This window comes from Centroberyx gerrardi, chromosome 3 (genome assembly GCF_048128805.1).
Source record: "Centroberyx gerrardi isolate f3 chromosome 3, fCenGer3.hap1.cur.20231027, whole genome shotgun sequence".
In the NCBI taxonomy this organism is placed as follows: Eukaryota; Metazoa; Chordata; class Actinopteri; order Beryciformes; family Berycidae; genus Centroberyx; species Centroberyx gerrardi.
This window is the reverse complement of record NC_135999.1, coordinates 11,053,879-11,335,362: the sequence shown is the minus strand read 5'-3', so window position 1 is coordinate 11,335,362 and position 281,484 is coordinate 11,053,879. Positions and strand designations below refer to the sequence as shown.

The following is a 281,484-nucleotide window of genomic DNA, read 5'->3' as shown; positions in this document are numbered from 1 at the left end:
ATAAGTTTCATTGATTAAAAAATGCCTGGGTCTAAGACCTATGGGATAAGTTTGAACCAAACCACACCAAGAAATACATCCTTAATCACTGCAGATCAAACAGATTCCTTCTCTTTGGGCTAAATTTACTTTGGTGTCTTTCATTTTTATCATACTTTGCATGACCATTTACACCATATACCATTCATGTCTATATAAATGTATATTGCTGTGTGTCTACAGTATGTTTACCTTATTCATGGTGGCATTAACTTCTCTGGGCTGCGCTAAACAGGAGAGAGTACTTTGTTGGGCTGGTGCCTTGTCCCATGTATCCAATAGTGGCCCTACTACCAGACCTCAGAGGTTGGGCTGGTCTAAAGGGAGGCCCACAGAAAGCTGATTTCTCAGGTGGGAATGTCCTGCTCATAGACGGTGCCTGAAAAGCTGGGGCTGCATGATAATGACCTTTGGTGACAGCTGTGGGATCAAGAGACACCCTGTGCTTCCACTCAGCTGGAGGCTCTGGTAGAGATCTGCGATGCCCTGCAGCTTTGACATTAGAGGCAATAGACGACTGGAGGTTCTGGAACACAAAGGCCTCGTCCACCGAACCAATGGGGCTTCTGGATGCTGCCTCCCAGGGTGTCGGGGGCTTGTAGGTCTTTTCTTGCCAGGATGTTTGCCTGTATGCAGGTACAGAAGATGGCTGGAATCCAGGCGTGCTCACAGGGGACAGAGGATTGTGAGAGGGCACAGAATTCAGCCGCCTGGGCAGGCTCAGCGAGCGGCTTCTGCCAAATCCCTGAAAGAAAACCACATGCTGGTTGACCGATGTGACAGCACTGCTGCAGACTTTGCTGCCACCTTCTGGTATCATGGAAGCCAGAACAATAAAAGATACTTTTGATTATGCAGAGGACTATGAGAGGACTTTCTTTTGAAATGAAAATAATAAAGACAGAAAAGATAGATTTTAAAATTGCAGATGTGTAAACCAATTAGGTGTGCACATGTAGGTTTTCCCATAAATCCCATAAAAGGGTTTGAGTGACCTGAATATACAGGTAACTTCCTATTTGTCAAGATCTTAAATCAGCATTTATGGCATTGGCAATACCACCGATTTAGAGTAAATGAAGAGGATTTCAGAACTTACCTGCTGTTCAGGGTTCAAGAAACTTTAAATAAGTACAGTATCAATGTTACTAGATCACAGACATTGACAGGGTGATTCATGTTTGTCTGGAACTATATTTGTACCAGTTGTTCTTTGTTTCCTTCCTCAATAGCCAATCTGTACCTTGCATCAAAAGTGCAACTTTTGAAGGCCAAAATGTTATATATTTCCTCTACTCTATAGTTCCAGACTGTTCACATTCCAAGGTAACAGTGGCCTGGTGAACATGCTGTGACAAAAACATACACATCAGTCCAGTCAGGTTGAGTCAACCAGAGCACTGACAGTGGTAACCTTCAGCAGTATTTACAATATTAGAAACTAAGTCAAGATAGCCAATCAAGTAATGGATGTTAGAAAATTGCTATTGCTGAAGGCAGAGCAAATATTATGAATACATTTTGCATTGCGGTGAGAAAGATAAAGGAGGAAATGTGAGTGAGTGAAAATGATACAGTAGTTCAGGAAAGGAGAAGCTCATGACACACATAGGAAATACACAAATAAGGGTAAAGAAGAAATTTAATAGCATGATTGTGCAGAGTACAAGAAGTGCAATAAACAATGATATGTCAGAAAGGCAGACATAGGGACAAACAAGACAAAATCTGAATTATTTCCTAATTTCATTTTGAGGTGCTATTGGTAATGTGCCATCAATAGCAGAATACTTAAATCTCAGTTTTAAGCTTGCTCATGTTTTGCATAAAGGATGAGGATACATAATGTCAGTTGACTATACTGACAGTTAAATAACTGGCCATAGCTGACAATTACAGAAAAAGAATCCACATAAAAAACAATTAATGTCGTGAGGGTTAATGACCACAACAAAAGCTAATGCTTTGAGCTGTTATGACGCTATCAAAGTTTGGAATGAGACTGAAGGAATTGCAAATCGTATGCATCCAAAAAAGGAGTGCATATATCTCCCCAATCACACTAATTAATTTACAGTATACTGTAAATATACTGGGTATATGTTGCTTTTATCCCAGAAGTATTCTTCACTAAAATTATAGTCCAGAATTTTTGAAAGGCATCAATATTTTATAAACGTAATAACTGTCATTATTGTGTTTAGTCTTTGATGACAATGACAAGTACAGTATCTAGTTTAAAACAATCTACCTTATTTCATTTTGGAAAAAAAAAAAGCTCAAACGTCACCCTAGCTGGACAAGGCTCTCTAGACACATTTTTTTTTTTTTTTTGCACACATAATAGCACTTCCTGAGAATCACTTAATAATATGTTAATCTCACGTTTCCTTTGTCCAGCACACATGCACCTCCCAAGTTTCAGGAAGATGATAAAAAGTGCTGCTATATTTTATTTATGTTTATTCATGTTACATCATGTTATAACATTTTTAAGCTGTTAAGAAAGCTTTTCTGTTCATTCTGTTTCAAATACCTGTTGTGTGTATCACGTTTTCCTATATCATTGCCAGCTAGATACAGGTATATGCTTCTCCCTACACAACTGATTTTTGATGAGTGGCCTACATTTTGACAGTGCAAAACTCTCTACCTATTCACCTGTAAAGATTGAACTATGAGATTTTAAATGCCACCAAGGTGCAAAATAAATTGTGTTCTATCATCTCAGTGTTTTTGCTATATCAAAACAGACCATATATTACAACTAATGCATCTTAACAATAGGTTTCCACTGTTTGCCTGTTACCACTGGCTTTTTAGCAGAAAAGTTTGGCCGAGGAGCCATTTGACATGCACCTCTAGCAATGAGGGATGCAGGAGAGAAGGCTGAAGCTAAGCTGCCACCAGTAGATGGCTGGTGGGAAGTGCTTGTGGGTTGGGCGCTTGCTGCTTGCTTGGTGGTTCTGCCATGGGCAGCAGATGTGACAGTAGGCTTTTCATCCAGTTGCTTGTCAAGTGAAAGAGGCTCAGCTGATCTTGTGTTTTGGCGGGTAGAAGGATATTGGGAACTTACCGATCCAGAGGACTTAGCAGGGGCTTTTGGCTTGCTTTGAACAGCAAGGTCACAGGCATTATAAGGAGAGTGAGAACGGGCAGAACTAGGTTTAACGGTTGGGGTAACCTCAGATATTGGTGCTGGAGATGCTTTGAGGCTTGGGCTTTTGGCCTCAGTGACTGCATCATATTTGAAAAGTGAGGAGTCCAACTGATAAGGCTGATGTTTCATCACATCTAAGGCATTGAGATGCTTTGGGGGGGGTGCTTTAGGCTTCCCTTTGGTCTTTGCCTTGATTTTGGGGCTTGTGGAAGGGGGTTGCTTGGCTGCTGATGGAGGGTAGAAAGGAGCAAGAAGGGGATTGTATGATAGGGGAGGTGGGGCACGAACATTGGGAGAATACCTCCAAGAGTTAGGGAGGGATGAGGTGGGGGAGGGGGATCTTGTTTTGTTAGCTTGCACTGTGTCAGCATCAACCACAAACTTCTCCATACGGGACTGCCTCTTGGCAAACAACTCTGCACCTTTTCCCGTCATTGTTGGACCATCACCAGCCCGACTAATACCTCTGCCACCTGAGACCTGACCCCTTGGAGAAGCAGGTGATGCTTTTGATGCGTGGACGTATGAGTTCCCTGGTTGTGGGCAAGAGACAACTGAGTTAGCAGCACTTGCTGACTTATTCCTTGAGGATGAGGGTGGGTGAGGTGAGCTGTGGGTTGGACTGAGGGCCTGAATACTCACAGGCGATCGAGGTGGCTGCAGACCCCAGCTATTCATGGTTGGTTGAAGTTGAGGCTGAGGAGAGGAGTTGACTGGTGCCCAGGCATTAGCAGGCATTTGAAGTGGTGCCTGAGTTTGAACTGGTGCCCAACGGTTGGCCATCTGTTGAGCCTGAGCCCGATCTTGCTGTTGTAAGTTATGCTGAGCATGAGGCCCGACAGGACTACGAGAAGACGGTGAAACTGGACTTCTTGGTGGGTTAAAGGGCTCAAGAGAGGGACTCTTCCCCAACCAGGGTGGGCAGGTTGGGTTGATGGTAGGTTTTGGGGCGACTGGAGGGGGATTCTTGAGCTTTAATGTTCTGGGTTGCATGAAGTTACAAGCCTCAGCACCTAGACTAAAAAAGTCTTCCTCTGGTTCAATAAAAGACCTCCTTTCCCCTTTGTTTTGGGGGTGAAGATCTGATGCTTGCTGTGATGCTGATGACTGTTTATTAGTACCTCTCCGTTTTGACTCTGGTAAGATACCAGTCTTGATAGCTGGCACAGATATACGCTCATCTCTTGAGGCTATGATGTCACCAGTTGGGGACCAAACCTGTGGACTAGTGTTAATCGGCACAGGTACTTTGAATTTCAGTTCAGGCTTCTTTGTCACTGGGACAGTAACATCAGGCATGAAGGGAGCAGGTGCCCTATTTTGAAATCCGAGGAAGGGCTTGGCAGTTCTGTTTGGCACCAAGGGTCTTGGCACATTGGATAGGTGGTTCATCTGTTGCATATTTTCTTGGTGCTGTAAGTTCTGCTTGAGACTTGCATCCATGTAGTTTTGATTGGCCTGATCAGCATGCATGTAGGTTTCCTCTCTGTCATAAGTATTCTGTATCTCTGTGTGTTCACGCTCTGTTATCACCTCCACAGGTAATCCTTTACGCCTCAATTCTTCATGCTCTAATGCAATTTCATCCATCCGCTGGCGACGCTGGGCAAACATCATTACACCCTTTCCTTTTGTCTCTGGCAGTCCCTCCATTTCTTGAAGATTTTCCCAGTTCAGACTGAAATGTTGCTGTTGGCGATAGGCGGTGCACTCCTCCTCTAGCTCAGAGTCACTTGTTGCCACGAAGTTAAACCCAACTGACCTGACTTCCTCGGCTTCTTCCTCTATTTGGTCTTCGTTGTCAAGCTCGTTCTCACCAGTCCCGTAGCTCACAAGTGTATATTTCTTGACCCTCTGACGACGCTTTTTAAACAGTAAGGCTCCCTTATTTTGAGGGTTTGGTGCATCAGTTAGAAGCCGAGCAATGCGCTTACATTTAGACTTGGTCTCCTTGACGTGTTTCTCTGATTGGCTCTCGATGTGACTGAGCCCTGAGACACACAGAGAAGAGAGAGAGAGAGAGAGAGAGAGAGAGAGAGAGAGAGAGAGAGAGTGTGTGAGAGAGAGAGAGAGAGAGAGAGAGAGAGAGAGAGAGAACACACGCACACAGAGAGACAGAGAGAGGGAGAGGGAGATGAAAACACATAATACATAAAAATTGTGTATGTCAAACTAAGTTTACCAGACTACAATATGTTTTTGACCGGTCAAAGTACAGTAAAGTCATATAACTACTGAAGTGAGTACTATTACTAATTACACTATTAATGAATAGGCCTATACATTAATAATTTCTTAAAAATTTGTTTAAAAAGTTTAAAAGTTTGGTTTCTTTAAAATTGCTGAACTACATATACAGTACTTCAATTTTCATAGTATATCATTGTCTGGCGGCAACCATGTATCTCAATAATGGAACAAATGCTGAATAATCATTGGAGGTATTAGTTACTTGCAAGGTAAGATTGACTTTAAGTAGTTGACAGCTAATAATACTTTTTTTTGTTGTTGTTATTGTTATTATTATCATTATTACTATTATCATTAGACACATTTTTTAAAAATGTTCTTGATGAAGCAAGTACACTAATAATAAGTTAGAGAAAATGTAAAAGTGTTCTTGCTGAAGCAAGCACACTAATAAAAGCATCATATTTACTTACAGCTAACTTAGGGGGGTCCATGAGGCAAGGAAAGTGAGGAGCTAACTTTCCATTGCAGTCAAGTCTTACGGTTGGAAAAGGGATCAGGTGACAGGCCAGGGTGACACATGCTGGTGTCTGTCAAATGCATTTCTGCCGGCCTCATCACTGGCATGGTCATATTTTATTCTTGCCCTGCTCTGACTATTAAAGCCATGGGGAATTCGCCCTGCAAGTCCACTTCAAATAGACCCCATGTTACGGCATGAAAATAACCAGCACCCATAGTCCTCTGCACAAACTATTTATCTGTTAAATAAAATCTTATGCTTCATACAATACCTACAATAATTACATCTTATGATTTGCACTCATTTAGAGGACAGGAATTTTAAAATGTATAAGCTAAAGTTATTTTGTGCCTCAATGACTGCATTTGTTGTAATAACAAAATGATGTCTAATGTATTGATAAATCAGACAATAAGTGGAAAATGAGAAACTAGTTTTCACTGCATGCTGTACAGTTTGCACTCCTGGCTACATACGCACACTGGAATCTAACGAATGAGGGTAGAGGATAGCTACTTACGTGTGTACCTCGCCCTGTGCCTGTCGGGTCTGCACAGATCTCTGTCAGACTCCCAGTTCCTCTTCTCTGCCTGCTCAGCACCCTCGCCTGAAATTCCAAAGGAGACAGGAGCAGGAGGTGCTTCACTGCACCCTCCTTCTTCTGAAGATTTAACCCTCCTGTCGTCTCTGGCTCCAACACCCTGTCTGTTGCTGTCTCCCAGAGGTTGTTCCTGGGTCAGGGTCAGGGCCAGGGTCATATCACCACAGCCGAGAGAGGAGGAAGATGAGGCAGAGTGCGTTCGTGGTATCTGGCCGGTGCAAGGCTGTGGGCTAGGGCACTCTGAGTGTGAGGACAATGACGTTGTTAAGGTTTCGATGTCAGGAGACCCTCTTGATTCACTGAGGTAGATGTCATCCATTTCTTGGTATGAAACATCCTCCTCACTTCCACTTAGTTCAGGCAGGGACTGCTGCTCACATACGGACTCCCAGTCTTGTGATTGATGGCATTCTGGGGACTCGAGGTCAGCCTTTGGGATATCAGTAGGCTGTGGGTCTGAGGGATACTCTGCATCACTCACAGTATCATCATCGTAAGACTCTGCCAAGGACTCAGAGATGCAAAATTCTTGTGAACCATCTGACCCTGACCAAGAGTGGTCATTATTCTTTGGGTCTTCAGCTTCAGGTTCCATCTCTAATGCGCTTTCAACGGGTCCTGGGTGTCACCAAAGATACCTTTATTAAGACAAAGACAAAAAGTTTCAGGCCAAGGAGACCTTTAACTTTGAAGGCTGATGATATACATTTCAATATTACAGAAATACATGTTTAAATGTTTCTTTTTTAAAACAGAACACACTGAGACCTTTGAAAATAATCTCTACCCAGACCAACAAGAGTGTTAACACCAGATTTAATGATTTGACAAAGTACCAAAGTAAACACTACAATGCTTCAGCAATAAAATTCTAATAACTGTGAAGACAATTCATCCAGAATTAAACGTTTTAGTGTTCAGAAACAGACATTGCAGCAATTTTACACTTTGTAACATTTGTAACTACTGTGTAATTGATTAACTAAATTCCTCTCCCCAATAGGAAGTGCAGACTTGCCTTGGCGATTTCATCAGAACTGCCATCGCTCTAAATGGAATGGTATGTAATATCATCGGGGAAACAGCATTCACATCCAAGAGTATAAGCAAAACAATTGGGTGGCTGTTTTCCGAACTACTGTTTATACAATGAGATTTCTTTCCCCTCACTGTTCTCATCTATCACTGCAATGAATATCAATGTGTGTGAGCATTTCCATTTAAGAACTAAATCTGAGACAGAATAAGCTTTATAAATAGTAGAACAACTAGGCCTCCTACCCCTTCACTTAAATCAAGTGCTTGTTTTCTGACTTGAAAAATAATTGCATGGACCTATTTTGTTGGCTGGTGTGACTTGAAAACATGATGGGTCACAATGTGCTCTCTAATAATACTTTCTTCTCTTTTTGGCTTTTTATCAGATACTGGATCTCAAAGTATGATTACCAGCATAAACAGACTGTACTCAGCTAAGAGCTAAGTTTCTCTTTTTAAAGCCCCAATATGTGGAATATTTACCTCAATATATCCTTCTCAAACTAATATTGGTAGTGGAGTATAATGGCTGTGGAAAAATTAGACCTTTGCAGTGAAAATTGGCTAATTATTTGTTATTATCCTGTATGTGTTTATTATATTAGTCTGTGGTACGATTTGGCGGGAAATATGCAGGATTGACATATGGAACAAAGATGGAGCCTCAATCAAAACAGAAAGAGGACTCACTTTGATTACTCGTTCGTACGTGAACAAATACACAGACAAGTCCAGATGCTGTAGCCTACAGTCCCACGGGACCTAGCTAGTTGAGCAGCATCAACTGTTGCTGTTGTTGACGTTACTGCAGTTCTGGAATAATCAGGGTAACCACATCATTCACCAATGTATTGTCAAGAAGAACAGATGCTAGTTAGCTGTTAGCAAAAATGTTTAGTTAGCATTGCCCAAACTTAAATAAACACACATTTGTTTCGCAATACTGCTTTGCTAGCTCAATCCAGTTGTAACTAAAATATTCGCTAGCAAAAAATAGTTTTTGCATCCTGCATTAGCAAACCGCACTTCCAAACACACATTGCAACACTAATACCGGGCAAGCGAGCATCCCTCAAGGTGAGAGAGTGCCTTTTTGTTAGCATTGGGCAAACTCTAAAATCCACACCTGTCCCACAGAACTGCTTTGCTATCTTAATCTAGTTAACTAAAACATTCGCTGTCAGAAAATATTTTTTGTTACACATAAATTAACCACCACAGTTGCAAAGCTATGCGAGAACTCCGGGCGAGCGAGCATCACAGTAGCCTACAATGTGAGAGCATTGTTTGAGTGACTGATCGACTGACTGACCTGAATTTGGCTCCTAATGAGCACATCTTGTGCCGTGGGAAAAATAACTCTCCTCCTTTTGTTTGTTCCAGTTTCATTATTCAATTTGCATTATGACAATTTCATGTCACCTCTTATACACCTCTGTATATATGCTTGCAGAGGGGGGGCAAGAAGTGGCAAGTTGTCTTTGTAACAGTGAGGGACCACCAAGGGACTCAAGGGGTCACCAAAGTCATCAAGTTTCAAATTATGCTGTAGCAGCTTTACGTCAGACATATTTTACCATCCATACACAGGAAAAAAGTATAAAGAGTATAAAGGCACAACAACATGTAATACTAAATATGGGATTTATATGGTGAAATGTCCATGTGGCCTTTGTTATATTGGAATGACGAACAGAGAGTTAAAGATCAGAATATGTGAACAAAAGTGCCATTAGAAATAATGATGTCAAGTCCTCAGTAACTAGACATTTAAATACATATAAACATGATGTTAGTTATTTGGGATTAGAACTGATCAAGATGCCATGTAGAGGAGGAAATAGGGACACATTCGCCTTGAGAAAAGAAAGTAGATGGATCCAAATGGCTTGAATGAATAAATTGATTAATCTTGCTATTTATGAGATTTGTATAAGGGAGATAAACTTTATGTATGTGGTCCTTTGTGTATTTATTATGGATTACATGAGTTTTGTTGTGTGATGTGAGGAGTTTTTGATGTAAATGATTCCTTGATTCAAATATGTCTTGGAAAAAAATTCTCAATGTGAAAAATTTTTTTTTCTTGATATATATTTTTTTAATGTGTGTAATGACCTGAAATGATGTAGAAGGACACTGTTAATATGAGTGAAGAACATGTTATGTTTATTAGGTTAATTAAGTGGAATAGGCTACAGGTGTGACTAATTAAGTTGATTAATGGTTAGTCAGTCACAGCCACTGAAGAAGGCAGAATACTGAAACAGCTGTAGGACTGAATTAATTGATTAAACAAAGAAAACTAGTTCCAGAGTGCGGTGTATTTATGCTGGTGATTTGAAATCAAACATGACCAATTATTCTGTCCAAAACTAGCAGATAGAATTTTATATCTGGTACCAGCTGAGTACATGGATTATAGAGCATAACAATAAAACTCAGTAAATGAATAGGAAACTGCAAAACCAAAATCACATTACAAGACATGACGTGTATAGTCCTGTGTCTATCTTGGTTGATATGTGGACCAGGGTTTGGACCACATTAATGGTACTATAGAGCACTGGTTCTCAACGTGGGGTCTGGGGACCATTTATTTCATTTACAAGAAGTTAACACAATTAGAGAATGTAGAAGTATTTCACTGTTATCTCTCTACCTACAATACAGATAGTCATGGAATTCTGGACAAAATCATATCTAACTATAAAAATATTCTCAGATTTGGGTTCAAGAGACAAAATCTCATCAAATGGGGGGCCGTGGCCCTAATGTGAACTAAATTAGGGTCCTTGATATGAAAAAGGTTGAGAATCACTGCTATAGAGGACAAAGGCCAGTTCAGCAGCCCTACTGTTTGGAAGTCAGCAGGGGGCAGTAAAACTTTTAGGTCTCAGTAGAAGCTCAAGCCTTTTACACACAAACATGCCAGTTCCGCTATATCCACCAGAGGGTGGCGCCATATCTCTGCAGACCAACATCAAGTTACTTTGATTAATCCATCTACTGCAGTGTGTTGACGATTCACCAGAAGAAGAAAAAAAGCCTTTTTGGGGAAGATATATGTGTGGTATACATGTTAAATGTGATACAGATTTGCCCTAATAACTATATTTTTTTGTATTTATGCACTCTACAATTTATTGTTTTAATAGTCTATTTATAAGACACTCCCCGTTCAGTTCCAGTATTGCAATAGACATAGACTGTGTCTCCAGGGCAACAGCTCAAGGGTCAGAGTATATAATGAGTGAGTGGATTGGTTCTTCAGTTGGCAGTTGATCACATCTTGCAAGCCACTGAGGTCTGACTGATGACAATAATTTTGTCAATATATTTGCAGAATAAACACAATCTTTTACAAATTTGTCACTGAAGACCCCAGCCTCACAAGTGCAACATAGGCCCTGATAACATATTAACAAAAACACTTAAACCGTACTCCCAGCCAAAGAAGTGTTTTTGCTCATATTATTATTAGTACCCACACATACACACACACACACACACACACACAAACACACACACGGACGCAGACAACCAAAATTTGGAGTAAGCTGTAGGACTTAACAAATGAGCAAAGTTGTAGCCCGATTTGCAGAGGGGATAAAACACCACCAAACAACTCTCCTCAGTAAACTTAAGGCATTCAAAGAAAAAGTGTTTACCTAAATTAAAAGTAGAAAACATTAGAATTTAATCAAAAACATTCATGTAGACATGGGGACCTGCTGTGACTCACACTATTAAACATTACACTATTAAAGGAAATTATTCTTATGGCCAATGAAGACCTTTTCATGTGAAGAGGATTGCTGTGTGTCCATCGCCAGACATAGTCAGTTGATATTGATGCAAAACCATTTACCAAAGACATTATTTCATACCAAAACACAGTTAACAAAATTAGACTAGTTCAAATGAGTTCTGTCTGCTCAATGTTTCCCTTGAACAGACAGTGCATATGAAGCTAAATTATTCTAAAACTTTTCAAATATATATTTTAAGAAGTTTGCAAGAATTGCCTTGATCAAATCAGTATTCCAACACCTTCACTTCACTGGATTGTTTCAGATGCTAACAAACACCGTACTGTACTGGGATGAAAAATAATATATTTCTGCAGAGTAAAAGGACAAAATGATGTCATTATGTTATCTAAAGGGCAAATTTCAATGACATACTGTACCTCTTCCATGCACACATATTGTATGCCACATTAGTCAAGACATTACTGGAACTACATGCCACAATTTAGTAGGCCTTTGAACCCGTAGCTCAATTGATGTGTTTTCACCTGCACTATTACATACTGATTTTTTCTGCAGTTTTACTACTGTATATGGCACATGCAGCTCTGGGATTACTAAGATGTTTACTGTGGAGTCTGTTGGAACCCAGTGTCCCATGCCCAGACTTCTCTTCACACTTGGTTTCACTTCCACTTTGCCAGCATCAAGCCTAATTTTGGTGTAGTAGGATGTTCTGTTTCCTAGTAAGGTAAAAACCTAAGCATGCTGACTCATTGCCATGGAGACAGGGAGTCAGCATCCTTGACAAAGGAGTGAACTCTTGGTCTGGGTCACAACCCCTGTGAGGACTGTGCTGCAGGGGATTAGATGTTTCCATGTTATCAAATAATTAGGCTCTCTCACTTCTCACTTCTACCATTAATGATTGAGAAGCACACCTTTTGGGAGGTTTTCAAATGCCTTTTTACAACTTAACTAGTAATAATAGCACAGAAATCTATAGACAACTGAGATAGGTATTAGCCCACAGAGCTATTGCAGTTATTAAGTATTCAAAACTGGATTAAAATAGAGTATTTTATAACCACATTATACAGTACATTTTATATTGGTGCAGCTGCAATTGGAGAGCTGCAGGACATAAAATTTGGTGTAAAGGGATGAACCATAAGGAGCACTACAAAGACTACACAAGTTTTAATGGAACAAATAATAGGCTACACTCTGAGACAATGACTGCATTTCTGAGATATTGTTGAATTTAGCCTATTCTTCCGTTATTATTCTTAAAGATGTTCATCAAAGCCCAAAGCATGCAGACATCTTTGGTAAAATTTAACAAGATGAAATCTTGGACAGTATAGTGTCAATAAATCAATGAAATATGTCTTACCTTCAATGACACTGGAAGAGAGCCAATATTAAGAGGTTGAAAGATTTAATCCAAGTTTCCACTTTAACTGATGTAGTGGTACATGCACTGGTTTGTCCAAAAATCACCTTTTCAGTTGATGCCCAGCATCTTAATTGTCATAGACTTGGATACTGCCTGGTGCAGTGACTATTCTGGACAGAATCTGTGAATACTTTTCATAAATTGCAGACAAACATTCCTCACCCTCCTCCTTGTAGAGTAGCCTTGCTCATTCATGTATGCCATTGTATTTAAAGAGAGAGAAGAAGAACACTCACGCTCCACATCTTAAACTAATCTGCTGTTGTCCCTGCCCCCTTCAGCCATAGCTGGATTAGCAGTAAGTGACAGGTAAGGTAGGAACCAACATCTTTGTTTATTGGTAATTTAGTTGGAAAGACATTTTCAGAATGAAACGTGGCACTGCTGTTACCTTGGTGTCAAACCCTGGCATTATATTTTAGATAAAACATTCATTAATAAGTAAGTGAAAGAAATACAAAGGTATAGGCTACTATGAAAAAATAATAGAGTGTAGAATAGAGATAGAGTGAGAATAATAATAGAGTGTTATTCAAAATTTAAATATGGATGTACAAGAAAGCATGACAACATTTTTGCATACTGTTTTTCTTATACCATACAGTAGTTACAAGGTCAGCGTCACAGTCAAGTCAAAATGGGCTTTACAAGGTTTAGCAGTATTCAGTGTGAAATTAGACATCATCAAGCTGTCGTACAGTAAATAGATGAGGTATGCCCAAAATTCCTTGCTCTCTTTGACAGGATGCCCGTACATGGAACTGAAACCATGGCTTGCAGAAATAATAGGGGAGAGGGACAGTAGTGGACTAAAAGGGACAGTGGATAAACTAAATCAGCTCCCCTAAAGATAAACTGATATTCATGTGAGTTATTATTTTAAACTACATAAATGATAAATTACTTGTTACCGGATTTCATGAAATAAAAAAGTGATCAGCATCACATCTTACTTCCACCAGGCCAATTCTGACATCATCCCTCCAGGTTTCAGCAAAATTGAGCCGGTGGTGTAGCAGTTGTGGCCTTTCAAAGTTTGACATTTTGACCTTTAATCATAGTGTCCCCCTCAGGCCAATCAGTGTAATTCTTTTAAATGCTAACACACAGAGCCAAAGGGCATCATCCCTCCAAGCTTCATCAGAATCGCACCAGTGGCATCTGAGATATCATGTGTGAGTTTAAAATTTTGACCTTGAATTACCGGAGCCACATTAGACCAATCAGTGTCATCTGTAATGATTAGACTGATTTAATGATTGATTACACACACACACACACACACACACACTCCTATAGGGAGTTCAAATAGAGCTTTCTAGGGCCAATAGTAATGGTTAACATGGTGTTAGTAAATGTGTCTTGATCAACATCGTGTGTCTTACTTGACTTGCATCACTTTACAGTACTGGATCAGCAGACTGTGCCTCAGCGTTCACAAATTGGTTAACATTAGAGTGTTAGCGTGTCCAGGCAGCTCTGGAAGCATTGGAAAATGAAGTTTGACAGCATCCTTTCAGAAATTAATGGATTTGGGAAATTCCAAATCATGCTACTCTTGATTCAGACCATGTCTCGAATTACTCTGCCCTGCCACTTTTTGTTGAATAACTTCATCGCGGCGGTTCCCTCTCACCACTGCGACCTCAGCACGCTGGGTGAAGGAGCTGAATTTAGGAATTTAACCCTGCAACAGAGACTTGCTGTTAGTGTCCCAGTAGAGAAGGATGGGACTCCAAGCTCCTGTCAGATGTTTGCAGAGCCCCAATATCAATATCTGTCCGTCTCCAACAGTAGCGACGATACACTCACTGTGCAGTGTCAGAATGGATGGGTGTATGACAACAGCACCTTTAGGTCTACTTTGGCAACAGAGGTAAGTGTCTTTGAGTAACAGTGATCCAGGTGTACTTAAAGTATGATTAGTTGTTTTGACACATTAAAACAGGTATGTGCTGTATTGTGCAAAAGAAGCAGTGAAAAATTCCTTTTTAAAAAGTCCTTTTTACACCAATGTCATTTGGGTGACAAAGTGTGAATATAATACCGTCAACATCATGTTCCTCTTGTCTAACTGCAAAATTATCTGTTCCTTTGCATCATTGCTGGGTGTATCTCAACATACTTTTACCTTACTTGTACCATGCAATGTAATATAATTTATGCATTAATGCTTTCCATCATGTAGTTACTATTTGCTCCTATGAAAATGACATCACAGTAAAACTAAACCATATTTGGGGGATTCATTTCACATTCACATAAAAAGTGAGTTACTTTTTACGATCTGTATAATAATACAATGAAGCCGACTCATTTGTGAGTTTGACAATTTTTTCTGTTTAGAAATGTTGAATGATAGATATTTGGCTAATTAATAACCGCAAATAGATATTGGAAAGAAAAAGTTCTGACTGACTCAAGTTTATATGAAGTTTGGATGATGTCAAAGGTCAAAGTGAAACAACAGCGAGTGACAGAAAGATTAGATTTTCACTTTGCTTAAATTTAATCCCAGTCACTGTTTGAATTGGACCTAGGTGTTGAAATTGACATGGATAGGCTAGAAATTTATGTATTTGTCTTTTAATCAAAAGAAAAATGTGGGATCAATTGAGTAAAATTGCAAGGACAAGACACTGGTCATCAACTTCCACTGTAAAAAATATCTTCTTTTCTTTGAAGTGGGATCTCGTGTGCAGCAGGAAAGGGATGAACAAAGCAACAGCCACTATTTTCTTCATTGGTGTTATGTTTGGAGCTCCTTTATTCGGATTTCTCAGCGATAGGTAAGGCACAACTCAACATATTAACAAAAATGTCCCCCAACCACCATAAAAAAATGTTAGAAAAGAAGATGAAACCTTACAGACCCCTGTGGGGAAATTGGGTTGTTGAAGCAGCCAGCAGTAATAGAATGCACCACAGAAAAAAAATAATATAAATAGAATATAGCAGATGTGTGGTATATAGACATATTCAAACCAACAATTACAACATTATGAGGGCGTGTAAAATTACAGCAGTAGAACTTAAAGGATAAGGCTGGTGTTTTTTAATGCATTGCTTACCATCAACAAATCCTATGAAAATAACAAAATCAACAATGCGTTTGCTCTACTCCCGTTACTTTCTGACTTCCCACGTACCGTTTTTAGCCGTCAACCCGGAAGTCATTGGCTCCAATTGTAAGCTAAAAACCTTGAAATACAGCTCACAAAGACATAGTTTCAATTTTAAAAATCGTTAACTGTTACCATGAAAAGTCAAGCTGTTGTAGTTATTACCAAATCAAATTCAAATGGGAACAAATTCTTCATTACGCCGGGGACTATTTTCGGTGCTACGGAACTACTTTCCTGAGATCGCAAACGTGTTTACAGCCTGCTTATTAAGTTGTTTGAGGAAAAAGTCGGCTGGCCCGGTGCATCGCGATGATGAAATATGTTGCCCAGAGCAACGGCATGGCTCTTTGACGTGTTTTCAATCGTTTTTTTTAATACAATGGAGTTCTATGGCTGCTGGGACATGGCTGCATTGGGCACCGGCTACATGGACGAGACTTGTTGGCAAAACAAAATTATTGCTGATTTTGCTGTTTTCATAGGATTTGTTGACGGTAAGCAATGCATTAAAAAACACCAGCCTTATCCTTTAACAAGATAAGAAAAAAAGAATGAATGGCAGGGATGTGGGGGAGAAAAAAAAACTAGACGTAAGAAAAAAAGTAGGGGGAGAAAAAAGAAATAGATGGAGAAGAAAAAAATACATAATTTTGTGTTCTCTCGCAAAAGTTTTGCATTCTCCTGAGAAACATTAAGTGTGGGAAAAAAATGTGTCAGCAAAAAAACAAAGATTGTAAACAATTTTTTTGTAGTTTTGTCCCTGCAACACAACACACCCCCAGTTTACACCAGTACAAGGGGCTACGGGGCGTTGACAGGTTTGAAAATCTCTCCATCTCCTCCTCCTCCTTTTTCCATTGACCAAGAGAGCGCCATCAAAACTCACACATAATTTCACACATATGATTACACACATACCTTTCCAACAACAGTGTGATGAGGCACAGAGCTCCTGGACATGAAACGTGGGACAGCCTGTCTGTGGATGAACTGAAAGATTCACAAGTCATTATATATGTATAAATATTTGACATTTAGCATACTGTTTCATACTGGTTATTTCCTATTATTTTATATAACACTGTAAGGTAGGCTATAGGAAATGTGAGATGATTGTGTGCGTAAAAGTGCATTCTAATATTTATGACATTATTTATAATGGCAAAATTAATCAGAAGTAACAATTTAATAATGATTAATATGCAATTTATTAATAAACCACACAAAGTATTGCTGGATAGAGTTTGTTAAAAGCATTGTTCTGAACATGTTCTTTCCATGACCAGATTTGGCCGGCGGAAGCTACTGCTGGTGTCTTACCTGTCAACCATTGTGTTTTCAGTCATAAGTGCATTCTCCACATCCTATGTAATGTTTGTCATCATGAGATTTTTCACTGGAATGACACTTTCAGCTCTAAGCATTATCTCCATTTGTCTAAGTAAGTAATGGTAAAATAACACTAATATCTGACTAATGAGTTGAAAAAATAGGATATGTCTCAATCACACATATTTTCACAAAGATCCATATTCCTAGTTAGTTTTACAGTGACAACTCATTGGAACGTGAAAGATATTTCACTTGACCCTTGTGTGTTGACATTTCTGCAGATGTTGAATGGTTTGGCATTGAGCACAGGACCTTTTCTGGTATAATCATAAGCCTGGATTGGACACTTGGTAACTGGATCCTAGTTGGATTCGCTTACTTTGTAAACGAGTGGAGGATGCTCATCCTGGCAGTGACCTCACCCCTGATATTCTCCATCATTGCTTGGTGGTATATAGTTTCACATCATTTTCTTTATGTCATAAAAAGCTGAATCCCATGAGAGGTTGATGTGATGCTGGATTCACCAGATGTTTGTTGCTTCAGGTGGCTCCCAGAGTCTGCCAGGTGGCTCCTGGCTAATGGTAAGGCAGACGCTGCTCATCTCTACCTCACGAAATGTGCCAAGATGAACAACAGATCCAAGTGTATGGATGCCATCACTCCAGAGGTAGATACACGCATTCAGTTCAGCTAAAAGATTACACTGTTGCTTTTACCCCAGATAACTGACAATCTCACTTTGATACGGATAATGCAGATGCATTGTGTATGAACTGTTTGTTTGTTTGTGTCCTGCTTACTCACAGACATTGTTGGACTCAGTAGAAGGTGACGCAGGAGATAAGAAATACACTTTTTTGGATCTTGTGAGGACCCCAAAAATCAGGAAACTTGTCATCTGTTCAGGGATTGTATGGTAAGTGCCAATATCATGGGATGGGGTAACATTTTAACATTTTGTGACTAGCATGAATCAAGCACTGAAAAGAAGGAGAAGAAGTAAAATAATAAGAATAAGAAGAGAAGAAGAATCATCAATCAACAGTTTAATATATATATTTTTTTTAATTAAAACTATTATTCACATATCCAGGATATTCAAATGTTACCTTATGTTTGTGTGGTGCTATTTTTTATAAGAACCTTTTGGGATTAGATAAAAAAAAAAATACATGACAATTTTACCAGATGGTAAGTCAAACCTTTGACACTCAATATGTCCGAGCAGCACTCCACCCAGATTAACCTCATTATTCCAAACTCATGGTTGTGTACATGAACAAGGCTCCTCCAAAGCCAGAAATAAGAGAGGGAAGATCTGTGACCTGCGATGGAGACAGTTCATTGACAAATGATTAGGAGACTGGCTTTATGAACACTGGCAGTCATCCTACTGACTTTCCAGAGATATAAATACATTTGGATATAGTATGATGTGCAATATAATGCATATAATCAAGGTTGAATGATGATGAATGAAGATGCTTGAACAAAAGATTACAGTATCACTGACTGTATGGCGCTACAATGGATTACAATACACTATAATTGCATATAAATCAAGACAAATACTCACTGCCATATAAGAGGTAGCAGAATTAATTTAGAATGGATTATTATTATTTCATGAATGTGTCTCTATTGAAAGACAACAATAGCAGCTAAATTAATCCACAGTCTGGGCTTAGTTTTATGTTTATCGTGGCAGAACCTTGAATGCAAATTAGCCCAATGATAAAATTGGTCTGCACAGAAAGTTTTAATGTCTTTTCCATTTTTTAGGTATGGAGTCGCATTTACATATTATGGGATAAGTCTGAATATCACTGGGTTTGGGCTAAACCCATACCTTACACAATTTGTGTTTGCCTCCATCGAGATGCCAATTAAGATTGGTGTCTATTACTTCCTGAAGAAAATTGGTAGGAGGCCTGGCCAGGTGTGGGCACTGCTGTTAACCGGCCTCTGCCTCTTCATCAACTTGTTCGTTCCAACAGGTAAATTTGGGCTTCTAATGAATGTATCCATTATATGAGAATCTAATAATTTGTGCCTTGTCTTAATATTGTTTTTAATGGCATTGTATGATTAAATTAACAATATTGTCCGGGATGTATTGGAGAATTCACTTGATCAAATGTGTTCATATTTCCCCTCAGATAAGTTGGTAGCTCGCACCGTTGTGGCAGTCCTTGGGAAAGCCCTATCAGAAGCATCATTTACTATCGTGTACCTCTTCACAATTGAACTGTATCCTACAGTCGTACGGTGAGTCAACAATCAACATGTGCAACCAATTTGACCATTCAGTGTAACGATCGGATTTTCTGTTGTGATCACATGTACTAGAAGTTTCAATTAATCTCATCTCATTGGCTATTCAGGCAGAATGGCTTGGGCTACACCTCGTTTATGGCTCGGCTGGGTGTGTCCATCGCCCCACTCATCATGCTATTGGACGACGTGTGGCATCTCCTCCCTGCATTGATTTATTGTACGGTGGCAACTGGGTCTGGTTTAGTGGCTTCACTCCTGCCTGAAACATTAGACACCCGTCTGCCAGAGTTCATCGAGGATATTGAGCAACCAAGGTAAAGGTGATATAGTGTTAAGAGGGAGACATATTTGAAAAAATGAATTTATTTGCCATGTTTTCTTTGTTGTATTTTCAGTTATTTGCTACTGATTTTAGTGTTAGGTTTAAAAAAAAACCAATATGTCTGCATGCTCCACATTTCATTCAACAGCCATTGTCAGCTCTTGCATGCACATGACAACATGCAGTGCCACTTAACCTCACATTCTATCTTACAAAAGGTAAAAAAAAAAAATCTTGAGTGTGGGGTATGACATTACATTACTGAGTCCAGTTTCACTTACAATAATGAATGACATGCAACAGTAAACTATTAGCCTGCTCACTGGACTCGAGTGCTAAAGAATAATCCAAAGTCATCTCAGGCAAAGACAAAAGCGTTGGCAATCACGTGTACAGTATAATATACTGTATTCACATTATTATCCTATATAATTGATATCTGGGTGCATCAAGGGTTATTTGAATTATTTACCAGCATCAAATGAAAATAAAAGTTGATATTGGTATTTATGTTGATGTCACTTTATAACCTCTCAGTAATCCATGCATGTTAAAATGACTCAGTGCTTTTTCTATATTGCAGAGCGCAACTCAGGAGGAGAGAGGTCCAGTAAAAACCACGCATGATGATAATGAAGAGGATGATACTGAAGTTGAATGCGTCTACAGTGTTACATCTTTTTCATATTCATTGACTCCCATGTCCATTTAATTCTGGAAGTTATTAACAAAAATTACATAAAAATGTATTATTAGAAGTTAATACATGTTAGAAATTGACTTAATTTCAAAATAATAATAAAAAAAAATCCCAATAAATACTTGAACCAACAGTCAACTAGTATTTCACAGGTGCGTGTTTGAGTTGGATATTCCATGACATGTTACATACTGTATATCATTTAGTATTTGGGATTTTTTAGAACGTTGGAAAGCAGAGAGGGAGACAGAGTAGAGGAAACACAAGAGACGGGTAATTGAAAATGTAAAACTTGTAGTTGGCAATAAAGTTATACTTAATGGATAACACTGCTATTGGTTTGTATGAGTTCAATATCTTTAGGAAGAACCACATGTTTAGGGTCCATATGCAAAAAGCTTTGAATAAGAATAGGTATACTGGTTTAGGATCACTGGTGAAGTCATGCACCTCCATGAACGTTGCCATCACTTAAGAGGTGATATGACATCAGATCTCCTATTCTTAGATACTTTATGGTTTGTGATGTGATCCTGAAATCCTTGTGAAAGTCTCTGCAATTGTCTGTGTGTAGACACATTCTTGTGAACACAAACAATACATGAGAGAAACTTCATACTTAGACCACAAGTTCCCCCTAGAGTTGATGACGTGATTAGATTTTGGAGATGAGTAGAAGGCAACACGCACACCACTTGCTTTGTCTCTTTTGTGGTGCAGGGAATCAATTACCCCGAAGATCCAATTCCAAAGAAAAAAGTCAACTCCCGCACACACTTATCACCTCTGCATTGATTTATGAAAAAGAGTCGACGTTTCGGTAACAAGGACCTTTCTCAAGACATATCAATCATAAAGTGACATAGTGCTTAAATACATCCCATGATTGCATAATAGTCCACAGCTGTGTTGCAGGTGTGTCCATGATCCCACACAACAGCTCACTCATTCAAGCAAAACATTTTTTTCAGGTTACTAACCTGAAAAAAAATGTTTTGCTTGTTAGTAATATCAAAAGGATTTTGAATGTGTACGATTATAGATATTGTATGTTTTGACAGTTGAGGGAATCTTGAATGAGTGAGCTGTTGTGTGGGATCATGGACACACCTCCAACACAGCTATGTTGGGGGCCCACCAGTGGGCCTCAGAGCGCCATCTAGTGGGCCACGGAGGCAGTGGTACTGCCAAATGGTTAGATTAAAATTTTTTTTTTTTTTTTTGGTGATTTACAAAGCTAGTTATTTTTATATCTAAATGTGCTCAAGAATTCACATAAATAAAAAACGTCAAATTAAAATGCATAATTTCAATGACCAGTTACGTTTGAATATCACCACGCCAATCACGACACATCATCAGGTAGAGACAAACGTGTTTTGCCACTGTTAGCTAGCTAGCTACGTTCCCTCGGATGCAGTGACACAAAATGGATCGGTTTTTGAAACGAAAAAGTGACGTGGGAGACAACCCTGCGCCAGTAAAAGCTCCAAAGCGTGTGGTGAGGAAATATGACCCTGAATACATTAAACTTGGATTCATAATGGCAGGCAGTGATGCTGAGCCGAAAGCACAGTGTGTTGAATGTGGTGAAATCCTGTCAAATGAGGCGCTAAAACCATCGAAGCTCCATGCAGAGACACTTAAACACAAAGCACCCGGGATGTGTTGGGAAGCCAAAAGAATATTTCCTAAGGAAAAGGGACGGGCTTCAGGCACAAATCACAACATTAACACCTCAGTCAAAATCCACTTTGAAAGTTAGCTATATGGTTGCTGCTCGTGTAGCTCGTAGCAAGAAACCCTTTACGATCGCAGAGGAGCTTATTTTGCCTAGCGCTGTGGATATGTGCAGAGAGTTACTGGGGGAGGCAGCTGCAACCAAAATTCAGTCAATACCACTGTTACACCCGCTACAAATCACTAGCATAAGGAATGACAATCAAGGAGGTAAAGAGTCACATGTTTATTACAAAAGTTAAGCTTGACAATTTACATCCGCCCACCTTAACCTCCTTACAGTTTACTTCCCAGCTATCACTGACAGGACAGGGGCTGAGTTACACTAAATCACACCAGTGCACACTATAATTAATAAGTCTCGCACGCTAGGTTGGTTAACACATTCCAAAGTTTAACACACGTGATCAATGTCACTGCAAACAATTAATAACTCCGTCACACCTTAAGCCTGCCCTGACTGTCTGACTGGGATTCGACCTGAGTAAAGGTATTGATGGGGGAAGCAAACAGATGGATAATAAAACAGAACAAACAAACGAAAAGAAAAAAGAAAAGAAAACTAGTCCGCCCCAAGGGCAATACCCAGATATTTTTGCCCGCTACCAGCACACTTGCCAGGGCGGACTAGACAGAAAAAGCAATACCAAAAACAAACTGGCATACAACGAAAATAGTCCCACGGCAAGAGCAGCTAATGGACCACTGATGCTCTGCAGGGAAACAAATATTAACAATCTTAAAAACACTTTATTACATCAATATTAAAATACATACCGATTAAATGTTAAAAACTACATGCCTAAACTTCAAAATACCTGGTACGTCGGTCTACTTCGCTACCGACTACCAGCCGCCTTCAACCCAACAGGGAAGCAGGTCTGAAATAAATGAAAACAATAAATGTCACACACATTCAAACCTGACAGCACAAAACGCTATACAAAGAAAACAGCCTTAGGCCTACCAATTGTTCCTGCCCTCTCGTCTTCCCTGCACGCCAGCATGGAATGAGGTATGCACCTGCCTCACTCCACCGGCCTGAACCAACAGCCGCAACCTGGCGTTCCTCCTGCAGGTAGCCCTATATCAGCAAGCCTCTCTAATTGGTGCACCTCCCCTTTTTTACTCGGTGCCACCTGCCACACCACTCTCCAATGACACTGTGAGCAGAAGAATTGTTGACATGAGTGATGACATCGAATGCCAACTTGTGGAAAGAATAAAGCCAAGCCCATACTTTGCCATACAGCTGGACGAGTCGACTGACGTTAGCAATGCCGCTTTATTGCTAGTTTTTGTAAGATACTGCAGGGACAGTAATCTTCACGAGGATCTACTGTTTTGCAAAGAGTTTCCCACGAGAACAACGGCAGATAATGTAATGCGCTGCCTTGATGATTACTTCACCGAAAAAGGTCTTGATTGGAAATACTGTACAGGTGTTTGCACAGACGGCGCTACATCAATGAAAGGAATACATTGTGGTGTTGCCAAACAGATCAAAGAGAGGGCGCCAGATGCCAAGTGGACGCACTGTTTCTTACATAGGGAAAGTCTAGCAACAAAGCAGATGTCACCAGAACTGCATGAAGTCATGAACGTGGCTGTGAAAACTGTTAACTATATTAAGAAAAATGCACTCAACTCAAGGTGTTTTGCTGCTCTGTGTGAAAGACTTGATGCAGATCATTTACAGCTCTTGTACCACAGTGAAGTAAGGTGGCTTTCAAGAGGACGTGTGCTTAATCGCCTTTTTGAACTGAGAAAAGAAGTGCACACATTTCTGGATGAGCAACACTCCCCTCTTGCTGAGCATTACACTGATGGTAACTTTTGTGCAAAACTGGCCTACTTATCAGATATATTTGACCAGTTAAATCAGCTCAATATATCAATGCAAGGCAGAAACAGCACAGTGTTTTTGGTTTCAGACAAAATTGAGGGCTTCAAGCAAAAAATTATTCTTTGGAACAGAAGAGTCAAGGAGGGACGATTTGACATGTTTTCAGTCCTAAGTGAAACTTTGGAAGCCTCTCCTCATGTCAACATATCCAGTGCTATAACCCAGCATTTGACTCAGTTGTCACGAAAGTTTGCAGACTACTTCCCAGAGGACCCACGAAATGGAAACCCTTGGATTTTGGACCCTTTCTCTGTGAATCCTGCTTCAGAAGACATAGCTCTGTCCACTGTGTTGGAAAATGAACTGATGGAGCTATCAGCAGACAGCAGCCTGAAGCTTCAGCTCACACAAGTTGACCTTGCTTCATTCTGGATACTGGCTGCCAGTCAATATCCCTCTCTGTCAAAATGGGCAATCAAACTTCTGTTGCCTTTCACCACCACCTATTTATGTGAGTCAGGGTTTTCCATTGTGACTGTCACAAAATCAAAGGCAAGGAACAAACTGAAAGCAACTTTGAATGCTACTCTGCGTGTCAGCCTCTCACCCATCCCACCACGACTTGATCTCATTATTTCCCAGAAGCAAGCCCAAGTGTCTCACTGAGGGTAAGCAGAATATTTATTTTGGTCATTACAGCTGACAGTGGCATAACACATATTTACAGCCCAGTTTATTTTTTCTCCTTTTTTTGTCATGTTATGTTTTTTTTCTCATTTATTTGGGAAGGTGGTCCTCGGAAATTTTTTAACAATCAGAAGTGGGCCTTAAGTTATAAAAGGTTGAGAACCCCTGGTTTATATCATTATGTCTCAATGAAATCTCCACATAACACACATTTCCCGAAGTTCCCCAAAGGGAATAATAAACTGATATCTTATCTTATCTTATCTTATTAGTTTCAGGATTGGTTATAAGGTCTGATATCACTGATTGCAGGTTTAATGAAGAAAAACTATGGTGAAACTATTATAACTAATTCATGCTTTAAACCTGCAATAAGCGATTTCAGACCCTGTAACCAATCCTGAAACTAACGTGTGCTACGTAGTGATTTCCATGAGACGTAATGATATAAACAAATAGCCACACACGTGGGCCAGCTGTGTTGTTGTCAAAGTCGGCCCGAGCGAGTAAACGTTTTCAACCAGTAGACTTGTTACCTATCTCTTCACTTGTCATTGTGGGACATGTAACCTTCAGTGGGAGAAAAATCTGCCAAAGCGAGACTGGTAACCGGCAATATTTCTCCATAGGTACGTTTATTTTAGCCATTAGCCTTTATGCATGGTTTGTCCTTAAGGGCTTCCGTCGCAGTAGCTTTGCTGTGTGTGTTTACCATGGATGTATTAAACTAGGTGTTTACAAACTGTGTTGCGGTTGCTGTCACCCTCTAGTGGTCAGAAAAAATCGCTTAGTGTAGCTTTAAGATACAGAGTTCATATTAATACCACCCAAGTGTTATGTGAAGTAGCCTATGTTCACATAACACAGTGTATGTATGTTTACATAGAAATATTTGCTAATTAATTAAACTAGTTATGTTTAATATATCATGGTGATTCTGGCAGGATATTAGACAGATCAAGATCGTTTGTTTTAGACACTGCTAGGATTTTGTTGAATGCATAGCAACAGATATTATACTGATAGTTTGCTTCACCTTCCATCTCACACTCACAGTTACACAGGTTCACACCAGTTGGCCAGCCGATCCAGAGATTGAAACTGATAATCTTCCATGAGCCACGTTTCTAACCATGAGGCTACCCCCACCTCCTTGGCGCTTCTATGCAAGTTGCAGATTTATGGAAGCACTCAGATATGACACTCTTGTCACGTCCAAGGAGAATGGTGCAATGCATGTGGACAGATATCAACTGACATGTACCTTGGTATTCAAGTACACTTGATTTAATGTCTGTCAGCAATGCCTTGCTACACATTAACTCATTTTGATAGTTGATCATTAACCAATAACATTTTACAATGTGCAAAAGGCTAGTAGTTCACTTTTAGTTAAGCACCAGTTTAAAATGAAGAGTATGCTATATGTTCCTGATAAATTCCTATTTTCCAAGAATTTCACTCCAGACAGGAAGTCCTTTTTTTGAGTGAAAATTTTTCTTTGTATCACATATTTTCAAAATGAAGTTTGAGAACGTGCTGGCAGGAGTGGATGGCTTTGGGAGATTCCAAGCTTGGATTATTCTCTTGTTGGTAATTTCTCGTATAACTTTGCCTTTTCACTTTCTGCTGAATAATTTTATTGCAGTCGTGCCCTCTCACCACTGCAACCTCAGTACTCTGGACGATGGAGGTGTCTTTAGGAATTTAACCCTGCAACAGAGACTTGCTGTTGGTATCCCACGACTGGAGGATGGGACTCCAAGCTCCTGTCAGATGTTTGCAGAGCCTCAGTATCATCTGCTGCTCAACTCCTCCAACATCACTGACCTACCCATGGTGCCGTGCCAGAATGGATGGGTGTATGACAACACAACTTTCAAGTCTACTCTGGCCACAGAGGTGAATTCAACTTCTATTCATTTAAAAAACATCAAACTAAAACAAATCCCAAATTAGCCACTGGATTCTACCCTTGTCCTCTTGTCTGTTTCCCCCCATAGTGGGATCTGGTTTGTGATAAGAGAAGAGTAAACATGGCCACAGCCACCATCTTCTTCATGGGAGTCATGCTTGGAGCAGCAGTATTTGGCAGTCTCAGTGACAGGTTTTTGAGCCATCAACTCTCATATTCCAAAAAACTGTATTTAAGCAGAACAGTCTCAAGACAAATCTGACATATTTCCCCCCTCTGTATTGTTAAATTACATTATTCTGTTCTGTATTTATTTTTAAACTACAGTAACTAACTAACAGTAAATTATGTCACCTAACATAATATTTCACTTTTGTACAGTAAAAAATGTATAGTTTTTAGCTTGCATTAATCTCTGTGCTCAGACCTAATATCAGCTGTCATGAATATCCACAGGGATGGCAAGCACTTACTTTCATTTTCCCATTGACAAATTATGTTATTTACAACACATATATGAAGTAAAGCATTATGACCATAATTCAGGGGCAACTACTTTTGAATGTGTAATGTCCAAGACATGTTATCACAGTAAGTGTTTTAAAGGCATACTATGCAGGATTTTCCAGACACTACATGGTATTTGAACGTACCACAGAACAGCCCCCACACAGATTGACAGAAAAAGGTTACCACCCAGAAACCTCCCTAACACAGCAAACAGGCAGAGGAGGCAGTCGCCAGTCATGTATTTTTCTAGATTGCCAATCCAGTGAAGTGGTGATAGTGTGGTCATTTAAAAATATTTTAAACAGTAAAATCCTGCATAGTATGCCTTTAAATTATGAAACTGTTCTACCAAAGTGAAGTATCACTTTGACTGTCACCATCAGTTTGACCATGACTATCAGTTGTATACATGAAGTTTATTTCTAATCAATTTGTGTCACAGGTATGGCAGGAAGAGAATGCTGCTGGTATCCTACTTGTCAGCCATCTTCTTTGGATTTGCAAGTGCTTTCTCATATTCGTTCACCATGTTTGCAGTCATGAGGTTCTTGACTGGATTCAGCATTACTGGAATCAGTATAATCTCCATCGTCCTTTGTGAGTTTTTGCACACTGATATCGGTTTGTCAAACAAAGTAACATACAAATATATTCTGAAATCATATCTAATCTACATCGATTCGATTGAAAGGGGATAATTTTTATGATGCGAAGGTCTTGAAATTCAGCTTGATGAGATGACACATTGAAAATCATCAATGAAGACCTCTGTGATGATTAAAGATCTTTCAAACTCAAAGCTCATGATTTATGACTCAAAACAGGATATCTACTTTTTATGCTCAATTAAATAAAAATGAAGAGTTCTTTTCCAAAATGCTTTATATCCATTTTGGGGGAAAAAATACCCGAAGATCATCATTCAATATCTCTAAAAAGTAGAGAATCTACTCTGTAAAAGTGTTGTCATTTTGTCAACCAAAAGCTTACGTGAGCGACTTATTTTTGTACTATCAATCATGTTGTAGGTGTCACTTTTTTCAAATGGTGGTTATATTTTGGAACAAAACACTACAGTTCTTCACTGTCCCTGATAACAGACAAGTCTTGCCGCAGCCACATAAAATGTAAACTAGTGTATCATGATGCAAACAAAACAAAATATAATCTAACACTAAACTTCTGGCACTTTTAATACTCACTCATAATTGTTTTACCAGTCATTTCTCATCATAGGTGTAGAATGGGTGGACATGACGCATCGAACTGCAGTGGGTGTTTTGATGAGCATGGACTTGAGCATTTTTACTGCTCTGCTACCTTTTGTGGCCTACTTTGTGAATGACTGGAGGTACCTGACTGCCACACTAACCACCCCACTGTTTTTGGCAGTGATCTCTTGGTGGTAAGGAAAAATGAGTATTAGATCTTCCAGCTATACTGAGCAATCTACAGTAGGATGTTGATGCCCTAATACCAGCACACCATGTGCAGATGTATTTGTTGAATATAAACAAGTTGTTCACAGTTACAAGTGGATTTGAAATTGTTTGGCACAATCTTTAAAGATCTTTGTCCTTAAAGATGGTCTATGACCAAGCCATGAATTCTGGACTTAATGAGCCAGATGTGTGACCCATGATCCTATATAAATAAATGTGCACATAACACGTTTTTGAAAATGTGTACTTAACCCATTTTTGAAAATGTGGACTTAACCACATCAAACTTTGTCTTTGTCATAGGTGGCTCCCTGAGTCTGCCAGATGGCTGATAAGTAATGGAAAGGTGAACGATGCTCATTTTTACCTGAGCAGGTGCGCAAAATTCAACCACAGAGAGCAATTCATGGCAGACCTTAAGCCTGAGGTAAAAAGTTCTACATAATCTATCAATTCTTCCATTCCAGAAATGTGGCCACTTTCTCTGACCCAAGGTTCTCTTTTTACCCCGCAGACTCTCTCCAAAGTTATACTTGTAGAAAAGGAAAACAGGACATACTCTTATCTAGACCTTGTGAGGACCCCAAGAATGAGGAGACTGACTCTACTTACTGGCACCGTGTGGTATATATGTCTCCTCTCGGCTAAAAACAACAGGCTTTATGTACTTTAACCTCCCTCACCCACAACTGGAAACAATGTATAACAATCACTCATATTTGACTTTATACCAAAGTTTTTTTTTAACTTATCCAAATACTTGACATTGATCACATTTGATATCTCCTTCTGTTCGTAGGTGTGGGGTGGCCTGTATTTATTATGGAATCAGCTTGAATATCACTGGATTTGGTGTGAACATCTATCTTACTCAGTTCATCCATGGAGCAATTGAAATTCCAGCGAAAGTATTCATCTATTACAGTTTGAACAAAATAGGTCGGAGGTTGAATCAGGTCGGAACGCTTGTTTTGACTGGAGTCTGTATATTTTCCAACATATTTATTCCTCAAGGTAAGTGGTCCATTTACACTTGTGTTTCTTTGAAATAATAAGATAATAATAAGACTACTACTGCTATAACTACTATAACAATAATATAACAATAATACTACAGCAACAATAAAAATAAGAATAGTATAAGAATTATATTTAACATGCAATAATCTATAACTGGCATTCAAGGAAACTAATGAGACACTAAATTGGAGGATAACTTTCAGATTAAAATCAGTAAGGAATATCATGAACCTCTCACATTCATATGGAGAGAGCGATGATTCATTATTACTAACCACTAGTGCATCAACAACAATCAATTCTAATAAATGTAATAGAACTCTAAAGTTATGGTAATACTCAGCATTAAGATTAGAAAAACACTTTTCTTGTAACCATAACTTACTGAACCGTCATCAAATCCTCCATATGTGATTGGAAAAAAAACATATCCTGATAAGACAATGCTGCATTTCGAGCCCAACTCTCCACTGACAAATTACATTTTATAGCTAGTGTTGATAGAAAGTGGGGTTAAAATGTTCCTCCACGACATACTGTTTTTTTTTTTCAGATATGTGGCTCTTCCGGACAGTGGTGGGAATTTTGGGTAAAGGGTTCTCAACGGCCACTTTAACAATTCTTACCCTGTACACAACAGAGCTTTACCCCACAGTAGTGAGGTCAGTGAAATATCCGAAACATATATTTAGCAAATTTACAAACAATACACATATCGGTATCCTTTACACTTTCGGCTACACTTTCTCTGTACTTAAAAATGATACATTTTTATTTACACAGGCAAAACGGACTGGGTTACAGCTTCTCTATGGGCCGTGTCGGGGTGTCTGCTGCCCCCCTAATCATTCTGCTTGACGAAGTGTGGGTCCCTCTACCCAGTGTTGTTTTCTGCCTGGTGGCGTTCACCACAGGGCTGCTAGCTTATTTTCTTCCAGAGACGCACAATGTCCGCCTGCCAGAAACTATTGAAGACATTGAACAGACAAGGTACTGGGTCTTGAATTGCTCCCAAACATTTACAGTGAGAGTTCTGTGCCATAAAATTAAAATGGCTTATAGATTGTACTTTTTTTTTGCGTTTCAGAAGACGATCAATCTGCACATCTGATGAGTAATCCCCTGCCTTCAATGTTTTGTTCATATTTACCTAAAACCCCAATAAGAGTCTGAGTTATCGATTGCTTGCAGTAAGATACAGTGAATATCGCTGGTGGTAAACAGTAAAATGTAAAGCTGTCCTATATAAGTAGAACCTGTACAATCTTTATACTGTATAAAAAGAAATATGATCAAATAAACTATACTACTATTGATTTACAGTTGATGTATGGTGTTTATTAAAATAAAATAAGAAGGTATTCCTGATAAGATGTGAAATGATGATTCGTTTTACAATACTGGACATTTTGAAGCGCCTGCTTTAAATATATTACCATGAATGCACACATTCCTTCACATAAACAAACGTTATTTTAATGGTTAACCCTTGTGTTATGTTCAGTTTCTGGACCTTTTGGTAAGGTTTGCTGGGTCAAATTGACCCAGGACATTATTTGGATTTTAAAGCAATACAGAATTTTTTTTTTTTTTTGAAAATACTTAACATATATTGTCTTTAACTAATACCAAACAATGTAAATAACATATGGAGTTAATGTTTGCCATTTACCTCTGCTAGATCACATTTAGCAATTAAAGTGCCATTTGTTTTTTGTGATAAACCTGTGATTTATGTATCCACCATAATGAAGACATGGGTGGCATAAATCATATTTATCACAATCAGAATTGATTTCTACAATATCCTTGTATTCTGACACTTCCTCATCTTCCACATCACTATTTTTTAGTTTTCCAACTTGCTCCAAGGCCCTCTGAGTAGATTCTTCAGATCATATTGACGGATTGTGGAAGTGACCCACACATTGTCATGCAGAGCTATTTATCGGTTTTGTCCTCCCCCAATATGCAGGTGTGAGAGGTACAGCGCGAGAAAATGTTGAATATTTAGAATGTTTTGGAATAACGTTGTGCAGATTACCACAATACAGAGGGTAAAGAGGGCGGGAAAGCGGGAGCAGAGTGTTCTCGGTGCTTAGAATATATCAGTGTTGCAATCTTATGGCAGGTGTGTGTGTGTGTGTGTGTGCGTGTGTATGTCTGTGGAGGTGGGACTAGGCTTGGGACATACAGTATTTTGGTAATAGTCTATAACATGGTAGAGAGGGCTGTGTGTTCAATCCACGAAATACGGCTCAAATCTGATTGAGCAAAAGGCAAAAACAATACATGTGTGCATGCATGTGTGAGAGCAGACTTTAGATGAAGATGAAGAATAAGTAGTGGAGTCAGCTTTTGGTTTCATATTTACCATGTTCTGCTTGTTTTCACCTACAGTTTCTACCCTTTCATTTCTCTCGGGTCAAATTGACCTGAACATCAGATCAGGGATGTAAATGTGTAGGAGGGGTATACCATGTGTACTCAGTGAAAATGTGTTCTTTCACTTGTTCTTAGCAGAAAATAAGCCAAGGCCATGGAGTTTCAGGTTGAAAAAATAATTGATTGTATCATTTTTCCTTTAGTAAAAATTAAACGGGTTTGACCCGAACACCACACAAGGGTTAAGTGTGGTAAAATATTGACCCATTTCAACTGAAACCCAGCAACCTTTGAGGTAGTCAAATACAAATGATTGCCTTGTCTGGTCTTAGAATCAAGCTGAACTTTTTCATATGGGTGTGGGAGTGCGAGTGATTTTGTTTTTTCATCATTTCAACGGAAGACTGTGTGCAGTAGGAGACTACGATGAAGTTTGAGAACGTACTTTCAGATATTGATGAATTTGGAAGATTCCAGATGATGATAATTGTAATAAGTTTCATTGGCCGTTTGACACTGCCATGGCACTTCATGCTAAACAACTTTATAGCTGTTGTTCCCTCTCACCACTGCGACCTCAGTACTCTGGACGATGGAGGTGTCTTTAGGAATTTAACTCTGCAACAGAGACTTGCTGTTGGTATCCCACGACTGGAGGATGGGACTCCAAGCTCCTGTCAGATGTTTGCAGCGCCTCAGTATCATCTGCTGCTCAACTCCTCCAACATCACTGACCTACCAACAGTGCCATGCCAGAATGGATGGGTGTATGACAACGCCACTTTCAAGTCTACACACAGAGCAGCTTAATAAGGACAACCAAGGGTTAAATACCTTGCTCTCTGGCACCGCAATGTAGTTTTTGAGAGAGGGGAGAGCATTACCCATTTATTTCCCCGCTCAGACCTTTTCAGTCGATCCAGAGATTGAAACTGATAACCTTCCATGAGCCACGTTTCTAACCATGAGGCTACCCCCACCTCCTATGTAAGTTGCAGATTTATGGAGACACCCAGATATGACACTCTTGTCACGTCCAAGGAGAATGGTGCAACGCATGTGGACAGATATCAGCTGACATGTACCTTGGTATTCAAGTGATAGTTAACACGTGATTTAATGTCTGTCAGCAATGCCTTGTTACACATTAACCCATTTTGATAGGTGACCATTAGCCAGTAACTACAATGTGCAAAAGGCTAGTGGTTCACTTTCAAACACACCCAGTTTAAAATGAAGAGTATGCTATATGTTTCTGATAAATTCCTATTTTTCCAAGAATTTCACTCCAAACAGGAAGTCCTTTTTTGAGTGAAAATTTTTCTTTGTATCACATATTTTCAAAATGAAGTTTGAGAACGTGCTGGCAGGAGTGGATGGCTTTGGGAGATTCCAAGCTTGGATTATTCTCTTGTTGGTAATTCCTCGTATAACTTTGCCTTTTCACAGTCTGCTAAATAATTTTATTGCAGTCGTGCCCTCTCACCACTGCAACCTCAGTACTCTGGACGATGGAGGTGTCTTTAGGAATTTAACCCTGCAACAGAGACTTGCTGTTGGTATCCCACGACTGGAGGATGGGACTCCAAGCTCCTGTCAGATGTTTGCAGAGCCTCAGTATCATCTGCTGCTCAACTCCTCCAACATCACTGACCTACCCATGGTGCCGTGCCAGAATGGATGGGTGTATGACAACACAACTTTCAAGTCTACTCTGGCCACAGAGGTGAATTCAACTTCTATTCATTTAAAAAATATCAAACTAAAACAAATCCCAAATTAGGATTCTTCCCTTGTTCTCTTGTCTGTTTCCCCCCATAGTGGGATCTGGTTTGTGATAAGAGAAGAGTAAACATGGCCACAGCCACCATCTACTTCATGGGGGTCATGCTTGGAGCAGCAGTATTTGGCAGTCTCAGTGACAGGTTTTTGGGCCATCAACTCCCATATTTAAAAAAAACAACTGTATTTAAGCAGAACAGTCTCAAGACAAGTCTGACATATTTCCCCCCTCTGTATTGTTAAATTACATTATTCTGTTCTTTATTTATTTTTAAACTAAACAGTAAATTATGTCACCTAACATAATATATCACTTTTGTATAAAATGTATAGTTTTTAGCTTGCATTAAAGGAATAGTTCACCCAAAAATGAAAATTCAGTCATCTAGTTTGTTAGTCCATACAACAGTCCCAGAGATCCACGGAAGAGGTACATTGCAGCATTCTCCAAAACAACTGAAGTTGCTGGTGACCTGTTTTCAGACTTCAAAAAATAACGGAAAATAACCATAAAATGGCTCCAGGCAGCTCTTACAGCATAATCCAAGTCTCTTGAAGCCAACAGATCCCAAAGTGACTTGAAAAGACCGACATTTACGCCATTATTTAGCTGAAATCGCAACTCTAGCTGTTGATGTGAAAATACGTCACCTTTGTGCGCACCGCGACCTCGATAGGTAAGACTAGCTCGAATTACAAGAAACAAGACTTCTGGTTTGGCCGTTTAGCCTTCAAAATAAAAGTGCGAGATTGAAAATAGGTAGAAATACTGTTTTAAACCAATTACTTTGTATCTAATCATCAAATTCAATAAGTCAGCACCAGGCAGGGTGCGCGCAAACGTGACATATTTTGAAAAGAACAGGTAGAGTGGCGATTTTCAGCTAAAGACTTGGATTATGCTGTAAGAGCTGCATGGAGCCATTTTATGGTTATTTTCCGTTATTTTTTGAAGACTGAAGACAGGTCTGCTGCAACTTCAGTTGTTTTGGAGAAAGCTGCAATGTACTTCTTCCGGGGATCTCCAGGACTGTTGTATGGACTAACAAACTTTACCCGATTTTCTACTGGCATGGGGGTGAGTAGATAATGACTGAATTTTCATTTTTGGGTGTACTGTTCCTTTAACCACTGTGCTCAGACCCAATATCAGCTGTCATGAATATCCACAGGGATGGCAAGCACTTACTTTCATTTTCCCATTGACAAATTTTAAATCTTATTTACAACACATAATTTTGAAGGTGTAATGTCCAAGACATGTTATCACAGTAAGTGTTTTAAAGGCATACTATGCAGGATTTTCCAGACGCTACATGGTATTTGAACGTACCACAGAACAGCCCCCACACAGATTGACAGAAAAAGGTTACCACCCAGAAACCTCCCTAACACAACAAACAGGCAGAGGAGGCAGTCGCCAGTCATGTATTTTTCCAGATTGCCAATCCAGTGAAGTGGTGATAGTGTGGTCATTTAAAAATATTTTAAACAGTAAAATCCTGCATAGTATGCCTTTAAATTATGAAACTGTTCTACCAAAGTGAAGTATCACTTTGACTGTCACCATCAGTTTGACCATGACTATCAGTTGTATACATGACAGAGCAAGAAGTTTATTTCTAATCAATTTGTGTCACAGGTATGGCAGGAAGAGAATGCTGCTGGTATCCTACTTGTCAGCCATCTTCTTTGGATTTGCAAGTGCTTTCTCATATTCGTTCACCATGTTTGCAGTCATGAGGTTCTTGACTGGATTCAGCATTACTGGAATCAGTATAATCTCCATCGTCCTTTGTGAGTTTTTGCACACTAATATCGGTTTGTCAAACAAAGTAACATACAAATATATTTTCAAATCATATCTAATCTACATTGATTCGATTGAAAGGGGAGAATTTTTATGATGTGAAGGTCTTGAAATTCAGCTTGATGAGATGACGCATTGAAAATCATCAATGAAGACCTCTGTGATGATTAAAGATCTTTCAAACTCAAAGCTCATGATTTATGGCTCAAAACAGGATATCTACTTTTTATGCTCAATGAAATTCAATTGAAGAGTTCTTTTCCAAAATTCTTTATATCCATTTTGAGAAAAAATACCTGAAGATCATCATTCAATATCTCTAAAAAGTAGAGGATCCACTCTGTAAAAGTTGTTGTACGTGAGCGACTATCTGTTTATTTTTGTACTATCAATCATGTTGTGGGTGTCACTTTTTTCAAATGGTGGTTATCATATTTTGGAACAAAACACTTAAATTCTTCTTCTTTAATACTCAGAATTGTTTTACCAGTCATTTCTCATCATAGGTGTTGAATGGGTGGACATCAAGCATCGAACTGTGGTGGGTGTTTTGACGAGCATGGACTGGAGTGTTTTTACTGCTCTGCTACCTTTTGTGGCCTACTTTGTGAATGACTGGAGGTACCTGACCGCCACACTAACCACCCCACTGTTTTTGGCAGTGATCTCTTGGTGGTAAGGAAAATTAGTTTTAGATCTTCCAGCTATATTGAGTTGCCTGCAAAGTAATTATGTACAATATGGTGTTGATGCCCTAATGCCAGCACACCGTATCCAGCTGTATTTGTAATATGAACAAGTGGTTTACAGTTACAAGTGGATTCATAATAATTTGGCACAATCCTTAAAGGTCCTTGTCCTTAAAGATGGTCTATGACTAAGACCCATGAATTCTGGACTTGATGAGCCAGATGTGTCACCCATGATCCTATATAAAAATGTGCACTTAACCCATTTTTGAAAATGTGGACTTAACCACATCAAACTTTGTCTTTGTCATAGGTGGCTCCCTGAGTCTGCCAGATGGCTGATAAGTAATGGAAAGGTGAACGATGCTCATTTTTACCTGAGCAGGTGCGCAAAATTCAACCACAGAGAGCAATTCATGGCAGACCTTAAGCCTGAGGTAAAAAGTTCTACATAATCTATCAATTCTTAGCCAGAAATGTGGCCAATTTCTCTGACCCAAGGTTGTCTTTTTACCCCGCAGACTCTCTCCAAAGTTATACTTGTAGAAAAGGAAAACAGGACATACTCTTATCTAGACCTTGTGAGGACCCCAAGAATGAGGAGACTGACTCTACTTACTGGCACTGTGTGGTATATATGTCTCCTCTCGGCTAAAAAAAAACAGGCTTTATGTACTTTAACCTCCCTCACCCACAACTGGAAACAATGTATAACAATCACTCATATTTGACTTTACACCAAAGTTTTTTTTTACCAGGTGTTTATCCAAATATTTCTGTTCGTAGGTGTGGGGTGGCCTGTACTTATTATGGAATCAGCTTGAATATCACTGGATTTGGTGTGAACATCTATCTTACTCAGTTCATCCATGGAGCAATTGAAATTCCAGCGAAAGTATTCATCTATTACAGTTTGAACAAAATAGGTCGGAGGTTGAATCAGGTCGGAACGCTTGTTCTGACTGGAGTCTGTATATTTTCCAACATATTTATTCCTCAAGGTAATTGGTCCATTGTTAGAAATAATAACATAATAATAAGACTACTACTGCTATAACTACTATAACAATAATGTACGATAACAATAATACTACAGCAACAATAAGAATAATATAAGAATTACATTTAACAATCAATAATCTATAGCTGGCATTCTAGGAAACTAAATTGGAGGATAACTCAGATTAAAATCAGGAGGTGTAATCTGATTTCATATTATTAATTTTCTCAGTAAAGAATATCATGAACCTCTGTCATTCATATGGAGAGAGGGAGCATTCATTATTACTAATCACTGGTGCAACAATCAATTCTAATAAATGTAGTAGAATAAATGATGTAACACTCAGTATTAAGATTAGAAAAACACTTTTCTTGTAACCATATTGAACTGTCATAAAATCCTCCATATGTGATTGTTAAAAAAAAAATCCTGCTGCATTTCAGGTCCAACTCTCCACTGACATTTTATAGCTAGTTGATTGATAGATATTTTCTTTTCAGATATGTGGCTCTTTCGGACAGTGGTGGGAATTTTGGGTAAAGGGTTCTCAACGGTCACTTTTACAATTGTTACCCTGTACACAACAGAGCTTTACCCCACAGTAGTGAGGTCAGTGAAATATCCGAAACATATATTTAGCAAATTTACAAACAATACACATATCGGTATCCTTTACACTTTCGGCTACACTTTCTCTGTACTTAAAAATGATATATTTTTATTTACACAGGCAAAACGGACTGGGTTACAGCTTCTCTATGGGCCGTGTCGGGGTGTCTGCTGCCCCCCTAATCATTCTGCTTGACGAAGTGTGGGTCCCTCTACCCAGTGTTGTTTTCTGCCTGGTGGCGTTCACCACAGGGCTGCTATCTTATTTTCTTCCAGAGACGCACAATGTCCGCCTGCCAGAAACTATTGAAGACATTGAACAGACAAGGTACTGGGTCTTGAATTGCTCCCAAACATTTACAGTGAGAGTTCTGTGCAATAAAATTAAAATGGCTTATAGATTGTACTTTTTTTTTGCGTTTCAGAAGACGATCAATCTGCACATCTGATGAGTAATCCCCTGCCTTCAACGTTTTGTTCATATTTACCTAAAACCCCAATAAGAGTCTGAGTTATCGATTGCTTGCAGTAAGATACAGTGAATATCGCTGGTGGTAAACAGTAAAATGTTAACCATGTAAAGCTGTCCTATATAAGTAGAACCTGTACAATCTTTATACTGTATAAAAAGAAATATGATCAAATAAACTATACTACTATTGATTTACAGTTGATGTATGGTGTTTATTAAAATAAAATAAGAAGGTATTCTTGATAAGATGTGAAATGACGACTCATTTTACAATACTGGACATTTTGAGGCGCCTGCTTTAAATGCATTACCATGAATGCACACATTCCTTCACACAGACAAAAGTTATTTTAATGGTTAAGTGTGGTAAAATATTGACCCATTTCAACTGAAACCCAGCAATCTTCAAGGTAGTCAAATATGCATGATTGCCTTGACTGGTTTTAGAATCAAGTTGAACTTTTTCATATGGGTCTGGGAGTGCGAGTGGTTTTTCATCATTTCAACAGAGGACTATATGTGTGCAGTTGAAATTGAAACATGAAGTTTGAGAACGTACTTTCAGATATTAATGGATTTGGAAGATTCCAGATTATGATAATTGTAATAAGTTTCATTGGCCGTTTCACACTGCCATGCCACTTCATGCTAAACAACTTTATAGCTGTTGTTCCCTCTCACCACTGCAACCTCAGTACTCTGGACGATGGAGGTGTCTTTAGGAATTTAACCCTGCAACAGAGACTTGCTGTTGGTATCCCACTACTGGAGGATGGGACTCCAAGCTCCTGTCAGATGTTTGCAGAGCCTCAGTATCATCTGCTGCTCAACTCCTCCAACATCACTGACCTACCAACGGTGCCGTGCCAGAATGGATGGGTGTATGACAACACAACTTTCAAGTCTACACTGGCTACAGAGGTGAAATCAGTTTCTTTTCATTTGCAAAATATCCAAACGATCCCCAACAAACCATGCAGTCCGTCTTTACATTCTTCCAGACAATATCTTTTTTATTACATTTTTAAAAGTGCAATGGATACTTGTAAAGGTCCAAAATGTAGTAATTGACCATAACGTAATAACTGCCCGTAATGTAATAAAATCAAATGTAATAAAGCCCATAACGTAATAAAAATCCAATAATGTAATAAAATCTTGAACCTGTAACGTAATAGCATTTTTGCCCACAATGTAATAACTTATTACTTTATTGAACAAGTCAATTATTATCTTTTGGGCCTTTACAATACAAAAGAATGTTTGTGCAATAGGTTGAGTTCATTGAATGACAATGTTAAGTGAGCTGTATTGTCAGTCGTATAGATGCAACACAAGCTACACTATTACCATGGAGTAGAAAGTTGGGTTAAGATAAAAGTGCTGAGCAGTTCCTATCTGCCTTCATGAAAGTGTTTTAGGGAAGAGGTTCTCTTCTCTTCACAGAATATAAAGTATCCTCTTTCTTAACTTGCTTCATAAGTGGGACCTGGTGTGTGGTAAAAGAGGGGAAAACAAAGCAACTGCTACCATCTTCTTCATTGGAGTGATGTTTGGAGCCATGACCTTTGGAAGTCTGAGTGACAGGTATCTCAGTCTGGCTCCCATAACTTCTAACTTTGATTATCCAGTGTTTCAGCCTTATCAATATCATTGCATTGTGAAAGTACATGATACGTTTGGGAAATAGTTAAGTGAGAACATCTTTTATTTTATTCTATCATTATTATCTCTGTTACTAAAAAAAATGAACTTCCCAATTCCATCCTGTCTTCCCACAGGTTTGGTCGAAGGATCATGCTGCTGGTGTCATATATACTTGGGATAACATTTGCTGTTGCTAGCGCTTTTTCTACATCCTTCGTGATGTTTGCAGTGCTGCGGTTCTTCACTGGGTTTGGAATTACTGGCATTGTCATTGTCTCAACAGTCCTCAGTAATTATATACTGTACTTTATATTTGTTACCATCAGTCATATGAGCTATATGTATCTATTTCATGTACCACACTGAACTCCAGTGGCGACAGACAGTAAACTGCTGGACATGTCCTGCATCATGTTACGTTCACTTCAGAGGCCTAGGCTACCAAATAAAGGTCTAGAAAGTAAAATATAGTATTCAAGAAGTCATAGTAAACGTCTACTCCATGGATCTTTTCAAAGTGATGAGGTGTTTGTTCTTTGCAGATGTGGAGTGGGTTGACATTGAGCACAGGAAGCTGGTGGGAGTGATTGACAGCATGTCTTGGACATTTGGGAACACAGTGTTCCCAGCTATTGCTTACTTTGTAACTGACTGGCGGTGGCTGACCATTAGCGTCACCTTACCTCTTATCTTGGCCACCCTCACCTGGAGGTACGACCCAAAAGCTCATATTTTGAAAAAAATAAAAAGCTTGAGTGCCCATGTGTAAGACTGGGTTTCAGTGCAATGTAATTCACCACCATTTAAGACATTAGGCGTAAAACATCTTTGCCCTCAACATTAGGTGGATGCCTGAGTCGGCCAGGTGGCTCATTGCCAACGGAAAGCTGGAGCAAGCTCAGAGTTATTTGCAAAAATGTGCCAAGATGAACCGAACGAAGGACTCTACGCACACACTAAAAACCGAGGTTAGCATATTCCAGATGATAATGTCAAGAGAACTGACAAGAATTGACAAGTCAAGAAAGACAAAACTGACAACAGAGAGCCTTGGACCTGGAATCCTCCAGATTGCAATTACTCTGTGCTATCTAATAACCTATCTATCGTTATTTTTAATATTATTTGCTCATGTGATTCCAGGAATAATGCTGTTTTGTGTTCTTTTCAGGTACTATCCCATATTATTGTGACTGAGAAGAGAGACAGGGCCTATTCCTACCTAGACCTGGTACGGACACCCAAGATGAGGAAACTGGCCCTGCGTACTGGCATAGTGTGGTCTGTGTTCCCAAGCTCATTTTGCTTTAAGTTACAAAATATATTTGTGATTGGGTTAAAAGCTTCAATGCTACTTCATAAAGGACCCAGATGAAACATTTTATGATTATGGCCCTCCGGACATTGTCGAGATTCTTCCTTGAATCTTGACTTCATCATTTTGATTTAATGAGTTTCCACTTCAAATGAATACTGCTTTCATCTATGTACTAAGTCAACCTACTCTCTTCCCCTAGGTTTTGCGTGGCAACAGCATACTATGGCATCAGCTTCAATATCACAGGCTTTGGGCTCAATATCTATCTCACTCAATTAACATATGCTTTAATTGAGCTACCAGCCAAACTATCAGTTTACTACTTACTGGATAAGATAGGCAGGCGACGCACTGAAGCGGGATCCCTGCTGTTGGTTGGACTTTGTCTTGCAATCAACATTGTAATACCCAAAGGTAAGGACTTACTCATCCATTCATGTCCAAAGATTTACAGACATTTGAGTAGTTACTATTCAGTGCTGTTCATAAATTCAAGAGCCTGTTTCTTTCCATATTGAACCAAAAATTTGAGTTGTTTTAAGAGTATAATTGTTTCAATAAGAGACTAACTGTGCGTACAGTGTTGCAACAATAGTATTTGTATAAAAAGTTATTTTTAGAACATCTTCAAAAATTACAGACAGGAAGCATAGTCATCTTTATCACAATTACAATCAACATTGGCAAGAACTATGCTTCAAAAATAATCACCTCACCTAAATATGTCCTGCTCTCAGATATGTCTGTTATCAGAACGGTGGTAGCGGTCATTGGAAAAGGGTGTTCGGCAGCATCCTTTGCAACTATTGTGTTGTATAGCTCTGAGCTGTACCCCACTGTAGTAAGGTAAATATGCTGGCCTACCTCTGCATCATCATCATCATCATTCTCTCCAGCTGAACAGACCCTCTCACATTTTTGCATAACATACTGTACCAACGCCACAATCTGGAACAGATCTGCCTTGCTTTCTATTTATAAGCCAGAGTACGTGAGAAGGACAGAACCCTGAAGTTGAATGGCCATCGCTGAGGGATGAAAGTAACATGCAACATGTTTTTTCCCAGGCAAAATGGTATGGGCTACAACTCCTTCATGGCTCGGCTTGGGGTAGCTATGGCTCCATTGATCCTCTTACTGGACGAAGTCTGGCAGGACCTGCCCCAGGCCGTCCTGTGCGCTGCAGCTGTACTGGGGGCAATAGTGGCAAGGACGCTGTCAGAGACACGCAACAGGTGCCTGCCAGAGACCATAGAGGATATTGAAGAGCAGTGGTAATATACACTGTCTTAGGTATAAGTGTCCAGGCAACAAGTAATTTTTGTCAAGATAAAAAGCAGTGACTATGTACCGACACATTCTGTTCCATGTGAATTCATGTGCAGTTTATTCTTGGAAATGAAGTAGGGATAACTTGCATGTTTTATTCAAAGGGAAGACTGGTTGGATTACCATTTGATGGAAAAAAAACTTCTCTAGAGATTAAAGACTTAAGAGATAAAAATGGATGGTGTGCTTTTTCAGTGACTCATAGTTTAAGCCACAGTCAGCAGTACTTTCAATGATTTAATGTTATAAAGTGACATATATACATAGACATTTCTGCTGCAATAAAGGAATGAAACGCGCTTCAGACCTCATTTTGTAACCCAAATATTTCTTCAAACCAAACGGCATCTTCAATATTCTGTCTGCATGGTACATGGTACCTCAAGCAGAGCTCCCTACTTTATGTAATAACATTTGAAAAGTGAGTTGAACTGTAACCACCTGGTTGTCAAAAATTATCCAATAATTCATCATCAAAGACCTAATGCATCATGTATTAAGGAGACATTAAGCGTACTAAACTGGTATTATCGTGTACCTTCCCATGGATTATTGCACAGGTAAATCAAGCCATTGCAAATTGTTAACTATCATTACGTAAAAAAAATGTTTATTACAAACATGTTTGATCTACCTCATTTTTGAATCGATATCTAAAGACGGAACAAGAACTTCAGTAGAGACTCAACGTTTATAATAGGATTTGCCCTTTCCTAACTGATTAACATGTACACAAAAATTAAGTCAAAGCTCCTTTATTAAAGAAACAAGGCAAGCACATAGCCTTTCATGATTCAGCAATTTCCTAAAGGAAAGTCAACCACATCTAAATGACATGTTTCTGATATTCCTTTTGAAAATCTTCAGCCAGGTCTAATATTTGCCACTGATACTTAATCTGACATTACACAGTTACAGAACGAATGATGGGAAAGAAAAACAGCAAACAAAATATAAAAATCAAATCTCATAATTTGAAACATTAAGATACAATGATACAGACTGAAAGATCTAAAACTATAATATGCAATTATTTTCCAGGACTCTTTTCTCTCTGTTGTTACTTCAGTATTGGGAATACTCCTTGGTCTCTAGTTTGGCAACAATTCGCTCCAGCTGTCTTTTAGCTTCACATTGTGGGAAGTTACTCATTTCATAGTACTGAGGGGCAATCTTCACTAGCCTGTAACAAAAGGAGAAAAAAATAATATTTACAAATTCTGTCAGCGAGATGACTTCAACTACTTTGCTTTCATGACATCAAAGTTCAATCACATTATATAATCTGCAGCTGCATTATTTAACACTTAAATAACTGTACACATACCATTCTGGTTTGATGTCTGTGCAAGTGCGGATGTAATTCTTGGTGGTGAGGACAAATTCGTTGTAGAGCACCCACTCTGGCTTGTGGTCTAGGACTGTGGAGGGGTGCAGCTGGACTACTTGGTTGTCTTTGACTGTGAGGTAATGACCAGTGCGCTCCAGATGAGCCACCTGCAGAGTGGAAAAAGAAAAAACTAAATTGATGGACCTTGGCAAGGGATAGGGAGCTTAAAATGTCAACAAACATCTCTGGTGCAAACCTTACATATGTAAAGACAACACATTACGCCTCATCTGATGTATTACTATGTCAGTGTCTGTTCACCTGCATGAAGAAGCCAGTGCAGAGCGCTCGACGGATGTTGATGTAGTAATCTCTGCTGGTGAACTCTGTGCTCCGGCGGGGCAGGTTGAAGCGGTCCATGATCCTGGACAGCTGCTGACGCACATTGTCAGCCGACATCAGCGAGCGGTAGTTGACAAAGTTGTCATAACACCACTGGTTAGACTCGTGGTCTGGGAAAGAGACAGCAAGGATTCCAAAATTTGGACAAGTATAACAAAACCTACTCAATTTTATTTTGACAACAAATTCAGCGTTATCAGGGCAAGCATTATGGTGTTGCAATATGATTTAAAATTGTGCCCTGATTAAGCAATATGCTCACTTTGTTTGAAGGCGTGGTAGACATTGAGCAGCGTCAAGTGATCTCCGTCGATGTGAGCAAACCTCATCTTGGACTCGTCTGCTGCCTTCTTAGCCTCCGTGGGGCGGACAAAACACTGTGGGACTAAACAAGGTTGGTATGGGCCCCAACAGAGCCGCCCATAGGGATGAGTCAAACATTCATAGAAAAATGGAGCAAAGCCTATGATGCTAGGGCACTGGACAGCGTTGGGACAGGGCAGGACCACAAGCTCTATCAAAGGGGGCTGCAGTCTGTTCTCATGGACATTCCCAACTGTATTGGCTATTAGCTCGTAGAGGGGGTCATTTAACCACATCTGTAAAACAAGAGTTTTCACACAACTAGGAAGCGTTAGGGACACCAACAATATCTAACTACTCAAGATTCAGAAATAACTGTTAGACCAACAAGAGAACAGAAAAATAAACACTAAGAAATGTAGTGAATACCAAGGACAATTATAGGCTAAGCAAATATATTTAGTCAAAGTCATTCATAAACACATCGATTCAATGAAAAGAAAATTCATGTGAACATAATGAATATGAGAAAATTAAAGTGGTGCCTGCCCTATCCACTTGCTTTTGTGATGAAACACTGAAGTGATGAAGCTCGTTCACTATTAAATAAACTTCTCCATCATGGCCTTAAACAAAATCAAATCTAAAACAAAAAGAAGTCACCATAGTTGACTGTCAAGATTCAAAGAGAGCTTTTACATTATAACTTTGTTTATCTGAAGCCCTCAAGAGTGGAAGTCACTCCAACCATAAATTTGAATTTGTGTATCACTGCTGCAAAACATTTTCAAATGATGAAATATGCATTAAGGCGGCATGATTATAAAAAAAATGATAATCCAATTATTTTGCTAAATATTGTGAAAATTATTATTAATCATCATTGTCTATATTTTCTCATTTTTTTCAGTGCGGTATTTCTCAAAGTAGAAGAAGCATGAAAGTCTTGTTTTTACTCAAGTCTTACTGTGGTCTTTATTAACAAAATTAAATTAAATAGCTGCTACTATTAGTTTGGGGTGCAGCTACAACCCTGCGGCAAACTTTGGACAGAATCTGTACTTGTTTCTGGTCATCTGGTTGCAACCACAGTATATCTAAATGACAGATGATCCACTTTTAGCAAGTAAAACAACATTTCCACATTCAGCCTCATGCAAAGGATTTTCCAATCGCACATTGTGCCCATCAATTCTTTTCCATTTTGCCTGTCACTACATTTTTCCAAATATGGTCTATTTAAGGTTTCTCCCTTTCTTTCCCACTGGAGCTGCCTTCTTACATTTTAACATTGATTCTTGTAACATCAGTGCAGGTTGCACAGTCTATGGTTGCGATTGGTCACACGTGATGGAAGCGCTTGATATTCCACACCGGGAAATGCCACAAAAACGTAAAAAAAAGTCATTGTACAGCCCTAATTTGTATTTGTCCCAAAATGCCTTGCACTGACTAATTTGCAGTAAAATGCTTTCTCAACACTACAGCAGCTCTGAGCACCATTCTTTTTTTGTTTTTTGTATTTTCTTCCAGAGACCTAGCCTACTGTAGGCAAGGAAGATGTCAGCCCAGTCCTGGGCATTACCTGACAGCATGGCAGTAATGGAAAGGATCTCGTTAGAGCAGTTAAACTCGCAGCTGGCAATGACCATCTTAGCCAGCTGGGGGTCCAGGGGGAATTCTGCCATCATGGAGCCCAGCTCCGTCAGGTCGCCGTCATCGTTGAGAGCTGCCAGGTAATTCAGCAGCTCAAGGGCCCTCATCAGTGTCTCAGGAGCTGGGATGGGAGGGGGAGGGAGAGAGACAGACAGGTCAGAAGATCATGCCTAGCTAGAGATCTAAAACTGTTCTATTCTTACCATTCAAAATCAAACTAGAAAAGAATTACTCACCTGGTGGATCCATGAAGTCAAAGTGCACAAGGTCATCAATGCCTAGCTTTTTCAACTGCAGCACAACAGATCCCAAGTTGGACCGTAGAATCTCAGGGTATGTGTTATCCTGGAGAGGGAGAGTTTAAAGTGTTAAATGTATCTGATAAATAATAATTTTGAGAAGAGAAACCACAGGAACCCAATGAGAAAAAATAAACCCTACCAAATTAGCGAACGATACCAATATTCATTCCAAGAACAGACTAAGCCAACTGAGCTTTTTTGTAACTTTTAACCTATGGAGTTTGTGTATTTGTAACTGTATTGACTTACCTGCATCTCTGTTTTATAGGCCTTCTCTGTGTAGAGGCGGAAACACTTCCCTGGACGTGTTCTGCCAGCTCGGCCCGCCCTCTGCTGGGCAGAAGCTTTACTGATGGCCGTGACGAGCAAAGACTCCACCCTGATGCGTGGATTGTACACCTGGACACACATTTGAAAGGACATTCAAGTGAAATTTCTGACCTGAGATGTACTCATTATTTATTTATTTATGTTTTTAAATTATGACCAACAGAAAAGGACCACTAGTTAATTATGGGAACAAAGTCATATGCGCATTTACACTGATCAATTTTATAGAGTCACCCAGACAAATGTTGAGCTTCTATATTGGACAAAGCATACGACATTCAATAAACAACCCACACACTGGATTAAATGCAAACAAAAAGATCTAGGAAGGTGAGTCAGTCTTGCCCACCTTTTGCTTGGCAAATCCAGGATCAATGACAAACACCACACCATCAATTGTTAGGGAAGTCTCAGCTATGTTTGTTGACACCACAACCTAGGGATGAAGCAACAGGTTGTTAGTCATCTATTCTCAAACTCTGACAAATCCAATTTCGTACAATGGAGTGTATCATGTAATGCATCCAGTGTAGAAAAATGTCATTTCATCTGGTATGTCCTGGAAAAAATAAATAATCCATAATCCATTCTGTCTTTAAAATGTATAGTACTGTACCTTTCTTCCTATTGCACCATTGGGCTTCCTTGGAGGAGGGGGCTCAAAGATCCTTTGCTGCTGCTGTGGGGGCAATGTGGAATACAGTGGAATGATTTTGATGTCTCCGACTTCAGGTCCAAGGTCATCTACCTCTCGCTTGATCCGTTTGCAGGCCTCATCAATTTCCTGAAAGAAAGTTGTTTTTAATTTCACTGTTGAGGAAACAGGATGACTACTGCTATAATGAGACTTTACTCTTATAATAAGACTTCAGACTGAACTACTCATGTGAATACCATCAGTCTTACCTCTTGACCAGTGAGGAAGAGGAGGCAGTCACCTTCCTCCTCTTCACACATGTGGATCTGGATGACGGTGCGGATAGCTGCTTCAAGGTAGTCTCGCTCTGGTTCTGGGGTGTAGAAGATCTCTACAGGGTGCGTGCGCCCCGGGATCGTCAGCAGAGGACAGTTGTCAAAGTACACCTGGAACTTCCCCGCATCTAGCGTGGCACTCATGACAATTACCTGTGCATGAAGGAAGAGGTTGTTGTACATGTTTTTTTTTTCTCCTCATATCTGTTCCATTTCAGTAGAGGTGCACCTATGGTATCTGCAGGTCTAGCTTTCAAGAACTCATACTCAGATCAGCAAATTAAGCTATCCTGATAGATATCTTAATGACATGCACTTGGGCACGATATAGAACTTTTCCGGCCAGAGGAAAAAAAATGTTCTCATGTGTAAAAATGCTAAAGTGCTGCTATTTGTGAAGTTCATTGGCATAGCACCTGTTGTTTAGAAGAGGAGCCTTGACTATATATATATTTTATTAGGCATAACCTACCATAGTATTTATCCGCTAACCTATTTTGAATAAGCCATTTTTGAGCCTGTCAATAGCCAATAATGGAATTAAAAAAAAGAGAGGCTATATCCTTGTCTATGCTATGTAGCCTATTTTCATTTTATTATTAGCAGTTATTATTGTTTATTTTTTTATTTGAACAAGAACTGCTGTACAACAGTCAGTGTATAATTTGATCAAATGAATAAATAAATGCAACTGATGCATTTGTTCTTCTAATTGCTTTATAATTAATATCTTATGATATGCCAATACTCTAATTAGCACATGGATAAGGTTTCATATCGACAAATCTATTTAGTAAAGTACTTCGTACTTGTATCTCCACATCTAAGCAGTTCAGACTAAGAATAACAAAAACAAATTCTGAGAAATAATAATCATCAATGTTATACAAAATGAACCAAATACCTTCAGATCTGATCTCTGCCGCACCACCTCCTTGAGGACTCCCATCAGGATGTCTGTGGCCAGAGTTCGCTCGTGGGCCTCGTCCAAAATGATCACACCATATCGCTCCAGCAGCGGGTCATTCATGGCCTCTCTAAGCAGCATACCGTCTGTCATGTACCTGCAGGAAGAAAAGACATGTTTCGATAGTTTGAGAAGTTATGGATTAAAGCAAATAGACTGATTGCCGCTTGCCTATAAATGGCAGTTATTGTACATCAGCAGACCTCAGTCACACGCGACACCACTTACTTCAATATAGTCTTGGCAGAGCTACAGTCCTCAAATCGGATGGAGTAGCCAACTTCCTGTCCCAGCATGACGTCCATTTCATCGGCCACTCTTTGAGCCACACTCATGGCTGCCACTCTTCTGGGCTGAGTACAGGCCACAGCCCGCTTAGGACCAGGCAAACCTTTCACCATGTCCACACACCACTGTGGGATCTGGAGATGGAAGAGAAGGTTTAGTTCTTCATTGTTCTTTCCGTGCTAATGTGTGTGAGATGCATAAACAATTATCTTGGCTAACTGTGGAGGCTAAATTAAAATCTAGTCTTCTGTTATTCATGCAAACTGTCATCTGGAATAATACACCACACTTCTTTTGTGAAAAACTAGTATATACTGGTTTTTGTCATGGGTATATGACACGTCAAGTGAGTACTGGTCATCTGGTAGTACCTAGTCCACGAACAAATTGTATGATGAGAACTGTTCTTTATAGAGGTTCTTCTGCCTGGAATATGCTTCCCACCAACATCAGACAGATCAAAAACAGATTTTCTTTCAAAAAGTCACCAAAACAAAAATTGATGACTCTCAAATAGCTGTTATTGCGTTGTTGCTCTTTTGGAACCTTTTTGTTTGTTTTTATTTATTTTTTTGGTGCCGTGTGTTTGTGACAATTTTGCTTTTGTTTCCATTATAGGTTACTGCTATTTATTGTTTTACGTGTAGAGTCATTTCATTTATTTTCTGATCTTTATATTTGGCTTATATGGCTTTTTCTTGTTGATACTGTGTGATTTCAAATTGTCTTTTTATTGTTGTTGTTTTTGTGTGGACCCCAGGAAGACTAGCGACCACTTTGTGGAAGCTAATGGGGATCCATATAAAGAATAAAGGTTATGCTGGGTTCAGATAAAATCAAAACAACTCAAGAGGAGAGGAGCATATCACTGTTGTCATGTGACAACAGTGATATGCCACTCTTGGTCTTATGAAACCCTTTCAAATCCCACTGGATAAACTCAAAAATGCATTGTACCTGAGCAGAAAACAACTGTTTTTCACATTCCTGAAAAGTTTACATTTTGGAGAAGCAAGGTTTTCACTGCACAGCGACGATATGCCTTCATGCAGAATATTACAGTACATTACAAGCTTTTTGCGTTGTCTAAGTCTAGCAATGAAAAAGACTATGCAAGTTTATTGTGCTTCAAACCTGTGTTGTCTTTCCAGAGCCTGTCTCTCCAACAAGCACAAAGCTCTGATGACGTGTGATGATATCATTGAAGCTTTCCTTGTACTCCCACACTGGAAGCTGTAACCTCTTCTTAAGGATCTCATAGAAGCGTGGAGTGTGTGGCAAGTTGGTGAATGGGTTGATTTGCTGGTGCATAACCATCTGCTTGAGAGGTGGCATGCCTCCCCCTACTGTCATGCTGTTGGATGGGACACTAGGCGGCTTCAGGTCCCTGTCCCGGTCTCTGTCCCTATCCCTGTCCCGGTCCCTGTCCCTGGAGCGATCCTCACGGTCTCTGTCACGGTCCCTGTCTCTCCTGTCAAAGTCAAGAGAGCACATCATGTTAAGAGTTTAAGCTGTAAAAACCAGTACGTAGCCATTTGGTGACCTTCTGTGACACATAAAAGCACAAAGGATGAGCATTTGTAAGGCTGAACTAACTAAGTGTAATGGTAATATTGAGTAAAAATAGCTTTATAAAGTTACATAACAAATACAGCTAACGTCAGCTAGCGTAACTGGTTAAAAGGAGCCCTAGTAATAGTAGTTAAGGTTAGAGTATTCGCTAGTGAACTGGTTGTAAGATCTTTTGTTGCAAGTTTTTAGCTTGATAACGTAAGATATCTAGGTAGCTAACAATCAAGACCCAAGTCACCGCCGTTTGCTTTACAGCTAACATTAGCCATTCACCGGCTAAGTCAACTAGCTAGCTAACGTTGTTAGCCATTCGCTAGCTCTCACACGTGCCTGAATCCTGTGATAAATGTTAACACTACGGTTGCTGATGCTTCGCTTCGTCTTAGCGTTAGCTTGCACTAATACTGGGTAGACACAATAAGCTTCCCCGGATCGGCAGACCACCCAAGCTACGTTAAACAACAGTAACCTTCTGGTTTGGGCTAAGTACATATAGTTAGTTTAGGTCCCAAACTTACTAAGTCCGTAACTACAAAATAATATTGTCTTGGTAGCTAATATTAGCCAATTTAGCTAGCATAAGATAGCTAGTACCTGACTGGCTAACGCAGTCGTGACTCGTGTTAAGTATGGAACATAACCTACCCGTCAGACCTCTTCTTGCTGGAGGAATAGTCATCACCCAAATCTAGACGATGTCTTTTCGACATGTCTCGGAAAAATGTGTAACCGTTAATCAAACAGTATAATTCTGCTGAGCAGCATCCAGCTACTCTGTTACCTATGCTATGTGTATTCTTCTTCTTTTCAAATTTGTTTTACAACGGTTGGCCAACATCTTAAGGGGTGCACTACCGCCACCCACTGATCTGGAGTGTGAAAAACTAGGGTTAGTGCTTGTTTCAAGCTCGCCACCCAAGGGGATTCTATCGCCACCTTATCCGTGAAACTGACAAAGGAATAGTTCACCCTCAAATGAAAATGCAGTAATTATCTACTCACCCCCATGCCACTAGTAAAGTTTGTTAGTCCATACAACAGTCCCTGAGCTTCCCAGCTGAAGTACATTTCAGCGTCTCCAAAGCAACTGATGTTGAAGTTGCTGGAGATCTGTCTTCAGAGTTAAAAAAAACAAAAAAAAAACATAACGGAAAATAACCATAAAATGGCTCCAGGCAGCTCTTACAGCTTAATCCAAGTCTCTTGAAGCCAACAGACCCCAGAGTGACTTGAAAAGACCAACATTTACCCCATTACTTAGCTGAAATCGCCACTCTAGCTGTTGATTTAAAAATATGTCACGTTTGCCGCCCCGGCCTCGACAGGTAAGACCAGAGCCATATATGGCTCTGGGTAAGACTAGCTCGAATTAGCAGAAACAAGACTTCCGGTTTGGCCGTTTAGCCTTCAAAATAAAAGCGTGAGATTTTAAATGGGTAGAAATACTGTTTTAAACCAATGACTTCGTCAAATTCAATACGTGAGCACCCATATTAATGTTTGATGTCATAATAATAATGAAAAATGCTATAATATGTGCCATTTTAACTATACGCTGCATGCATTACACTGTGCAGAATACATACAGAACAAAGACTAAAGTGGACATCAAATATTAATATGGGTACTCACTTGTTGAATTGGACGATAAAATACAAAGTAATTGGTTTAAAACAATATTTCTACCTATTTAAAATCTCGCGCTATTATTTTGAAGGCTAAACAGCCAAACTGGAAGTCTTGCGTCTGGTAATTCGAGGTAGTCTTACCTATCTAGGCAATGGTGCGCAAACATGACTTAGTTTGAAAACAACAGATATTTTCAAGTCACTTTGGGATATATTTTGAAGAGACTTGGAGTATACTGGGAGGGACTGTATGGATTAACACATTTTACCGGCTTTTCTACTGGCATGGGGGTGAGTAGATAATGACTGAATTTTCATTTTTGGGTGAACTATTCCTTTAACAAACCGCATGTCAAATGAGCATTCACAATTTTCAGTTAATTCCCAATATCTAGGCTAAGTGGATGACCACATCAGACAAATGACAAGAATCAAGAAGACCTAAGGCAACCTGTTTAGTCAACCATGTCAAAGGGCTAATTCCCTTTAGAAAGAGAAAGAAAGAAAGAAAGAAAGAAGCAACTAGGTTAAACAATCAAATAAACAGAAGGAGAAAGACAGAAAGCAATTTGGGGGGGGGGCATCTTTCATTCAGACCTATTTTCATATTGAATTTTGCAACTAATCTTTACGGCTGTTACCGCTTTGCTCTACTTGCATGTCAAAAGCTCTCAGGGAGTTAATTAGTAATGTGAATGACATTTGAGTCACGACTAATTAGACATCTATTACTTGAGTAGGGATTCCGACACAGATGGCGCCACAGAACCATGTTTACCCCCCCCCCCCCCCCATAAGAAAAGACGTTTACCAAGTTTACCAAATGCTATAATGCAGGGAAAAAAGTAAGACAAAGTTGTCATGCGCCCCAGAGCCATATAGAGAGATATTATATATATATTATAATATAATTATATAATTATTATATAATTATTATTTAATATTAATTATTATTATATATTATATAATTATTATTATTATATAATTATATAATATAATTATATATATATTAGCCATATAGAGATTCTCTCTATATGGCTCTGATGCGCCCCACAAAGCATTTTCAAACTTACATCATTGGTGTCGGGTGAAGCTTTCTGCTCCACCCTCAGCTACGCCTCCTGACACGTTTATATAAGACTTTAAAGAGATTACATCCTCACTCGCCAGACTATAAACACGAGATGATAAAGAGTGGAAACCTCTATAGAGATCTAGAGTTCTGGGTTTTGTTGCGGTCAATCCTTTTTAAAGTGGCCATGCGTTCATACAGGTGAGTGGACTTAACCGAGTTCATGCAGCGGTATGCATTATTATCTAATAGGCCTAACTTTCTCTGCAGAGCAAAAGACTGCGACATTGAGTTTGTTGGTTTTATTGCCGATGCAGCAAACAGACTGGACTGTAAGCTTGGGACACGCCTTCATTTGGGTTGTTAACATTTTTGGGGCTAAATGAAGTCAATTGTGAGCTGATGTAGTGTACAGTAGCCTATTTTTAATGTTTATTCCTGAAACAACCAATCATAGATAGATAGACAGATGGATAGATAGACAGACATACAGACAGACAGAGACAGACAGATAGACAGACATGGCTGGATGCGCACTAGGCCATAGTTACCTTCTGTGACAAATTGGGTGATGATGTCCTGATGATTTTAATTTCTTTCAGGTCAATGACTATGTTGCAGTCAGTTGTGTCCTATCCAGCACTTTTGGTCCTCCTGGTAAGCTGTCTAGGATGTGTGTCAGCTCTCAGTGACCAGGCTCCGCCTGAGGTCTCAGAGTACAATAACACCCTGTACGCTGCATGCAAAATGAGACCCAGCACCACACTGGCTGATGGCCTGCCCAAGGTGTACGGCCGGGTGCTGTTTAAGCAGGAATACCCCCAGGGGAAGCTCCAGGTCCTGCTCCGCATCAGTGGCTTCCCCCGAGACAGCAGCGCCAAGCCCAGAGCGGTGCACATCCACCAGTATGGAGACCTCAGCCAGGGGTGTGAGTCCACCGGAGGCCACTACAATCCACACAACGTCCCTCACCCCAACCACCCGGGGGACTTTGGCAACTTTGTGGCCCAACAAGGGAGGATCATTAAGGTGATCGAATCTGAGGCGACTCTGTTCGGGTCGCTGTCTGTGATGGGAAGAGCAGTGGTGGTCCACGAAAAGATGGATGACCTGGGGCTAGGCGGTGATGCTGGGAGCCTGCTCCATGGAAACGCGGGCCGGAGGCTCGGCTGCTGTGTCATTGGGATTTCTTCCTCTAAGCTGTGGAATATGTACTATAATGGACAGCAGAGGAGAGCCTGACACAGCTGTGTTAAGGCTTTAAAACAGGTTTTAAGTCACATACTCAGATTCAACAGTGAACGTAAAATGCCTAAAGTGTTGGTTTGATAGCAGCTTGCCAGTGCTTGGGTCAACTCTAAATTAAAGGTTTTGCTCCAAAATACTAAGAGCATTTGTCAAAATGCTAATATTATTCCTCAGTATTAAACATACAGATACCTATGTCGACGTGATTACATACTGCATACTGCATTCTCAACAGTGTTACTATGAGCTTTGCATTCATGCCAGCGATCCTTTTGTCAGAATACATCAAATCCTTTCAAATAATGGACAGGGTCTGTCTCATTTGGATCTTAGAACACAGAATTGTAACAATCACAACAAACCAGTCCTTGAAAAGTAATTTATTTTGCAGAAAAAATACAATTTGTGCACATTCAACACTTACACACAGATGGTTAATGTTCTATGTAATTGTTGTCTTGTGAGTTAATATATTTACTATTACAAGTATAAGATCAAGACAGCTGTGCTGGTAATCTAGACGTTGTGGCCTCATCTTGCTACAGAATGAGACATTCAGTAAATATGTGAGTGTGGAGTGAGTATCTGGTAGTTCAGTGTCAACTGCCTTTAAACCACAAAACATTTGTTTTGTAAGAGATCTGTCTAAACATGTTAAAGACTGTGATGAAATAAAAGCATGGAGTGGAAAAATAAATACAGTTATCTTTGTACATTTATTGAATTCTAAACCTATTCCCATATCTTCTTTAAAATAGTATATTGTCATGCAGCATTTTATTTAATTCTCTTAAATATTGTGTGTTGAGGATTTTAAAAAGCCTACCAGAGACTGATGTAAGGACATCCAAACTGTTTTAAAGTGTCTTAGTTTTTGAGCAGTTGGCTGCAGCTCCTAGTTAGAATTTGGTAGCAGAGTACATAACTGGGGGCTAAACCAGTTCTCTCAGTATCACGTGTTCCACAAGAGCAACAATAAGCAATGCAACTGTTTGGTAAGGTTTGCATTTTGTTTGAAGACAAATTGCTTGACTTGTGTAAACATTGCTCACAACATTAACACATCTATTTTTTTGCTAGTGATCAATAGGCTTCTTAAAATCCATGGAGAGGGGGAGTGAGAGGTAGAATGGGAAAGGACAGAGAGGAAAGTTAGCATACTTTATTTCTAATCTTATATAGTAGCAATTTGGGCATTATGATTGCCTATAATAAATACTTTACAACATCACCTCTCACCAAAAATCACTTTCAGGTGATGGTCAACAGCAGAGCTAAATGATCTCATGTTCATAATTGCACTTTGTCCCTCTTGTAATTTCCCTGTGAAACAAAACTTTTATCAGTGTGTAATGCAGAGTTCATCGCTTCTTTTAAAAGCATAAATAAGATGCAAATGACATTCTTCCCATTCTTCTATTGGCTGTTGGCCAATTGAGAGCCAGAATTCAGAGAATGTCAAAGTGTTACGTGATCAAACTGAGATGAAATGTTATGATCAAAGGCAGGGAAATCAAAAGCATCGTCACATCAAATGCACTGTGAAAACCATCAGCGCCACATACCACAGCGCTTGTTAGCTGCTTTTTATCAGCATGTTTCACCACTTCCCCTCTCTACACCTTTGATGCATAATTTAGCAGTTTACAACAAGGGATTACACAAGAAACCATGCCAAAGAACTCCAAAACCGGACAAAGTGAAAGCACAAGTCAGATCATTAGAGCTACTGTTTATAACAATGACAGTCAGCACTTTTTTTTTTTGGTCTGTCATGAGTCATCCTAACTAATTTCACAGTGGTATATGAATGAGAAAATCCTCTTAAGAACTGTTTTTGATGTGTTTGCAAATATTGTTTTCAGGTATTTTTCAAATTAAAGTAACAGACACTGGCATCTGTTATAATAAGCAATAATTATTTGACACTGTGGGTAATCATCTCATATTATCAGTGATGTCATCATATTACAACATGATAACCCACAGCTTGTCAGTCATTATTGCTCAATAGTGCCACACTATCAGAAGTGGTTCATTATCCATGAGAAAAGTGGAAATGCAAATTGAATATCTCTCAAAGGAGCATTACATTGTGTAGTATTCATCAACATCACAAGTCATTCTTCATAATGTGCTTTTCTCGTGATGCTCTGCAGCATGTGAGTGGCTACTAGCGGACTTCAGACTTCCTGACTGACACACACATCTGTCAGGTCTGAAAACTCCGTCTCCTGGTTTGACCGGACCTCCTCTTGCTCTTTAGAAGACCTTTCTATGGCAGCGGAGGCAGAGGTGGGTGACGCAACATTGATATTTCCCCCCGTCAGGATGCACTCAGCCTCAACAGTCTCCACTTCCTGAGTGTGTTCATCTGACTCATCCGCCCCTCCGTCAGAGTCGGCGTTCTCTGAAGGTCGCTGGAGGCGGCGGGAGTCTGACGGATCGGGTGATTTCCCATCTGTCGTTTCGGGAGGGGAAGCCCTCAGACGTCCCCCTTCTTTTGACCGGTGACTCGTTAAAGCCATCAGCTCCGTTGTGATCTGTGATTGGTCATTCCTCCGACACTCGTCACCGTTTGGCGTCTCTGCTTGTGGGTGAAGTGGCGCTCCCTCTGCAGCCTGAGATGCCTCCACACAGGATGGGGAGGACGGCTCCTTGTGAAACTCTTCCTGACCATCTGACGCAGCTGTTGATTCGCCCACTTGGTTCGGCGTTTCCGGGGAGCTCGGCTCATTGACAGATATTTTTTCAGATCCATCATTGCCTATAAGAGTAGAACACTTAAATGTATTAGGAAATATAAAAATAAAAGACGCAAAGTACCATAGATGGCAGACAGTGATCAAAATATTGTCAAAATGAAGAGGATGCTTGAATCGCTCATTCACCTTCCTGGCCTTGAGGTCCTGGTAACACAGTCTGCTGAGGATTCAGGATGATAGCGTCTTTTCCTATTACGGAATAATGTCATTAATAATAAGCCGCCTTACAGAAAGCAGTACAATCTAGTCACCTGCATGCAATTGCAAGAAACATTTGGAATGGATAGAACCGAGCATATGACATTTGAGCAGATATGAGAAGCGATGGGAGAAAGTGAAATTCAGAGGTTAGAAAAGTAGTCGACTTAATTACAGTAGAAACATACTTTCATATAATCCCAGAGACACATTATAAGTCAGGCCTCCGTGAAGCAAGAAACAAAGGGGAAGGAGAGGAAAGGATAAGAGATGCAAATTACTGTAAATAGTATGTGGAATAGCTGCTACAATACTACACAATTGTCTGAATACATTAAGATATTTATGTCTACCTGGCAGGCTCCATAATCCGGCCACCTCTAGTGTCTTTAGCTTCTTCTCCAGCTCCGCTACTCGAGTTCCTAGAATCCTAATCACAAAAGACAGAGGTTTTGCAAACACACACGGGAAGGAAGGTGATTCAGCAGTTCTGTCTAGCGACCATGTTATTCATCTGTGCCACATTATAATCAAAGTAGAAATTAGGGTAACGAATGCTGGAAAGTATTATATCAGGTACTTGTTGGTTTGGCGCTGGTGCTGAATGACCATGTTCTTCTCATGGATGGTTTCTAGCAGCGCCGTGGCGAGGGACTTGAGGTCTGAGATGGACTGGGGAGTCACTGGCAAACTGCAGCCGTTTTCCTCAGAGAGCAACAACTCTTGCACTGCACACACATAAGCAGTCAGGGTTTAAGAAAGCACCAGACATCATATAAAACTGTTACTCTTCTCTTGAGTAAGCAACACTTAAATGAAGGGGTTACAGACTCATGTCCCCTTGGTTCAGCGCATGTGCAAACATTTACATGCAATTTTGCAATATTGTACATAATGAGGTGTGTAGTTTTTTAAAAATATAATCGTTGCTGACCTTGCTTGGCAGAGAGTACCCCAGTGAGCGCACTGCTGTTGGGTTTCCCACAGATTTTAGAGTTCTTCCTGCTCTCCAGGGCGCTCTGGAATCAGAAAAATATTAGTAATGAGAAAAAAAACGTCATCATCATTACATCCAGGGAAATTAATACATAAAAAAAATTCAAATTTGAAGCACAGCTTGAAGTACCTTGTACTTCAGAAGATTTGTTTTGAGCATGTTGACCTCCTCTTGAAGTTGACCGAAGCGGTCATGTAAATACCTGGAAGAAATATTTGGTCAATTGCCACAATCCAGAATTAATTTACCTAATAAACCTTAAGTATATTTACATTGGTTATTACTGGTTATTGTCATAACCAAATATAAGCCAAATTTAATAACTCCTTGTAACTCTTAATACAGGTTTTACTTCACTTTACGCTAACGTAAGACTCAAATGTAGATGCCTCACACACCTCAAAAACCAATCACGCTCTTAATTGAGAGTGAAAAAGATGTCGATCTAATGAAACAAAAAAACAAAACTAGTAGTGGGTGAACAGTGTTTTTGACAGGGAGCGCCATGTTACAATTACAGTTTGTGTCTTTAACTGTGGAAAATATGCCACCTCCCTAATATTCTTGTGAGGCTCCTCTGCACCACTAATCTAGCAAGAAAAAGAGCAACAAACCTGTTCTCCATGCAGAGTGCATCTATGTCTAAAATCCGTATCTCATCATTCCCCAGGATATGGTTCATTTCCATGTTGAGACGATGTGCTTTCTCCTGAAACACATTCCGCTCGGCCCGTACGTCCTGCAGTTCGTCAGTTAGCGACTTCACACTGTGCTCCAGCACCTCGTTCTGCAGCAACAGAGAACACACTGAGTAAGTGAATGGAGATTTACTCTATCTAAACTAATGCCAATCCTTCAGATTGTTTTACTTGTTTACAGGTATAACATTTCATTTTCTTGTATTTCTCTATATTTTGTGATGCGTTAAAGGAAACTCCCAGCAGTTTTGACATATTGTATGGGTCATCAGTCTTGCCTTGAGAGAAGTTAATACCTCTTAAGCAATATTTTACATATTTTTCTGATTTTTGTGCCGATTCATCACTACCTTCTGACAATGTGCCATAAACACGCTGAAAAAGTCACCATCCTTTAATGAAAATGTAGTTTCACTTTTTTCTGAGGTTGTACCATTGTGCCTCCCACACAGACAGAAAAACTTTCATGAAAAGTGATTTTTGTGATTTTGGAGATATTTAAGGCATCTTTTCAGAAACACTGGAAGCCAAAAGTGTTAAAGAAGAATGGCTACAGAAATTTAAATAATGGAAAAAACATGATGAATACTGACTCCTGTCAATAAGAATAAGAACAGCAACTATACTTAGGTGGTCCCTTTCTTAATAAAGTTATAAAGTGCGGTAAAATAAAAGGAACAAAGACATAAGAAACAAATATATTAACAATCAGCTATAAGAAGGGGAGGAATTGCACCGATGGCTCCATTAAAGCCCATACAGTAGCACCCACTGAGCCAAATTCAAGGCAAGGCATTCAAGCCCTCACGTCAAAAACAGTAGTATTATCTTTCAATTTAATAGTGGTACAAAATTGTATGCAGCAGATTGTGAGTGTTAATAATGTAAGAAAATAATGTAAAATCTAGTCACAAGCAAATAATTACTGTGTTCCAATCTGACCTTTAGTTGACAGGATGTTAAACGGTGACGATGTTGATTCCATGTGACAGACAGTCCATTAACTGAATATCTCCTAAACAGCCTGAACCAGCTTTAAGCGATGACAAGACAGAAACCTAAACGACGGGTAACAAGTCCCACTTCTCACCTGTTCTCTCGCTCTTTCCAGCTGTCTGACCAGGTCTTCTCTCTCATGGGCAGGGAAGTGTCGAGCGCCAACCTCCTCATCTCCCAGCCTCTGTCTAGTGATGGTCATTCGTAGGAGCTGCGGGATGAGAGACCCAGCAGTAGTCAGTTCACTTTTCTATTACTTTCTGCACAGTAGACACAACATGTAATCCTGCTTTGTTTTATTCAGTGAGGTCAAATTCAGTTGTAGGCCATTCACTTGAATGATTTAAATCTATTCAAAATTGGCTGGTGAAAAGACACAAAAGGGTGATAAAAGCCTGATTTGATATAGCTGCAACTTTGAGTATGGCACACAATGTGACTTTGTACCTTGTTGTCACCCTGGGCTTCTACCAATCGCTGTTTCAATTCCTTCACCTCCTCAAACAGTTGGCTACTTTTTTCTCTGGAATCTCTCAACAGCTGGGCTAAATTCACCTGAATAAGAGAAGAGCACATTTCAATTAATTCGTCTGATAAATGATCAAGGAGTGACATGTTGTGGACAGGGCAATGTAAAGCTGCACTAGGCAAGACTTGTATGTAAAAATACACCTGTCTTTTCAGCCTAAAGCACAAAGTGGGGCTGCAGTCGATAAGAGCGTCCTATCCCCACTAATTGAGATCCTGTAGATTTGCCCTATTTGCCCAAATGAAGGGTTAGGGTTGGGAAGTCACAAATCAAAACTTAACAGTGAAATACAAACTGTCTCCTACGCAGCAGTGTGCATCACTCCATCCAGAGAAAGCTGCACTCACTAATGTTTGATATTTTGCCTTTGGTATAAAGCATCACAGACCGGCCAGGTTGGTAAACATGAGCGTGCTGTGTGCCGTTTACTGACTTCACATTACATGATTTCTGGGTATCAAAGTTCAAACATTTGCCTCTCGTTGCCATTTGAAGCTGCCAACGTGCGATGTTGTTGCCAAGTGCAGCTTTAACAAGTATTTGCCAGAGAATGTATTTGTGTTTGGACTCTAATCCACAAAGAATGTCAGCCGCAGAAAATCACTCACTTGATTCCGCTTCTCAGGAGGCAGAGTGGGGTCTCCATCCTAGAAGTTATGAAGAACAAACAAGCAAAAAAAGGAAAATTATCATCATCAAACATAATATCTCCAATATTTACTATACCAAAAGAGACATGTTATTCTCCATATTGATGCCTAGACGTTAAGGCTTATAATGCATGTTCAGGACTGTAACGATCCAGCGTTCACAGATGGCTTACAATGAGTTCCCTGTACTTCTTCTTGAGCCCCTGGTGCCGCTCGCGCAGCTGGTTGGCCATCAGCTTGTACTGGTCCCTCTCCTGCTGGCAGGTGTCCAGCTCTTTGGACAGAATCAGAAGAGCCTCTTTCTTGCTCTCCAACTTGCGCTTACACACCAGGAACTGCATGCAAACACAGAGGTTTCGTAAAAAAAATACAACAAAAAACAAGCCTTTATCAAAGCGAGGCAACCACATTATATTTTTAATATAAAATCACACCCAGTTATTAGGCCAATGTCATTCCATACATCCAGAAACTTTAAAAAATAAGCTTAATTAAGCTTAACGTTAATTACAGAATATTTAGTAATAAGTAGATGAGCATGACCTTTGATGTGTAGTCTAAATGTATTGATGTAACAAACATGGACGATATACTATTCCTGTTGAGACATTATAGCACATGGGCAGCATCCTGGTACAAAGTATAACACAACACCTACAGTGTTGCATGCTGTTTACATTGCGTTAGCTTTGAAGGCGTTGGGCTCTGCAGGCACAATGAAGAAAAGAGGAAAAACAACTGTTTCCTTATCTGCATGCCCTGCAGGCTGTGACAGTACCCGGAAGGTTGAACAGTTTTAGTATTTGCCTACAGTTAACCCTGCATTGACCCAGAACGACTGGGAATTAATCCCATTGACTCTGCTAATCCAGACCACAGCTTTCGGGTCCGAATAGGAGTCGAAAGACACAATTTAAAGAGTCTAAAGTAAAACGACTTTACAGTTATCATAACGGCTCGATGCAAAATAAAGTCAAACATTAGTACGGATGCCTTGCAGGTATTTTACACTCTCCTCGTCTCATGTCTGCGTCTCTCCTCTCCCTCACCTCATTGACCAGCCCCTGCCAGTCGCTCTCGCTTCTCCTGGAGGTATTCATCTTTTTTTTTTTTTGGTTGTCCTGAAAAGGCCGTTTGTTAATGACGCAAGGTGACTTTCACATCAGCATCTTCGTATTGATTTTGCCATCGCTGCTGAACAAATTGAGAGACATTTGGCATCAAAACAGATTAGCTAGGATCGACCTCACTTCCGCCTGTGAGACGTCAGCGGAGCGTCACGACGCATTTGGAGATCCTCGTAAAACTGGGAACTTCAGAGTCCAGTGACTAGTAAATTAAATTGATAATTTTGAAAATCAAAATAAAACGTCAAAGTACTGTATAATTATGCGAATTTTTCGTATCTTGCGACATAGTGTATTCAAAATATACATAAATATTTAGGCTACAGATGTCATTTCTCTTTCTAATTTTATAGACAATAGTTGGACAACACCATGAAGAAAAAGGTCACAAGGCATCATTCACAATTATGATATGGCTTTAATGGTAATTCTAATTTTCAGTAGGCCTAATGTTAAGGGTACAAATTTATAACCTAACTTGTAGTGTCAGATTTGGTTTTAAATAGATCTGTTTCATGAACTTAAATATACTGTGAAAATGTATGTAGGTGTGTAAAAGCATCTGGGTGTTGGGTAGTTTTGGGGAAATGTTTTGTTTCATATTCTAACATTGTTCTTAGATTCATATCAAGGTAATATAACGTGAATGTACTCAGTACCCCAACAATAGCAGATTGTATAAAACCATATGTTTTGTATTTGCCCTGCTCTTCCTTAGGCCCTTGGGATTTTTCAGGGTTTAGATAGCTTTATGCCAGCCCAGCTGCCTCTGACATACAATACTAAAACACAAATTGTTGCTATGGATGTGATTGTATAGACTTGAAAATTAGGCTACAACATCCTGGTATTTTCATTATATTTATGTCGGACAGGTAGATTTTTGGACAAGGAAAAACCTTTATGTTTGTGCATAAAATAAAAAAACATTAGCAGTAATATGATACTGATTTATCGTGATTCCTAAAATGGGGTGAAGGCACATGCATACAGATGGAACAGGTAAATACTATAGTGATATACAGTATACCCATTTATTGCACAAGTGGAGGAAAAATACTGTGAACTTGATGGCATCTCTTTGCACAGAAAAGCCACACAGATCTGTTTCTGTATGGAGTTGACTTGTACATTCAAGCATATAGGTCATGCCCACCAGGAGACTTTGTTTTCAGCAGAAAGGACAGACTTAAATATAGCTGGCAAAGTCAGAGCATGTCATCTTGGGAGTGAGTTTACATCAAGGGGCGGCTGTTTTCAGTGACGTCAACCATGTTACATCTCTACACACCTCAACAAGGTCCAAAAAAATCCAAATTCTTAAAAAAAGAAAGCAGATTCTTCTATGTATTTGACTCACATTTTTATCCAGCACTGAAAGATTTGAGGCAAAAGCATGTGTGGGAGTACTGGATGATAAAACCCAGTCTCAGTGTGTTGCTGACTAACCTGACTGTCTAGCCATAGAAGTGACTGGACTCCACAGGGAGGGCAGTATAGAGGGAATATCCATGTCATATTGGATGATAGCAGCCTGTCTGATCGGACCGATAACTGTAACTGTAAAAACACATACCACATTTCTTAATTCCACTATCCTGCTTTTCTAAAATGTGCACTGCCTCTGCGAGCGGCTTCTCCTCTGTAGCAAGTGGAAGAAAGTGCTGCCTCAGAAGCCCGGTGCTGACAGCACTATAAATTTAAAACATGCTGTCTGGGGCATTTTATCTTTGCAATATGGCCACATTTCACTGTCTGTGGTGCTTCTTCAAAGTATGGAGGACAGAATCAAAAACGAACCAGTGATCTACCGCTACATGTGGTTATATGTTCTTTAATGCATTTTCAACAAAATTATTCTAAGAAACTTTTCTTTAACATAAATTTATTCTACTTTGTATATTGTGATGTGTAAAAGATTACTTGTTAATCACCATATTACTGTATTAGAGTGGAAAAAGTCATTAATTCGCAATGAGGTAATGACACTCTCTGCTATACATCATTATAATGACCCAGCCATTGTTTTTGGAAGCTGAGAAATGAGGATATGAAAATAAATTAAATTGAATTAAGATTCATAGTCCAAGCCTAACAGTCTGTAATCATTTTAAATCTGTACATTCGTTGTAAAATATTAAAAGATAAATCAACAAAAGAGCACACATTTATGGTTTAAGAAAACTTAAATGTGTTCCCACAAGGCATTTCAAGTTATGTTGCAGCATACAATACCTCATGATTGTAATGGCAATTCAGAGCAATACTTACTATTATACATCTTGCATAGGAATCATGAGTAAATTATTTATGACATTTTGTTTTGCTATTAATCAGGCACTCTATTCATCACATAGCTTGGCATAAATGTTTTGCCGTTCATCATTAATTAATGTTACTTAAGCTTATAATATTCAGGAAATATCATTCAACTGTATTTTTGATGAGTACAGCAACCTTCTCTGTGTCCTGCGCATCACAAATCATCAGTCATGAGGATTATTGAGATGAGATGGCTTCAGAATTGCTTTGCTAATCAGCTAGCTGGTCAGAAAGAAAACATTCCAGCTGTCTTAAGAAAATGACTTAGACATATAGAGGTTTGGAAGGGTTTAGGATAACTTGTTAGACATTTTGCTTGAAGATGCCATAATAAAAGCCAAAAACATCTCTAATATGCCATAAAATAATTGTCATGCGGATTACATTTCAAATATCGCCATTGGTTTATATTGCTATTGTCCTTCAGTTTCAAATAACTACTCTTGGTCTATCATTAATCATACCATCATAGCTGCTAGAAATGCATAGGAGTTGCAGACGCTTGCAAGACAAAGATCTTTGTCTCAGACTAAGTAAGTTATATCTTATTGCATACAAGGAAGATATACAGTATTTGAGACTCCTTTCTCAAACACACACAATATCTGTTGATCTGAATGACCACCAGATATTGTGATCAATAGTTAAAATGAGCTGTAAGGCATTATAAGCTTAAATCTACAATAATATGCTCAAAAACCATTGATTTGCCCTTGAAGCTGGAGGAGAAGATGAAATTCCTCCTGTCGGTGGTCACCACAGTAAAAGACCGCGGGGACTGCACATAAATGTCCTTGAACTTGGCAAAGGTCTTGGTCTCCGTGTCCCAGAGGTAGATTTGTGTGAAAGAATAATCGCTGCCGAGGGCCAGGTAGCGCCTGTCCGTGAAGGTGAAAGGTTGGAGGATCATTGCTCCGCGGGACGGCAGAGCCTGCACCTCAGTGAACTGCTTGTTGCTCCACTTGAGGACTTTGGAGTCACCGATGTAGCAAGTCATGGCCAGGTAGAGCTCTTCTTCCACCCGAAAAGCTTTGACCGCCACCACATCGTCGACGTTCGGGATTTCACCGTGAAGCATGAACTTCAGGGTGCTCTTGTTCCACAGGTAGATCACGGGCGGCTGGGAGCGACTGGCCAAGATGAGGTGGGACTTCCCATCCATGTCAATGAACTCCGCATCTGTGTCGCGGAACCATTCGTGGAGGAACTGGTAGGAGTAGAAACCGGTTTCGTTGCGGTCTGGCTGGTCGCTCCACTTGTACAGTGTAGACAGGCCGGCCTTGGAGCTGTCCACGATCACAAAGTACCACTCACCGTCCATTTGGAAGACTTCGATATCATTGGGCTTCGAGATGTTGAAGACCTCAATAGTTTGAAACTTTGTGAACTTGTTCTGTTGATCATCAAACTTGTAAATGTGGGAGCCACCAAAGAGCTGGGTGACAATTATCAAGACGTGGTTGTCAATCAGGACCGACTTGCATCCAACAACAGACTTCCCTGTTAGGGGATAAGTAGTTTAAGTGGTAAAACAAGACAATAAATCATCACTTTACTATAGCAGCAAAACTGTAAATTATTCATTGACATTAAAGTGAAGGATTGACACTAATGCAATTAATTTCCTCATTTTATGTAAAACATTAAGGAATGCAGGGCAAGTTACAAGTTAACTTTAAAACTTGGGTTGTTGTCAAACCTGTTATATTGTCAAATCGTCTGAAATTCATTTCAATGTGATCCCATTCCATGACCACACAGCTGTTGGAATTGGGGGCAGCCATCGCCACATAGATGTCCTCTTTAAAGGAGAAGATGTCCGCTGACATCGACTGAATGGGAATGGACTGATGACGGACAAAGTCTGTGAAGACAGTAGATAGAGTGCATTTAAAACTGTGCTGCTTGGCTCATACATTTCATGCTGTGGCAATTTTCTGGTTGACATATTTTGGTTTGAAAGCTTATGCTTTCACATGGCCCTAGAAAGGCAGTGTGCTATAGAAAGCCATTCCCACAAACAGAATTTTGATTTGATATACTTCATTGATCTCCTAAGGGGGAAAATCTCTTTTAACGCTCTGGTTGGGGCTCAGACGGCTCATGTGGCGCGTTTGGTGTAGGTAGGAGGTAAGTGTCTTGCACAAGGATACTACAGTAGTGGCTGGGGATCGATCCCCAACCCCCTCACTAACCACAAGGCCGTCCTGCCACCTCAAAATAAGTTGAGCTACTTTGCACACAGATTTTCGGTTACATTGAAGCGGCACAGTGGCTCAGTGTTTGTGGGGGTTTCCTTCCATAGTCAAAGACATGGAGGTGAACTGAAGACTCTAAACTTCCCATAGGCGTGAGTGTGTTTGTGTGTGATGATGTTTCTTTTTTCACCACTGATTTTAAATCTAAAAACAAACAGCATAAAGTAAAAACTTATTTTTGATAACTAACCATTTTACAACATAATCACATCAATGCGTCTTGACACCACAGAGGTTCTGATCTTCTCTATCCATTAGTAGTTGGATGAGGCTGGGCGAGGAAGATGGAAAATCTATCATAGCTCCACCATCATATTAAGATAAAGGAATCATACGTTTTTTTTAAACAGTGGTTACAAATAGCTTCCATAAAAAAAGTGAATAAAAACATTATGATGAATAGAGTAGTGTGTGTATGTGTGCTTGTGTGTTTCATTGCTCTATTGTAATGTATATGTGATTTTATGATCATTGTTGAATTATTGAGTCTAAATAGTTGGTGAATGCACTTTTCATTGATATTATTGCACTGTTCTGAATTATTTTGATTTCACATATTTCTGTATTTGGGTTGTTTTTTTACATCATATTTTCAGATGTGCCATAATTATTATTGATTGTGTATTTGTCATTTTACCTGTGGAGATGCACTCGCCCGGAGGAATAGGAAGGTCATTGAGCCGCTTGCCCTTCATTTCGCTGGGGCCTGCACAATAGACATCTGATACAGTGGCATTTGTGTTTTTCAGCCATGTCATCAGCCACTTGTTCTCACAATTGCACTGAAAGGCATTGCCTCGCAGATCCCTAACATGTGGCAGAAGACACCATCAGCAGTTACACAGAACAAAGTCAGCCTGGGGCCCGCTTACTGAAAGAAATATATCTGATGAGGAGAAAGGAGACTACTGACAATACAGAAGGACTCCAGGTATTAGAAATGCACTGTGCAGCACATAAAGTACAGTAAGCAATTTAAAGTGTTATTGTGTGTACGTACTGTATGTAAGCAGCAAATTACAATTCCAGCTTGTACCTACTGCCTGATAGCCATAGATATATTACGATATCCTCAATAATAAGCTGCATGCCTGTGTTGCTGGGTGAAAACCTTGTATCTCCAACATGTCAACTTTTCAGGAACTCAGAAAAACACCCTTGTTTTTAACTTGATGACCATTAATTTCTGAATTTATCTAATTACCTTTAAAAAGGTCTTATAAACCTAAGAGGTTGTAGAATCTTCTCAACCAATAGAGGAACCACGTAATGAAGTTAAAACCCCAAAAAACACCAAAATTGGAGTTACAAGGTTTTCACCAGACAACATTGATGCACTAACTGTCAATGAGGACAGAGAGACAGAGTTTACATTCATGCTCCATATCAAGAGTCAAGCACCATCTTATAGCACAGAATGCTGCCAGACACAAAGCACAGCCTGAGTCAGCTGGACTTTGCGAATGCAGCATGGAAAAGCCCCCCCTTCAACCTACACACACACACACACACACACACACACAGCTGATACCACAATTGCTTACTCACAGTTCCAGCAAGGAATCCAAGTCAAAGAAGAGATCCCTTGGCAGAAACCTCATCTTGTTGTTAGCAAGTGATCTAAAACAGAGCCAAATTTTAGTGAGTCACCATTTCTCAGTCTTTTGTTTTAGATGAATTAATGGTTTCTCTCTTTAATATACTCTACTGTTTAAAGTAGGTAGCAGAGGTCTGATGTGTAACTCCAGCAGACTTACAGATGAGTCAAATCTCGGAGACTCCGAAAGGCATTTTTGGTGATAGTTTGGATCTTGTTCCCCTCAATAAATCTGTTCAATGAATAACAAAATACTGAAGTGTATTAAATGCTGACATGCAGAGTATACAAAATAATACAAATTTGACACATTGAATTAAAAAAGCAGCCAGTTTGTTGAATAATACTCACAAATATTCTAGATGAGGAAGGCCAGAGAATGCATCATCTTTGATTGTGGTCAAGGAATTTGCATTTAGAAGCCTGTAAAGAGACAAATACATGAAAATTGACTAAAGTGTCACTGAAAACTCTCCTCTTTGTCTCCTTTGTTTCTTTTAATTAATTAAATTAAATCAACATAACATGATAGACCCAAAATATGTAATCTGGATTATTGATACATTTATCCATGAACATGACCCACTCTTTGTGTGTGTGTACATGTGTTTAATTATTTTCTTGTACCTATAGATAATAATGATTTGTGAGCGCTGTCTCTAAAACTAATGTGTACATTACTAATCACCACTCCATCACTGGTAGTTTCAGGTGGCAGTTCAACTTACAGCAGCTGAAGCGATGGCATAAGTGAAAACATGCCTTCTGTAATTTCAGCAATGGATCCATTTACTATGCTCCTGTTGGAACAAACACAAACACAGGATCAAAATCAAAGTCAAACTTGGACTAGGTTAGCCTAATACTGTACCACCCGTATGAGCTGACGACCGTCCGGGGAGGCACGGGGAGGCACGGGATAGCAATGAATTGTCTCCTTGAACACAGTATCTATTGTTCTTCATTCAAAAGACAGTCCAACATGTGATTCGCTTAAGAAATATTATTTGCTACTTACAGTGAATTGATGTCACTCGGTATAGTCCGTGGGACCTGCGAAGTGCCGACGCAGATAATCGTCTCCTTAGAGCAGGAACATCCTGAAGGGCATTTGAAATTCCTTTTAGATTCAACCGCTCCATAAACACACAGTAGAGCAAAGCCGATCAGCAGCCAATGCTTAGTAGATGACATGTTGATTCTTGAACATTAGTGATGGTAATCAGTGAGACCGAGGTCAGTGCGCGCTGCCTTTATCCGCCCGGGCTACATGAAATGCAGCAGTGGAAACCCCTGACTCAAGCTGATACTGCTGCAGCTGCGTGCCGGAAGGATACTTCATTTTCCATCAAAACTCAGCTCGTTAGTATTCACAGCGCTTTATTGTGGAGATTGATTTTTTAGGAAATTTATGGGAGTGCAGTTTAATTCAAAGTGATATTCAAAAGCGGGGGGGGGGGGGGGGGGGGGGGGGGGGGATCGATCGATTGTCATAATGACGAAACGCAAAATACTTCCAGAAGTGGGGGAAATAGGAGTTCAGCACCATGGAGAGCGGAACATATTGATGACTGTCCGGGTTTATTGCGACATGCATAATGCAGATCAGGCCAGTCTTGATCTCCACATGATCACATCTTCAGATTCACCTCCATACAGCGTGAATCTAGTTTCGCATCCGTTACACCTGTCTGTCCAAATTTTTTGAACCAATACCCAAGAGACGACGCAGTATAGCAGTCAGTGAAATCAGATTCATACACATTGAGGCTGTTTTGTTGACGGCATGTTAGTCAAACCATTGCACGGGCCCATTAGGGGTTATCACGTGTCCCATGCGCCTATCCCTCTACCTTAAAGCCCTTTGACTTCATCAGCAGGCCTGCAGCGCGGCCACTCAGGAGGAAACTGCATAACAAGCAAGACATTTTCCTAACCACACACTAACTCTTTATAGGTAAACAGACTTGGGCTATATATCAGCATGGTTTCCCCTTTGACTATTTTGACAACAACATGCATAAGAAACATCCTTCTTTTCAATAACGTTACTACTCCCATCTATTAGGTTGTTTTCATTTCATTTCCATGTTTATTTGAATAGGGACAGATACATAGAGATAGAACATTTAAACGAAAATAGTCTGATGTCACATATAACATTTATAGCCTCAGCTAATTTGCATTAAGGTCAGATTTGCTAGGATAGATAGAATAATGGTTGGGATTCTGAGGCATTAGATCTTGTTTTGGGCCTACAGTACATTCATATTGGTTCTGCTCAAAGGGTGTAGGCCTACTGTTTGACTGAATTTAAAAGGGGTAAACACACACGCACACCCACACACGCATCACTCACTAAAACGAATGCAGGCATGCACACACACACACACACACACACAGACACTCAAACAGCCTGGGTTAGTTTTCAGAGTTAAAACAAGGATGGTTTATAGGTTGCTATTAGACACACAGGCCACTAGAGGGGAGCTGATGATAACATTAGTGGGAACAAACTCCAAACAATCTGTCCATTGGCACACACATGATATCGTGTTACCGCTCTTACAAAGTCACAGTTTCACTATCAAAAGGGAAGGAGTGTCCTGCTGTCTATTTTTAATGTGTTTAAAGAACCATATTTGTGCTCGCTCTCACAGCTTAAAGTATTTACACTGGGAATATTAGATATCATCAGACATTAGATCATCTATAAATTTGTTGTTAAATGTCTCTCGCCCTCTCTCTCTCTCTCCCTCTCTCTCTCTTTCTCTCTCTCTGTCTCTTCCTCTATCTCTCTCTCACACACGCACACACAAACACACAAACACACATATTAACTCTTCCCTCTAATCACTGTAAGTATTGCTGTGGTATAATATTAACAGCAGAGTAACATTACACATTATACTGACATGCAATGCTTTACAAATATTTGAAAATAAAATTAGATCAAAAGAAATGAAACTTTTGTATTAAAGAGGGTGAGAATGAATGATGAAACTTTATGTTGTAAGAGTATTTGCAAATTACTGCCTATTACTATGAAATTAATTTTTCAACTAAACACACTCAGTTATGAATACAACATAATATTAGCATTCATGCAGCAGACAATGGGGTTGCTGGTTGTCCTAGCCGGCCCTAACAAGGTGCTGACCTTTGCCTGAGAGCCAGTAGTCTATGAGCATGAGTGAAACTGAATACCCTTTGCCCAAAGGGAGCAACCGTACGTGTCTGCCATTGCTGGCATAATTCATGACAGCTCCGCATCGTGCATTGCTGTTTTTAGGCTAGAGTATCCCTGAAACACTCAGGACACGTGCAAGCTGAAACCAGATGATGCCACAGCAAACTTCACTGTTTCTCTAGCGGAGTATCAATCTGTGATTAAGAAACTGCATAGACTTGAGTAGAAATGCAACATTCTGACTGTACATTTCACCCATTTGCTGCAAAATACAAACAAGTTCAGACAAGCTCAGACATTTGTCTCACACAGGCATTAAGCCTGTCATCATCAGGCAAACATGAAGAGCAGCCTGTCACTGCTGACCTCTGACAGAATGAATGTTTGACATTATTACATTTTGTTCGTCTTGAATTTCTGTACTACAGTGTTTCTGATAGCACACACACACACACACGCACACACACACACACACACACACACACACACACACACACACACACACACACACACACGAGTAAAACAATTATCAGCTCATTTATTTATTTACTTACTTTTGGTTACTCACAAATTAAAATGCAACATCTAACAGTGGTATGCTGGTACTTCAAAAAGGTTTGTCCAAAAAGTTACATAAATCTTCACATCGAAAAGAGTTATGGAATAAATAACTTCCAAGAATGGTCACAGGCATTAATTTTTTTTCAATGCTTGGTGTTATTTTATTTAATTTTTCAATCAAAAAGGACAAGCTTGACATGTTTCAACAGAAAACTAGGTCAAAAGCTTTAGCTACCCTCCTTTCTGTGCACAATCAGATGATCGGTGTCATGTGTGAACCTCGTCTAAAACAGTGAAATGAAACACGGTGTCCATTGCTCAAACACTTACAACTCTAAGTTCACCTTGCCACACAGGACAAAATATCCAGCTAAACTGATTTAGGCTTCATCTGTAATGTATATGCTGTTCTGTCCCTGCAGGGCTACATTTGTGAGCCAAACAGAACATAACACTAGAACCTAAAACATTAAATATGCTATTGTCAGAGATGACAAAGAGGCAAAAATGGCTGCTTCCCAAATACACTATAGACTCTAGAGCTAGAAAAATTTTGGCCCTAATGAAGAACTTCTGGATTTGATCTATCCTGATGTAAGCTACCTTGACCTCTCTACAGCTTCCTTCTATCAACCACAGAAAATCATCAAAAAAAAATGAAGTGAACTTAAAGACATAAAGTTAAAAAAACAAAACAGTTATTTAGATCATAATGTCTGCATATAAGTCTTTAAAAGTCCTTGTGTCAATATGATATTTGGTTCACCAAGTGATGATACTGATACTGTAACTCGGTGTGTTGTAGATATTTCATGAATTTTAGATGTGCTGGTGACTTTTGTAAATACTGGTGTCTTATACACTGTCTCTCCCCTCGCTTCACTGCACTAATTACACTTTTATATGTGGCCTCACATCTAAAATAATGTTTGTCAGATTGTGGAAAAACTAGAGGGTTCCAACAAAGACTGTTTCAACTTTTGACAAAGATTGAATGTTGAAATGGGTCAAGCTTGTCCAATTAGGCCTAAAAAAAAAAAGAAAAAATTCCCAATACACAGTAAGTGAATGGTGATTTGGCTGATAGGTGGCTAAACTATATTTTGGCCAGAAAAGGAATAGGTATTCTCTGTACACTTGCATATGTATTCAACTACATTATGGATGTTATATTTAATCAAACACATACCATTAAACAAGTAAAATAACTTGTTTTATTGAAAAAGCTATAAATTGATACACCAATCCAAATCAACATAAGTAAACTAAATACACTTTTAACTTCCAGTTACCTTGTGTACTTCTGAAGTAAATTATGATTATCTGTTTTTTACAATGACTCTCTAATCCAAGCTCACACATGATACTTTGAGGTGACCTTTTACACTTTGAACTGTGAAATAAATAAAACACATGAAACAATATGACAGATATTCATTCCTCTATCATAAAAATATACCCATTGCATTTTGGGGAACATAAACAGTGAGATGAATGCGTTGTTTAAAATTAAAAAGACATATTTGTAAATTGGTACACCTAAATGTTACCTTACAGTGATCATTTATCCTCCTTAAGTGAATTGTCAATATTGGTGGTTTCGAGTAACTCTCTAATCCCCTGACAACCACTCAACTAGCTCACATATGACACTTTCAAATCCAAAGATGACCTCTTACACTTTGAACCATGAAAGCCTCGGGGGCTGGGGGGGCTGGGGGGGCTGGGGGGGGGTTAACCTGGAGAAGAGCAGCGTTTGGCTGCTGGTGACTGCTGCACAGCAGGTGTTGGAGCTCTCAGACTTCTCCAGTTCCCACTCCAGGCTGCAGGCTGCACAGTAGAGTCCCACCGGTGCTGCTGGATGGGACGATCTCCCAAGAAACATAAACATACTGGGAGCTTTGGAATCATGAGGTTCTATCTAACTTTTCTTTAATCAAAATTGAGTTATCCACATATTCATGATCTTTGAATGTTGCTTAATGCTTGTGTAATGCTTTTTCATCAAACAACCTTTTGGGGGTGAACTATTTAAAAATATTGAAAGTACATAACAGCCAAATATAGGATGTCAAAAGTTTGATGCTCAATATCCCAGAACTGCACTCAGAAACTTTTTCCAGGGTCACAATATTACACTTGCATTATACTTGATATTTGCATATAGTAAACCAATCAATTTTCACAATCAATATCACCAATCTATTTTAAACTCCAGGACAAATTCTCACATTTCAAGTTTAGAGGTTTTCATTATCATATTATAATGGAATTGATCAAAATTGCTTCCTGTTCCATATCATGAACTGACAATAATACTAATAACAACAACAACAATGTAGTATAGTAGTTATTATACAAAAACATTATACCAATATTTAATAATTAAATTAATGTAATTATAGTATTATCATATAGAATAATTATTAAGTAAATAATAATAGTATTAATAATAATAATAATAATAATAATAATAATCATCATCATAAATCAAATCTAATTTTAAAAAGAGTTATTTTGTTGGACTACTGTTGACATTTAATGGTGGCAAACCAAAATTTCGGACAATCAAAATGGTTTTGAAATAATTCCTGTTTGATTATTTTAGCAATAATAAGTAAAGGCATATATCCTATGTTAATTTAATGCATAATGTATCCATTATTATCTATTTCAATCTAGTTAATTTAATTCTGACACTAAAAATCAACATTGTGCCAGTGTTTATAGAAGTTCACACCCGTCAGAGTTAATATCAGCTCTATGAGTGGATAAACCGATCAGCTCTCCAATCAGCATGTCAACTCCAAATAATTGTCACTGCAAAATCAACACTTATTAACATGGGAAAACTTGATGTATGAGCCATCCCTCCCACTGAAAGGGTTATTTCTTAGGCAGGTATTGTGTATCAATTCCCAATCTTGACCCAGTTCTGCATCAACAGTTGATGTCAGAGAGCGAGAGGGAGAGTTGAAAAGCTCCTCACATGGACTGTTCATGGCTTTGATTAATGGTGCTCATGATTTAACACCTGCTGTTTTAATGTAGCCACTGTAAGTAACTGATCTCAACATGCTTGCGTGAGCGGTGTCCCCATTTTAAATAGCTACCTAAATTTATCATCTTTGTGGAGGTCATTTAAACCTGTATGTGTTCACATTTTGGCACAGAGAGAGACGCCCCAAAAATGAGCTGAACGTCGGTCACAGCTCAAACTTTGGGCAGAAGAAGACAAGAGAGAAACACTTTTACATCTTCTGGATGTTCTGTATGAACACTTCTTTTCCATATAGATGAGGGGCATTCAGCTGTATCTACCCAACCAGAAACATGTGGTTTTCTCAACAAAGGTTGTGACTGATAATATGTCCATACATATTAAATATAATGGAGATGGATGTACATTTATTTAATGATTATTCCCACAGTTACTTATAATCTTTTTTTATCACTATCAAAAGTTGAATATGCCCTACAAAGCCAGAGAACATTAATCACAAACTGAAAAAAACAACAAAAAAAGATTTCATAGTTTTTTTCATAGTTGGTATAGAAGTGGACTGCATATCATTTAATAGCAATTCTAGATATAATTTCTGTTGATATAAAATCTAAACTCTAGTCATTGACCAGTAGTTAGGCTACTCCTGTTTGTCTTTGTAGGGCAGTAGAGGCACTCATATAAGGTTTCAGCAAGGACTATGTTTTTTAACAAAGATAATTAAGTGGCTTCAGATGAATGCTTCAAAAGATGGAGATTTTTTAAAGGGTAATACCACATAAAAGACACTGAGGGTAAAACTTTGAGTTGAGGAACATATAAGGCTGCACACCGGCTGCCTATTTCCTGGTCTGATATCAGTGTGAGTTAGTGTGTCCCCCACATGAGAGCAACTGTTTGCCCAACCCCTCCCTCATGCATTCCATGAATTTGGGGCCCTGTCCAGAAACAACACTTGTGTCTTCAACACTTGGAGAGATCTCTAATAACGGGGATTATTATTATGCAAGATGGGCTAATTCATTCATTTGCCCCTGATAGCAAAGATCATTACTGAGCACCCACCCAGCTTACGTCTGTCTGACCCTCTCAGAGCCTCTGACGGCCCGGGGGTGGGAGGTGGAACGAGCTCTCGACAGACAAGATTCAAACAAATCCCATGCTACATCTAAGAATGAACGGATGAAGTTATAGTAAATTCTTCTCGCTGACTGGCACCAGCTGGCAGAGAGTATTTTTCTCCATCGAGGGCAGGCAGCTGTTTCAACCACAGGGCGGAGCATTGATAGCATTCTTATGTCCACAAATATTGTAAGTGCCACGCATTTAATCAATAACGTTCAGCTGTCAACACGTATTGAGAGTGTCACAGACGTAGGCCTGCAGGCACAGGGGCTGATTCACCTCTTTCATGCCCCCTTGATGTTATTATCACACTTTTGTCACAGCTCAGAAACAGCCAGTGGGCCTCAGCAATGACAGATACATTTACTAAACCACACAAAAGGAATGGCTTCATTCAAATTTGAATTTATCTTGAGGATAACAGAGTAAACTTGCAGTCCTTCAATTGTAGGCAGTTGAAAAGAACAGACAAAAAGAAAAAAATGGTAATAAAACTGCACATGATACAGTATCTGCAATGTTGTTTCATATGTAAAAATGGATTTGAGAAAATGGACCTAAAGAATGCATGGAGAGGAGCTGTTCTTCCCAGAAAGGTGCTGAACTCGTGCTTTTCAACTCTTAAATGGAGGTTAGTTTTATAGGCATTTTGTGCTTATTTCACAAACGTTTAAAAACTTGTTTCTAAAGCTTTGAAAATGCCAAACTGTACCTTAGAACTTTAGATACACTTAAGGCAACCTCTCCACTCTGAGATACAAGAGAAATCATCATGGGGTATTCCTTGGGACTCCCCGCTCTCTCTCTCTCCCTCTCTCCCTCTCTCTCTCTCTCTCTCTCTCTCTCTCTCTCTCTCTCAGCCCCCTCCCTCCTCTCTCCCTCCTCCCCCTGCTCTCCCTCCGTCCTCCCAGTCGTCCGAGCCTGCAGAGTTTTCCGTCCTGTGTCAGGATAACATCGTTAACAAAGACCACCTGACGGTAAGAACAGACTAAATGGAAGCAGTGGAGAAAACTCTCACTTACCGAGATGACACTGGACTGTACAGGAAGCTGCTCCCAGAGGACAAGGACAAGGACAACACGGAGAAGGGCCGCGCCGAGACACAAAGCGACGAATCCAACTATGTGGAGCTGGATAACTTGCTTGATATGACATCAGACGGCGCAAAAACTGTGAAAGTGACTTTTACTGGCGAGGGCAATCAGCTCGCTGTTATCAAATGCGACACTTTGAGAGACGGGGGCCCCGGCGGTGGCAGTAAAGGCCATGACAATGAGAACAAACTCATTTCAGAGGACTTTGGTGAAGAGCATTCAAAGGGCAAGTGGACCGGCTGGGGGCCAGTTTCGGGTGAGCTTCCCTTGGAAACGCTGCTGCTGACAAAAGTCCCCAACGCCAATGTGGACTTCGAAAATGGGAAGCAGCTCCAAACCGAGCTCGACCCGAGTGATTGCAGTGAACATGTGTGTAGTGAGAGTGATGAGTTACAATACACGGACATGTATTTGAACAGCAAAACAGAGTCGGATGACGGTGCCAGCGCGGTGCTGTCGGAGTCGGACCACTGCGAGTCCGACACGGTGGAGGACGAATCGCACTATATTACCACGCACGAAATCCAGCTGACGGAGCTCGACCACGACGTAGATTATGACCTGGGACGGGGGACCTGTTGGGATTTTGAAGATGACAACCTCGTTTACTCGTTCGTGGATTACGCCTCTTTCGAAAGCGACGAGACGCAGGAGGGGACTTTGATACTGGAGGGCAGGAGCCAGGCGAAAGTGAAGAGCGGCAAGGCGCAGTCTAATATTGGCGGAGCAGTTGTCAGCACCGAGCAGGAGGAGAGTGATCTTTGTGACTCGGACAAATGCGCCAGCTCAGATGAAAGCATGTGCAAAAATCAAAGTGGGAATCCCGCGGGGCAAATTCACTTATCGATAAAAACCTCCTCCCGGGCGGTAAACGACAGTGACAACATCCATAGGAAACACGTGGGAGACAGGAGCCGCTTCTTTTTTGCGAGCGCTGACGCCAGAGCGGAGGCCCTGTGCGACAGAGCCCAGTATTTCATCCCTGCCCCGGGCCGTCAGCACCTTGCAACCAAACTGAGAGGGAAAGACATTAACGAGTATTCCAGCGGTGCGTCCAGTTCAATTAGTGAACTGGATGACGCCGATAAGGAGGTGCGTAATTTAACCGCGAAGTCTTTCCGGAGCTTGGCATGCCCCTACTTTGATGCCATTAATCTTAGCACTTCCAGCGAGTCCTCGGTGTCGGAATATGGGCTAGGGTTAAACAAGTGGTCAGCCTACGTGGATTTAAATTACGGAAACATATCGCAGGGAAGGGAACGGAGTGTCATTGCGCGTAAAAGTTCAAAAGCAACGTTGGAAATGAGCAAGGCTGCAGAGAGCAAGAACAGACATGGAAAGTCTGTTAACAACCTGAAAGCTCCCCAAGCCAAAATGTATGCACTGAACAAGAAAATGGCAAATTCTCAACAGGCATCCTCTTCTACCAAAAAGATCGAACTGGCCGGTCCGTTTCAACCGCAGCAGGGTGAAGTTATAACTCTGACAGAAACGTTGAATTTCCGCTGCAATGTTGAAGCGGGGGTACCTGAAGGGGCAAGGCGTCCAAAATGCTCCAAGAATGCGCGGTCCGAGGCTGAGGTTACCGGGACTGTGCTGGCCAAGTCGGGGTGTGAGGTGCAATATCAACACGCTGATGCCGGGGATAGTATGGGAGAAACGCACAAGAGGGCGATTTTTGCATCAAGTCTACTGAAAAATGTAATTTCCAAAAAGATGCAATTTGAGCAGGAGCGCAAAATGGAGAGGGGTGAAATTAGCGACACGTATCCCACACACTCTCCGTGCTTTCAGTGCAAAGATCAAGAGGGCATGAAAGAAAAGAGTCTGGGAAGAGGCTTCCACAGGCAAACCTCAGAAACAAGTTCAGGATTCACTGTGAACTCTGCCGATGATCAAGGTCTGGAGGGCAGTAGGCCCTGCTCCTGTGAGCCAGCAGAAGAGCAGAAAACCAAGGACGCATTAGATGACTCAAATACACCAGAAAAGGGACACAATGAGAAGAAGGACTCCGATGAGCCTCCAAAAGGACACCTTAACCGCAGCCAAAACAGTGCATTTAAATCCTGGAAAGAAGGTGAGCCAGAGCCTCAACAAGAGCTTGAAATCCCCACAGCTGTAAGTGACACACCATCCACAAAAGAAACCACAGCAAAGGAAGAATTAGATGCCAGCAGCATGTTGACCAAACTGTCTCAGCTTTTTGTCCCAAGCTCTCAGCTCCTTTCAAAAGAGAAGGATTTTGCAGAAGACCTGTCGAGTCGCACACCTGTCACAGGCACACCTACTGGGCCACAGTGTGAAAAAGAGTTAAACATGGGCAATAATGGAAACATGGTAGGAAAAGAGGAAATTGAGAAGGGGGGGAAAGCACCTGAGATAAAGATACGCCTGAGAAGTGTGAAAGAAAATAAAGGCTATACGCTGAATATTGCCAATCTGTTAACACCTAAAATAAGTTATAACACTGTTAATACTCTGAAGACAACAGGTGACCCCAAATACCAAGTTCTGTCTGCATCAGATAAGATCCCAAGCTTCACAGTTAGAGACATAAGAGACAACAAATGCAAGTTTCAAACACCAATCTATCATGTCAGAGATGTGCGTAAATTGGTGAAAAGTTCATATCGCTTTGTTTCTTTGGATAATAGTGATAGTAAATGCTCCACTGCCCATTCTGCAGCAGCTGATACACATGAGGATAAGGGCAGAAAGGAACCAGTTAAGCATGTATTACCGTCTCCCATTGTGATTAAGTGCCATTCTGTAAAAACAAATAGCAATGCTAAACAACACACTGCTACAACTGAGGCATCATCACAGAAACAAGTAGAGGCGGGCAGATCATCGCCCAAAATCTCATCTGAAATATCCAAATGTGAAACTACGCCATCACGTTGCACAACTAGCAGGGTGGCACCTGTTTTAACCAAGCAGCTCAATCCTGACCAATCAGAACCAAATATCGAAACCAAATTGGCAAAACAGAGGCAGGAAAAGTTGACAGGTGATGCAGTTGAAAGGAGAAATGAGCCTAAAATACCCAAACAGGCTGCATTAGAGAAACTAAAAGCTGCGGTCAAAACAATGGAACAGCTTTATGTTTTCGACAGGAATGAATGGAAGCGTAAAACCCAAGCTCCGCAGCCCATCACAGACAGCCATGTGCTTTCACTAATTGCCCGTGAGGAGCAAGGGGCAGAGGAGCTGGGGACAGCAGCAGGGAGCAGTAGGCTAACTGACTCTGAAACAAACACTGACAGGACTTCTCAATCTCTGATGAACGCCCCAATGACAGAAACGTGCAAGCCTCGAGAAGATAAGGGATCTCTGAATATCATACATGTTCCGTATAACGAGGACACGTTTAAAACTCAATCACAGCAAAGTAAAACATTTAGTAACAAAAGTGTCCTCCATTTTGGGAATAGCAATAAGACACGTGTCAGCATAAGTTCTCTGAGTAACAATATTCCACAAAGCTCTGCGTTGCAAACACCGTCTACTATGAAGAGCTCCAAGACCCCCATGGCTCCACTGTCATTGAAAATCGCACCCCCAAAACGTGGGCAGGTGGACCAGGGGACGATCAAAAGCAGTCCCACCTTTCCCTCACAGGCCCAGTCCGACTCTGAGAACTATTTAACCATACCGGGGCTGGGGTATACAAATGAAATCAAACTGCTGAATCGAGAGCAGGTTCTGCCAAGAGAAGTGAATTCTAACGTTAGTCAAGCCCACACAGGTGGCACCAAGAGACCTGAGCACTCCGACCAGTCTTCAAAAAGGTCTCCGTTCGTCCTGGAGTCTCCGTCACTTGAGCACCCAGCTTCCACCATCTACCATCACTCACCAGTGCCGCACTCACAGGTGTTATGCTTCTCCCCCACTGTCCCTACTCTGTCACCCACCCCTTCTGGCGGAGAGGCGATCCCGCAAACCCAGCGGAAGATGCTGTTGGACCCCACTACAGGACACTATTACCTGGTGGACACACCCATACAGCCCGCCACCAAGCGGCTGTTTGACCCCGAGACGGGTCAGTACGTGGACGTACCCATGCCCCATTCACCCGTGGCCTCCGTTACCCCTGTGCCCATGTCTGTCTCACCCTTGGCGCTGAGCCCAGGAGCATACGCACCCACCTATATGATCTACCCGGGGTTCATCCCCTCACCCACTCTGCCAGCGTGTCATTCTGGGGACGCAAGTGGGGAACAAGTAAAACACGGCAGACGCTCTGGGCAGGAGACCGATGCAGCAGGTGCTGAGAGCCCATATTACAGTGCGACAGGAGAGGCTGCGCCGGTGCCGCTGCAGCTACCTGTGACTTTGGGACACGTCACCACCAGGGGAAGTGCAGCGGCCTCAGAGAGGAAGCCAGTTATCAGCATCACAACGCAACAAGGTCCAAGAATCATTGCCCCTCCCTCCTTTGATGGAACAACAATGAGCTTTGTAGTGGAGCATCGGTAACCAAGAGGGCGTACACACGTGAGTCACCATGAACATTTGCACATATACATATAGTATGAAGATTTCTGTCTGAATGTGGGACACAGTGCAGCCCCTCAATTCCCTTATTAGTTGACCAGGTACATAAGGTGCACTGTTGATCCCTTCACTAGTGTCTCTCTCCCTTTCTATGACTGTAGGTCTACTTCCATTTGTTTAATATGTTTATAAATCCTCATTAAAGTGGAAAAAAGAGCTGTAGGACATATAAATGTACAATTTGCCTTTTTAGATGAATATTGGGTGTGAATATATGAATGTCCTGCCTACACTAATATGTCCATTAAAAGTTAATCTGAAGTCAATTTAAAGTGCAATTTGTTACACAAATAACCGCTGTGTAGGCCATTGTAATGCAATATATGTTTTCAGTCTTTCATTCTTACATTCAATGAGAAATTAATCATCAACTATACTTCCACGGTGAAGCCACAGGGAGTTCACAGAGTTCTGCCTTGTGAGTTTGATATTTCGAGGTTGTTGATGTAGAAACCATGGCGTCTGGGACTAGAGTAGCCTAACATCAAGAGAGGCATGTGGACTTGTGTGGAGGGCCTAATGTACTACATCATGTTGTCCATTATTTCGTGATGTGCTGTTGTAAATGGTGCTAATACAGCAGTCCGGGGCGGCTGCTGGGGTGGTGTGTCGGTGTTAATAGACACGCAGTAGCTTCACGACAGGTAACTTGACTCTGATGAACTCTGGCTGGGCTTGTTGGGAGATAGGGTTTTCAACCGTGGCCCGGAGCAAGTCAGTTGAGTTCCTTTTTCTCTGCATTACACACCGTCGGGCTATTTTGATAGTGTGAGACGAGTTTGTTTACATGGTTTATTCTCAGGGTTGGAAAGTGTCACAGGAAACTATTCCAGTCAGCGACACTTTGCATTGAGTTATTCTTAATACCTGTCATAAAAGCCGTAATTACTGAGATAACGTTTCAGGATATTAATGTGTTCGTTCCTTGTTCGTGCCATTTCATTTAATTTCTTCCATGCTGATTGAGTTGGAACAATCCTTTTTCTTACATTATTACAGAATATGAAATCATCAGCCCAACAATGGATACAATATGGGCAGTGTAATTAGAGATTATTTCTTTTCCTTTTTATTTCTCATAAATAACAGCCAAATAGATGCTGTACTTGTCTGCCTATTGTTCACAGGATGACAGTTTAGATTATTCAAATCAATGTTAAGATGCATTCACAGCAAAGTGATCAAACAATTTGATTCCTATTGGAGCAGAATAACTTAATATACAGTTTAACAGTGTTTTTGCAACAGGATTTATACATTTATTTTATATGTATAAATCCTTGTTCCTCTGCAGTTTATATATTTGCAAATAGAAAATAAACACCTCACAGCTTTCTCATTATATTCAAAGTCAAAATAAAAGACTATTTAAATCTATATCTAGTTTATTAAATCTAAACATACAAAGTAAAGTTTAAAAGTAAGGCAGTATGTGTTTAGTTGTCACATACTGCCTGTTCCTGTGTAAAAACTTTATTCAGTTCATTTGAGAATCTAAAACGTCTCTCTTGCTCCATTTGTTCAGGTGAAGAGTTTCATTTGGATGAAGGATTCCGTCTTTATCCATTAAAAAGTGTCTTAGTGCTTAAAGATTTAGAATTAGCTATCTAAATAAAAGTGACTAAGCAGCCAAAGTGCTAATTGTACATAAATGGCTCATTAATCATCTTGTTTTTGCTTTTCATTTCCAATATCATATCGTTAGCATTGGTAAACTATATTGAATGTAATAAACAACTGGAAATACACCAAATACACGAAAAGAAGAAAGAAGGAAAGAAAGAAAAGAAAGAAAGAAAGAAAGAAGGAAAGAAAGAAAGAAAGGAAGACATTTGCCTCATATAAGTTCATACAATTTAGGGCCACAATGCCTCTCTCTTTAGTTTACTACCACTAGTTTTAGTTCTTTAGTTTACTGCTAGTAGTGCTACTTCTAGTTTAGTTTATTTGTTACATGCTGCAACAAATCCTTCCACAAAACTAAATTCCCTCTCTCATACACACACACATACATACACACACACACACGCACACACACACACACACACACACACCGATACACACTTACAACTACTCATAACCCATTCTCAGCTAATGTGTCAGAGCAATGATACAACTGCATGAGCATGAGGGATACATGTCAGCTGGAGGGGTGGCAGGCAGGGGCCCATAGCATGGGCTTGAGTAGTGGTGTGAAGGGGAACACAGGGAGAGTGTGTGTGTGTGTGTGTGTGCGTGTGTGCGTGTGTGTGTGTCGGCGGGGGGCGAGGTGTTTGGGGGCGGAGGGACAAGGGGGCATGGCTGGGATAGTGATGCAGGAGGAAAAGGTCAGGCAATGTAAAGTATTTGTTGTGCTGATGCAGGGAGAGGACAGCTGCTCGGAGAGATCAGATGCTGCTGCTGCTCCAGCTTGGAAGCGAGTCTGCGAGGCTGTGATGGGGTCAACTTTTTATAGCCCCCTCCCCCTCTGCTTTTTCCTAAAAGGGGAGAAGGAGGTGGAGAGCGCCGCTGACCTCCACCGCTCCTACGTAAACAAATGGAGCAGCTTGCCCCGGCAGTGATGTGGCTGAATAGGGTCAGCTGGTTTAGAGGCAGGAACTGCAGATGCTAGTGAACGTTCAGTGCATTACAATGGCTTATACTGTCTGTCTTTAAGATATTCAACAAAGCTCACTAGTGCTGAATCGATTAGTCGATCGACAGAAAATTTATCGATTATAATTTTGATAATCGATTAATGGTTTTAGTCATTTATCAGTAAAAATACCAAACATTTGCTGGTTACAGCTTCACAGATTTGCTGCTTTTCTCAGGTTCATATCATTATAAAATGAATACTTTGGGGTTTTTGTCTGCTGGTCAGACTAAGTAAGAAATCTGAACTTGTGATGTGCATTTGTCATTATTTTTGACATTTATAGGCAACATGATTCATTGATTAATTGAAAAAAAATAACCGTAATGAAAATTAAAAATGAAAATAATTGTTAGTTGCAGCCCTAAAGCTCACAGAGTAAAACACAAACTAAATAATTAACTGTTACAGTATAAGCCTAACTATGCAGTGTGAGGTGATTTTCTCATATAAAATCTCACATTCTGTGCATCCATCTTAGTTTAACACCCATTCCATTTCTTCTTTGTCAGTTTTAGATGTCTCCCCACTGAGGAATCTGCCTTCACTCATTGTAATGGCAGTTTCCAACCCACCAGACCCCTCCCACCTCATCACATCTGCGATCGACCTCCCCACAACTTCCACCGCCAACAATTTCAACTCCCAGCTCTGTTCTGTCGTTTGTCTTTGCAGCATACATTACTGTATGCACTGCAGCACTTTGCAGGATAAACATATTAAGTGATGTCCTCTGGGCGATGCTCTGCCATGTTGCTATATGACACTGCTTTGTAATACTTTCCATTCAGCTGCTGTCTAGAACACTGATCTCTGCTCAGATGCTGTTCGGGCGCTGCAATATGTCAATTCAAAAGGAAACAAGGCAGGCTGTCTATTACAATTCCATATTACTGATTAGCTGTCAAGCTATTGTTTTTAATCAGTATGAATTCAGTGTTATTACAGTGCATTTAACACACAAAATACAAAATAATAAGTAGTTACTTACAGTGAATAGAACCTATAGAGCCTAATTTACACATTTTTCTAAGGACAGGGACCACTTGTCTGCACTGAATCTTGTAAACTCCAGAAAATGTGGTGAAATGCTGAATTGAAATCCTACCTTTTCAGTTCATGGAGGAGAGGAATTCACACTGTTTATTTCAACAACATATGTGTAGGGCTGTCCTTCGCCAAAGTAATTATCTGTCGACACATAAATATCTGAAATAGCTTTTTACCATATTGACTCCCTTCTAGTGCCTAGTCTATTTTTCCTCATTCACAGTAACATTTCCATATGTTGTTAGAGTCGGCGGCTCATACTCTACTTGAAGTAGGTGCTTCCTTTGTGTCGTGTGTCACAAAATGCTGCTAATACCTGCACAGCTGATGTGCTGTATAATGTGATGTATATTTATATTTTATGTTGAAAGCACTCTCCTTGTATGTTATTATGTCATGAGAAGAAAAGAGAAACACACCAAGTGTGTTGCTCAGACTAAGCGGGGCTGGGACTCCAGTTCAGCAATGTACTTAGGTCAGTTTTTCCTAAGTAGTGTTGGGCTTAACGGAGCCGGTGCCAGCTGAGACTTTTAGGGGATAACCTCCTCTATTCGGTTTTGGTTTATTTTACACTTTTGTGTAAGCAGACAGGAGACGGTGCGTGTCTGTCTGAATTTGTCAGTGTTTGTGGCTAGAAGTTATGCACGGCATTTCAGCACTCTGTGGCCATACAACAAGGAGTCAGGTTACTTCACTGTAGAGAGGAGCATACAGTAGTAGACATAGACAGATATACATGTGTGGGGTGTGTCTTTAAACACATAAAGCTGCAATTTCCCTTGCTCAAGCCCTACTTTTGCTTAAATGTAGGTTTCCAGTAAGCTTGTGCATGGCCACCGAAAACTGACCACATCCAAACTAGTATCAGTGACCTTGTTAATTACTGGTTTCTGTACAGTGACGTTCTGATGTTATTTCTTTTCTCTGTCCCGTCTCTTGTTTCCTTTTGAATATGCAGTGCGACAACAGGGATCACTGTGCTTAGTGAAGGTGCTTTACTTAGCTTTATCAGCGTCCCATGTGGGAATAATGCATACTGTAGGTCGCTGTTTTTAGCATGTTTCAAAAATAAACACACATGAAAGGTATTTGGAGCTGCTGGTCAGTCTATGTACCTGGATTCTGTAAAATACATATTATTATGTGACAACAGACTTTATATGAATTGCCCTATGAGTTGATTTCATTTCAAATGATATGAATTCATGCAGTGATTTGGAAGTTTTGTTGTTGACTGTGCAGTAGATTGGACATGGGTTACTCTTAATTGTAGAGTAATTTGATGTCACATGATTTAATGCATTTTGAAATTAAGTTTAATTCAAATTTGTACACATAATTTATAATACAATTTAATTCATAATAATACTATTTTAATTCATAATACTAAGCCTTCAGAGTTAGTTGTCCCCTATGTCATTGACAGCAGTGCAATTAAGGCATTTATTTAGTTAGAAATTATAACATCAGTTGCAGAAATGATAAAAGTGTCATAGTTTTTTCTCCCTTTAAGAAAATTATTAAAACAAGTTCAGCCAAGTTTTCAAATAATGGCTATCACCAATAACTTTTTCTAGAAACTATCAACAAGTCCAAAGTGAGACCTGTGATATGTCTACATCCTGCCATAATAAGATAAACATGTGAAGCATTAGTGTTCATCCAGGGCTGAACTGTCACACAAAACTCCTTCATTTCTCCTGGTGAGTGTTTTTATTTCCTTTCCATTGTGCTTCTGGTGAAACGGGCAGGCACTTGCATGTACAGCAATTTGTTTTGTTCAAATGTGGCAGAGCAGATTAAAAAGAATGATATATTCATTCACCGATTTCGGCTGAGATTATTTATGATATAAAATTAGTCCTTTAAATGTTCCTTTTGATACCCTGTGAAGAATACTGTAAATCACACATATATTTCCATTTGTATGCTCCAGTAAATCAGCTAATGTTGTCATGAACATGTTATACATGAATGCCTTTATCCCACATGCATATATTCAGTTTATTGAATGTCTGTTATCTGTGAATACTATAATAATGTACTTAATGCACTTGGATTATCACCATTTTGTCAAAAACACTGACAGCACTGAATGGCTGAAAACATTGGTGATAGCAGTAGCACTATGTGGACTTGTAAAATGTAAAATGAAACAAATGTGTTATCATTTTAGGTCAATTTTGCCCAAAGAAATGCACTGTAACATGGATAATATTAACATTTGTTTTTGTCAACATTCTTCAAAATGTCCTCCACAAACCTACTGACTTAAAGGCTTAATGTGGGATACTGCGCCTAACAGAAGAAATTGACTCATCAATCAGTGCTTGCTTTTGAAAATATTAAGAATGATGGTTAATTGAAGGTGAGATGGTTAGAGACATGTGTATATGTGAATGTCCAAAGACAAAGGGCACCAGTTTGAATGAAATGCCGTAACGGCTGTGAGGTCTGCGGGGCGGTCATGTCGGGGGCGCTGTGTGTGTATTTTGCAGGATATGTGATTGTGCTGAATGGCTGCCTCAGAAAGAGACAGAGGTCAGGATGACAGAGGAGAGAGACCTGGAGAGGAGAAGCAGTGCAGCGTTGCACATGCAAGCTTGAAAGTAATGAAATATGACAAGCGAGTGTACTGTAGACTGACAAACCTACATGTGTTTGGAATAAATTCAAAATGCAAGCTAACTGAATATGTTTGTGTCTACTTATATCAATATAATGTCCAGTCGCTTCTTCTTAATGTTTTGACACAGTCCCTATCTAATGTGAGGCTTCAAAACCCAGGTGAATTCTATGTGAGTATCTATGAAGAGTATTAGTATGTTGTTAGAGTAAGAATTAAACATGTAATCAAATCACACCTATTATTATATATATATCTTATATATAGTTTCTAATTAAACTATAATAGTAATATATGAAAAACATATTTTACTATAATATACATTAACAACCTTGGTAGTAATTGTAGACGTGTCAAACCATGCATCTCTCACACATCCATTCTATTCTAGTCCTGCATTGGCCAGTGCAGCTACTTCTTCCTCAAATGCTGTAAACTAGAACTGAAGAGACTTTTTGTGTACATTGATAATTATCAGTTGACAGACATTTCTGAACAATTCCTCTCAATGATAAAGTAATACTGTAGCAGCAATGGACTGTTTGGACTGTTTCAGCAGTGCATGCTGTAAAAAGAAAAATTACTTTCTGTGTTGCCTATATTTAGGACTTCTTTCTTTTTATCTCGCTATCTTGATTATTGCCGCTCTCTACGGTTTATGAAACAAGGCTGATAAAAAATCAAAACATATGAAAAAGAAATGACAAGGGTCAAAGGGAATCAAACAGATTTATGCCAATAGAAGTACACATTAACGCTTTGGCATCCACCGTCGTGCAAGGTTAGCTTTCTGGTGACACTGAAACATCACCCGGCCCGAGGCTTAAGTTTAACCTGACAGTTTGCTGGTTTGTTGACTCCGTTGCCATGGATGCAGCGAGACTGGCAGACACTGGTTTGCCCCCAGCTGCTCTCGGTGGTTTCTAAAGAATCTACATTAAGGCCCAGTTGTTGTGTTTGGATGCCAGTAGGGGCTCTGATGTCACAACTGTGACACAAGAAAAGTCAAGATTTATTGCCTCACCTGGATCAACAAGTGTGTGTTTCCTTCAGGCCACTGCAGCGTCTCCTATTCAGACATGCCATAAAACAAACAGCCATTTAGTTACTCTGAAAACGCCACAGCTACCATGAATATACTGTATATCCTACTAGTGCAGATAAAAATATATGTAGATGAATGTCAGAGTTGAAAATCTTATTTTGAACGGTCTGCTGTGATGCATACAGGTTGCCATTAAGGAACGTGCCATCTTCAAATTATTATTATTATTAAGAGTTGCAATACAGGGATTATTATTTTCCTATTAAAGAGGGGCAGACAGTTCCAATATTGCAGCTATATGTTTTCTGATATGTGTTGATAAGGGTCATGTGCTGGGCCAATCAATATTGTTTTTACATGTAACAGTCACACTGCAGTATACAGCTTATTCTGTGGATACTGTGTCTGAATTATTGACAAGGCATCAAGAATCGTCTTTCAAAGGTCACAAACATCATCCGATTTCCACTGCTTTATATTTTACATTTTTCGTTTTGCAGAAGCTAAATCTGTAAACACAAACCGAGTCAACAGGCAAAGTGTTTCCAGTGCATGTTTATTGTCAGCCAATTACAAATCTAACAAACTGATCTCAAAATAAGGAAACACAAGTTCACAGAGTAGCTCAAATACGTCTTAAAACTAACGTTTTCAGAAATACAGAGCAATTATGGCCACATACAAAAAAAATATATTCAAGTGTTGATGGATTGGCATTTGTAAATAAGATTTTTAAAGAATACACTATGTGCACAATTAAAAATCCACCAACATGATTATGAAAAATGGAATAAATTTATATACCATTACTCTGGTACAAGTGTACTAACAGTAGTACAGTCACATATAGTTAGACAATACTCAATTGCTCCACCTTAGTCATCATATTTCATTAAAAAACACAGGAATGTTGACAGATAGGAGCATTTCTATTCATGGGGAAAGCTAATCCAATGTCTTGAGTGTGATATTTACATCTGTGTCGGGGCAAAATCACAGTGGTACTATTCACGCAGAGTATTATGTATCAAATAAAGCATACATATGTACCCATTATAAATACATGTTCAAAGAAATCCATAAAAAGACACTGCAAGAATTCCTGATTTCAAACAAAAATGTCAAATTAAAAATGACTTAAATACTCAAAGGAATGTAAACATTGCATGTGTTGTTGTTAAAAAAACAAAAAACACCACTTTCCCTTATTCTGCTCTTTCACTGCTTGGGGCTGAGGTGTGATAGGTGTCCCTGAATGTAATGAATCTTCTTTGAGCGACCACGCTGAGTAGAGTCCTCCTCCTTGGATAGCTCATTGTGTCTCCTCTACCAGCTGGAGTCAAAGACCTTCTTGCACATGTTTGAGTTCTCTTGGTGAAGAGGGAATTCAGAGCCGGGGACGAGCTGCTTCTTGCTCTTACGCGACACAACGCTCTTCCCTGACGGCAGGCTCTCATACTTGGTCAGGTATTCACTGAAAGCAGATCAAGATTATCAATACAAATTAGGTTTTGATTCATTAACGATTCCCCAAAACATAATGAAATCCTTACTTTTACACTTTCTTGTAGTTTACATGTGTTGTTTTATTTCATTTACTCAAACTATATAGAGGAAGGAACGCTGTCTGCCACAGTACCTGAAGGGGAAGGTAGTTTTGTCCATCTGCATGCACACCAGGAAAGGATATTCTGAGAACTGGACAGTGGTGATGAAGTCCAGCGACGCCTCTGTTTCGAAGCTGACCTCCATCCCCGTTCTGACAAAGTCCATGTCGACCGTCACGTTGCCAGTGACCACCAAAGCGCCCCTGGGAACCAAAACCAATTGAAAATGTGGTGAAAAGTGTCTTCAGTAGACAAAGTCCTAAGTAGCAGCTGAACACATTTGATCTAATTTAAGGGTATCTTACATATTCGTGGCATATGATCTGTGTCCGTCTATGTATTTGTGGCTTACCATACATTTGTGCCATGAAATGCAGTGGCTCAAAAGCAAACGGTTAGCTTAAACACTTGCAAGAATGTTTGCCAGCGGAGTCCGACTGATATGAAACAACTTCCCCTTATGTTTCAAAATCAAAGCGTATGCCGACCACTCGAAAATCCAACCTCTGTAACTTTGCCCATGCAGGCATGCCTTGGCAAAGATGCCACTGTGGTTTGTTCTGCTGCTATAGATAGCCTGCCAGTCTATTATCAGAGTGGAAGAGGTACAACTATGCTGATCCATTCACCTGCCTCTGCCATTCCCCCGCACACAGGGATCAACTCATCCTGAAGTGCCATCCAAGATGTCACCTTTAATAGTGGCCCAAAACACTGACAAAGTGAACCGATGAAGAATACTTTCTGAGTCTGTCTGAGTCTGGATGAAGAGACCTCAAAACACAGAAGCTCTTGATTTTGTTTGAAACCATTTTTTTGATTCTGATTGGCTAATATTGTTCCAAGAAATATATCAAATCCTGTGTCATTTGCACCCTAACCTAGATCCCCAGAAAATACTATTTGGTTGCTCTCACAGCAACCTTTTCAATGTTCTCTCAGTGGAGTTGTGTGTCAGTGTGTTGTGACACCTAAGGGTGTTGGGGAAACTTCTAAATGCCCTTGTTTCTGGCTCTATGGGACAGAAACGAAGAGTCACTAATGCACGCTTAATTATCAGGCATAGGAAAATCACACTGTATTTAAATACTGAAAATCCGCGGCATTGCCCTTTAAATCCCATTTCATCACCAGATGCTGCGAGAAATCCAACACGAGCATGATGATACGCTCCATGTTCAGCGGCTCCTGTTGTGTATTGACAGTACTGTTCTAAAATAGAGAACCAAGAGGGATGACAGAACTGACGTCATATCCACACATATCCAGTAATGAGATAGGCATGAACAGTCGCAGACACAATTCTGGTATACGTCCAGCGTACCGGTGGAAGAACTGAATCAGGCAACACTTATAGACCATCTAAAGTTCACATAAATCCAACATCAACATGAATCTATTTACAGTGCGTTGACATAGCCGGGCCCTCTGAAGCCACTTCCCTTTAGATCACAAAGGTTGTTTTCGGGGCCGAGGATCACGTCTATCACGAGGCCTTTGCCCTGCATTCGCATTACATCCCTAACAACTTAAACATAACAGATAGCGTCGACGTGAAAAAGTACACCCAGTGAGATTCTTATCTCCTGGTCGCACTTAAGAGGCTGTGACCCACTTACATTGCACATAACAAATTATGTAAAAGCTTTTCTGAAATAACAATCCCGCCAGCGGTTTAGCGTCATGTCAACACAGCTGTAGCGGTAATATTACTGTAATATCTTTATCATAGGGTCATTCTACAACCATCTGGACTGTTACCTGTTGTTGACGCTGGTCTTGGACTCCCTGTACCACAGACTGATCTCCATGCCTCCAGAGATGTCGATGGCTAAGCCTCCCTGGAACTCTGCACTCGCCTTCAGACCGGACTGGAGCTGGATGACCTGGAGGACCGACGACAAGCAGGAAAAGAAGAGAGAACAACACACGAAGGAAGACTTGGTTATGTCTGAGTCCAACTTTTGACACAACGATAACTGAGAATTTGTGTTAAAAAACTGTAAAAACGTCCTTGACACGCATCACTTTCAGAGAAAGTGGTCAGAAGCACCACAATCCTTGCATCAATTTGGCGCGTACCTCAGAGTGATCAGTCAGCAAGATGAGACCCTTCACTACATTCATGGGCTCCCCGGACATGGAGAACATTTTGGACATGAGGTCACTGTAACCCTTGAAGAATGTGACGGGCCTCAGCTGGACGTCAAACAGCAGAGCCGACATCCCAGCGAAGGACTCCAAGTCTTCCTCTCCCTCGTCGGCTGTGGCAGCGATCAGGGACTCCAGACCCTGGGCCTCAATTGCCACCTGGGAAACATGAAGGATTTCATTGAGAACAGGCGCTGGTGTCTAGATATCTGAGTAGATATTTGATCTGTTCTGATATTTTGCTTACACTACATGAAAATGCCATTTCCCAAAATCTAATAGCTCAAGTTATATCTAATGAATATACTATACTGCCTGTATGGGATGGAAAGCAAACTCTACAACGGTACTGCTGCAACATCATAAGCATGTTTTGCATAAATTACAGTAACTAATTTCTAATCTTCCGTGTGGTTGCTTCACCTGTAGACCATGTAGCAGGGCTCCTTTACTAGCACCGTAAATGTTCATGTTGCTTCTCCTCAGGATCCCAGAGCCAGAATACAGGATGTCCAGACTGTATGTGGATGTGACATCAGCAGATTCTGCAAGAAGTGGATTTATTTTGTTTAATTTATTGATGTGGCATTTATTTAGTGAGGTCAGGCATGCCATTAAGAACATTCAATCTGCATGCTGTTATTTATCTTATGGCTAAAAAACATTGGACAACAAGACTCCAACTCACAAACTAAGGAATCAAACCATCTGTATTTACCTATTGTGAAGAGCCAAATCTAACCTACAGTACTGAGAATGTGCATAACTATACTCTTAATGTTAAAGCTTAGGGGGATTCCCAATTGCCTTTGCTTTGTCTAGGAAAACCAATGTCTACTTTTTTCCCCTTGACTCAACTTGTGAGTGCAGGGAAACTTGTCAAAACTGACAATCGGAGCATGAAAATGTGTTCTCATTGAAAATTTCTAACAATGAACAACGAACAAGGAACAATTTCTTAGGGATGGGGGTTAGTTTGGATTTAAAAAAAACACTAAAACTTGTTACTCACTTGCCATGAAGCCTGAGTACGCAGATGATGACCCGACTTTTGAAAAACGGTCATAGTTATGGGAAATCATGTCCTTCATAGCTTGTCGTACAACTTTGCTGAAAAATGAAAAAAATAATAATTAATTACAAGGAAGAAACACAAGAAACTGCAACATCAAATCCTGTGTATTGGTAAATGTTTAATTTATATTATTCATGTTTATTACAAATGACTCTTATTTTGTCACTCTTCTCAGAAATGTCTAGCCCTCTGTACAGGAAATTTCTACATTTCTGTATTTCTATGTCCACTGGATATCCTACATCAGACACAACATACCTGGCAGGCATCTGGAAGTGCAGGATGTCCTGGATCTTAGACAGCATGTACTTGTTCATTTCATGGGGCAAGTTTCCAATGGATAGCAGCACATTCTTGACCTCTATGTAGGAGGGGTTGCTGCTCAGGATGACATCAGCAGCGGCGGCTCTCACGTTCTTCTCGTAGATCCGTCGGTTCTGGTGGTAAACCCTGTTCACCGTCCTTTTTACCTAACATTGAAATGACAGAACAAATTTTCGGTTATTAATTAATTTTCTGTTAGTTCAATTCAATAGCAACATTCACACACATCAGTTTATACGAAATGGTATGTATGACTTACCTCATCAGTAATGAGAGCGACATCGTATCTCTGTAAGGCGGTCAGGGCGATGGTGCTGTATGCTCCCACCTGCGACTCAGCGTATTTGGTAAAGATTGGGATGGCCTCGGGGAGCAGAGAGTTCTTCAGAGCCAGAAGGAACATCTGGACCTCTGCCTCGACCTGCGTGCTGTCAGGACCTTCTAAAATCATCTTCTTCACCTGGACCACCGTCTGAGAGGTGAACACAACGCAGAGAATCATCACTGAAATGTTGCATTCAATCCAGCTTGGTTCAGTTTCAGTGCACATATACTTTCAGGTCTGTAAGCTTAACAACAAACAACCAATCCTAAACAGTTTATATCCAAACATGATACAGTCACATGTTGTATAATAACTGGTGCATTTTTATCCAGTTGTGAGTAATGATATCTTCCTGGAGACTCACCGGTAAATTGCAGCCTCCTTTCTGACAGAGCTTGTGGACCAGCGCTCCCATAATGATCACCACCGACTCTTTGATGTCGGTGCTGCCAATCTTTCCCTTGGAAATGTCCTGAGAAGGAAACAGTTGTCATTATAATTGACAGCAATTATATGTCCTAAATCAGTGATTCTCAACCTGGGGGTCGCAAGAGGATTTATGGGATAGGAAAGAAACCTATTTCTACTATACAGATTTATTATCATGCCTATTTCTGAATTTTCTCTGTTTTTTTCTTTTTTTTCTTGTGAAATACCGAACAGATTTCAGCCTCTGATAACTAATCAAATGAAACATTCTTTGGTTGAACTGCTCACCACTCTGCATATGCAGCCTGTGATGGGGGTTGTGAACAGGCATTATTATTTGAAGGGGTCACGAGCCAAAAAGGTTGAGAACCAGCGTTCTAGATGAAGACAAGTCTTACAATTTTCTCTAATAAGAAAGTGGAGGTGCCAATTCTGTTATTAGCTACTGACCACAATGAAGTACTCACCACTAGAGCCTGGAGCATCCTCTCATTGGGATGTGAGGCAAAGCCACATGCATAGAGGAACCTCTCCTGCAGAACGAAACCTTTGGCGTCGGTGAAGTTGAGGAATTCCAGCATGGCATCCAGGGATGCAACGGTCTGGGAGGAGGTGACAGCATCCACCACCTGAGGGCTGATGAAAAAAAAAAAAAAAAGTAAGACAGCGCAATAGCAAGTAATGCTAATACAAGTAGCAGGTAACTACAGCATTACTGGATCCTTATATCCTTGATTTTAAAAGTCAGACTAATTAGACACAATTAGAACAAGAGAGTGAGAGGAGACGGTAGCTAGTAATTAAGATGTAGGGAAGGAAGAGTGTGTTTACAGGGCCGTCTTGCTGGCACTCTTCAGCACTTTGAGGATCTCATCCTTGGAAGCCTTCCTAATGCTCTGGATGAGCGCCAGGAAGCTGCGAGGAGCCGTGACCTTGGAGAGGCCGGCTGGCTCCAGCTGCTTCTGATGAGACTGCCAGTGCTCAAAAAGCTAGGAGAGGGAACAGAGGGGAGAGGGGATCAGAGGACAGTAGAGGACAGTCAAAAAATATCTATTTACACGGGAAATCTCTATTTAGAGTCATTGACAGTTTTATAGTAATGACTTGTACGAATTTGGTTAATAAAAAGAAGTGAGGTAACACTTCAGGTTAGGGAACACATATTAACTATTAATAAGTTGCTTATTAACATGCATATTAGTAGTGTATTGGTTCATTATTATTCATTACAAACCACTTATTAGCACCATATTCTGCTCTATTGCATTCTACAAGTATAGCTTGTACTATGGGTTTTCCCTCAATAGCCTCCTAAGTAGTGCTTATAGCAGTCAGTAAGGAAGTACATGAGTTGGGCTCTTAGTATGCTTTGCTCAGTATGGGGCTTATAAGGTGCTAGTATCACATATTATTGAGGGAAATTATTTAACTAGTGAGGGAAACCCCATAGTTAATAGTTAACGTGTTCCCTAATCTAAAATGTTACCAGACGTGATTGTTTAAAAATTGATTGGCTACAGAGAAATTCTTCTTTTTAATACTCAATATCAGTGAAACTATATTTCCATATGAAAATCTTTCATCTGTGTGAAAGTGAAAAGCAACTCACTGATGGACAGCCCTTGCACTGGGATTTGACTTTCTCAGCTATGACACCAACAGCTGCCAGTTTGGCATCAAGGGACTTGACAACCCTAGCGACATCTTTCCCAGCAGCCTCCAGTGGCCCCGCCTCCGTCCCCAGCAGTGTGAAGGTTTGCCTGGGAAGCGAGAAAATCCAAATTGTAAGTGCGCTCATATTGACACTGCGCCACAGATTTAGTCTCTCTTTATGTATTTACCTGGACACGACTTTAGCTGCATTAGATCTCCGGGCGTTGACAGCGAGTGTGTGCGTCTCTTCAGCCACGGCTGACTTGATGAAACCGTCCTCAAGTGTGAACACTGTAACGGAGCTGGACTTGCTGCTCACACCCAAGACCTGAAGGGGAACGAATTGAGGCAAGACATGTTCATGACTCGGCACCAATCATATTTCAGCGCTGTGAGTTGGGTCTGGATGATGTTGGGACGTTGGGTCTGGACTAACCTGACTGTGTGTGGTGAAACTGGTCTCTGCAGTCTTACAGGTGTCCAGCATCTTGGTTCTCGTCACTTGGCCCTTCACTGCCTTGTACTCCACTGTGCACCGCCCAGACACGTCATTCTGTTCCCAGATACCAGGCAAAGTAGTTCAAGTTAGTTACATGCGTTCAGATATGATAAACATGAAAAAACATGAATAAATGTGTTGAGAAAAGTATCACGTAATTTACCTCGACAACCTTCCCAGTATTGAGCTGTACTTGCAGTAAGCTGGCCACTCCTCTTTTTAAGTTCTTGATGGTTGCAGGCTCTGCCCAATAGGAGTAAAACGCCTTCACCTAGAGTAGATGTTAAGCAATAAGTTTAACACACTTTGAATTCATTAGTAATTCTTTAGTGCATGATATAATGTTTTCCAAACAACTGCCAACAAGGTGCTTTGTCCAGCAGATAAAACAGCTATCGACTGAGGCAAATGACCTACATGTTGCAGCTCACAAAGGCTTCCATCAGGGTGTCAGTTTTCCTTTGCACACTTTCACATAGGCGCATCCACTCCAATCTATGTTAGCATTACTGTGTTTTATTCACTACTAAATTATATTAAAAAGATGGAGCGTCCTGGTGGCTCAGTTGGCTGGGATCTATCATGTTTAACACTCAATATCAGTGTTAAATATGATAGGTTAAATTAACTTTAAAAAAAAAATATGTTTTCAAAATATTTTGTGCCAAGTCTACATTTCTCTAATAGATAAGTGACCTAACAGTGGTTAGATAAATGTGAATCCCTGATAATTTGTCATTAGCCTCTCATTTAGACCTGATTTTGTTCCAATGTACTGTGGGGCTTCAGTTTGGCTAAATGATTGACTCGATGTCCAGGTCAGGAGCGCACAAAGCAGCCCATGACATCATCCTACAGCGTCTCCTATATGTAGATTCATTTGTGGTTCCCCACCACAATATCAGATAAGCCCACCATAAATAGATTGGCCAGTCTTACTGTGCGTATTTTCCCTGCCCCGGCCTGCCATCAGCAGAAATAACCTAAGAGCTTGTGGGAAACACTGCTGTGCCAGAGTCATTCTTCAGTGCTAATTTGCTTGGCTATACTCCTCACTATACCAAGAGGAAGCCTAAGAAGTGCAATTTTATCTAAATTTTGCAAGATTTTACCAGTGGGGGCTCACAGTTATACAACAGTTACACATATTTTTTCAATTTGAAATTATAATAAACAGGATATCCAAGTAGTTTTGACACCACTGTAGACCTCACTCACAAACATCATGGCGTAGTGGAAAGCCAAGACTACAACAAATTATGCTAAATTTACTGCACTATATAATGGACATTAGATTAAATTAGATCATTCAGCTCGGACCTAATAGATAAAAAAAAAACACAAAACAAAAAAATATAGATACCAAGTGAGGGACTCTTTAGTCTTGCCAGCATTTTTCTTCAGCAGGCACTGTAAAATGGTAAAAAAAATTTGCCATACAGCAGTGTAGTCTCATTAATTTCCAGAGTCTTAAGGTAAGATACCTAGCAATCATTTTGAGGCATTTATGCTTTATTTATTTATTTTATTTTATTTATTTTATTAGATATTAAACAGTGGAGGGAGCTTGGCTTGAACTCCCAACATCTCACAACCAGTGAGGACACAGTGTGTGCTTTATCCCAACCAGCAGCTATTCCTGAAGAGAGGCTTATTCATTCACTGACCCTCTGAACCTATTGACCTTTGCACGCACACACATCTGTCTGGTATTTTCCCTGCCAGCATCATCACACTAGCACATGGCAAAAAAAACTTTCCTTAATACTCTAAAGCCAACAACAATGCTGGCAGCGGTGTGCTGGAAACTGAGTCCTGACTCTCTAACATGGCTGAAGTAAACACTTCTCACTGGTGTAAAATGAGAAATTAGCTGAAAGCACTACTTGTTTTGCTTCAGTGAGTGTATAAATAAACAAAAGTGCAATGTAACTACTCAATTATTTCATCTTTTTATGGGTTGTCATGTATGTTCCCCTAACAAAGTGTCCATATACAGTAGCTCTTACCTTTCCGTTTTTCAGATGCACCAAGAAAGGCTTCGTCAGAGCAGCTAGTTTGGCCTTTCCCATGAGGCTTTCTGCTGTGGAGCCCTGCAGGATGTTCTTCTTCTCTGGTCGTTTGGCCGCAGGCTCGATCCTCACATTGGAGATCTATTGGTGAGAGAGAGGCGGCATGTCAAAGGTGTGTGTGTAGAAGGAGAGGAGGCCCGCAGATAAAAGCCTGATTTATTAGACAGGGCTTCATCAGGGTCAGTGTGCATGGTCAATGCACCAGCAACTACTCTGAAGAAAAGTATGTGTATTTACTCCCATTGTGATCAATGGTGTGTGTGTGTAGTCATAACTGAGAATGTAGCAATCCCATGAAACTTTGTTTTTTATGCCTTGCTTTTGTTTCATTATTGGCAATATTTTGCAAATGTGTTTTCGTTGACAAAGATATGCACTACCAGTCAAAAGTTTGGACACACCTGATTGAATGTACTATGTTTTTCATTATCTTAAAGCCATTTTGATCTAAAGGCTTATGCTTAAATGCTTTAAATTAGTTTCTTAGACAAATATAAATAGTGAAGTTGATGCCTATGTATGAATTGCTTTTGCCTTTCCATCAAGGCAAAGGGCGGCTACTTTAAAGAATATAAGATATAAGATTTTTCTTTTGAAGTTTTGATTTGTTTAACACTTTTTTGGTCGCTGCATAATTCCATTTGTGTTATTTCATACTTTTGATGTATTTACCATTATTCTAAAATGTGAAAAATAGTAAAAATAAAGAAAAATGTGGTGTGTCCAAACTTTTGGCTGTTAGTGTATTTTACTAGGTTAAGTGGATTATAATGATTATCTTCTGATTCATTTGACATTGTTTGCTTGACACTTTCAGAAATACTTTCCATCATATCCATTCATTCATTTTGACATGATAACATAATTTGCGTCCCCTCTGGACGTGTGACTGTGCCACATACCGCCAGTTGAATCAGCTGGTCATCCTTGCTGCTCGGATCTCTCCAAACTAGGTGAACATCCACATCAGTTGAAATCCTATAGCCAGCACTGCCCTCTTTTGACCCCCTGGCTCTGTCTACCAGGACCTCAGTGGTGTAGCTGAATTTGTACAGCTGGTCATTATTCAACCGGGGTCCAGCACCACCACCTGAAGAAACACAGAAAACACACTCAGAGGATGAACAGATGTGAAGTGAATGGGAAGAAAGTGCGAGGGACATACAGTAAGATTCTCAGCTATGCTCATATAGACTTAAAACTCAAAGGAGCTGACTTGAAATCTTATGAAACTTGTGACTGAAACAATGTGAAAGATAGTTTTTATCTAGTATGGGAAAAGTCATTGTAATTTTTAAAGAAAATAAGCACAAACACCTCTACACAGACATCAAACATGATGTTGCTGATGTTAAATGCATAATAGTCAATAACATTAACTGTAAATGAAGTATCTTTGTAACAAATGGACAAACCCACCAAGACTGAGTTTTAAAGTCATTAGCTGTTATGTTATTATATGTAATACCAAGTATGTTTTACCTGTGACCACATAACCTTTAGCATGCTGTGTATTTAACTTCCCAAACACAATTCAACATGAGACTGACATGAAACTCTTTTTCAAAGGAGGACTTCCACTACACACACTGCTTTTTCTTTTCTTTCATTTTTAGTTTCCTTTACATTAGTATGCTTCAACTGTGGAAAGTGCCAAGGTAACTAGGCCTCAATCAGCAGTCATTTAACTAGGTGTGTTCCAAGACTAGATAAAAAGCTCTCCGTTACTCTATTAATGTGAAGCATTCCCTTAGATATGACATCAGACCATGAGGAAAGACAGACTGACGTGTCAGTATTTGATTTCATCACCGGTCACTAAGAAACGTGGTGCTGAATTCAACAAATACAAATTCTGCAACATTCAGTCATCCGGGTCTGTTTGACACCAATGAATGACTGAGACATTTGAGGAATATGCTGAAGCAAAACACAAATTGAAACAGAATTCATTTGTGTTTTATTCCTTCTGTGTTGATGAACTTGACTCTTTCCACCCCAGAAGCAAGAGAAACAAGACTCTAATCTTATTGGTGATGTTACCAAACAACACATTGTGGTCGTTGTAACAAAACCCAGGGTTATTTCCTGCCAGTATGGATTCATTTTGAAACTCGTAGTGACACAGTGAAATGAAGCTTGTTTGGTTGCACAAGCTCAAACAAACATTCTGTAAGACCACAAAGTCACTTTCTAATTCACTGTCTATGGAGAAGCTCCATGTTAGGCCTCCAGGTGACAGAAAGGTGTTCATGTTGGGTTATGTTTATGTTTTTATGTCATGTTAAGTACTGACTGAGTTCTCTGAATTCATAGAAACAACATGAAATTCTGGTTTGTAGGGTGGATTTTCCCTATAATCAATGTCATTCATATAAATATCTGCCCATATTCTGTAAGGCAACACACCAATAAAAGTAGTCTTTCATACAATATGCTGTTGCTTGAAAATATTCATATGTTGACCTAAAAAAGCAATCAAGTGACCCCTAACTGTCTTTACATCCACTGTAGGCGTGTTGGTAGACTCTGCCCTCTTCAGTATGTATGAAGCCTACTGTGCTTACCTTTCAGTACTCTAGTTACATGAAGATGTGGATGTTAGTGTCTTGCTCCAAAGAAGATAAACTCATCAGAGATTAATTAAACGATTTGCTGGAAGACCCTGCTGTCATGAAACATTTCCACACCAAAAGCGTTAGAAAAACACATCAACTCACCTTTAGCAGCAGCTGAGAAAGACGATGCTGTGCAAAGCAAGAACACAACGAGAGTTAACATTGTGTATTCTCTCTCTGTAACCGGATGAATCAAACCGACTAAAAGAAGCCAGTGGCTGAACTGGCACCAAAAGGCCAAAAAGAAAGGCTCGGCAAGTCCGAGCTGCTCCTATTATGTTTTATCAGAGGGGAGGGCAGACTCCAAACTCCACGCTCAAGTTCTAAGTACGATTTAACCCGCAAATCATTAACCTGTGGAGCAGAGATTTGACAATAACTGCTGCTATCGATAGGTGCAGCGAGGTGCCTCTTTATACAGGGGGCAGTAGCTGCGTCTGCCGCGGCCATGTGATAGGCTAATCAATTAAAATGGGATTATCTGATTGATTAGACTCATCAAGCGGCAAGTGAGAATTGCCCTCTATGTTATAGATTTCCAATATACGCCCAAACAAATAAGATATGGTCCGTAATAATAACGGCAATGTTATTTTGATGCTGCAAAAGAAACTACTTTCGCTTTTGATTCCTTCAGCGCAACATATAAGAGCATCTAGTTATATTTACCCAGCAGTAGAAGAGAGACGTCCTCATCTCACAAACCTTTCACCTAATTTCTTTTTGGGATGTTTTAACAGTCGCTACATTGTCGCTCCGACTTGGTGAAGGAAGCAGGCTGTTTGTCTCGGTGAAACCAGCCTTTCCCTGAGGCAGGGCGTCAAATTACAGCATTTTTAATAGGCCGAAAAGTTTTTTACATATTTCAGCAGCAGGGCAGTATGCTGACAGTCTGTGCGGCATGAATGGAATAATTTCACACCAGCCAAATTGGTGAGCAAAGAGAGGAAATGCCACTGCACGCTAGGCTGACACGTCACATTTTCCGTACACTAAATTTACTGCTGATTTCCTCCAAAACAGCAGATATTGAGAAAAGCTCAGTCTGCTGTCTTAAATGTTCTTTTAATCATCTATGTGAATAGGGGGTTGTTGGGGTGGAGGGGGGGGGGGGGGGTGGGGGCCTGCAGACTTTCAGGGGCCTTTTCACTTGATGGGACCCTCCATCACTTTCATCAACAGGACTACTTCACACATATTCTTCTGTCTTTATTTTGATTAAATAATCGTCGGGGTTGGGCTTGTTCACATGAACCATAGTTTCGTTTTCCCTTACGTTTCATATGGTGTTCCTGTAGGGACTTCCTATAGTGTGCCTGTGGTACTCAATAGTGAGTTTATAGTAACCTTATTGTACGTTATTTTATGTAATGTCTGCTGGTATTGAGTATAATAGACCTGAGACCTGAGAATAGATCTGGACCTTTGCTGTTATGTTTGTATAATATCTTAATATGTATTCTAAGATTACTATTGGCTGTCTTGGGCCTTTTTCGTAAAGGTAATGGTTGTGTCACGGTGCAGCTTTACACATCATGACATTAACTTAATGACACAGCTTTAACTTTGTCAATTTAATCCTCATCACTGTTTTTAGATCTCAGACACAATCATATGAAGGCATTAACAAGTCATATTGTCACACACAAAAAGTCATTTCATTCCTTAAAGTATAAACAAACTACTCTGAGAAAAGCCTGAATCATTTGCTCCAAGGAGTGACTGCTGCTGGATGAGGGAAAATAAACCATTCAGCCATTCAATATACCATTCATACACTGAATACATGTGGATATGGATATGAATATGAGCAGCCAGTGGGTGTCAGTGTTGGTCTGCTGATGTAACTGTCTCCCTCCTCTGAGATGGTTGCCAGTTCGGAGCTCGGTGACTCTGAATCCAGCTCCATACTGAACCTGGATAACAGATCGCTTCAGTCTCTTCAGTGTTTGTCTCTTCAATACAAGATTGTGCAATCACCCAAACAGCCACACAGACATCATCTCGTCTCATCTCATCTGATGTTTCCTTCACTCTTCTGAAGCTAGATGTCTCCAATTAGGAAGCTGGTCTGTGAGCAGATAACAGCTGTGGATGTCAATGTCCAACTCCCTCTGTGACCAGCAGTCAGGAGCCACTGCTGCAGTTCTGCAGATAAAGTACCCAGAACTACTGTATGTCATCACCTATGGCACAGTGCTGGATTACTGCTTTTTTACAGTAAAAAGTATGAATGGATGAATATATGAATGAGTTATCCCTAACTGTTTTGCAAATGTTCCATCATGAATTAATTGAGATTATCTTTAAAAGTATATTCTATTCTGTTCCTAGAAGGTGTTTCCTGCTCTACTGTATTGGTGTGTTGATGGGTGAAAATAGCAAACACTTGCACTCGGATTTGCAGCTAAATTTGAAGTATAACTTTATCATATATCATCACATAATCACACAGTGACAGACTCAACTATCGTCATCATTAACATAACATAAAGTCCCAAAAGTGAAGAGCTCTGATTGGTCTATACTAGTGTGTCAGTACTTTTCCCGGCAAGGTTACCAGTCTACCAGTGCCCCGCTTAAAAAGGCACCCAGTGGTTTGAACGTGATAATGATGCTCATAATACATGTGAGCACTGGAAGGATCTGGAAACACCATTCAAAGAAAGGCGGAAACTATAGGTGAGGTCATTGACAACCAAGACTATCACTCACAGCACCTGCTCATCATTACCCTGACTGACCTATGTTCCATTATATCAGTTGCATCAGTCTCCTCGGCCCAGATAGTGTGGAGCCTCAGACTGAAGACTGCTGAGGAGTGACTGGGATGGTGAGAGGCTGAGTGCCATCAGAACCAGAACTGCTTTTAAGGGGGCAGCCTGTTGATGAAATTGCACTTGAACCCAGGGCAGTGGACCTCCTCCCTCTGTGTGTCTCATAGGAAGAAACTGCTTACTCCTAAATGTTTCCTCCCTCCTCTTTCCCCACTCGTTTTAAGTAAAGTTGAATTATCCAACTTCTCTCTCGTAATCATTCCTATTCTTGCTTTTCACTCTGTTATTGCCCTTGGGAATGTCCTTTGCCCATATTCTCCATTACACACACACACACCCACACACACACACACACACCACTGCTGTCATATCTAGATTCCAGGTAATATAAGGATTAGTAGAATAGATAGTGTTTAGTTGCTGCTCTGATGCCTCTACAGTTTCACACAGATGAGTGGATGCACACATACACACATAATTGTATGTACACACACAAATTCATTATTCATCATCATTCATTCAAATTACAACTTATTAAATGTTGATTATATTAATAATACAATAATTATTAGCATATTATTACGTCTTTATTTGTACTTAATTGGACAGTAAGTGACTCTATTTGAGAGGAAGGAGTGATCAGAGGGAAGCACTGATCACATCAGGGGGAAAGAGGCTGCTGTTGATGTGACTCTTGACTCTGATGCATCTCCAGACTCTTGGTCTGCAGTCAAGGGACCGGCCAGGCAAGACTGAGGCATCTGGACAAAGGTCAGGCCATTGACTGTACAGATAGTCAGTCATCAGTGCCTGATAACAACAGACAGATATGCATATCAAAGGTGGGTATCTAAATTGTAAATATTTTGCAAACAAAATTATCTGTGCTGAATGAGAGGGGGAGGGATAGAGAGAGAGAGAGAGAGAGAGAGAGAGAGAGAGAGAGAGAGAGAGAGAGAGAGAGAGTTCTACTGTGTATGTGACCCATCGATCTTTGATGTACTTTGAGGTTGGGGATGGCTCCACCTGGCTCTACAATAAAATAGAAAATGGGCATAACAAAACACCAACAATAGTCAGAATAGGTGAAATTTGAGTGACAGTCTCATGTCGTCTCCGAATAACACAGAAGCTGGTCTCCATCACATGTTGCCCTGGTTCAAAAGGTTATATGGAAACAATGGGAATTTTTGTTTTGTTGTTTTGTTTTTTATTTTCCCTGTATTTAGGGAATTATGATGAATAATTCCACTCCTCTGTTACCTAAAATGCTTTTTTCATGCTTGTGACAGCACCTGCACATTGCTGGTCATTTGGATGTTTTTACATAACTTTTGTGCCTCTGTAAATTGCATCATAAAGACTCATTGACATCATTGTATATGGAATAAAGCAGAAAAAATCATCATTGGTGGCTTTCAGATTTACTCTAAGCAAACTAATATGTCTTCAAATATAATACATTAAGCTGAACTACTTCAGAGGGGAATCCATTCAAATTGAAATCCCCTCATTGCAGGAATTGGCACTAAATTAATGTCAAATGTTATCACACACAAAATAGAAAAACAAAAGGTTTATTGATTTACTTCTTCAAAAAAAGCAAAACATTACTTACATGAAGATACACGTATAGATTTTCACAGTCAGTGAACAAATGTGTTTAAAATCGGTGCTGTATGGCACCAACTGTTAGGATTATTTTGTTGCCACTGACTGAGCAGTGAGTCGTTAGTCACTTACACCTGCAGTAGGCCTACTTTCAGGACCATGGTAATATTGGTTATAAATGTCCTCTGGTGTGGAGGGATGTAACCTTACTGGCATTCTGGTTGGCGCTATCAACTCTACAGCACTAGATGGAGGTAGTGAGACATAATCCACACTTCATAACATATCAGTGTGTAACCGGAGATGATTCTCTGATGTAACTACATTACAATTCATTTGCACTGATAAAATTACATTGTAACAAGCTGCAATTTGTTAATTTCCCCATAACTGCACCATTAATACGTATCCATATTGACAAAATGGGTAAGCAAAGACTATTTACTGCTGGTGGAGACATTATGAAAGAGCAGTTTATCTCTTTTTACCCATAGAGGATGAATGGCCACAAGATAGACATATTTTACCTGCAAAACGGCAAAGTCTAATGTGTATCACTTGTATCAAGACAAAAGCTGCATACAATCTGTAAGCATTATTTGAGGCCGTCAATAACTGTGCACAAGGTCAGCAAAAACATGAACCAACACAAGGCACTTCTATACACACACACACACACATAAAATCTAAATTCCTCAGTTGTATACAAAGAACCACATTTATTCATATATATTTACAACTTTTCACTATCCAGTTATGTACAAGAATTAGGAATACACATGAAACGAAAGTAAAGTTATAATCAGGAGTATGGAAATATCACAAGTATGGCACTGAGTGGTAAGGAAAAATGTAATCAGTAAATACCAACAATCATATGAAGCGTTAAGTGGGAAAAAGGATATTTGACACCAGATGTGACAGTACTGCTGTATTTCTTACAAACCAAGTAAGTCTTCCCGAGCCTTTGTTGTGAAAAGATCTCATTAGCAATGAGACGGCACCTTGTAGAAAAGCTCTGTTCAATATCCTTTGTGTAAGGATGTTCAGTTTTTCCAAGGCTGCGGAAGGTTATACTGCAAAGTAAAAGGCCCGGGTGCCTGCTACAGCTTCACACTGCGGCTGCACACCATACTGCTGTAGAACATGGTAGCAGCATTAGGAAGTCTTTTCATTAAAAGAAAGTGTTTAATTCCAGGCTACTTTTTGAATGTAAAAGCGCCCTTAAAGTGTTCCATAAAAAGAAAACAATAGATGAAATTATATTCTTCCAGGCAATGTTTTGAGCAGGTTAGGCAATCTAATGCATATGATAATATAAGAAATCAAACACGTATAAATTCTATTTGTTTGCATTTAAAATAACGCTGGTGATAGAGCTCTTTCTGCTCTATTTTCAAGTATATACTGAAAAGTTTGTCTATGTTCAGGTAAGTGCCACCAACAGCATGCCATTGTGGACCTTGGAAAAAAAAGCTTGTATCATTCTCCTGTGAAAACTTGCAGATCAAAATGGAAAGAGAAAACACAACCAACAATGAATACCATCATGAAGGCAGAGTTCATCAAAGAAACACACATTGCCGTTGGTAACACATCAAAGGAAAATGAAGAAACACTGAGTGACAGTAAGATGAAATGTGCAAAATACACACATTACTTGTCTGGCTGGTTTTGGACAAGGTCAAAATTGAACAGAAAATTGCGGAGCTCCAACAAGCTCCGACAGATTCAGTTTGTAAGTTCTCAGGAAAGTGCCCCCTCTAGTGGACGTTTGCTTGGCCACGCCATCTTTGTTGCTAGCTAGTATCTACTAAATATCTTCTGGCTGAACACCCTCGCTACAAAAGTTGTGTGACTGCAATGAGCTACATCCCTCTGGTATAGAGAGTAAGGTGCTTAAGGCCGCTTTCTGTTGGTGTCCCATTCAGCTATTGATCCCTCCCAATCTGACACTTTTAGATTTACTAGATTTTCAAGGTCAAAACTCTTACAAACTGCATCTTTAAAAAGCACTTCTTACCACCATATCCCTTTATGATACTTCATGTTAGTGTATCGGCCTCAGCCCCACAAAACACTGCTTACATCTAAATAAAGGATGAGTGCCACCCTCTAAAACTGTCAGCTACGTGATGCGGGTGTGATCTCAGAAATGGAACGAAACCTAATACCAGTTCTCTGTGTGAGTAGATTCCATTAAACATTCCACAAAGTGCTAACCAGCCGGTTCACTCTATACTAGTGACTATCTTACAAATACTTTAAAATACTTAACATTAATGAAATACAGTTAAGAGAGCCAATGTCCTACTAACAGACAATAGGCATGCAGTGCATTTCCAGAATCACTTAAGCTTTGTACACAATCCTTACATGCAGCGTTAAAAACTGCAACTGTAAGACATAGAAAACCCAAGGGCCTTTTCTGAGCGAAGCACCGCCTCCAAGAGAACCTATGGTGACCCGTGAGTCCTCGCACCCTTTGGCATCATACTTGCTTATACTGAAAAAGATTTGTACAACATTGCTTTCGTCTATGGGAGCGAAGAGACTTCTCAGAGGTTGTGCTTCGTTCAAAAAAAAAAAAAGGGACCACAAATACCTCTTACAAAATTACTATGTACACAGAAGTGAGGCTCTTCATTCTGGACACATCAGATGATTTATTCCCCTTCAAAGTTGGCGTCCAAACTGGAGAGGCCTGTAGAAAGAGGCATTTTAGTACAGACACACTCCAAGGCAGAAAAAAAATCCATATACTGTAATGTTGATGATGAAATCCTATAGAGCTTACCTAGTACATCCTTCTTGCTTTCTGAGATGCCATGGGAGGTCTTAGGTAAACAAACTGCACAAGACATGAGGCAGATTTTAGAACAGACGGCGTTAAAAATGAAGCTATAATATGAACAGTTGCATGTTGATTATTCCTACTTTTGAAATGTCAAGAAGGCACCTACACCTGTGTGTGAAACTGGCCTTGAATTAATGTGTTTTTGCCACTTACCAACTCTCTCTCACTGCTTCAATGTCGCTCACTAGATTCTGTGCTAAACAGATCCCAAAAATCTGAAAACAAACACAAAAACATACAGGTTAGGTAAATGAAGCTGTCACTACAATAATAGTTGACGCAGACAGATGTAAATGTTTCAGATCGCTCCCTACCTGTAGTAATGCAATCCCAATGAAGATGCCCGCCACCACTGTCAGGTTGTCTTGAAGCCACTTCTCAAACTGAGGGACACACCCTTTGATATAGATGAAAGTCCTCTGCTCAGAGTCCTAACAACACACACGACGAACAAATCAGATAAGGCAGATACAGATACACTTTATCCTCTATGAAACCACAGAGTTACTGCATTTAAATAATTTGGAAGTCAATTATGTGGGTTTGTAACACTTGATCACCTAAATTATTCTGTAATGGAAGCACATGATCCTCCCCATCCTTTTGTGGTCACAATAAAATCTCCCTGAACCCAAATCTGACAGACACCCAGCTCATTGTCTCCCTGGTCTGACTCTTGTTAAAACAGTCACACATTCTACACTTCAGGGTTTTCCTTAGTTTTTGAGTCAAGAAAATAAACACAGCCTTTCCTTACATTACGCTACTATGGAGTAAGGCCAAACCAAATGACGGGGGAGGGGTTTCTCTTCCCGAGCATTGCTTCAGCATGAGTAATACCACACAGCCCATAGTGCTGGAGGGCCAGCTGCTGAATTCTGAAGAATTGGGGAGATGGAAATATACTGAAAGAGCAATATTGTGCCTTGGGCGGGGTCCTGATGACCTCATGCAGCCAAATAAGCCTGGCTAAGGCCAACTAATCAGCAGCAATTTTCCTGATTTGCACAGTTCATATCATGTTTTTATATTACATAGCACTCTGCGTAGTTTGGCAGTAGTTTGCTCTTAGATGAGAGACTCGACCTCGGACCAAAGTCAGGTCCCTGTTCAGTAAACTGTGCAACTCACCGTTTTTGCTCGAATGTCGTATCCACACTGAGTGTTGATGACATCCTCCTGTGAAAAGAAGAGGGTGCACGCTTACACATGATCAACAGGTAAACTCTCACTTTACACCGATTTATCCCACAAATCATGAATTGAAGCAAAGCAAGTTTGTTCTGCTGAACGGTGTCACTGCTTTGCAAAGTGAGCAGCAGTTAGGACATTTTTCTGCCAAAAAAAAGCCTCGGTCATGATAACTCCTCCCAGCCGCTTCCACACTGTGCTGCGCAGGCAGAGTGTGTGAGGACGAACACAGAGGTCTGGATGTCCTGCTGGCACCCGGCCATGACTGTTGACAGTATGAGGCTCTCGCATGGCTTCTGCAGGACACAGATAACCACGCTATCTCTCACAGGCCAGACCTTACGAATTTCCCCTTCAACCACCGGCAGTCGCAGGGTTTCGACATGCTGCAAAGCGCCCTATTGAATCTGTATTGCAACCCTGTGACACAATAACTCCAAATGACATCCGTAAGCTTGTTCAGCGTTTTGTGTTTCACCATACATGGATATGAACCGGTTGTGAACTAAACAGACTTGAGTGCAACATGTTTTTGGGAACACATACGGCCGGGTCTTTGGTGCAGCAGGAAAAGGGCACGCCACATTTTTCCCGACTTGGATTGGAGTCGGTGCAGTTGAAGTAGATGTTCAAGTTCCAGTCGTCCGCCCCAAAGGCCCCACAGCACTCCCACTGAAAAGGGTCAAACAGACACAAAACCACACATATATACAACAATGTCCCACAGAAATGAATGGCCAAGATTCAGACTGTTATAAGAACTCAAAAACAATGGAGTGAAATCAATACTGCGTAAAAAGGAAACAAGAGTCTCACATATTCCTGGGTGAAGTCTATGAGGTTCTGCAGGTCAATGTCGTCTCGGTAGGCTCGGATGTTGTTGTTAATGAAGAAGTTGAGCTGGTCCTTGATCCAGTCTTTGAAAACAAAGGCCAGGACTCCTGCTGTCAGCTCCAGGAAGAAGATGATGCCCAGGAACACAGAGAACTAAAAACACATAAATATTCATCACACTCTGCATTTAACAGGTGTTCCCAGACCACAGAGGACAAGAATCCTAAAATCCCTACAACTTTCTTATAACTACACAACAGAGGGCATTTTTTATGGGGATTTTTTGGGGCATTTTGGTCCTTTTCAGTGGCAATTCTAATTGCATTGCATATTGCCAAATTAACACTCAATTTGTACCACTAAGATTTTCTTTACTTTAAATTACAATATACCATCAGTACAGAGTAACAATTTGAGACATTTCCTACTACTTTGGGCTGCGTACACACTTCTCATCAAATACCACTCCAATTTTCTCTCCCAGAAGGCACCGGAAAGAATCGTCTGGGTATAAGCTTCCATGAATCATCTATAGTGGCCCATGGGAGATAGTAGTCACATTAATGCGTCACTATATGACAACTCAACAAAAAACAATGTCAATAGGGTGAAATAGGGCATTTTTTGCTGCCATTTTCTTAACTTTTAAGGCATTTTTGCCCAGAGCCCTTGTTAATCTCTGACCACGCTGCACGGTATGTTTTCATATACGATCGGGGGAACGTACAAACTTAAGCAAGAACGAGTTTTCCCGCAGCGCTCCAATGCAGCCAGCAAATCCTAGGATGAACATGACGCCGCCCACCACTAAGAAGAGCCAGACGGGGTCGAAGCCGCCCAGGTCTGTGATGGACGAGATGTTGGACAGGACGCCCTGTGACGAAGCAGAGGGAGGCGGGGGTGAGGGGGTGCAGTAACATGAATGGAAATGTAAAAATCATACTCAGACAAAATATACTGATCCTCGGTAAAACACAGACACTGCAAAACTCACTACACTGTAAGCGCCTCCCCCACACACACACACACACACACACACTGCCTCCCCGTCTCAGGGAACACAATGAATCTGTGAAATGCATCAGATCCATTCAGAAGCCATTGTGTAGAAGGGCTTCCCACAGGAAAGCATGACATTCCTTTCTGATTCAGTACAGCCAGTGTTTTCACCTTACCATTTCAAGCAGACGGATGGGCGTACACAACCTACTGATAAATGTAATGGCCTTCTCCGGAAATTTGTTCTGTGTTATGTCAACCAGAACTCCTCCAGCCCTCTCCTTAGCCGTTACATCACACCCAGTTTTATTTATCATCCGCTGATGTCCGTAAGTGGAAAAGATAAACAAAATCCATCAATCCAACTTCCCATCTCACCCATAGAGATACGAGCAAAAAACTCACCTTCTCGCTCCATGCCCACAAGCCGATGCCAAGGAACGCCACTCCAAGTAACTGAGAGAGAGAGAGAGAGAGAGAGAGAGAGAGAGAGAGAGAGAGAGAGAGAGGTTATTTTTCTGTATTGCAGAACACCGTGTGCGAGCCTCCCTTACCTCTTGGCTGTCCATCGTCTAAAAAAGAGCTTGTCGTTTCCAAGACAAACATTGCAGAAATGCACACAGAAACCACAGAGAGATTTTTCCTGGCAATACTCTATTACTTAACATTTCTCATCTCATTTCTGAAATATCAACAGGAGACTCCTACACTAGAAAGCATCTCTAAACAGCCTGAAAGCAAAATGAGTGAGCAAGTATGGAACTTTTAAAACCAGAATCCATGATTTGTTAAGATAGGCATGTATGCATGAATTGCATTTTCCAACTGGCTAACCTCACAATGACTAAAAAAAAAAATACAGGACATTGTATTCTGATATAAACCGAAAAACAAACAACTCTTAAACTTACTGAAAATATAAAAAAAATAATAAGAATGAGTGCTGATGTTGCAGCACTGACATTTCAGTAATCACATGGTATTGTTTTGTTTTTGTAGTTTGTCTCATTTCATTTTGGATGCCAGCTTGATTTAAATAAACCTATTTGCTCCTAAAATCTAAAGTTTTTGGTTTTGCCTCTTGGATCCGTAGTTTTACCTCCTGTTTTACCTCCTGTATCAGTAGGACAAGTTATATCCTAGTGATGTGGAAGGTTTTGTGTACAAGGGGATAAAAGAGTAAAATATTGTAAGATTTAGTGCTGAGTTTACATGTTACAGACTACCAGAATTATCTATCACTCATCCATCCACACACTGAAATCTTTAGGTGCCAGTGTCCAGTAGAAGTGGAATGTGATTTGATTTAGCCCTAAATTGAATCAGTTATTTCTGAAACAGATGCATGGTAAATAGATACTTTTGTAGACACTGGCAGCTTCTTCCAATGGGTAAATGAACAAATGGTGAGCAGGTCAGAGAGGACGCCACATGGCTGGCTGAGAGCCTCTCCACAGCCTGACATGTGGCCTCGCTGCTCATGGCTTTGAGGTCCGTGCCCAGCGACGGGACGCCAACACACTGCCTCTGTTTCATCAAGAGCCAACGCCGCAGGACGGCAGACAAAGCTTTCTACTGTAACCCGCACATTCAGGAGAAGTGGCCGACGGGCTGGACTCCTGGTCAAAACGTTGGGAATTTTAAAAGTGCATGATGAGGTCTTGACCTGTCTGGCCTGCTGGGTGGCACGTGCACCTCACAGCAGGTGGGACCCCCCAGTGGGACCTCCAGATGTCCTTGAGGGGCTTCCAGGGGGGGTCCCAAGCATACGAGGAGGTGTTTCATTTTCACGCACTAGAAGTAGAAGTCTGCACAAATAAGGGAATGTATGAAGATGACTGATCATGGGCTGCACTGCTGCCCCCTTCCCACCTACAGTATGGACAGTTATGCAATTCAATGCTCAGTCATTACTTGACAACAACAGTATCATCAGATGAGGGTCCATTGGGACAAACTAGCACCAAGTGGGGGGTCCTGTGGTCAAAAGCAAATCTATTTGAGGATCCTTGACATGAAAAAGTTAGGAAACCCCATATGCTTCGGATCACAAATGCCTTACCTTTGCAGACTGATGCTGACTAGAGCAAAAACAAAAGCTCGCTGAGGACTGACATGGGAGCAAGTGCACAGGAGTGAAGTCCGTTTCTGTGATGTAATCAAATGTCTCCCGTGAAAACGAAAGGGAAGAAACAAGGCCCTGAATCTGACAATGTCACCCACTGGGGGGGAATTAAAGCTAATGTTGATCGGGAAAGACATTTCAGTGTGTCAAGCGAAGGACAGAACAGGCCCAGAGTGGCGGCCAAACAAGGGGGACTTACCCAGAATATTATGTTGAATCCAAATATGAAATACTTGATGCAGCAGCTGACTTCATGAGCCTTGAAATGCTTTCCTGACATCATTTGGCTGGATTTTCGCTAATGTCGCCCCGCAGTAGTAAGGAATCACATCTACGGTCCTCTGTTTGACAGGCTGGCTGTGGAAACACCCTTTATTTTGTTGGCTCGACAAATGCGTCGTCAATTGTTTTTAGCGTTTAATTCTAAACAGCATCTTGTGTCTCGGGTGACAAACGGTGTCGACGAGGCCCGGAGAGGAGCGCTTCTCTGTCGGCGTGTCCCGCGGGGCGGTGGGTCTGCTCCCGATACGGATCTCACAGTATAACGGTGAAATAAATCCACTGAAATCAGCCAGATTAAAGCCGCTAGTCCTCTATCTGATCCATAATCTAGACATGGCTGTTATTTAATTGATGTGTTCGGGAGCCAATGAGGGCGCTTACTGGCGAGAAGAGGCGGGACTTCCTGCAGCGGAGTCTCTCTATGCCCTTTCTATGTTTATTCCGTGATATCTGATCACAGTATTTGTATCCATATGATATTTGATCTCTGAGGATTCAGTATCTCTTACTATTGACTAGTGAAATCATTGTCATACCCGCAACGTAAAAAAAAATCACCATAATAGGGATTTAGACTGTGTAAGTGGTAGGATACACAATAGTGACCTTTTTCGTACTTTATGGTATTTTTTATCCTATGAAATCACTATAATATTTTTTATTCATATTTTATTTTATATAGACAATATTAGCTTTCATGCTTATCCTGTAACAATGATGAATGGATATAATGACAAACAGACCATCTGAACCATAGATCTTAGTGTGAGGTTAAAATACACTGCATTTGCCGAACCGTAAAACTTGAAGTTAAGCAGTTGCCTCCAGCTGTTATTATTAGGCCTATCATCATCATCATCATCATCATCATCATCATCCACCAGATTACTAAATTTGCAGGTGGTGGATGATTATCTTTTGCTACTAAGAGAGCTGCCCTATGTTCCGCCATAATCCCCATGATATATTAAACAGAGACAATTATGCTAATGGTGTCAAATTAAACTAATTAATTAGCAAATATTTTTATTTCAACATACTGGCCTTTACATAACACATGGTGGTTTTCATATGAACTCTATACTTTAGAGTATGAAGGAGTTACAGTAGATCTTCCCCTTATTAATAAGCAAATTTATGCAGTAAGGTGCAGTTTGTATTTTCTATATTTTTCTATATTTCTATTGTGCATTGTTCTTCAGGTATTGTGTTCACAAGAATGTGTCTACACAGACACACAGACAGAAAGAAAGACAGACAGACAGACAGACGCCACCACGATGACATACTGTGCCATGGTGGCGGGATGTAAAAAGAAGGAGCTGTAATGTCCCTTTCATGTGAACTGTTCTGAGGTTCTCCGTGCATAGATTGAGGTAAATATATTGTGGAAAACTATGCCCCCTGGTGGCCCAAAGTTTCATCAGCATTGCTATAATGAGCCTCAGTCCAGCTGTCAGAGATAATTGGAAAAAGGACTCTGGCTCCAGCTGACATACTAATTGTGCTACAAAATGTGTTACATGCTTCATTTGTGTTTTGACAGATACATGTTATTTTAGGGAAGTCGTGTAAGTAACTTGTGTGAGTAACAAAGAAAACAGTCTTTAGTCATCTTGAGTATTGGCAGTTTATTGCATAAAATAAAATAAAGTACTAATGTTATGGTCATGTTACAAATATTTGCCTACAAAACTGGATAAATTATGAAAATAAATACTTCTGTGCAGCTTGTCTGCACTGTCATTGCAGGCAGAGACTGAGATTAATAAGTCCATAAAACAGACGTAAATGTAATTGTTATTATGCTATCATAATCATACCTCATGTCAAGATAAATATCATGATGCAAAAGGTAGCATTAAACAGAGTGTCCTGTTCAAACACAACTTCTGTCATCTGATGCTAATATTTCTTATATCACTAATGTAATTTCTAAAACTTGGTATTCAACAAGTTGTGTAGTTTCCTAGATTCTGCATCATCAAAACAACCCACCTGCCATGGATCACATATATGATTCAATATGATTTGCAGCACAATGTAAGTGTTCTTGGGCACTAGAACTATTTTCTTGTCATTGTCAGAAAAGGTCCCCAAAGTTTCTTCTGAAATTACATACAAAAAACTCTTGAGAAACCCGTTTATCAGAATGGTTGACAATACAAATGTAGTCATAATGCAATATCAAAATCATGCACTCTTTAGATAATTGATTCAATTTTGGTTGTGCTTACAAAAATATAAATATTTCTTTTGGCTAAACAAATTAATACTTCAGGTAGTTAAAAATATTACTTCATAATGTCAGGAAAACAGTTACATTGTTTCCTTCTTTTCTTTGTAGATTGTGACCCTTCATGTGTGCAGCAACTTGTCGTATCAGGTTTGAGCTTCCAGAAGTCTCTGCAGGAGGATCCGTTTCTTCCATCCTCAGCAGTAAGATAATATGAAGAAAACCACTTGAGGCAGTTTTCAAGAACAACATTAAAATGATGGTTTGAGATGAAAAAGCTTTGGTGATCCTTGTCTTTGAGCTGATAGTGTTTCACTTTACAACAGCCGACATCCTTCCCTTTCAAATTCTACATACCAAATCTCTATTCAGTTATGTGTAATTAACACTGATAAATTAAACTAGGTTTAAGCTCTGCTCTCTTAACCTAATCCCTTTCACAATTCTACCTGCTGTAGCCTAAACTTCACATCGATTTCACATTCAATTCAAGCAATATACGTATTTCCCCCATCTGAGCAAACTGTGAATAAAATAAACAGTTTCTGAGAATGCAAAGCGAGTACATGAAATACTAAAGGACACAATCCGTCCTCATTGGCTTTTGTACTCTATCATCCTGCTTCATTAAGGCTTTTTTGCACAATGTACATAGTTACCATGATGTAAAATATTAAGTCTTAAATACTGAGTCTAGAATTAAAGTTTTCACAATCAAATAACCCTGAAGAACACAGTTTTTGTTGAGATGGAATTTGCAATGTCTGGAAAAAAAACCTGCATTGAGGCTAAAACTTTTGGGGAGTTTTTCAGCATTAAAAAGGTATTCTCTAGGTTAGTAGGCTCATTTTTGAGAAGGTTCACTTGTAAAAAATGTTTGCCTATCACTCTTCTGCAAATTACATGAGCAAATGTTGTGCTAGTGCTAACCACTTTGCACTGGAGAATAGTGGGGCAGAGGCTTTGAGAGACATTCCTCCATTTTGTGCAAAATATGGAATTCTTTCATTGAAGAGCCAATTATATTTCACTTTGCACCGCAATACAAATTGCAAAAGAATGGCTATACTGCTGAGAGATGTAATGTGAGGAACGTTTCACATTCTATTTTCTGCCTTTTCATAAAAATGCAACTTTCTGGCCAATGTCAAAAGGTACCTGTGCATTCCAGACAGTAACGCAGAGCTCAGTAATGATATGTTTGTATGATACACCTTTCCTTTGCAGATAATTGTATATTACTTTATGAGTTAACAAAATATGTACAGAAATGTATTAAATACGTTTCTAAAATACTATCCTGAACGTCACGCTGGCATGCTGGAAATCAAACTTGGCACACACACAACAGAAAGAACCTTCTTAGTTTCACTAAAGTGCCCATCTGTACAGAGGGCAAGGTATAAGAGCTTGGATCCATTATGTACTCAAAATACATAAGGTTACCTTCTTATAATGCTCCTATAATACCTTATAAACCATTTAGTAGCAGCTTGCTGATTCACTGAGCATAGTGAGATTGGCAAAGCAATATGATAACATGGAGCTTTAATGCATCTTGCATTAATCACAGTTAACGTCTCCAGTGCTTTATTGTTTCTAAACATGGTTTCATAATGACCAGACTGCATCTATAAGATGCTATGATTGTTTATAAGGCAATATAATGCTTTATAAGGAGGTTTTCTGAGTAACCAAAAAACGTATCTCAAAAACTTAAAAAAAATCTTCTCTGTAGAACCTTGAAAAGCATATAAACTAATAGTTTAACTTTAAACACGATCTCATATGCAAAGCCTGAGAACTCATTTGGTGCACCTGAAGAAACACAATGTGAAAGGTTTCTTGGCTTTGATATTGTGTCACGTAAAAAAGTCACTCTAGGTCACCAAGATAGATGACTTTAGGGCACCTTTTGTGCTTTGACAGAGTTGCATAAACACTGCTGTGTAACAAACCAGAGGAGGAAAAGGAAAAGGTAAATGTGCATCACCTAGGTCACCGAGTCACGAGAGCACTAGTGAACTCAAGCCGACTCACAGGCATAGCGGTGTATCTTGTGCCCACGCTGCTGGGTCGCGTCCTGGAGAGCAAGCGTCGAAGCACAACTGGCGGAGAAGAGCTTCGGTCGGCTTAAGTCACCTTGATTGAAGACTTCTTGTGGACGCAGAGCAAGGTGATGTAGGGCACGCCGATGAAGGCCCACTTCTCGTTGGGCCAGAACATGATGACGGGACCTCGCTCCGGGGCCTCGGTCGCCACGTCGAAGTAGGCGAAGCAAACGCAGCCCAAGTAGGAAGCCAGACAAATGAGGATGTGCCTGCAGGGGCAAGGGGAGTTTGAATGAACCAGAATACTTGAGAAATGGCTCGCTAAATATATCCAGGTATTTGCAGGTGCAGGATAGTAATCGTGTAGTTATAAGTAGCTGTGACAGATAAATAATGTGAAGAGCACATCTTTTGAATAATGTTAATGTCCCTTTTAGTATCACAAGGGAGCATAAATGGTCCAAAAAATTCTAAACTCAATTATATCCCATGCAATATGTCTTTTTGTTTTGTTTGTTTTGAGCTTACCAAGCACAGTGTAAGTAGGGGAAGTTGACAGAGGACCACATTTCACAGAATATCCTGTCACTGATCCAGCAAAGGAGAGCCAGTGCCCACCAGAACCCTGAGATCAGGCCCAGCTTGAAGACACGCAGGTTTTCACACCTGCAACGACCAAACACAACACTGAGAAACGCTTACAGCTGTGGGGGGAAAAAAGGAAAACACAAAGTCTTAACAGTGGGAGAATAACCAACAGTAGATTTGAAGTAAATCTGTAGCCTAATGTTGTTCACTCTTTCATGCATATTGTCGTCAATGCCATTATAATCATCATTGACCAAGCACACACATCAGTTTGGCAAATAAATAAACTGCTCTTTACGTTTCCCCATTTGATTTCATTGACTGTGCTTGCTCTCCCTGGACGCAGACCTGTGTGTTAAATCACAATATCCAAAAACACATGTCCAAATAATGCATTTCTCTGCATTTTGATGGGCAAGACAAGAGTGACAAAACAGAAGCAATGCATGCCAACAATTAAGGTTGAGCACCACATCTCATCAAATGATACTTTTGACATACAGTGTGGTGCAAGTAAATTTAGCTTGAAAACCAACCTAAATGGAATGTGTCAAATGTGTGAAACACCTTGCCATTTGTGCTCCTTTTATTTTGTGTGTCTGTTGTAAACGCTCATCTTGATGATCTGAGTTACAGTATTGCTGAAACTAACAATTTTCTTACACTGGCACCTAATTTTAGAAGACAGGGGTATTCTCTTACTGACCTCTTTGGAAACCGACTGACCCAAGTACCAAGTATTCTGGTCTAGTATACTGCCCAAGTGTCTCCTAGTGGTCACACCACTGACCCAGAGACATGCACTAATCCGGAGTGCTGATAAACTATTCTTAGTCTTGTCCTCCTTAGACATACCAGTCACAGCCCGCAGCTGGCCAAGGCAGACACTGAGCGCCAAACAAAGAGACAGGGAGGCGAACGGTTTAGTAAAACTGCACTGATCATGCAGCAGAGTGACACTGTGATACAGTTTCACCACTTTAACTTGATGAACTCATAACAATTTACTAGTATGTGGGATTTTAATTTGAGTTAACCTTTGCCCGTCCTCTGGACAGCACAGCTTGGCAAGCTGTCTGTGTCTTGCTTAATCGGCCCCAAGAAAATGAACCTACTCTGCTGTCATGGCTACACAACAGCAAGAGGAAGTGCAAAAATAGAGACATGAAAGCTAAATGCTGCATCTTTCAAGAAGGAAACAGGCCACTAAAGTGTCATAAATATTACATTATAGGTGTTAGCTATTTACATTGGCTACAGTATGTTCAAAGGGGAGGGAATCCAGAGCCTACATCAGGTACTGACGTCTTTACACAGAACTGACATAACGTCAGACACAAACACACGCTGACAAAACCAACACCACACACAGGATGTCCGCGACTATCAGTTAAAAACTAAAGCCTATCAGATAAGAAGCATACATGACATGAAACCAGGGCTTCTCCTTGCAGACACAGAGTCAGTGTCTGTGATGGGAGAGTTGACCGTTTGAGGCTCAGATAACTGAATGAAAGGCCGGCTTGTCTATCTAGGGTGGAGCCCGGCTCCGAAGCTTCCCTCACTCTGGGGAATAGAAAGGAAGAGGCACTACAGGACCAGAGAAGCAAACCGAGATACAGCACATAGATTATTTGGAGGACAGCTCTTCTTGCATCGGTTCAATGATATGAAAGACCGTATGAAGGCAGAGCGTGCATATTAGATGTCAACACTCGATTAAACATTATCAAGATGGATTAATGAATACAAAAATACATCACATAGTCTTGTTGATATTTATAAATGGGCAACTAACTACTTGAAATGTAAAAACCGAGTGAGATGAAAAGCTATTGCGTTCAGCATTGCGGTCAGTAGTATATTTAGACCCTTATGTACTGACAATGCATGAGCAAAAGAATTTGTACCAACATAGAACTTTTCTTGATACCCCTGAAAATGACACTTTGTCCTAAAAATGTGAGAAAAAAATCTTGTACTTGTTTTTTTGTTGGTCTGGCCCTTTATGAATAACAAGTACACGTACGTCAAAGCAAATAACTCTTACTGGTATGAGTGCACCAATAATTCCAGTTTATGTTGTTTGTAATGGATACCCTGGACGCCAGACCAATTGTTTTTTTTTGTCAAACCAGAAGTGACGTGAATAAAGTGCATCAGCCCTCCTGCAAATAAAGTTGCAAAATAGTCTGTCCTATCTGAGTGCAGCAGTCCATCAGCCAGGCCAACAGGAACTCTCACCCACTTAGCAGAACAAAAACAATTGGCCAATATAGATGACTGCCATTGGGAGTTATGTCAAGAATTACAAACAGGTTGAACAATGGATGAATTAAGGCTACAAGACTGGAGGTGGTGAGTAAGGGTTGTGGGAAACGGAAACAACAGAGCATGCCTCTGACATTACTGTGGCAAGCATTACAGACGCAAGACAAATATGCAGGAAGATATAAACACACACACACATTTGCATACACTGGGACACAAACATGAGAGTAAATGACTTTTAGTGTTTTTAATAACATTCTTTCACATCATAAGTGCCTAAAAATAGCTAGGAAAGGACAACATGTCATGGCAGCCAGTGTGAGTACAATAGGCCAAAGGTGACACGTGACTGTAGACTATAGCCATACATCTTGACATTGAAAAATGAGCCACTTGCTCCTTTTTGTTTCTTTTGTCCCGTTTCCAAACAAACACTACAGCAGCTGATTTCACTGATTAGCTCACCTTCAACCATAGAGAGAGGAATGACTCAGTGAAATCAGTTGGTGAAGTGTTTGGTTGGAATGAAAACCTGCAGACTCTCTGCCCTCCATGCCACATAGTTGCCTATCCCTAGTCACACAGACACAGAGCAACATCTCTCATTCAGCCGCCCACGCTCACTCCCAAACACACACACACACACACACACACCTCTTATCTGTGCTGCTTTTACGAGTGCACAAGACTCACTAAACCTACTCACTAACCTTTTGAGCTCAGTAATGAGCAGTACGGTGCAGGGGATGCCCAGGGTCATCAGTGACAATGAGTTGACCACGGGCTTCACAAAGGCCAGCCCAGTGGTGATCCCTGACAAGATGCCAATGACCACTTTGAACCTTGACCTAGATGGGAAGAGCAAAGCAAGGAATAGCAACAGAGTCCGCAGCAATCTTGTGTTCTATGAATAGCATGGAAAAATGCAAAAAGAATGTAGGAATGACACAAAACTCTTTCCAGAAAGCAATTTTGCAGACATTGTAATTGTAAATCAGTCTCATTGTGATTATACTAACAACATACTAAGTTTCATAAGTTAGATAATCAAGCAGTGTTTTTCCAACTACAGATTTAAAGGCCTTGTTATTTGGTGTGACAGCCCGAGGTTAAGGAGCAGCCACAGCGGCTCTGTAACAATGGAAAGAGAAGTCAAGACATGTGATGCAGCTTTTACTGGTGTCAGCTATCTTGAACAGGACTATTATTAAACAGGACAGCCATAGCAGTAGACACACCATGACAAACGGTGGCCAGCGGTGAACTCAACAAACGAAGGAAATATATCTTATTGAAATTGAGAAAGCAAATGTTTGTCTCAGTATGAAATGGATTTATCAAAATGAAAAGGGGAAAATAACAGTTGTTGAAAAAAACCCTATTATTTCATGTAATAACATGAACACAACATCAGAGGTTTCCAGCCATGTTCCATCGAGTCATTTGTATGGAGGCTTTCATTCCAGCCAAACACAAGACCAGCTGATTTCACTGATTAGTTCCTCCTCTCTTTTTGAAGGTGTGTTAATCAGTGAAATCAGCTGCTGTAGTGTTTGTTTGGAATGAAAACATGCACACATATCAATAACACATAGCTGGAGAGCACTGCATGCACTACATCCTTGTAGAAGCACACGAACACCATGTTTACAACTACTTGGCCTAACCAGAGTAATGAGCCGAGTCATTCTGTTGCAGCGTCGCGCTGCACAACTCACCGATCCCTCCTGAACATCCTGGGCAGGTATCTCTTGGGGAACCACATGCCGATGGCACACATCAGCACCCACAGGATGGCCAACTCATCCAGCATTTGGCCGAGGAAGCTGAGGGTGGCATGGAAATATGTAGATCCGATACCTGTGGGGAAAAAGAGAGATCACAGGAATATAAAGACTACCGTAGAAAAGAAATGTCACCTGAGATGCCAGAGAAAAGAATGTCACCTGAAGTTGCCGAACATGTGAATGAGGCTGGCTAAAAAAAACAACTTTCATCGAGGTCTATTGTGATCTCGGTTCATTTAAAACAAACGGTAGTAGAGGCTTGTAAACTCAAACTTGGTCTGTTAAGGTCCTTTGAAAACTAAACAAAAAAATCGGAGGGAATATTTGTGTGAAACCATGTAGCTATCAATATTAAGGATGGGTAAATTGTTTGTACTGGGAGCTAAAAACTATGCAGTGCAGAAGTGTGTAAGTACACAGCTGGCCTGCTCAACCACTTCACTTTATAAAGTAGGGTTCATTTGTCAACTGGTAATATGAAATGTAACCAAACCAATGAAAACTGCAACAAAACTTTCACTTCAGATTCAGACCGATTCTAACAGACTACAGGTGAAACCTATTGCTGCACATGCAGACAAGTAACTGATGCCAGGGCGAGATTTAACGTGTGAGGGAACAGGATATGACAGTCCATCACTCATCTGTGCAACTCACCAAAAAAAAGCACCTTCTCTCAGTAAGACAGAAATATGAGGTGATGCTGAGAGATAAAGAGCCCGCTGTGTTAAATGAAGGCTCATAATAGCAGCGACAGGTTAATTAGAAACAGTTATTTAGATCTCGGCCTCATTAGAGTCACAATGTTCAAACTCTGTGGAGCAGTCAATGCTCTTTTGTTATCAGGGTTCAGCAGACCTTCTATTATCAGCATGATCTGTTTTCATAAGCGGCACTACAGGAGATTCGCACATTTTAAGGAATTTCTCAGCAACATGGTTCCTCAACATGGCAACCTGTCACTCTACTCATGCATTACTGGCACCCTAATCTAACCAGTATGACCTGAAAACAAAGCGTAGCTGCTTTACAGAGACTGTCCATGTCACCGCCCATTCTCATCAACACACCATACATGAAAATACAGAATATCGTCAGCAGGCAACGCACTCTACCCAAGCTATCTGAAAAACACCGGCCTTACAGTTGAGGCCAAGTTGGGCTGAATGTTGTTTTCACAGCAGAACATATAGCTTTGTCTTCCTGTTCAGGTCAAAGGTCATCCCAACTCCAGAGACAGTAGAGGAGTGAAGAAATGTGACTCCCTGCCAAGTGTTTTTTAAGTTTTAACAGACAATTCCTGAACTGATACAATTCAGACCTCCTGACACACACACACACACACACGCACACACATTTCTGGTCCAGAACAAGATGACTGAAGGAGAAACGCTAGGTGCTGAATGATATAAGGAGGCTGACCTGCTTCATGGCCCACACACACAGACTGCCTTCACATGAACAAATAAGATTAAATAAAGTTACACCATCTAGTTTGAGGGTTAATTACCTAATTTGCATTCGACCCATGCCTCATGAAGCTCTACAAAGAATGACTGCGGCTGTGTCAGATATGCAATTCTATTTGACATCGACCTCTGAGGTCCCCGCTCAGGAACAGGCAGTGGGAGGTTTCTCAGGACAGTCTCTCTATCTTTGCTGACGGTGCAACTGTAGTGTTTTCAGTACAGCAGCAAAGGAACCAGGCATTGTAATCTCTGGACTGTATGTCATTTAAGAAGTAGATATGGTGTCAGATACAATCTATGCAAAATGCTTATTCATCCAACCAATTTTGTAATAAAATATGTTTTAAAAGAGGGTCAGATGATTCAGTAGAAGCACTGTGACAGAGGACACAGATGAGGGCCAGTGACTCATAACAGTATTTTTTTTGTTTTTGTCTTGATATCATAATGCAGGCTGGCTAGTGTGAGCACCACATAACATGCTTTAGACCACATTGACATGATGTCCTGAAGGCCTCACATAAAGCTGAACAGAAGGATAAGACTTAAAAGAGGTCATTATACAGACAATGTGCCAGGCAACTTACCAACCACAACTAGTAGACTCCATATGAGATATATCCCACTGTTGAAATGTGTTGCATATTGGCGGAACAAGCACATTAATATAGGCGGTAAAACAAAAAACAAAATGTTGCTGATCTGAAATGATAAAAAAAAAAGGAAGAAGGTGAGCAAAACACGTCAACGCTGAGTTGCCCAAGTAAATGGCATGCTTGTCAAAAGTGCACTAAACAATTTCAATGCAGTGTGCGGGCCTCTCTGGCCTTTTGTAAACTGATAGGCAGCAGGAATGAAGGAAAACAAAGTGCAAACGTGTAATGCTAACACCAACAGTAATCACTATTCTCAGTCAGTTAATTTCTTTTGCATCAACAGCTGCGGCAGATACCAAGATGATCCTTGAGTGATGCTGAAAACAAACTGTTGAAGGTCTAAGTTAACTATAATATTCAAACGCGAGCTAGCTACCATTGGGAAGCAATGCCATGCAGAGAAAAACAAAGCCACAAGAGCCGTGGTGTCTAATAGCAATGACTGTGACTGTAAACAAAACAAAAAAATAAACAAAAAATACAGCATAAGCTGCAGATAAACCCAACGACATCAACCGACCGTGTTATAAAACTCAGCGATGCTGGGGTAAATAAGGTAATTTCCTTCACACCAGTCCACATCGGAGCTGCCAGCTTGCAACTGGTCCCAAAAAATAAGATTAACGTTACTCATGTCTCGACTAGTTCTTGCGGATGGACAGTGCAGATAGGACTCCACCGTCACAGTTTTACAGATAAAAAAAGGCAGTCGATAAAAAGTCAATTGCTGGCGGTTGGCCGATCAAACACTAGACTTTGACGTTTGACACCCGACGCATATTGTAAATCCGACGATGGGATACACTGGAGAAATAGTCGTTGAGTTGCATTTTAAACCACTGTCCTTCCACAAAGCCAGCTTGTCGTGACGCTCAACTCCGTACATTGACAGCCGCTCACTGTAATCAGAGAGTGTCTAGTTGCAGCAAGAGGTTTAACTCCTACCCACTTCCGTCTTCGCTAAAATCCCGTTAGGCATCGTTTTAGGCTGGGAACCAACGACACTGTACAATTTCTTGTTTCTGCGAGAGGCTTATTTTATTTTTACTGCGTAAAGTCAAAGGTCTTACGTACGAAGCTACTGATAGCGCTGTGAGACCTCGACATGTTTTTAAACCGGTAAAATAAATAATTTTGTTTAGCAGTTGCTCATGTTTCACTCATGTATGCGTATTATGACCATGTCTGATATAAATGATGAAACATTATTCTTGGGTGAAATAGCCTCTGTATGCTTTAGCCAGCTATTATGGCTATATCAATAGTCTAATTTTAGATAGTTGTACGCGTGTGCAATATTATTTCCGGTCTAGCGGACAAGGGCTTCCCATCACAGTTGTTTATAGTTATCTCTGGTACGTTGTGGCGGACGCACGCGCAGTGTCGTTTTGTTAAAATGAATAAATGTCTTTTTTCTGTTGTTACTAAATAATTCCATGGTTGTAACCCATCCATTTTCTGAGCTATGATTTATTCGGACACCACTCTTGATGCTGTGTGTTATTTGTAAATGAAATACACAATTTATTTTAGGAAATAAATTAACTACTGAGGAAATGTTAACTGTGTTTTATTTAGATAATTATTAATATAGAGTTTCGTTCGCTGGCATAAATATATATATATATATTATTATTATTTATTTTTAAATGTGTTAAATTGCGTTCTGCTTAAATTTGTTCCTAGATGAGAAACTGTAGAGAAAACTGTATGCTTTTTAAATGTATTTTTTTAGTTATCGCGATAACATTTCAAGCCTATGTGAGACAACGAGGCGGATATCCGGCCTCTTTTCTGTGGCGGACCGTCGTTGGGTCGGTTTAGCAAAATGAAGGTACAATGTTCCGACGAATTTATTTCTTTGTACATAGTTATTTTCTTTGAAATATTCCTATGTGATTGAAGCTCAGACTCTGAACTTTAAAACGTTGTAGTTTGATAAATGAATCACGGCTCTGGCACTTAGGATGTGTATTGATTGGGATGAAAGCTAGCAAGGAGTGATCGTGTTGGCAAATGAACCTTCAAACATGGCTGCCTACTATGAGAAATGTGCACGTAGTTGAAGGCAAAGTTACCTAATGCTGTTAAAATGTCCCGAGTTTTGTTGTTACCCGAATGGCGACGTTCTCCCTAGGAAGTGTGTTAAACCCGGTAAATTACTGAAATGTCAAGCCGGCTAGCTAGCTTACGGTTCCTCACCGGTATGGGTAGCTATTAGCAGCTCCCTCCAAGGTAATGGCGTTTTATTAGCGACCCAAATTTAAGCCCGTATACGCTATATATATATGTAACTGATGCTGTGTTGCCTCTCCATCAAATCCTGTCCATGTGGTCATAGAAAGCCCAGCTAATAACGTGAACTTTACATGTTCTGTGTTGTGGTGCTATGCAGAGCTAGCCTACCTACATAGACTTGAATTGTCATTGCTGTGTTTAACCCTACATGAATGAAGAAGCTATATTAATACAGTTTTTGTCTTGCAGCTGAACATCTCATTCCCCGCTACTGGCTGTCAGAAGCTGATTGAAGTAGATGATGAGCGTAAGCTTCGCACTTTCTATGAGAAGCGTATGGCCACTGAAGTGGCAGCCGACCCTCTGGGAGATGAGTGGAAGGTAAGCAATGGTGTCATTATTCTTCAGTCTCCCTGGGCGTAATGTCTGCCTGAGGACAATTTGAACACATATTAAACATGATGTGCCAGGAGCACATTTCATCTTGACAATGGCACAAAGTTGTTGTGTGTTCTGTACACATTATTTGGCACACCAGTAGACCCTTTCTGACTCGTCCGTAGTCACTAAGGGGGGACAGCGTGTTGCCAGAGTAACTGCAGAGCTGCTTTACCAGATGCAACCAGACCTTCTCACCATGGCTGGTTGAACTGCATTGCTCTCTCAATGTGACTAGGGTCAGGAACTGAGGCATTGTTACAGTGTTTCCAGAACTGACCGGATCAGGACACTCGCATTATTACTAGAGAACCTTATGGTTTTGTTTTATCCAAAGAGCACCCAACCCCATAATCTTTAAAGGTAGAAGCTATGAAGCATTTCGGCCTCATATCTGTTGTCCAAATTTTGGTAATTTTAAAATGCAGTCAAGGAAATTACCGCACACGTTTTCTGATCTAGTCACATGTATTGTACCAGCACCTTCTAACATGCCAATTTCTCCACATGGACAAACCAGTAACAGTAACACAACTTGTGTTTTCTCCACTTCTCCAGGGTTATGTGGTGCGCATCAGCGGAGGCAACGACAAGCAGGGCTTCCCCATGAAGCAGGGTGTGTTGACCCACGGCCGTGTGCGCCTGCTGCTCAGCAAGGGCCACTCCTGCTACCGCCCCCGCAGGACTGGTGAGCGCAAGCGCAAGTCTGTCCGTGGTTGCATCGTTGACGCCAACCTCAGCGTTCTCAACTTGGTCATCGTCAAGAAAGGTAATGGTTTAATCTGGTTCATTCAGACCAACTTGTGCAAAACAAGATTCAACAGGTCTTCCATGTGAGAAGCCAACTGTCTGCCAGTCAACCAAAGGAAAGTTCTTCATGGCTGAGGGAGATATTTAGGCCTCGTGGCATCAGTCGCCTGTTTGACCCCTCTTCATGTAAATCCACTCCACTTTGTGTATTAGTGCAACACATTGATTTTATACTTGGATCTCCTTTTGCTGGAAGCAAAATACAGCCACAGCAGTCTTACCCATAGTCTGCACCAGTCACACCGCTCCAGCAGGAAGTCATTGATGTGTACGACACCTCCGTTTGTGTCCACACTGGTTCTGTTTAGTTGTATTGTAGCCACGCATTCTACAGCGTGAAATCAAGCACATAGCCTCAGTATACACAAGCAGACATTGAAATACATCAGTGATATGGGCAAGTATGCCCATTTTGTACATTTCTCCTATCAAATATTGATACACTCATATATTAACACCAAAGTTTTTGAATACTTAATTAAACTTGAACTTGAAGGCAAGGTTTGGAAACATGGAACAAGAAATTTCTCTAGCATGCAACAAAAACAGTGCTCTGATAGTTGCGTAGCCTACCATTTATAACAGTCAATATTTGTTTCACTTGGGGAATTTCTATTTCAGTCAAATTATTTTTAAGTTGTCTCTGTATAGGAAAAGTGGTCCACAAAAGTGACCACAGGAATCTAATTAAAAATGGATGAATATAAATCACGATGAATAGAGGAAATGCCCCCAGAATACTGGTATTTAAATGGGTTTAAAAGTTTAAACAAGTAGGTAGAAAAAGATGGACTTGAAACATGAAAAGACTGAGCAGGACGTAGTTATGTACACAATGGAGCTGAGGCGTGTGCCTGTATGGAACAGGTGTAGACGGCAGCATTGATTTAAAACGAGAGCGTTTCTTTTCTGAGAGAAAACCGACTGGAAAAACACAGCTGAGTCTCTTCTGGTGTAGACTGGACTGAGGTTGATGTTTGGGCTTACAAGGTTTCAGGCACAGCTATTCTGATACACTTGCACTACCTCAAACTCACATTTAGGAATGTCTAAAAATGCAATCATTGGAAAAGTATGTTTATGGCACACCAGTAGACCCTTTTTGATTAGTCTGTAGTCATTAAGGGGGGACAGCGTGCTGCCAGAGTAACTGCAGAGCTGCTTTACCAGATGCGACCAGACCTTCTCACCATGGCTGGTTGAACTGCATTGCTCTCTCAGTGTATATACTAGGGAACCGAGACATGGTTCCAATGTTTCCCAAACTGACTGGATCGATATGAGTTTGCATTTTTTTACTCACCTGCTCAATTACTCCATTTTTTATTACCTCCGCCAAGGAGGTTATGTTTTCGGTGCCGTTTGTCTGTTAGCAGGATAGCCGGAAAAACTACTGGCCCGATTTTCACGAAACTTCGTGGAAGGGTGTAGCATGGGCCAAGGAAGAACCCATAAAATTTTGGAGCGGCTCCGGATCCGACTCACGAACAAGCAATAATAGCACAAACCTTGGCGGAGGTCTGTGCTCTCTGAGTGCCCTTATACTTAACTATTGAATCATTTCGCTCTCCGTTTTCTCTCGTCCGCTGTGTGAGTGACAGCAAGGTGTAGGGAACTTAGGGGAGAGCAGAGTGTGTTAAGTTCACGGGAGCAGTTTGCTTGTGCGTGTAGCACCATAGCGTGTAGCACCATAGCGAGCATCGCAAATGTGAGACAGACTTAAGTGTGGCTACATTTCCACAAAGAGTGTAGTTTGTCCTCTTGGTTGCTATGCTGTTATGATCTTCAGGCAACTGCTTCAGTTCTGCAAAGAACTGAACACACTGCTCCTCTCAGCTGTTTGACCAATTTGACAAGTGTTGCCAATCATCCTGTTACTCAGGTATAAGTAAGACAGTAGACTTGTTATCTTGACTAAATTATCTTGACCTGAAAACTGAGCACTCAACATTACTTGTTGTAGTTTTTCCATATACAGATGGGCAAATTTGAAACTTTGAATCAGCTTGATTAATTGACTCATCCCCTGTACTGACTTGTTTGTTTCTCTCTCTCAGGTGAGAAGGACATTCCCGGGCTCACCGACAGCACTGTCCCTCGCCGCCTTGGTCCCAAGAGGGCCAGCAAGATCCGCAAGCTCTTCAACCTGGCTAAGGAGGATGATGTTAGGCAGTATGTTGTGAGGAGACCCCTGACTAAAGAAGGTGAGACTTGGCCTAATTCACTGTCAGTTTTGACCCTTTTTAGCCTGTAGAAGTTTGTCTGCAAGCAAACAGTCTCTGTGGCACTGTTGGATGTGTATCCCTTCAGGTTATGGATTTGATGTTACCTAACTCATGTCCAATGTGCTGGGGCTGAAATTTTGAGACCATCTTAACTCAAGGATTGTACAAGCTTGCGGCCACAAGTCTCATTTGAAATGCACATTATGATGATCAAAACTTTGGGCAAAGGGAAATGTAAATACTGGGTGACTTTGACTGACTGCCCTGCTATATATTCATAATAGATCAGTTTTCTCAGCTTGGCCGAACAAGTTTAATGAAATTTTGAAACAAAGGCAGTTATTTGTTTGGATTTTTAACCTAGCCTGGAAACACTGGGCAGTAGTGGTGGGTGGTGTGACCTGAACTTTGTATCACAATATTTTGAAAGTTTGGATGGCAACAGTATATATCAAGAGGTAGTCTTTTTTTTTTATTATTTTATTTTTTTTGGGTGATGTCACTTGTCCCCATGAAAATTAACTCCCATTACATTTACTTACTAAAACAAAACATTTGACAATGAGTCATGCAACAAAGCTGACAGATTGCTTCAGATGATGGTTTTCTGTCTTTTGTTGGATAACTTAACCATGTCCACTGGATGGAGCCCCCCTTTTTTTGTTTAAATTTTGTTTTTCATCTTTGTTCTGTTTTGTTCACTTCACTCAAGCCCTACCCACCTGTTTTCAGCAGTTTTGTGACTAATGACAAACTGCTTGACATTAAGTCTGTAGAAGGTGAATACGTCTGTGTGGCAAAAATATTGCGTAAGATCGGTCGCCTCCAGCCTTTCTGGCTCATCCCGTAGAAACGTGATGGGCAAATCTAAACCATTACACAGATTTCTACTGGTATATTGTTTCTGATGGTTTGCTGCCCACCACTACTTGGCAGATTGCCTTTTGCATCCAAACACTTTGATCCAAACAGTAGCAGCCCACTGAAGTTGCAGGCACAATGTGTGACCAGAGGACATCCCTTGTGTTTGTTAAATACTGAACATTGAAATTCAGAGACTAACAATTACACCACCATTAACAGAGCTATAGAACAGTCACATGGAGGGTTTGGGTTAAGAGATATTTGCACTGAGCTGAAAATAAAATATTTAAAAAAAAAAGAGATATTTGCACTGCCAATGGTAACTCTCTCCCCTCTCCCCCTCCCAGGCAAGAAGCCCAGAACCAAGGCTCCTAGGATCCAGAGACTGGTGACCCCTCGCGTGCTGCAGCACAAGCGCCGCCGCATTGCCCTCAAGAGACAGCGTACCCAGAAGAACAAGGAAGAGGCATCCGAGTATGCCAAGCTGCTGGCCAAGAGAATGAAGGTATGGAGTTTTCTTATTGTGGTGCATTAGCCACTTGCTGAAAATCCCAAAAAGTTGATGTGGTGTGAGGAGTTCTTGGAAATGGACAGAAACATTTGATGTAAAAACCGCAACCCTGCCTCAGTTGGATGTTCGGCGCGTTACTGGGTTACTTAACATCAATTATATAATTCACTGTTTTTCAGAAAAGGAAAATGTAAAGGTTAAGAAATGTTTGAGGCAGTAAGTTTGAAAAGTTGGCACTGGCTTTTGCTCAAGTGTGCAGAGTGTTCCCCAGTTGAAAGAGCAATACTGTAGAGCTTAAAGCTTGCCAGGCATCAGAACTTACTGGTGAAATAAAATGCGTCATTACTCCTCTGCATTCATTTTATTGGGAATTTCCAAATGTCGTGATTACAACCCCAGTAGAGTCTTGGGCATGTGCTTTCTATGTCTTCAAACTTGTAATCGTACCTGAAAATGCAGTAGGAGGATTCTCATTAAAGTTCAGATGGATTACAAAAAATGGATAGATTAGATGTACAGAAATGTTTAGTCATACAAATTTGAAAACAATCACCAATGTGTGTTCATCTCCGATTGGTTCCCAAAGGTTAATTTCTTTGAACTAGGTTAAAATTTAAATTTGTTTTTAGTATTTGTGGTAGGATTACATCTTGACAGATTATTAGATAAGTTTAGATAAAAAATTCAGACAGTAATCAGGGCCTGCGTAATGTCACTATGGGATAACAGGAGCACTATCCTGTTGTGGAAACATTTGACTTACACATATCTGTTTATGCAAACAGGAGGCCAAGGAGAAGCGCCAGGAACAGATTGCCAAGAGGCGCCGCCTTTCTTCTCTGAGAGCATCCACATCCAAATCAGAGTCCAGCCAAAAGTGAAATATGGAAACGAAATAAAGAAACATTTTGCTGAAAATATTCTCTCTGTGATTCCATGTCTCATTAAGTTTCAACTAGTTTGAGTACAGATCATAAAATGTGAACTTTGGTTATTGTTGAATCAGTTGGAGTTTTGACTGTTGCGGAGCCTGTTCTAGTGCTGAAGCGATGAGTCGATGAATCAATTGATCGCCAGAGAATGTATTATTTTGATGATCGATTAATAGTTTGTCCTTTAAGTAAAAATACCAAACATTTGCTGGTTACAGCTTCACAAATAACTAACTGGACATATGAAGTCATGGTAGTGTTGTGTTCACTGGTCAGGGGGCTTTAAATAATAGTCTAAAGCCAGGTTTGGCTCAGTTTAGGCAACTGATGTGGCTAAACCACAAATCAAAAGCAAATACAGATTTGTAAGTCACATTATATTCATTGCAAGTAATGGTATCATTTCATATGTAGCATGTCATATTTGTTCCTAAGCTCAAAAGCGAGATGCACAGTAAGATGTTAACGTTAGTACACATTTGCTTCAAGTCATACAGAATATAACCATGGTGATTACCGTAAGGTTTTGGACTTGGGAGCTCATATAAGTTCATATAAGTCTGAAGCGTTGCTAAACAAGATCTTACGTATGTCCCAGATAACAATGACTCGGTTGGCCATTTCTTAGTAGACATGATTCAAAGTTTTCTGGTATAGGTTTGTCGTTTGAGTTTATTTTAACAGCCTTGCTTATATGTACAGTATATGGCATGGTGTATGTTCAGTGGTGGCTTTTTGTTGACTTCACACTTCACACACCCCCCCCACCATTTCAATAATTTCACACTTGAGGAATCAAAGTTAATGAATCTTCACACAATTTACTTTATTGTAGGCTAATAATATTCAATTTGCACCACATGAAATTAAATAATTACCATCACCAACATCAACGATGTGCATAACCTTTAGCATTACGCCCATTGCCAAAACCAGAAGTCTTGGCTGGCCTCCTCATGCGGCCATTGGAGCGAGCCTGTGGCTGGACAGGGGGCATGCTGTTTAGGGGGCTGTTAGGGGCCAAGTAGGCCAGGGCAGCGCTGAGCGAACCTCTGACTCGATCAGGCAGGTTATGTTGAGATATAGGGCGGCTTAAGTTGTACATCTGTGAGACAAAGAAGAGCAGGCACACAGCCCGATGCTGCAGGTGCTGGGGCAGGCCATGGAGGCTCCAGGCCAACGTCAGCCAGCTGGTCTGAAGGTGCTGAACCAAAACGGTAGAGCTGGACAAACTCTCCATTACCTGTTGAGTAAAGGACATAGGGAAACAGAGTAATTATTCAGCTAAGCTGGAGATATAGTCAGGATATTTTCACTCGAATTGTTTAACACTGATCAGGTGTCTGAAATGGCTGATGAGCCATGAATGGATTCAATAACAAAAGCTGGCAAAAAAAGATACTATATCAAAGCTCTAAACATAAACAGAAATAGCATATTAGCGGTTATCAGTTCTCCAAGTAAAGTCCAAGTCAAGATAATCCCAATACCTCCTCCATTTGCTGTTTAACATGAGCGTGACAATCTTTCCATTCCACCATCACACCCAGCTTGTCCTGCATAGCAAGTTAGATTCATAGTTTTATGAAGTGAGATGTTATTTATTATATGGCATTTTAGGAACAATAACAGCATCAAGAACATACCACTTCACTGTGTGAACAGACTGCAAATTACTGTTTCTGTGAATAAAATTAAATGGGAATTGGATTCTTGTGTGAATTCAATCTTGCTGTCATTGAGTGCTATGTCCATATTATTTCCCAATGATATGGTCAATACTATTTTGAGTCATCTGGTATTCCATTTGCTATAATCATGCATGCTCATTCATTGATTCCTGAGACCCCCCCCCACCCCACCTCTCGCCAAATCAGTGGTGTGCAGACTGCAGACCTTCACAGTGTGCATCGTGGCCCCGACCTTGTGGCAGGTTCTTCTGCACAGCTTGGCAGTGAGGGAAACCAGTCTCACAGGGTAACTGGTCCCGCCTGTGGCAGCCTCGAAACTCTTCACAGTCTTCGCCTCCTCTTCTACAAAGTCGGCAGACGTACATTTTGTGAGAGATAGAGAGATGCTCCGATATAATTAGGCATGTGTGAGAAGTTTTGAATGTCATTTAGAGAGCGACATGTATCCGTTTCACACCAATAACATCCATTTACCTCTGTCTTCTTCGCTGGGGGGGAGCAGTTGGTCCATCAGGGCCTCAGTCACGCTCAGAGCAGAGTCCAGTCCCAGACTCGCCACGCTGATGGCTTTCTTCACAAGTGACTGGTCAACCCCGTCATCATCAGCCATCTTCCTGGTAGGATCCGTCGCCTGCTGCATCCTCCCCGTCACCCATGTGACGGCGTGCTGCACACAGTCCACAGTTCCGTTGCCTGCGATGCTCGCCAAATCCTTGACCTCAAGCATCTTGTTCTTGGCGCTGGCAGCAATCTGGGTGATACAGACAAGGACAAGAGAGCACAGAGACGTTCCTTGCTTCTGCTTCACTCTTTCTGATCAACGGTGCGATTTGTGCGGTTCATTAAGATTTGAAAAAGGAGAAGAAGAATTTACCTTCTCTGTGGGCTTTTGAAGCACCGGGAATGCAGTCTCCAGCCAGTCCAGACCTTTACATGCCACATGATTCGCAATGGAAACTATGGAAATGTTCCAGATAGTGAAGCCATAACTGAAAAAATGTTTTCTTTATACTACAATAAAAGGAGTCTGTCTTACATGAATTTCACTACATCTAGGTTGCAGCCATTTGTCTTCCCTTAGCAAAGAAGTTAACCCCAGAACTTGAGAAACGTATACCATTGGCACCATTTAATTTGTCCCTGATATGCTGTTGAGGTATGCAACCATTTTATTTGTAATTGTAAATGATTAATTGTAATCAGAGGTGGAGTTATGACAACTTTTGATATGGTCCCCACATCGCTTGTCTTGAAATTATTAGTCAGTAAACAAATAATGTCAAAACAGTTCACTCTATACTCCATCCTCCATCAAAACACAATGATAGTAAAGGCTGCAAGATAGTCCAACAGGCTGCACACAGGCATGGGACTAAATGTATGTCATGAGTGTAACAAAAGGGCAACTTCTGGGTTATAGCCTACAATCAATAAAAGGTATGTAGGCCTGACAATACTTACTTTGGGGCTCCAGTTTAATAATGACAGGAGAAACACTGTCATATGCAACTGAGCCTATACTGGTCACACCATTCTCCAGCACCTCACACACTGACTTCAGGCTGGGGTGGCTGCACTTGGTGTCCAAGTACAAGACTGACAGAGTTGCACAAGCCGAGTGAACCATGGGAAGCTTGGTCAGTCTGACAACTGCATTCTGTAAGGAAAACGAGCAGAAACAGCCTCAGCAAAGATATAGTGAGCCTATCTTAGACAACAGCTCCACAAGTGGGGTCCAGGGACCACCAGGGGGCCTTGAGGGGTCCACAGAATAAAGAATTATTTAATTTTACTATCAATTCTAGTATTATTAGTATTAAGTCATATCTAACCTAAAATTCTTCTCAGTTGGCCTCAAACGGAGATGTATTTCAGGGGCCTTTGCATTAATAGAGTTTGGGAACCCCTGATTTAAGAAGTTATATACAATCAAATTCATCACCCTTTTGCTAATTTATAGGCCACCACCTTGCTCTTTTACTTCAAGCTTCACACTCTTTATGAACACGCTGAAATCATGTTGCTGTAAAATCAACAGTGTCGATGCAATATGAGGAGGAAAGTTCAGTCTGCCTCTATTGTACTCACCTGACTGAAGTTGTTATTCCTCGGCATGATTCGCGCACTTTGATAGAAGAAAAACAAATAAATGAATAAACGTTTTGGAATTTGAATTTATCGCGGATTTAAACCGTCATCTTCAAATAGTTTATAAAAAACACCTCTCACCCTGCAGAATGCTGGTTCATGGGACAACTTTGGGGTTGTATTCCTGCTGATCCAAAACACTTGCATAGCGTGGTCAGGTAAATCAAAATCAGCCGTTCACCTGCCCTTTGGAGAATTTCTTTTTCGCGCAGCTCTCTCTGTATTCTCGCGATATGTCAACGCCTAACCCACGGCTATGACGGAAACGGCAAATGTCAAAGTATGCCATCCCGTCATCTTAAAAACTAGGCTTTTAATGGTACTGTAGTTGCATTATGTGGGCTTATAACAAATTTCTTGGCCATGCAGAATCTCAGGTGTAGCACGTTACATAGCTACTCGAGTATTTCACTGCCACCTTTACTTTCTTTTGGAAAACAAATTTTCTTCTCTAACATGTTTATGGGTAGGCTATATGCCAGATTTGTACCTGTGGATTTTGCTGTTGTTAACTGCATACCTTGCTTTCTCACAGACTTCCAGTGACATATGAAGTATTTGATGTATGTAGTTATGAATAGTATGATAAAAACAGTTGGCATGACAATATTAATCAGGGCAAACCATGTTCCACACAACATTTCCAGGAAACAACCAAAGGCCACCATGACATAGCCTACTGTAGGCTATAGTGCACCAGAGGGAATCATGTTACTGAAAATAGGGACTATCACTGTGCGCAAGAGAAAAATTGCCAAAAAAAAAGAGATACAATGCACCAAACAGTGAAGATGAATGTGTCTTTGTAACAAGGTATGTATATATATATACATTTGTATCTGTTATTGACCTACTGTTAGTCTGTAGAGATCACCTTATTTTAGAGCAACAATAAACCCACAAGATTGTTCATGCAAATGTTGTTTTGAATGATGGAAACTAAAGTTGCAAGGCTCATCTCAGAGTATAGTTTATGCATATGAGCCAAAAATGATCCTGCGTTTCTCTTTCCTCTATTGTAGAAGAGTATCTTTGTTGGGACATTGTCAGGCCAGAGCTCTTTCCAGACCACCAACAACCTGAAAGTGACTCCAGGAAAGTTCAGTGTGACCACAGCTGTAAACCCCACCAGGAAGTTCAGGAGCCAACAAGACTCAGGGGGAATGAAAGGGAAAGTGACCAAGTCCTACAAACCCAAGTTGAGTTCAAGTTGAAGATTGGTTTGAATTCCAGGAACAATATAAGACATGGCCAGTGCTAGTTGGTTGCCAACAAAGAAAGAAGTCTGATAAATACTCCCCACCAAAGGCTGACTATGGAAGATAAAGAAATGCAGGTACGTTCTACACAAAGCTCAAACAAGTCTAACTTAAGGGTCTTTTAAGACCATTACTGCTTGATTTGACTGCATGGCAAAATCTAATCAATACCACACCAGATACATCAGGAGGGAGACCAAGCCCTGTCTGGCTTGTTTCATTGGTCACATTCTCTACCAAACTACACAGCAAGGCAGCAGAGCAAAACCTAACCAGCTCCAAGTCAAGCCCTGCAGACCAGGTCACTCCAGCTGTTCCTCACTGATGCTAAAAAACAAACAAACACACATTATCAAACTAGTCATCATCACTGATTTGTTGCATTATAAATAATCCCAGTTGTTTCATTATATTCTTTGTCATTTGTTTCCCTAATGAGTTTTCCTAGTTCTCATTGAAGATCTAAGGTTGCAGGTGTCATTTTTAATTTTTATGTCCTCCCCAAGGATGAAATAAAGGTTTGAACAAATTAATTTATTGTGTTAAAATTTGGCCCCTTTGAGACTGTGAGGGCTATATAAATTTGATTCGTCTCGTAAAGAAACCAAGAATATTAAAAAATAAAGAACAAGGGGAAAAAAAGATATTACTGTTCAATGCAGGACATTTTTTCATTACAGTATCTCTACTGTCTTATGTTCTGAAGAGTGGGAACTAAATTGGCTTCAAGTATTTCACATCCAACTTGACATCAATTGTTTTGCAGCTGTTTTGTCTCCTGAAATGGATCTAATAATGTTGTGCTTGTTACTTGGCGGTGCTGCTGGCTTGGCAAGGCCTTTTTTTTTTTCTTTTTTTTTAGGTTGCTCTGTTTTTCTGATGTTAACGCCACAGAGTAATGAAGCCTCTATTGTGGATAAACCAGGCACCTGTAGTAAGGCTTTGTTATTATGCTGGTGTAGCTGGAGACATGCAGGTGGGAGGAGATGCAGAAGGAGATGCACTGAGCATGCTGCTGTGCATCTACGAGGTGGCACACTGCATAGCAATTACGATTAAGAAAAATGCATTAGGCTTACAATGGAGTGACATAGCCTACAGCATTATGCCCTCAATGAGTGATCACAGGGAAATACAGTGATGGCAAGCGATAAATATGTATGTAGGAATTTAATTTGAACGCAAAATTGCTCGCATGGCATCCCTTATTGTAGATAGCTAGTAGGATAATCCCAGAATACAAACATCATATAGAGTCAACATAGGGATAATTTAATGACACCATTGGAGATTTAAAGAACAACACACGCACAAAGTACTCAAACTCAAAAGTGAGCAGCACACACACTATAGGCCTAAGCCCTGTATGAGTATTTGTACTGTGGTGATTTTTCGTTATTAGTGCAATGTCGATTTCGGCTCCTATAGGCGCGCACGCTTTAAGCCACGAGGGCTGTCCATGGTGCTGATGGTGCTTTTGTCGTGCAGGGCTGCAGCATCCCGGAGCGTAACCGTAACCGCTGTCTGCTGCAGCCAACGTGCTCACTAAATGTTTCCATCGGCACGCGTCATTCAGGAGGCGAGATCCGCTGCAAGACTTTATATGTGAGTGCAGCGGCAGTCACAAGGTTTTGGGACTGTTGCACGCTGCAAAAAAACATGCGAGACACACACACACACACACACACACACACCAAAAAAGCACGTGTAGTGGGTGGTCCTCAATAAATGGCTTTCACGTGGCTCTAGCGAGCACCGAGCCGCGGCAGCCACACCGTCAGTCCAGTGCAGCAGCAGCAGCAGGAGACACATCAACATGGCTTTGGAGGTGGAATCTGCAGAGTAAGTGATGAGATTTCCGTTTTGAGTGTCAGTAAATAATAGATTTCTGTGAGAGTTCTGTTGAAAATAACAGTTATGTGTCGAATAATCACTCCAATTTCCCTAAATACTGCTATAGAGATATAGAATGTGTCTGTGGTACTCAATAGTAAGTTTATTGACACCTCATTGTGCTTGATGGTATTTTGTATCTCCTATGATGTCACTGCAATATTCCTATAATTTTCCTTTAGGGAATAACAATTTTGCTGTGAAATTTGCGTCTTTCTAAAAGTTATTATAGGATCACTACTTTTAATAATAGGATTATAGTTCTTTTTCGTCAGGGGTGGACGTTGTGTCTGTTTTTTCACGCATCGTATAAGGTGATGCTGCAGTTATTTATTGCTGTCAGACGTTGATCCTGCAGCTCACTTTACCAATATGCGCCCACGTGGCAATTGTTTGTTATTAATCGACTGAACAGTGTTAAACCTGCCATCTAAACGCAGATCGACTTCTATTATTGTTTTTATTCTGTATATTTTAGGAATTATCCTGTAAAATGAAGCCAGTCTTGCTTGTATGACGGCTTAAATGTTCGTTTGTGCCATTTAACCTATGTCGAGGCTGGGTGTGCTGAGAGAGAGGAGGGTCCAGGATGTTTTGCAGTCATTGGATCATTGTATCAGCCTCATTTAAATGCGCCTGTTGATCTCATAGCAGAGTACGCTTATCACCCCTGGCCAGGGTGTGGATGTGCCTTTGGCTGGTTAAAATTATTACTACAGTTTTCCTGCATGGGAGATTTGGGGGACTGAATTCAAATTGTTATAGTTGGTTACATTTGGCGCTCAAGCAGTGCATGCTTGGTTTCTGTATGGCCGAAGGTTAAAAGGGGGTAACTGCTGCACAAAAGACCAAGTAAGCCTAAATATCATCACTGGGCAGGAGAGGTTTGAATCCAGTCAGCACTGCAATCCTGTCTCTGCCCAAGAGCTGCAGCCAGGTGAAGCCCATAAAACTCAGTACTGCAGGGAATGTGGCTCACAGAAGAAGTAACTTAATGAGTAACAACACTGAGCTGCGAAAATGCCCAGCAGATGGCTCTAAGTGGGCCAAGGGTCCACATGAACCTGGATTTTAATGAAGATTCTGTTCAGATAGATTAACTTGTGATCCATCGGGGTAAGGGCAAAATGAAGCATAAAGTCCCACTACAGTGAAAGATTCTACTATCTGTACTGATGTGTACATTTCCTGGCAAAGTCCAATCTGTTCGGGTGGAGACGGTCCTTCTCACTGTTACTTCATCCCATTCCTTTTACAGTAGTGTAAAGAACCAAACTGAGAATTTGTAGCCAAATCATCAATCACAACTTGTGTCCAGTTGATCATTGAGAAACATTACAGCATGTTAGTACACAGTAAAATTGTCAGCATGAATTAACTCAGTGTTAAAATGGACTTGTATAAACACTGGCAGTCAAATTAACTGACAATTTTACTGTGTAATGATAAGCACCAACATTGCCCTCTAAAAACAAGCTGCAGACAGCCACAGATGCCCAGTAGGCGGAGATTACCACAGGCTTTGTAGGCAGGCAGACTCATCAATCAGTTCATGGTTGTAACAATTGTACAACTTTTTTTTTTTCTTGTAGCGTGATCCGTCTGATAATGCAGTATCTCAAGGAGAACAACCTCTATCGAACGCTGACCACCTTACAGGAGGAAACCACCGTCTCACTCAACACGGTGGACAGCATCGACAGCTTCGTTGCAGACATCAACAGAGGCCACTGGGACTCCGTCCTGCTGGCTATCGAGTCCCTCAAGCTGCCCGACAACACGCTTATTGACCTTTATGAGCAGGTGAGATTTGCATTATTCGAACGAACGCACTTGACTTGAGTAACAGGTGAGACTGAGCACTGATCTCTCTCCAACAGGTTGTGCTGGAGCTGATTGAAATGAGGGAGGTGGGGGCCGCCCGCTCCCTCCTCAGACAAACCGACCCCATGATCATGCTGAAGCAGACCCAGCCGGAGAGGTACATACACCTGGAGAACCTCCTAACATGCTCCTACTTTGACCCACGTGAGGTGAGACCGACCCCACTGCTTTTGTATATTCGAAGAACTCTTGTCAGTGAATGTTACACTACCTGTACGATCCAGTAACCTCCTTCTCTCTCGATGCAGGCTTACCCAAAAAGCAGCAGCAAGGAGAAGCGGCGCCGGGCCATAGCCCAGGCGCTGGTGAGGGAGGTCAGCGTCGTGCCCCCTTCTCGCCTCATGGGGCTGCTGGAGCAAGTCAGTGTGAGTAGGCCTGGATGATTTTCAAACGTACAGATTGACTAAAGGAACAACACTCACTCCAATTAGATGACAAGGGACTTGTATTCCTCTATGTCCAGTGGATTAAAGATCCCAAACTAATTTCCCCCACTCTCTCTTGCTCTCATTCACTGCTGTCATGCATATCTGTCTTTATACTGACTGAATGAAACAGCCACAACTGTTTTCTGTTTTGTCTTTACCTCCGCTCTGCTCCACAGTCTCTGAGGATACAGGAGCACCAGGGTCACCTGTCTCCTGACATGACCATTGACATGAATGGCAGCAAAGCTATAGAGAGGCATGTGGAAGAAGAGAGCTTTCCAACGCAGCTCTACCGGCACATCAAGGTAGACAGGCACAGGCTTGGACTCACATAGTATGACATATTGCACTATATTGTTCAACACAATGTTCAGCACAGAGTTGAAGTTGTGTATGATTGGTACTTTCACTATTATTGTGGGAGTTAGGGCTACAATCACAATCACCAACTCAGATACAGTGTATTTGAGAGCTGTAACAGTTTTACTGCATACGTCTTTGAAATAGTTTGAGCTTGCCTCTTACATTGTCAAGTCATTCTCCAATTTAGTCTGTATAGTTTTGACCTCCTAGTTCATTAACCCATTGATATATTTGCCACACACACACACACACACACAGACACACACACACACAGCTAATTGCTTTACTCACCTGAAGGCACTTGTATGGATCGCTGGCTGTGCTTTCATCACTTGCATCCAGATGGATCCGCTTGAATTGCCCGTCCTTGCTATTCTCTGCCCAAGGTTAAAACGTCCAGTACATTCAGCCTACTCAACAGCCTCGACTACAGCATGATGGACAACTTGTTTCTGATATGAGTTTATTTGTGCTTTATTTCTCAGGGCTTTGGGATCATATCAGTATCCATAATTCAACTGGTTGGCATTTATCTGGAGGATAAATGAGTGTTAATGAGTAGCTTCTGTGTGCAATTTTGTTCTGTAGTTTGGACAGCGGTCACATGTGGAATGCGCCCGTTTCTCCCCTGATGGCAAGTACCTAATCACTGGATCAGTGGATGGGTTCATTGAGGTCTGGAACTTCTCCACTGGAAAAATTAGTAAGGTAAATATTTACTACTAATGCAGTATGTGGGTATGAAAAATGTCTTGGCTTATTTGCAGATATGTGTTCATATACTGTTTATATTGAATATTTGCCTGTTTTTCTGGTGTGCGTGTGTGTGTGTGCGTGCGCATGTGTTCATGGGTGAATTAGGACTTAAAGTACCAGGCCCAAGATAGCTTCATGATGATGGATGAGGCCGTGCTGTGTATGTGCTTCAGTCAGGATACAGAGCTACTGGCCACGGGTGCACAGAACGGCAAAATAAAGGTCTGTTGGTCTACATATATGACCAATTATATAGTGTCTTTCTTCAGTGTTCTTCAGTGTTGTTATTACTGTTTGTACTAGTTTGATCAGTGTAATGTGTGTGTGTGTGGGGGGGTTTATGGGCTAGGTGTGGAAGATCCAGAGTGGCTTGTGTCTGCGCAGGTTTGAGCGCGCTCACAGCAAAGGAGTCACCTGTCTGAGCTTCTCTAAGGACAGCAGCCAGATTCTCAGCGCCTCCTTTGACCAGACCGTCAGGTGGGACATGACTATCATGTTTTCTATGCACATGTTAACATACTGTAAAGCAGGTGGTGCTGTTACTCAGTATGGACCAGACCATATGAATGCCTTTCCATTATGTGTAGTAACAGTTGTGTGTCTCTGTGCTGTTACAAATCATTGAGAATATTTAGAATTTGCTATAACATGACTTATGTTTGGGCAACCTATAAATAGCTGGCATACTGGTGTTTTTATCTGAAATATGCCGCGTCACTTGTACTTGCTAGACATGCCAAATAGTAACATTACTCTTCATATAGCACAAACTTGACTTTTTGAGTAAACAAACACACATGTTGTGCACATACACATTCTCCCTTTATAAATAATGCAAATAAGCGGTAGAGTCGAGGCTTGACATCATATTTTTCTCGCATGCATAATGTACCTGCAGGCAAATATACATAGGGCAATTAAGTCTCTCTTTCTTTTGCTCACACACACACACACACATGCAGCCTTTACTGTATCCTGTTCTATGATGAGGAGTCTTGAATTTCTATTTCTGAATCCTGTCGAGTGTGGGCTGTGCCCCTCTGCTGTGTTGGAAGCACATGGGTTGTGTGGGAGTAGCTGAGACGCCATGTGCTCAGGCCCAAAGCTGCAACGTGTGCCTCCACTTGCAATTCCATGAGATGGTAGTTTGAATTGTTTATTTATGCTAAATCATCACACCCAGACAGGGAGTGAATCAATGAGCATTAGCCGTTTTGTCATGGTTTAGCTAAATCTGCACTCAGTCACTCCGGAGGATCTAAAAATAAGACATCGGCAACTCAGCAACTGGTGTATTTAACACAATCCATCATGTGCTGGTCGTGAAGAAAAATGCCTCATGAGTTATATAAACATGGCTTTGTTTATTTACTGAAGCTGCTGTTTTGTTGTTTCCAAAACAACTGTCAGTCAGTCTTCCAAATGTGTTATTTTCAGAATCCATGAATTGAGGTCGGGCAAGACACTCAAGGAGTTAAGTGGCCATTCGTCATTTGTAAACGATGCATCTTTCACTCAAGATGGCAGTCACATCATCAGTGCCTCATCGGACGGCACAGTGAAGGTACACTGATGACTTACAATACTTGACCAAATCACTACAATTTAGTCCTGTGCTAGATCATTATTACTGTGTGTCTGGAAAACTGCTTTACTATACCACAATATATTTCTTCCACTGAATGATAAAACACTTTTCCATGTGCACATTTTAGATATGGAATGAGAAGACTACAGAATGCATCCACACGGTAAAATCTCTGTCGAGGAGCTCAGAAATCCCTGTCAACAACGTGATTCCTCTCCCCCAAAATCCAGAGCACTTTGTGGTGTGCAACCACTCCAACATGGTGGTCATCATGAACATGCAGGGTCAGGTGAGAACTCTCTGACTGCATTCGAATCCATTCATAATCACTATTCAAATCCGCCGAACAAGAGCTTTCTCCAAACAGTAAATAAACCAGACTGCCACATTCTTTCGTACCGTTCATAGAATATTCATTCAGTCAATGAACTTAATTCAAAGCCGGATGAAACGCAGCGAAACATCGTTCTTGGCACCATTTTTGTCGAGAGATTAAGTATTTTCACTATGCCAATACCCACATAATATCATTGAGTTTTGCTTGTATGCACTTAATGTTGTCTCACCCCTCATTTAGACTGTGAAGACCTTCAGCTCAGACAGAAAGGAGGGGGGAGACTTTGTATGTTGCACCCTCTCCCCCCGTGGGGAGTGGATCTACTGTGTGGGAGAAGACTTGGTGCTGTACTGCTTCAAATACGCGACGGGACGGCTGGAGAGAACGCTGACTGTAAGCCCTATCTGCCAATATCTACTTACTATATATCTACTCATTATTAGAGCCTGTGAGAGGAGGCAATTTATCCAGACCCTTGTGATTTATTAATAAACCTGACCAGCGCAGTTTTGCCCATCTAGTTATTTTTTTGTCCCGCTTGATACTCGCTGTCCTTGGAAAAAAACACTGTGAAAGAATACTGCTGCTGCTGCTGCTGCCGAGTGGCAATCCTAGTGAAGGCTGCCAAGGAAATATAATAAGGGCCGGTGGGTAACAGAGAATGTCTGGTGATCTGTGATTTTCTGCACCCACAGGTCCATGAGAAAGATGTAATTGGCATCGTCCACCACCCACATGAGAATCTGATTGCCACGTACAGCGAGGATGGCCTCCTGAGGCTATGGAAACCTTAGACCGGTGCCCGCATCGCAGCGCATCACATGTCATGATGTGTACACACAACTCCTCATGGATCCAACTTAACCAGTGCAGTTTGAATCCCCATTTTCATCTCTTCTGTCTCTAGACATGAAAATGCATGATGGTGAACTGTCGTGAAAACAGATTTGTAATAAAAACTGCCATTTGTTTGGGCATAAGCAAACAATATCAGGTAATTGATGGGTCAGTGTCGGTTTGTAATACTTTTGTAATATTGATTCAGTGATACAGATGTAATGCCATAGTTCTGTCTTACGTGTTCCCTGCATGCTACCTCAGTACACTGTCTAAATATCAGTACACTAGAATACTTAAACAGTTTAAGTATTTCTTGAAGATATGCATGATGACTGGTGAGAAACCTCTACATGGATCTCCAGTGACACTTTCTGTATCCAGTGTGTTTATATTAACAGTGTATTTAACGTAGTCGCAACCTGACTGTCAGTTTGTTGCACTGAAATGGTGTAATTGGTGTATTTGTGCATTAGTACAATAAATATGCCTGCAAGGTACCGAGGTACTGCTTGTACCAATATTTATCCTTTGTACTATCTGGTTACATCATTGATGCAAAATTGTATGTTTGTTCATTACAGACTGTATCTTGTATATATCTTGTATATAACACTGAAGTTGGCAACCACTGTCAAAATGATTAACAATAAAATTCAAAAACTTTTACCGTGATGTCCTTATTCTCAGACCACATTACTGTGACGAGCTAAAAATAGTAATGGTTTCATTAAGGTACCAAATTTGTTCCCTCAACGACAAATAACTAAGTCAGGGCTTCTGCAGGTTTCAGAAAGCCAAATTTAGGGCTTTTTAATGCTACCCGCAAAATTAACTAAGGGACATGGAGACCAGCTGTGTTTAGTGAAGCAGATACAAAGAAAAACCAAAACACGTTTTGCATATTGTACCACTGTCTCCGTTCTGTCATAATCTAAAAGTGGACATGCAGCGCAAAGAAACCTGTTATTTCAATGTGAAAAAAATAAGGCCTTTAATAACTATATTTAAGACTTTAAGGACCTGCACATAGCCTGTAATTCAAGTCCATATCATCACTGCAAACATTGGGATTTTTTAATAAATCAGTGTTAAGAGAATTGTGACAACAGGTCCTGAAAGCTGCTTTCTATTGGCATTTAACTTTGTTGTCCTTCGTTGGCCCTGCAATATTTTATAATTTAGCCTACCTGATCTAATGACATCCACATGGTAGCTCTAATTAGCTGGCAGAAACAAATGCAGACTTTTGTCCAAGTTTTCTGATAATGTAGCAATGTTCCTCAACCTTTAACAAAGCCTATAATTTCACGGTCATCCCATACAGCCTTTTACAGCGTAAAATGCAAACCATTTACAGAAATGAATGTCACTCCCACAAAACATTCCAATACGAAAATAGCATCAAACTGGATTTACTTTAATTATAAATTATGAGCATAAACAAGTAGTTGATTGGTCCAAATATGCATACAGTCAAATTAAGACTCTTTACAACACATTTGAGTTTAATTTTCATTCAAATGTTGAGCTCCCCTGACATTATCAGCACTGATAAATGCTCATCTGATCTGATGAGTCCCTCTTCTGGTGAGCATAGCTGTTAATTTTCAAAATATCCAAAGTAAAGTCACAAGTGAAACAACTGCATGATAAGTAGCTCTCAAGTTATGTTAAGGATAAGGCTTAAGAACAGGCAGACACTTCAATGAGGTATCAGGTGTGCAAATTTCAAGTCCCTCCCACCCCAACCCCTTTGGCATTTACAAATTAGGACTAGAAACACACAGAAAACATGTTTTTCATAGCTTGTTGGCCTGTATCAGTACAAACGCAGGTTAAATTGCTACTTTGATTTAAATTAGTCTTAAATTCCAGATGTAGCTTCTAAAACACACCAGAGAGATAATTGTTAAAGTGATATTTCAACTTAATAGAACATTTTCATTTTTTAATGAACACATACCTGACATGAGCTCATGAACAGTCAACCTTTAACGAAAACCTAGGCATTAGCTACTCCTCTTCATACAACCGGAGAGCAACTCGGCAAGACACAGGGACGAGTGGCGAGTGTCTTTAAAACAGAGGGGAAACGTTTTACCATCAAGGCAATAGATCTGTTACATTTCTCAAAAGAGTCGCTTGTTGCTGATGTTTAGCGTTTTTTTTACCTGATTATCTACCCAGCCGTAACTGCAAACATATTTGGCTCATATCAAAGTGGGCTGTATATACACATTAGATGTATAACTTTTTGGACAAGGTTTTCAAAACAAAAGCAATTGTTCACACAATCACAAAAAACACAAGATGGGAGCTCAAAAGTGAAAATGTTCGTCTAAACTGAAACATTACTTTGAACTGCTAATATACAATCGAGTGACTTGAACCTCAATACTCTGCTGCTTGAATCATTACGACCTTAATTGGATATTTTCACATCTTCTGGTCTCATACTCAACATTGTTTAGAAATAGCCCTTAAAGGGTACAATAGCTTAATTATTGTCACTCAATGCACATCAACACCACCAGCAGAGGATGGGGTCTTCACAAAAAATGAATTGAACCAATCAATAGGTGGTTCACAACAACAGCTGATTTTATAACACTATAAAAAAGTTATTTTTTTTTATATTGGCATCGGTTTTAGTGTAACTGTCTAAAGCAGGCAGTTTTTGATTAGGCAAAAATCAGGCAAAAAGTTTTTCCTTCTTCTGAATGTCATAACAGCAGCCCTTGTCTTTAAATCAGAGTGTTTCAGCCAGTTGATAGATGATGAAATTGGAGGAAAAAAGAAAAAAAATTGAGAATAAAAGGTCCCAGAGATGACAATGAGTCCCATGCACTTGGATCCAAAGCTTGTTCAGTCCTGGAACTTTAACAGGATCGTTTCAATCCACCAAAGGGCTTAATAACGGTACTAAAAACAATCAGGAGGGCCTTGGGTCACAGCTTCAATATTCAGCTTGAAAGAACACTTCAACACGTTAACAGTTACGATTTTAAGAGACGTAATAAAATAAAAAGTGCACAGAATTCCAAAAAGGTGCTTTGCTGTAGACGAGGGTTAGGCCTTAAGGATGGGAATGAGGAACAGGCCAGGTGTGTGTTCAAGAGGTCTGGCACTGGACACCCCCGGCAGTGGCGTAGTCGTCTTCCTCCATGTAGTAGTGGTGATGGCTGCGTCTTTTCCTGTTCTCAAAGTCACAGTCCTCCAGGTCGGCGTAGATGTAGAGGTCGTCGTCCATACTCTCCGGCTGCTCTGCCTCCAGCTTTACTGGCAGGTAGCGCTCCAGCTCTTTCAGCTTCTGCTTGGGGAGGAAGTTGGCTTGTGGGAACACCACCTGATGGAAACAGACAAACAACTTCACTATGATAGATGGACAGGTCAGCAGAACATTTTGATGATTGCATGAAGTGTGTGTGTGTGTGTATGTGTGTGTAAGATAAAGATAAACTTCATACTGAAAAGTGAATAATAAGGCGTCCCTTCTCAAACGGCCTACGATGCATGGGCATCCCCTCATTCAGGACACACTTCTTGTCTCCAGGCTTGATCAAATCCCCTGTGGTAAACAACAAGGGTCACCTCAACCATGAAATGAACAGACATTCACCAAATTTAATCATGTACGCAGTAAAAGCAGCGCAGTCACCAACTCACTTCATTTGCGTATAAGTCAGTGCAAGGGAATGGGGTCATCATGGCTTTGGTCTCATTGAAACTAATGTAATAAAATAATGGAGTTTTAGATTTGTAGGGTATTACAGTCAAGGCAGGGCGTTCTTTGGTAAAGGCGCCCTACACTGACTGCAGAACCAAAAAAACAAAACAAAACAAAACAAAACACAGTGGCAACGGTATTTCCACTGGCATTTTCTAAATCGTCCAACCCTATTTGATTTATAGGAAACAATTATTTTCTGAATATTTTGTCTACAAATTTCATGGTACTATATTTTTTGTTTTTATATGGAACAATTATCTGTATTATGTCGTAATGACATGGTCAAACTAAAATGGACTAACTTGGTTTGAGGCTCTTATCGCTACTAAGTTTACTCATACTAGTTTGGCTGATTAATTCAGGCCAACTGTCACTTTTATAAACAATTAATAATCAGTAGATGTGACTGACAATTGCACTCCATGGTGTTGAAAACACTAGTGTTCACTGACACTGTTCACAGGAGCTGCAAGCACTAATCAAATTCCCTGGGTATTCTGTCAATATTCTATTATTAATCTGATAAAAGTATTAGTAACTCTAGCTATTCAATCAGATTCAATATTATTTTGTGTATATTTCAGCCTTTACTTATCACACAGCTAGTGTTTCCTCTGGTGCTGCTCTCCTCTCCCTAACCGTTTGATATACACTGTTGTTCTGCTCCTCCCACGCAGAGAGAGAGCAGAGCACACTTGTTAAGTTTCTTTGACATGTTGCTGCTCCAAACTATGGCTATGACTATTATTTTAATCAGCAACTGCTGTATGATCAAGTATATATGAAATCCCCGGACCTTATGTGTAAGAACCTTGACTTTAATTGATCTCCTCCGATATTATCTTGTTGTGTGTGAGCTTAACCAGCCCAGGTAATTGTCATGACACTTAACTGGGAAGACACAGCAATGCTTTTGCAGTGTCTGTTCACCAGGAGAGAAATGCTAAGCTGAGCAGTCATTTAGGGGCCTACAAACTTCTTGGAAAAACGACAAGTGGGTTAATTGATGTCTTGGTACACTACTCTCTCCTTAATATCCATCATTATGTTTTATGTGCCATGCCATATTCACTGCTACTGCCTTATATCATGAAAGTTATGTTAGCTTGAAATAGTTTTGTTTTATTTCAGTAGATTGAATTTGTTCAAAAATTCAAAATGCATATATTTGAATTTGTCAGGCTCACACTGAACTAGCAAACTGATATACTGAGCCTTCTATGCAGCCCAGTACTATTAACTAGGAGACAATTCACAACTTTTTCACCTAGTGGGAAGAATAAGGCCAATTAATTGGTTGAGAATATGAACAAGGCACAATACCACATGCTTGTGGTCGGCTAAGTGAAGAATGTTAGCCCACTCCTCCAGCCTTGGAGGAAGCTGAATCTGAACTAAGAAAACTGAATTTGATTTGGGAAATTCGAATTTTAAACTATAGTCAAGTTAAATCCATTGTAATAAAATTAAACTTGAAGCCATTGCATTGAATTTCAAATTGTGCCTTACAAATTCAATTTTTGATTTAATTTATTCACAAATTTAGATTGTGAATTCAGTTGTTCCATACAAGCATGACAAATTCAAATGTATGCAATTAAAATACCTTCTCTGCTGGCACGAATCTCTTTGCATATAGTACATTTTACATTTAATTCAGTGCTTCAAGCCCATAAATGTAGTTTTGGTGTGACTAATTATAGTAAATAATATATATAATATATATATTTTTTCCCTATGATATTGGATAAAATCCTTAATCAACCTATAATGTATATCATATATATTTAACCATAATCATCAACCTTATAAATAATATAAATGAAAGAAAATCTCAGGCAAATGATAGGCAGCATGTCGGATCATCAGTTGAACATCTGATGAGTCAGAGGCAGCTGTGCAGTTCAGAGAAGATTTGATTTACCTGGATGGGAGGTGATGAGGAGGGTTCTACTGTCCAGTGTCTGAACGGGCTTCTGGAAACCGCACAAGGCCTCGACCAGCTGTAAGTCCATGGTCATGATCAGGTCCTCCCTGCGCCTGGTGACAACAGCAAGGACAAGAGTGAAAATAAAGCAGAGGCCATTTTACTGGATGACAATCAGACTGGAGGTTTTGAAAAAGCAGGTTGAGCTGCTACATAGCACAGGGCAACATAAAGACTACCTAACAGGGTAGATTTACTACCATAGAGAACCCAGTAAAAACTTCACGCTGCCAGATTAAGTTTAACCAAGTTCAAACAGGCTGCAAAGTTAAAGGGGCAGTAAGTAAACTACAACCTTTACTTGTCAGTACACAGGACATGATGTTACTATCCCTTGTGCCATAATTCAAGGTGAGCATTCATATAGAAGCCCAATTCAGAGTGGGCCTCTATTGTTTGCTGTTGCAATGACCCATTTTCTCCTTTAGGGATCATTAATGTTCATCAGCGATTATTTACCCGACCCACCTGACCCAACAGCCTACACTTCTTGCATGGCTTTCAGCGGAAAGGAATCTTTCATTAATTCAACCAGCATTGATTATGTCATGATAACAATGAATCTGTTACCTGGTGAAACGTGGATGTTCTCGCTGATCCAAGACAATGATGATATCACCTGGCTCAAGCCCCGGCTCCTGGTCTCCCTCTCCATGGAAAACAATCTTCTGCCCATCCTTCATTCCTGTGCCAATTACGTAAACGGGTCAAATATTTGATTTTCGACTTCTAGGGGGTTGCAGTGCCCTAACATAGTGGTCAGTTTGATCTTCTAGCAGTCATGGGTGCATTTAGATTGGCTCTTCTTGCGCTCTCACCCTTATCAACGTGGACCTCCAGGATCTTCTTCTGCCGCAGGATCTTCCGACCACCACATGCTTTACAGCGGTCCTTGTGGCTGATGCGCTGTCCTTGCCCCTGGCAGCTGTGGCACACAGTGGACACTTGCTGGACCATACCTGGTACTAGTTGGTGCAAGCGGACCTGCATGCCTGTACCGTGGCAGGACATGCACATCTCCACCGCTCCTTTCCGACCCCCTCGACCTAACAAGGAAAAACTATCAGCACTCAGCAAAACAAAGTTGAAAGCTGTTTTTGCTTTAGGTTCAGCTTATTACCAAGGTATAAACTGTGGTGAACTGGGTAAGCATGGATTGGAGACCATTTACAAAACTGATGCTTTTTGTAATGGGACAAAGAGCCTTTTCACTGCCCTGCTTGGGTCTGCTCACACTGAAACGCCTGCCTGGATTACCAAATCGAATCCGGGACTAATACTGACTGGGGGCATGTTCTGCATGTAAAAGTATCTCACATTGTATGGCAAAGGACATACCTTCACATCTTTCACAAATAGCATTCTTCTGGACAGCAAGTTTTCTTGTAGCTCCATTATAAAGATCTTCCAAGGATACTGTGAGCTGATGAACAACATTCTTCCCTGGGGTTGGACAAAACAAGACAAATCACAGACTTTTAGTAATACTGTTGCAAGGAATAAGGTTGAAGTTTGATGTACGATTTTATCAAAGTCAATTCTTTAATGTTTCTTTCTTAATGTGATTCCTTAAAAATTCTCTTATCAATTCATTTCTTATTGTTCTTATTGTTCGTATATAGATTACTTTTAGAGCACCCAAAAATAGGGCTGTACCTGAACTGATTGAAATTCTGCTACCAATCCTAAATTAGAATGAATAATAAAATATTAACTGTTCAAGCTACACTATTTTATAATTGTGTTTTTCACAATACCCTTGAATCCAAAACTGTACACACATCACACAACTGTACACTGTATGCATGTGAGCGACTGAGGTTGTGACATGATGCGGTGAGCTAGAGAGGGGGAGCAAAGTGTTTACTTCAGTTCCCTGCAGCTTCCTTTTCTTGTAGCTGAAGTGTATAGCAGCACAGCAACAAAGAGGAGCTACACTTATGAACTACTCCAACATTTGTCATGCTCGTTCCGCTGCTGTGCTTCAGCTACAAAGCAACTGCTTCAAAACATACTCTGCTCCCCCCGACCTTCACTACGCCCCACAGTCACTCCCACACACACACACAATGGAGAGCGAAACAATTCAATAAAACATAAAAAAAATTGCTCATTTTTGTTCCATTCAGAAAAAAGGAAAAATATTGAATTTATAAGGCAAAGTTGTTTCAATCCAGTCAGTACTGGAACAACATGGGTCTGGATTCCCTCCCTTAGCCAACCATCATCCTCCCAATTTTTTTGGGAGGATCAGCCGTCCCAACCACAAGTGATGAGCTGCATTCTCTCTACATGTTTTTGTGTTGCATTATTCTCAAGTAAAGTTTCAACATGTCAAAATAGAAATACAGACACTTTGTCAACAACAGTGATGTACAATAGTATGTGATTATTAATCTTCTTACTGTACCTCTTCTCTCCCGATGCATCCGTCCACCTCCTCCAAAAAACATGTCAAAGATGTCCATGGGGGATGCAAAGCCCCCACTGCCGCCGCCGCCACCATTTCCTCCTTCCTTTATAGCCTTCTCACCGCCACGGTCATACACCTCTCTCTTCTTGGCATCTGACAATATCTCATATGCCTGAGAGATCTGCTTGAACTACAAAGAAAAGAAGCAACAAAAATATCACTTGTGGCAACATATAACTGCTCAAAAGGTATTACTCTCCTTGAGTTTGTGTGCAAAAAAATATGTTAAAGTTGCTTGCATTTAGTATTTTTTGTCTGAGCTCAATATTACTTTTATATTGCCTCTATAAAAGCAAAAAGAAAATTTAGGTGATGGTATAACCTACCAATGACAGTAAATGCAACATAATAAGTATTCACACACTATTTATTAGATCTTTCTGTTGTTTGACAAGTACATTTCAAGAATTTGCTTTCCACTTTGACAGAACAGAGTATTTTCAGATAAGCACACCAGCTACAAGAGTTAGGCCATTTCAATTGTTAGACTTATTAATGAGGAAATTACCATTACAATATCTACCATTAGTAAGCTAGCAAGGCCAACATCAGCCAACGTTAATGTTATCTTACAGTGAGAAATAGCAATTTACCTTCTCTCCCTCTGTGGGGTTTTTGTCCGGGTGGTATTTCAAGGCTAGTTTGCGATAGGCCTTTTTCAGTTCATCTGGTGTGGCATTAGGCTTCACACCCAACATGTCATAAAAGCCTGTTTCTTTGACCATCCTTGCCTTACAGAGCTGACCTGAGGAGAGTAGAAGAATACAATTAAATCAAACAAAAACGTTTTGTTCAGGCAACATATTTTTGCTATGTTTTCGGGGTTTTTTTCCCCAGTCGGCAGGTCGTATTTACGGTAAATCCGACATGACCTAACGGGGCATAAAGACTCGAACCGCAGTACCATTTTAGCGGCATGTAATCCCAAAACAAATTTCTATTGATATTAATTTGCGTAGACACTGAAATGACACAAATGCAACTAGAGATTTAGAGACATTTTCACACATCATAAAAATATTTATCATGTTCCCAATCCCTAGGGGCACAGGTGGTCCTTGAAAAAAATGTTACCGCAGATCCCTGAGCTAACTTGGGAGACTGTGGCAGTGGCAACCACTGTTACCATGGCATGACGGTTTCAGTTTTGTAAATAGGCTACGCGTAGTAATCAATGTTCACATTAGCAACCACCTAATAAGCCATAATGTTCATGACGAAAATAAAAACCATAGCCTACGTAGCATTTTCTCAACGTTGGGCAACATACTAACGTTAGCATGCTAACATTAGCTCGGATAACGTTAACGTTAGCTAGTTACAGTTAGCCAATTTTGCTAGCTAGGCTACCACTGATCAGATCTTTTTTAAGTTCAACCAACAACTGAAGTGTGACACTGGTATAAACAATACATGTATATTGGAATTTGCGGTGGCCTACCTGTTTAAAGACAACAGTTTGAATTCAGATAAGTTCAGCGGAAAGACGACAGTCACTCACACAACGACTGTCTTCCAGAATCTTCGAATTTACCAGGCAGCAAATAGCAATAGGGCAAAATCTAATCCAATGACGTCAATTTTATGCGCCAGACGACAACAAAACAAACGTGGATTGGAAAGAGTCGGTGTTTGTGCGTGTTTCTGTCAAATAAATTCAAATAAATAGGATGATAAAATGCCTATTTGCTGGCTTATCAGCAAGGAGGGGAATCACAAACCCATTCAACTTCCTCACCTTCAAACAGTTGTCTTGGGTCGAGGTCCAGAAACGACTATTAAAGACAAAAAATGCTCTAGACAGCAAGGTAATATAACGATACATTGCTACTACTACGAGGTTAGCTAGCTACTTAATTTCTAAACCAAGTAAGATTAAAATATAGAAAGTGTTTGATAACAAACTTTAATCTGTGCAAATGTTATTCCTTCTCTACTAGTTGAGTTGAAAGCAGAATGCAACAAAGGGTATGTCAAAGTTAAACAGGTAAGACAAAATTTGCAGTGCGATACTAATAAGACGGAGTCATTAAGTGTAATCTATCACTCTTGTGTATTGTCTCCAAGCTGGGCTAATTCTGACCTTAATTAAATACCAATAATTTACTCTGTAAAGACCCTTTGCTGAACACAACGTTATATTTAAAATGCTTATGTTATTAAGGCTATCTACAGTAATGCTGTTATTTACCACACTGTGTCTCATTTCCCATCCTTATTTCAAAGCTGGGGCTGAACCCCACCTATGTGGACTCTGTAGTGGTGGGTAAAGACAACGAGGTGAAAATGAAACCTGGACAGCAGCTCCAGATTGTCAATCAGCTCTACCCATACACTGTACAGTTCAAGGAGGATCCCACTGGGGACCATGTGGGCACCAAGAGACCACGTGAGCCTGCTTCAGAGGAGGAGGGGAACCATAGAGCGGCGTCAAGTATGAAAGTAGCTAGACCGGCAGAAAAGGTCTCCTCTTCAGTCAGCCTTGGAAAGTCTACATCAACTAACGTAAGCTAAACTAGAAGTTCAGTGTGAATTGTAAATAAAGTGTGTGGGTGTGTGCATACTTGAAATTTTGTTTGAATGTTTTTGGTGTGTGCTGTGTTTTCCTTGCATGATGTGACTGTAGAGCCAAGGGCTGCATGAGTATATTTAGTTATATATACAAAAGAAACAAGTTACCCCAAATCTATTGCAGGAAGCAGCTGGACATTGGAGCCAAGGTCTGAAGTCCTCAATGCAAGACCCTAAGATGCAGGTAGTTATTGTAATACAGATTCACTATTCGTGTGATGCCAGTTCATGAATATGTTCTATGTCAGAAGATAGCTGGAGTTTTGACTACATGGTTTTCTCACTGAGTCTGCCTGTGAATATTAAATATGAGTGTTTGCATCTTTGTAGGTTTATAAGGATGAGAGAGTAGTGGTAATCAAAGACAAATACCCCAAGGCTCGCTACCACTGGCTGGTCCTCCCTTGGGAATCCATTCCCAGTCTCAAGGCCCTGCGTGGGGAACACTGTGATCTGCTGAAGCACATGCAGCAAGTTGCTGACCAAATGGTTCAGCAGTGCCCGGATGGTAGCTCGCTACGCTTCCGCACAGGATACCATGCCATCCCCAGTATGAGGTAAGGGTGCAATTAGATTAACTGCAAAACGCTCTTTGAGAAAGAAGGTTCCTTGCTCTTCTGCCACTTCACAAAGGGAGAACACTGCTCTCAGTAGGACAATTCAGCCAAGACAGGTCTCTGGCCAACCTCACATGGACTAACCCAAAGGAAGCACTGGAGGACACAGATAACCTTAAATAGCTTTATTGTAAGATGCAGGAACTAACATTTAATTTTCGTCAGAGGAGTCAAACAGCATTGACACTCAGTTGTTTGGGTGGTTTAATTGGATTGAATGCGAAACACTCTTTCTCTGGCAGCTGTAATGCTCATTCAAACATGAAGTTCACTTATCAGCTGTGAATTAATAATAAATCAAAAGTTCCTAGAGATGTTGCAGTAGTTAGAAGCCCTACATATGGGACTAAATTTCCACCTGCTGGGCCAGGAACAAATCACACCAGAGCCTTCGCTCTTGAATATCCAGAGTGTTTACTCTGTAGCTCATACTGTCTCAATATATTAAAAAACACTAAAGAGAATGGTCAACCATGGTCAATAGCTAATTTTATATTCATGCTCATTTACAGTCACGTGCACCTCCATGTGATCAGCCAAGACTTCGACTCTCCTTGTTTAAAGAACAAGAAGCACTGGAATTCATTCACAACTGACTATTTCATAGACTCTCAAGGTGAGGGCGAATCTTCATATTTTTTTTGTTTTGCTTTTGGTTGTTTTATAGGTACAATTACACCTACATTGTTTTTTTTTTCACAGATGTCATTCTGATGCTTGAAAAAAGTGGAAGGGTCACAGTGAAAGAAGGGACCAGTGAGTTGTTGAAACTACCTCTCCGCTGCCATGTGTGCCACAAAGAGCTCCCCACCATACCGAGTCTAAAGGAACACCTGAAATCTCACTTTCACATCTAAGAATGTGACCTCAAACAAAATGCAACGCCTCAGATGTTCTAGTTTGTTGGGCGTTATTGTTGTCCATTCATATCTGTTTTCTACTGTTGTACAAAAAATATTTGCAATTGTATAATGGTACAGTATTTTGGATGGTAGCACAATGTCAAAGGTCTTACCTGTTCCACCATCTTTAGCATTAGTTGCATTTTCAACCATCATTTGTCTGTATATTTGGGCACAAGATCACCATGAATATGCAGGTCAGTTACATTGCATAGTGCATATACAGTACATTGATTGCTGACTATTCTATGGCATATGTCACGACAGGGCAGTGCTCAGATTATAGTTATATCCTACATTTTCAAACATGAAAATGTAGGATACATGTAGGAAACATGTTTGAATATGTGTTAAAAGTTAAAAGAACTGAATAATGGCTTTTTTTTCCATTTAAAATTATACCAAAACAAACAGATGTTCTTCTCTGCAAGTCGTTTTTGATAGTACAAAACTGCTTTTGATAAATTCAATGCAAATCAAAGAGGGAGATTCCCAGAACTATTTTTACTAGTGCGTATGTGACCCACAAATTATGTTAATGCATTCAAGAAATCCTTGTATGGAATGATGTGTAAGGCATCATGCTTGAATTATGGTTGCACATTTTACATTTGTTTGTTGCAGTAGCCGAGTAAACGATTTTTGGGAGCTATATCCTGTAATTTGTGTGCATTTCTTTGTTTTCAGGGAGGAGAAAGAAAAATGTCTGACAATGACAAAACATTTTTAAAGACTACTGCAAACTTAGGTCCAGCTATAGCTACATTAACCTGTTTCAAATAAAGCTTCAAAATCATTAGTTGTTTGTCCAAAGAGAAGACAGTTGATGATCAAAAGCTTCAAAGTAAAAACACAAAACTTGCCTCATGGCAAAAAAAGTGTTTACTGGTTAGGTATTATGTAATGTGTTACGTTTTAATTAGTAATCAGAATGATGTCAACCCGGTGCAGAGAAGTGTGACTAAGTGGGATGCTTTGGAGAAGGATCTTACACATCTTTCACAAGTAACTCAAAGGTGCCTTTGGAGGAGCATGCAGTCTTACTGTCAGATCCACTGCTAAGCCCTGAAACCAAAATATTGTTTATGTCTCAAACATTTGGAAGTCTTGTAACGCACGTTGCCAAACAGTCAGTGCTGTCAGTATATTCGTATGGAAAAAACAATTGGCTTGGTGCTGGAGAGTGCCCATGATTCCTAGTACTATTGGTAGAGGTTACCAAATGACTGAAGCTTGTTAAGTCTTATGTTAACTACTGTATGTTGGACAGAGCCTAAATATGCATGTTTACAGCATTATGGAATCACAGATGATGCACTGTTGCATGTTATCAAAAGACACTGTTGTCTCTCCACAGACATCACAGCGAGTCTCACTGAGTACAGACTTTCAGGTGGAAGTCTCCCTGACGGGGTGCTACCTGTGGCTCGAGGCCTTGTTTCAGTCTACTACAAGGTTCTTGTTAACCCACTTAATCAACAGTGATCTCGAATTTTCCTCAACAGGTGTGATGTTCAAATGTGAAATTACCTACACCAGAACATTCTGGTGTGCAGTGGTTTAACATTGTTTAACAGGTTGTTTGTTTTTTTCCTGAAAGCAGCATGAACTGTACAGTGTGGCACATTGTTGCCTTACCAGAGCAACAAAATGCTGTATGAGTGGGAGGCTCTGGATCTGCAAACAGGGCTATGGAGAGAGGAGGCAGTTTACTGTAGTTCTATAACTTTGCAAAAGCCTATTGCAGCAAAGGGTAATATAGCAGAGATTTTTGCATGTGATTTATTGGTTTGGTTTGGCATGTGTGTGGAAACTGTGATATTTTCTTTAGTATGTTTATCCAGAAATATTGATCAGTGACTAAAAAAAATGTAGGCCTACTTAAACATGACAGATTTTTCTTGGTGGTTGCTGAGGCTTCATGTTTAAAAAGGCTGTAAGAACAAATAGCACCATTAACTTATCTATAGTTAGCAGGTTAGCAAGTCTAAGTTATGTATGTGAAATAATTAAATAAATCATTTTTACCAATGAGGCATTAAGAATGACAGCAAAACAAGTCAAACCATCCTTGCTGCTTTCAATTTATTGTACAATTGAAGAGCAACATCTAATAGAAAAAAAAGATCAAGCTTATATTTGACTTCATCCATACATAATGAAATACCACTTTAATATTTCTGTTATGACTTATGTCTGCGGTAGACTACTCAATATTGGGTTTATAGTGACCGTGTCGTTCATCATGGTATTATATCTCTTATGCTATTTCTATAATGTAGCCTACGTATTCAAAGTTTTGCTGTGACACTTATACTATCCTCCTAAAATTCATTATATGATTACTGAACTTATTTTTCCGTCAGGGATGATTTTCCAGCAACTGGAAGCCATTTTGGCATTTGGCCATGTGCTAGTATTATATTTATTTTGTCGCCATCCAGTGGCTCTTTCTCTGAACCTCTGAATCAGGTATTGACTAGGAAAAACAACTCCAGGGTCTAGACTTCAAAATCCTTAGCAGCAAGAAACTATTGCATCACACGAAAAGGAGAGATTTACTGGAATACGTTATATCAAATACTTTAAAAAGCGAGTGGCCAGTACGGGGATCGAACCCGCGACCTTGGCGTTATTAGCACCACGCTCTAACCAACTGAGCTAACCGGCCATGTGCACAAATCCCGTTATGTCTATATACATGGTATAGCTATAAGTTAAGTAACAACGAGAAAGATTATAACATTGTTTCTTTTAAAAATCTATCTTTATCGTTTCAAACTAACGCATTTCGACATATTGTCTTTAGTACATGTAACGGTTGGCTCCTCCTTTTCTTCAAAGTATCTATACTTTACAAAGTACTTTACTTTGCAATGTATACTTTACTTTGCAATGTATATTTTGTAACTGCATGTACTTTGACAAAGACAATATGTCAAAACGTCTTTTTAACACTAGACTAGAAATACATCTACTTCTGTAGGCTACCTCAGGTCACTACTTAATCAAAATAGACAACCATCACAGCCATTACGATCTTCATCATATTTATTTATTATTATCAAAACAAAGTAACAAATGCTTTATAACTTTAGGCTACATCATAATGGACAAAAACCTATAATGGACAACAATCACATAATTACAAAGCACAATTAGCACATAAAAGTTTGTCAAAATCAACAATCAGAAGCAGTGAGTAGGTGTTTAAAAAGACCAGCAAGTTCATAGTATAAAGTTCATATAGGCTAGTGGCAAAAATACAGTAGCACTGTGTGGCGTGTGTGCACAGACAGGTGAACACCAGTAGACTGACGTGTTTTCTAAAGCGTAATGACATCATCTCCTTAAGCTTAGCTCCCTGTCATCCTCCTCTGGCACCATCAGATGACCCACAGGGTGATGGGCGTCGTCCCCTATGTCCTGGAAGAAGTACTCCTCGCTGTCGCAGCCGGTGCTGTCGGCGCCCTGCACGCAGTCTTTGGCTGTGGCCTGTTCAAGATCCGCGCTGTCGCTGGCGTCGCTGGCGTCGCTCTCCTCTGCGCTCTCGCTGCTCTCTCTGCTGCTGTCGCTGTTCTCGCTGGTCTCGTCGCTTTCACTGCTGGTGCTGTCGCTGTCGCTGCTCTCACTGGTGGCGTCCGTGACACCGGCAGAGTCGCTGGTGTCGCTGCTGTCGGTGTTGCTCTCCACCAGGGTCAGGTTGGTGTTGCCCTGAGCGGTGCTGGCCCTCCATCTAAACGCCGTGCTGGTGGAGGGGTGAGAGGCCTGGGTCTGCTTGTTGCCCAGGTGATCTGACTGACCTTTGACCTCCGTGCTGCTGTTGTCCTCAGCGCTCAGGACTCGGACGACACTCGCAAACAGTCGGATCCAACCCTGTTGCAATGAATGAACAGTTATAGTTTTTATATCTCTTCTGCTATCACTAATATTGCTATTCAGATTCATAGTTTTGCTGTGATATTTGCATACTATCCTGCAAAAAAATCATTATAGGATTACTGAAGTTGTTGTACTTCCTTTATTATACTGTGTGACCCTTGCACATTAATTACAGATCACATCTCACAGATTAAAAACAGTGTTTGTCAGTGAAAGTGTGTGAAAGTGCAGACTCTTTATCTCACCTTTCGAAGGTTCTCCTCGCTGCCCAGGCTGTTATCTTGGGTTTCTCCCATAGTGAGTGTCTGCGGAAATGAAGAGTGAATAATAGAGGTTAGTGGCAATCCGAATTATACTGTACCATACATAAAACAGTCAGCAAATACACCATGAATCAAACCAGAGTGATGTAAACCAAAGAACAATCCTAAACAAATCCCATGCCATGCTCATTTGTGTTTGATAAAATGATTGTATTTGGTCTTACCGTGTCTTCATCTGATTGACTGTCACTCTCCTCTGAAGTCTGTTTGTAGGAAAGAAAGAGGCAGGTTTAGAAAATGCAAGATGCAAAATGTAGATGCAAAGTTTTATTCCTACAGGAATTTAATAGTTAGTGCAGCACAAGTGCTGATATAGCTCACCTTGTCCTCTGATGTGGATTCTAATGACTCAGACTCTGAACTCTGGAAAAAAAAAGAAAAAAAAGAAACACATTTGATCAGGAGACCTCAACCACATTTTTAGCACATAAGGCATCATTTGATTTTTCCTCTCTTGAGCCATGGAGAGGTTGAGGAATCAAAACAACTCACTTGATTTGAGGTATTTTCTTCAGAGCTCTACAACACAAATGGGAATAGATATCAGTTAAGGTTGGAAAACAGATAAAAGCAATAAAAAAAATCTCCTGTGTCAGTAAACAATCTTTTACACATCATTGGCATCTTTTTATATTCTACCTGGAGCTCTGAGGTGTCACTTTCAGATGATTGCGAATCAGATAAACTTAGAGTCTGGGAAGAAAAAAGAAAAAGATGTCAGCAAAAACCACAATGCACTTAATGATACCCTGCAGCTGCAAACATCAACATCCTCACACTCATTTAAGATCCATTCATGTCTATCATTGTCCTGGCAAGCTCTTGCTGCATGTGGGTGTGGACGCTGTAGTAAACAATAGTGTCTGAATTCTCTCTGGAGGTTTGATGAGCTTGTGAGTTACCACAACAATTGTGAGTTTTTCTGCTGAAATAGGATTCTGTCAGGGGAAGGCAGTGTGATTGCAGTCAAATGATTTATATCTGTTACAGTGTCCAGATCCTGTTGCTCAACCCAAGAATCAAACAAGACGAATATTGGATATTGAACTGTATTTCCAATAACACTCACCATGTTTGTTTCTAGCCCATTTGGTTCCACATCAACATTGTACAAAATCTGTCAGAAAAGAAACAAATATGGTATTGGCAAAAATAAATAAATAAATAAATATAACAAGTCTCAGATGCCATTTCAAAATATCAACACATGCTCAGGGGGGATTTTATCTGGTTAAAATGTGTCAATGCCGTGCTCTGTAAACTCTTGGCTGACCACTCCTGCTTTGTTGATATACAGCAGGTATTTTCACAATGGGAGACAATGATCACATCACAAAAGAAATCTCAAACTAAAAGAAACACCATGGGATGAAGATTATTCTTTTGAGTTGTTATGATGGTTGTAATTGAAAAGGGCCTTACATGCAAGAAAATGCTCCCACATCAGTACAGAGCCACCTGAAGCCTTCAAGGTGGGCAACTTTATGCTGGTGTTTACTTTATTTTGATCACGGCCTCGACACTTTATACAATTAGCATGCTAGTATGGAAAAAATAATCTGTAGAATCAAGTCATCAAGTAGAAATTCAGTTAAATTTGCTCTGAATTGCATAATGTTTAAGTTAACATTTTTATTTTGAGGGTAGCATACTTACAGGGTTGGCAAAGACTGCTCCAATCAGGCAAAATGTTACTATGGTAACTTTCATTCTGTAACAGACATGTAATTGACATTGTTAACAACATTGCTCCAGCACCTGAACTGACATATCTGTAAATAAAAACTTATCTTACGCATTTCACTTCAATAGATAATATTTATTGTCCCCAGGGGGAAATTCTTTTTGCAGTTCAGCGTCAACATAAGAATTAAAAACACATAAGAAGCATAGAGAATGTGAAGTGAGTGACGAGAGAAACAAAGCTTTGGAGAAATGGTAGCAAAGAGTAACAATACAGAAAATGATAACATGTAGTGAGAGGTGCATGCTGCACCACACATTAACAGTTATGAACTAAAACACACCCAAAAAGGCATTTTTATGTTATAATTAGTCAATGAACAATCAATTACCTTTTTGTCCTTTAGAATCAGAGGTAGAATAAAGAAAATGTAGCTGGTGGTCCTTGCGTAGTGCAGGCTATACAGCAGCAGACTGCAGCACCAAGTGCCTATACTGTGCCACGTATGGAAGCTGGCTGTTGAGACAATAAGAGCGCAATTTGTGGATGTGCTGAAGGAAACAGACAGGACTATATAACCAGCCTCAGTTAACATGTTGCATCACTTCCTCCCAGATGTCTGTCGACATGTGAAGGTGTTTCTTGAGGTATTTCTTGGCGATTCTTCCGGAAACCAAGCACAAAACAAACACACTGGCATAATGAGGATTACACACACACACACACACACACACACACACACACACACACACACACACACACACACACACACACACACTGTTGGTTGCTTCATTCAGTCACTACATTTCCTCCACCCCCTCACTGTCTTAAGTGAAATATAATTTAGCATCCTAAACCATAGGGTTTGTGGCCAGTTGAAAAAACAAACTCACCCACTCGCAGAGGAAAGGAGGGCCAGACATGAACATGTTGATATCCGGTGGAATGGTTGTTTTTTTCTTTTCTATATAGTCTACCAGTAGTTGTAGTTGTTTTTTATTGTGCAAGGTCTAGTGACCTGAATTGATTGTTTGAAAAAAATGCAAGAGAAAAAATCTGATCCAGATTTATTCCGGTCTTGTGAAGGTAACATGTTAAATGGCTTTTCAAAGAAGAAGTCTTTATTTTGGCCAAATTTCTATAGATAGCGTGGAAAAAGAAATGTATTTTGTATCCTTAATTATGTGTAAATATTGTAATCATATGGATACAAAACTTGGTTGGTTGATTGTATGGGTTGCCATGTTTGACTTTATTATGGTATGTCCTGAAGTGTCCTGTAAGCCCATGTAGGCTGGCCACTTCAATGGTGCATGACACTTAAATAAATCAAGAACAAACAAACTGTAGTTTCATCGTTGTCCATTTAGCAGCCAGTCTTGAGGTGGAGTGCCTTGCTAAAGGGCAGAGCCTAACTAGCTGTTGAGATGGAGAGAAACAGAGAGCTAAATGCCTGCGACAGTGATGCGGTCTTTTTCTTTATTAACTGAATGAAACCATATCTTTGTAATCTACTATACCTCAGTGTGCATGGACAAAGTCTCCTGATACAGTAGAAAGCCTATATGAAGACTAGGCTACTACATTTCCTCCCTGGGATTCATGCTTGTTTCCGGGATATCCTTATTTGGTCAGCCCTAAAATAAGCCTGCAGAATTCCTCGTTTGACCTCACTTTAGCATCAGTCATTTAAACTATGTAAATGGAACATGTAATTACACCGAATGTTCGCCAGTCTGGAGCTGTTCACGAAACCACAGCTACAGTACCAGTCATTGTAAGGTACAGCTTTAGAACGGGGAGGAGCGAGGAGACGATGATTGATGTTGCTTATGGCACACAGACAGGAAGGCAACATTGTCTGCACATTTGCCCTAAGGTTGCTTAAGTTTATGATGTATTGTGCTTTTCAGTCAGGCATTTTATGTGCCTACATTATCGATTTTCCAAATGAGGCTGGCAGTAATAGTAAGTAAGTTAATAAGGTAATAAGTACGGAAGACAGATTAGTCAAAAGTGGAAACAGTCTCCAATTAGTTCAGTGTTCTTTGAGAATTCTCTAGAGCATGCTTGAATATTATAGACTGATATAGCTCAGAGACAGCAATATAATTGTTATAATGACCATATTACAGTAACTTAGAAGTGTACTCATGTCTCACAGTCAATGCAGATGATAATCGTTGCTGGAAATCTTCTGACATGACTACAAGCCATTAGTATTAGTATATATCACTGACATTGAGACATGAGTACATTGGATAGCACAGCATTTTATAATAGGAAAAAATGTCCAAAAGACACATTTTACAATACTGAACCAACACTGTGGAGAATGTCAAACTGGCTGTCAAATGTATCAGGGTTGACGAACCTGCCTGCTGTCATGTCAGTGGATGTAACTATTGGAAGTTAATGGTGTCTAAGAAGAGTTGCTGACAGATATTGCTGTCATAATTTTCACTTGTCATGTTGTCACTTGTCATAAATCTTATTACTGTAGTGGCTTAAGAAACAGACTTGTCACAGAGTGACATCTAGTGGCAAAGAATGTTCATTGATCATTTCAGTGATCATTTCAGTCATTATGACACAAAACCATGTTTCAGTGATGAAGAGCACAGTCACAGTAATTGCATTATACCAGAGAGTAGGTAGATATGAGTAGATATGTACAAGCAACAAAACAAATGAATACAGTGCCATTCATATTACTGCACTGTCACTGCATGTAATTCTAGTCCCAACATAATTATACCCAACACTATACTATGAACGTGTTACTGTATAACAACAAACTTGAATTTATTTAGTCCTGCATACAAACTCTCTCCCTCTCCCTCTCCCTCTCTCTCTCTCTCTCTCTCTCTGTATCTCTCCATCATAGTCAAGAGACCCTCCCTATGTTACCCTAGAAAAAGCATTGGCACCATAGACCCAGAAAAAATGTGTGTGTATGTGTGTGTGTGTGTGTATGTGTGTCTGTGTGTGTGAGAGAGAGCGAGAGAGAGAGAGAGAGAGAGAGAGATAGAGAGAGAGAGAGAGAGAGAGAGTGTTGGTCTGTGTGTGTCTGTGTCTGTGTGTGTGTGTGTGTGTGTGTGTGTGTGTGTATATGTGTGTGTGTGTGTGTGTCTGTGCAGCATGCTAGTTTGTATGGACAGTGTGAGCGCTGTCTTGAATACGAAAGGACATCTTCCCAGGTTCAACACAGGCATTTATCTGTATTTGTTTGGGATTCTCAGTTGTCTTGCAACTGCCAACCTCAGGTAATGTGTCTGTCTAATGACTTTTCAACTGTTTTTAAAAAGGTAATTCTTTGATGATCAAAAAGGGGTTTGACTAATTAGTGTGTATCTGACTGAAATCCAACTTGTTGTGTGGTATATGCAATGACTGCTAGCATGCCTATACTATAGCCTCTATTGTAATGACCAAAAATGTGCTTTGCTGCTCCCCAATGACATTGATGCCTTGTATTATTGCTGTACATGTTAAGAGATAATGACCATATACACTATAGACAGTATAGACAAACTTTAGATATTGCTGAATTAGGCTTGTGCATCATCCATATATGAAAGCATGTTATATACTCGAAAATACCCTCTTAAAGATCATTACAAGTAAAGTTTAATTCAGATTAAGAGACACATTTTTCCCTATCATGTAATATGGGTAACATATTAAAAATGAAATGTGAATATGTGATATTTGTAACATTGCCTTAGAAATAGAATTGTCAAGATATAAATAATTTTTAGTGATTTATTTATTATCACTTTTGGTGAATTCTCTCATTCCCCTTTGCCTGCACCCATTTGGGCTCCACTGGGTCCGACCCAGGGAGCTATTGTTCCCCTGGACAGGCCCAGTAATGTCTGCTTTGTTTCCGTCCAGAGAGACAAAAAGTTTGTGGACTTAGTCAACTTTTTCCAGTCTGGTAGCTTCTGATGTTTACTTTAGTCTCTACAAGCTCTGAATGTGACTTTTGAGAGAGGGGCGCATCTCAGAGGCCTGTAACCTTGACAACAGTGCAGGCTAATCCCGCTGCTCTCCTTGTCATGAATGTGTTGGCAGCATACAGATGCACTCAGCTGCTTTAACTTTGAAAGGTCTGCCAAGTCCACATCTTGTTGTGACCAGTTAGAAGTCAAGATATAAGACAATGATCAGTTTCTGAATAGGTTTTGAGTTGTTTTCTTTATTAGTTTCTGATGTGTTTACAACATCACATATAAGAAGCCCAGGGCTACATTGACTGTCTGCTCTACAGTGATTCACAGTAATATGACTTCCTATTAGCCCATGTAATCAAATTTTGTTTCACTTTTTGTCCAATATTTAAACTATTCATATCTATGTTACAGGTATGAGGGCCCGCTTAGCATTGATTTGCTTATTGGCAGCAACATTTGCTCTGTCTGTGAGTAACAATGTTTTTGATATTTTTCTTGATTTGTTAAGTAAACACTGCCATGTGAACATTGCCAGAAGAAAACATTTATATCCATTGTTATTGCTGTTTTGGTATTATGGTTTTCATAATTAATTCTTCACATTATGTCCAGGTAAAAAGTAAACCGCATGGAAAATATCATGCATTGTTTAAGACCTCACACACAGCCAAAGAGAAGGTAAGGTGGGGCACCAAATTGTTTCATTGGTATCAAATTTGTATTCATTTGATTTAATATTGTAAAAAAATACTTTTCCTCTCTCCTGGTTAAGGATGTTATCCCAGAGGAGGCCAACAAGGGAGAGGTCTTGCCCACTTTTGTTACGTTTGAAGCCAGCAGCCAGGAGCAGGAAGACGAGGAAATGAGCTCTGAGGACAATGCTAATGCTAACGCTAACAAGGAGGACGGGGTGTTCGAGGTGACAGACCGGAGTGATAAGAGCACCGCAGTCCTACTGAGTGAGGAGGAACTGGTAGACCTCCTGAAGAAAGAGGCAGATGAGGAAGAGGCAGAGGAAGAGGAAGGACAGCAGGATGAAGAAGGGGAGGTAGACAAAGGGAAGGTGGACACCGAGGAGGCTGTGGAGATAACTGAGAAGGAGGAAGATGAGGAGGAGGAGGAGAGAAAGTTGGAGGACAACTTAGAAATGGAGGAAGACGCTAAAGAGGTGACAGATGAGGAGGAAGTGAAGGAGGAGAGCGAGGAAGGCGCTGAAATGCTGGAAAAAGAAGATGAGGTAGAGGCGGAGGAGATGTCAGTCAAGGTTAAGGAGGAAGCGTCCATCAGCAAGATAGGTGTCAGAGGAAAGCAGGAGGCACAGGTGGAGGAAACAGATGGCAGCACAGAGTCAGAGATCCCAGTTGATCTTGACTACGCTGCTGATAGTGGCATTTCACAACCTCTGCAGACTGACTTTGCGGAGGTGAAACCCCACAACGATGACGCCCAGCTTCTTTCAAAGACAGACGTTTCTGATGTTAAAGACGAGGAAACACTCACCAGTGAGAAAGAAGTACCCACTGTAGCTGATGACTATGAACAAGGCATGCAAAATACTGAGGCAGCACACAGCGAGGAAGAGACTGATCAGGACATGCTTCCAGAGGGAAAAGACGACAAGGACAAAGGTTCCCAGGCTGAATCTAAAGAACAGAGTGGCAACAAGAAAGAATCCAATGCGGACGTGGACCTGCAAGAGCGACTGGCCGAGAAGGAGGATGCGGAGGAAGAAGAGAAGACTAAGAATGATAGTGCAAGTCACACCAAGGGAAAGACAAGGAAGCAGAAGAAGAACCAGAGGATAAGGAAGCACCCTCCTCAGAGGGATGAATCCCACCCTGGACCTGAGCAGAGCCAACTGGATCCTGAGGGGCCTGAGGGCAGCAACATCGACAATGCAGTCCACAAGGCTAAGAGGAGAAGAGCAGGAAAATGGGTAGATCTTGACATTTATTTTCTCCAGTGTTGTCATTGATGTGGCCTCCATGAAATGGTTGAAACATTTTTATTTTCTTACATGCCAATGGTTAAAGAGTAACTAAACCCCAAACCCAACTCTGTGTAAAGCCTGACATCTAACGGTAAAAAGCAAAAGAAGATCAGCCAATAACAGATGGCAATTTCAGTAGCATGCTTTTTACCGTTAGATGTCAGGCTTTACACAGAGTTGGGTTTGGGGTTTAGTTACATTTTAAGTCAATCTCTGACACTATTGTATGTTCCCTGTTAACTTTCCCAGGCTCCTTTAGTGGGTATGAATCCAGTGCAGATCAGAGCCACGGTGGATCTCTACCCCAGTGCCAGGCCGTCTCTCGGGGGAGGCATACATCACCCAGAAGCCCCTGCTGGTTAGTGCACAGCCAAGTCAGCAATTGCAGCACCATTCAGCCTCAGCACCACCATAATGACTACCAAATATCTCCACACTACCCCAACAATCTCACAGGGGAATCTGCTGACGGGATCATTTTGCTAAAACTCCCACATGAATAGTGTGACTCTGCTTCACGGTCACTACCAAAACACAACTCTGCAGGCTTAAGGAGTCAATGAGAGAGATCAGGTTGAATTTAGGCGCTGTATAAACTCAAATGGCGATGGAATGTAGGGCTTGATGTGCTGTGGTTATAGCTCATTAGTTTCCTGTTATCGCCAGCTGTTTAACCAAACATAGTCATTCTTTTTGAAGACATAAACAATGCATGTATGTATTAGCGCTGTAGAAGTGCTCTCAACATACAGATTAAATATAGGTCAAGGGTCATAGTGTGTTCCAATGTTTGTCTTTTCTTCTAGACCCATGTGACAACTTCCGCTGCAAACGTGGAAAGACCTGTAAACTTGATGCAGACAATAAGCCAGGCTGTGTGTGTCAAGAACCCTCAGAATGTCCTCTCAGTGTGAACGAATTTGACCATGTAAGTATGAACGACTCAATGATGACTAAACTGGAAATGTTTTTACAACGCTATATATATTTGATTGTTGCAATGTTCCTTTTCTATAGGTTTGTGGGACAGACAATAACACATACGACACATCATGCGAACTCTTCGCTACTAAATGCAACCTGGAGGGCACCAAGAGAGGACACAAACTTCATCTTGACTACACTGGGCCATGCAAATGTGAGAGTTAGCTGCTGTATAGAATATGGTTTAAACGACAACCTTTTTAGTTGAAGTATGGCGCAAGGAAAACTTATTTTACCCTGTTTCCTCTCTCTCTCTCTCTCTCTCTCTCTGTATCTCTCTCTCTCAGTCATAGCTCCATGTCTGGACACTGAACTGGTCCAGTTCCCTCTACGGATGAGGGACTGGCTGAAAAATGTGCTGCTGCAGCTCTATGAACATGACTCCATGTCTCCTGGGTTCCTCACTCCCAAACAGCGTGTTAGAGTAAGATGCATTACACAAGAGCAATATGAGAAATAAGAATTTTTAAACCTATTTTTTTAGATGTTAAGACAAATACTGTATTACTTCTGTGCTATCAATTTTTTTTGTTTTTACAAAGAATCAACCAATCAATCAATCAATCAATCAATCAATCAATCAATCAATCAATCAATCTGTCATTCAAATATGATTTGATTCATGTAAACATAGCCAACCATACAGTATATGTCGTAAACTCTTGTATACTCTCATTGTGGTATTCTGTAATCCCAGGTGAAGAAAATCTATGAGAGTGAGAGGCGTCTCCATGCTGGAGATCATCCTATTGAGCTGCTGGCCCAGGACTTTGAGAAGAACTACAACATGTACATCTACCCAGTGCACTGGCAGTTTGCCCAGATGGACCAACACCCTTCTGACAGGTACAGTTTAGAGTTTCTTCTGTGTTCAGTATAAGATTTCATATGCTCCCAAAATGTATCCAAAATTGCTTCTCAAATGCTCATACCGTGCATACTAGGGTTCGACAGATATGGGTTTTTGGAGGCTGATACCGATATTTTTACACTGAAGTCACTGATAGCTGATATTTTATGTTACTATGTTAAATTTTACCATTTTCTTGCCAAATTTCAAGTATGCAGTGTTTCCCCTAAAATTCTATTCATGGCAGGGTGGAAAAGTCTCTGAAACAACATTTAGACCATGGGACACTAAAACTCTCCCTTGAAACCCATTCCAATTGAATTCTTTTAGCTGGTCAGCAGCTCCTTAAGGCTGGGTGACCCACCCACCTATGGTAGATAAATATTATTGAACAAATAAAATATGCAAAGAATGTGAACTTAAATTCCATGTTTTACAGTCTGTTTTTATATAGCTTGGTCAGGGAGGAACCTCCATCATATCAGAAGTGGATAACAAGACGGTCCAATATCCAATATGTAATATGTAATAAAAGGCTAATATCAGCCCAATATATTAGCAAACCAATATATCAGTCTAACCCCAGTGCATGCATACAGTATATGCATTAGATAGTCAAGATACTCAAGATTTGATGCCCCTAAACCCTATGCAGATTCCTGTCCCACTCGGAGCTGGCCCCACTTCGGGTCCCTCTGGTGCCCATGGAGCACTGCACCTCCCGCTTCTTCCAGGAGTGTGACGCTGACAAGGACAAGCTAGTGTCCTTTAAGGAGTGGGTCTACTGTTTTGGTATCAAGGATGGTAAGAGTGGCGGCATGAGATCAACACAAACTTATCTAATACAAGACTGGGTGCAATTCTAACACTTTTTTTTGGTGTTTTTTTTTAGAAACTTTTACCTACTATACTTGACTTCCCTATCATTACCGTGTGCAATGACATATTTATGGTAAACAAGTCCAGCATAATCAAGGAGCCAGGAGGAGTTTCAAAAACTATGACATTGACTAGAGTCTGATTTAATAGAGATGAGTGTGTTTGAGATTTTGGACCATTTACTTTTTTTGGACCAAAAGTGTCAAAAAATCACAACAGGATTTTTTTTTTTTTTTAAATCAACTTGTTTTTAAATAAATGTCTGCATGAAATATAGTCAGAATTAGGTGGGGAATTAGGTAGTTAAGTTAATAGTTCTACAACTATGTCGTGTTTCTCAAAATGAGAAAATTGGCATGTTGATATTTTACCAGTTAAAATGAATCCCTCTTTCACCCACAACTATGCGGTGACTGACAACGTATCTCACCCAAGTAACAATGTAGGATGACACTGCAGAAAGCAGTTTCTCTTGTGGCGCTTCTGTAGTCATTATAAAGATTAGGTTGTTTGTCTTGAAAGTAAACGCAGTTATGTACAGTATATTGATAGTGTATATGTCAAGTAAAAGTAGCATTTAAGTTTTTAATGCTATTCATTTCCCCCATTTATTTTCTCCACAGAGGATATGGATGGCAACCTGCTATTCTGAGCTCCATTTTGTACCTCATCTGCTACACGGGCCTGTGGGAACTGCTCCGACAATGTTGAGACAGAAGCCTCCAAGGACAGAAGAGACAGTTATGTCCATTCAAAATGTTATAAGGCACTCTGAAAAGTACAAATGAAAGAGAATTGTTTCTCTTCCTGCAATGTTGTGATGGTGGGGGTTGCGGGTAGGGGAGGGTGGGGGATGGGGGTAATTTGTATTATTTTGTGTCAGACCAAGCTTGGACATTTGGATCTTTGTTCTGTCATCTAGACACAGCTGGAAGAGTGATTGTATTAGATGACAAGAAAGGGTTTGGTTTAGCCATTAATAATGGCTAAACAAACTTAATAGTTTTATACAGAATCTGTTTTCTGAATGCATTCCAAAAGGGGAAAAGTTTACAACAGCTCATTATAGATGGCAGTAGGAAAAGCATTGTATACTTGAGGCAAAAAAAAGATCTGTGGTATGTATGTTAGAATGATTTAGGGCAGAATGTAATTCTAAATTACTCTTTTTATCAAGCTAAAATAGATCATTTCTTATCCTTGTAGAATTTATGTGATAGCAAATGTAAAACAAAAACTGTGCCGTTTACCAGTCTGCTGAGTAGCGTGTGCTGCAAATGTTTGTCACTGCTTCTGTCTTAGGCTTTATAATAGCTCCAATTAAAGATTTATGGACATCAATGGACTTCACAATATCTTATAGAATATTTCAATGTACCTTGTTGTTGATGTTGATTATTGATGCATATGACTTGTGATTCTTTATAACCCAGAAATAAAGTTCTTGCATCATACTGGTGGACCTCAGTAGACCCTGAAGGCACTGGGATGCATCAGTTAATGCTCTAATACCAAAGTTTCATTCGGGAGTCAATTTTACTGATGCCACCATGACATCAAAAGGTGACATCTGCACCCAACAAAGCTCGGTTATGAGAATGCAACCCACTGATACATGGTTTAGGTTTGCCACATAATCCTGAATAATGGCCCTCTCTAAGGTGTAAGAAAGCAAAAAATAGAATACCAACATGGTCAAGATGATTACAGTGACTTGTTGTTTTGAGATCAAGCGCTTGACTCTGATTGGATCTTTCTTAGTGAACATGGAATCCGAGGCTCACTATAAAAGCAAAGAAGGAAGCAGCTCTTCAGCCTTCGACTGTCTGCTGTCACTGCAATAAAACATGTTTTGCATACTGTGGGTCATCTTTCAGACCTTGGCTTTTGTGGTGGAGGGTGGTGTGTCTTCAGGAAGTGGTGAGGTTGCTGGCAATGGGGGAGTGAACAATAATGGAGCAGCAGCTGGCAACAATGCCAATGCAGGGGCTCAAAATGGGGTCCCACTGAACGGCGAAGCCTTTGTAGCACAGGTAATCCAAGTTGGTGGGTCGTTTTTCATCCAGCCAGTTGGCAACCCCGTTGGCCAGGCTCCTGTGCCACAGCTAGTCCCCATTGGACCTCTCCAACAAGGTGGGGCATTTCTCGTGGGACAGGCAGGAGGAGCCAATGTGGTTCCACAGCCACAGCCGCAGGTGGCTCAGCCTACCAATGGTGGGCCAGTCACATTTTTTGCAGTGCTGCCACAGGGAAATGTCATTAGAGGCCTACAGAGTCCCTTATTGATTCCCGGACAAGTGCAGCTACTCCCAGTGAACGGACAGAACAACCAGCAACAGCCGGCCGCTGTCGGAAACGCCGCTGTCGGGAACGCAGCTGGCAGAGCGAGAGTCAAGCATTCAGTGGCGGCGCACCCAAGGAGAATACAGTCTCCGGTGACGAAGATGATGACGCCTGAGGAGGAGGAGGAATCTTCTGGGCTGGACACTGAGGAGAAGCTGACCAAATGAGACCGGAAAGCGCCCAGAAATCACATATCATTACATGATTCAGCCTTAGGTCCCGATCTCTGTTTCATCCCTAGTTGTTTATGTTTGAATGTTACCTTTATGAATCATTGTCATCATAACTAATGACCAATAAATGATTTAAGCAAATTGGTGAATCTTTGTTGAATCTTTATTTTGATGTATGATCTTGGGGAATAAAGCAGAATCCGCAGCAGCAGGGTGGAATAGTGGAATGCTGTGTGCTTTAGATCACAGGTTTGATCCCTCCAACAGCATCAAATGTCTATCAAATATGTCTATCAAAGGGTCCTGGGGCAAAACACTGAACAACAACCCGCTCCCTGGGTGCAGCTCCTGGCCTCCCCTTGAGCTCTGACTCCTCTGGTGGCATATATTTGTGTGTGAAACTGGTACAATTATGCACAAATCTCTAGTTACATTGCCTCTCACATGATGATTTGTTTCTCTAAATATCAAAAACATCCCAAACACATTAATCACATCATACTGTGGGAAGAATCAAACTGTGTGCCTCAGAATGCCTGAGGTAACAAATTCCTATTTATATTGCCTGTGACATAATGATCCTCTAAATTTCTAAAATAAATAAATGAATACAAAAATCCTAAACACATCAATCAAACCATACCGTGGGAAAACATTGAAAAAACAAATCAAATGAGTTATATTTAGAAAATGCCATTAGGTGAGCGTCATTTGTCATGACATTGAACTGCAAACAGGAAGAATACTTTTCATAGTTTGAAACCACCTGAACCACATGACAGTGTGTAATTAACATAAAGCTCCAGACTTCCACAGAGGGTGTTTACCTGGTCTGCTGCGGCTGCTCCGTCAGCAGCACAGACCTTTCCCAGACAACCTCAACACATGACGTCATTCCCAGCCGACCACACCGGGAATGAAGGTCATGGCCCGACTCACATCTTGAGAAAATGTGCTGATGAAACATGACAGCCAAAAATATGTTCCTCTATATCAGTAACAGAAATGAACACATTAAAGTGTTTCGTTGTTGATTTTATGGTCATCACGGCTGGATTGTTAGAATGTTATGCAGAGTTATATTTTTCATTATTTTATCAGTCGGCTGGTGCCAGTTGAAATTTCTGCTCAGATGTTGGGAACTTGGGAACTTCTTGAGTCTGTTATACACAAATCTGAACCCATTACCCATTACAGTTGGGCTATAACCTTGAGTTGTGCCTGGGACAAATATGTTGACATTAAGTTGCTTTATATTAGGCCTACAGCAGTGCCCAGTGCATGGTATACTACTGTTATACTGTTGCTATACTACTATTTCTATACTACTGTTATACTATTGTTCTGAAGATATGATCAACTTCTCACAACTGTTTAGGTTGTAACCTAATGCAACCTAATATTTCTCATATTAGGTTGTGTTTTAATTACAGGTAAGCATTCAGGCTTCTTGGCCTACAAGATCACTTCATAATGACGTCAGTTGTTGCTCCTGTGACCGCAGCCCACAACATTGGGATGTTTCATGCTCCTTTTTAGCCAGTATCCTTGAGAAACCTTTCCCAAGACACTGAATCATTCTGTTATTGTTTGTGGTCAATATTCAGAACAATGCTTGCTGGTTGAATAGTATAGGGAGAAGTGTCACTCAAGACAGGCAGCATATTGTGTTACAATTCTTTGGATCTCCCTGAAAAAGAAGATGTCATATATTGCAAACTCCCATGACATACAGGTGACAAATATAGTTTGTGGACAAATCAGAGTTCTCTTTTCTAATTGGCTCCCAATAATCTCTAGGACCGATAAAAGGTGCAACTAGTCCTGCTGGGCATTTAACATTTGAAGCAAGAGCAAAATAACCGAACTCTAAGGTACGTCATGTGTAATTGAGTATTTTTGTAATTATGTGATGATGTTTGTGTAATTATTATGTAATTTTGTTTAAAAATACAAGGAACAGATATTTCCTAAATAGTTTTTTCAAGTTAAATGTACCTTTGGACAAACTCAATCCCAGGTTTCAGGCTGCAAGATGAAGCTTCTTCTCCTTTCAACATTTGTAGCCACCATCCTTTATGTGAGTACAGTGAGCCAGTGTCACTTTTATGACACGCACGCACGCGCGCGCGCGCACACACACACACACACACACACCTATCCATCCAGATATCTATTCTTCATTTTTTTATTTATTAAAAAAAGAGAAAGCCTTCAAGCAACAACTAACAAGGAAATGCCTATAATTTTGTCATTTGTCATTATTGTTTCTTTAATCAATGCAGGTCAATGCAGGCAAGGTAAGAAACACTCAGACTGAATAATTTCTACCTCACATAATGTGGCTTTCAAGCCCAGTAATCCATACTGCTCCATGATGAATACAATATTCTTTCTGCCTCTGAACAGAAACAGAGACTAATGGCAGGTCTGAATGGAGGGATGGGTAATGGGATGGGAGCAAACCCCGGGATGATGGCAGGAGGCATGAACCCACCCATGGTAGCTGGTGGGGCCGGTTTCATTGGGCAGCCCCAGTTCGCTCAGGTTGGTCCATCAAATCCTCATTTTTATGAGCTCATTTCGTGTAAAAATAATAATAGTAATAATAAGTCATGCCATTTTCTCAGGGTCCAAGGGTCTCAGTTAGCTTTAAGACGTATCATTAGAGGCACAGTATGATATGAAGTAAGGTTATTATAGTCAACTAAAACTAAAACTAAATGAAAACTAGGTGCTAAAAAACATTGTCGTGAACTGAAATAAAAAAAAACAAAACTAGACTTTGTGGAAAATCTAAAACTGAACTAAAACTCTTTTCTCTACTTGTAGTAACTAACTAAGTAAAATAAAATAAAAAATGTTTTGTTTATGTGCAGGGTAAAAAAGAATGAATTTTGGCGGGATAATTTTTGGCTATTTTTGATGAACACTAACTGTGCCACAAGATGGCGCTATCCTGTAGACCGACTAGTTTGGCCCCCATCAGCACCTCTTGCATTTGGAGGAAGTGCCAGCGTTGCCAATGCCATCGCTCTTTGCACAACTCATGTTGAAAATACTTGTGAGAAAACACCAGAGTGCCATATGAGACTGTTTTGAGCTAAATGGTCTGAATTCAGTTTGCTGTTGTGTCTGCTGGTGCAACTGATTTGTGTAGCATGAAACCAAATGGTCCCAACTTTATGTTAGTTGGAGATGTACTGAAAAAATTATATGAATACATTTTTAAAATAATTATCTATTATTACACAATAGCTGTTGTAAACATGTACAAACTACCTGTTCTGAACTTCATTATCCCTGATATGAAGAATCACATTGAACTCTTGCTCTGTTTCAAAGGTTGTTCCTGGAGTTCCTGCTTATGCGATGCAGGCCCAAACCATTCCCAATATGTATCCTGTCCCTCCAGTCAATGCAGTTAGTATGATGTCAAGTCATGTTAACAACACACATTACAACACATTTGATATTGTTTCAGGCATTAGAACACCAGACAGAAAAAGATAATGTTTATTTCTTCTTTGTTTATTGACAGCTTCCTTACATGGCAGCCCCTCAAATGATGGGAATGAATCCTCTTCAACAGCCGTTCATGGTAATGGCATTTCAGTCCATATCCTTTTAACTACAGGCCTCTAGTTGGTTTGTTGAAATTTAACAAAGGGAAAGGTTGGGGGCTGAAGGATTGTTTGACTTTAAGCTATGAGTCCACCCTCCACAGGCCCACAAGATAACCCTCTCTTAATTCAAATTTACATAATTTTATTGTTGTCCCATTGCTTTACACCCTTTGATAGGGAGTTCCAGGTGGTCCAATGCAACAGCAAGGTCCTTTTCAGCCTGACCCATTCAAACGATTCAAGGTACAATCAAGCAAACAGTGTGTACGTATATATGTGTATATGAATGAAAACTACACCGGCTAATCATTGTTCTTTGAATCTGCAGCGTCAAATTATGAAACAGGCAAACTCTCTAAAGACCACTGTGGACACTCAGGTAACATGATGCAATTTACAAGCAAATAAACTGATTTAAATGGATGGGATTGCAAGTGTCATGAACATTATGCCTTCTTCATTCCCTCAGATTCCCACTCCTACTGAAACAACAACAACAACTCCCTGTAACGAAGATCATCAGGAAGATAACTGAGAAGACACCATTAACAATATATTTTGACAATATAATTTGACTACTAGTATTTTGCTGTATGTGGAATTTTATTGTTAGCGTTTTTTTCTGATATTTTTTTTGAAATAAAATATGCAGAAACCTTGTAGTTGATCTTAGTTGAAACATAAGGATCAAGTTAATTCTTTGCTTTCCAATAAAAATGCATTCTACACTAAATGAAAGTTTGTTTTTTCCCTTTGATTTTACACCAACATATTACATAACCATACAATTTGTACTAAGCTAGAATCCAAATAGGAAACGTTAATGGGTCTCTGCTGCCATCTAAAGGATAATGATTTAAATTAAAACAATACAAGAGCTGGATTTACATAGATAAAAATCATATGAACAGTTTTTGACCCTGATATGATCTTTTCATTGCTCTTTTTGACATGGAAAATCTGTTGGATATGGGGCACATCTCTGATTTAAAGACAAAGTTTCTGCCATAGACTGCATTATGAATTGAAGCACAAACAGTCTGATCTCCTGACAGAAAACAAAAACACACAGCTGTCCAGATTTCTATCGCTTTTCTCACTTTTTCTGCTGCACATCCTTAAAGGATAAGGCTGGTGTTTTTTAATGCATTGCTTACCGTCAACAAATCCTATGAAAATAACAAAATCAACAACGCGTTTGCTCTACTCCCGTTACTTTCTGACTTCCCACGTACCGTTTTTAGCCGTCAACCCGGAAGTCATTGGCTCCAATTGTAAGCTAAAAACCTTGAAATACAGCTCACAAAGACATAGTTTCAATATTAAAAATCGTTAACTGTTACCATGAAAAGTCAGGCTGTTGTAATTATTACCAAATCAAATTCAAATGGGAACAAATTCTTCATTACGCCGGGGACTATTTTCGGTGCTACGGAACTACTTTCCTGAGATCGCAAACGTGTTTACAGCCGGCTTATTAAGTTGTTTGAGGAAAAAGTCGGCTGGCCAGGGGCATCGCGATGATGAAATATGTTGCCCAGAGCAACGGCATGGCTCTTTGACGTGTTTTCAATCGTTTTTTTAATACAATGGAGTTCTATGGCTGCTGGGACATGGCTTCATTGGGCACCGGCTACATGGATGAGACTTGTTGGCAAAACAAAATCATTGCTGATTTTGTTATTTTCATAGGATTTGTTGACGGTAAGCAATGCATTAAAAAACACCAGCCTTATCCTTTAACATGAATCGAAACACATAGTCAAACCTTAAATAACCAGGATGAGATGTCAATATCAATCTGAACATGATGAACAACTTGTGAAAAATGTCTGACTATAAGCTCTTGGCTGCTGTTTTCTGTCTTGACATGCTAAACTTCTTCTTGGTCTTCAGTCTATCATTACATAGTGCTACAATTTAACTGTACTTGAGAGAACACATTGATAGTTTAGTATTATACACCAGATCCCTAAAGTAAAGATGATTGTGTTCTGGCTTGAAAAAGAACTTGACTGGACTATAAGCTATTTTATAAGCAATACATGTGGAAAACAGAGTACAATATTCAAGGGTTACTCTTGATACAAACTTGATACTCTGCATAATGTTAAAGACTTAATGCAGTCCATGTCATGATGTTTAGAGACATGACTTACTCCTAATAACATGGTTACCTATCCTATGTTGTAACTGTCTGAGTCTGATGCTGTGATACATGTCTGTCACAGTGACCACACACTGTCTGGCTGGCTTGGCGGGGGACTATAACAGCTCACATGGAGAGAATTTAAAAGGGATATGGACACAGTGAGCAGGAAAGGCACACAGAAACAGAAAAAGGCACCAGAAAAAGGTAAGACGATTTTCTAATGCTCATATTTGGTGGAAGATTTACTCTTTTTTTCTGTGTAAAAAGCTTGATAAAATGTAATGAATTAATATTGAGTTTGTATATACTATAGGACATCATGAAGCTGCAGACTGCCCTTATGTTGGTCTGCCTATTTAGGACAAGCTTCGCTCTTCCAGTGAGTTGAATCTCTCTATCACTATATATTGCTCAGAGCATAAAAAACACAACAGATAAAACAATATTTGTTATGTATGTTGCATAGGTGCAGATTGGAATTCTTGCAAGCAACAGCAATGAGGTAAATATAACTGTTTCTAGCTGTTTTTATACCTTTTATGCCGGCTGGATGCTGAGTTTGATTCTTCTTTATTCAGGAATAAAGAATATAAATTATTTCATCCAATGTTTTTGTGTGTTCAGATCCTAAGACTGAATGGACTAACTCTTGCAGCTCTTGGACAAACACAAGTACAGGTAGTGCACACAACCTTTTTTGACTCTCTGTTTTGTACCAGCGTGCTTCCAGAACAGAGTCACCACTCATCCGAGTTTCAGGATTTATCACCAAGACCATGCTTCTGCCTTCGCAAGATTCAAATGCTTTAAATGCTTTTGATGTTGCGTCAGAAAACAATCTGGAAACTGAACCAAATCCCTTCTCCCCCTCCAGGCTTCTTCAATACTGCCCCAGTATGTGCTGCAGCAGCAGCAGCCAGAGGTGCTGCTCACTCCCCAGGTGGTGAACCTGAACCCTCAAATGGCAGGTCCCTTTCTCCCCCAGGGGCCCCAGCTGCTGCTCCCCACACAGGGCAACCAGCTAACCCCTATGCTTTTCCCCAATGGCCAGCAGGAGCAGCTTGGGCCTCCCCAGGACCCCAACAGTCCTATTGTCCCTCAGCAGGCCCAGAACCCCATGCAGGTAAAACACATTGAGAATACACTGATAATTACTTTGTGTTGTCAGTGAAACTGGATATATGGAGTAATACTAAATATTTGTCTTTACTCTCTTATAGATGGTTCCACAGTACCAGTACCCCGCATATGGATTTCCTCAACAGCCGAGGATGCAGGTATGGTGAAGTCGCAACATAGCGACCTTTATGCAAATGTCAGTGTCCTCATTCAGATACTCACCTCACACTGAACTTCCTCATGCTGTGATCCACAGGCCTTCCCCTACTTCCTGCCGCCTTACGGCTATCCCCAGCAGAGGAATGTGGTGCTGCAGCCCAACAACGGTCAGGTGGTCCAGGCCCAGCAGAACCTGGAGAGAACAACTCAGAGGCCACAGCTCCCTCTGCAGGTGAGATATAAAGTTCCATGACATGAAGTAAAAGAAAGAAAATACCCAATCATCTGTGCCTGGTGTACTGTACATGGAAAACAAACAGAATACAATCTTCAATTTAAACTTTTTAAAGATATGAATAGAATAGAATAGAATCTTTTATTGTTCATAAATGGGAATTTGCTTTGTGCAGATCAGCATAGAGGGATTCAATGCACACACACACACACACACACATTCACTCAGTAAGAACCCCAACTGGTTTACTCTGGTACTCTGAATTAAGTTTAAGAGCTGATGCAGACCAAGTCATGCTGTCTAGAGACACGACTTAATGATAATAACATAGCTGCACATCTTGTGTCGTAACTGTGTGAATCCGGTGAGTCTGATGCAATGAGAAACGTCTGTCATACTGACCACACACTGTCTGGGTGGCTTGGCGGTGGACTATGACAGCTCAAATCATGTTACCCCAATCCCATAGCGCAAATGTTGGATAAGATGGTACTTTTGCCGTTCAATACTTGTAATACTTTTGAATTTGCTGCAGTATTTTTGTAATCCAATTGTACTTCATATCATCCCATTTCAGCAGGCTTCCCAGCCTAAAGTACAAACGGAAAAAGTGAGTGCACTCCATAACTATCAACTATTTTTGAGAATTTAACCAATGCACTGAGTAAGAAGGAAATTGTGCACCTGTTAAGTTAGACCTAGTTGCTGTATTATTGTGTTCTTATGGATTTGTGTGTAATTACTGTGATCTATGGCAGACATGGCCATTGGGGACACAGAAAGTGCCGACCATGCCTCCTCCTGATCACCGTGGTGACACATCTGGCCCTGGGATTGATGAGGTAGCTATGACCTCATATCATGACACCCAACTTTCAAACCCTTTACATCCACACACACACACACACACACACACACACACACACGCACAAACCTTGATATCTATTACATGATAATGATACTGTAAGAGATTTGATTATGAAATATTTCCAAAACCATTGTTAATGTTTCTCCAGGGTCACCCCAACTTCCCCTTCCTGTTTGAGCCTTAGATTTCATCTGGGAAATAAGAACAAGGTAATTAGGCAAAAGACTGATTTCATTGTGTTTGGCCAAAGCCTCTTCAGCCCATTTTCCTGCAAAATATGGAGCGCAAAATTTAATTTGTACGCAAGCATTCTTTGTACATTAAACTGAACTTGTCTTGCATTTTTCAGGAATCTGCACTTTGGCTTTGCAAGTGGTTGTCTAATAAAGAACTTTGTCAACGTAAATGCTTAAAGATTTTTATTGTGATACACAGAAATATTGCTTTCATAGGAAAATACAGAGCCACATGAATGATCTCTCAGAATATAGCACAGAACAGTGAGCAACTAATCTAATCTTGACTATAAAGTTGGTGGGTCAAACTTGTAGCTGTTGGCTTCTTCCTGAGGAGACTGTGAAACAAGAAAAACATTTATTTACATGTGTGAATAGGCAGAAAATCGATAATGGAGTAATTACACTTATTCATGTCATTCTGTTGATGTCCTCACCTTTTATACATGTCAGATGACTAACTGTATCTTTGGGACCTTATTGAACTTAACCTGAAAATGAGACAGTCATTCAAATTTGATATAGCTACACAATCTACAATAGATCTTGGGTTTAAAAGATTTGCTTGCTAGTATGATTCCAAATAATATAACATCCCAGTTCAAGACAAAAATAAATACCAAAGGTCTAAGATTATATTGCTGTACTTACCAAGTGGAAGCTTTGGACAAAAGTTGTATTGGAGTGGGGGTGGGGGGTGAGAAATAATATTTTAATTAATAATATTATATAAAATACAACGGAATTCAGCCAGGCATTTTATATATGTAAAATATAATATATAGTATATACTGTATTTGTTAGCTCTGTAAAATGACATTTACTTACAGGCATCACAAGCCCATACTCAAAGGAGATTTTGTTCTTCAAGAAAGGAAAAGATAAATATTTCAGTTATGAAGTTAGATTTTCTAAAAAAAACCATACCATGTACAAAATAAATATCATGTTAAACCTCAAACTCTAGCATGCAAAGTAATTACCGTAGCTGTGGGGTTGTAGATAAGCTTCAAATATGGCTGAAATCGAAAAAAATAAAGAAAAACAAAAACTGTCACAATGCAATTCTCTATCAAATCATGAGACTGAAAATAAAAAAAATCGACAATTACCTGAAGACCATATGATGGCATTCCAAACTGTCAAACACAAAAAAGAGTAAAAAGAGAGTTTTGAATTTGCCAACAAATATTTGATTGAAATGTATGTTTGACAAATAGCTCATATACCGCTAGTCTCTGAGGTCCATCGTGGTCTTCCTGTAAAACATACAACAAATCAAACGACTGTAATGTCTAATACTTCAGAGTGTAATCAAATCAAATCAAAGTGCAACAAGGAAAGAGGGATGGTGTAGTTGTTTATTACCTCCGGACGGGGGGGTCCTCTTCTACCCTGATATGAATGGATTGTCAGTTATTAGTATTCTTTGCTGATGGAGATACCTTTAAGGTCTTTCTTCTGCTGCTCCAGCTATGATAATACTGTGTAAACTACATGTAATAAGTTACTTACCCTTGGCAGCAGAAATACATTCTCCCCCTGTAAGATACATAGTTTAAATGATTTGAATGGAGGATCAGTGGAATCATTTCACAGCCTTGTGTAGTTTACAGCATAAAGTGAATATTTCTTTTATAAAAGCAAATGATTCATGTAATGTGTTTACCTCTTTCAGGGGTAGACCACTGACATTCTAGGGAAAAAAGCCAGTTTGTTGAAAGATTTAAATGTTTAGCTGTCCCACTGCTCTGCCATGTCATACACAGTACATACAAAACATTTTTTCATCATGGTCTTACCTGAAATGTCACATTGTCAGCCTGAAAAGGAATCAAAAGAAGGGGAAATCAGACTTTTTCTGATTTTCGTTCCATGTGACAGCCAGCAATTCTTGTAATTGTTCAGTGGTGCCTACACCATTAGGCAAGTTAGATGCACCTTCACCTAGAAATTATGGGGCAAAATTGACTTTTTGCCCCTCCACTTTTCACCCTTTTTTAAAGTAAATATTTAGTAAAAATCGAATATTTAATCTAATATTTTCAATCTAATATTTAATTAAAAACTAAGTAAAATATCTGCTCTGTCTGTTTTTAGATAGCATAGTTGCATTTGGATTGCTGCACCTCCTTTCCAACCCAAGTGGTATATTCCAACCCGCGCTAAAAATAGTCTGCACTACGCACTACAGACATGGGACGATGCGATTGTGAAGGGAGTCGAGTGACAGCAGCATAATTGCTTGAAACATGAAGCGTGAGCTAATGTTGCACAATTTATGGTCAAAGAAAATGAAAATAACAGCACAGGTGTGATTCTCTGAAGACCTTAACTGTGTAACCACCAGAGGTGAAAAGCAAAAAGTTGTGACCTAACGTTTAGCTAGCTAGCTAACAGCTGTTGTTTTTTTGAGCGAATAGGCATAGGTTGACTAACGTTCCATTTTGTATTCTGTGTGCCAAAGGTCTCTCTCTTTCTCTCTGAAACTGTGTTTAACATTTGGCAAGCTATCTAGCAAAGCTAAAGTAAGATGTTTTCAACAGATTATTTAATGATAGCTACTGTTAGCCAGTGCTTAATTTGTAAATGATGAGGTCCCGGAACACCAAGGGGTCGGTGTGGAGGGAAAAGGTTCCGGAACATATCAAGACAACAAGGGCATTGGAGGCACGGTGGTGCTCAGTACAGCCATATAGTTTACTATAGACCTAACAGCCTAAACATTACTAAATGACCAACTATATGACCTTAGAGCTCCGACTACTGGGGACCAATAACAATATTTGATTATTGCATAGGCTACATAATGCTCATTTTTACAAACCTGCCCTTCAAGTAGTAGACTAAAGATATAACTGCACTGTGCACAACATAAAAATGCCCACATAGGCTACTATGAGACAGCCTAATCATACATAAAGGAAACTGCAATGGCTTCAACCATTTACCAGAGAAATTCTGGTTAGAGTAGTTACGCATCAATATTCAATACAAATACTTTAATAGGATATCGATTTTGAATGTAGGAAATAATGTCAGCGAATAATGCAGTAAAACGTGTCGTGGTGCAGCTAGAAGTAGACCTAAATGCGACACTCAGCTGGACCGCGCTGGTTTTGAAATGCCCACATTGATGTGGCTTACAGCCCTTCACGTCAACCAATTCTCATGTTATTACCAATTATTTCTGGACACTCAACATAACATGCGCAATTGCCTGCATATTTAATTGTGGGACTTGCAGGTCCGCACTCCAAAAAATTTCTGTTTCGCAGTCATCTATGCAAATATGAATTTCGATTGTCCCAGCAGAGACCTAATAGATTACAGAATATGCTAACACGTTTACAAACTAAACAAATCATGCTTACCTTGTCTAATTTTCCAAAATAGTCCACACAGCGGACATATGGACAGCAAATTCAACTTTTAGCCATGATGCTGTCTGAAGTTTACCATAACACACTCTGCAGAGCAGCTCACTCGTGTGACGTGATTACTATGCGCTTGTTGTTACTTTCTAATAGGGTAATTGCCTGTCTTCATATGGAAATGAGACAGTTAGGTTTTTGGAAGGGAGGGGAAAGGAAAGAAGAGGCAACTATTGGGAGTATTACATGGCAGACAAAAAAAAAAACGTTTCATGCCACCAGGTGCCGGGTCCACACAAATAGGTACTGGAATGCAGGTAGTCCGAAACCTTGAGGTGCCGGATCCTGTTCTGGCAGGATCCGGCACAAATTAAGCACTGCTGTTAGCAGTGTCAGTGCAGCACAGCAACAGCAACAGGTAGGTTGCCAAAGCAAAAGGAACAGAGGAAAAAAAAGGAGAACTATGATATTCAAAATGAATTAATAACGTTTTCATGTAACTGGCTCATTTGCCAGTTTGTGCAAGCCTCTGGATTCTGTTATTTTCCAAAAAAAAGAAATGAAGCCTTTGCAGACACCTCTCCTGTATTTATAGCATCTCTAAATGAATTGGGTTCTTGAATGTAGCATTGAGAATCAAGCATCACAGTATAAAAAGTAAATGTATAAAAATATATATGTAAAATTGCAGGAAATTTATTCTGGGGGAGGTCCCCCAGACCCCACGCCCTGTTCAGATTTTGCACCCCCCTACCATCCCCACATTTACACAACGTTAGGCATGGATATCATATTGTAAAACTGCAGTGGGCCTACCTTGAATATAGGGATAAACTCTCTGTTGCCCTGAAACAAGAAAAATAATAGAATAAAAACATTGTCTATGATATTTTATTCAATTTCAGAACAATTAACATCCATTAGCTGAAATGCTTAATTTTGCAGCAGCTTACCACCACATCAGGGTGCCCTCCAAAGAAGATGCCGTCAAACAGAGCTCTATCGCCTCCTCCAGAGGGTGGGGGAGGGATCTGACCATATAAGAGTTTGATGAGGGAGACAGAGATCCCATTAATTAAGGTTTCATCTTATTTTCATCTTTGTTCTGTAAACCTTGTCTGGGGGAATAGTATCTTGTCCTTTGAGGAGAGCTTACCCTTCCATTGGGGTCTCTCATGTTGGGCCTCCCACCTCTTGGAGGCCCTCTTGGTCGCCCCCACCGCCCGCCTGGCCTACGAGGCGGCCAGGGGTCAGGATAGGCTCCAGGTTCATCAGGCATTAAGCCAAAGTCAGGAGCCTGGGGTGTAGCATGGACAAAGTTCTGTATAACTGACTTTCCATTAAGTTGTCAGGTATAGTCTGTTGCGTGCAAGTCAGTTACCAAAAGTCTATATATTGTAAAAGAGTATTCCAATCTTAATACGGCTACCAAATACTGTATGCATGGAAAATACCCTTCCATCACCCCGATCGGGAATTTGAGGAGGTCCACCAGGCTGGCGGTTGCTCCCATCAGCCCCTCCTATAGGTCGCTGGGGACCTCCATTCCCTGGTCCTCTAGAGGGTCTGTGTGGGAACCGAGGGGGCATTTCACCTGGCTAATCAAAAATATATATATATATTATTATGATTTGTCAGTTTCCAATCCATGTATTATTACAATAAACCAACTATGACAGGACTTGAAAAAACAATCTACCCATATTGGGCTGCGAGGTTCCCACCCTGGCCAATAAGGGCCAGATGGTCCAGGGTTCCCTCCATCTGCATCCGCTGGCTGGCTCCCTGTTGGGGGATATGCTCCACCATTGTCACCAGGCTTAAAAAGAAAGATACAATGAATAATTTTTAAGATACATAGATAAGCAGCAGCTCTGTAACTGCGTGTCCATTCCGGTCTTGTCCCTATTACCTTAAAGTCTGGTCTGTCTGGATCTTGTTGGGGTCCACCAAAAGGGGGGAATTGAGAGTTTCCTTGCTCCCATTGCCACCATGGATCTGGCTAGAAAAAATGAACAACAAAATCATGAATGACGAATTTAATATGTTGAACAGAGCCCATTATTTGTATTTTTAGGTCACACTCCAGTATACAGTATCTTTTATTATTAATACGTATACTCACACGAGCAGCCACTGCTGACAGGAGTAAGGCCACAATACAGAGAACTTCCATTGCTCCTCAAGAACCTGTAAGAATATTGTTGTGACTTTAACTCTAAAACATGAGTTTGGCTAGTTCATACCCTAAAATGGACCCTATAATCTCATTCAGCATGTCCTTTCCATGCACTCACCTGCTCTGTGTCAGTGTCTTTGTGTTGTCCAAGCTTTCACACATGGACACTTATATCAGACATTAGACATTGCAACATACCTACACAGTTGTCAAAACACCACCTCTGATTCATGCTTTGATGTTTGCAATACAACAATTATTACACACATTCTTGACTGATGTCTTTTTAATTGACCTTGATCCCTGGGCTTGGCAACAGTGCATTATGACAACAATGTGATTGATGGCATTGATGAATGTTGCTTTTTGTCAAATATGGAAACTGAAAACATCCTCTAATCATTATTCTAATATACATACTTATTTGAGTAGGCAAGTTAATAGTAAAAGTATCTTTTAAAACAACTAAAGGCAATAGGAGGTGCCCAGTAGAACAAAGGAATGCATGTTATCTAGGTGTTGCCTATCCACTAAGTCACTCGACTTAATCATCAGACGTAATCATCAGACCACTTAATGCCATGTTTGGTATCCGTTTTCCAATTTGGCAATACTGAGGGGTGGGGAGTAAAGAGACTGGTCCTGCATAACACTGGTATGATATTGTGTTTTCATACTAAATGGTTCCTACAGTCTGTTAATCTATAGATTAAATCTATTAAATTAAATTTGAGACAAATGCAATCAGCTACAGTACATTATTTCTGATTTTCTGATATACAGTTATCAAATAAATAGTAACAGCGTACTATCTAGATGAGGTTGATATGTCTGATTATTAGCCACACCTTTCTTTCAAATGAAAGATTTCCTAATATTAAGTAATATCATTTCCCAATAATGCTGTAAGGTAATGAGATGACGTCAGGCCCTGTAACTGTATTTAAGAAGAGCTCAACATTCAATACAACAGTACTACCTGGCTCGAGAATCTGCTGAAATTTGTGAGGACTTAACGGTAATTACATTGTTTTTTAAGTGGATATACTGTATACATTTTTCTATGTAAGGTTGGTGAATTGGTGATTTTGTTGGCATTATGGACCATATTGTTCATCTGACCAAGATTTATGTTTTTTCACAGGTAAGAGGTAACTGAAATCATGCTGAAGTTAACAATCCTGCTTGGATGCCTCCTGAGCCTCACTTTGGCTTATCCTGTGAGTCTGACACTCTCAAAGTAACTAATAATGCTCTTTTATGTATTATCCAAGCAATATCAAATTTAAAACTTGTGGATTTTCTACAGATTGAAGATGAGCAACAGCGATTTGTACGCTCAACATCCGATTCTGTCTCCAACGAGGTGTGTTCCTTCTCTATCTGATATGATTTCAATATTCAATACATTTGACTAAAAAAACCTGGGAGTATCATCTACTGTATATGTGATTCTAAATGTTTCTTATTTTCTTGTAGGGTGGTCTCTCCTTCATGACTCAACAACAGATGCTACAACTCCTTCTTGTCCTGATCCAGCAGGCTGCTACCCCGGCTCCTGCCCCTGCTCCTGCCCCGGCCCCTGCTCCTGCTCCTGCCCCAGCCCCTGCTCCTGCTCCTGCCCCGGCTCCTGCTCCCGCCCCGGCTCCTGCCCCAGCGGCACCTGCTCCCGCCCCAGCGGCACCTGCTCCTGCCCCGGCTCCTGCCCCGGCTCCTGCCCCGGCTCCCGCCCCAGCAGCACCTGCTAATGGAAAATAAAATAATTTCAACAGGGATCAAGAAATGAATGACAATCAGCAAAGTTGGTAGCCTATATATTTTTTGACATGAACTCTATTTTGTGTGAGTTTGTTTTACTGAGAGCCAACAATCTGATTTTGATTAGACTCAAGTTTATTATATCTTAAAAACAAAATGTTTTCTTCACTCTGTTTTTCAGATGAACCAGATGAATCAGATGAATTTCATGCAACCATTTCCCTTCTCCATTCCGGTGCCATTCCTGCAGCTGTTTGCTATCCCTCCTCCTTTTCCCCCTCCGCCCTTCCCAATAGGAAAATGAGACATGAACCTGGCTGACTGGGGAAATCTGACTTAGTATTCATAATAGCAACTTTACTATTTATAATGTTTATGTTGTGTATAAACATTTTCTTCAGTAACTGAAATTGAATCAATAAATCAATAAGTGAATAAGAGGATGACTTGTGTGTAGTGTTTTTATTCATTGGGGAGTCTTTCTTTCTTTCTTTCTTTCTTTCTTATGAGATGATAACCATTGACTGAAGTCATACTAATGAAAAAAGTTTGGCTCCTCTCCATTAGTAAAACTGGTTATCAGTGAGAAATGGGTGAACGCTTTTATTCTTTAATTTATAACATAAGTACAATTTAGGTCCTCATCTGAATAAATCATTACTTGTGATTCATCTAATCATGCCACATGATCCCACAGTACCTTGACTAATTGTTAATAACCAGCACCATATGGTACATGATAATAAAACATATCAGTGTGTCATTTCTCATGCAGAATCAAAAATAAAAGCAATCAAATCTTAATTTGCATAGCCACTACAAAGAGTGACCATCGATTGTCGAGGGATATTTTTAGAGGAGGCAGTGTAATGTTGAAGACCACCGCCTCTGGAACTAAATGTGCCCTTGCTTGCCTGGGAATGAATGTGTTCTCCCTACCTCATAACCCTCCCACTTCTGAAAATGAATAGTCTCCACTGATGAAAATCTTACCTTGAGTCAAAGAATAATGGTAATAACAATGGTCAGGTTGAGAGTCTGGTGGTGAAGTTTGCCTTGGTCTGAGATATGTCCATGTGCACTTCCAATCAGCTGTGTTGTAATTTTGTATTTGTCCTAATGGTGTGAAATATAATGAAATGAAATGATGTATTTGGGGGATAATCCTAAAAATTGTTGTCCACAGTGCATATAAGACCTGGAAACACTGAAGCTGTACATGATTCATGTATACTAATGTATGTTGCTTGTACACACCTCAAATGATTGTTTGCACATTTTTTGAAAAATGTACTGTTGAAATGACAGTGTCAACTTAAGTCCTTGGTTGGTAAACCACTTTTACAGACTGGATGATGTACAATTTTGAATATTTAATTATAAACTTCAGCTGATGATTTTTTTTTTTCCAAAGCAGAATAGGCCACTCTGCCACCCCCATATGATCTTACAGGGAAAGAGAAAGTTGCACACTCTTTTATAATTGTTTTGTTTATTGATACAGCAGGAGGGCAGGGAGGGTTATGGAGGTTGGGAGAATACATTCATTCCCAGGCAAGCAAGGGCACATTTAGTTCCATTTAGAGGCGGGGGTGTTCATCGTTACGCTACCTCTTCTAAAAATACCCCTTGACAATCTATGGTCACTCTGTGTAGTGGCTATGCAAATTAAAGCCTGATTGCTGTTATTTTTGATTGTAGATATAGATGTGGATGACATGAGATATGACATGCTGATATGTTTTATTATCATGTATCATGTGGTGCTGGATATTAAGACAACAAACACGCATTTAGTCATTTGGATTATTTTTTTCATTCATGATGGAACAGATACTATTTTGATGCAACACTTGGTGAAACTGGTTATTAACAATTAGTCAAGGTACTGTGGGATCATGTGGCATGACCTAAATGAGATGAATCACAAGTAATGATTTGTTCAGATGAGGACCCAAATTTTACTCAAAGTCCCAAACCAACTGTGACCTGTGAGCAGGAGATTGAGGTAGTCGACTGGTACTTGGGTACCATTCGATAACAGACTCAACTTCAAGGTAAACACTGATGCCATCTCTAAAAAAGTAAAAAAAAACGACTCAACAGGTTGGTTAGTAGTTTGACCTCCTGTCCTGCAGGTAGATATTTCAGGACTCCTAAAGTCAAATTAAATAGAATAAAGTCTTCTTTTGTCCCATCTGCAGTCTCAATTTGCATTTTATTCTTGTCTTTCATGGCGTAGAACTTTCTGCACATATGCATTTCTTTTGAACAGTGTTAGTTAGACAACACTATGCTCCTATGTGTTTAACATGTGACTCTAAAGGTTTATGCGTCACTGATCTCCTCTTGGCCACCCTCTTCTGAAACGTCTTCAGCAAAGGGCTAGGAGGAAATGTCCAGTTCTGCCACACCTTAATGGGAGTTACCTTTGGTTCTCGAGGCCCTTTCGAAGGACCTGGGTCGATGGGCCTTTTGAGCCCATTAGGCAGGCCTCTCTTATGTCATTGTCATTTAAGACAGCATTGCTGCTTGCTTTGACTTCAGCTAAGAGTGTGGGTGATTGTGTGCCCTTTCGGTCCACTCCAGCTGTCTGCCGACAAGAGGGGACCTGAGTGATGCCTCAGACAAAATCCGTCCTTCATGCCTAAGAACTTTAAGAGTTTGTTTAGGTCAAGGACGATTCAGATGGATGTGTTCTAGAGAGGCAGTCTAACCCTAACCCTAATTCCCAAACCAAGCCACAATATGGAAAGTCAGTACAGATTCAATAAAACATTGATAAAAAAGAGTCATCATAGTGCAGCTGACATTAAGTGAATTCATTTTTTGCAGAAAGAACAGGCGTTGATATAGTTTTTTACAGATGGCATCAGTGTTTACCTCAAAGTTGAGTCTGTTATCAAACGGTACCCGAGTACTTATAGCTGTCAACTACCTCAATCTCCTGATCACAGGTCACAGTTGGTTGGGGACTAGGTGGGTACGTCCTGTAATCAATAGCCATATCTTTCGTCTTTGACACATTGATACTTATATCAGACACTAGACATTGCAACATAGTTGTCAAAACACCACCTCTGATTCATGCTTTGATGTTTGCAATACAGCAATTACACATACACTTTGCTGATGTCTTTTTAATTGACCTTGATCCCTGGGCTTGGCAACAGTGCATTATGACAGCAATGTGATTGATGGCATTGATTAATAATGTTGCTTTTTGTCAAATATGGAAACTGAAAACATCCTCTAATCATTATTCTAATATACATACTTATTTGAGTAGGCAAGTTAATAGTAAAAGTATCTTTTAAAACAACTAAAGGCAATAGGAGGTGCCCAGTAGAACAAAGGAATGCATGTTATCTAGGTGTTGCCTATCGTCTGCTTAAGCCACTAAGTCACTCGACTTGTAATCATCAGACCACTTAATGCCATGTTTGGTATCCGTTTTCCAATTTGGCAATACTGAGGGGTGGGGAGTAAAGAGACTGGTCCTGCATAACACTGGTATGGTATTGTGTTTTCATACTAAATGGTTCCTACAGTCTGTTAATCTATAGATGAAATCTATTAAATTAAATTTGAGACAAATGCAATCACCTATAGTACATTATTTCTGATATAAACTATCAAATAAATAGTAACAGCGTACTATCTAGATGAGGTTGATATGTCTGATTATTAGCCACACCTTTCTTTCAAATGAAAGATTTCCTAATATTAAGTAATATCATTTTCCCAATAATGCTGTAAGGTAATGAGATGACGTCAGGCCCTGTAACTGTATTTAAGAAGAGCTCAACATTCAATACAACAGTACTACCTGGCTCGAGAATCTGCTGAAATTTGTGAGAACTTAACGGTAATTACATTGTTTCTTGAGTATACAGTATATGCAGTATTCTATGTAAGGTTGGTGAAATGGTGATTTTGTTGGCATTATGGACCATATTGTTCATCTGACCAGACTTGATCTATTTTTTTTCAACAGGTAAGAGGTAACTGAAATCATGCTGAAGATAATCCTGCTTGGATGCCTCCTGAGCCTCACTTTGGCTTATCCTGTGAGTCTGACACTCTCAAAGTAACTAATAATGCTCATTTATGTATTATCCAAGCAATATCAAATTTACAAATTGTGGATTTTCTACAGATGGAAGATGAGCAACAGCGATTTGTACGCTCAACATCCGATTCTGTCTCCAACGAGGTGTGTTCCTTCTCTATATGATTTCAATATTTAATACAACTGACTGCCTTTTGGAAAAGCCTTGGAGGATCATCTACTGTATATGTGACTCTAAATGTTTCTTATTTTCTTCTAGAAAAGTAGTCAGTCCTTCATTCAACAGCTGCTACAGCTCCTTTTTAGGCTGCGGCAGCAGGCTCCGGCACCGGCTCCGGCTCCGGCTCCGGCTCCAGCTCCGGCTCCGGCTCCGGCTCCTGCCCCGGCTCCTGCCCCGGCTCCGGCTCCTGCCCCGGCTCCTGCCCCGGCTGCTCCTCCAAAATAAAGGAATTTCATCAGGGATCAAGAAATCAATGACAGTCAGCATGGTTGGCATATATTTTTGACATGAGATCTACTTTGTGTCACTTGTCATGTTTTACTGAGACCCTAGAATCTGATTGTTTTCTTTTTTTCAATTATCCATTACTATCTTAACCAGAATCCTTCCACAATCCACACTGTAGTGCAAATCAACATGTGGATCAAAACCACTTTGTACTCTGTATTATCTGCTGAATAAACTTCACAAATGAAAAAGTCAAAATGACTAATTGTTTGTTTTTTTAAGATCCAGTACTACATGAGATATCAATCACAATATGAAAATCACATTAGCATGTCATATCTGATATTACACAACATGTAGAAACAAACATAGAAACAAAAATAATAATAAAATAGATAGATAGATAAATAGATAGATAAATAGATAGATAGCTTTTTTGAGCATCTATAGATGCAGTCAAATAAAATAAGAGTCAAGTTTATCATGTGTATAGAAGTTCCAAAAGCATAATACAACAACATAAAGAAGTGCCCATGAATCATATCCAGTTTCAACACCACTTCACCGTTTCCCAACTCCACTGAGCTTAGGTCTTGGTCTTGTGAAGAGTGGTCAGGGTAAGCCACCAAATACATTGTTTCATCATATTCCTCACCATTAACAGAAATACAAAATTACAACCCCTTTGACAGCTGATTGGATGACCGAGGACTAAAAATGTCTTTAAGAAGTGCAGCTGCCCATATGCAGGAGCACTGCAAAATTCTGCATTAGACAATCAACTTGACCATTATTATTTAACCATTATTCTTTGACTCAAGGTAAGATTTTTTCCTTGGGTGGTTATTCAGTTTCAAAAATAATGCAGTTGAATTAACGACTGAATTTGCCCCCTCTTTTTATTTTTCTCTACATAGGATTCAAACGTATTTCAGCTATGAAACTGCTGGTTTTGATTTTGTGCTTCATTGTGCTGTGTTCCTCCTTTCCTGTAAGTATTTCAAGTCAACAATAACAACAACACCCAGAGCCAACAAATTCTGTAATTGCTATGGTTGTATTATGTTGAATGTTGCTTACACTCAGTTCAGATCTGTCCAAAGAGTTTATGACATGAAATCATTAATTTCTAAAGGTATCTGAGGAGAGGGAACGAGTCAAACGCTCAGATGATAGTGATGAGGTCAGTATCTGGACACAAAATAATCACATAAAGTGTCCTATGCAATCAACATTCCTTAAAAACAAAATGTTTTCTTCACTCTGTTTTTCAGATGAACCAGATGAATCAGATGAACTTCATGCAACCATTTCCCTTCCCCATTCCGGTGCCATTCATGCGGCCGTTTGCTATCCCTCCTCCTTTTCCCCCTCCACCCTTCCCAATAGGAAAATGAAACAGGAGCCTGGCTGACTAGGGAAATCTGACTTACTATTTATAATAGCATCCTTACTATTTATAATGTTTATATTGTCTATAAACATTATCTTCAATCAGTCTGAAATTTCATCAATAAATCAATAAGTGGATGACTTTTATGTTGTGTTTTTATTCTTTCTTTCTTTCTTTTCCTTTTTTCTTTCTTTCTTTCTCTCTTTCTCTCTTTCTGGCATTGGCAACCATTGACGCAACCATTATGGTTGCATCTCTGGTTTTAAAAATGACATTTCCATTGTCAGAAGCTGTGATTGTGGGCAAATGTGATCTAAGTCATACTAAGGGATAAAGTTTGACTCCTCACCATTAAAAAAACTGGTTATCAGTGACAGATGAGAAATGGGTGAACGTTTTTAATCTCTCATTTCTAACATAAGTACAATTTGGGTCCTCATCAGAACATAGCCTACGAGTACAACAGACTTACGTTTAGTTATTCCCTGGACCCCTGTTCCCTCTCAAATTGTGTGGACACAGCGCTTGAACCGCTGTGTGGGTCTTCTTTTATGTAGACTATCTAGTAGGAACACCGCTGAGGAGGATAGTCTCCTACGTATAGGTGTTAATGGATGCCTCCTCAAACATAAGGTAGTGTTTCTGGCTGACCCATCCTCCCACCCCCCACCCCAGAAGGAGCCCAGGTTAATGACTAAACATACGATTTGATCTTTGTCAACGCAGCATCCCAGAAATCTATGTTTGGAATTTTTGCACCATTCATTCTTGCAGTGGAACCTTCAAAAGACACTATATCCAAGAATGATAGCAGCCATTCCCGCTTGGACAAGGTATGGGGGGGGGGGGCGGGGGGTTGAGGGGGGTTGACCTCATGTTGAGGGACATGGACATAGGTTAATGACTAAACATACGATTTGATCTTTGTCAACGCAGCATCCCAGAAATCTATGTTTGGAATTTTTGCACCATTCATTCTTGCAGTGGAACCTTCAAAAGACACTATATCCAAGAATGATAGCAGCCATTCCCGCTTGGACAAGGTATGGGGGGGGGGGGGGGGGGGGGGGGTTGGGGTTGAGGGGGGTTGACCTCATGTTGAGGGGCGGGCCCCTGATGGACAAGTGGAGATTGCACCCCTATATTGTGAGTCTGATCTGGAGCCTGTTCGGGAGACTAGAAGTGAATCGGTTTGCCATGAAGCAAAACACTCCTGCTCCTGCTCCGGCTCCGGCTCCGGCTCTGGCTGCTCCCCCTAAATAAAAAAATGTCACCAGGGATCAAGAAATCAGTGACAATCAGCATGGTTGGCATATATTTTCGTCATGAGATCTACTTTGTGTCAGTTGTCATGTTTTACCCAAGAGAATAAACTTCACAAATGAAAAAGTCAAAATGAGTAATTGTTTGTTTTCTTAAGATCCAGTACTACATGAAATAGTAACCATAATAAGAAAATCACATTAGCGTGTCATATCTGATATTACACAAAATTTAGAAACAAACATAAACAAAAATAAGATAGATAGATAGATAGCTTTTTTGAGCATCTATAGATGCAGTCAAATAAAATAAGAGTCAAGTTTATCATGTTTATATTAGTCCAAAAGCAACCATTTCCCTTCCCCATTCCGGTGCCGTTCCTGTGGCCGTTTGCTATCCCTCCTCCTATTCCCCCTCTGCCCTATAGGAAAATGAAAATACGTTCCTCCACCACGAATTAAATTACGTCCCAAAGGTTGATTAACAGTTAAGTTTAGGCAAGTAAAACAAATTTGGTTAAATTTAGGCAAGTAAAACAAGTTTGGTTAAGGTTAGGGTTACGGTTAAGTTTAGGCAAGTAAAACGAATTTGGTTAAATTTAGGCAAGTAAAACAAGTTTGGTTAAGGTTAGCGTTAAGGTTAGGTCATGGTTAAATAAGAAAAGCGTTCCCTAAATGAAAATGTGACTTACGGTTGAAATGTCCTTTCTAAACGCTGGGAATCAAACCAAGCTTCTAAGGCAAACTTATACGCCCATCCACCACCCCTGACCACAACACCCTTACCCAGCAAACAAGCCCTTTTGGGGCCCATGTGGGGCCACTGTGGGCTGAAAATTGGGCCCCTTGTGGGCTGCCCACAGTGGGCCCATATCAGCCGTGAAATGGTAGGCACGTGTGGGGCCCAATGTTTGGGGCCCTACTGACCACCGTGCTACTTCAATGTCACACTACTTCCTGTTTATAGTCGTGTGTCCTTCATGTGAAGGACCGTTTCAAGCCAGGTCTGACTTTATACGTCATACGTCATATTTACCCCATCATCCCTTATGCTCCCCCTTGTGCCGTCCGATTGCAGGGTGCTGGTTACCTCACTGTCCCTAGAATAAAGAAAAAAGCAGGCAGTAGAGTGTTCTCCTACCGAGCTCCCTATCTCTGGAATCAGCTACCTCTTCCCATCAGGGAGGCAAATTCTATAGAAATTTTCAAATCCAAACTCAAAACCTATTTATTCTAAGTCATATGGCCTACCATAGCACTGTCTAGCTTGGGATCGACACAGCCTCTCCTCCTATCCCTTAGCTTAGACAGTATTAACATATGAATCTGCCATTGGGTTGCCTGGTTACTGCATGTCTACTCACTGCTGCTGTCTGTATGAGTGTGTATGTGGCTGAAGCTGTCTGAGTATGTGTGTTGTGTTTGCATGGCTGTGTGTGTGTGTGTGTGTGTGGCTGGGGTGGGGGGGGGGGGTGGGGAGGAGGGGTGGGGGGGGGGGGGGTGGGATCCCTCTTTGACTTGGCCCGCCCAAGTTTTCTTCTATGTTTTTTTCCTGTTTTTTTCCTAACAAAGTTTTCTTGCAAGTTTGGAAGTTTTCTTGGACTGTTATGTCTTGCTAAAGTCTGCTTTTTGTGTGTCTCTTGCTTTTCCTGATGTTTGTCCTATATCATTCTGTTCTATGGTTGATTGTTGATCAGTTAGACCTAGTTAGGCTTATTCTCTGAATGTTGAGACATACATGTGATAAAGAGCTACATAAAAAAACAAACTTGAACTTGAACTTGCCTTGAGCAATAGTTAGTAACCAGTTTCACCACATGTCATAACGTAATCGTAATGTATATCGTAACATATCAGTTCCATCATAAATGAAAAGAAAATTATCCAAATGACTAAATGCATGTTTGGTTTCTTACTATCCAGCACCACACCATGTTCCTCATCTAATTTAAATCTAGTTGTTGCAGCTGAGAATTTTGAGCACCTGCATGTTATGTCTGCCAAACAAAGTGTTATAATTCAATATTCAAAATGATACATCATCCAGTCTGTAAAAGTGGTTTCATTTTGACAACCAAGGACTTAAGTTGGCACTATCATTTTAAAAGCACAATTTTCTGTGCAATCAGTCATTTTAAGAGGTGTGTACAAGCAACGTAAACCAGTGTACATGAATCATATCCAGTCAACACCGCTTCACTGTTTCCCAACAGCAATGAGATTAGTTCTCTAGGTCTTGCATGCACTGTGGACAACAATTTTTAGGATTATCCCCCAAATACATAATTTCATCATATTTCACACCATTAGGACAAATACAAAATGACAACACCTTTGATAGCTGATTGGACGACTGAGGGCAGACATTTTCTTTAAAAAGTGTACATGGACATATCTCAGACCAAGGCAAACTTCACCACCAGACTCTCAACGTGACAACATTACCATTATTCTTTGACTCAAGGTAGGATTTTCATCAGTGGAGACTATTCATTTTCAGAATTGCAGGCTTCAGCTCATACAAATGAATTAACTGCTCAATTTTTTTCTTCTGCTGTAGAGAGAATTCTAGTGTGCTTCAGCTATGAAACTGCTGGTCCTGGCTACGTGCTTCATAGCACTAAGTTCCTCCTTCCCTGTAAGTTTCCATGTCAACAAATATTCATAGCCAACCATGTCTTATAGGTTCTGTAATTAACAGGGTTGTATTAGGTTGAATGTTGCTTACATTGCTTATAATATGAAAATTGTTAATTTCTAAAGGTGTCTGAGGAGAAGGACCGAGACAAACGCTCAGACAGTTATGAGGTCAGCTGGGCACAAGATTTTCTTACCTACAAAAAATTCTACCTATTGATTCTAATACTCTATTCTGTACTCCACTCTTTTGTGAAAAAGAAAATGTTTTCTTCACACTGTTTTCCAGATGCGCCGATTTTATGGAGGTTATATGCAACCTCAGTTCCCATCATTCTACCCCAGCAATCAACCCAACCAAGCTTTGATGGCGTTACTGCCATTCCTGTTGGCAAGTCTTGCCAATTCTGCCGCTCCTGCTCCGGCTCCTGCTCCGGCTCCGGCTCCTGCTCCGGCTCCTGCTCCTGCCCCGGCTCCGGCTCCTGCCCCAGCTCCGGCTCCTGCTCCTGCTCCTGCTCCTGCTCCTGCAGCAAAATGAAATGGGAAAATGGCAGACTGGGAAAATCAGACTTCAAAACTTGTTTAGACTTTGTAAAGTTTATTTCATGTTAAGATGTTAGATAAAATGTGACTTCTGTAACTGAAATTGAAAAATACATCAGTGAAAATAAATCAATAAATGTATAAAAGTATGTTGTTGTTTTTCTCCCTTTTTTCATCCCTTATTTCACTCCACACTCCCTTATGCCTGTAGGCGTGTACAGGATTGATGAACACAGTAAGGGTCTCTCTCTCTCTCTCTCTCTCTCTAACACAGATATGATCATTGTTTTACAGTGCTTACAATTTTAAATTATAAATTTTTCCATTATACTGTAACTGCAAACTACTGCATTTGCCATGACAATGCTGAGCCCTTATGTTTACACTCAGACGTTACAGCAGTGTAGTTTTGGCAGGAAATGGGAAATAATCTTAAAAAATTCTTCCCAAGCAGAAATAAAGGAACCAAAGAGTCCCTAGCTTTGCGAAGATGGCAGGGGGGTTGAGTGCACATGTGCAAATGCTTATGTAACTCAGCTGTCAACCAATCAGCTGCAAATGCTCAGTCTGTCTGTTCACTCTGCTCACTTAAAGTCCAGGAAGTCCTGAGGAGTGATAGCTCTCTCTTACTATGAATCTCAGAGGGATCTCTGTTAGTGGAACAAGATGGAAGACGCCTTGATATGCAAAACAATCAGTATGTATCTTATACCAAACCACATATTAGATCATGCTGAAATAAGTCTTAAATCTTAATCATATAATTTCCCATGCCTTAGTTCTTGTCTTTATGTACTTTAGTTCTAGGTTTTTTTTATCCTGCCAAGACATGCCCAAGGTGGGTACTGAATCAGTCTAATTGTGTTCTAACTTTTTGCTGTTCTAAAAAATGTTTGCTTTGTGCAAAGCTAACTTTTATTCATGTTTTATGTACACAGAGATACCCAAACCTGTTCTGAACCTGCACCATAACTTTTCTGAGATATACAAAGGGGAAACTGTAACACTCAGATGCAACATACAGGCAGGAAGAGTGACAGACTGGGAGTACAGATGGTTTCAGGACGGAGATCTTCACGAGCCAATTTTCTCCTCTAATGAGAATGAGTACACAGACAGCCTCTTTAACAACAGTGTGAAGGTCTATGTTGAATTTATGCTGGAGGGTAAAAATACAGGAAATTTCAGCTGCATGGGTGTACGGAAGAGCGACATGCAGCAGTCCCATGTGAGCGATCCAATTGAGCTAACTGTTCACAGTGAGTTTATCATTGCTTTGTTTTGACTCATTCATTGCATGCGAATCTGGAAATAGTTTTGAAAATTACACTTTCATCACCGGTGCTGCAGTGTTGGGGAAATGTGGTTTAAGTCCTAGTAAAGGGTAAATGATGTTTCCTCTACATTAGCGATACCGTACACTGACCTGACTGCATCTCCTTCACGGTGGCTGAGGGTTAGAGACTCAGTCACCCTGAGCTGTGAAGTTGACCGTTCATCAAAAGGTTGGAAGTACTACTGGTACAGGGCCGTCCCCTACAAAGACGGGTTACCCTCATCATCGATAAAGTCCCTCTCTATGGAGATGCTGCCAGGCAGCCAGCATGGGGCTGGCGGCTCACTGTCCTTCAGCCCTGTCGGTCTGAATCACATAAAAGCATATGTGTGTAGAGCTGGGAGAGGAGATCCAGCATATTACACCAGGTACAGCATACCTCAGCTTCTTTGGGTGTCAGGTGAGTTGATCTGAGTTCCTGCTCCTAAGACACAGTTATACACATACACACACACACACACACACACACACACACACACACACACACACACACACAGTAATCCATCCCCTACTCCCACCCTCAGGTTCATCTCCATCAGCCACTTTGAGAGTCAGTCCTAATAGAGTGCAGCATTTCGACAATGATGCTTACTCAGTGAGCTGCGAGGGACATGGGAATTCCACCGGATGGAAAGTGAAAAGATTCACATGGAGCAAAGGCAAGTCAGAGTGTGGAACTGGCTGGGGAACAGTGATGGGATCCTCTTGCTACATCAACACATCCACTTATGATTCTATTGAAGCCATCTACTGGTGTCAGTCTGACTCAGGAGAATACAGCGATGCTGCGAACATCTCTCAGACGAGTAAGTGCAATCTCTGAAAAAACACCCTAACAAATAACACCTCACCAAATACACAGAAGAGGTGGCCATAGCTTTTATTTCAATATTACTGGTTGTAATAGTATTGATGATGTGTTGTGCAGCGAAACCTGTGATTCTAGAGAGCCCCATCCTGCCAGTGACTGAAGGAAACTCTGTGAAGCTGGGCTGTAGATATGTGACACCGCCCTCTGACCTCGGAGCTGGGTTCTACAGATACGACTCGCTCATCAGCAGTGAGAGAACAGGCGAGATGATCATCCAAAGTGTGTCCCGGTCAGACGAGGGCAGCTACAGGTGTGAACACCCTGTCCTAGGAGAATCGCGATCAAGCTGGTTATCAGTGAGAGGTGAGAAATGGAGGAACTCTTCTAATTGCTGGTACAGTAATTGGTACAGTGACTTCAAGCCACATCATCCCACAGTCCTTTCGCCAAGCAAAATGTAAAAATGAACATGAATTTGTGCCCCAGTCTCACTCATTCACAAATGGTTTATATAGTGACCTTATAGGTTCATCACAACAAACGCAATTCCCAAGCTTACTCTTCTCTAACCTTACTCTGAATATTTGTGTCATCCATACTCAAACCTTAGCCCCTCATATTGTAGTTTTTTTTTAGCTCATTACTGTAAAATACATTTGTCATCATTATTATTATTGGAAGTGAATATTTCACTGAAACGTGTTGCACAGGATTTTCTTTTCAGACTGTGATTGCAGGTACTGTGCAACTGAACACCCACTATATAATCATAGGCAGGGCAGGGTGAATAGTTATGTTTCCACATTTCCTGCCCCGACCATTATCAGTCATAAACAACAATACTGAGCCCCCTCTGACACTCCTAAATGAGATTTGGCATGGTTTGATATAGCACAGGCCCAAAAATACGTGTGTCAATCTAAAGCATCTGTCATTATTTCTCCAAAATCATTCATTACTTTCCTCTTTTAGCTTCCTCTGTGTCTCATCACCTATCACAAGCTTCGATCACCTGGCTGCTGTATGCTTTACAAATGATGTGTCATTTCAACCAGCCATGAAATGATACAAAGTGATGAGTAAGTACTCCAATGTTTAACTTGGAATTAATCTAACCCTCATGACAGGAGCGCAAATGTCATAAATATCACAACATTTATGATTTTATTCCCCTCCACAGCAGTCTCATCTAAAGAAGATGAGGGACCAGAATCCTGCAGTGTTTTGCCAATGGAGCGTCTGAGTTTTCAGTAGTGTAAAATGCAAGCTAGGCATAGGCAACTCTATTTTTCAGGATAGTGAAATCTGTAATGTAATGCAAAAACAACTAAAAGAATGCGAAAGAGTTGGTAAGTGGGTTATTAGTAAATTGATATTACCATAAAATGCAAGGCTTTTATTAATCTGGGTATAAAATGCTGATGTTGCCTTTCTGCTGATATACTTTTCCACACACAGTAGCATATTCTTTTACTGAATGTAAAAACTGAATGCATATCTGTTCTTGGATCTGCGTGTGTGGGATATTTGAAGAGAAATTTGATAATTTTAACATTAGCACCACCAAAAAATACTTTGAAAACAGTGCAGTTTGCACTGCTTAAAATGCACAAACACGGAGATCTACTTAATACACACACCTTTGCCTTCATAAAATGGCCACCATCCATTAATTCGGCAGCACTTTTCAGATCTCCTCTAATAAGGACTCAGCTGCTATGATATGCAGCATGAATTTATTGTAGTAGAGCATCAAAAATCTTACATATGGATAAACATGTATTGCATGGACAGACGAGGGAGAAAAGTATCATAAGCTAAGTAACATTAGTTAGAGCTAGATAGAAAATTAGCTAATTGTTTTGCTCTGTTTTTGCTTTCCCAATGCTATTAACCAGAACTACTGATGGTTGTGTTATGTTTTCAGTTCAATGAACTACGTTTGAAGATGACACCAAGCCAGCGTTCAAACACTGGCAAGAATTACCATAGCATCTGGTGTGCTGCCAAGACTTCCTTACAGGCTATTGATGGATAAATTGATAGATGAATACCAATTCCATTGAGGCAAAGTAAAGGTAAAATCAAGGATTATAATCCACATTTGGAACAACAGCAGCCTTTAAATAACTTTTACAAGCCCACTTATATGGCTTCAGTGGCTTGCAAATTAATTTCTGTGTATTAACAAATGTTGCAACATGGCCATTGCTTGAGTCATTTTGATCTTCCAGGTTTGTGCTCCTACTCAAGAAGATTGCTGTATGTGGTTACTTTTTAGCGGGTTAGATTCTCAGGCGCACTGTAGGACCTTAAAGTAACGATCCGTGACATTTTCATATCAATAAATTTCCATTTTGCTACTCTCTATTGCTGACTGATATAACACAATTGTGATTCAACCTGTAGGCCTACCATGTTCATGAAAGCTTTTATATTTGCTACATTTGCTTTTCTGAACATCACGTTTCAGTAGCTGTTTCTAAGTGTTGTGCCCAAATTTGCTTCCCTTAAAAATGTGTTTCTTCTGGCAGAGATGAAAATAACGTAATTTGAAATGTTATGGATTGCTTTCATATTGCTGGCTTTTTAAACGGTAAAGGAACATTTTAAAAACAATTTCATGGGATTACAAAGAAAGAAAATAGCCTATTGAAAGTAACTGACCTAGTTGCCTCATAATAAATGGAGATCAGACGGAGGTTGTCAGGCTGTACTCTATTTGTAATTTTTCCCATGATAATTACCTTGTGCAGTGGCAAAACAACAACACACACTGAGCCAAAAAAAAAAAAAAAATCTCATGGATTACCACTTTAATTTTTACTAGCTTTATCATTTACTGTCAGCTATGTGACCCCTGTGTAACTGAATATGCTACATATAAGGCGTCTGAAAACTGTACACACTGAAGCCTATTGCCCAGATTGTCATTATGTGCCTGCTGTTTTATGTGCATGCATGTGTTAAGTGTCTGTGTGTGTTTGTAGGTGTGAGCGTGCTTGGATACTGTTGAGTATATCCTTGATTGTTGTGATTTTGTTCAAATGGAAAATAAAAACATAAACATTTTTATCATAAAGAGATAATTTTGCGATATCAATCTAGTCTCCCTAGATCTGGAGTATAAGCCTTCATTGCTTGATATATTATGCATGCAAAATTATACAAAGAAAAATAAAGCTACCTTTTTTTGATTCTTTAGAGTATAACATTGTTGTACTATCTGCTGTGATACAAGGCTCCATTACAACTGATTAAATTCTACTGTTCAAACCATGGTCCTCTGTCTGCTTTATATTTGGGTTTTCATATCAGTGTTGGTCTTCAGACCTTTTTATCTGTCTAGGATGGGAAATGAAAACCATTTAAATCTCAGGATAGTCAAAGACAAAATATGTGAACGGTAGTAACAATATTCCATGACTGCTCTCAAGGAAATAAAAGAGACTACCACAGTAAACAAGATGATTACAACATGAGGAAGGTGTTTGGAAAGGATTAAGCAAGTATTGCTTTGCCTGTGGAAATATGGCAGTAATTTGTTTTGCAAGTCACCCACATAGACTTGAAATTCACCTCCAAATGTAACTGTAACTGAAAAATGTGTGTGTGTGTGTGTGTGTGTGTACATATCGCTGTACTAATTGGGCTTAGTGGTTAATTCAGCTAAACACTCGGCATGTGTCAGGATTAGGAACAGCGTGTGAACTTTTAAGTTACAAAAAAACACAATTGACTTGGGCAATGTAATTGTGTTCACGCCTGTTTTGGTTCTGTCTGCGGAGGTTGCCATGAGACTAACCACATCTGAGATGAAGTAACATGTTGAAAGCTGGAGAGCAGGAATACTAGCCATGTAGTCCTACCATTCAACAGCTAATGGAGCTTTCCTAAAGGACCAGCTTGAAGGTACAGTACATAAACTGATATTTATTATCAAGCTGTTTACATTGATATTCTATCATTGGTTTGCTGAGGACATTAGTACCACTAGCACTACTAACTATCAAAGGATTTGTGTTTCAGATTCAAGTACATGATGAATTTCATTCTTCTGATAATTTTCTTCTTCATCAATTGCCCTATGGCTGTAAGTACAAAAGAACCAAAACCTACTTCAGTTTTTTTTTGTAATTTGTTGAAATTTGAAAGTTTTTTTTTTTGTTATTATTATTATTTTTGTATTATTGTTATTATTATTTCTGAGTTATTTGTATCTTTGATCTTGATCTCTTCAGCTAACACAGAAACCAACCAACCATTTTTTTTCTTGCAGACTTCCAGTCATCACTTCCACAGCAGTGACTCTGACAGCGAGGAGGTAAGAACAAAATCATTCCCTTAATTTGTCAAGAAATTGCAAACCTCACAATAGATTGATGATTTTTAAATCTCGTTGCAGAGATTCTATCCTTACCCAACATTTCCTTGGCTTCGGCCAAGACCGGTGCCTCCCTGGCCTTCCTTCCCTTTCTGGCCTCTGTTTCCTGGTGTGCGGCCAGCTCCTGCTCCTGCTCCAGCTCCAGCTCCAGCTCCAGCTCCAGCTCCAGCTCCAGCTCCTGCTCCTGCTCCAGCTCCAACTCCTGCTCCAGCTCCAACTCCTGCTCCAGCTCCAACTCCTGCTCCAGCTCCAACTCCTGCTCCGGGCCCGGTCCCACAGCCCACCCCCCGAGGAGATAATGGATAAACCGTATTGATCTCAGTGCAAGAACAGCAGAAACACTCCAAGTCAATCAGCTTGAATTCTCCAAGAACAGAGTGGGTATTCAGTGAAGATTTATGGAAAAATATATGTGTTTTGCTGTGTGTGGCAACTGAATTTCACTCTGGGATAAATAAAGTATCTATCTATCTATCTATCTATCTATCTAATTGTGTCAGTTGCAAAATGAAAAATGTGTTTATCCAAGTTCTACATGTCAGCACGTTGAACTGCTGTTTGTTGTTTTTTAATTGGAATGTTGTATTCGTTTGCATGTTTTCAGTATTGGTTTGGAACTATTGGAACTATTCCACATTCTTGTGTATGTTACTGCTGACTGATTTCTAATTTTCATATTTCTTTTGTTTTAATCACTATGTGTTTTTTAAACTCTTTATCATATGATACGATGCACTGGTCAATACGATATCTTGACTTTGAACATGTAAAATTGAAATAGGCACTGAGTCAGGGTGTAATTATGAGTTTATCCAAGGCTGGTGTGTGGAAGGTGGTGGAGACACCTGTGGGAAGATGCTGACGGCACGCCAGCGTAATATCCACTGAGTGGGCACACACACCCCACTATCCCTGCATGAACAGCTTAAGCAAGGGATCAGCCTTGAGTCTGTAATGCCTGGGTTTCTGGTTCATCAGTGAAGTCTGCTGAACTGTATAGTTACCGTGACTCAGCCGCTATAGACTGCTATTCCCTTTCATTGCATTGCACTGTTTGCTGTGAGCCAGTCCACTCCTCTTCGTTGCTTTTATTGACAGAACTTATGACAAAAAATATGCACTGCTGCCTTAACATTGTTATATCAAAAAGTATGGTTTTCATCTGCCATTATTAAACAGCTAAATCACAGTTCTGTCATGGATTATGGCAGTGCCAAGTCACTGGTTTATGCACAGTTACTGATCATGAATGTATCTTTCTTTTCCTAGTTTTGGCTTGTTATTGTGTTGCTGGTGTTTAGGACACTGTAAATAAATAGAAACTGGCAAACTTTATCAACTAATTTAAGTAAAACTAAACCAACCAAACCACACACATGAACTATGCATTCTATCAGCCTTTGTACGGGCAGAGATGGGCAATATTTTAATTAAATGTTTTTTAAATATGTATTTAATTACCTTTGCGTATTTTAGGATTTGTTTTTGGAATGGCAAGAGTTAAGAAAATAAGATGTAATTGGTATAAAGATTTTTGTGGAGGCAGTATTGTTGTATATTAAAATATTCAAATTTCAATATTTTTATGTCCTGCCACCATGGTACATGGTATGCAGGACATTATGTCATCATAGTGGCGTCTTTCTGTCTGTCTGTCTGTCTGTGTGTCTGTCTGTCTGTCTGTCTGTCTGTCTGTCTGTCTGTCTGTGTGTCTGTGTGTCTGTCTGTCTGTCTGTCTGTGTGTCTGTCTGTCTGTCTGTCTGTCTGTCTGTCTGTCTGTCTGTGTGTCTGTGTGTCTGTCTGTCTGTCTGTCTGTCTGTGTGTCTGTGTGTCTGTCTGTCTGTCTGTCTTTCTGTCTGTCTGTCTGTCTGTGTGTCTGTCTGTTTGTCTGTGTGTCTGTCTGTCTGTCTGTCTGTCTGTGTGTCTCTCTGTCTGTCTGTCTGTCTGTCTGTCTGTCTTTCTGTCTGTCTGTCTGTCTGTCTGTGTGTCTGTCTGTCTGTCTGTCTGTCTGTCTTTCTGTCTGTCTGTCTGTCTGTGTGTCTGTCTGTTTGTCTGTCTGTCTGTCTGTCTGTCTGTCTGTCTGTCTGTCTGTCTGTCTGTCTGTGTGTCTGTGTGTCTGTCTGTCTGTCTGTCTGTCTGTGTGTCTGTGTGTCTGTCTGTCTGTCTGTCTTTCTGTCTGTCTGTCTGTCTGTGTGTCTGTCTGTTTGTCTGTCTGTCTGTCTGTCTGTCTGTCTGTCTGTCTGTCTGTGTGTCTGTGTGTCTGTCTGTCTGTCTGTCTGTCTGTCTGTCTGTCTGTCTGTGTGTCTGTCTGTCTGTCTGTCTGTCTGTCTGTCTGTCTGTCTGTAGACACATTCTAGTGAACACAATAACTCAAGAACAATACATGATAGAAACTTTCTACTTTCACCACAGGTTCCCCCTATAGAGGAGATGACCTGAATAGATTCTGGAGCACCTTGTTTGCGTACATTTGCATATTAATGAGGGGAAGATTTTCTTGAAACTACTATAACTTTAGGATACTGAGTTCATTTTAATACTAAGTTTTATGGGAAGGCTATTTGAAGAGGAATTTGTGGTAAATGAAAATACAAGCACTGTTTTTTTTTTCCTCAAAAAGTCATTTCAGTAGAATATATTCATAGCCATATAGGCCTGAGGGTGTTTCAGCAAAACACAACTGTCTTTAAATAGTAAAACAATCACTATCAATATCAATATCAATTGATATCAATACTATCAATAGGTTTTGTGTTCTATATGCCAAACCAATTAATCTTGTCAATTATGATGTTATCCGAGACTGTAAACAAGTGACTTGTAACATTTTCCTACTTCACACCTTTTGTCGTCTCAATCTATCTTTTTTTACAGGCTTGTAAATGGTGTTGATAAGAGATTAGAGGTGTTGTCTGTACCCATGACAGCCACAGAAAAACACTTATATATATTCCTGGTGCAAGGGGTAGGATGGGTCGGCCAGGATGGAGTATCTGTATTAGCCCTGTGATGGACTGGTGACCTGTCTAGGGTGTTTCCCTGCCTCCCAGTGGATGCTGGGATAAGCTCCAGCCCCCGTAACCCTGAAGCAGAATAAGTAGATAAGGAAAATTAATGAAGTATTGTGTAATTTGTAACAAGATACATCTTGATGCTTTTTTTCTCCATCTCTGCCTACAGGTACGGTACTGGGAAAACTAGTTGCCTTTAAGAGAAGTGCAATTAAAATTAGCATGGAACAACATTCAATAACCAATGATAGAAAGCTTGTTACATAGTGGATTGATGTCAGGGATAAAACGGGAAACTTACAGCCAAAAGGGCCCATATGCCCTGGTGGTTTCCCCCACAGAGGAGCAAGAGCACCTTCTCCATCCACAACCTTAAAACCCCCAGCTCTGCCACAAATCTACAAGCATTCTTTGATGAGAAGAAGATACTTTATGCCAGTATTTTTATGTTTTTTGCCTCCAGATTGAGTCTGCCCCCTGGTGCTCTGGTGTCACCCCTGCACGGTCAGGCTGAGCAGACATGAATGTTTCAGCAAAACCTAACCAGCAGTGGCACCACTCAGTGACGAGGTCATAGGTTTGCCCAACCCTGTGTCTGGGTTTTAGGTTGGTGAGACAGATGCGGTACATGCATGAGTGTGCACATGCATGAGTACCACCCACACACGCCTTATTTTATGATTATATCTCACCATAATTAGGATGTGTTTGTTGTTGATTGCTTCTTGTGGTACATCAACTTGATTACCTTCACCATTAAATCTTGAAAGTGGTACATGAGGCTACTTTGCGGTGTTTTGTTCTTATCGTTACCTGCTTTGTTGTTTCTTAGTCTTTCACAGTTCCTGATTTATTTTTGGTTCATATTTTTCAAATCTCTGGCCTTAGTGGCCTCCAACTGTACACCTCTCAATTTAGTGGCTTTGCATTCTATGCCTATTTTCTACCATTCTCTAATGGACCAATTTTTTCTTCTCAGGTTTCCTGCGCAGTTGTCATATTTGGGTTGACCATAATTACAATAGTGAGATAATGACACATCAGCCACACCTAATGCTACAGTGATAACAGGAAAACCGCTAGCCCTAGGTTCTTTATGTATTTGTTTATGCATCTTTTCTAGACATCACAGCATTATAATTAAATGAAAATAGACAGTTTAGGGCAATCAATGGATTGTCTGTGGTTTCCACCTCATTGCTTAATTCACACCAGAAGATGAGTCTGATTTTGCCTGTTTTTCTGTTGTCTGATTGGTTGCTTCTCTTCATGAGCAGTGCATAAGTCACTGTCCCCTGGCACACAGTTTCATTTGATTTAAGCACTTCTAAGGCAGATTTTTTGAAGGCTTTCATTGATTCTGTGGAAACCGATTCAAAACGTTATTGATTTGGTGAAGGTTTTGGAGATGATTGTAGCAATTATACTGTCCTGTCTTGCCATAACGGCATCTGCAATACCAGTAAGTAGCCAGATTTATTTAGATTTATTTTTTCACTGTTTATTCTCTGTATGCCTGGAAATAATATTTAAAATGTTATTTTCTGTCTTTTTTTTAAATCTCAATTTTGTAATTTGTTCACAGTAATTCAAAAAGTGGACACTCATTCTGTGATATCTGCTGTGACTCTGATAACTTTGGGATATTTTCAGGTAAATCCCAATATAGTTCCTCCACTGCCAGCACAAGGAGGGGCCCTTCCACCTCAAAGACTTCCATCTTTGGAGACTATAAACCAGAAACCTGAGGCTCAGGCACTGGCCCCGATTCAACCCAGCGTGCAGCAACCCCAGCCTGGACTCCCTCAGCAGCAGCAGCCGGGACCCCAGGGTGGCCCCCAGTTCCTGCCCCCCCTGCAACACCATCCCTGGTCCCCACAGGGGGGCAGTCCAATGATCTTTCCCCTCCAGCCAAACATCCACGGACATCAGCTCACTCACCAGCCACCACAGCACCAGCAGCCTATGGTATTAAAAAAAAACCAAAACACTGCAATAAACAAAACACTATATTTAACTCCTATTTAACACTTTTTCATAAATTTCTTTCCTTAATTTGTTTCTTAATTTCTTTCCCCCTTTTCCTTAAAAATGATGTTAGCACTACTACTACTACTACTACTACTACCAATAATAACAATTAAATACTACTACTACTACTACTATTACTACTACTACTACTACTAATAATAATATTAATAATAATGATGATGATAATAATGATGACAGCAATAATGATAATGATGATAAATCCCAGAGGGACTGTTCAGTGAGTCAGAAAGCAACTGAATTTATGTTTGTGTCTGCTGTTTTCAGGTTTTCCCTTCTTATGGATACTACCCTGTGTTCCCACCAATGCAAAGGAATCATCCGGTGAGACATTATTGACAAACACACTGTATGTCTAGTCTGAAACAGACTTCCATGCACTGCAAACAAATAATACTGGTGTATTGAAAAAGATAAAAACATGGTTCCCATCCAAAACTCCACGTAATTTAATTAGTCAACTTGAAAGATTTTGCCAGAGGGAGTTCTTTCGCACTTAATGGTAGGGATTTATTTTCCCTTAGGAAATGCTGTCAAAATATAAAGCATCTGAAAGTCTTTCATAAGAGACACTTGTTGGGGAAACAAAGACGTCAGAACTTTCCCAAGCACTTTGTCTCAATCTGATATGTTACTTGATTTATGACTCTGAGACCGAAACTCAGAGACTGGAAAAAATCACGCTGTATTGCCTTGCAAGTGATTTATTGTGAGTGTATAATGTAATTCAATTGCTTTGTGTTGAATTAACTCATGTTTGGAGTTGGGAGGGAAATTGTTCAAGGACATTACGTTAATTTTTCTTGTCTAATTGCACAAAGTGCTAAAATGTAGAATTTTTCAAATTATTATTTTTTTTGTCTTTCTAGTTCTCCCCATACGGATACCCAATGATTTTCCAGGCGCCTCTCCCACAAATTCCAGCAAATCAACCACCAACTGGTCCAGTGGCACCTGTAGAAACACCCTCAGGACCTGTTGCTGCAGGAAACGCACCTCCACCCACACAGCAGCAACAGGTATCTAGCAGCAGTGCTCATTTAATGGGGTGGAGAATGCACAGGATGACTAGAGCGCCTATGTAAATTATAGAGCTGCAATTAAGATTGTATCATACTCATACTGTCTGATTCTCATCCACAGAATCCTCAAATCGTATACATGTTTCAGCCGCCAATGGTAAATATATATTGTTTGGAAGTGAATATTAACATAATTAATCTGTTTTATCTGGTTGAACCATTTTTGTCTGATGAGGTTTCATTTGATACTGTCTCTCTGTGCTAGAACTCTCCACTTGGCGGTCTTAGTTCGGAGGAACTGGAGGTAAACCAGACAAGATCTTTATCTGTCTATCACGTTGTCAAAACAATGAACTCAGTGAACTCAATGATCCCAGTTACACAGAGACTGTTATTTCTCTCCCTGCTTGCACTCCCTCACCTCCTGTCTTCCCACCTTTTCTCTCTCCGTTCCAGATGGCAGCTAGGATGGGTCGGGTGGGTGTGTACATGCCCACAATCCACACAAACATGCCTGCAGAAGCACCCAAACTTGTGCTCCCGCCCGCTGGGCCTGTGCCCGTCAACCCCGGACTCCCTACCTTTAACCTGCCATCACCAGGCGTCCCACCCACGACGGGGATCTCATCAGGTGGTGTCCCACCAACACAGGGAGTCCATCCTGGGTTAATGCCCGTTCCCGGGACGCTCCCTGAGGCTAACAATGTGCCTGCAGGTCTGGGGAGACCGGCGCAGGACACAGCCACTGCCCAAGCACCGGTTCAACCCAACCACCAACCATATAACCCATTGTTTCTGGCTACTCCTCCTCCACTCTTCAAACAGAGAGAATCCTTCCCTGCTGAGGCTGCAGCCACCAACAGTGTTGCTAATGGTGGCATGAATAGTGTCATCCATCCCTGAGAGATACCCCATAACATGCTGCAAAGGGATAGACTAAATAAATGAACTGATGCAAAACATAAATTAACAATGTATCAGTGAGGTGTTGCATGGGTATCTGGTATTATTTTTGTTATAATAAGTTTTACTGAGTATTTAACAGAGTGTAAACATTTTGTTATATTACCACAATTGTGTGTTTTTCTAAATAATGTAAAATAAAAATCAAAGAACAAACCTGAACTGTTGCTCTCTTTTATCTCATGTACAGCCACTACTCAAATCCATTTCTTTATGATTTTAGATTCAATAGAATAATTTCATTTCAAAGCCACCACATTTTAATAGGCTGAATTCAATTACATGGCGCTTAATTGGCACTTTTTCTTTCACTTCCTGTCTTGTACAAGTGGTCAGTGAGCAGCTGCCCTGGCACAATCCTTCCTGCAAACATAACACTAAATCAGTACATATAAACGAAATGCACAGCCCCCTTTTTTTGTAACTGCGTTCCATAAAGTTGGAGAAAAAAAAAATTGAGACAGGTGTGAACCTCCATTAACTGACCCTGTCAAAGAATTACAATTTCAATTCAACTCAAATGCCTTTGATGTTATTAACTCTGAATAAGTGTTATTCTACTAATAACACTATAATGACAGTATCAAGAGTGGTTCTTAACCAGTGTGCTGAGTCCTTTTCCTCCTAGTTAATAGAGTTTGGGGTGAGTATGTTTACTCGCCCTCTTTTAAGTGTCAAGCAGTCGATAATTTGGTGTTTGGAATTTAGCTGTTCCTCTGAAGCAGTATAGACTAGGGGAGACCAGGACATATTGTCACACTTTTTACTCACTGGTGTATTTCTCAGCAGTGCCTTACTACTGAGAACCAATATAACAACCACATAGCTTGACTAAACCATTCAAATGCATTATCAGGTTGTAGCTGACCCTTGATTTTATGTGTCACAATGTATAATCATTTCCTTCCTTTATAAATTCCTTATAGATTCCTTTGTTATAAAAAAAAAAAAAAGAAACACTGAGATTTTCATTATTTACATTCAGGTATCAAAATTGTTTTTATGTTAGAGTGTTTTGACTTAGACTGTTGTAATCAACATAGGTGACCTCTTAATAAGAAAGTAAACATTTGTGTAATTGGACTATTGGCTCTAAAATATTTCGTTTCAGAAATATAGCGACTGAGACAACTTACCCACGTGACAACTTACCCCGCTGTCCCCTACTGTAGTATTGTGTTTTATAAAGAAAAATCACCTAAACTATCCAGCCTATGAAACATCATAATGAAAAAACACAACTACCCCCCATGCTAAAGAGATGATGACCAGTGATCACATTTTCTAACACTTTCTAGCACTATACCAGTACCAAGAATATTTCACTTTACAGTAACACTTCACTTTTGATGTGAAACTCTAATGGTTTATAATTGGTTCAAATAAAAGCATATCAGTTCAAAGAAGCTCTTATAACAGGCCTGTGTCTTTTCATGAAGGAAATCAGAAATTAGACAACCATAATATAATCTCCTTATTCATTTTGACCTATAATTAAATATGTGACAGTGCATCTAGTGTTGTATTCTACCTGGTCTGTGGCAAAAAGTATTACGTTTATGTGATACAGCTATTTAGTAATGGTCACCTAAATTAACTAAATCTGTTATCACTATTGTGGTAAAGTTAGTTTTGAAAGCCAGTAGTTTTTCTTTACTTTTTTCTCTTGAGACATCAGCCTCCCTTCATGCACAGCCACAGGTGATTTCATTGGGTTTTGAGATGTTGTAAGGAGACACCTGATAAAACACAGGATGGAGGTACCAATCGTGATTAATCTACATTTGGAGCCAAAAATTTATTTTGAGATTTCTTACAGAGATATTAAATAGCTGTCAAAGCACATGTTAAAACAGGCCTTGGCTTTTCTCCAACACCTGTCAAAGATTTGATCATCCTTTTGTTTCGGCAGCAAATAAATAGGAGCAGATCTCTCTCCAGGCATCACACTGCTTCTCAACAACCTTCCAGGACTCCTGTGGTGCTAAAAAGGGAAAGGTAATGTAGAACAACTGATATCTAACTGCAATCCTTAAGGAAAACCTTTTTAAATTATGCTATATTATGCTATATGTAAGACTAACAAATCATGCAACTCTGTTTGACAGCTTCATTCAAAATGAAATTCTTCCTGCTGGCCGTCTGCATCCTTGGGACTGCTATATGCGCCCCTGTAAGGAAAATCGTAATCTATCTCTAATATATTTGTTCTTCAGATTTCTCTCACATGTATGTTTACGTATACAACACCAGAATATGAAATACTGTACAACTTACAAAAAAAAAAGATTAGTGTTATTTTTAAACTGAGTTGTGTTTAATTGAATTCACAGTATTTTTCTTAACACCCTTTACAGCAGCAGATGTTCGTGGAGTTTGACTTCCATCATGCCCCGGCTCAGGTAACACACGCTCAGCTGATATATCATGACACACACACCACAGAACACACAGCTACAGTATAATGCAAGTGACTGACAGTTTGACAGACAATTTCCCGTAATGTAGTGGACAATAAAGATTTGTCTATCTATCTATCTATCTATCTATCTATCTATCTATCTATCTATCTATCTATCTATCTATCTACCACTGGCAAAGCACCTTTGACATATAGCTTTATTATTATCAGATCATGACTGCTGATAATCCCACTGTCTGTACCTGTAGATGGTCCTTTTTACTTATAGTTTGTAACTGTCATTGTGTCCCATGCCCATGTGAAGAAAGCATTAATTGTGTTGATATGATCTTTACAGGCAGCCCAGGCTGCTCCTGCTGGAGCCCCAGTTGGAAGTCTGGAAGTGGTAAGCGAGCTAAATTATTATTATCATTTGTAGACATTTTCATCCAAAGATCACTCTTTTCTATCATCATAATCTTAATATATTTGCGTTTCACAGCTCCTCCCAGTCGACGCCCAGAGACAGCCTGCTGGGGGACCTGTGAGTTTTAATACAGTAGAAGATCATATGTGCATATGGGATTTGACAAAAGCCTTTATTTAAAAGTATAATGGAAGCCTGCACTGCACCAACTGAATGAAACATGATTAATAACGTATAGACTCCAACAAAGCAGTTTATATTCATGTATCAGAGTTGTCTTTTCAGGGATTATATGTAAGGTACTGTAGTTTGAAAAGGTTGTGTGTGTGTGTTTGTGTGTGTGTGTGTGTGTGTCCATCGACAGGTCCGTGGTTTCATCAAGCAGGAAATCCCCCAGCCCAACGGCTTAGAGAGCAAGGAGGTGGTAAGTGACTGCAGATTTCCATTTCTCCGGCTCAGTAAGTGATTGTAAGGACTTACTGTATGAGGACAGCCTGCCTAATTACATGCTCAGTATGAACTCATTGTCTCTTCTCTCTCCACATCTCCTTCAGTTCTACCCCTTTGGTTTCAATGAGCCTGCTGCTGCTGCTGCTCCCGTTGCTCCCGTTGTACCCGTTGCACCCGTTGCACCCGTTGCACCCGTTGTCCCCGTTGTCCCCGTTGTCCCTATTGCAGCTGTCGCCCCTGTAAGAATTACGTTTTTTAAGTACTCACATGTCAGCTGACAAGTAATCTGAAATACGTGAGCATCACAATAGTGTTTAGTTTAGAAAGGCACACATTATGATAAAAGGAAAAAATAACAGTCACATAAATTATCAAAACATTGTGAGATAAAAAGACATTTCAGCACATAGACAGGTAAAAACTGCACCAAAATATGAGCAAGTATATATATATATATATACTGTATATATATGTATATATGCGCACACACATACACAAAAGAAGGTGGAAAAATAAGGCCACAGAAAGAGTAAGAATGACTATTGATTTGTTAAGTTTATTGTAGGATCAATAAGATCTGGATCAATAAGATTTGACCATATGGATGCGTGTATTGATTGACCCTGTGCCTTGAACGATCGTGGCAGATAAGGTGTGTGAGCTAGTGAGAACTTGAAATGGAAGTGAGGGCAACAGGTTCATTCCAATAAAGAGTGTTGTGTCAGAGAAACAGTCCTCCAGCTATTACTGCTGAGAGACTGTGCTTACTGCTGATTGGCTCATTGGAAAGCTCTGTCATTGCAGGCTCCCAAGGGTGACGATGATGATGAGGAGGATGATTAGAAAAAACGTGAGTCAGCATGGTCTACACACACGCGCATTCATGCATACCCACACACACACACACACACACACACACACACACACACAGTACTTCAGAATGATTAACGGCATAATTCATTATTTCAAAAAGATGTTATATCAAAAAATAATTTCTGAATCCACATCAGAGCATCGTTAGTTCTGTTCCTGGGTGGATGATAGTATTCCTTTGAAAACAAATATTGACTATTTTGTCATTATAAGAACAGTACAGATGTGTTTGTGTCACTTATTTTTATTTGTGCTGTTTCCTATTCAGGTGACCGATGCCTTAAGACCGACCGTATCCCGGTGTGGAAGATGTCCTGCCAACACTGCTTTTAGTTTCCCAAAGTAGGCTGTTCTTGGGGGAAATGGTACTATGCTTTGTTGTATGACGTTTCCCCCCCCCCAGTTTTTAGCTACTGCCTTTCCCCTTGTTTTGTGTGTCAAGTTTGTTATCAGTAAGCTTGGTAATAAACATAATGAACTTATTCACTGAGTTTCAATTGTGCTGTTTACTTTAAATGAATATTGTTTGACGGGGATGAGAAAGTCACTTTCATAAAGTAATTAATTATAGATTACTGAGAACCTGCTTAAATGTGATCTCAATCCACTTTAATATTCAGGTAGTGGTAGTAGTACATAGTAGTATATAACTAGTGTATAACTTTCAGCTACTTGTGGATTTCTTTGCGTCCAAAATCTATAGAATATACAATTAAACAAACAATTGAATCAGTTTACACACTGTATCATTTGTAACCATAACCACAAACATGTTTTTTCAAGATATGCAAATTCAAGGTAATTATAAACATTATAAAAAAATCATTTTTTTCTCCTAAATTTTAAATTTTTTCCTGAGAAATCCAAGATGCCATCACCTATTTATTTCACAAGTATGTGTAATCTGATTACTGTGTTATTAAAAAAAAAAAAGCAGCTGTAATGAATTACATTTACATTTTTGTAGTCAGATTACTATAATCTCAGTGCAAGTCAAGTCAAGTCAATATTGCCCTTTATCACAAGCTCTCAAAGGGCTTACATACAGTAGCATATACAGTACTATATCATATACATATCATTTTCCATACTACATATACATATACATCATATACTGTATGTCTCAAAGGTCTTCACATTCAGTATACCGTAGTTGCAGTAATCCGTTACTCCCCAACCCCACTATTTGAATACTTCTCTCTAAGTTCACATTTTATAAGATTTCCTATACAAGCTAAACACACACATACCCAGGCAGACAATATTTGAAGCTTATGCAAGCTTCAACCTGAAGTTACTTTGCTTTTGGATCAGTTAAGCCTGTTATTCATTTGAACAAGAACTTTTGGAGTTTTTTATCTTTATCTACATACAGTACTTTTATCCTCAGTGGGTACATGCCAGTTGCCTGGATAGACTTGTCTTGGTAAATTTGTTCTGCTCTGCTATTGTCACAGTTGAGGTGTGGACAGAGAATAGGTTATTTTAAGATGACTGGAAAACATTTCTACATTTACAACAGAAATGGACATAATATTACTATTTCTGGTATATATGCCAGAATACTGCAGTCTTGCAGCTGCAATAAAAATCAATGAAAATACTGTATGTCATGAACGGCAGAATGAGGGGCGAGTGGTGTGAAGGTGTGTGCTGTGCTAGACAGTGTAATCAACCGTAGTCTGCTATTACACAGAAAGTGGATCTGACTACTGGTCATTTACTAAAGCTCAAGACTAGACACCCATACCTACTCATTGGGTAACATCTTCTCTGATTGGATGTGAGATGGACTGGCACCCTATAAAAGCCCAGGTATCTCTGTGGAAAATATTCTGAACTGACGGTCATCTCCTTCATCCACACCATCCTCATCATCTTCATACTCTGTGCTTCAGAGAAGGTGAGTTACCAAGAACTTCAAAATAAGTTCATGCATGCTTTTCCAACGGGATAGTAAAAATCCATTTTGAGTTTCATTGCATTTTCAAATGTACTGTTATTGAAACTGTCTGTAGGTCTTCAATTCTGAAAAAATGCAACTTGCCATCCTGTGCCTCTGTCTGGCCAGCACAGTCTCTGCTGCACCAGTAAGTCTGAAACATAGACAAAGGCTCTCTCATGTCTTGGGGAGGTTTTTTTTTTTTCAGATGGGGCAATTTAAAAAAAAAAAAACATTTGATCTAACCATGTCTGTTTTTGTTCTAATATTTCTTTCTTCATCTGCAGTCTTTCTTTCATTACCTGCCTCATTATAGAGGTCTCAGACAACCAGCACCACCCACACAGGTAATAACTCATACTGTGGGTTGTTTAACTGTTGCTCTGTCTCCCTTACTTTCCTACATGCAAAATGAAGAAGATGCATAACATCCTCTTAAGAAAAGGTCCACATTGGAACAGACATGCAGCATTAAAGAAAGACTGCATTGTCTATTAACTATTGGCTATATATACAGTATTCTACTTGAGTATAATCTAGGATCTTACTTCCATTCAGGTGAATAATGCTTACCCAGGTCAACCTCAACCGCAAACTGCAGTTCCCGCCCCCATCAGCATGGAATTAGTATGTCACACTCTTCTTCTCTCCATATGATCTTTCCCTGTAATTCACTGGCAATCCAGTAAGGTGCAGTGTTTATGCGACGGTCTACTTTCCTCTTGCTGTTAACACTGAATGATGTCATGCATACATTGATGGATATTTTGTGCTTTTCTATGGAGGTGTTCCCCCACACATTCACTGGCGGTGCCGCAGGTGGACCGATGCCTGCACCGGTAAGCATACACACGCCACACTTTCCAGGAACATCCTCCTCTTTGACAAATTAGACTTCAAAAAAATCCCCCTTTTCATTCACTTTCATTTCTCTTTCTTTCCCTCTCAAGGGTTCCTTTCCCTCTCATGGGTTCATCAAATATTCCATACCTCAGGCTCCTGGTAGACAGAGTGTGGAAGTTGTAAGTGTTGCTTCTCTTTTTTCCCCCCTTAAGATTACAGGCATCATTGTGGCTTTGTGGCTGAAAAGCACAATCTCTTCAATTATTGCTCATGACAGCATGATTGGCACAACTTGTTGAATCATGACTTATTACTGACTACACCAAATTATAAACTAGAAGAAAGATTGTTCTTGACTCAGTGCAATTACTGTCATGTCTTACTTTTGTAAGACTTTTGTTTACTTCACATTACAACTCTTTGATATTTTTGTGTTCTTGTCTTTTCACATTTCAAGTACTACCCATATGACTTCACACAGCAAAAGGTAAACATTTCACTTTGAGATAGAAAATAATGCATGATGCAAATATGAATTGACTACTGTATCATTTTCGTTGACACAGTAATGAGTGAAGCTACTTACTTTTGTTTCAGATGATGCCAATCCCTCCTCTGCCGCAGATTCCAAACGTAAGACACGGCACATTTTATATCCTTATGTGACCTATTACTCTTTTTTTTGGAGGAAACGTGTTATTCACTGTCCTTTGTTGTGTTTTCACAGCTTTTCCCATTTGAATATGCTCCTCAAAATGTGCCCCAGCAAAACCCCAATGTGAGAAAAACAAAAAATATAATCTCAAAGTGTTTTGAAGATGTTTAGATGGACTCCTTGTTTGTGTTTCTTTCACTGTTCTCTTCTGAAGCTGTTGACTGTTTTTCAGATGCTCGCTTTTGATGCCAATCCTCCTCAATCCCAGGATCCTATGCAACCAGCTCAGCAGGACCAGCCCACGCAGACAAGCCAGGTACTCATCAAATCCCATATATTAACTTAAATATGTTTAGAAGAATTCAATCTCACTTATACAGAGAACTAATGCATGTACAGATATATAGTACAGCATTTGGAAATGAACTCCTCATATGTACACTGTAGCGACTATATGTGAAATGAATAATATATTGTTTTGAAATATTTCTTTGTCTTTGCAGGTGCCAGTGAATGCATGAAGGAGAAATGGAAAGGAGGCAAGACGATTCCCTCAAGGCTAACATCTGGGCAAAAGGATTAGCACTTAATGTCTTTTTCTCTATTTTTTAAAGCTAAGCAAACAAAGAAGATGAAAAAAAGCAACCTTTTTAATTAACCTTTCTAATTAGCATACTGATGGAGTTATCTAGTAGACCAAATTATGGCAAGATTACCTGTGCAGCATGAAACATTAGTCTGAATCAGCCTGAAGAATTGCCTGCTTCCCTCAATAGTCTTGATAGATTGAACCTATTGTAGATCTGTTGACTCCCTCATCTTTTTCAATGTTATACAGTCAGTTTTCAATATTAGAGAGGAACTGCAGCACTGTGTAATGTTAGGTATGTAAGAAAATGTTCTGCATATCTTCATTCATTTTGAATGTCTCACTTAAATGTCCTTTTCTTAGTGAATTAAAATCTACATTTTCAAGCAATTTGGGGTTTTTTGTACTTTTTGTTTATATTTGATCAAATAGAAATGGACAAAATACTTGGTGACTTGTTTCAATACAAAGGTGTTTCTCCAGTGTATAATGATATATTCACTCTTACTGAATACCATGGAAATATTAGAATAGACAGAAACTGACAATTGCCTCTGTGATAAATAAGGAGTAATAATAATCAGTGAAGACTCTGACCACTTCAGACTACCTGTATGGGGAATATACTGTATATGTATCACGCATAGATATATATTATAATTACACTGCATATAATTTGGCGTACTGGTTGAGCAAACTTCCCGTCAGTGGGATGTGACGGTCTCACAGCAGACAGATAAAGCTGCTGGTCTAATCATCCTTTTCCTCATCCTCTGCCCCGGGGACTCGGGCCTGTAGCGACAGGCCTTCACATCAGCACTTCTTTACACTCTATACTCTCTTAAAAGAAAGACATATCGACAGGCGCCATACTCTCTATTTATGACTGTCTCCCCATCTCAGGTTCTCTCGCCTGGAGCTTCGAATCATATACATTTCTCAAATGTATCACCCACAGTTAGAGCAGCTTTAAAAGAAAGAACCTGGCTTGGCACAACTACAATGGTTTTTGTCCTGCACTTCCCCCAAGATGCACACACACACACACACACACACACACACACATGGAGACACTACTGGTCTGGATGGAAGAAGAGAGAAGGCAACATGGCTGGGGAAAATAAGCCATACAAGAGGTTAATGTCAAAACCTATTTTTTTACATCTTCTTTGTGAATTTATACACATAACTGCTATATTATGAATGGTTTTAATTCCTAAACTTTTCACCAGATGTTCATCACTCAGTATTTAAAAAGTATGGATGATGGCATCTTCTATTAGAGTAGGTGTAACATTTTCCCAAGGCTGGATATCACATTTTGGAATAAAAGTGCTTGTATGTTGCCTTGCATGGCCTCTGACAAATAAATCAAAACACACCTGCCTGAGAAAGATCCAAGCTGTTGACTCATTCTTTATTTTTATTTGTATTTAATTATTTTCCAAGGTCAAAGGGACTTAAATGTCTGACTGAAACATGATAAGCCCTCACTATCAACTGAAGAGCAAGTAAAAAATGTGACTAAAAACCATTGTGTTTGTCAATGTTTCATATGGCTATATATTAAATGTTGGGTTTACTACTGGATTCAATGATTCATTGTTCTTCATCCAACAGTTTCAGTATGCTGTTAAATGTGCAAGTCATGCACATTTCACACCGCAAATAAACAGTCTTGATAATTCAAATATGCATATTCTTATAAATGTATTGATTCAGTAGGTGATGAGGTGAACTTCTTTTGACAAGCATGGGGAAATTATGTTGCTGCAGCAGCAACAGTAATAGGATTCAGCAAGGAAGAATAAAATAGAACATAAGCACATAAACAGAATATAAAATAAGTACTAAAACAGCAGAAATAATAGAAACATAAATTAGTAAAACAGTAAAAGCAATAAAATAGAATATAAACAATTGTGGGGTTATGTAAACATATGCTGTAAGAGTGGGAAGTTTGGGAAAGAGCATTGATTACTAACGTATGGATTTACTTACAGTTACTTACAGATGTTACCAGTCTTGATTGCTTATTTAAATATGGATTACTAAATATGAAATAAGTGATGTATATATACTGTAAGTATAAGTAAGAAAAAGTATATTTTTAGTAAAACATGTTTAGTAAAATATATGTACATACAGTATAAAAAGTTTGTATAATTATGCACAATTATGAGAATGTATGAACACTTCTATAAAGAAATAATCAATATGTATACAGTTTGAAATAGTGGAACCATTATGAAAATGTCGTAATATGCAGAATATAAATATCACAACATGAATCTGAGGAAGATATGTGAATTTACAGCAATATACATGATGTGTAAATGTTCATCATATTCACATTGACAATCTCCAGAAAGCCACACATCTGTACAGAAAGTGCTTTGGATAGAACCAGAATGTTGTGATGTAATACTATAACAATAACAATATTTTAAGCCAACCTTCTTTATTGTTGGATCAAGAGCAGGCCTGTTTCATCTTTCTAAAAATAAATGCCTGTTTTTCTTACTGTGAATCAAAGCATGAGCAATTTTCTTTAAGTTGGCATAAAATTAAAGGCATTCTGTGGCAAATAAGGTTTTATCTTTACATCCCCTGCTCTCTCTCCTCTTTTTTCAGTGTAGCAGACAAAGGAAAAATGTCACCGGGTGCCAAGACAATAATAACGTTAAACATTTTGGAGGACTTATGAAGAGATTGCTATCTTATCTGTGCTGAAATTCATTACCTCAGCATATTCGTGCTGAGGAATGTCTAGAATACAGTTTTGAAGATTACGGTGTTACTCGTTTATTATCTGGAACCGCAGTATGAACATAACAAATCTACCACCGACGTTCAAAATCACCATTGAGATGTACAGCGCACAACAAACAAGGATGTGTGAAAACCCAGACGCCACTGAAAAATGTGTGTGTGTGTGTGTGTGTGTGTGTGTGCATAACAATAGGAGGAAAAGCATGGTCAAGTGTCTGTACTCTAGTCTGCTGAGGTGTGCTGCTTCCAGTCGCTGTCATCAATATCTAATCATTATTAATATTTGAAGTAATTGAATAGATTGCGCTCCAGTGTATTTATCAAGGCCACAGTTTTCAGTCAGACTTGATTTAACTTGATGATCTTTATAAGTGTTTAGAAGTCTGACACTGTTATCTGATTGAACACTTTCAAGTCAAAGTGAGAGGCGCTGTTCAGTTATTACCACCAGGTTTATGCCAATGTCAGCTTCATGCTCTCTTGTGTTTTTTTTTCAAAGTTTGGGTTTAGGGCAATTAAGAGGGGCATGTGTGCTAAGCATACTTGCACAACATGTAATTAAACATAAGAGGGGCATAAAACCTACATGTCTTTTTCAGTTTTGAAGAGTAAGGACATTTCTCCAAACATCAGAGGTTTGCATGTTTTGCTGGATGCGAGCATGTGATTGGCTGTCACAGGTTGTTCAAGAGTATAAATGGCATCCATCTGAGAGAGGGAGTTAATCACTTTCTCTCCTCTGAACGACAGATCTTCAGCTGCTCCTGCCACAGGGAAACAGGTGAGATGGAATTTGATATGGGAACAAATGAGATTTGCTTAGAAATATAGTCCTGCAGATAGGTGTTACAGCCAATTATGTTCATAGATGTTTTATTTACCCTTAAACTGAATAATAACTAATGACAGATTCTTAGTTATGATGCATCCATGTCTCTGTCTCTCTGTCTGTCTGTCTGTCTTCCAGGACAATCATGATGTCAGTGGTGTTTCTGATGTGCCTGCTGGGCGCTACCCTCGCTGCCCCTGTAAGTCTCTCCTAAACATGACGTGTCATTGAGTTTGGTGACTGGTCCCTTTTTCAATATTTAAACACTGTTGTTCTGTTATTGTCTCTTGCTCACTTCCCCTCCTTGGCTTACAGGCTCAGGAGAGTGGAAGCAGTGAGGTAAGAGGATTTTTTTTTTTTTTTTTTTTTTGCTTTTCCATGAAATTTTCTTCCTCTCCACCACAGCATGTCACATCATGTTTTTGTCATGTCATGAAACGTATGATAGGTTTCTGTGAGGGAGAGATGATAATTGGCTTAATTACATGTCTGGAGTTGTCTGGTATTTCTTCAGCAGGTTGCAGCACATGCTAATGCGGCCCTGAGGTGGATGGAGATGTTCAGGCTCTACCAGCAGCAGGTTAGCGAGTGGTCATTTTGTTTTCCAAAAAGTACACGGATCATGGGTGAATAAAGAGTTAGATGAACCAAGACATGAAGGAAAATTGTATGACATGAACTAAGCTATGAACAGTTTAAAGGAGATACAGTGGGGCTAATTCTTGGTTGCTCAATACCAGACTCTAATCTCATTAATTAACAAGGGTTCATAGATTAAGGAATCCAAATGAATGAAGTTGCATTATTCCCATTGTATCTGTCTGTAATTAATCCAGGGAGCAGCTGGCAACCCCTTCCTCCCTGCAGCTGGCGGCGCAGTAAGTTTCTTTCTACTTCCCTTGTAAAATCCTGTCTAACATGAATGTGTCTTTGGTAGATACAAATGGAATAAATCACTCAATTTCATGTAGAATATATTATAAACTGAGCTCTGTTGTCATTGCTGCTGTTGATCTCTTATGTATTCATTCTGTTATTTATACAGGGTGCACCAGCTGTGCCACCAATGGTAAATACACATTGTAGTGTATGCAACATCAAATCAAAACATTCATGAATATTTACCATAGTAAATAAACATTTTCCTTATAATAGAACTTGCTTTCTCATATAGAATTCTATATGCTGTTTGAGTTAAAAGTGTGTGACTTGCACAGGTGGATGTTGCAGCAGCTCAGCCTGTGAACCTGCCCCCTCCCCCCCCACCTCCCATGCCTGCTGGAGATGGATCAGATGAAGAGACAGTGGTGAGCAGACTTCCTCATGTCACACTGAACAGATTTAATGTTGCTTACTCACACCCGGAAGAAATAAGCTATTGCATCTCCATTTGTTACCGTTTTTCTTCTTCTTTGGAAAAGGGTAAAGAATCTAATTTGATCTCTGCTCCAAGATGTATTCCAGTTAGCAATCATTCATATCACATGTTTAAGCATTGATTGCAGACAAATGGCAATACAGTTAACTCCTGCTGCAGGGGTTAAATATAAGAAGAAACATACATTATGATTTGCCATGCAGGGACCACTAAAACACTCCCCATGGATCCATATTTAGCAGAGACAAGGAGGGCTGAGGCTGCAGTGGTCATTATAAAAACAGCATAGCAGCAAAGTAGCATGCTGCCATTCACTGTAATGATCAGATAACCAAATGTATATGGACTGTATGTATGTCAAGTCTAAATCATATCCTTCCCATCTCCCAGCCACAGTATGGATTCTTTGGCTACCCCGCCCCCAACGGTGCAGCACCTGTCGCCCCCGCTGCCCCCCTAAACTCTGATGAGGCTGGTGAGGACGCTGCAGCGGAGGAGGCCGAGGTGGCCGAGGCCGAGCCGGCCGCGGCTGAGGGAGCGCAGGCGGAGGTAGCCGCAGAGCCGGCAGCCGATCCTGCAGCTGCTGTCGAGCCGGCTGTTGGTGTCGAGGCCCCTGTTGATGTTGCGGCGGTTGATGCAGCCGCTGTCGATGTGGCTCCTGTGGACGTGGCTCCTGTGGATGTGGCACCTGTAGATGTTGCACCTGTGGATGTGGCACCTGTGGATGTGGCCCCTGTTGACGTTGTCCCAGTAGATGTCGCTGTCCCTGCCAGTGTTGATGTCCCTGCTGCTTTTGATGCTGGAGCCACCGATGTCATTGCTGCTGAGTTTGACACCACTGGAATGGCAGCCCCTGCAGATCCTGCTGCTCCATAGTTGTAGATGATTTCCTCGTGTTACCAATCTGAGTGTTCCTGTCCCATAGCAGTCATAGTAATAGTTGGAAACTTGTTGCTTGGATGTCACTTGTTGATCAGGGACTGAAGAAATGTTTGAATTGTTGTAATACAATGAAACAAATTCTGTGACGCGCTTTGTGGGACTAAACTTGCAATGTCTGTGTGCAATCAAAAATTTGATAATTCTTTTATCTTATCTCTTTGTACTTTTTTCTATCTTTAATTAAAAACGCTTTTCACCATGCTGTACTTGACATTTGCTTTTGTTTTATTGGTCATGAAATTCACCAACAAGGTATCATTGCAAGTGAGAGAGTTTGGGAAACAAGATAACATTATAATGCAACTCATATTCCCTATTTATTTGCCAAAATGATGCCATGCAAGATGCAAGCCGTTACACATTCAGAGATCCTAATCAACTGAAACATGAGCAGCGAAATTTTTGGAGTAAAATTGCAAGTACTACAGCAGCCAACAGGGAGAGCCACTGAACCACAGGATATCTGTACTACTCCAGAGAGAATAGCTTGCTGTAGGACACACCACTTCACACTGATACAGGTTCAGATTACATTACAGTCTTCTGCTTCTTATTAATGTAAAATAAACCAGATCCACCTGATCTCAAATCTGTAGTGGGGGAAATAACACTGGCATGCTCTACCTGGTATGCTATAATAGGATAAGAGAGTGCTGACTGAGCAGGAGAGAGAGAGAGGGTGGGGTGGGGGTGTGTGGGGGTGGGGGGTGTTAAAGCTGGCCTGCAAGCGGACTAAATCTTCTATTGTCCCACAACTTGCAGAACAATTATAGCTTTCACTGATAAAACTAGAAAAACTAGAAGTGTCAAGAAAAAAATCATTGTCATTGTTTTGGATCCCTGCGAACTGGTTAACCAAGGGTTGTCCATGTTGCACTGAACATACGTCGTCTCCCATCCCCAGTGTAGTGGACAAGTAATGAGGATGAGTGACTTCGCCTCTCCTGCTTTCATCATTCTCTAATCCACAAATCCTTTTCAGGGTCACCAAGACTCCATGACACAGTTAGTTAGACTCAGTGCTTAGGTGTCAGATGTCTTGCTATATTTTAATATTATTTTAATCAGCATCAGATGATTGACACGGTAAATACACTGCTATTGTAAGCAGAGAGGTTCAAGATTCCCAAAGAGCGCTTAAGGAGCTAAGGAATATGGTGTTTGCATTACATTAACCGGTGGAAAAGGTAAGTTCACTTACATGAAGCCTCATGCATTTCACTTCATCAGTTCACAATGTTGGCATATATGGAAGCTTTCTGTGTGACTGTAAATTACACAACCTGAATACATGTGTCACAAAATAATATATGTATCTAATTTGAGGGAAATCTACCTGCTTATCATACAGCTGTTACATACCAACTCAAGTCAGTACTTAAGGGTATTTCATGCTGTTTACCTCTGGCTAGTCAACCCTATATACTGTACATTCTCTACTTATGGTTTATGTTTGACAGGCTAGTCTACTGATCTGCTGCCATGGCCACTTCCAGCAGCCTTCCCCATACTGTGCCATCTCACATTGCATCACAAATTGCCACAGACGGTGAAGAGCACAGCGAGGATGACTTGTAAGCAATGCTCCATGGACATGTTGAATTCAATTTCATACAGCAGGCTTACAGTACATTAATGACAAAGAACAATTATTTGCCAGTTAATTAACATTATGTATAATGTGTTGTGCGTTTCCCAGAAGTGGACGTCATTCAAATCCTTACCGTCTGTTCAATGTGAACAACAGTAATAACAATGAAGAAGAAGAAGAAGAAGAAGAAGAAGAAGAGTGAGTACAATAACACTAGAACCCTAACAAGATAATTCCAGCTTTTATAAAACACATTTTCTCTTTGACAGATTTTCTCTCTCTTTTCTCTTACTTCTCTTTGTATCTCAAAGACCTTTTCAGGATGCCTATTAAATATATTTGTTAATCCTTTTCAATGGAGAAAAAGAAAAAAAAAGAGAAGAAAGAGAATAGGGAGAAGAAAGAGTCATTATTTTTATATTAACAACCATTAAGTAAATGTTTGTTTAAAGAATGTTTGATGCTCAGTACTCACCAATGCATTCATGCATATTTCAGAAAGGAGAAGGACAAAGAAGAGGAGAAGGAAGAAAAGGAGGCAAAGGAGAAGGAAGAAAAGGAGGCAAAAGAGAAGGAAGAAAAGGAGGCAAAAGAGAAGGAAGAAAACGGGGCAAAGGAGAAGGAAGAAAATGAGGCAAAAGAGAAGGAAGAAAAGGAGGCAAAGGAGAAGGAAGAAAAGGAGGCAAAGGAGAAGGAAGAAAAAGAAAAGAAGGAAAAAGAGGAAAAAGAAAAGAAGGAAAAGGAAAAGTAAGTTCAACATTCAGGACTAGTTCCTCAGGGTGTTAAACAAGACATATTATTTCTCAAAATCTTCAAATGTGCCATCAATTTCAGTTCTGAATTCACCCATGCTGCCTCTCTCTTCATAGGCCCAAAGAATTGTTTGTTATAAACCCCGCTGGGAATTTGTACTACAACTGGCTATTCATCATCACAATGCCAGTCATGTACAACTGGACCATGATCATAGCCAGGTAACAAATTAAATCAATAATTCTGAGGTTCTTGTTCACCTCTGCAATTTCCAATAGTCCAAATTACATCCTTGTCAATATGAAGCCATAACAAATTGTTGGAATTTTAGCAGTGTGCTCATTTGCTGCAGAGAATTAGCTACCTTGTTCTTGCAGGCAGTAGCTTTCATAACTGACTATAATTTCCTTGATTTTATGAGGGATCACGTTGATAGTATAGTTTGTATTGTAGTGTGAGATCAATGAGCTTGGCACCAAATTAGATTCATACTTGCATACAGTATGGCGCAATGTGATATAAAGGTGCAAATAAGGAAATGTCAGTAGAATTGCTGACCATTATAAGTTAGAAAATGCACTCACAGCTCATTTACATGGCCTTCTCTTTCATTCAGGGCCTGTTTTGAGGAGCTGCAGCATAACTACTTAATTTACTGGGTTGTTTTGGACTACACCTCAGACGTAATCTACATTGCTGATATGATTTTCAGGACCAGAACAGGTGAGATACTGAAATAAGCCTCATATTCTGTAACAACCTTTGAAAATATGATGAGCATTTTATATGTACATTATACATTATTTTAATTCCCACATTTTCCCTAGATGTTTGTCTTTCTTTCATGCAGAATATGCATCTATCTTGTACCTCTTTTAATGCAGGTTACCTTGAGCAAGGCCTGATGGTGAAAGACAAGAAGCTGCTGCGGGACCGCTACGTCAACAGCTTCCAGTTCCGTCTGGATGTGGCCTCCATGCTTCCCACCGACATCTTCTATATCTTCCTGGGCGTCGACTACCCAGAGATCCGCATCAACAAGCTACTGAGAATTGGCCGCATGCTGGAGTTCTTCACAAAGACAGAGACTAAAACCAACTACCCCAACATCTTCCGCATTGGAAACCTGATCATGTACATCATCATCATCATCCATTGGAATGCTTGCCTGTACTTCTCCTTCTCCAAGGCGATTGGTTTTGGCGCTGATGACTGGGTTTACCCAGCTCTGGATGATCCTGATCAGCCTGCGTTTGGGCAGCCCATGAGGAAGTACTCCTTCAGCCTGTACTGGTCCACGCTGACCCTGACCACTATTGGAGAAACCCCACCACCAGCGCTGGACTCAGAGTTCCTCTTCCACGTGGTGGACTTCCTAGTTGGGGTCCTGATCTTTGCCACCATTGTGGGAAACATTGCTACCATGATCTCCAACATGAATGCCGCCCAAGCCCAGTTTCAGGCCCGCATCGATAACATCAAGCAGTACATGCAGGTAGGGGACCTGCTTTTCTCCGCTCAAAAAGCTGGAAAAACAGAACAATGAATTAGCACATGAATCTTTTCTCTGTTTATATTCTGAATGTTATTGGTTCCCTTTCCTTTATAGGTGCGGAAGGTCAGCAAGGATCTTGAGCTGCGGGTCATCAAGTGGTTTGACTACCTGTGGAATAACGGCAAGGCACAGGATGAAAGGGAGGTGCTAAGGTATCTACCAGACAAGCTGAAGGCTGAGATTGCCATCCAAGTTCACATGGAGACACTGAAGAAAGTCCGCATCTTTGCAGACTGCGAGGCCGGCCTGCTGATTGAGCTGGTGCTGAAGCTTCGGCCCCAGGTGTTCAGCCCTGGAGACTACATCTGCAAGAAGGGCGATATTGGCCGTGAAATGTACATCATCAAAGACGGAAAACTTGCGGTTGTTGCTGATGATGGGGTTACACAGTTTGTTGTCCTTAGCAGCGGCAGCTATTTTGGTGAGATTAGTATCCTTAATATCAAAGGCAGCAAAGCAGGCAACCGGCGAACGGCCAACATCCGTAGCATCGGATACTCAGATCTCTTCTGCCTGTCTAAGGATGACCTGATGGAGTCGCTGACAGAGTATCCCGACGCCAAAGGCATGCTGGAGGACAAAGGCCGGCAGATCCTGATGAAGGACGGCCTGATAGAACTGGACCCGGCCATGATCATGCCTGAGACCCAGGAGCTGGAGGAGAAGGTGAACCGTCTGTACAGCACTATGGAGCTGATGCAGACCAAGCTGAAGAAGCTTCTGGGAAATTACAGGAACACTCAGAAGACCCTAAGACATCGCATCACTGACCTGGAGCGCCTGACAGGAGAAGAGGTGGAGGAAGATGAGGAGGATGTAGAGGAGAAAAAGGAAGAGAAGGTGGTGGAAGAGGAGAAGAAGGAAGAGGAGAAAAAAGATGAAGAGGACGAAAAAGGTGGGGAGGCGAAGGAAGGGGAGGAAAAAGGTGAGGAGGCAAAGGAAGAGGAGGAAAAAGATGAGGCAACTACAGAGGAAGAGAAAAAATAAATGCATCGCATCTGTAAAACTCCAAGCACTTTTCTATCTAGTCACAATCGAATCTTTCAAATGAAAAAATCTTTTGCACTGGACTTGCTTGTTAAATGATTCACAGATCAATATGAACTGCAAAAGACATTAAAAAAAAAAGAAAGTAGGAAAAACTAGAGACTGGTTGAAATACCTACTGGAACTTCTTCCATAAGGTATTGGCAACATGTTTACAAATAAAGATTGAAGAAAGTAATACAGTGAATAATTATTGAGCGAGCCAAAGACAATGCCAACATTCAAATAAAAATATTGAAATCAGTTGTCCTATATATTGTGTATGTCATTATGATGTATTGTGATTCCCATGACTGAGTATCATGTGTTTCTGTATCATCAAAGACGGAAAACTTGTGGTTGTTGCTGATGATGGGGTTACACAGTTTGTTGTCCTGGGCAGCGGCAGCTATTTTGGTGAGATTAGTATCCTTAATATCAAAGGCAGCAAAGCAGGCAACCGGCGGACGGCCAACATGCGAAACATCGGATACTCAGATCTCTTCTGCCTGTCTAAGGATGATCTGATGGAGTCGCTGACAGAGTATCCCGATGCCAAAGGCATGCTGGAGGAGAAAGGCCGGCAGATCCTGATGAAGGACGGCCTGATAGAACTGGACCCGGCCATGATCATGCCTGAGACCCAGGAGCTGGAGGAGAAGGTGAACCGTCTGTACAGCACTATGGAGCTGATGCAGACCAAGCTGAAGAAGCTTCTGGGAAATTACAGGAACACTCAGAAGGCCCTAAGACATCGCATCACTGACCTGGAGCGCCTGACAGGAGAAGAGGTGGAGGAAGATGAGGAGGACGTAGAGGAGAAAAAGAAAGAGAAGGTGGTAGAAGAGGAGAAGAAGGAAGAGGAGAAAAAAGATGAAGAGGAGGAAAAAGGTGGGGAGGCTAAGGAAGGGGAGGAAAAAGGTGAGGAGGCAAAGGAAGAGGAAGAAAAAAGATGAGGTAACTACAGAGGAAGAGAAAAAATAAATCCATAGCTTTTGTAAAACTCCAAGCACTTTTCTACCTAGCCACTTTCAAATGAAAAAATCTTTTGCACTGGACTTGCTTGTTAAATGATTCACAGATCAATATGAACTGCAAAAGACCCCAAAAAAAAAAAAGTAGGAAAAACTAGAGACTGGTTGAAATACCTACTGGAACTTCTTCCATACGGTATTAGCATATTATACATGTTTACAAATATAAATTGAAGAGAGTAATACAGTGAATAAATATTGAGCAAGCCAAAGACAATGCCAACATTCAACCTGAGGATCATGTGTTTCTGTCCTATATACTCTCATAACATCTGCTTTCCCACTCTTGCAGTATAGGCTTTTGTCCACATGAGGGTAATAAATAGCAAAGAATTGCAGATAAGCACACAGCAACGCTCACCAGTAAATGTGTTTATACGTGAAGTAATTTGGAAAGCATTTTTCCAAATGGTTACAACAATAAATCATTTGAGAACTGAAGGTGACTAAACAAAAGCAGATGGAAGACCAGGGCAGGTTTTAGCCTGCTATATTAGGGTGGGCTGGTAGAAATAATAGGTGGGCAACTTGGGCGGTAGGTAGGCCAGAGGTTAGAGAAGCAGACTAGTAGTCCGAAGGTTGCCGGTTCGAATCCCTGGCCAGATGGCACAAAAATCTGACAAAATGACAGCTGGCAACCGGAGGGTTGTCAGAGTCAAGATCAGATGCAAGCTCCTGCCATCAGGAGTGCTTGGAGTTTTACAAAAGCTATGGATTTATTTTTTCTCTTCCTCTGTAGTTACCTCATCTTTTTTCTTCCTCTTCCTTTGCCTCCTCACTTTTTTCCTCCCCTTCCTTAGCCTCCCCACCTTTTTCCTCCTCTTCATCTTTTTTCTCCTCTTCCTTCTTCTCCTCTTCTACCACCTTCTCTTCCTTTTTCTCCTCTACGTCCTCCTCATCTTCCTCCACCTCTTCTCCTGTCAGGCGCTCCAGGTCAGTGATCCTGCCGTCAGGCCTCTCCAGCTTATGGCTGTGTGTTTGTGTATGGGGTGTTTGGATGGGTTAAATGCAGAAGATTCATTTCCCTATGGGGATTAATAAAGTAGTATTCTATTCTATTTTATTCTATTCTACTTCATAAAGAACAATTTGAAGCAGGGAAATTGGGAGGTAGTGAAGCAGCATTTCTAAGTTTGCTGCTACCCTATGATTTGAGTCAGTGGAGGGCAGATTGATTTACCCTAAAATAAAAAAAATCCTTCATCCAGATTTTAACATAATCAACTCCATAACATTTCTTTTCATTGGATGAGCTTAGTTCTCAAATAAAATTAAAACCTAATCAAGTAAGACGTCTCACCATAGCCAATATTTCCAAGGTAATCTTATTCAAACTCAAACTGAAAAGTGACACTAAATCAACTAACTCAAGCCTATACTCAAATTTCAATGTAACTATACATATATATATATATATATATATATATATATATATATACATATATATATATATATATATATATATATATATATATATATAATCCAACAGGGCAAAATCAGAACATTTTATAAAACTTTTTTTTCTCTCTTTTTTCACTTTGTTAGGTACATCCAACAGCAACCTGGAAATCCATATGTACAGTATATCAGTCATATAGCCATTTCTTTATCTCTATCTATCTATCTATCTATCTATCTATCTATCTATCTATCTATCCATCCATCCATCTATCTATCTATCTACAACATCAGTCTCCTATTTCCCTTGGCAAAAATTCTAACAAATTCATCCATGTCTAAGGTATTTGTTATTGATTTCTCATGGGCTAAGATCACCAAATTCCTCTTTCTTTCATTTCCCTTCATCGAATAAATTTGAGTTGATGCAAATGGACTGCTGATGGAAATTCGCTAGTAGCTAAATCTGGTGCAAAGCATCTCCTCTCTCTGAGATTACTGTTTTTGTACATGATCCCTTACTTATATTACTTACATATATATATATTATTTTATTTCATTTATTTATTTCATTATCTATTTTATTCTATTAACTAATATTGTTATTCACATTATTTTTTGTTAATTTCATTCCTTAACATTGTCTTTCATAATCGTAATTGTGCTTTGGCAACACATGTCAAATGTCATGCCAATAAAGCCTATTGAATTGAATTGAATTGAATTGAGAGAGAGAGAGAAAGAGAGAGAGAGAGAGAGAGAGAGAGAGAGAGAGAGAGAGAGAGAGAGCGAGCAGCGGTGGTCGAGCGAGCTAGAGAGTGAATGAAGAGAGGGAGCGGTGGTAGCGAGAAAGCCGGTGAATCAGAGAAATAAAACGTTATTTTCTGATTGTTTCACAGCGGTTACGTTCTAAAGCACAAATAAACCCGCCCACACCTCCGCACACCGCCGCACAACCCTGCGGGAAGTGCCGCAACGCCTGATTTGGTGTGAATAGGCCACACTGTGCAGCGGAGGGGTCTGCTTCAGAGCTCTGTGTGTTTGTGCCTGAACACGACGAGAAGGGGGGGTGGGCAGTGGGCAACTTTGGAGGCGGGCTGTAGGCTGCCCACCCAATCAGAAGTTAGAAACGGTACTGGTATTTTCTGTGCTATTTTTCCATTGGCTGAACAAAAAAAAAAAAAAGTCTTACCTTTTGATTGGGTGGGCAAGACGCACGTTTGGGTGGGCTGAGTCCACCCCTGCCCATAGCTACCGCCGGCCTTGTAGAAGACGTATTTTGGTCATAGGCTGGGTGGATAAGGAAATAATCTCATCTTTTGTTTGCACTTTACAGAGGAACTGGCATGTTCCTTTAAACCACCAAAGAAGAAGAGGATAGTGTAATGAGGTTTCTTCATCCATCCAGACTATCAGTGTTGAATGTATCCATCTGTACTATATTGTGCCACCTGGTGTGCTAACATGACACCTTTGCTTGTTAGATTTTCTTGTTATTTTTCCATTTGTAAAACTGGTATATAGGTTCTGGAAGTCTCCAACTGTACAGGTGTTATTTTCATCAGTAATAGCAAAATGACATGTTCTGTGTAGTCATTATTATGAAAATAACTTAACCTTCCCACTTCGTATGCGTTGCTTTCAAACTGAAAAGGTGTTCAGGTCATGCACAGCTACCTTTCTGAGCCAGAATACTCACAGCATGTCAGCTATGGCTGCTATAACAATTATCTTTTCTACAGGGCTTTACATTTCCTCTTCAACATTCAAATATGTTTACCCTTTGAACCGCTGACAGGTAGAAGTGAACAGTACTTTATAGCCAAGAGTCGAGTTGCTCTTGCCCTTTACTGTAATCTGTTCTCACACACAAATGTACAGCTGCAGTGCCAATTAATTGGAAAAAATGGAAAAGGTTACTGTGACTACTGATATTCTGGGGATATTGTTCTGGGGTTCTCGTCCCTGGTTCCTGGTTTCCTGGTTTCCTGGTAAAATCAGTAGTAAAATAATAGTGAAATGTCATTTAAGTCTAAGCTCAAAAAGAAATTCTACAAAGTCAATCTCTCATTCATTACCAATAAAGGCAGCTCTAGGGTGATCACAGATTTGAGTCTTGGTTGTCTGGTTTCTGGTTTTGTAAATTGATTAAAATGCTCAAAGCATTTTAAGGAATGGGAATAAAACATCTGAATTCTTCAATTGAGTGGTATTTCCCTTTAAAGGCACTGGCTTTCATTTGACGGAAAGAGAGGAATTAAAATCAATTACTGGACATGTACGTCTATAGAGCATTCAGGTGTGTGTGTGTGTGTGTGTGTGTGTGTGAGTGTGTGTGTGTGCCAGTGTGCATGTGAGAGACCCAGCACGCATTTCATTAACAACACTGTTATTTCTTGAATGCACTGCCATTATTCATTCATACAGAGCAGTTCATTGTCCTTACTGGAAGGCATGGTTCTTTGGTGTTCAGAGTAATAAAGGCTTATACTCAGTGTGTGTGTGTGTGTGTGTGTGTGTGTGTGTACAGGTACCAAAATATATTGTATTGTACCTTTACAATACTGAGCCTGTTTGATTTCCTGCCTCAGCTTGTAAACACCCAAACCAAAGAAAAGCTAATTTCACATCAAAGCTCACAGCTCTTGTACCTATATCATTGCCACCACCACTTAACAAAATAAATCCATCAATTCACCTTTGATGGTATCAACCATTTCATGCACAAAGCCCGACATCTGAGGGAACAAAATAGATGACCATGTAGTTACTCTCACTTCTAGATAACAGCGCAAGAGCAGCCAAGTATGTGACGACTATTCCATCATCCTTTGTGTTGGTCGTTCGACGCAGATGACTAGTTGGCGCCCAGACAGAAAAGGATTTCTATGCATTAATCAAGTTGCTGATAGTGCCACAACTGATTGTGAGAAACAATCATTTTGAGAAAACTCACATGGCTGAATGAGTAAGGCAGAGCTGTATTGATTTGTAGGCATTCTTGTAGGTGCTTTATGTACTGGCTTTGCTGCTTCAGGCAGGTGTTTTTGAAAGAATAGCTGAGATTATACACTAATTGCCAGATTGAAAACAGATGGTTTAAGGTGATGCTGTAGTGTTCTTAAGGATGGTATTTTTTATTTATTTATTTATTTTAGCAATTAAGGAATAATGATTTTTGTGAACTCTGTGTTTCTATTAGATACAATTGTATAGGGTCTAAAATGGGCAACCATTCTGTGAATCACTTTACGCAAGCAAAAACACATGAAAATGTTGTTTATGTCCAATTATAAATCACAATAGGCTGTTATACTAAGTGTCATAACAAGGTGGAAACAAGTTTATAGTTTATTGTAGCTACACTTAAAATATGCCCTAAACATGTATACACACATATGTTATTATAAAGCATTACTAAATTTAAGTTCAACTTAATTTAAAACAGTAGGACTTGTTTATATACAGTATTTTTACGACGGATTTCCTATAACCTTCCAAGTCCATATTTGATCCCTAAAATACTGTGCTTGTATCTGGAACTGTATTACACTTTCTAGTTTGTATAAATACTAATAACACATACTCCCTGTTATTATGAACTCGGCTGCGTTGACCAATGAAAATGTCTTGGCAGGCTACATATCGTTTAATAATGGATCCCATAGACTGGGGAAATTGCTGCCTATAGAGAAAGGTTGATTTCCCAGGGGACATTTTTCCCTGCGGGACTGAGTGCTTTGGGGCGTCATTGTATTGAACAGCAGCATGGCACAGGCATCATCTGAAGTAAAGGGAAAATGTTATACTTAAGCAATAGCTCACGACAGGCCGTGGTATATGGTTATTATATCACAGCTAAGGGGTGTTGTTCGGCCCGACGTGAAGCGGAGCCCGAAGTGAGCTATTGCTTTTATAAAACGGTTACCAAGTATGGCAATATGAAAGTAATAGACACACTACAATTTAAATAGTTTTTATTAATAAATAATAATGTTCAAAATAAAATAGGCCCTCCTGGCTGCCTGCACATAGTGCGAGGCGGTTGCTATGCAACGTACACACTAGCAGCTAGTATATTTCTTTTTTCATCACAGGCGAGTGTTATATTGATTTCATTATTTGGCTATTTATTTACATTAATTTGAATGTTGCCATTTATTGTGCAACCACTGAAAAACTGTCCAGCGTCAGTAGGATGACTTTGAAAACTGCTTGTACTAGGCTTGCATTTTTTGTTAGGTGGAGGTGTGTTGCTTGGCGTGGCGAGGATGTTGCTCCACTTTCTCCGGTCCCCGAGTTTCGGTTGCCAATAGCTCTGGAGAGAGGTTTCGCACTTGTGGCCACTTACGGCCATAATCTCTCTCGTGTCAAGACCCGCATCCGATAGTTTCTGAATCGTGGTGCTGCGGAGGCAGTGGTTAGTGTATTACTGCTGCGTTCCTGCTTGCTTGCATATTCTGGGCAACATTGTCGAAAGGTGATTGACGCCCAATGGCTCTCGAGTGTACCTGTAACACAGCAAATGAGATTTTTTAGTAGCTATCCTAATCTAGCTATAACCTAAAGAATATGCATTACGCCTAACTTACATACCAAACATCGTCGACACCGCAGGTAACTTTTCTTCTTGGGTGAAGATAAAAGGCTGGTGCGTCCGAGGGTAAGTGGGAGATATATTTCTCTAAAGATGAAACAGGGCAGAGAGGATCGCCAGGCTGTTCATACATAAATCCCCTTGTGCTCTCTTTATTCTTCACCTGTGGGTCATTGTGATTCTTTGTGTGCTCATTGAAGGTCAGTGTTGCATACCAGTCCCGGCGGGAGAAACAAATTCGTGGACGGGCATTAAATTTTCTCGGGGGGGCACAATGATTTTTCAACCTAACATAAGAAAAATCATAATAGAATGGCATTAAGCAAAACGCCACAAGTTCCCTTTCATCTCTGTTTCAGTACGCTGCTGGGACAGCGACACAGCGGCACTGTGGCTCGGCGCTGTCCGCAGTGCTGAACTGGACGACGGCCGAGACCTTAACAGCGGAGAGGCAACTGAAAAGTCTCATTTCTCTCTCTCTTAATTAAGAACATTCACTTATACAAAAACAAAGACTGAAACGGATATATATCTTCGGAGGGTCTCTCCATTTATTTAAGGACCAAACACAGCACAGGGAAATGTACAAAACTATAAAAATTAATGCAAAGTTGGGATAAAATAATTGAAAAAATAAATAATAAATGAGTGGAAGTGCAGAGTTCAAATTGTTACCTTCCAACTGCACATCAGAGATGCAACCATCTGCATCTTTAACGGTGTCATTGAATGTCATCTTCATTGGCAAAAAACACATGGTAACATGCACTGCTGTTGTCACTGGATGAATATTCAGGATGCATGAAAGTCTGAAATCCTGACTTTCTGGGCTCAAGTGCAATTATCAGTCCTAACTCTGGCATCATGTACATTGTAACTATATGGCTTACAAGGTAAACAGGTCCATATAAACTAGAAAGGTACATAGACATCTTTCATTAATCAAAATTATGGTACAGCAATATATTGGCAAAAAAAAAATGAAGAGCTAAGTAACTTTATGTAAACAATGGTATACCACTGTACAGCTTATCCTAACATGGTATTTACAGGTCAAGTTCTTTTACTAGCTAGTTCCCATGTATAGAGGGTTAAATGTAAAGAAAACACACAGGGTGATGGCGTACACTGTACGTTAGGCAATTTCAACCATCCCATCTACTTGCAAAGATTCAAAGAGGGGAAACCCAACAAACAGCATTTGAATCTACAGACTTGTTGAATTACCCGATGCCTTCATCCTCCTGTTACATGTTTAAAAAAAGCATGCATAAGACAAACACAAATATGACAAATGACATTTGATTCACAATTAGTAGAGCTGAAGGCGACGACTGTGAGCTGAATTAAATTTTCTGAAAACGGCGTCCTTCCATTCGTTCTGGCACTTCTTGGTCAAGTCTTTTTCGAATGCAAGCTGTACGAGTCTGGCCTTCCTTGCATGAAGCATACTGCGTCTGCGGTCGGTGAACACACTTTTGAGAGTGGAGAATGAGTTTTCACAAGTAGCGGTCGAAGCACCAAATACCAAGGCCAGTTGAAGTGCTGTCAATACAGTGGGCATTGCTTCGAGTGTTTTGCGGTGTTTTGACAATAGTCTCTGAACTGTCCAATTCTCCTCTGAGGCCTCTTCATCCATTTGAGTCCTGCTAAATCCAGGATAGGTTTCACCTTTGTCACATCAAGGAAACTTTTATCCTCGGGGTCCAGTGCTGCCAATGCAGTAATCAGCTTCCCATTGCATTCGCTGAAGCGAACGTCCATCTCTCCCAGCACTGCATCAATGGCACTGAAATAGAGTCTCTTCAGCTCTGTCTTGTCGTTGGTGTCATTTTGTCCCACACTCTCCTCAACAACGGACTCCTCAAGGTTCCTGTTCATGGTACGTCTCCTTTTGCTGGGTTGTGGTGTTGCGTTGTTGTTGGTGGCTGTATTCCAGAGTTCGGTAAATACAGTGTCACATCCCAGCTCACGTACACACTCTGTGGCACTGCGCACAAGTTTCACTCCAGTAAGTAGGTCCATGTCCTCGGCCTGTAACTGCTTGTTCGGTGAGTCGAGAAGCAATAATATCTTGTGCACTGCATGTCCAATAAACACAAAGCTTGGTTCCTTTATGTGTTGAAGAAGCCCAATTGCCTCCACTCTCACCTCTGATCCGTAGACCCGAGTGCTGTTTATCTCTGACAGTACTGCAGAGATATCCTCCAAGTTTTTAAGGATCACTGAGACCATAGCCAGATGACCGGTCCAGCGCTGGTCCAGGATGCGCTGCAGGCTATCACCTTTGTAGTGTATGGATATAGTGGGCTTTCTGAAAAAAATTATACAGCATGCCACAAACATTAAAGAAGTCACTGATTGCGTCCTCTGCCGACAGAGCATGGACAACCACAAGGTGAAGTTGGTGGTTGAAACAGTGGACATAGGGGATTTCTCAGCCAAGTTTGTCCTGTAGTCGTTTTTGGACCTCCCCCATGCTTTCCGGACATGACGGAAGCACCATCATAACACTGACTCAGTATTTTTGTAGCGCTCAACCCAGCTGTTGTTAGTTCTTGTAATATAATGTCTGTGAGTGTCTCTGCGTCCCCAGCTTCGGCAGTGGCCACGGTAAGTAAACGCTCTGTCACCTCCTTACTGTCCTTGGATATAAAGCGAATTACAATAAAAATGTTCTCACACCCAGTGGGATCACGAGTTCCGTCAACTTTGATCGTGAACCAATGTGTGCCTATATCACTTACAATGGCATCCGTAACTACACTGCTCATTGCTTCAGTCAGTTCATTTTGTATGTCATGACTGGTATAAGTTGCATTGCGAGGAATGGTTTTTACGACTTTGGCCAGCTGCGTGTCTTTCCTGAGCGTATATTCAAAGACAGAAAGGAAGAGTCCACTCCCCCCCTCTGACATACTATCAAATGCATCCAGCTTACCTCTCAAAGGTAACTGATTTGTTGCCTGAAATGCCAAAATATCCACAATGGAGGACATGTAGTATCGATTTCTACCCAGTTGTTCTGTGTTAATCAACGTGGAAATCTCAGTGTCAGTAGTGCTGCGTTTCTCTCGCTCCCTCCAGATGGCCTCACACGTCAGATGCTCTTTAGAAGTAGCATGTTTATGAAAGCCTTTGTTAGATCCAATCGCATGCTTCCAATTGCAGTATCCCTTTATGGTGAAAGTTGAATCAACATTGGCACATGCTGAGCGAAATTTCCTACAAGGGAAACAGAAAGCTGCATCTGCCTTTACCGAGTACTCCAACCAGTCTCTCCCATGATACCAGTTACTAACAAACGAACGTTTTTTCCCATTTTTTTTGGATACTCGTCCCGTTTCACCTGATTTGGCTTTTCACAACCAAGATCCTCAGGTGGAGTAGTTGGTGGTGGAGGCTTCGGTCCAAATGTTGAGCTGCTACTGTGTGTGCTAGCTGAGGAAGCTGCAGTGGAGTCGCTAACGTTAGCCGGCGGGCTAGCTTGCTGTGTAGCAGGGAGAGAAACATCGTTGATCGCGCTTGGAGAAGTCGCCTGGGATTTGGAAACTGATGGTGGTTCTGAGTTTGAAGGAGTAGATCCTGTAGTAGATTCTGGTGTGGGTGGTGCAGATGGGGTTTTGAGCCATTTCCTTATGTCCATTTTGTAAAACTTTTTTCGCTAGCTAGCTTCATTGAAAGTGAAACGCGCGTCAACAGTCAGTGATGATGACGTGTTTTGGTAGCCAGTCAGGCAGCGCCGTCAAGTTTGATTTTAGGGGGGGGCATTAGGGAGGTAAGCCTACCTGATGCCGGCCTGGCCATGATTTTATTATATGTATTTTTAACTTAAGAATTTGTTTGCAAATTAATGTAATGTTTATTATAATACAATGAATTCTGAGAATTTTGTGCCAATGCCCCCCCGTGCCGCCGGCACTGCAAACCACACTTTGTTTACTAGCCCCTCCGGAGTGTTGGGATCCAGTACTTTCTTGATAGCTTTGAAGTCATCTTCTGATGATTGACGCGTGATGGACTGTCGTGTCGAGTCCCTTCTTTCTCAGCGTTTTCACAACGCCGGTGAATACATTGTTGCACGTTGTAAACTCCGTGTCTTTGAGGAGGCACCAGGAGAGACTGAGCGGTGGGTCATTAATGTATCGGCTGAGGCCAGCACGGAGACCAAGATAGCTGCTCAGGCCATAGAGTTTGCCTTTACTGTTTCTGACAGTGGCATAGAAATCTCGCAAAATGTCACTGATCCGCTCTTTTGACGATGTCTGAAAGTCTATAACCACACCTTTATCCTTACACCAGTCTTCGAAGCATTTCACTGCCCATTTTGTTTGCTTCACGGTGTTCTGTTCATTTCATTTTTTTTCCAGTTCGTCAACCTCCTCTTTACGTAGCTCTGCATGTCGTTTAGCAGGTGGATTTTTTTCTGGAGATAGGCACTGCTCAATCCACTCCTCCATAGTTAGGCCACCCCGGAGGTCGAAGTTAACCTTAAATGTTTCCATTTCGTTAGCTAGCTAACTTTGTTTGTTAGCTAGCTAACTATCGTAGTTTGTTAGGCTAACGTTTTTTTTCTCAGACGCGGAGTGATACTGAATTGTGCAAAGGAATTAGACGTCATGGTATGGTTAATATACCACGGCTATGAACCAATCAGATTGCTTGATTTGAGCTACCCGTTTTATAATGCACAGTAGTTACAGGTATGGAGCAGGGAAGTGGGTTACCTGTCATTTTTCGCTCCTCACCTCAATTCATCCTCAATTTATCCATTGTGTTAGCAGTTCTGCAGTCTCTTTTTCCCTTGGTGGTGGTGTGTGTTCAGTTGAAGGAGTTGGTGTGGTTAAAATATAATAACATATAGCCCCAGTACTGCACTGATGTACAGATTCAGGTCTTATCTGCCAGGAGGTTGGTTCAGCTTTCCGAGATGCTCACCCTTTAAATAATCAGGATATCTGATGATTAGTCAATTAAAGTGAATTAGTATCTTCGTTCAGCTCTCTGGCAACATCTACTTCAAACAGTTGGCATTAAGACACCAAGGAGCATATCCTCAAACCCACTAAATCAGCCACTAAATCTGTGCTACGCTTCTGGTACTTTAATAGAGCTCTAATGACCGGAGCTGCCAATACACTTCCCAGCCAAAGCCCTCTCCCTCCAGTCCCCATGGTTATAAACACATCTCTGGTGCATGGGGAATACCCGCGAGTTTGTGGTCTGCTGAAAATGCTGCGCACTGATTGGTCTCAAAGTGAGAAGTTACGTCCAGCAAAGGTGACTGCTGGTGGAAACCTCAGATCAATAAAAAGGCAACTGTCACACACTCCTCTCTCCATATGCTGTTTTTATTTATTCAGGCAACGTTTCAGTTTGTTATCATTATCGTCATCGTCATCAACAACAATATTTGCTCTTGTCAAACAAACATTAGCAGTTAGCAAACATTAGAAAATGACACTGCAACAAGTTTCCTAAAGGCTTTGAGTGTCTCAAAGGTTGTTTTTTTCTGAAAATGCAACCGTCTTCAGTAATCCAGGAGTGGCAGATAGTTCCCAGTCTTGTCCCGCCAACATATTAAACTGGGGACATTGTAATCACCACTTCATCAAATGTACCAACTGAGCCACAAGATGCCCAGTTTCAGCAAACATTCTTGGTAGTCAACTTTAGACTGGTATTCAACTTTCATCAGAGTTGGAAGAGTGAAAGCCAGACAGAAATTGCACATCCAGTCAGGAAATTGAATGCTTTAACAGAGTTAAACACAGTCCTTTTTTCTTAACAACTCTATAAAAGTACTCACTGGAGGTAAATAAATGCATTAATTTAAATATGAATGGATAAATTAGGTCTATTTTTCAGATGGCTATTTACGTATGCTAGTTGCTACACGGTCTGCCCATCTGCATTAGAAATGCCCAGTTAGTGCTAATGTTAGGTGAGGCTGCATTGATCAAACTCTCTGAATCTGATTCAGAATCTTTCAGTAGGACAAACATGCTCCCTAACAACCTTTAATTGGATTAGTGTGTGACAGTCTATGTCACGGCTGGTTTGGGATGGACACACTCCCAGTGCACAGAAAAGGGAAAGTAAGCAACAAAGGAAAGTAAACCTTGAACACATACAGTATTCCCCTTAGAAACACACTGCGTGTTCAACTGTTAATGTCTAAGATAAGAAGTAATTAGGAAATAATTGAGAAGGAATGCTCTTCCATTAGCAAATAAATTGCTATCTCATTTACATTTTGAATTGATTAAAAGCAAATAGTTGCTAGCCTTGACATTAATTCTGACACATCACAGGAGCTGCGGCAGGAGATAACATTAGCTCAAACTATCAAACTATATAATTGTTGTCCTGATATTACCAGGAAAAGAGATGTGCAAAAACAGCAAGATTTTTTTTTTATTATTTTCTGTCTGAAACTTACAATATTGGAGTCAGTTTTGTGCAAGACGCACATAGTCAGACATTGTGTGCTCCTCATTAGCGGTGGTTAGGGTGAGAAAAGGTGGGGTGAGGAAGAGAAACAGGGGTCATGACTGGATACGTGCACTCCATGCAAATGAAGCTTTTTTTGACCTTAGAAGTCTACTTAGCTTTAGTCGCTGACACTGTGTGCCTTGATGACTATCACTGTAAGGCATATGCTGCTTTAATTAGACTAACATACTTGTACATGCAAAATGCAACTGCATAATGGGACCCCCAAGGTGTTTTTCCTCACTCTGAAGCTCTTACTTTTTACACTCAAACTTTTTTCATCATAATGATCTTTTCTCCTCTTATATATTCAGACCACCTCTTTTGTTCCCATTAAAATGACCTTAAATACAAGTGTATTTCTCGTTTCACTGTGTCCTAGAGGCAGCTGGGAATCCCTGTAAATTCCACACTTATGTTAAGCAGCTGGCATGGGTGAATCAATTAGATGAAACATGGTATGAAACCATTATTCTCAATTCAGATTTTCACCAACATTACTGATTTAGGTTAGTATTGTATATTGTAATGAATGTTGGCGGTTTATTTGATACCAAAGAGTTTATTTTTTCACGATTTAGTAACTTTCTTTCTTTAAAGGTCCCATATCATGGAAAACAGGATTTCCCTTGCCTCTTTGATTATAAAGGAGTTGGATGTGCTATCTAAACATTGTGAAAGTATCAAAACACACAGTCGGCAACTAAATCCACACAATCCATATTAGGAAACGGAGCCTCTAAACGAGCCGTTTGGACTTCCGTAACTTTGTGGAGTCACAAAGGTTCGCTCATTATCATTTTTGTAAGAAATAATAGACTAACAAAGTGTTTTTTTCAAAGTGGTTCCCCTACCTGCGGCTGTGGTGTCTCACGTTTCACTCTTGAAACGGTGAGCCAATCAGAACAGAGGGGTCGTTAATATTAATGAGCCTTAAAGACACAGCAACAGAAACAGCCTGTTCTTAGTAGGCTCAGAGAGATGCTGGAAATTGAACGTGTAAAAATGGATTGAGAGTATTTTTGGTACATGACACCACACAAACAGCTTTTAATGGACCTCAAGACATAAAATAAAACACTGGAAAGTGTAGAATATGGGACCTTTAACCAAACCATTTACAGCAACATTTTTTTAAGGGAATAAAAACATCTCTGACAGCTTTTCAAAATTCATTTTGTCTCCCCTCGTTAGTGTCAAGATTTGAACAGTCACAGATCTGTCAATCAGAACCTGCTCAGTTCTTTCCTTGTATCAAACATACCAGATTATATTTCCACAGTATTTCACAGTAAGTCGTACACAGTATTCCCATCAGAACACCACTAAATTTCAGAATACACATATTATGGCGCAGACAGCATGTCACTGCTTCTTGTTATTGCTTGACAATGTAGCTGTGTATCTCTACAGATAAGGGGAGCAGAAATTCTCTGCTCTCCCTTTGTGAGTTGTGAGAGAATGATAATGTTCACAAATATCCACCAAACACATAACAGACAATAGAGATAGAACAATAGAAATAATATATGAGAATGCCAGATCTCTGTGGTTCCCCTTTAATAATATATCTGTCCATCACTAGTTGCTATTACAGGCAATGATTGGATGTGACAAAATTAGCAGCATGAAAAGTAGGCTGATACCCAAACATTCTTTTCCCCTCGCGGTGCGTTCACAGCAGCTCTGCAGAATCAGGCATGTGGCATGTTGTAACCAGGCACACTCCAGCCTTATGACCCTAAACTAATGTTTCCTTGATGAGTATGTGTCCAGAGGATGTTAGATAATTGACCAACCTCTGCTGGACTGACCTTAGGTGATCATTAGTAAACGAAACGCATTCCTGTCATATGCTTAGTAGCTTCTTTCATGCCAGATTAACCTCCGGATAAACTAGGTCGATTTGGTCATGCAAGACAGGTGACAACTGAGATGTCAATGCTATAGCAGCAACCTTTCCTAATTACATGTCCTTTATGGAGATTTGTCAGGAATTGTTGTCAGGCATACTTAATTAGTTGGATTTGCACTATGTTTATATAACTCAAATGTGCTGTGAAACATTGCTCATTTCAAGTAATTTGGACTTTGATTGCTCTGAAATGGATTCAGAGTCTCAACCCTGGCAATGGCAGTGACTTGTGTTTGATATGTGACTTTTCTGATTGTCATTACACCATATCAACAATTCAACACAATGTTGCCTAATGCAGAATATATTTCAGCAATGCAGAGGTTCAAAAGAAATAACCCGTCAAGACTGAATTTGAATGCACTACAATGTCTTAATAGAACTCAACTGCTACATATTTCAGCAAACTGGTGAGAATATTGAATCAGAATTTCCCATCTAGATGAATCTGCCCTTACGTTGGCTAATGCATCATTTCAATTCCAAGATAATTGCAAGGATGCCATAGGTTTTGCTCATTGACAATCATCAAAGCCTCTCAAGTTGAAGTGGAAAAGAGATCCACACCAGCTGTACTTGGTATTTCAGTGTGTATCAGATCTGTAGCATATAAATGCTGCTTTTATTCTCTCACTGAGTTTTATTTTTATTTCCTCTAATGCATTTTGTTTTTTCATTTTCACCTAATGCACTAGCTCTAGCTGCTCTAGCACTTTAAAGCAATATTACGTTTATTTCTGTGGAAAGTATCATTTTAAATGTTACTGAAGGTCTTCAGATGGATATATATATATTTTTACAGTTCACAGAAAAGACAACACTTCAAACTCTACTTAAATGAAAGTTAGAATATTAATATGTACCTAATATTAATAGAATTTAATATATTGAATATGTACACTCTATTTCCGTACTGTATATACTCTTTGAATATGAAACTGAATCTCCTACATGTTAGTATTGGCATCATTTTAATATCCCAAGGGACCAAACTACAAAATTGTGTGTGCTATGAATTTTAATCAACATTAACAATGCAGGATCGCAAATGATGACATGAACCCATTCGCTTTATGCAAGCCGGGCCTAACATTTAAAATTCCTCATTTGAATTACAAGAACATGAATCACTTTAACACCATCCACTAATGATTCAACAACATCTTATTTAGGGGGAAAGAATGAAACAATTTTATGTTAAAAATAGCCTGTGGCAAAGGAGTTTATGTTTTGTTCCTGCATCCCACCAGCCTCTCCTTTTACATTTCCCTCAGTTCGCCCTAATTGATGCATAATCTGAAACTGTATCTTACATATGTTTTAAATCTTTATTAAGAGACAATGGAAAGTCCAACTTTCCATAGAACAAAAATAGAATTCCTCTTAAGAATCATGGTTTTAGGCTTGTTTTTGTTATTTTTGATACTGGTTGCAGGGCTAAAAACAACAGACAATATATTCATCCAGGGAAGAATTGACTGACCATGCATGACCTTTTTTCAGCTCTGCCCTGTTTCACATTCACACAGCACAGCTTTCAGTGTAACCACATGTCTTCTACTGTTGGCCCCTGAGCACATCAGTGGTGGATGTTGAAGGAGGGGCAGAGAGTGTTTCCCAATCAATTTCCCAGCTAACCCTCTGGTCACAGGCCCAATTATCTAACCTCTAGGCCTCCTCACCCCATGATGCATGGAAGTGAAGCCTCCATACAATCGACTGCAACAAAACTGACCATTCTCTGAGCACAAAACCTCTTCTTCAGGTCAAACTCACAACTACCCCCCAATAGGGAACATGGTTTGATGACTGTGTATGTGGTATTGTGAATAGACAAAGGTTACCCACTGACTCAGACTATCTTTTTATGTAACTATGTATCTATGTACTAAATATATATATATAATCCAAGGAGAATTACAGGAAATGTGAAATGGAGCACTGCTTTTTCATCCCCATTGAAAACACAGCGGTCTCATTGTGTTGTGTTGAGATAAAAGCATGTGAACCGGGCTTCTGGGTTCTTGGTTTCTAATGGTGATTGCGTTCTGATATAGCAACAAGGTTGGTTAGACTAAATAAACAATATTAGCAGAAACATGCGATGTGTCCTTGAACTCCATGGTTCACCCGGTGAGATGATGGATGATGGATTACCATTTATAGCATTTAAGAGTGAAGTTATTTGTGTGAAACATAAGCACCTGTAATTGACATCATGGATGTGATCAATGAATGGCTCATTTTGACCATGTAAGTACATAAATACACTCTTGCACCTCATGAATTGCTCATGAAGTGCTTTTAAACTGTAGAAAACATTTTTATTTCAAAAAATGCTGGCAAATGTACAGCTTTGGATTTATGATAGCCTATAGCTCCAGCAGAAGTCTCTGATTGTGTGTTTATCTTCGATCTTCCCTGCATTGCTACTGCAACAGCCACTCCAATCTTTTATTTATCAAAAAGTCTAAGTAGAACTGATTTTGTACTGCGTATTTTAAAGCAGATATTCTCTCTAAATCACCTGGTGGCCAGGTTCTCTTGTGTGTGAAGCAATAGTGTGCAGCAGGGAACCAATTGTGTGCCAACAGGGAAGAAATTGGACTCCTACAGGTTTCATCTGTTATGTCACTCAGGTGAAGTCAGCAGTCATTGCAGTCTGCAGGTTTCAAAAGGGCTGGGGTCAACTCGCTTTCAATGCACTCAATTTAAAATGTACCATGCCACTGCAGTTCACATTATGTTAACACGGCATTCATTCAAAATCATTTCTTAAGGATATAAAATTATTTCATGTTAAACTATGAAAGAAAATCCACTTGACTGAATTTCAAGGGAGCTGCAGCCTCTATAGCCGCAAAACAACTGGTTACTTCATTTGACCACATCATTAAGCTGCACTGAAAGAAAATGTCTTCTTTTTTTTTTTTCTTTTAAAGATATGGGCACCTGCTGCTGTACAGTGAGAATCATAACTGTTGAACTGCTGCACTGTCTTGATTGGATTTGAATGGTCATTCAAGGTACGTATCATACCTCTGTAGAGGTTACCATGGCACTGAGGGCCATGCGAGCAGCTGAGAGAGGCTTATCTGTTGTGAATAGTTTGATGTCTGGAGGGGACTTCAGCCTGTCAGTCGTGAATGTTGGTCTGACAGAAAAGGGAAGGCTCACAGCCATTCTGCCACCACAGCGATAAAGCACTGTGCATTTTGTATTCTCTGAAGTGTAGCCTATTTTGAGGAGCATTTCAGCGGATGATAAGAGAAGATTGAGTTGGATTCTCCTAAAATGATGTCACACAACTGCTTTGACACTAGTGGAAAAGTGAACACAAGGAGATGGCACTGTATCATTGTATACTGACAAAATAAACCAAGTCACTGCCATATATATGACATCTATATATTTTCATCTATTTTTGATCTATTTCTATCAGACGTGGGCCTGGAATATTTCTTTGATCAGGTATGACACAATGATTTCTCTGAAATGCTGCACACAAGATAATGTCACAGTGAGTGGTCAAATAAAAGGCACAAAAAAATACACACACACTTTACCAGCACGGAAAGGCAATATAGCTCATTTATTTTTCATTACGTTTAAAACAGCAGTCAGAAGCATCAATCAGTCTCTCTCACCATTTGTGCCACTTGTGCGTCACTGGGTGCGCACGGCGCCCCTGCCTGTTGCTGCTGCTGGAGGAGAGAGCGCGCGTTCACTCCCGCATTCAACAGGGCATGGAACAATACGACTAGTTGCACGTGCGGCTCCATCATAAATTATATTGTTTGCCCGGTGGCGCGCAGCGGTTGGAGATAACTCGCGTGACCTGGGAAAAGAAGTGTAAAGGTATTTTTAGAGGTGGGGATGTTGCGCGCTATGGTGCCTTATACGCAAAGCTACTCCTCTACCACCAATCTAGGTTTGTACCTCGGCAAGTCAAACAACTAAAACACGCGCTGCATTTTCGCGAGGGGTGGAACAGGATAAGAGAATGGCAGCTCCACAAAACGGATCCAACATAACGGCGAACTACACCAACCAGTTTGTCCAGCCGCCGTGGCGCGTCGCCCTCTGGTCCGTCGCCTACAGCTCCGTGCTGGCGGTGGCGGTGTTCGGAAACCTCATCGTAATATGGATCATTCTCGCGCACAAGCGAATGAGGACGGTGACAAACTACTTCCTTTTAAACCTGGCGTTTTCCGACGCGTCAATGGCCGCATTCAACACTTTGATAAACTTTATCTACGCTGCCCACGGGGAGTGGTACTTTGGAGAAGCCTACTGCAAATTCCACAACTTCTTCCCCGTTACATCCGTCTTTGCGAGCATCTACTCCATGACAGCGATTGCCGTGGACAGGTAGGTTTATGAAACGCAAAATTCAATCGCTGAAGGACTGATTCTTGATAGTGGTTTTGTAAATCTCTCTCTCTCTCTCTCTCTCTCCCTCTCTCTCTCTCTGTCTGTCTGTCTGTCTGCCTGTCTCTCCATCTCTCTCTCTCTCTCTCTCTCTCTCTCTCTCTCTCTCTCTCTCCCTCTGTCTTTCTCCCTCTCCCTCTCATCTCTGCTGTTGGAAGGGATACATCAGTCCAGTCAGTGAATGTAGGGACTATATGTGTAGCCTACATATTGAATTGGAGATTAAAAGGAAAAATGTGACAGTAAAGCTGGTATCCATGGAAGTAGAGTATGTTCCATCTTAACATACCTTGACAGTCATCAAAAGAACAACGAAATATCCACTGCAAAACGCACAGAGCATGAATATTTCAAGCTATACACTACACATGGAAAAAAATATATATCCTTGTCATCCAGCTACTTTCATCTCAAGTGCTTCACGCATGATTTTTTTTGTCATCTAGCTATTTCCCACGATAAGGTGTGATCATTGCTGTTGGCTGTGCTGCCTGCCACCAGCTATGACGGGAGGGTGGAGGGGAGGGTGGGGGTGGATGTTGTACAGATTAAACTGTTGTACAGATTAAACATGTTCACATCAGTCAATGTGAAAGTGTGAAAAAAGTGTGAATCACAGAAGAAGAGCAGTAGAACTTGTGTTACTTTTTGCTTGAAGACAGACAGTATCCCATTCAGAAATGCTCTGACAAGACAGTCAATTAAAGTCATTTGGCAATTTCTCCTATATGCCCACGGTGTTACTGTTTTTATCCACACAACAATAATAATAATAATAATAATAATATATAATAATAATAATGCACACACCCATTCCACTGATGGAGGCTTTCCTGGGTCCTTAGGCCAATATGTTATTATGTATCTAATTCACATTATTTCACCAGAGTTATGGGGCAGTGGGAGCGTGTTGATGTGCTCCCCGGTGATGTGTTCAGTATGCATTCATTTCAGTGCTTAATGAACTGCAGGTTTATTACTGGTTTGCGACTTGCATTATTATAGTGGAATGATGGTAACCCAGTGGGGTGTCTCAGCCACCATGGGCCAATCCCGCACACATTTATTTTTAAGTTTCACGTCAGGGAATGAATCATAGAAACGGGCGAAGCTGTTGTTTTTTCCGAGAGTCTGCGCTGCAGTGAATGTGCCAGCACCCTCGAAAATTACCCTATCACCACAGAAAGTCACCCTATCCCCTCATTTAACACCATCGCTCTATCTTGCTCTCTCTCTCTTTCTCTCTCTCTCTCTCTCTCTCTCACACACACACGCACACATTTTCATATTATTTATCTTTAGCTCTTGCACATGTTCATTCTCTCTATTCCATTCTCTTTCCTCCCCGCTGTGGTTCCAAGTAATATGATAATACAGTCACTATCAGATGGGCTTCTGCGGTCTTTGATATTTATCAATCGTACGCCATAATGTTTATAAATAAAGGGATTATGGAAGAAGCAGCCAAAGGCTTAAAAAGCATCTAGATAATGCATGTGTTTGTATATACTGCGGATGTGTCAGCCTGTGTTGGACATATTGTCTCAGGAGTGTGAGATGGGTTTCCTCCCCTAGTCCTCCTCACAAAGGGAACACTGCATTTCCTCGGGCCCTGCTCGTTTTGGCTCTTCTACAGCGGAGGCAGCAAGTTCCTTGTGTTTGTATTTTTGGTCTGGATTGTCCTTTTCGATTCCGTCAACTGTGTACTGAGAAAGAGAACATCGGTATGACCTACATGATGTAGATGTAACCTCCGGTCATGCTTTCCGTAACCCAAGTGCAGCGCTGTCTCCGCTCTGATGTCTTGAAATGGCACGAGGCCACAGTTCGTGATCATCTGTGAATTTGTCCTTCCTGCCCTCACGCTCTGTCCGACCCATTGCATTCCCATGGACACTGAAACAAAATAAATGCAGGCTGCTGTGTGAACGGTACTTGGCAAAAAGCTTCAAGTTTCTTATGATAGCACGGCCGCTGGCTTTTTTCCATCTCTCCCTCCCATATTTTCTGGTTTATTGTGCTGAGGCAGTGGTTGTTTAGGTCAGTGATTCTCAACCTTTTTCATATCAAGAACCCCAAATGTAGTACACATTAGAGCCACAGACCCCAATATGATGAGAATTTGTCTCTCGGACCCAAATCTGAGAATATTTGTATTGTTAGATATGATTTTGTCCATAATTCCATGACTATCTGTATTGTAGGTAGAGAGATAACAGTGAAACTATGATCAAAACAGTCATTCTACATTCTCAAATTGTGTTAACATCTTGTAAATTAGGAATAATGGTGAAGTTTAACTCATCAATTTGCTGGGGACCCCCTGGAATCCCCTCAAGGACCCCTGGTGGTCCCCGGACCCCATGCTGAGAACCACTGACCTAGAGTACTACCTTTGCATTCTTATGCTCTGGAGTCTGGACTAATCTATGACATTTGCTTGCACAGCTTATGTTTCAGTATGTATCTATATAACAGTATACGTTACACTGACAGTACATAATATGCCATATGCCATTTCTCTGGACACTTTCTCTGTATGTAGCCTGTGCTACCTCCATCCACAAATGTGTATGACAATGATATAGAGCAGACATCAGTGCACATGTGCCTTGTACATTTGTCATTTTCTCTGTGTATATGGGATCTCTATCTGGAGTTTTTAATCAGGTGGACAGCCAGTAATGCACATATCCAAATCTTCACATCATGTAAATGTTATCTACGTTTGTAAAGTGAATATATTTGAAAGCTGTATATATTTTTTTTACAATGCACAATGTAAATGTAAATACGAGCACATATTTGCACATGCTGTATATATGCTGTAAGTTTCCATATTGATTTTGTTCATACTCGCATATCCCTCTCATTTGCTATTAATTGTTTATTGATTTTTTATAATTTTTGTCACAGTAGGTTCTGCTGCTACTTCTACTGATATTCTGCTGTGATTCATACTTTTTCACCCATTCATTAATTAGGTGATGACACATAATAGTTAGGTGGGCTGAAGTTTAATATGCAGGGAGAACACTGAAGAGGGAAACAAAAGGCACATGTTGACAGTAATGAGCGTGGTTTTGTGAATTAATAGTGAAGGTGGCTGAACATTAAATATATCTCTCTTTTCTGAAGACATTCGAGCCAACACTTGACATTTGGTTGTGAGCATATTATTTGTCAGATTTTTGGCTATAGATGTGCAATGAAACTCACATCCAAGGTAATCCCTGCTAGTTAAACACCAGGTATTGATGAATTGACCACCAGCACGGTTTCACTGGTCACACACAGTAGTGTCGCACCACAGAGACACGGTTTCAAAGCAGGACATTGTCTAAAGGTGTTGTGCTGTTGTGACAGCGCCAGGCAGGAGAGGCTCCCAGGTTGAAAGCCACTATGGAAATGAATGAACTGCTCTCTGTGGCTGCTGCTGCGCTGTCTCTGTGACTGTGCCCAGTTAGTGCTGGTGCCTTTGTGAATGCGCTTTGATGTGTGCGGTTGGTTACAAAAGGAGACAGTGTACCTATGTGTAATTTTAATTAGCTTACACAAGTGTTATTGATATTGCAATTTGATTATTGTACAATGCTTACAAGTTTATTAGATCAACCAGCGTTCTGTGAGGTTGTTGGATCCTAAACAACCCAGACTGCTGTGGCACAGACTTGATTGTGAATCTAACAAGCTTTGATGCACTGTCCTCTGCAAGGGCCAGAGAGCCACTCAGATTAAATGCCAGGCAATTACTGATGGATAGACAGGGCATCTTTGTTGATGTGTTTCGGAGTTTCAATCCCTGAGGTGACAGGGTTGTTGGAGGCATCTGGGCCAACAGACGTGTTCTTTTACCATCTCATGAATAGATTGAATTAGCAGCACTAAGCTCCCGTTATCTGTAATTGAAAATCATACAACATCCCGAGTTTAGGTGCGTGCTCAGCTAGTAAGCTCCTGCCAATTTTGAATGTTTCACTGTGTCATTCAACCAAGATCTCATCCCACTTTTCGGAATGAATCCATGTGTCACAGAAAATAAAATACAACAGTTAATTATATTCTTATAGGTCTTTTTGCACAGGAAATACTGAACAATTCCTTTTTGAGTTACAAATTGAATCGCCTGAATCCCCTGTCTATTCTTCTGTGAGAGAATTTCTAGTCAAACTGCATACAATATGTATGAATTTTATGAAAAAATAAAAGAAATAAAAGTGGAATTAAGTAAACACCTTGCTCAAGAGGAAACAGATGCCTTTTTGACCCAGTGACCTCCTTCCTGCAGGTACATGGCCATCATCCATCCTCTGAAGCCGCGTCTGTCGGCGACGGCCACCAAGGTGGTGATAGTGTGTATCTGGAGTCTGGCTGTGGTGCTGGCCTTCCCTCTCTGCTTCTTCTCCACCATCCGCACTCTGCCGCGCAGGACCATCTGCTACGTGGCCTGGCCCCGGATGGCAGACGACCCCTTCATGTGAGAGATATTTTCCACTCCTGTAAATCTATTATCTGCTCAGCAGTTCAGTGTGGCGTCCCCTTAAAGTGGAACAAGTTAACCTATGGCCGATCCACATGTTATCCTTTCCCTATCAGTAGTAGGCTCAACCCATGCAGGGAGCAGAATGTAACATCCATAGTGTGTGAAATGATGAGTATGTCAGTTGATCTTTTATTTCGTCCTTTAAATGTATACGCTCTTCAGCCTTTTCCCACTTTCCTCCCAGGTATCATATCATAGTGACAGTCCTGGTCTACCTGCTGCCCTTAGTGGTGATGGGCATCACCTACACCATTGTGGGGGTGACGCTGTGGGGAGGGGAGATCCCAGGGGATTCATCTGATAACTATCATGGACAGCTCCGAGCCAAAAGGAAGGTAAGCACGCTTGAAGGGAAATACTGCACCGCTCAATTTAAGAATTCGGATAAGACCTAGGCAGTCCAACTGTTAATAACTGTGAATAAGTGTCTGCCAAAGCTAGAAGTCAGGGAACCAAGACTAATCTGTCATTTCTTGCCAATGAACAGCCTGTGACTCAAGGTCTGTGTAACCATTATCTATTTTCTAATTAATTTACTCAAGTAGAAGAGGAAAAGGACAGCTGGATGCAATATGCCAATTTTCAATTCTTTGACTTGAAAAGTGAAATGAAAATAGACATTTTGGAGTTTTTTAAATTTAAGTGAATTGAATTGAAATTGAATTGAATTGAAAATTTAAGTTTGAAGGCACTCGGAGAGTCCAAACCTCCGCCCACACTGACACAATTCAACAACTTGCCGTTACATCTAAAGACATTATTATTCAATTTATTAGTTAAATTGATTTCTTCATCCTACAAACATACCCACCCACCAACACCAAAATCTAAGCAATTGTTCTTCGGCCCAAAGCCTATCTTTAAATCCATTCATAAGTTTTTGAGACCCTGCTGACAGACAGACAAACTAACTAACAGGGGTGAAAACATAACCTCCTTGACAGAGGGGAAAAAGAAAATGTATTATTGGTGTCGCAAGGTAAGGCTTTGGGGCATTAATATTGAAGCTGTTATGTGCTGTTTTGGAGCTGAACCGCAGGAACACCCTGTGTGCCAAGGAGCACTTGTGGAGGGTGACACCATGCATGGTGGCTGGTTTTCTTATTTGTTGAAAATGGATACGGCCTGCAGGCTCTTCTCAAGCACTGGAGCTGATGCTGATGCTTGGAAAAGGAGTGGGGTTATTATTGGGGGTATTTTGGTGAATAAGCAATGGACACACAGTAGCATGTGTACACAAAACTATAGACTTTCTATTTCCCCTAAATGAGAAACTGTAATATTGCACCCACATTCCACAGGAGAAATAAAAAAGAACCAAAAAAGAGTAGTAAAATGGACTAAGCTTTGACACTATAATAATGTGATCCACATTTTTCATGAGACACCATAAAACCCAAAACCTGAAAATGGAAGTCCAACATCTCAGTTTTCCCCATTTTTACATTACACTGACAGCTAATTAAGAAAGTAATATAGCTTTGCATTCATTTTTTTTAACTTTCCATTTCTGAAAGAGAAATGTAAGTAGCACTGATAAGCGTTACGCTGAATAGTGAGAACTGTCAACATCAGCTGCAGCATACTAAAATGAAAAGGATTAATGAAACATTGCCATCTGTTGGTCTGGGATACGTAGACACACTGCACAGCAAACAGTTCAGGGAAGAAAACCTATCAGCGCAGCTTTAATTCCATACAACACAACCTTTGTTTTTGCAATCCTTTTCCCCATGCATTTGGACAAGCACAAGCTTTGAAAATGAACGGTGTCCTGCGGCATTATGAGTTTGTCCGCCCCTTGGTAAACATATCTGGAGCCGGTGCGTTTATGCCACAACACCGCGGCTGAGTCAGAAGCTTATTCAAAACAAGTTATTACACTGGAAGTGTTTACCGCTGCCATGAATAATGACTGACTGTGAGAGAACACCTCTTGTGATACTTAAATGGAGTGCAGCTGACTTTAATAGAACAGTCATTAAAGGTTGATATTGGCTAATTATGTGTGGGACATCATATTCAGTACATTACAGGATGTATTATATGCCTACCTCCACTAGCTCAATTAATTCAGGGTCCAGATTTCTGTCTGTGCCACTTTAATTTAGCTTTGACTTTATGGTAGATGCTTTTACCTTTTGCTGATGCCGGTGGGGATTAGGTATTGGCCACAATACAATGGTCATTATTCCTGAGTCTCCAGGCTGTAACCCAGAAAACATGCCCTACTGAGTAAATGTGCAGATCAATAAGTGGAAAGGAATCATTTCAGTCTTATGTCTGTCTGTGTGTGTGTGTGTGTGTGTGTGTTCTTCTTTGGGCTTGCCTCCATAAGTGGGAGTATTTCTTTCTGTTTTTGTCATTTCTTTAAATCACTATTTGTCGATTTTGTTTTTCACTGTCATATCTAAATGCAGCCAGCATTTAGTTTGATGCTTGATGATTACAGCGCGCACTTCAAAAGCAATTTGCATTTCGTTTCATTAATTTACGCACAGGCCCTGAATTATAATATTCAAGCAGAGTTTTATAGCATGAAAATATAGCATGTCCATTTCTCTACCTCTGTCCTCCTCCCCTCCTCCCCTCCAGTTATATGGTACAATGTCTTTTTCTTCTGGATGAATGTCACCCAGGTTTAGAGGACTGTGTTAGCTATCCCCGTTCAGAATAGGTTAGAGAAAAGAGAGAACGGCCCCGGGCGCCGATGTCAAACGTCACAAAACTAGTTGGCCCAAAAGCTTATACTGTTTCTGTGTTCCTGTCACCTGGCAAAAAAAATGTCTCAGCTCAGTGAGCTGCACAGAAATCTGAGCGCTTGTGCAGACAAACACACTGTTGTTATAACAGGTTAGCTGAATGTGGAAAAAATCAGTGGGCTACTTTAATATTTGATAAGGCGGTGTGACTATTTTTCAACAAATAAATCCTTCGTAAAGTCAGGCCAGAACTACCATTAATTAAACCAATCCTGTCTCCTAAAAACCCTTTGTTCATGACAAGCCACAGTCTTGTTACCTCCGCCAAGGAGGTTATGTTTTCGGTGCCGTTTGTTTGTTTGTTTGTCTGTTTGTTTGTCTGTTAGCAGGATCACGGAAAAACTACTGGCCCGATTTTCATGAAACTTCGTGGAAGGGTGTAGCATGGGCCAAGGAAGAACCCATTACATTTTGGAGCGGCTCCGGATCCGACTCACGAACAAGCAATAATAGCACGAACCTTGGCGGAGGTCTGCGCTCTCCGAGTGCCCTTCTAGTTTATCATAGTTCCCTAGCCATTAAAAGACATGAATGAGATGTGGAATATAAATTATTAATGGCCTCTTAGGTATTTCATGTTGCGTGGTATAAACGCACTTTAACTGATTGATAATAATCAATAATAATTGATCATAATATGAATGGACAAACATATGGTGGGTGAAGAAGCACTGTTGTGCAGTGACACGTCCCTTATAAGATTTCATGGCATAGTAGGTGTCTGCACTCTAACAGCAGGTGTAACCCACTCGCCTACAGCATCTGTGGGTTGGATGCCTAACAGAGCTATCAATGTAGAAATTCTGAAATATGATAAAGAAACTGATTCATGGTGGCCAAGGTCACTGAAAAAATGAAGCAGAAGACTTGTAATTTTATGGAGTGAATGATAGCGTGATTATTTCACAAAGACCTTTCTCAAGTATTTTCTGGTGTCACACCTCCAAGACGGAAGGGTTGCTATGTAACCAGCAAAGGTCTATGAGGTGATAGGAGGCAATGAAAAGCTATCATTTTCATCATTTCCCATCATCTCTATTCAAAAAAAAGATTCACCATTCAGTTGTTTTAATCCTTTCTGTGGCAATCACCAGGCTACAGGTTCTCTACTTTAAGCTCATGCCCGGAGCTATCCATTCAGAATGACAGACTCAAATACAGTAGTAAACATCTGTCATACGTCGACCAAATGACTTACGTTGACAGTCTGAGCACCATCGATCCTCCATTCCCCCAGAAGATGAAGTACTGTGTGTGCCTGTGTGTGTACGTGTGCCTGTGTGTGTTTGTGGTGTGTGTGTGTGTGTGTGTGTGTGTGTGTGTGTGTGTGTGCGTGTGCGTGGGTGTAAGGATTGGGATGGATTACATCTAAGAGACCAGATTTAGTCAGAAATCAAGTACGACAGTGTTAATCCACAGTGTGTGTCACGCTTGCTCCAGCTGAACTCTAGCGATAATGGAAGCATTGTAATCCGGACTGGACAGCAGTCAATGAATATGTCAAGCCTGAGAGACACAAGTGTAGGTATGCACAGGCAAATACCCTCGTGTCACTATGACAATGTCAAAGAAATGCAGTTTTTACAGCTCATTCATGAAGCTACTATATACTACCATGAGAGTTTGTCTCTCTCTCGTGTCCTTAAATATCGTGGCTGCCCTCCCATGATAACTAACCTCCCATGCTCTTCCCTCTCATCACAATATTCAGTCACATTGTTTGTTTGCCCAAAACCTGTATCTCTCTCTTTTTCTCTTCCTCTCTCATTTTTAATCGCTCACAGGATTTCAGGCTCACAACATATTGAGGTTTTTCTATGAGTATAATATTCCAAATTATTGGTGCTACTGATTCTGGTTTGGAGCTAACTAATGGGTAGTCATTTACTGGATTAATGAAGGAACATAAATCTAGTGGTGGGGCAAGCCCCGAGACTGTTCTGGTCTGTTACAATCTAACTCAATATCCATTTCATGCATTAAAAAAGGTCATTAGCATTTGATATTTATTACATGTTTCTTTCAAAACCTAATTAGCATCAAACTAAACTTTCCTGCTCTGCTTCCATCTGTTTCCAACTGTTCAGTTTAATTTAGATTTCACATGTGGAATGCTGTGGTACTGGAGATGCTGAGGATGCTGTTGGGTAGTTCTCATGTTATGAATCATATTATGATTATGTTTCTTTGCAAATTGAGTAACACTTCATAACAACCCAAGCTTGGAAACCCACTAAAACCTGAGAGTCTATAAGTGTTAAATGGTATTCAGTAAAGCAGGAAGATCCCAGTCTAACGCCAATTAATGGTTCATAAGGCCCACTCTAATCCAGTCACAGCTTCATGATAGCTCATTAGCGAGAGTGGAGGCCCGCATGGGGAATAGCCGATACCACACACAGCCACTAGTTTCACATTTAATTCCAAATCACTAGAGGGATTGTTTTCAGTTCACTGGACCACTGGCACTGTCTATTGGCCAATTTCTAGTAACACTTTTTATCACTACAGGCCCCCATCTCTCTTGTCTGCCTGTCTCCCTGTTGAATGGATAAGTGGTTCACTCTTGAGTGCTGCTCGGGGGTTTAGTGGCTCCTCAGATTCCCACTGTGTGCTCTTCAGATGTGATAGTCTGCTGGAGTGTTGTCGACTGACCACCGCATGTTTTAGTAGAGTATTTTTCAGCCACAGTAGCTCTCACAAGCTTTACCAACAAGGGACTAAGTAAGGCCCTTGACGTTTACTGAGAAAAATACCATTCTCTTATTTTCAATTTTACCCCTTTTTCCAAGTTGTAGAATTGATATGAAATTGTCTTTAGATTACAAAGACCTATTTCTTTGGGTCAATTTGGGGTGGAGTGACCCTCTGGATTTGAGAAGTGAGACTGAAAATGATAACAGCTGAATGCAAACACTAGAGATACTCTCAGATCTGATGGAAGGGCTTAGAAGACAGCAACCACAAGGCTGAACCACTCAAATACAGTCTTTTCCAGTGTTTCTATGAGGCATGTATAATGCATAACACAGTGTTCAGTCCAGGGATTGGGGATCTGGAAAGCCTGATTTAAAAATAGTCAGTCAAGACTTGCAGTGCAAAAGTCAAGTGATGTGAGAGGTCAAGTCTGATGTGATACTAAATTGACCAGATGCTTCTGTCACATTTTATATCATGTACAGATACAGAGAAGTTTTATTTAGCGCTCGGAAATGTTATGCTTACTTGTTAAGGCTGTTAACTTGTTCAGGTTGCCTTCACTTTCATCATAAGATCTAGCTTCTTTTATTCAATATTATCTTCATGTTTACTTCAGAGGAATTGAAGGACACACTCAATATTTGACCTATTTCTGTATGGGATGAGGATCTCTGTGGATCAGTGAACATAATAATGTAATGTCCATGTAGCATGTCCCTAACTTTAATAAGACATTTATTTTATCATCTTATAAAGACATTCTACTGTGGCCAGCATCCATCCACCTTGTCCACTGTTCTCTTGTTGCACATGCTGTAAACAATAAGATGAGAAAGCTGCCACTGCCATAACAATCATCTTGTTAAAACTGATCTGTCTGCCGGTGAGGAAGTCTCAACAATTGTGAAATAATTTTCTTCAGTGAAATTGCAGTTAGGAAAGGACATTCAACAAAAGTGGGAAAAAATGCAATCAGTGACCTGCCATCAGTAAATTGGATTAAGTGGTAAGTGCTATGTTAGTTTAGTGAACTCCTAAGAACAATGCAGTGCTAGTAAAATAGCAAAAGTACACTGCCGTCTACAGCTCAGCGGTGCTAATAATCTTCCTCTACAGCACTCTCTGTATTACTGCAGTGTATTACTGCATAAATATATGCATAAGTACATGACATTTTTGTCTCTTTGCTTTTGCTACACTTGGTCTTTGTTGCAGAGCAATTATGAAACATGAAAGTGGCAAAAAGAGATTAGACAACGTCCCTTTTGAGGTGCCCCTCTGTTTAAATTTGTTTTGTTTTTCGCTCTGCTCTTATTCTCCCGGGTCTGACTGAGCCCAGTTGTGTCGGATTCTGAGGTTCAGCCTGAGTAGGAAAACAAAGAAAAACCTCTGTCTTATCCGCTATGGGAGGTTGTCTTAATGTGTGTGTGTGTGTGTGTGTGTGTGTGTGTGTGTGTGTCAGTGTGTGCATCTATATATGTACTCTCTCTCTCTCACTCACACACACACACACACACACACACACACACACACACATACATACACATACAGATACCTGTCATCCACATTTCCAGTGTGAGAGGAAATAGGGCATTGAAATCTGGTTTCATTCGCCGCACAATTTTTCTACATCTGAGTTGTTTACTGGATATGCACACAGTCCTGAAGAGATTGTTGTGGCTGCAGTCAGTTAAGCCGTTGCATCAGCTCTCATAAACCTGTCGCTGCAGTTGTTATTACATCGTAATGGCAAAACCAAAAGTCCTAACTCTAATCTTAACCCTAATTTATTTCAGCTTGCTTTGCATATCCAATGTAATAGTTGCTTGTGCACATGGAGTCATTCTTTAATACAGAAATGGATGCAATTGTGGGTTTTCAGTCAATGCCATTGAGCAGTGTCGTCTGGCAACCTGGAAAGTGACCTCACCCATGAGATAAAATCATCATATCTACACTCACCTTCCTATACACACAACCTTATATCCGGCACTGTCCTGGGAATTCAAAAGAAAGCTGAAATAAAAAGAAAACTACAGAAGTTCTTTGTTCTGTTCACTTCAGCTCTCTTTCAGTCGCCATGCCTGGCCCTCACATTTCTATTCACAGCAGACTGTTGTCGCTGGATGTACGTGATGCGCAGCCTTATAGCCACCCGAGTAGCAAGACCTTTCTTCTTCAGACTTGCCCTCCAGAAACAACTTCCCCATTCAGATAAACAATTTCAGACATCGAGGACATCTCTTATAGCTTCACTAGCCTGACTATCTCTGATCATAGCACACCCATTGGATAGGGTGGCTGTCCAAGAGGAAGCTAGAAATAAAGCAAGACCAAAGAAAAACCTTTTGGGGGCCAATCAGCTTTGCAGGTTGATCTGATGTGCTTCAGTTAGTAGCACATGCAAAAGCCACTGCAGATGAAACTGTAACAATAATGATGGTGAAGGAGCTAAAAGAAAAGAAGTGGAAGAAGAAAAAAAAGAATTAGACTAGAAAATGTGCTGAGTAGAGCACAGACCTCCGCCATGTCTGACAACACCCCGCAAGGAAGTTATGCACTTTTTGGTGATATGCCACGCCCACCACTACACCCCCTGTTGGCCAATTGACATGAAAAGTTAATCAGTTCTTCCTTGGCCCATAACCAACCTTCATACCAAGCTTTGTGTAAATCCATGCCCAACTTTTTGAGATATCCTGCTAACAGACGGACGGACAAACACACAGACATGGGTCAAAACATTACCTCCTTGGCGGACGTAATAACTGCACAGTTTTTATTACTTACTATTGGCTAAATTGAAAGCCCTAACTCTGTTTAGGGAATTCTTTTGAAGTTTGCCTTGCATATTCAAAGTGGTGGCCGCTTGTGCACTGTCATTTAATCTTTTATGAGGCTCTAATCTAGAAATGGAGGCGGTTGTGGGTTTTCAATCAATGCCATTGAATGGTGTCTTCTAGTGGCCTAGAAAATGACCTCACCCTCAATATGAGATTCTCACATTTGCCCTTGATTTCTTTTTCTTTTTAAACCTTAGCTACAATGTGGGATTTCATATCAATAGCTGATATACAAATATGTGGCCCATTGATTGTTCTTATTATTTATGTCAAATTAATAATTTCGCTGGCTTGCGAGGTGAGGCATTTCTCAAGGTGGGTCAGTTTGACACACACGCACTCATCATCGCCATTTGCCCTTGGAAAAAAAAAATAGCTCAAAGACCTACAGTGGAGCTTTGCTAAGAAATGTTTTAGCTTTTTTAGCGGGACACAGCTATAAACACTCTATGAGCCTGTGTGTGTGTGTGTGTGTGTGTGTGTGTGTGTGTGTGTGTGTGTGGGCTACTGTTGGCAAATATCAAGCAGTATGCTTGGTGCCAAGCTGGCCGCAGCTTATTACAAGTTACATGCTTGTTTTAAATAAAGATATGTGTGTGTTGTTGGGGCCTAATCTACAATCAGAATAGGTTTTTTATCCCATAATACTTTTGCACAGTCATTTATCAGACTGTTTTTGTTTCATTGCATTGTTTATATACATTTTACAGCATAACACGTCACATGGGGTCCATTCCAGAAAGCAGGTTCAACAAACTCTGAGTCTAACCCTGAACTCTGAGTTGATTAACCCTGAGATAGGAAACTCTGAGTTTTCGGTTCCAGAACAGCTGATCTGAGTTAGTTCAATCAACTCTGAGTATGTTCACTCTACCAGGCTTTCATTTTATCTCTGTGGTTGTAATCCTTTGATGATGAGTTAGTTATACAACAAGAGTATGGGTGTTTTGTTGTAAACACCCACACTGTTAAATGGAGGGAATCTGTCTCTCTTACAGGTCCATTTTTAAACTGCCAGTCCTTGCTAAGATACTGGAAACTGGAACAGCTGAAGGAGTTTCTCTGCTCAAACAATATGATATCCAAGTATCTGTCAGGTTTTAGAAAACAACACAGTACAATTACAGTACCCTTAAAGGTTGTAAATTATTTTATTGCGTCCTTAGACAATAAACAATGCAGTGCAGCTCTTTTTATAGATTTATCAAAGGCATTTGATACTGTTGACCGCACTATATTGAGGGGAAGGTTTATTAGTATAGGTGTATCAGAACAAACAGTTGGCCAGTTTTACAACTCTCTCTCAGGCAGATGTCAGTTTGTTCAAGTTGATGGACTTACTTCAAAATCTCATAATGTCTGGAAGGGTGTGCCTCTGGGATCAGTACTGGGCTCTTGTTGGTTCACTATTTATATCAGTAGTCTTGGTCAAAATATGCCTAATGCATGTTTCCACTTTTATGCTGATGAATCATATACTGTTTGGCTCCTGCACTGAATGAGGCTCTTGAACATTTGACATTTGCATTTAATTTGGTTCAGTCTCAGTTTTGTGAGCTCAAGCTTGTTTTAAATGCAGACAAAACAAAGATGATTTTGTTTTCAATGGCAAGGAGCAAACCATCAAACCTTACAAAATTGTTGCAACTCAAACTGTAAGCAGACTGACTTTGGGGTTTTATTTCAGAAGCAAACATTACTTTTCTTTTGAGGCAAGGAAAAGGCTGGTTGCTGCCATATTTTTACCGCTACTTGATCATGGTGACATTCTGTATATGAATGCGTCAGCCCAGTGTCTTCGGTTGTTAGAAACGCTTTATCGTGACGCTCAAGTTCTTGACTCATCATTGTACTTTGTATGCTATGGCTGGTTTGACTTCCCTTTCCATGCGTAGACACAGTCACTGGCTTCCTTTTATTTATAAGGCCATTCTGGGGAAGCTGCTGTCAACTTTGTGGGTCTGTATGACTCAGAACTGTGGGACTCATTATTCTGAGGGCCCAAGACTTTCTTTTGCTTTCCACACACAAAGCTCGAACAGAGCGGGGGCAAAAGCAGTCATGGTTGCTGCCCCCTCTGCTTGGAATACCTTGCAAAAGGACTGGAAACTTAATGAAGTGGTAACTCTTGGTGAATTTAAAGAGATTGTCAGGTCTATGGAACATGACTCTATTGGAAATTGACAGTGTTTTTAGTATGATGCTTGCTCTGCATTTGGATTTTACTTTATCACCCCCATTTTTCTCTCTCCCTCTCCTCTTGGCTTTCATTCCATTTCCTTCCCTCTTTCTCTCCTTTTTAATATTATTGTACTTTTAAATTTAATTTAAAAATGTAAAAGTTTTGACTGCCCTGTCTGCTACTGTCTTGGCGAGGTCTCAATGGGATGTATCAGGTTAAATAAAATAAACAAAATTTCCCAAAACAAACTTAGGAACGCCTGTAGTTGGCTAATTGGATGGTGACCAATCTGTCCATCCAGAAAAAGTTAAACTCTGTTGAACTTTCTGTCTGTCAAAACGGATGGAAATCTGACGGAGATGGACGCATTATCAGCCCTATCCGGCGAATGGACCGCTCTTATTGAAAATGAATTGAAATGAACGCACATGGACAGACACAAAGGATCGGTGTGGCCGAGTGAATACTCCACTAAATAAAATAGCCCCTCCTGATCAGTGGGCTTTTGCAGGTTAAGTAGGAGGGTTAAAAGGCATTTGTGATGCTGTGTGAATTAACCACTCAAAGAAAATAACACGACTCTACACACGTATCAGCATTTGGGTGACAGCATGGTTTCAGCTTAGTATGTTGACATTTACTTTAGTACAGTTACAATCTGGGAAGGTGCAGTTACTGTAGCATTGTATATGTACTTAATGTTTTCTGATGTCTTCTAATGAATTTGGGTTGCATGTGGACTTGTAATCAAATCAACGGTACTGAAAATTACTGCTTTGCATTATTGTTTTTCAGATATGCATCATCTCACTGTTGCTTGTGATGCCAGGTGCTGCTTAATGCTCAAGTGCTGCAATTCTGATTTTTATACCAATGGACTAGCAGTGCATTTACCATATTCTGCACTCCAAACAACCATCGCTGATTGAAAGAGAATGTTTCAATGGCATTGTGTTGGGGTGATAAAACATCAGGCCGGTCTATTTCATTTGTCACACTAGATAAAAGTGATTTTGTAATGAAACTGTCAAAAAAGACTTAAGTGGCTTCAATATCTGTGACAAATGACAGACGTAAGGCTACCAAGAACCACAGATCACACCTTGATAAATACCAGTTTTTGCAGGGAGATGAGCTCAATTTTCTTTTAGAGATCAGTTTTATGAATGAGGGATACTGTGTTTACACCACTCCCTCATAAAACAGATGCCATACTCTGATTGTAGTGTGATCGATGATTGAGGAAGAAAGCTTTATTTTAGTGCTGGTGTTCATTGATGAGTGGCCCACATATGTCTCCCAATATGTCTCCTTGCCAGTCACTGTTTTCTACCACCTTCCCCTCTGTCTCTGGCAGGTGGTGAAGATGATGATCATCGTAGTGGTGACCTTTGCCCTCTGCTGGCTGCCCTATCATGTCTACTTCATTGTGACGGGCCTCAACAAGCATCTGAACAGGTGGAAGTACATCCAGCAGGTTTACCTGTCGGTGCTGTGGCTGGCCATGAGCTCCACCATGTACAACCCCATCATCTACTGCTGCCTCAACAGCAGGTGGGTAACAGTGTGTTTGATATCTTAAAAACTAAATGGATAGATTGGGCATCTTTCTTAAATACATTACTGACTGTGACAGTGGGTCCAGGACACTTACTGTCATGACCACGCTTTACACTAAATAAAATGGAAAAGAAAAAAACCCAAACTATTAATAAATTGAGTAACAAAAAACGTAATCATTGCATTGCAGTGCTGAATGTAATTTAGTTAATTAATTAATTAGCTGATCACATCCTTTTGATATCTTCTGTCCATTGGCCTACATTTAATTTTAATAATGTATAATTAATTCAACTAAACTAATTGAGATGCTTTATTGCAATTTGCAGATCTATTTTGGCATATACACTACCTGCCATATTTCTGTTTGATAAAAGAATAGTTTTATGTTCTTCTACTGAAAGCATGCCTCAAAAACAACTTCTGGGTTGCTTTTGTTTTAGTAACGTATAATAATGAGGCTATGAGCGGGGTTTAGAAAATAAAGAGCTGTTCATAAATAGAAATTGTGAAAACAGCAGACTACATGTGTACAATGAGCGATGTTAAACTGAGGTCTAAGGTAAAATTCTACCAATTGTGGAACCAAAATTACTACCAATTTTTCATCCACATGTAGCTCTGTCACCAGATGCTCACTGAATTTCAAAATTTCTCTGTTGAGCTCTTCATATACAACAATTTGTGACAGTTAAACATTCAAGTAAAACAGACCAATTATGTGATTGGTTGAGGAAGCTGCAATGAGCCTGTTTTAATTCTCCAAGTCAAACTCTTAGTCTGTATTTGAATCTTTGTCTCTGTTCTCAACATTGTTATGGGCTAAAAATGGGTCTCCAATAGAATTATAGAATTATCCTTGATGTCACTCAGTCTGCTACTGCAATATCGCTGATGCCCAAAATATTGTCTCCCCCGAGTACCATCAGTTGTTTGTTGTAGCGATGAACATTTGTGCATCGTAATTGTCGCTCCATGTATTTAGAAGTGGATCCAAGGCAATTATCTCAAGTACTGTGGGTCTACTGTGCAGCACTCTCATTGTAAACACTTCCAGACCAATTCATATCTTGTCCATCACTTGGCAAACCAATTAAAATGTATCACTGCTGTTTAAAAGCTTAAGGGAAAATATTCCCCCTTTGCCTGACATCAGATGAAGAACCTACATTTGGCGTGATATACATGGTGCTTCCTGCTAATGAAGGCTCAAGTCAGAAAACAATCAGCAGACCTGTTATCAGAAACCAAAATTTTGAAAAAGGAATTCTAATATTAAAAAAATACCCATCTTAAACAGATTCACCACCCATTTACCCTCCTCATTTCCTTCTCTCTCCAACTTCCACACAACTTCCGGCCGTGTGTGTGTGTGTGTTCGCCAACTCCTCCCATTTTCCCTTCGACGCGGCCCCAGGTTTCGGGCCGGCTTCAAGCGAGCGTTCCGCTGGTGCCCGTTTATCAAGGTGTCCAGCTACGACGAGCTGGAGCTACGCACCACGCGGCTGCACCCGGCCCGCCAGAGCAGCATGTACACACTCTCACGAATGGAGACCAGCATGGTGGTGGTGTACGACCCTGCCGAGGGCGATGGGGGCGGTAGTGGTGGTGGTGGCGGCGGCTCTGGCGGGAAGCACTCCCTGTCTGCCAGGAAGAAAAACAACACCGCCACTCGCCACATGGACATCAGTGGATGCAACGGCGGCAACGTGATTACACAAAGCGGACGTGCCCCGAGCGCTCAGCCGGAGGAATTCTCCTGAAGGGCGAACTCACTGACATGCATACTTATACACAGAGACATGCGTGTAAATAATTATATATACATGCATTATACACTGTACATACAAAGAGTGCACAGTTACTTGTATATCTTAGATTGGCGATAGAGCAATGTATCAAAGCCTGACAGTGGTTACTTGAACAGACAAACAGTACAGTTGACCACATGGATATAGACTTTATGTTATGTTGCTGTACAGTACTGGTTTGATATAATACTTTGCAGTCGCCTTAAAAACATACAAAGTGAACTCATTAATTTCTTTATTTGCTCACCTTGGATGCTCAGTTTTCTTCTTGCTTTGTTAGGGTTTTTTTTTTTTAGTAGATGCATTCAAATTTTCCCCTTAGGGTTAGGGTTCCTCTGCATTCATGAACTAAATAATCATTCCTTCCTCTTCAACCCGCCACTCAGCTCTGAAGGAGATTAGCATTTAAAGATGCAGTCAAAGCACTGGGGCGGTGGTAAGGACTTGGCCTTGAGATTCAAATGACCACAGATACTGAAATTAATGAGTTCTGCTTGGAGATATTATTCTGATACAGAGTCTGGGACGGTCTTAGCATCACATAATGGAAATCATTTGAAAATACCTTATCATGATTGTAATTATGTATGTATGTTACATAGTTTTATATTTAAGCTATAGTTTTCATTTCCAATTGTGAGTATGAACTGTGAACTTTATGTAATACAGAGGATGCACTCAGCATCCATTTCCCCTCAGGCCATGAATGAGTGGCTGCAGCCACTTAGAGATTGCCAATGGAATAGCTGTTGATTGAACTCTGTTCAACTCCAAATATGGCTCTGAAAGTATTGAAATTGAGTTTGGCTTTTGCTTATATAACTGTTGTCAGGAACATGTTTCCTGTTCACTGGCAAAGAGCCAGAGGCTAAATTTAATATACATTTGCAGCACATCAATAACAGGCTGTTGGTGAATGGTCAGATTTCAAGTGAACTAATCAATGGCTGCCAGTTCAGTATCTCCCTTTCATTTTTATATTTTATACTAAAAAAGAGCCTGTGCTGTGTGATGAGCAGTTAAAAATCAAGGATGCAAGTACAACTGGCATTTGTTTTACTTTATTTTCTTGAAAATGCCTTCTGAGAATGTGCAAAACCTTCTGTCTCTGTGAAATCAGAAGGCAGGAGGACTTTTGTCGCCGGCTCACCGTAAGCTTTTTCTTCTCGCCAGCATGCTGGTATCCAGTGTTGCATCCCAACTCCCTTCTAGCCTGCGCATCAAACACCAGGCAACACTCGAGTCTGTTCCATGTTGGGCTTACACATGATAAGTGGGACCATGTAGTTTATGTAAACCGCAGTAACAGAGTGCCCGCTCTAGCTCAGCAGACAGTGACAACACACAGACTCGAGCTCTCAGGGCTGGTTTGGTCGTCTCAGGCGGTCGACCATGAATTCACCCAAGAGCCAAGATAACTAGGAGCTCGAGGCAGCTAATCAAGGTGGGGTAAACCCAAGGTGTTCCGTCACTTGAGTGTTGCATTTTGTCACTGCTGGGAGCAAAGTGTAACAGGTTTTTTGTTGTTTTTTTCCGATGACAGCCTTGCTTGAAAGAAAACACAAAAATATCATTTTGAAAGAAAAAAAACCCAAAAAACAACGTATTGAGTGATTTGTTAGTCACAGCAGAAGCTAAGTGGATTTTTAGACAGACATGATGGCAGTAAACTCTGGTTATTTCCCATGTTGATTCTGTGATTAACAAATAGCAAAAGGTTTCCAAAAATCATTTTGGGATGTAATGAAGAAAATTGAACAAGTGTGTATAATAACAAGCTTACTATTAAAACATCATTAAAAAAAAACCCCTTGGTTTTAAATCTGCTAGAACTACCAGAAATTGCAACCAAAGAAACCCATTACAACAGTAATTCTTAATTATTTTACCAATAATTCCTGTAATATTGTGGAATGTTCAAAGACTTCATGAAAGTATTTATTCAAGAATGTGAAGAGACGCTACATTTTGTGCATTTCAGTGTCATGTAATTACAAGCTGTTGTCTTTTAAATGAAATCATTTTATTGACGTTGCCACATTGTAATCGGTTGAGTATTGATCTGTGGTAGTCAAGCTGTTTTCCGTGGTTCTCTGTTTTAATGTACGTGTTTTGTATGAATGTACAGTACAATGAATAGTGCCTCTCTCTGTGTCAAGTGGTGACTCTATATTCTTTGTAGCGTGTTTAAAGGATAATTACTATAATTATTTTCAACCTGGGCCCTATTTTCCTAGTTTTTGCCATCATGCTGATCGATTATGATCAAAATTTCCTCAATTACTTCACTGTAGAGCTACTTACCTCTCACTTTGCAGGGAGTGCTGCTCTCTAATGCAATTCAATGAGGCAAAGGGAAAGTCAAACAAAACATGACCTGCTAATACCTGCTTTTCCGATTATCCATCCAGCCTGAAACTTGCATATATTGTGTTATTAAATATATAAATATGTTATTTTATTTAGCGTGAGCAAGTAGAAGGTTCTCTCATTCCACGCTCGAGCCATATCGGATTTCCCATAAATACAAACTGCCGTCTGGCTTCACAAATTGCCGACGTGTGTCAACACAAGCAGTAAACATAGCAGGAAATCCATCAATGTCGGCAGTCCAAGGTATGAAAAATCAAAATTATCTGTTATATTCGCACTAATACAATCAATCCTACTTACGAAAAGCGATCAATATCTGCTACAGTTCGTTTATGGTTGATTTTAACAATAATCAATAGTTTGTAAATCACAACGAGTTAAACACATGAACGCTTTCAAATTGACGCAATGAAATCCCGTTCTTATGCTTCTTCCAATATGACATGAGCGTATCAGAAGACCGGCAGCTACAGAAGGACAGGTTGGAAGGAAGTGTGTGAGCAATGACTATTAAAGGGTAACTTCGGTATTTTTCAACCTGGACCCTATTTTCCCATCTTTTTGTGTCTAAGTGACTAAAGGGGACAACAATTTTTGAAATTGGTCAATGTACGTCCACTAAAAGTGCTTGTTTTTGCCACTGACAGGCTCAGATTGTTGTTATAAGTGTCTGACAACATTATGGAAAGGACCCTACAGAGAAATGAAACGTTTTTCTTTACCTTTCGCTTGATCTGGTCTGTGTGTAACTTCCTGCAACAACTCAACTCTCGCGAGACTTGAGCGAGACTTGGTTACACACAGACCGAATCAAGTGAAAGGTAAAGAAAAACGTTTAATTTCTCTGTAGGGTCCTTTCCATAATGTTGTCAGGCCGGCTGAAGCGATCTCGCTCAATACTGGACCAATTTCAAAAATTGTTGTCCCCTTTAGTCACCGAGGTTACCCTTTAACTGACACATCGTGATAATTGTTCAATCACAGCTATTTATAGACGTGTAACCACAGTGTGAGTGTTGTTGCGTTGAAAAGGACGGGTTTTTAGCACATTTTAGGTTTGACTGTTTGAGTTTCCCTTTGCCCCTCTGGACTGTATTGGAGTGCAGCGCTCCCTGCAAAGTGAGCGGTACATAGCTCTATAGTGAAGTTATTGACAAGATTTTGAAACTAGGAAAGTAACTTATCCTTTAAATGAATAATTACATGACATTATTGACAAGAGTGTGCTCGCAAATTGAGTTGAGGCATTATGAGAAGCTCAGTGTTAACTTAATGGCTTAGTGACTTTACCATTCTATATCATATTTCTGTATGGTAAGACCTGCAGGTTTCCCATTGATTTCATGCATTACTCAGTATTGATACAGGTATTTTGCTTACTGTAGCTTTATTGCCAGAGTCTGTTTTATTTCCAGTATCATGAGTGTTTACAAATGACATGACCAAAACAAAACAAAAAATAAGATGAATTTTATTCATTGCACTGCATTATCTTATAGAGCACTCTGGTTTATGAATAATGCTTGATGTTCTATAGTATGTAGCCTCATTCAAATCTCCATATTCATTGCTTATTTATGAAATGTATCTGTGACTGCTGTTGTACATGCATTTAAATACCAATGAGGAAAAAATCAACAACCGAGCAATAGTGTTTTTGTGGTAGTTATTAGAAACAATGCAGGTTAAAGTAATAATCCGCAACTTTTTCATATGTTCATTTACTCTATCACCAATTTATACCATACAATAGTGATTCAACCTATGCCCAGTTCATGAAAGCTTTTGCATTTGCTGTTCTAAGAGCGGGTAGCTCTTACCTGGGATGATGAGCATTACAGATGTGTCTCGTTTTCTGTTGGACTGGTAGGTTTCGCTACTGTTAATTAGCTACAGTCTACATTTTAGTGTCTTATTATATTAGGTCAGTGCCTACATTGAGTTTTAAGTTGTTCGTTTTTTGGTAGTCAAACATCAGGTAAATGTTTCACAGCTAATTCGAATAATGGCAAACTTGTCTAGTGCTACGTTACTATAAGTAGTTGCTGTCTTTTGTCAATATAACATTATCGGTTGAGTATTTGTCTGTGGCTATAGATTGTGATAGATATGCATTAATAATGTAACTAAAGAGTTATATGTGTAACATACACACATTTGTATAGTGTATATTACCGACTCTATAGACATGGTCACTCTTTGGCGCTGGCAAATTTTTTTATTTATTTTACCGGACAGTTGCAGTGGAGAGAGACAGGTGAGGCAGGCAGAGAGAGGGCATGACATGCAGCAAAGGGCAACAAACCCATGCCGCTGCAGTTAGGATTTTGCGTGGACTTTAAGTGGACTTTCACAGTGTCAATATGTTGTTGTCTTGATATACAAAAACTGTTAATAAACCATTTCCTATTCATATCTTTTTCCTCCTACTGCTTGTTCCTCAGCACAATATTATCACAGTACGGCTTGAGCAGCTGCAGTCTTCCTAGAATGACAATGAGATGCTTGATAGCAGGAGAATTGAGTCAAAAAGAGCTGACAGATGTCCATGTGGCAAGGCAACAGAGAAATATTCAAACTGTACCTTATTCCACAACCTTGGAGGGCCTTTAGTGGCATACTGTGGGGATAAGTAACAGTACAGTAACAGTTTTTAATCCCATTATTTCGAGATCACAACTTAATTATCTTGTTACCTCGAGATATCAAACTTTGTTTTCTTATGATCGCGATTTAACCAATAACAAAAGAAAAAAAAATGGTTCTCACAAAATCATGACTTAGAGCAACAATCAGTAATATTTTACTGGTTCATGGCACAAAATGACCATATATATCAGCAGGGGGTTCGCAAGTGTTGTTGATCAATGCCAGTCAGTCCACTATTACCTCAATGGCTGCTGAGATTTCAAGCTTCCAAACAAGCTTTCTTAACTTATTTCTAGACTCACCATTTTGCACTGACATTCAACAGTCATGTACATTACATAACAGTGTAAGAGTATCTGGGTGGAATTTTCCTTTATGTTACGCTGACTCATGATACAACAAACCTTGACATGATACAAATAGTCGAGCAGAGAGACATTCTTGGAAATGTAAGTGGTTTGACAATGCTGTAGTCCTAATACTCTTTAAAATAAAAGTACTTTTATCCTGACATTCAATTTGCTTTGTAAATGTAGAATCATAGAAATAGAGGGAACGTTCAGGCCAAGCTTTTTCAGACTCTGCTTGCCTTTACTCGTTGAGGATTTACGCATATGAAGCTGGAATTCTAATTTCCCAAGAAGATGGGCACAAAATTGATGTTAATAAATGAAGGACTTAGATGTTATTCTATTATATAATTACATAACCTGAGGTCATATAATATGACTGTATACATATAGAAAGCACCACTAAATAAGGCAATTGGTATGCAGCAGCTCGTGTCTGCTACTCTGCTGGTTTAGACTGCAGTCTGCTGGTCTGTGACACTGCACTTGTCAGGTATGTTATGTTAAATGTTGTATTTAAATATATTAAAATATTTAATGACCTTTAATACATTAAAGATATGTACAATATCTTTGATTTACCAGGAGATGGCGAGCAGAGTGGTGTGGCATCCTCGCATCTCGTACATCATTAGCTGTTTATCATTAGCGCAGAGTAAATTATATGTTTGCCAGTGAAGGAGTACATGCACAGAGTTTCTTGTGCGTAGCTGAATCAGTCCATTGAGGCAAAGCTTCAGATGATAATGTGGCCAGCTTAACTGTGGAAGTAATGAACCACAGTAATCTCCACATTCCTCCCTGTGGCTTCCTTCTTATTTTGCCTATCTATTGGTTATTGTTGGAATGACGTATAATAATAATAATTCAAGTGCAATATAATGCATGAGCCTGAGCTAAGAGGCTTCTGGAAGTGAATATCATTAAACACTGAATCTACCCAAGGTTGAAAAATCGGACCTTTTTTGACACTAGGTCCTGCACTGGTTCTAAGAAGGAAGAGCTGTTTTACTCTACAGTGAAGCGCGGATCTGCACCACTAAATAAGGCAAATGGTACGCAGCAACGCGTGTCTACTACACAAGGTTCAAGAGTGTGGCCTGCTGGTCTGTGTCAGTGCACTTGTCAGGTTGGCCATTTTTAGAACAGCCTCTTACCCACCACAGTGCTGGATGTGGAGAGCAGCATAAACCTGTCAACTTCCACGGCACTGTTGCTACTACAATACACACTTTATGTCTGGTACTACTTTATTGCTTCTGTCCGTCTCAAAAGAAAACACTTTTATTATTGTTGCAACACAATTTTATGTTAACACATGACTCAATGCCGCTGTTCTTTCCCACTCTTTCTGACAGCCATAAGTTACAATTTCTTTACCTTGGTCTCTGCTATTGTCCCAGAGAACCTGTTGCTTCTCAGATCAAAAAACATCCCCTGTTGTTGTAGGACTTTTTTTTAAAATAATTTTTCCACTCTTCCACACATCTGCACATATCTGTCCTGCACTTCAAAACATTTTTTCTTCACCTGCTGTTTCTCATTTTAAAGCATTCATTAACAGTATGTGTGGTGGCAGGTGACCATGATCCGTAATGTGTAGCTCTGTTGGTTCAATTTGATATCAAGGAATTTGGTTCTGTCTGAAAATCTCAACGGAGCAACCAAGATCAAATTTGTACTTGAGAATGATTTGTGTTGATCTCTTGTGTATATATCCTCCACACATTGAATACAAATCTTAAACTTAAGTAATTCAATTGATTTGTATGTAAGTGAACACCATATATATATATATTTTAATGTATGCTGAGCTATAGAGGCACTGTTGATCATCAGTAAAAGATAATCTAGTATTATTTGGCACCATAAAGTTTTTATTCATCTCCTGCTATCTCCATATCTTTTTGAATTTGCACATTTAAAAAATGTTCAATAATTGTTATTATATGCTATATGGCTAAGACTGAACTGTTTTTCTCTTTGTTACAGGCTAACATGCATTGTTTTCCCTTGATAACTTTTAATTAATTGCTCTGTCAGTGGACCAGTGAAGTTTGAATTTCCTCTCCTATCTGTTCATATAAATATTTACATATGGCTTTACTCAAGAAGATTCTCATCCAACTGCAATTTTCAAAAGACAATGTGTATTTTGGTTATTTTTGTCAGTGTAAAAAGGAGTGCAAATGAACTGAGGCCACTCTAGTTGTGGGGAGCACATTGCTGTTGTGTACACTTCAGTAATTTATAATGTTCATGCTTGGAGTCAACATCCTTCTATCTGCCTACGGTGCACACACATACACATGCACACACATAC

At 40.2% G+C, this 281,484-nt stretch overlaps 29 protein-coding genes, 6 long non-coding RNA genes and 1 other non-coding gene across 39 annotated transcripts; 23 read left to right on the top strand and 13 right to left on the bottom strand.

Annotated features, from left to right (window-relative positions):
• Positions 1-247: 247 nt before the first annotated feature.
• Positions 248-7,108, bottom strand: synpo2b (synaptopodin 2b). Its single transcript, XM_071897026.2, has 3 exons — positions 6,433-7,108; positions 3,116-5,190; positions 248-784 (listed from the first exon to the last, which is right to left on the bottom strand). Exons 1-3 carry the CDS (start codon positions 7,106-7,108, stop codon positions 248-250), a joined length of 3,288 nt encoding a protein of 1,095 aa, XP_071753127.2.
• Positions 7,109-14,257: 7,149 nt separating this feature from the next.
• Positions 14,258-30,799, top strand: LOC139909863 (solute carrier family 22 member 6-B-like). Its single transcript, XM_078282736.1, has 19 exons — positions 14,258-14,638; positions 15,448-15,551; positions 17,174-17,328; positions 17,501-17,669; positions 17,766-17,911; positions 18,045-18,138; positions 19,005-19,219; positions 19,382-19,490; positions 19,607-19,813; positions 26,309-26,696; positions 26,798-26,901; positions 27,662-27,816; positions 28,456-28,624; positions 28,965-29,088; positions 29,176-29,285; positions 29,461-29,675; positions 30,235-30,343; positions 30,465-30,671; positions 30,769-30,799. The coding sequence occupies exons 1-19, from the start codon at positions 14,258-14,260 to the stop codon at positions 30,797-30,799; spliced, it is 3,192 nt and encodes a 1,063-aa protein (XP_078138862.1).
• On the bottom strand, positions 22,930-23,392 carry LOC144543504 (uncharacterized). Its single transcript, XR_013507949.1, has 3 exons — positions 23,229-23,392; positions 23,080-23,142; positions 22,930-23,009 (listed from the first exon to the last, which is right to left on the bottom strand). It is a non-coding gene; the product is annotated as an uncharacterized LOC144543504 (long non-coding RNA).
• A 2,609-nt stretch (positions 30,800-33,408) lies between the features above and the next one.
• On the top strand, positions 33,409-38,415 carry LOC139909867 (solute carrier family 22 member 7-like). The gene is made up of 10 exons (XM_071897029.2): positions 33,409-33,792; positions 33,888-33,991; positions 35,491-35,645; positions 36,165-36,333; positions 36,661-36,784; positions 36,869-36,978; positions 37,134-37,348; positions 37,851-37,959; positions 38,081-38,287; positions 38,385-38,415. The coding sequence occupies exons 1-10, from the start codon at positions 33,412-33,414 to the stop codon at positions 38,413-38,415; spliced, it is 1,605 nt and encodes a 534-aa protein (XP_071753130.1). The 5' UTR covers positions 33,409-33,411.
• A 556-nt stretch (positions 38,416-38,971) lies between these two features.
• On the top strand, positions 38,972-42,674 carry LOC139909866 (solute carrier family 22 member 7-like). The gene is made up of 9 exons (XM_071897028.2): positions 38,972-39,352; positions 39,915-40,018; positions 40,213-40,367; positions 40,621-40,789; positions 40,923-41,046; positions 41,250-41,359; positions 41,596-41,810; positions 42,134-42,242; positions 42,464-42,674. Exons 1-9 carry the CDS (start codon positions 38,972-38,974, stop codon positions 42,672-42,674), a joined length of 1,578 nt encoding a protein of 525 aa, XP_071753129.2.
• Positions 42,675-42,805: 131 nt separating this feature from the next.
• LOC139909865 (ATP-dependent RNA helicase DHX15-like) lies at positions 42,806-51,683 on the bottom strand. The gene is made up of 14 exons (XM_071897027.2): positions 51,493-51,683; positions 50,410-50,746; positions 49,216-49,409; positions 48,925-49,084; positions 47,955-48,173; positions 47,665-47,832; positions 47,398-47,484; positions 46,968-47,117; positions 46,653-46,761; positions 46,346-46,537; positions 44,720-44,842; positions 44,377-44,567; positions 44,053-44,222; positions 42,806-43,908 (listed from the first exon to the last, which is right to left on the bottom strand). Exons 1-14 carry the CDS (start codon positions 51,555-51,557, stop codon positions 43,791-43,793), a joined length of 2,283 nt encoding a protein of 760 aa, XP_071753128.1. The 5' UTR covers positions 51,558-51,683; the 3' UTR covers positions 42,806-43,790.
• Positions 51,684-53,621: 1,938 nt separating this feature from the next.
• Positions 53,622-55,216, top strand: LOC139909861 (extracellular superoxide dismutase [Cu-Zn]-like). The gene is made up of 2 exons (XM_071897022.2): positions 53,622-53,748; positions 54,150-55,216. The coding sequence occupies exons 1-2, from the start codon at positions 53,660-53,662 to the stop codon at positions 54,787-54,789; spliced, it is 729 nt and encodes a 242-aa protein (XP_071753123.1). The 5' UTR covers positions 53,622-53,659; the 3' UTR covers positions 54,790-55,216.
• LOC139909859 (coiled-coil domain-containing protein 149-like) lies at positions 55,161-62,872 on the bottom strand. The gene is made up of 12 exons (XM_071897020.2): positions 62,678-62,872; positions 61,802-61,963; positions 61,587-61,625; positions 60,897-61,004; positions 60,544-60,660; positions 59,370-59,542; positions 58,885-58,957; positions 58,693-58,777; positions 58,339-58,486; positions 58,112-58,188; positions 57,687-57,749; positions 55,161-57,562 (listed from the first exon to the last, which is right to left on the bottom strand). The coding sequence occupies exons 1-12, from the start codon at positions 62,726-62,728 to the stop codon at positions 56,979-56,981; spliced, it is 1,680 nt and encodes a 559-aa protein (XP_071753121.2). The 5' UTR covers positions 62,729-62,872; the 3' UTR covers positions 55,161-56,978.
• Positions 62,873-65,741: 2,869 nt separating this feature from the next.
• Positions 65,742-70,126, bottom strand: LOC139909860 (leucine-rich repeat LGI family member 2-like). Its single transcript, XM_071897021.2, has 8 exons — positions 69,951-70,126; positions 69,661-69,732; positions 69,284-69,355; positions 69,093-69,164; positions 68,884-68,955; positions 67,973-68,142; positions 66,777-66,941; positions 65,742-66,577 (listed from the first exon to the last, which is right to left on the bottom strand). The coding sequence occupies exons 1-8, from the start codon at positions 70,124-70,126 to the stop codon at positions 65,742-65,744; spliced, it is 1,635 nt and encodes a 544-aa protein (XP_071753122.1).
• A 7,678-nt stretch (positions 70,127-77,804) lies between these two features.
• On the top strand, positions 77,805-82,385 carry LOC139909883 (uncharacterized protein C4orf54-like). The gene has a single exon (XM_071897050.2). It carries the CDS (start codon positions 77,805-77,807, stop codon positions 82,383-82,385), a length of 4,581 nt encoding a protein of 1,526 aa, XP_071753151.2.
• An 8,100-nt stretch (positions 82,386-90,485) lies between these two features.
• mttp (microsomal triglyceride transfer protein) lies at positions 90,486-102,768 on the bottom strand. The gene is made up of 18 exons (XM_071897032.2): positions 102,675-102,768; positions 100,857-101,044; positions 99,892-100,035; positions 98,046-98,153; positions 97,820-97,936; positions 97,572-97,711; positions 97,340-97,490; positions 96,562-96,719; positions 96,198-96,366; positions 95,666-95,773; positions 95,236-95,448; positions 94,911-95,122; positions 94,590-94,687; positions 94,001-94,122; positions 93,509-93,736; positions 93,188-93,312; positions 91,459-91,629; positions 90,486-91,293 (listed from the first exon to the last, which is right to left on the bottom strand). Exons 1-18 carry the CDS (start codon positions 102,733-102,735, stop codon positions 91,146-91,148), a joined length of 2,661 nt encoding a protein of 886 aa, XP_071753133.2. The 5' UTR covers positions 102,736-102,768; the 3' UTR covers positions 90,486-91,145.
• Positions 102,769-106,910: 4,142 nt separating this feature from the next.
• Positions 106,911-115,558, bottom strand: LOC139909880 (tetraspanin-5). Its single transcript, XM_071897046.2, has 10 exons — positions 115,166-115,558; positions 113,247-113,297; positions 112,570-112,716; positions 111,825-111,995; positions 111,555-111,680; positions 110,949-110,996; positions 110,132-110,248; positions 109,971-110,032; positions 109,758-109,811; positions 106,911-109,664 (listed from the first exon to the last, which is right to left on the bottom strand). Exons 1-9 carry the CDS (start codon positions 115,247-115,249, stop codon positions 109,799-109,801), a joined length of 819 nt encoding a protein of 272 aa, XP_071753147.1. The 5' UTR covers positions 115,250-115,558; the 3' UTR covers positions 106,911-109,664; positions 109,758-109,798.
• Positions 115,559-116,864: 1,306 nt separating this feature from the next.
• Positions 116,865-127,182, bottom strand: acer2 (alkaline ceramidase 2). Of its 2 annotated transcripts, none has more exons than XM_071897045.2 (6): positions 126,546-127,182; positions 126,238-126,352; positions 124,113-124,254; positions 123,105-123,242; positions 120,064-120,201; positions 116,865-119,804 (listed from the first exon to the last, which is right to left on the bottom strand). In XM_071897045.2, exons 2-6 carry the CDS (start codon positions 126,311-126,313, stop codon positions 119,618-119,620), a joined length of 681 nt encoding a protein of 226 aa, XP_071753146.1. In that variant the 5' UTR covers positions 126,314-126,352; positions 126,546-127,182; the 3' UTR covers positions 116,865-119,617. The 2 variants fall into 2 exon arrangements, with proteins under 2 accessions (XP_071753146.1, XP_071753145.1); XM_071897044.2 differs by having other exon boundaries at positions 126,827-127,182.
• Positions 127,183-128,068: 886 nt separating this feature from the next.
• On the top strand, positions 128,069-134,312 carry rps6 (ribosomal protein S6). The gene is made up of 6 exons (XM_071897047.2): positions 128,069-128,140; positions 128,794-128,925; positions 129,541-129,751; positions 131,850-131,996; positions 133,229-133,386; positions 134,178-134,312. The coding sequence occupies exons 1-6, from the start codon at positions 128,135-128,137 to the stop codon at positions 134,271-134,273; spliced, it is 750 nt and encodes a 249-aa protein (XP_071753148.1). The 5' UTR covers positions 128,069-128,134; the 3' UTR covers positions 134,274-134,312.
• Positions 134,313-135,161: 849 nt separating this feature from the next.
• LOC139909862 (perilipin-2-like) lies at positions 135,162-138,130 on the bottom strand. Its single transcript, XM_071897023.2, has 6 exons — positions 138,104-138,130; positions 137,477-137,672; positions 136,890-136,972; positions 136,490-136,766; positions 136,221-136,357; positions 135,162-135,567 (listed from the first exon to the last, which is right to left on the bottom strand). The coding sequence occupies exons 1-6, from the start codon at positions 138,128-138,130 to the stop codon at positions 135,214-135,216; spliced, it is 1,074 nt and encodes a 357-aa protein (XP_071753124.2). The 3' UTR covers positions 135,162-135,213.
• Positions 138,131-141,238: 3,108 nt separating this feature from the next.
• On the top strand, positions 141,239-147,472 carry LOC139909877 (WD40 repeat-containing protein SMU1-like). The gene is made up of 12 exons (XM_071897043.2): positions 141,239-141,264; positions 142,908-143,118; positions 143,196-143,348; positions 143,448-143,558; positions 143,804-143,932; positions 144,579-144,698; positions 144,852-144,968; positions 145,096-145,223; positions 146,184-146,310; positions 146,462-146,623; positions 146,912-147,064; positions 147,367-147,472. Exons 1-12 carry the CDS (start codon positions 141,239-141,241, stop codon positions 147,463-147,465), a joined length of 1,536 nt encoding a protein of 511 aa, XP_071753144.1. The 3' UTR covers positions 147,466-147,472.
• Positions 147,473-149,425: 1,953 nt separating this feature from the next.
• dnaja1 (DnaJ heat shock protein family (Hsp40) member A1) lies at positions 149,426-157,208 on the bottom strand. The gene is made up of 9 exons (XM_071897030.2): positions 157,143-157,208; positions 156,295-156,446; positions 155,639-155,831; positions 154,567-154,671; positions 154,047-154,274; positions 153,799-153,913; positions 153,166-153,281; positions 150,979-151,079; positions 149,426-150,857 (listed from the first exon to the last, which is right to left on the bottom strand). The coding sequence occupies exons 2-9, from the start codon at positions 156,424-156,426 to the stop codon at positions 150,624-150,626; spliced, it is 1,224 nt and encodes a 407-aa protein (XP_071753131.1). The 5' UTR covers positions 156,427-156,446; positions 157,143-157,208; the 3' UTR covers positions 149,426-150,623.
• Positions 157,209-157,275: 67 nt separating this feature from the next.
• On the top strand, positions 157,276-160,525 carry aptx (aprataxin). The gene is made up of 7 exons (XM_071897039.2): positions 157,276-157,509; positions 157,642-157,688; positions 157,928-158,206; positions 158,397-158,456; positions 158,603-158,829; positions 159,402-159,505; positions 159,592-160,525. The coding sequence occupies exons 1-7, from the start codon at positions 157,380-157,382 to the stop codon at positions 159,744-159,746; spliced, it is 1,002 nt and encodes a 333-aa protein (XP_071753140.2). The 5' UTR covers positions 157,276-157,379; the 3' UTR covers positions 159,747-160,525.
• A 1,863-nt stretch (positions 160,526-162,388) lies between these two features.
• On the bottom strand, positions 162,389-162,462 carry trnai-aau (transfer RNA isoleucine (anticodon AAU)). The gene has a single exon. It is a non-coding gene; the product is annotated as a tRNA-Ile (tRNA).
• Positions 162,463-162,774: 312 nt separating this feature from the next.
• Positions 162,775-166,214, bottom strand: scpp1 (secretory calcium-binding phosphoprotein 1). Its single transcript, XM_071897042.2, has 9 exons — positions 166,072-166,214; positions 165,653-165,707; positions 165,066-165,113; positions 164,636-164,689; positions 164,489-164,515; positions 164,318-164,359; positions 164,161-164,199; positions 163,919-163,978; positions 162,775-163,667 (listed from the first exon to the last, which is right to left on the bottom strand). The coding sequence occupies exons 2-9, from the start codon at positions 165,704-165,706 to the stop codon at positions 163,134-163,136; spliced, it is 858 nt and encodes a 285-aa protein (XP_071753143.2). The 5' UTR covers position 165,707; positions 166,072-166,214; the 3' UTR covers positions 162,775-163,133.
• Positions 166,215-170,049: 3,835 nt separating this feature from the next.
• sparcl1 (SPARC-like 1) lies at positions 170,050-174,991 on the top strand. Its single transcript, XM_071897033.2, has 10 exons — positions 170,050-170,103; positions 170,249-170,314; positions 170,409-171,572; positions 171,876-171,984; positions 172,433-172,554; positions 172,644-172,764; positions 172,898-173,034; positions 173,308-173,456; positions 174,116-174,264; positions 174,963-174,991. The coding sequence occupies exons 1-10, from the start codon at positions 170,050-170,052 to the stop codon at positions 174,989-174,991; spliced, it is 2,100 nt and encodes a 699-aa protein (XP_071753134.2).
• Positions 174,992-178,699: 3,708 nt separating this feature from the next.
• scpp9 (secretory calcium-binding phosphoprotein 9) lies at positions 178,700-181,208 on the top strand. Its single transcript, XM_071897049.2, has 9 exons — positions 178,700-178,729; positions 178,876-178,935; positions 179,141-179,155; positions 179,265-179,402; positions 180,201-180,278; positions 180,397-180,456; positions 180,659-180,724; positions 180,810-180,860; positions 180,951-181,208. The coding sequence occupies exons 2-9, from the start codon at positions 178,891-178,893 to the stop codon at positions 181,014-181,016; spliced, it is 519 nt and encodes a 172-aa protein (XP_071753150.2). The 5' UTR covers positions 178,700-178,729; positions 178,876-178,890; the 3' UTR covers positions 181,017-181,208.
• Positions 181,209-182,700: 1,492 nt separating this feature from the next.
• Positions 182,701-185,420, top strand: odam (odontogenic, ameloblast associated). 3 transcript variants are annotated; one of them, XM_071897038.2, is made up of 12 exons: positions 182,701-182,837; positions 182,947-183,012; positions 183,100-183,135; positions 183,258-183,311; positions 183,508-183,573; positions 183,688-183,756; positions 183,854-183,910; positions 184,009-184,143; positions 184,724-184,756; positions 184,905-184,988; positions 185,163-185,223; positions 185,364-185,420. In XM_071897038.2, exons 2-11 carry the CDS (start codon positions 182,953-182,955, stop codon positions 185,196-185,198), a joined length of 630 nt encoding a protein of 209 aa, XP_071753139.2. In that variant the 5' UTR covers positions 182,701-182,837; positions 182,947-182,952; the 3' UTR covers positions 185,199-185,223; positions 185,364-185,420. The 3 variants fall into 3 exon arrangements, with proteins under 3 accessions (XP_071753139.2, XP_071753136.2, XP_071753135.2); XM_071897035.2 differs by having other exon boundaries at positions 183,508-183,756; positions 184,727-184,756; XM_071897034.2 differs by having other exon boundaries at positions 183,508-183,756.
• Positions 185,417-190,973, bottom strand: LOC139911817 (uncharacterized). Its single transcript, XM_078282722.1, has 18 exons — positions 190,922-190,973; positions 190,750-190,814; positions 190,537-190,626; positions 190,324-190,443; positions 190,079-190,222; positions 189,781-189,921; positions 189,578-189,664; positions 189,441-189,470; positions 187,053-187,073; positions 186,920-186,946; positions 186,766-186,792; positions 186,619-186,645; positions 186,480-186,509; positions 186,363-186,389; positions 186,234-186,269; positions 186,069-186,114; positions 185,688-185,741; positions 185,417-185,579 (listed from the first exon to the last, which is right to left on the bottom strand). The coding sequence occupies exons 2-17, from the start codon at positions 190,798-190,800 to the stop codon at positions 185,737-185,739; spliced, it is 909 nt and encodes a 302-aa protein (XP_078138848.1). The 5' UTR covers positions 190,801-190,814; positions 190,922-190,973; the 3' UTR covers positions 185,417-185,579; positions 185,688-185,736.
• An 802-nt stretch (positions 190,974-191,775) lies between these two features.
• Positions 191,776-193,004, top strand: LOC144538491 (uncharacterized). The gene is made up of 5 exons (XR_013504293.1): positions 191,776-191,821; positions 191,948-192,023; positions 192,113-192,169; positions 192,283-192,604; positions 192,743-193,004. It is a non-coding gene; the product is annotated as an uncharacterized LOC144538491 (long non-coding RNA).
• A 3,340-nt stretch (positions 193,005-196,344) lies between these two features.
• On the top strand, positions 196,345-197,339 carry LOC139915635 (uncharacterized). Its single transcript, XR_011784821.2, has 4 exons — positions 196,345-196,429; positions 196,559-196,631; positions 196,721-196,777; positions 196,893-197,339. It is a non-coding gene; the product is annotated as an uncharacterized LOC139915635 (long non-coding RNA).
• Positions 197,340-197,996: 657 nt separating this feature from the next.
• Positions 197,997-198,455, top strand: LOC144538519 (uncharacterized). Its single transcript, XR_013504310.1, has 3 exons — positions 197,997-198,072; positions 198,217-198,264; positions 198,356-198,455. It is a non-coding gene; the product is annotated as an uncharacterized LOC144538519 (long non-coding RNA).
• Positions 198,456-202,090: 3,635 nt separating this feature from the next.
• Positions 202,091-203,065, top strand: LOC139915637 (uncharacterized). Its single transcript, XR_011784822.2, has 4 exons — positions 202,091-202,200; positions 202,297-202,374; positions 202,500-202,544; positions 202,663-203,065. It is a non-coding gene; the product is annotated as an uncharacterized LOC139915637 (long non-coding RNA).
• Positions 203,066-203,745: 680 nt separating this feature from the next.
• On the top strand, positions 203,746-206,124 carry LOC139915622 (uncharacterized). Its single transcript, XM_078282732.1, has 6 exons — positions 203,746-203,754; positions 203,941-204,175; positions 204,326-204,652; positions 204,777-205,058; positions 205,181-205,426; positions 206,036-206,124. The coding sequence occupies exons 1-6, from the start codon at positions 203,746-203,748 to the stop codon at positions 206,122-206,124; spliced, it is 1,188 nt and encodes a 395-aa protein (XP_078138858.1).
• A 2,891-nt stretch (positions 206,125-209,015) lies between these two features.
• Positions 209,016-210,830, top strand: LOC139915631 (uncharacterized). The gene is made up of 3 exons (XR_011784819.2): positions 209,016-209,156; positions 209,343-209,387; positions 209,469-210,830. It is a non-coding gene; the product is annotated as an uncharacterized LOC139915631 (long non-coding RNA).
• Positions 210,831-213,794: 2,964 nt separating this feature from the next.
• LOC139915632 (uncharacterized) lies at positions 213,795-216,669 on the top strand. Its single transcript, XM_071904304.2, has 7 exons — positions 213,795-213,920; positions 214,112-214,426; positions 214,775-214,831; positions 215,377-215,526; positions 215,651-215,686; positions 215,795-215,833; positions 215,986-216,669. The coding sequence occupies exons 1-7, from the start codon at positions 213,867-213,869 to the stop codon at positions 216,430-216,432; spliced, it is 1,098 nt and encodes a 365-aa protein (XP_071760405.1). The 5' UTR covers positions 213,795-213,866; the 3' UTR covers positions 216,433-216,669.
• Positions 216,670-218,443: 1,774 nt separating this feature from the next.
• scpp7 (secretory calcium-binding phosphoprotein 7) lies at positions 218,444-221,088 on the top strand. Its single transcript, XM_071904292.2, has 9 exons — positions 218,444-218,490; positions 218,601-218,665; positions 218,850-218,894; positions 219,252-219,299; positions 219,396-219,437; positions 219,685-219,744; positions 219,875-220,009; positions 220,575-220,620; positions 220,912-221,088. The coding sequence occupies exons 2-8, from the start codon at positions 218,612-218,614 to the stop codon at positions 220,611-220,613; spliced, it is 423 nt and encodes a 140-aa protein (XP_071760393.2). The 5' UTR covers positions 218,444-218,490; positions 218,601-218,611; the 3' UTR covers positions 220,614-220,620; positions 220,912-221,088.
• Positions 221,089-222,580: 1,492 nt separating this feature from the next.
• On the top strand, positions 222,581-224,660 carry scpp5 (secretory calcium-binding phosphoprotein 5). Its single transcript, XM_078282731.1, has 10 exons — positions 222,581-222,733; positions 222,873-222,932; positions 223,144-223,212; positions 223,371-223,424; positions 223,536-223,607; positions 223,886-223,915; positions 224,026-224,061; positions 224,156-224,206; positions 224,316-224,399; positions 224,587-224,660. The coding sequence occupies exons 1-10, from the start codon at positions 222,680-222,682 to the stop codon at positions 224,602-224,604; spliced, it is 528 nt and encodes a 175-aa protein (XP_078138857.1). The 5' UTR covers positions 222,581-222,679; the 3' UTR covers positions 224,605-224,660.
• A 3,520-nt stretch (positions 224,661-228,180) lies between these two features.
• On the top strand, positions 228,181-230,791 carry enam (enamelin). The gene is made up of 8 exons (XM_071904305.1): positions 228,181-228,225; positions 228,412-228,472; positions 228,589-228,612; positions 228,788-228,853; positions 229,110-229,151; positions 229,319-229,342; positions 229,491-229,580; positions 230,042-230,791. The coding sequence occupies exons 2-8, from the start codon at positions 228,419-228,421 to the stop codon at positions 230,525-230,527; spliced, it is 786 nt and encodes a 261-aa protein (XP_071760406.1). The 5' UTR covers positions 228,181-228,225; positions 228,412-228,418; the 3' UTR covers positions 230,528-230,791.
• An 868-nt stretch (positions 230,792-231,659) lies between these two features.
• On the top strand, positions 231,660-235,679 carry cnga1a (cyclic nucleotide gated channel subunit alpha 1a). The gene is given in 8 exon segments (XM_071904295.2): positions 231,660-231,780; positions 232,054-232,167; positions 232,293-232,386; positions 232,804-232,931; positions 233,054-233,158; positions 233,554-233,660; positions 233,822-234,432; positions 234,547-235,679. Coding segments are annotated over 7 exon segments (2,070 nt in total). The 5' UTR covers positions 231,660-231,780; positions 232,054-232,075; the 3' UTR covers positions 235,480-235,679.
• A 19,278-nt stretch (positions 235,680-254,957) lies between these two features.
• tacr3a (tachykinin receptor 3a) lies at positions 254,958-273,741 on the top strand. The gene is made up of 5 exons (XM_071904296.2): positions 254,958-255,328; positions 259,677-259,865; positions 260,116-260,266; positions 271,776-271,972; positions 273,396-273,741. Exons 1-5 carry the CDS (start codon positions 254,961-254,963, stop codon positions 273,739-273,741), a joined length of 1,251 nt encoding a protein of 416 aa, XP_071760397.2. The 5' UTR covers positions 254,958-254,960.
• The last annotated feature ends 7,743 nt before the right edge of the window (positions 273,742-281,484 follow it).

Bases quoted from the DNA above. Each gene is read 5' to 3' on its own strand.
- odam (XM_071897034.2), top strand. From the start codon at position 182,953: ATGAAGCTGCAGACTGCCCTTATGTTGGTCTGCCTATTTAGGACAAGC. The intron at 183,136-183,257 runs GTAAATATAACT...TTGTGTGTTCAG, and splicing joins TTGCAAGCAACAGCAATGAG to ATCCTAAGACTGAATGGACT. The intron at 183,911-184,008 runs GTATGGTGAAGT...TGTGATCCACAG, and splicing joins CTCAACAGCCGAGGATGCAG to GCCTTCCCCTACTTCCTGCC.
- sparcl1 (XM_071897033.2), top strand. From the start codon at position 170,050: ATGAGGGCCCGCTTAGCATTGATTTGCTTATTGGCAGCAACATTTGCT. The intron at 173,035-173,307 runs GTAAGATGCATT...CTGTAATCCCAG, and splicing joins CTCCCAAACAGCGTGTTAGA to GTGAAGAAAATCTATGAGAG. The intron at 174,265-174,962 runs GTAAGAGTGGCG...TTTTCTCCACAG, and splicing joins CTGTTTTGGTATCAAGGATG to AGGATATGGATGGCAACCTG.
- mttp (XM_071897032.2), bottom strand. From the start codon at position 102,735: ATGTTAACTCTCGTTGTGTTCTTGCTTTGCACAGCATCGTCTTTCTCA. The intron at 97,937-98,045 runs GTAAATTACGTG...ATCTGGGAACAG, and splicing joins ATACTGGGAAGGTTGTCGAG to AATGACGTGTCTGGGCGGTG. The intron at 95,449-95,665 runs GTGAGTCTCCAG...TTCACCTCTCAG, and splicing joins AAGGAGGCTGCAATTTACCG to ACGGTGGTCCAGGTGAAGAA.
- synpo2b (XM_071897026.2), bottom strand. From the start codon at position 7,108: ATGGAACCTGAAGCTGAAGACCCAAAGAATAATGACCACTCTTGGTCA. The intron at 5,191-6,432 runs GTAAGTAGCTAT...TGTGTGTCTCAG, and splicing joins GCACAGGGCGAGGTACACAC to GGCTCAGTCACATCGAGAGC. The intron at 785-3,115 runs GTAAGTTCCCAA...GTTTTCTTTCAG, and splicing joins CTGCTAAGTCCTCTGGATCG to GGATTTGGCAGAAGCCGCTC.
- LOC139909866 (XM_071897028.2), top strand. From the start codon at position 38,972: ATGAAGTTTGAGAACGTACTTTCAGATATTAATGGATTTGGAAGATTC. The intron at 39,353-39,914 runs GTGAAATCAGTT...TTGCTTCATAAG, and splicing joins AGTCTACACTGGCTACAGAG to TGGGACCTGGTGTGTGGTAA. The intron at 41,047-41,249 runs GTTAGCATATTC...TGTTCTTTTCAG, and splicing joins CGCACACACTAAAAACCGAG to GTACTATCCCATATTATTGT.
- LOC139909880 (XM_071897046.2), bottom strand. From the start codon at position 115,249: ATGATGTCAGGAAAGCATTTCAAGGCTCATGAAGTCAGCTGCTGCATC. The intron at 111,681-111,824 runs GTGAGACTCTTG...GACCCTTTTCAG, and splicing joins TAGACTTCACCCAGGAATAT to TGGGAGTGCTGTGGGGCCTT. The intron at 110,249-110,948 runs GTGAGTTGCACA...GTGTGTTGTTAG, and splicing joins ACGACATTCGAGCAAAAACG to GACTCTGAGCAGAGGACTTT.
- LOC139915622 (XM_078282732.1), top strand. The intron at 204,653-204,776 runs GTGAGTTGATCT...TCCCACCCTCAG, and splicing joins TCAGCTTCTTTGGGTGTCAG to GTTCATCTCCATCAGCCACT. The intron at 205,427-206,035 runs GTGAGAAATGGA...TTCCTCTTTTAG, and splicing joins AAGCTGGTTATCAGTGAGAG to CTTCCTCTGTGTCTCATCAC.
- aptx (XM_071897039.2), top strand. From the start codon at position 157,380: ATGCCTATTTGCTGGCTTATCAGCAAGGAGGGGAATCACAAACCCATT. The intron at 158,457-158,602 runs GTAGTTATTGTA...GCATCTTTGTAG, and splicing joins TGCAAGACCCTAAGATGCAG to GTTTATAAGGATGAGAGAGT. The intron at 159,506-159,591 runs GTGAGGGCGAAT...TTTTTTTCACAG, and splicing joins CTATTTCATAGACTCTCAAG to ATGTCATTCTGATGCTTGAA.
- enam (XM_071904305.1), top strand. From the start codon at position 228,419: ATGATGTCAGTGGTGTTTCTGATGTGCCTGCTGGGCGCTACCCTCGCT. The intron at 229,152-229,318 runs GTAAGTTTCTTT...TTATTTATACAG, and splicing joins TCCCTGCAGCTGGCGGCGCA to GGTGCACCAGCTGTGCCACC. The intron at 229,343-229,490 runs GTAAATACACAT...TGACTTGCACAG, and splicing joins CACCAGCTGTGCCACCAATG to GTGGATGTTGCAGCAGCTCA.
- LOC139909861 (XM_071897022.2), top strand. From the start codon at position 53,660: ATGATAAAGAGTGGAAACCTCTATAGAGATCTAGAGTTCTGGGTTTTG. The intron at 53,749-54,149 runs GTGAGTGGACTT...AATTTCTTTCAG, and splicing joins GTGGCCATGCGTTCATACAG to GTCAATGACTATGTTGCAGT.
- scpp9 (XM_071897049.2), top strand. From the start codon at position 178,891: ATGAAGCTTCTTCTCCTTTCAACATTTGTAGCCACCATCCTTTAT. The intron at 180,279-180,396 runs GTTAGTATGATG...GTTTATTGACAG, and splicing joins CTGTCCCTCCAGTCAATGCA to CTTCCTTACATGGCAGCCCC. The intron at 180,725-180,809 runs GTACAATCAAGC...TTGAATCTGCAG, and splicing joins ACCCATTCAAACGATTCAAG to CGTCAAATTATGAAACAGGC.
- LOC139911817 (XM_078282722.1), bottom strand. From the start codon at position 190,800: ATGGAAGTTCTCTGTATTGTGGCCTTACTCCTGTCAGCAGTGGCTGCT. The intron at 187,074-189,440 runs GTAGGCCCACTG...ATTCCTTTTCAG, and splicing joins AGTTTATCCCTATATTCAAG to GCTGACAATGTGACATTTCA. The intron at 186,390-186,479 runs GTATATGAGCTA...TGTGTTTGACAG, and splicing joins ATGGACCTCAGAGACTAGCG to TTTGGAATGCCATCATATGG.
- tacr3a (XM_071904296.2), top strand. From the start codon at position 254,961: ATGGCAGCTCCACAAAACGGATCCAACATAACGGCGAACTACACCAAC. The intron at 259,866-260,115 runs GTGAGAGATATT...CTTTCCTCCCAG, and splicing joins ATGGCAGACGACCCCTTCAT to GTATCATATCATAGTGACAG. The intron at 260,267-271,775 runs GTAAGCACGCTT...TGTCTCTGGCAG, and splicing joins AGCTCCGAGCCAAAAGGAAG to GTGGTGAAGATGATGATCAT.
- scpp1 (XM_071897042.2), bottom strand. From the start codon at position 165,706: ATGAAAGTTACCATAGTAACATTTTGCCTGATTGGAGCAGTCTTTGCC. The intron at 165,114-165,652 runs GTAAGTATGCTA...CTTTTCTGACAG, and splicing joins GAGCAGTCTTTGCCAACCCT to ATTTTGTACAATGTTGATGT. The intron at 163,668-163,918 runs GTGAGATAAAGA...TCATTGCAACAG, and splicing joins GCGAGGAGAACCTTCGAAAG to GGTTGGATCCGACTGTTTGC.
- acer2 (XM_071897044.2), bottom strand. From the start codon at position 126,940: ATGAGTAACGTTAATCTTATTTTTTGGGACCAGTTGCAAGCTGGCAGC. The intron at 126,353-126,826 runs GTCGGTTGATGT...TTATCATTTCAG, and splicing joins TCGCTGAGTTTTATAACACG to ATCAGCAACATTTTGTTTTT. The intron at 124,255-126,237 runs GTAAGTTGCCTG...TTTTCCCCACAG, and splicing joins GAGTCTACTAGTTGTGGTTG to GTATCGGATCTACATATTTC.
- LOC139909862 (XM_071897023.2), bottom strand. From the start codon at position 138,130: ATGCCGAGGAATAACAACTTCAGTCAG. The intron at 136,973-137,476 runs GTAAGTATTGTC...ACATTTCCATAG, and splicing joins TATTAAACTGGAGCCCCAAA to TTTCCATTGCGAATCATGTG. The intron at 136,767-136,889 runs GTAAATTCTTCT...TGTATCACCCAG, and splicing joins TTCAAAAGCCCACAGAGAAG to ATTGCTGCCAGCGCCAAGAA.
- rps6 (XM_071897047.2), top strand. The intron at 131,997-133,228 runs GTGAGACTTGGC...TCCCCCTCCCAG, and splicing joins GAGACCCCTGACTAAAGAAG to GCAAGAAGCCCAGAACCAAG. The intron at 133,387-134,177 runs GTATGGAGTTTT...TTATGCAAACAG, and splicing joins TGCTGGCCAAGAGAATGAAG to GAGGCCAAGGAGAAGCGCCA.
- LOC139909860 (XM_071897021.2), bottom strand. From the start codon at position 70,126: ATGTCATCTACTAAGCATTGGCTGCTGATCGGCTTTGCTCTACTGTGT. The intron at 69,733-69,950 runs GTAAGTAGCAAA...TTGTTCCAACAG, and splicing joins CCGAGTGACATCAATTCACT to GAGCATAGTAAATGGATCCA. The intron at 68,956-69,092 runs GTAAGTCTGCTG...GCTCTGTTTTAG, and splicing joins CTCCGAGATTTGACTCATCT to ATCACTTGCTAACAACAAGA.
- LOC139909859 (XM_071897020.2), bottom strand. From the start codon at position 62,728: ATGAATACCTCCAGGAGAAGCGAGAGCGACTGGCAGGGGCTGGTCAAT. The intron at 60,661-60,896 runs GTACAAAGTCAC...CTCATCCCGCAG, and splicing joins AAGCCCAGGGTGACAACAAG to CTCCTACGAATGACCATCAC. The intron at 57,750-58,111 runs GTAGACATAAAT...ATTCCGTAATAG, and splicing joins CGGATTATGGAGCCTGCCAG to GAAAAGACGCTATCATCCTG.
- LOC139909865 (XM_071897027.2), bottom strand. From the start codon at position 51,557: ATGTCGAAAAGACATCGTCTAGATTTGGGTGATGACTATTCCTCCAGC. The intron at 49,085-49,215 runs GTAAGTGGTGTC...TTCTTCCTGCAG, and splicing joins TCTGCCAAGACTATATTGAA to GTACATGACAGACGGTATGC. The intron at 44,843-46,345 runs GTAATGCCCAGG...AACCTTGTTTAG, and splicing joins CATTACTGCCATGCTGTCAG to TCCCACAGTGTTTTGTCCGC.
- LOC139909863 (XM_078282736.1), top strand. From the start codon at position 14,258: ATGAAGTTTGACAGCATCCTTTCAGAAATTAATGGATTTGGGAAATTC. The intron at 29,286-29,460 runs GTATATATGTCT...TTCTGTTCGTAG, and splicing joins CTACTTACTGGCACCGTGTG to GTGTGGGGTGGCCTGTATTT. The intron at 29,676-30,234 runs GTAAGTGGTCCA...TTTTTTTTTCAG, and splicing joins CAACATATTTATTCCTCAAG to ATATGTGGCTCTTCCGGACA.
- scpp5 (XM_078282731.1), top strand. From the start codon at position 222,680: ATGCAACTTGCCATCCTGTGCCTCTGTCTGGCCAGCACAGTCTCTGCT. The intron at 223,425-223,535 runs GTAAGCATACAC...TTCCCTCTCAAG, and splicing joins GTGGACCGATGCCTGCACCG to GGTTCCTTTCCCTCTCATGG. The intron at 224,207-224,315 runs GTGAGAAAAACA...ACTGTTTTTCAG, and splicing joins TGCCCCAGCAAAACCCCAAT to ATGCTCGCTTTTGATGCCAA.
- LOC139909883 (XM_071897050.2), top strand. From the start codon at position 77,805: ATGGAAGCAGTGGAGAAAACTCTCACTTACCGAGATGACACTGGACTG.
- scpp7 (XM_071904292.2), top strand. From the start codon at position 218,612: ATGAAATTCTTCCTGCTGGCCGTCTGCATCCTTGGGACTGCTATATGC. The intron at 218,895-219,251 runs GTAACACACGCT...TGATCTTTACAG, and splicing joins TCCATCATGCCCCGGCTCAG to GCAGCCCAGGCTGCTCCTGC. The intron at 220,010-220,574 runs GTAAGAATTACG...CTGTCATTGCAG, and splicing joins CTATTGCAGCTGTCGCCCCT to GCTCCCAAGGGTGACGATGA.
- LOC139909867 (XM_071897029.2), top strand. From the start codon at position 33,412: ATGAAGTTTGAGAACGTGCTGGCAGGAGTGGATGGCTTTGGGAGATTC. The intron at 33,793-33,887 runs GTGAATTCAACT...TTCCCCCCATAG, and splicing joins AGTCTACTCTGGCCACAGAG to TGGGATCTGGTTTGTGATAA. The intron at 37,349-37,850 runs GTAATTGGTCCA...TTTTCTTTTCAG, and splicing joins CAACATATTTATTCCTCAAG to ATATGTGGCTCTTTCGGACA.
- LOC139915632 (XM_071904304.2), top strand. From the start codon at position 213,867: ATGATTGTAGCAATTATACTGTCCTGTCTTGCCATAACGGCATCTGCA. The intron at 214,427-214,774 runs GTATTAAAAAAA...TGCTGTTTTCAG, and splicing joins CACAGCACCAGCAGCCTATG to GTTTTCCCTTCTTATGGATA. The intron at 215,687-215,794 runs GTAAATATATAT...TCTCTGTGCTAG, and splicing joins ACATGTTTCAGCCGCCAATG to AACTCTCCACTTGGCGGTCT.
- LOC139909877 (XM_071897043.2), top strand. From the start codon at position 141,239: ATGGCTTTGGAGGTGGAATCTGCAGA. The intron at 146,624-146,911 runs GTGAGAACTCTC...CCCCTCATTTAG, and splicing joins TCATGAACATGCAGGGTCAG to ACTGTGAAGACCTTCAGCTC. The intron at 147,065-147,366 runs GTAAGCCCTATC...CTGCACCCACAG, and splicing joins GGCTGGAGAGAACGCTGACT to GTCCATGAGAAAGATGTAAT.
- dnaja1 (XM_071897030.2), bottom strand. From the start codon at position 156,426: ATGGTCAAAGAAACAGGCTTTTATGACATGTTGGGTGTGAAGCCTAAT. The intron at 153,282-153,798 runs GTAACAGATTCA...TGTTGTCACCAG, and splicing joins GAACATCCACGTTTCACCAG to GCGCAGGGAGGACCTGATCA. The intron at 151,080-153,165 runs GTAAATCAAATC...TGTTTACCACAG, and splicing joins CCTCATCACCTCCCATCCAG to GGGATTTGATCAAGCCTGGA.